At 37.1% G+C, this 231,132-nt stretch overlaps 5 protein-coding genes across 17 annotated transcripts; 4 read left to right on the top strand and 1 right to left on the bottom strand.

Moving 5' to 3' along the window:
- Positions 1 to 3,030: 3,030 nt before the first annotated feature.
- On the top strand, positions 3,031 to 60,972 carry LOC133523471 (uncharacterized). 3 transcript variants are annotated; one of them, XM_061859069.1, is made up of 6 exons: positions 3,031 to 3,308; positions 47,958 to 48,192; positions 50,186 to 50,319; positions 53,101 to 53,166; positions 53,416 to 53,549; positions 55,792 to 60,972. In XM_061859069.1, the coding sequence occupies exons 3-6, from the start codon at positions 50,202 to 50,204 to the stop codon at positions 57,904 to 57,906; spliced, it is 2,433 nt and encodes an 810-aa protein (XP_061715053.1). In that variant the 5' UTR covers positions 3,031 to 3,308; positions 47,958 to 48,192; positions 50,186 to 50,201; the 3' UTR covers positions 57,907 to 60,972. The 3 variants fall into 3 exon arrangements, with proteins under 3 accessions (XP_061715053.1, XP_061715051.1, XP_061715054.1); XM_061859067.1 differs by lacking the exon at positions 3,031 to 3,308 and adding an exon at positions 6,769 to 6,916; XM_061859070.1 differs by lacking the exon at positions 3,031 to 3,308 and adding an exon at positions 44,157 to 44,948.
- A 1,449-nt stretch (positions 60,973 to 62,421) lies between these two features.
- Positions 62,422 to 62,971, top strand: LOC133523470 (protein cornichon homolog 4). The gene has a single exon (XM_061859066.1). The coding sequence runs from the start codon at positions 62,498 to 62,500 to the stop codon at positions 62,969 to 62,971; it is 474 nt and encodes a 157-aa protein (XP_061715050.1). The 5' UTR covers positions 62,422 to 62,497.
- An 8-nt stretch (positions 62,972 to 62,979) lies between these two features.
- On the top strand, positions 62,980 to 68,123 carry LOC133523469 (uncharacterized). The gene is made up of 4 exons (XM_061859065.1): positions 62,980 to 63,484; positions 63,563 to 63,920; positions 64,172 to 64,433; positions 67,189 to 68,123. The coding sequence occupies exons 1-4, from the start codon at positions 62,980 to 62,982 to the stop codon at positions 67,546 to 67,548; spliced, it is 1,485 nt and encodes a 494-aa protein (XP_061715049.1). The 3' UTR covers positions 67,549 to 68,123.
- A 4,917-nt stretch (positions 68,124 to 73,040) lies between these two features.
- Positions 73,041 to 167,113, top strand: LOC133523460 (heparan sulfate 2-O-sulfotransferase pipe). 7 transcript variants are annotated; one of them, XM_061859054.1, is made up of 10 exons: positions 73,690 to 75,785; positions 79,586 to 79,750; positions 121,744 to 122,801; positions 144,670 to 144,752; positions 145,198 to 145,411; positions 147,939 to 148,077; positions 151,258 to 151,414; positions 161,337 to 161,461; positions 163,200 to 163,354; positions 164,069 to 167,113. In XM_061859054.1, exons 2-10 carry the CDS (start codon positions 79,707 to 79,709, stop codon positions 164,293 to 164,295), a joined length of 2,202 nt encoding a protein of 733 aa, XP_061715038.1. In that variant the 5' UTR covers positions 73,690 to 75,785; positions 79,586 to 79,706; the 3' UTR covers positions 164,296 to 167,113. The 7 variants fall into 7 exon arrangements, with proteins under 7 accessions (XP_061715037.1, XP_061715038.1, XP_061715036.1 ...); XM_061859052.1 differs by having other exon boundaries at positions 73,691 to 75,775; positions 79,635 to 79,750; positions 121,591 to 122,801; XM_061859051.1 differs by having other exon boundaries at positions 73,692 to 75,775; positions 121,591 to 122,801.
- Positions 167,114 to 167,176: 63 nt separating this feature from the next.
- LOC133523462 (glycogen-binding subunit 76A) lies at positions 167,177 to 224,452 on the bottom strand. 5 transcript variants are annotated; one of them, XM_061859059.1, is made up of 3 exons: positions 224,300 to 224,450; positions 217,050 to 217,088; positions 167,177 to 169,840 (listed from the first exon to the last, which is right to left on the bottom strand). In XM_061859059.1, exons 2-3 carry the CDS (start codon positions 217,065 to 217,067, stop codon positions 168,218 to 168,220), a joined length of 1,641 nt encoding a protein of 546 aa, XP_061715043.1. In that variant the 5' UTR covers positions 217,068 to 217,088; positions 224,300 to 224,450; the 3' UTR covers positions 167,177 to 168,217. The 5 variants fall into 5 exon arrangements, with proteins under 5 accessions (XP_061715043.1, XP_061715044.1, XP_061715042.1 ...); XM_061859060.1 differs by lacking the exon at positions 217,050 to 217,088 and having other exon boundaries at positions 224,300 to 224,452; XM_061859058.1 differs by lacking the exons at positions 217,050 to 217,088; positions 224,300 to 224,450 and adding an exon at positions 205,572 to 205,727.
- Between the last annotated feature and the right edge of the window lie 6,680 nt (positions 224,453 to 231,132).

Genomic DNA, 231,132 nt, shown 5'->3' with positions numbered 1-231,132 from the left:
GCCAGCGCAACTTGTTTCCGAAATTCGTAATATCTAAGCGTCGGCGGGGATCATCCCTGTACTGGTCAATATACCGCGTAGGTAGACGCCTTAGACGGTAGGTATTACGAATATCGGGACCGGTTCATTAGTTGCCATTGAGCTCATTAAATATGCAAATATCGATCCTATTAGTTACCTAAGTTAGGGTCTTTTTTTGTAATAGACATGTATTATAATATTATAATACAGTGCAGCAAGTACGCTGACTTACAGATACTGGAAGTGGTAATGTTTTTATTATAATGTAAGTATTAAGTTATTGGTTTTATTTACTTTATTTTGTTAATCTGAGCTTTCTTGATAGTGCAATATAGATAAAATAATAATATAAAGGTGTTATGCTTTATTTATTTATAATTATAAGTAAATTTAAAATGTTTTATTTTTGTATTTTTACCCATTACGAAACAATGTTATTTGATATTTTATTTTATATATATATATTTTTTAATTTATTTACGTCCGGATTTATATTTTAAGCGACTGTTATCTAGGTTTGATAAGCAGTTTATAACAGCATTATAACATATTTTTAAAGTGTCCATACATGTACTTTCTGAATATTGAGATTGGTTTTATGACAAATCATTATTTATGTGTTTTTTCAATTGTTTCTTAAAGCTATACATAGACTTATTTTCTTTAATTTTTTTGGGAAGTTTATTATACAGCTGAGCGCCTTCATAAAGTATACATTTTTGACCGAATTTTGTTCTGGTTTGTCGTAGAATTAGATCATTTGCATTCCTCAATTTCATTTTTTGTATAGTATTCTTTTCCGAAAAACCTATTTGAGTGCGTATATTTTTATGGATAATTTTTCGTACTAATAAACATGTATTGTATATATATGTCTGATTTATATTTAGTATCTTTGTGTCTTTATATACTTTAGTTGTTGGTGTTAAAAAGTCGTAATGAAATAATGCTTTTATTAATTTGTTTTGGGCTACTTGTAGTAACTGTAGATTTGTTATTGCCGCCGAGCCCCAAACCTCAATAAGGTAATCAATATGCGGCTTAACGAGGGAGTTATAAATCATATAACGCGTTAGTTTGGGCAGAAAACGTGCAATTCCCCGTGTGGCTCCTGTCAGGGAAACTATTCGAGCTTTTACTTTTTCAATGTGTGGTTTCCAACTTAAACTTTTGTCTAAAATTAGTCCAAGATATTTTTCTTTGTCTACTTGTTCAATTATTTTATTGTTAATTTTAAGTGGTTGAAATTCATTAATTTTCTTGTTTTTTGCTAAGAATATGATATAGTTAGTCTTTGTAGTGTTGATGGTAAGTAAATTACGTTGAAACCACGCATTGAGAAGATCTAGGTCACTTTGTGCTTTTGTTATAACAGTGTCTATAGTGTCTCCAAAGTAAAATAAAGCTGTATCGTCGGCGTAAAGTGTTATATCTCCCGTCAGACCAATATCTTTGATACCGTTGATATACACCAAGAACAGAAGTGGCCCCAAGATTGATCCTTGTGGCACGCCATAATTTATTGGTTTGGGGGTACTCATGTGATCTCCTATTTTAACCACCTGATAACGATTTAATAAGTATGATTTGAAAATATTGTATGCCGGCCCCTTAACACCTATGTAAGTAAGTTTATTTAGTATCATATCATGACTAATCGTATCAAAGGCTTTTTTCAAATCTATAAACACTCCGAGTACTATTTTCCTTTGATCAATATGAACTTTTATATTAGTTATAAGATCTATTGTAGCTGACAAAGTATTAGATTGTTTTCTAAAACCATATTGTTTTTCATATAGAAAATTTATAGAATTTAAGTAGTTTATTAAGCGATTATAAATTATTTTTTCAAAAATTTTGGAAATAGTTGGTAGTACCGAAATGGGTCTATAGTTGCCTGGGTCACTTCTGTTTCCTGATTTATATATAGGAGTTACTTTTGCTAATTTAACCGCGGACCTAACGTATGAAAAATGTGGTGTCAGTTATATATGTAGTTCTTCTACCACAAAAAAGTATTGAGATGTAATGTTAAATAAACCAAGTCGGTTATTTTAGTCAGTACCAGCGGATGTCCACAGAACTTGATTTATCAATATAAGATATCTTTATTTTTTTAATACACTTACCTAATGACGATCTTCCGCACAGTCCTAAATGTCGTCAATAAACAAAAACAGCGTTGGGGATAGCACAGAGCCTTGCGGGACGCTATTGGAGCATGCTACGGCTCGTATGCGCTTACCGAACAAAAAGCTATGTTTGCATAGTCTCTTGGGCACTTGGGCAGTCCATAAGATGGCCAGACCCGATCGAATGTCTCCGCTATTTTCAGGCAGATTTATTTCCGTCAGTACAAAAAGGCGGCAAATTTAAAATAAGTAGGCGCGGTTGTCTGCCCATGGAAAATTTCGCGGCTTTTTGTGTTGATAAAGTGGGTTAGCCAGAGTATAGTTTTATATTAAAAGTACCTGGGCGACCGAGCTTTGCTCGGTTATAACTATTTATTGTAATATGGTGGTGGATAATCTTAACTACATTTTTTTACTAAATTAAACTTGTCTAAAACAATAAAAATTAAATAATTATATATAAACTTGAACATATAAAAAAAAAAGTTAGGCATCGGGCGAGATTCGAACCCATAACACTCGTTTAGCAGTCCGCGTCTTAACCCGCTGGACCAGACGGACAGTGGCCGGCAATACGAAATTAGCGACCATATTCTGCGTCGAATGAAAAACGCATGAAAACTCGAAAACACGCGTTTTCCCAAACATAAGACTAATCTAGATAGATTGTACACCCCCAAAAACCCCGATATACCAAATTTCAGCGAAATTGTTAGAGCCGTTTCCGAGATCACATCATATATATATATACAAGAATAGCTCGTTTAAAGGTATAAGATATGGGGATGGCACTTGTAGCCAACATTACGGCGAAGTATAAATGATCGTGTGCGTTATCTGTGGCAAGTTCTACTTACCACAGATAACTAGATAGAAGGTTCGACAAGACCTATGGTGACTAAATAAACTCTCGGTGGTGAAATTGGCAGCAAGAAAACGGTGTGAGTTCCGTATTATGCAGTCTGTACAGTCTGTATGTATATGTTTATTGAAAATGGCTGAACAATGTACCCAGTGAGAGTAACTATTTTTACATTTGTGCTATGTTGAGTTTAGTGCCGTGGTGAAGCAATATTTAGCGATTTTGGCCGTACTAAGTTAACAAGCAACTACGGAGAATTCTCACAAAGAAAAATAATTCTACATACAAAGGTTAGTGTTTTTACGCCGCCCACAGCTTTTTAAGCTGTATCTCTTTTATTGATAAGATCTATTTTAACCGACGATTTATACCCAAAGGCATTTGATTTAGGTCACATTTTTGGTGATACATACTCTTATGGGATTTAATTTATGTAATTAGTAATAGTCGATACAAAATTCGTTTATGACATCATGTAAATCAGCTGTCATTTCATTGATTGTATCGGTGTCTGTAATCAGACACCTTCTGTATTAATTATTATTAAATTTATGGAATCTGGGCAGCGGACACCAAAAATGATAACTGTACATTGTTTAGTACATTGAAATAATTACCACGCTTGTTGGTTGCCAACAAGTCTTATTCATAATGTTATGTTTAGACGCAATAGACTTTCGTTGAATAAATAGGTGACGGATTCAGTAAACAGCATGTAGAATGAACGTTTGTTTCTTTTACATTGTTTATCAACATCATAACTAAATCTAAATTCCTATAGTCCAAAAAATTATACAATAATATGTGATAAATAAGCTAGTAGGTATAGAAACTAAGTTAGAAAACTTATTTAAATTTTTATCAATCTCACACATTTGATGGACACATCAAATCAAGTGTTTGACGGACATTGTAATATTTAAAATTATTAGTGTCTGTCTGAAATTCTGATATGATGCACTTTTTTATAGTCAATTGCTCTTATCAGATCAAGCATAAATTTAACCACTTATTGAGATGTTTCAAACAAGCTTAGATTCAATAAACACTTGTGGTGAGTGTTGGGAGTCTATCGTCAGACTAGCTCAGTAATGCCAAAACTCCATGAGTAATTGCATTGCAACCTCGGAGGCTGCTGGGAAATGGTCGATTAGGTTAATCAAAATTGAAAGTTGTCCTGAAGGAATATAAATACAATAACAATGCACACATTTCAGAAAATATGCAAAATATCAGCTCAATAGAGCTCTAATAGACGTAAGTAAGTAAATGCACTTTGTTGCAGCACAAAAACAAATTAAATAACAAATACATATGTTACATAAGTTATAGATTAAACCTAAACAAAATGGGTTTCTTGAATGCTTTGTTGATGTAAGAGTTGTGGCTATTTATGTGAAAATTCTATTACTAATTTTGTTACATAAATCTGTAGAATAGATAAACATAATTTTACAAGTGGCATATGTTGTTTTCCAGTTATTGGAATTTTGATTTTATTTCAATTAATCAAATTTGAAATTTAAATAACATAATCGGTAGGAAGTCAACAACCTACTACTCCAAGGGATAAGAAACCAGATAGCTTTAATAATATAACCTGGATTTGGATTTTATTCCAGGAAGGATAAATGGGATAAATAATAAGGGAGGAGATAGTATATTGTAAATTTTCTATGCCAACAAATTTACTATTACCTTCTCATTATTCATTTATTAGTTATCAACATTATCATGTTTCTATCAATCAATCAATTTTTCGTGTTATGGCTCCATCAAGGTGTTGATGATTCTGCCAATGTCCAGGTTGGATAAGACACGGCTAGTATATGAATCTTATTACGGTCATAGACAGTGTTCGGTGGAGTATCTGATCTGCAAAGAAATACAAATTACGACTAACTAATAGACTACATACAACTATTAAACAATATGAACACTACACTATGTACAGAACAAACTACAGTTAAGTATTAAATCTACAAACTTATTGTATAATAATATGATACATACTACAATTTAAGATTATTTTTATCTAGGAATTTACTCAAAATACCACAAAACGGAGTAAAAACTAAAGTTAGTAAAAAGTTAATATTTACTGGACGGCTAATCTCACGAGGAAGAAAATCATATATAGGATAACATATTTTAGGACACTCTATCATGTTTCTACAAACAAAAGACAATACAGTCTGCTGACAGACATACCTCAAAGGCTTGCTAGTTAGGTTACATTTGACACCCTTTTGAATATGTTCATGGTTATACATTACAGGGATCACCATTAGTTTCTTCAGGAGTCCAGTTTTTAAAATAAAATGATCATTGCATCCTTTTCTACCAAGTTTATAAAATAAGCAAACAAATGAAATAGCTTGATGGTCTGGATCAAGACCACGGTCCACCATTTGGTGACCCCTTATATATTATATGCACCACTAGCTGTTATATGACAAAATGGTATTGACCATAGGATAGTAGACCGTAGAATTATTAGAAAAACATATTTTTATATGTAAAAACTAAGCAATAATATTTACTAAGCTAAAAATGTAGAGATTTTATTTAATAACTCCAATTCTAGTTCACTTACATTTGCCCGTTTCTAAAAGTCGTAGATTATTAATGCATTTATTGTTTACATCAGTACTCATGATATTAAAATAGATGGACGAATTATCTGCAGATGCATGCAATAGACCGTTGACTTGTGTAAATTCGTCTTGTCCAAACATATTATGACAACTGTCGCTTGTATCTTACAGTAGAACTGGCATAAGCTATTATTTTTACAAGATTTGATCTTACATAGAATGTCTTGGAAATGACTTTTTATAAATTGGACGATATAATATGTCAACTACTCATGAGTATTAAATAAATGAACAAAAAGTTCAAATGTTTAAATTTTTTTAAACACTTATTCTTACCCAATTTACCCATATGTTTAAGATAAGAATAAACTTCTTGTGATGAAAACACTTCAGGTTTTTTTTGCAGTTAGGACAGAGAAATAACTACCACCACATTTTATGATTTCTTTTTAGTTTTACTTATACACAAATAGATGAAAAGCTCAGAAGTCCCTGTATGATTTCCCAACATTATGATGTGGTATGTGGGATAGAATGTTATTGCCCAAACCAAACCTGGTTGTCCCTGGCCTACTTTTTTAATTTGTTATTTATAATGGAGTGGAAACTTTTTCTTCACAACAATTTAGTTTACTTGCAACATTATTAAAAATGTTCTCTATTATGGAGTCTAGGCCAATCCTTACGTGGTTTTAAGTCTTCAACCCAAATAAGCTATTTTTTAAAATTTGACAACTTTAAAAATTGGCACACAACAATTTTTTTGAGCACTAGTAATGCATGAAAACAATGTATGAAACTACGACTGCAACTCCTAGTCCTAAATGTCCTAACTTGATGAAATATTAAGTCACAAACAATGCTTTATACAAATGCCGTCAAAATACCGTCCCTGCGTGACAAATATCGTAATCAGTACAGCGACATCTACCCACAAATAGGTCAGATTCATAAACGGAAAAGCCTTTCGGACGCAGCCTCCGAAAACAGCGGGTAGGCTTAACCGGGGTAGCTAGAGCCTGTGATGCGCGGGCGCTGCGCGCGGGCAGTTCGAGCCATGAGTCACAGCCGCCCAAAATAGCCCGTGGAATGGGCGCCGCCTATCGGCTCGGGCGGGCGGCGTGGATCAGTTTAGTGGCTGCATCGCCGCCACCGCCACAGGAGCGGTAGAGCGGTACCTTGCGCGCGCGCTTAGCACGGTGGCGGCGCCGGCGCGGGATGCGCTGCCATGCCGGTACGACACCGCGAGCTCGGCGACGAGATCGCACCCCCGGAGCCGAAGCGCTGCAGACACTGCGACGGTACCGTACCAAATGTTTATAACAACTTAAAGAAAAAAAAATACAAATAGACGAGAACTTTTAAGTACAAGTGAATAAAGTAAACTGAAGGCTGCAAACCTGGTTTCAGCTCTAGTTTTGTTTAAGCTTAGCCTCGAGATGATAGACAATGTTTTCTTTCTACGATTAGATTTCGAAATAAAAATTAATGACACCTTTTAGAAAAAAATAAAACAAGCATATGAGAAGTTTTACAGATTAAAAAAAATTTGAAACCTGTTTCATCGCAAGTTTACAGTTTTTAGCTTAACTATGATAGAATCACATCTTTTTCCACGATTTCTTTTTGGCATTTAATTAACATCAATACCTGTACCAATCTGTTGCTTTTCATGTCAAAATACGATATTAACTGCAAGGCCTTAAGATGTATGTTACCTGCGGCTGGCTGAACAACAAGAACTCGGTTACGTTTGCGGTGGATAACCTAACCACAATAACTATAGTTTGAAGATTATCCAGCTTTAATTATTACAGTTGGATTCTAACTGTAACTACTTTACTTTCAACCTCATTTTATAAACTCAAATTGAAATAAGAAGCTCAACTTAAGTTGAGCATCAAAATCATACACCTAGATTAATTAACATTCGGAAAGCTGTAAGTCATTGAAATGTGAGTACTGACCATTTTACGGTATGGGTGGTTATTTTATGTTATAAAGGGTTTGCGGAAAATAATGATATTATCAAGGATTCAGGAAAGTAATTAGTGGGTCGCTTTAGTCGCTTAGGTCGGTTATGGCATCAGCCGCGAAAGCTGAAGACGCTGCTTCGACCCCAGCTCTGAGCATTGGAGACCATAGCAGTTTATCCTTTTATATATGATATCTATTTCAGTAATCAAATTGACTTTTCATTTCAATTGCTATGTAACAATTCCTAGTTACTTCGAAAAAATGTTACGCGACGACACGGTTCGACCATTCTAAACTTTATCACAATGTGATTAGATGTGGTCAATTTTGTGTGATTTAAAGTATTGAATTTAAAGGTAAATTTCTGGTTACCGCATACTCAATCCTTTTGATATCTTACGGGTGCTAGAGATACTAGGTATGTGTGTTTGTACCATTTTTATGCTTTCTAATCATTAGTTTATTGTTTTACAACGATGGAAAATTTACTACCATTGGTATTATTTAAATAAAATAAATAAACTTACACAAAATATCGACGTAGCCCCATTTATTCGAACCCGGGACCATCGGCTTCATAGGCAGGGTCACTACCACCCACTATGCCAGACCGGTCTTCATTGGTATTACTTACCAGAAATTAATCATTTTCTGACTGACTGGCTTCTAAATAACAATACCTAATTCCTTATCTTATATCGACTCAGTTTTCCATCATCATGAATAACATAATATTACTTTCAGGCACCTCGGTATCGAACAGGTGGTAGTTTAACCACATTGAAACGTATTGTAGCGCGAGCTTTTGATTTACTCGTGTAAATCAATTGCCACTACCAAGTTGACCTCTAATCCTAATCTAATACGTCATACGGTATTTAAGTTTGTTGATCCATAGGTATAACTGTATTCGTTATTAAACAGATTATTGTTTATGAAGACATTGTATCTATATTTCGGTGTCGGAAGCTTAATTAAACTTTAACTCTAATTTCTGACCTTTGTGTTGCTTAAATGCCACGAGTCCTATATAGACATTTGATCCTCAGGAAAATCAGGATCGATTGTCATTATTTACAAAAAACTGTCAAGTAGCCAAATTATAAAACGTCCGCTGCTAAGTTGTCCTCTTATTTACTATTGTTGTATATAATCAGTCGATACTTTATTGATTCATATCCGTTTCTAGCGGCTCGATATCAACAGGTGATTGTTTATGAAGACATTGTATAATTGGTAGTTGGAACGTTTGACCCGCGTAATTACGGTGCGCGCTAATCGCCGCCCGCGCACTTCGCCACGTGTGCCGCTGACTGACAGCTGTACCCCCACCTATATAGACCAACACCCACCTTGCGAATATCGCCTTTATACTATCTGTAATAAAGATCGTAAATGTGGGATTTATTTGTCGTGAAATAGTCTTTTTTTTGGGAAAATGGTGTCAGCCCTCCACTGACCGGTAATTAGTTCAGTTTTTGCTATTTTACCCCTTTTACGTTATTTAGAGTTGCTCTTCTTGGCGTGTATAATGTCTTTTGGAAATTAATGCATACCTACGCAAATCGTTAGCTGAATAACGTGGATGTAAATAACCAGACCTCGGATTTTAGAGGGCATAATTTATTGTCAGGTAGGGAGTTCCTATATCGGTAAACTCAATTATCGATGCTTCTCACATATCCAAATGATCGCTCCAAGTTTTGTTTGTAAAATACAATTATCATGTTATTGAAATTTACTTCTTTACTTCGTTATTTTAAAGGGATTTCGAAACTTCACTCGTCATCATTTTTTTCTAACCAAGCCATCATACAAAAAATGCTTTTTGTAAACTTTACTAATTTAATCATCGACCCCAAAATAATACTTACGAATAATATAGTTACAAACAAAGCCGGGATCGATCACTAGTATAAGGTAAAGGTATCGATAATTAAATTTAATAATATTGGAACTCCCTACCTGTCAATAAATTATGCGCCCCTAGAATCCGAGATCTGTAAATCAGGGATCGGAACCGGTTTTTTGCAAAAACATCGAAATAACCATATATTTCGGTTTATTTTATACTCTAAATGTAGGACTCAGTTGTGTTTTCAGATAACGACTTCGTATTATTAGATTGCCTAATTAGAAATGAAGTAATTAACAAAGAACGAAAAAATACCGTTTTCGTTCCCATACAAAAAATACCGGTTTCCGATCCCTGCTGTAAATAACATAGGTCGGAAACTTTTTATATGATCTGATGCCACTTTTCATTGACCGTTTTTTAAGTAGGTATGTATAAGTATTATCACACTAATTATTCAATGACTAACATAATAACGACGTGCCACTAGGTATATAATAGCAAACATTTACCCCCTTATTCATCTACACGTTTATGAATAAGGGGGTTAATTATCCCATACATTTTATTCATGAGAAAATAAGTAAGGTTTGGTGGTTCTGGGATCTTGGACTATCAGTGAATTTAAACTTTCATTGTTATTTTATTTAACTGTGGGAATTTGTAAATTTCTGTATTATTGTCGTATAATATTTATTTATTTATTATTTTGTTACTTGAATTATAAGTTATCATGTAACGCTTCTGGCAAAAAGTTTAATTGTATAATTAATAGTTTCTTGATGTAGTTTATCAAAACGCTGTGGCCCAATCTGATAAATTATATTCGAGTTACAAAAGAAGCCTTTATTTATACGTCGTATTCACTGGATACTATATAGATTGACCTGTACATACAGTACATACACGCATATTGTAAATCCAACTTTCCCCGAGTCTAGTAACAAATATCCAACACCCAGACACTCAGCGATGAACATACTTATACTGATCTGTTATCTGCGAATTATATAACCTTATTAATCTAAGATCTGTTTTATACAGTTGATACTAGCCTGTAGTCAAGTAGTCAAGCATTAAAAACTGCCCTGCAGTGATAGCGGATAGTTTCACAACTCGTAGATAATGGGTGGCTAAAATTGCCTCGCGGCGATCTTCAAAAGTCAGTCGGAGTCAAAACATTATTTATTCAAGTAGGCCTAACCAGAAGCCCTTTCGAATCGCTAGCTAAAACATCTCGTTTTCACGCCTGTAATAAAGTGGTCAAACGGGAACAGCCCTGCAGTGATAGCGGATGATTTCATATCGCGTGCCGACCGCGGCTGTCTGGCGTCTCGACGAGCTATCCTAATTAATCGGCGTCTGCACCGCGCCACGCCGCTTAACGGTAAGCACCTGTCACTACCGCAGCGCAGCAGTAACGAAAGACGACAGAGTAACAGCTTCTTACTACAGCGCTAAAACGAAAGCATTCAGCACATGCATCTAGATAATGTATATGGCATTTCGTATCGACGATAACGTCGGTTGTATGCTACTCTGTTTCGTTTCTTTACTCCTGTATCACACAAGACCTGCTCTCACGTGTCTTTTTCGAAAGTAAACTATATCCAATTATAGTCTTTAATTTTGTCGCCATTATTGGTCAATATAAACGGTAAAGTTAAAATGGAGAACAGGTTTTGCAAGTAGTGCAACTGAACTGTTTGCACACCAAAATAAGATTGCACGGTTTTATTCTCTGGAAATTTAATTTCAGTTGTATTAAGTCAAGCGGGTCAGTAGAAGGGCTCTAATTTTATAAACAAAGTGCATTATCGACGTTTAAAGTGAATATACCTTAGCGGAATAACCTGTTTCGTTGAACAAAATTTATAGTGCATAAGAACCTACTTGTACTTATTGCGCGGACTTTCAGAATTTACCTTAATGATTGCCCCAGTAAACGGTAACAGTAAACATATGGGGTTGAATGTGTATATTGCTTTAGCCGCGTGCGCCGACACGCCCTAATTATGCAAGTGAGATACCAAAAAACTACATTACTACTCCTATTTTAGACTTTCTATAGAAGCATTAGAGCTCAAATTGCATCGGTGTAAATGGTTTACTTAATGCGTTCTCATGTTAAAGATGCAAAGTGTACTCGAAGTATGGTTACCGCATGTTACGATGCGAGTCCCGAGACCAAATTATCTCTTTACACACACAATTACATTTACGCGTGTGAATGGAATTCGCACGGTGCAACATTCTTTGACACAGATATAAATAATGGATTAAGGAAATGTAAGGTACTCAAATTTCGGTAATATTTTATTTTTAACTAATACTTTTATTAACGCTAGTTTATTATTGTAATGTCATGAAATCAACATAATCCGGTCCAGTATTATAATCAATAAGATCATTGAAATAATGCAAAAATTGTTTGTGAGATTGGATTAAAGCCTTGACTTATCGACAATTCGACATACCTACATTGCCTATTTACGAAACATTCAATTTAGAACCATACTATTATATACCTATAGATCTCTTTAGGGTTCCGTACCCAAAGGGTACAACGGGACCCTATTACTAAGACTCCGCTGTCCGTCTGTCACCAGGCTGTATCTCATGAAAATTTTCACCGCTCACGCACTGTTGCTGCTATAACAACAAATACTAAAAAAATACGGAACCCTCGGTGGGCGAGTCCTACTCGCACTTGTCCGGTTTATTGTTTACGAATGATGGCATAATATTTTTTTTATATACTTTGTAATTACTTGTGAGTTCCTGTAATTGGCTCTCTGTATTAATCTTGTTGTCCTACTGTAAGTTTAAAGCTGTTGGTTCTCCTGAACATAAATAAATAAATAATTGTCACTGATAGTATCCCTTATTGAGTTGGCAGCGGTAATAAATTCACACATTCCAGCAATGAAAATGTGGAAAATTTCAGCAAATTGACTCATTCTAATTTATTTAAAGCCCTTAAAAAGTGAAAACTTCTATAAATTCGTAGTTGACCTACATTGTTATTCAGATACAGAGTCACGCCGACGAACATTCTTAAACAAAACAAAGATAAAATCGGCTGCTTTAATTAAATCGTGCCATTAACATAACAAAGGTTTGTAATACCAACCTTAAAACCACAACTAAGGAGGTGCGGGGACAATTTGGACGGAGAGAACATGTTTACGAGATCTTATAGTCACAGATTGCTTACTGACTGAACAAGCGCTACCGTAATAACAAAATATGAGCGCAAGCGCCACAAGTATATTTCTAATTCCTGGTAAATTTGATCAGAAATCATGATCGCATATCAGTAACTTGACATCTGTTGGGGTATAATTAGAATTACCAATATAAACGCACTTTTTAGGCACGGCGACATCGGTCCTGGTACTAATTGAGGATGAAGCCGTATCTCTAGATATAATTTTATTGGTTAGCCCTAGATTAAGTTACGTCCGCGAGTACACGTTTACGAACTGTAAAAAAAAAATACAAATAGTGGCAAAGTATGCAATTTAACGATGCGGCTCGCGGGTATAGGTATTATGATAAATTACAAAAATCTTAATAATTGCACACGCCAATTACACAAAAAGTATAGGAGAAAAAATATTTAAACTAGAGGCAGGCACAACAGGCCAGCTTATCGGTAGAAAGCAATCTCTTCCTGACAACTTATTAAGAGGAATTCGATTAACTTATATCTATGTATGTAAGTCTTGTAGACGGTTATCTCACTATCTCTCTTACTATTGCCATGACCACGTAAGCGTGAATGAGAAGTTTTACAACCCCGGTCGTCAGTTTTGTGTGCGGATAGTAGACAAGGTGGCGCTAAAGTTCCATGGACGCCCCGCTACTGATACAGAGTCTACAGGATGTAATCTACGTCCCGGTTACATAAGACTGCCCACTCGGGAGCGTTCTGGCCACTATTTATATGCACTTTCCATTCCCGGCCGCCGTGACACATATTACTTACTCCAGTGAGTAAGGGTGGCTAAAGATATTCCTAGCGTTCTACACGTTTGCTGGATCTAGATCGTAAAGCGTTTAACGTCGTGTTTTTTTATTGTTTACGAATGTAACAAGAAGCGGACTAGTTTTTGTGTTTACTTTTTTATCCCGTTTTCCCGCTCAAATAAGTTTTTGATTTTACAATTTTAACATTGAACTAAACAGTAATAATGGTGATTTGATGAATGTTGAAAATAAATCATGAAAGTAATTAGTAGTAGTGAAAACCAGAAATACAGCTTTATGCTAATGTTGTCTTTGTTGGTCCAAAAACACGTAAAATTGCCTGCCAAGCCGTGAGTCTAGTCGCAATTTTACGTGACAAGCACCTAAACATATAAGTCATATAACATGGGATGGGATGTAATGAAAATTTGTTGAAACCACTGCAAAGTAGAGGCAAGTACTAAATGTTTTAACTTTATACAAACATGGAAAGTTCTCCTGGTTTTGTTTAGCTATTACATTAAAATTTATTTATCTATTACATTAGGTATACTTTTTCACAAATAATAAAATAATTTTCTTAAATATATCAATGAGATATTTAGTCATTAACAGAACTGACGGATTACTTAGATAAAAAAAAAACCAATCGTCCACAAATAATAAAACCAACTAATGTCATCATACAGCAGTAAATCATGACCTGTTAAAAGATAGCGGTTATTTTTGACACGTTTAGTCCTATTAGTAGTGCGTCGTTTACGAGTCACTGACGACGGCCTTGTTTTCCCTTAATTCTGGTTCCAGTGAAGGATGTCGAAACAGAGGCCTTGTTTTGTTCTAGAATAAATATTGTTTATTTTATTGCACTTATATATAGTAGAATGCTAAGGAAAACAAATACTTCTTGCTACGAAATGTCATTCGGTATTTACAAACTTGGTGCCATCGTAAGGCTGAAAATCTTGGGATTGCATCCTTTAAATTGTAAAGCAATGTGTTGTTGCAACTTTATAAGTGTGTTTGGTAGGTTTAGGTTCAGAAACAAATGCAACCGGGAACGATTAGACGAGAGAAGTACTCGACTCTGTACCCCTAGTGTAACTAAATTCGATTTCCAAACGTGACGTACGCGTTTGCGTTTAGTCTCATTTTGTATTGGATTTCGAAAGAGCGCGCCAAGCGGGACGTTTTGGAAACTCAAAATCCTATACAAAATGAGACTTAACGCAAACGCGTTCGTCACGTTATGATGTCGATCAAAGTTACACTAGGGGTACTGTTTATTAGCACTGATGGTGAGAGACATTTAGCCTTATCAAATAAAAAAACATTAATTTTCAGGCAACAAAGGTCCATAGATACCATACAGATTAACATACTAAAAATATATATCATTTCGGCGACACAACAGTCTTTTGCTGCTGCGCCAGAACAGGTGGCGCGACGCCTGCCTTAGCAGTGTCAACTGATATATTCGGTAACGTCTGTGTAACTTACTTTCTATACATTCGCTCGTATGCTAATATGCGAGTACGAGCGAGATGCATAAAAAGTAAGTTATACGCACACGCTAGCGGATATGTCGGTGTCAAACTGGTAGTATCCGTACTTGTTTTCCTTTACTCTGATTCCAGTGAAGAATGTCGTAACAGAGGCGTTGTTTTCAAGCTGGGCGTTTTAATCATCCGCCCACGCCCGCGCCGGCGCATCACGAGATTTCCTTAGTCAAGTACAGGAAAAGCCATTAAAATTTTAAACGCCATCAATGCTTCAGTAAACAGCCTCCCACACCTTTCCATTGATACCTATCTATCAAAAGTTCGCAAGAAAAGATACCTTAGGAATACGTTTGCCTTTTGTAATACAAATGTACTGTCATGTAATATTTGATATAGAAATTAAGGGTTTAAATAATTAGGTAGGTTGTTAAATAACAGACAATTTATACTAGATAAACAATGTATTGACCTTTTACATACCTCATAATTTGAGTAAAATAAAGCCAAATAAGATATTGGCAATCACGAGTATGGAATTTTGTAATTTTCCGCCCAAGTCGGAGTGAGATCTATTTATGCACCGAGCTGAAAGGTCGGGTTATGCGAATTGTGTCGCGCATAAGAATGGAATGTTTGCGTAGATGAGTTACAAACAATGCATTATTCCGGCTACTGCCTACAATGAAAGCGAGTGTATACACAACAACATTTTACGTTGTGATTTCGAGTTAGTGCCAGATGGACGGGAAAAGTTTGATTAATTGGCCCGGCCGTAGGTGTATCCTAATGTGAAATCGACATGAACTCCGCGTAATGTGAAATCATGGCGTTAGTTATTAAAATCATCATTACCCCCTTTATTAATTTGTTGTGCTGCGGTTAAATAAGACTTATTAATTTCGTCTCGATAAACATAAATGCTATCTGCGCCGTGGCTTGCATCCGTGAGGTTGTTTTTGTGCAGTGCATGCATGAATTTAATGAAGACATTACCTTGTTGCTTGTTGCGTTAGTGATATTGTCTCGTTCGATGTTGTCAGAGACAGTATTCGACAGTTTATGGGTGGCAGTTAAATATACCCGTCTCGGTTTGTCGTCACAAATAGAATTTTGGCACTGACTGTCCGTGGTTGTGTAATTCACATATAAACCACTTGTTGAATTTAAACTGTCTACATATCGTCAATATATCTTTTATTATAGTATTAATCATCATATTTTACTGACAAATTAATTATGTTAGGGATTTTAAAAATAGAAACCATGACGTTGGAATTAGCATTAGATATACCTACATACATAAAGGTCGTATTCAATACTGCTTTTGTGGTTGTTTATAGTGCTGTATACCGTACATGAAAAAATGTTTACATAGAATACACACAATTTGAGCTTTATCGACAACGTGGGCGGGTAATTAGTCTACTCGTCCTCATTTTGTATATGCACCTTGACCTCGTTGGTCTTTTATGATGTATCTATCTCGTATTATCCAGTTTAATACCGTTTTTTAACTGACTAGTAAAAACACCGATTTTACTTCCATGCCGTTAGTTCGGAATAATAGCAGCGAGACTATCAAACCAGACTACGTGATTCCTTGTCACGCGACAAACTATATCTTCTTTAAATCTGTCTAGTGCCCTGAGTTTGACGAATCGGAGAATTGCGTTGAGCCATATGCAATACGGTGCCCGGTTGTAGCCACCCTTAAGATTAAAAAAATAAAAGTTTCTCATTATTTCGTATCAAATTTTCTTAAGGACATAATTAAATACGAGTAGTGATTGAGTCAGTGGTGACCGTGGTTTACTGCCAAATGCATTACCGATAATGCCGTAAAGTTGCGAGCACAACATGAGCATGTTGGCGTCCAAACATGTATTAGGTATTATGATAAACGAGGGGGTGTCGTCGCTTGCGATTAGCGCAAGGTACGTCCGCTGCGTCGGCCATGCGAACCATATTACCGATATCTAACGACAGCATCTTGGACCCGTGTCAACACGCCTCTGACAAACCACTTTCAATTTCTAAACCCGCTGCTTATACTCGTATACCGAATCAACGTATACACCGTAATTCATTAAATTTCTGGCGCGGTCTAAGATTAATCACATGAATTCACTGCCTCCACAACATTTTATACCAAAGATAGTTTTGTATTTAGGGCAGCCTCTGTGACACCTATCAACTAAGTGGCATTTAGATATATTTCGGCCGCCTTTCAAAATAGTTCTGTGAAATCGTTGCTGTTATTTTAACATGAAACAAATTTTTCACTCTATTATGGCGGCGGGAAAGAATTTGTTTTTTCACTTATAAAAAATGCAAACATAATTTTAATAAATGTGTTTTTTCACGCTTTCTAAATATTGTATCAAACATATAAGTAGACTGAGTAGTGTTAGTTTTTGCTGTGATTTGACAGCAGATACTGCTTCTGAACTCGTCAGTTTTTTATGAACATTGCTCGCATACTTGTCGCGGTTGCTAGTGCACCTCTCTCGTCGTGAATTAGTGCTGTCGTTAAGTGGTAGTTGATTCGCTCAGCTGTCAACCGAGTGACAAACAAACGTATATACGAAACGAGATTGGCTATAAATACAGTTTTATTACGGGAAAACTACTTTAGACTAGCCAGATATACCTACCAACTAAATAGCTAATATCTAGTGTAAATATGTGTTCAACTGCTAGCGTGAGACAATCGGATTCTTGAAACGTTTTCGTTTATTGTTAATTTTATTTTAACAACACGTTCGGATACACGAGGGCGTTGCGCATGGGATTTCATAAGTCTGTTAAATTAATGTGATGCCACTAGCGACATCCACACTAAGCATCCCCAAATACATTCTAAAATAAAGAGTGCCTTGGACGTACGACATTAGAAGCTTTACGTAAACTTTTCAGCGTGGCGCTGTTACAAAGTTTGGCCTCAAAGTAATTTCTTTTTTCGTTTAACGACATTGATGTTTGGTGCCTGAAAAAAGTTTGAAACATGCTTGCTAATTTTAATATGCAAATTACAATATTTACATAACTGAAACAGGAGTTAGAGTTCATCCTTGGCGTACGTTTTAAGTTTTTGACGTCAATGTTTTAAATGCAAGAGGAGGTGCGCGCGCGTTTCATGCATGATTCACTGCACTAGTTTCTAGCTAATTTATAAATTTTTTATAGGCTTTAATATACTATTATTTCAAACTTTAAGCTCATCTTTTGAACTTTAATGAGCAATAATCACAAATGTCGGTGCCCTAGATTTCGTACAGTGAATTTTTCATTGCATTCAATTAATTTTTCCTAACCCAATTAAAGCAAAAAAGTAACAACTGTGTAAATATATTATATGAACTTCAGAATTTTTGGAAGTATATTTTGCCGGAAGCTTCGACCGAATCAATCATACCAAGTGTGAATCCTTCATCTTCAACATAAAGAATATCAAGATGCTTCTAAATATTATGCGTATTCATACATATTTGGTAATAAATTAAAAAGTGCCGGTTAGCAACAGCCGCGGAGCAGATAATCATAATAGTAAACATCCGCAGAATACGTGCTTGCGCAAAGCTTGCAGTTTCGAGGCATTTCTGCCATGTATCGGCAGTGTTTACGCACTGCGACCCTGGACGACGGCAAAAATAACCTTTCTTATACAATATTCGCTGGCGAGCCGTTATAGAGCCGATCGTGCAGTTAGGCTGTTCCGATGATTCGAGCCGCCCATCGAGGAAAATATCTTCAGTAACTGCATTGTAAAAAAATTGATACTTATTAGGACCAAAGACACGTTGCATCCAAAGCTACCTGTTGTTAAGGCCGCAATATCGGCAGAAAGGAACCCCGGCCATGTACTGTCAATGTTATTACACTTTTTTTTTTTTGCAAAAATATTCAACTGGCCACCAAGGAGTTAAGGTTCATGAGTGCTATGAATTGTTTTTATTTTATTTTATTATAATGTTTTTATGAATGTCACAAATCAAAATTAAATTTAGAATGTAACTGCTTACCTGAAAAACGAACTTACTGACTATTGTGGCGCAGTGATCAAAAGAGGGTACCTGAAAAAGATAAAATTATTTCGGAATCACACGGAATCCATGTATTTGACGCAAGGCACTATTCTGATCCGCTATTAATGTAAGAATATTCTTGTACGTCTGTTTCATAACGACATCGAAGACAACTCTATGTGCCACTTTTGTGTATTTTTTTGCTTTTTATTACTTTCTACTCGTATTTAGAAATAGTACGAAATTCAATAAAATCCTGATATTCTCATCAGATGTGGTTGTTGTATTGAATTGACATATCTAAGAATAATAACTTACTCTAGGCTAGGCTAAGGAGATTGCAATATGGGTCAACTTAGTCCTTGTCGCATTGATTCCTCGTGTCAATCTTGTATTTAAAAAATCATTGAACTTATATCTAATGATTTTATGCACTATAAGCACCAGTTTCATCATCATCCGAGGATGCAAGTAATTTGATTACCATGTGTCCAACAAGGAATGTTAGATACAGTGTAAAGGGTGTTTTGAATTGATATAACAAACGAAGGTCAAGCAACGTTAGTCTGGGTCTGAGACTACAAAAAATGTAGTATATTGTTAATGTTCGTCGAGCAGATGTCAGGTCAGTCATAATCCTCGTTTTGGCAAACTCCGCGCCGGTCGTCACGCCGAGTCCATAACTCATGCTTGAGGATAATTTGCTTGGAAATAGATAGACGCCGAATTGTTGCCAATCTGCCGTCCATGCTAGTGGAGTTATGTTTGTATTATTTGCTTCGATTAATTTTATCACCTGGAACGGCTTGTTTCATTCAGACGTGTCGGGGTAATAAAAGTTGAAGCCGTTCTTAAGCTTTTGAGCACCAAGCGACATATCACTCATGATCATGTCATGCAAATAAACCAGAACGATTTCTTAAGCATTGAAATACACAGCACAGTATGTACCTTATGTATGTACCTTTTACATAGTTTTGCAAGATTCTTTGACATACGTTGTGGCAACGTGGGCACGATCAGTCAAAAGATTTAAATGAACAGACACTCAACGCCAGGATTGCCGGTAGTTATACTTCCTATCCAAATCCAAGACAACAAATATAATTTACTAGCAGCAGTACACGTTATCGTGCAGTCCAAGTCACACATTTTAGAGATATAGTATTTAAAAAAAGAAGTTCGCGCTGTCCCTCTCACTCGCTACGCTGCGTTCCTGCTTCGACATCGCTCCTCCATTTGGATACTCGCATAATTGTAATCAAACTTCACAGGTAAGCTCGTTTGATTATTAAGTATAGGGGTATATTGCAGTGGCGATGGAATTACTCTCTTCTCCTAGCATTTTGAGTAACAACGGAGCTTATGTAGTGCGCATTCATTTGTGTCGAAATCAAAATGAAAGTTTACCGTAAACACTTATAATTGACATTTTCTAACATTATTTTAACCGAAATACATCATATAGGATACCTCAGAATAGGATACCTCATCCTTCATACTGTCTAATTATTTATTAACCTAATGTGTTTTATCAGTACTGTAGAGACTAAATAAATATTATTTATAAGATTTCCCTTTATGTCCCAGAAATAACTATGCTAACTGTGGAACATCCCAAGATTATTAATAGTCATAATACATGACTAATCTAATATTATCTAATTGTTTATTCAGATTTATTAATAAGCATGAAACCCACATTAGAAAACAAATATGTCACTTCATTAAATCTGTAGGATTTATTTTTGGACACGTGCATAAAAGCTATCTCATAGCAATTACACCTGCTAACAAATGTAATCCTTATTACACCGACTAGGGATATCGTATTATGATCTTGCTAAACTATTTTTAGACTTTTTTCTTTCAAAAATTATGGTACATTTTAAACTATATTTAGGTTCGCCAAACTTACGTTTAACGGCGAAATTAGGCACTCATTTTCAAGGTTAGTACCTTAACACTTTGTTAGTACCTTAACGCTTGACGCGCAGATTAGTCAAATCTAACCTTTAATAACATGACAATACGAGTCAAGCGACGCTTCGTCATGAATGACACGATCTATAGTCGCATTGAGTAAGTACAGTCAGCATCAAAAGTAGCGGATGAAACAACGCGCCAAAAGTATCTGATATTCCGGATAACTTCTCCAAATATAGATAAATTTCTAAAATTCGCGCTCAAAAGTACATCTTTTACAGTCTTAGTTGTTCTATATTAAAGACATCATTTTTTGTTAAGCCGTTACAGAATGGTAGATACTTATGAAACGTTATTTCATCCGCTACTTTTGATGTTGACTGTACATTTAAACAGACCGGTTAACGTTGCTGACGTTGCTGTCGTAGTAAGAAAGTTATCAAACTTTCCACATACAAAAAAATTAACGAGCGTTATTTTATTTTATATTTTATAGGTTTAGGCCGACCAGCCTTTAGCGTGATCTTGAACGACTAACGGAAATAGGAAAAAATGTCTTGAGAACCATTTCATCTCCTAATCTTGTATTACAAGTATGTACACAGTATATTAGGTATAGCACCGACCGACAGTAGATTAGGTATGGTATTGACGACCGGTTTGGCCTAGTGGGTAGTGACCCTGCCTACGAAGCTGATGGTCCCGGGTTCAAATCCTGGTAAGGGCATTTATTCGTGTGATGATCATGGATATTTGTTCCTGAGTCATGGGTGTTTTCTATGTATTTAAGTATTTATAAATATTTATATATTATATATATCGTTGTCTAAGTACCCTCAACACAAGCCTTATTGAGCTTACTGTGGGACTTAGTCAATTTGTGTAATAATGTCCTATAATATTTATCTATTATAATATTTATGGCAAATCACTTGTATGTAGCTCAAGGCTTGTCAAGTTCCCAAAACGAGCTCCAAGAATTTATCATAATGTTAAACGAAGAATGCTCTTTGATCTCTTCGCTTCGCCTACCTTAATCATATGCACCTGCAAATATGTGAGACCGTTCCAAATCATATCAATTGGTCGCCCTTATTGCCAGGTAAATAGTGAGATTTCCATTAATTGAAATTACTATGAAACAGAATGCATAAATAATATTTTATGAAATATGCAATACAGCTGCAGGGTACTCGAGGCACTCTAGACAAGTTAATTCAGTATGAGTGAGTCAGGCGAAAAGGCCAGCTTGCGTAATATTACGCCCATTCATGGCGTAGCGTCGCCAAAACGCGAATATTGGCCGTGCCAAGCACAGCGTCTCCGCGTGCACGCAGGGTGTCCACTTTCTGATGCCGGGTCTTAATTTTAGCCACGCCATCTAATTATGATATTTAATCGCTAATCAGGATTTCCTTATATCTAGTGTTCATATGGTCAATTGCATCTAATTGGTTGGCTCTACTTTCTGAATTGCTCTTTGATAATTTTAAGTACCCGAAATAAAACTCTAAAATGGATCTCAATGCATAGATACGATAACATTTTCATCTTCGCCACTTAGATCAACCTCAATCCTCAACTGTGTGTTTCTCCAGATACTTCTTGCATCGCACAGCCAAACTGTGGAATGAACTGTCGCCTGCGGTATTTCCGGACCGATACGACCTTCAAGAAAAGAGCGTACTCCCAACCTAAAAGCCGACAACGCATTTACAACCCCTCTGGTATTGCAATGGGTGTCCATGGGCGGCGGTAGTCGCTTAATACCATCTGGCGGTCCGTCTGCTCATTTGTCTCCCATATTATAAAAAATAGGTCTGGAGTACAAACCAATCCTATTTTCAAGTAAAAAAAAATTTGACCTTAAATTTAAAGGTATGACCCAAAACATTAACTATTTAGTGTGACGTGGACACCCTGTGAATTATTCGCAGATATATTTACTTTATTGTGTCAGTCCACGTGCCGCCGGAAATGCCGGGTTTGTTTAGCTTGCACATTTATTTCTGTCTGGGCGGTGTCATCTGAGGGCGTCATCCTCTGCCTCCCTGATGTTGGGTGCGCTTGGCGCTTGCAGACCATTTCGCAACGTAACGCTCGCGCTACGCCTGACGCCGATGGAAATACGCAGCGCGGGGGTTTGCGAAACCGATCTGTACTTTGTCGCTACGACGTAGCCCAGTGCAGTGCCCACATTGAACCGGGAATATAAGGTAGATGGAAAATCTGGTTGTACACAACTCGCTGTTAAGTTTATTTATTTAAACTTTATTGCACAAACAAAGAAAAATATAAGTCCAAATAGTGGACTTATGCCAAAGGGCATTCTCTACCAACCAATCAGCCATTGGGCCAAACAGAGGTGTATATGTTGGTGCATGAGAGATTTATAATTTACAAACAGAAATTTAACCGTTCATGTAATTTCACAATTAAATTTCTCCTTATATTATACGTAAACGTAATAAAATAAACCTACAATAATATGCTTAAATTCTACTACTTATATAATATTTATTTTAAATTTAATCAATGGTTTATTTTTCTTGTATATTTTTACTGAGGTGTGCCAATAAAGGGTATTCTATCTATCTATTTTTTATATAATATACAAAACATAAACTAACACATATTAGTACATCCATATACCATATACAAGATGGAGAACCTTATTCAAGTTCGAGATAGAGAATTTCATAGACGAAGTCATAATTTTTAGCCAGATGTGGTGGATCAAGTCATTCCCTCAGTCACAACACGTCAAGTCAACTACCTACTTATATTATTAAATGTCATAAGAGAAGAAGATACAGATTATGGCATCACTAGTTGCCAGTTGCCACACTTTATCACTACACTTTTTGCGTATAAAACAAAGTCCCCCGTCGCGTCTGTCTGTTTGTATGTATGTTCGCGATGAACTCAAAAATTGCTGAACGGATTTTCATGCGGTTTTCACATATGAATAAAGTGATTCTGAGGAAGGTATAGGTATACACTTTGTTAAGGTTTTGTGTAACCCGTGCGAAGCCGGGACGGTCGCTAGTGCAAAATAAGCTGATATCAACATCCCGTGCGTACATAAATCTTTCGGCGATCTATCATCAAATTGTGCCAACAAACATGCTTAATGTGACTTTGTGTTATTTGTAGAAATGTTTAGGGCAAAATGTCATTGCTGATTAGTATCAGCAATTAGTTGTTGTGTTATGTCTTATTTAATGCACCATCCCACATAATGTATTTTAAAGGTTTGGCCATAGTGGCTATGTTCCTCAAGCTGATTATCTAGGTCACATTGAAGGACACTTAATTACTATGGAATTAAACCTGAAATCGCGAAAATAAGTGTTGCATAGAAAACTACGATAATAAATTATCCGAAATAATTAATAAATTATCCGAAATCATTGTTGATAAATTGACGAGCACATCGGTGCTGTATATGCATGTAATCTTTAGCTTCTTATATGTTGATTAGTATATTTGCTCAGGCAACCGTTAAAGAAAACTAGACGATGAATAAACAAAATTCTTGCGTGTTATCCGCTGGTATATTACAGTACATACAAAGTTAAATGGATCGTCTTATTTCGTATTCGTAGCTACCTATATCTAAACGACTCGTTTAAATAACAGTAATGCACACACCTGTCTTGCGAACACGTCCAAAATCAACAAGGTATTACGCTCCGGCAACATAGTAATAAAATAGTTTAATGTGCGACATACGTGTAACTTGTGACGTATTTTGAATAAATAGCTACTTGCTCCTCACATTAATGTGAGTTAGGTTAGCCGTTGCACAAATGTAAGGTAGGAAATATGCAATTAGCAATCATGATATTCATGATATTCATGGAAGTGAAATTGGATTGGTCAATTCGATAACTCCATAGTTACTGAATACATTTCGAACTTATTAAGTATTTAGGAAATATTGAGGTTTAAGGGAGTATAAGTGGCTCTTTCAAAGTTTTGTTATTTAATGCTCTCTCTACAGCCTTCATAACAATAATTACTTAAAAGGCTTGCCAGAAAATATTGTAGGAATAAATGTCTAAATATCATTTGACACACAACAAAGATTAAGTCAGTTTCATTGTTGTTTCGAAAATTTGACCACACCTCTCATATACATCATATATGTTATAGTATTTTTCCTTCATTGTTTTACATTTATCATTTTATTAGCATAAGAGTATTGCTACACATAAACCCACATGTAAAAATAAAGGAATAGACGTAAACACATCGGCGCGTCTTCCATTTTACCATATTCTGTTATTACGATTAGCTTGTAAAGGAATTATGTCACATCTAAAGCCAAGCAGGTCTAGCAGATTAGTCGGATGTCAGAGTCATCGGACAAAATGCCAACTTGGGTCGCGAAATGTACATTAGTTAGGCTGGCTATTGCGTTCCTTGGTACACCGCCAGAATGGCCGATCCTTTTGGCTTGTCGATACGGTGATCGCGGTGCGCGGTCGCTCGAAAATAATTGTCAGTTCAGAGATTAACGAACTTCAGCCGCCTGACCTATAAAGCGATACAGGTAAATCGTAGGTGACAAGCTGATGGCTGTATAGCGAGCATTGTTAAACCAATTTACGCTCATGTTTAGAATACATTATCGTGTGATTACCAGTGATCGGAACTATGGGAGTAAAACTTTAACAAAACTTATCAAGCGGACGTAAAAAGAGTGCTTATAGTCTTAAAAATATTCGAATATCTATGAATGTAAATATTTTTATGGATGTAAGTACTATACTATTCCTATCCCTATGGACATGAATATTTTTAGGGCTGTATGCACTATTTTATGTCCGCTTAACAAGTTTTGTTAAAGTTTTACTCCCATAGTTCCGATCACTGGTGATTACAGATGGTTATTGCATACAGCGTGAAATTTGTTTTGGTCTTGAGTGATATAAGGAAAGTTGTAACGGCCGTATCAATCAAGCATGAGGCACTCTGTTGCATCTACAAATGATGTAATAGTTAAACGAAAAAAGTGCTATTAAGATTGCTTATGATAACAGGGATAAGTTTGTTGACTAATTCATGCCTTTATCGCTTATACCTTAGGCATCATGGCGATGGCATAGGCGAATCATGGGAAGTAATTATAATTTATTTAATGAACCATAAGTCCCGTTTTAGTTGGTAAATGAGTAAAAATCATTATTTCATTAAAATTAAATTTATTTTGATGATAATGATGATTGATAAAAACTTGTAGGACAGCGAGCTGCAGTAAAACACTCAAGACACTTTAACAACTTTTATTAACTTAATATCAACCATTGAAAACTATTAACGATACATGGATATCAATTAACTTGCAGATACTGTCTTAGTAATCGAACGTCGGTTCACGTCAACGCATGCTGCCTCATTGCGAGAACCCCGCCGGCCGACGTTGGTGGACGGTGCATAAAACTATGGCGCCACTGTGACAGTATGCGTTGGCGGGGACCTAAATCTTTATAACAGTTTAACTTCTTAATTCTAAATTATGAACATTATAACGTTACCATATTCATGATAAATCATAATTTAATTAAAATAATACTTACGTACGGAATTCAGTGTTGGACATCGATGAATTATATCATACAATGTCCATAATTCTAACAAACTACCATATGTCCTTTCTCGGGCATAAAATTTTCTCCATACCAAATTCATCTAAATCGGTTCAATGGTTTAAGCAAGGGGTAACAGACAGACCTACTTTCGTATTTATAAGTAGGGAGGTAAGAACCTCTTCACTCACTTAAAAATCCTCATCTAAATATTACAAGCATTTTTAATGTCCTACGACTCCTACGATCAGCAGCATGCTTTTCGGTTTAGTAAGCGCGTTAAAATATCTTTAGGGCTCATTTGCGCAGACAAACGCGATGCGCGTGGGCTGCGGTGCCGGCGCTAGTCCTGCTTGTTTACCGCGTATTGTCTATTTTCGTCTGTCAGTTGACAATTGTATTGGCGTTGTCGGTACTGGACACAGGAAATCGATAATCAATTTTGCTGTCACGATTAATAAATGTAAACTATTATTATATAATATAGTCATAATCACCAGCCTAAGCCAAAAATAGAGCATTTGCAAATAACAGATAAACCAAGTCCACTAGTCCAGATACAATTAATTACTTTTTCGTAATAGTAGTCGTTTTCTAGTTTCGGGGGTGCAGATTTCTAAGTTAATGTCTCTGAATAGTCTCAATCTCTTGTTTTAGCGTTTTTTCCGGTGATATCTACATGAATAAATAAGTAAGTCCCAGATCTTGCGAATATGCCGCGAATTGATGTACAGCGAGCTTTAAAATGAACACATTATTATGAATGGAATTCATTCATATAATGGCCATTCATGTACCTGGGTGTACCTACCTTATTGCTTCATAGCGCAGGGTCCGCAAAACTCAGAAGCAGACTCTGAAATAAATGCTTGTTTGAAATCCAAGGCGAGAATCAACAAATTCACATAGCGAAGTCCTAACAATTAAACACACTGATTAACGAAGGAACAACTGTGATTACGTTGTCAACAACTGAATACAATTGTGCTCGAGTGTGGCGGCGAAATATCAGTTAAATAATGTTGCAGGGTGCATCAACTAATTCTTGTTGTTATTTTGTCCCGTCAGCTAGAGGACAAAAGTAGCATAGTTTTTTAAAAGAAATGTTGAACCACGTTCTACTAACATTCTTAGTAGATGGCCCCTTACGGAAACGGCTCATGCAGCAGCAGCAGAAAATGAAAAATTACCAGAAAATGCGTTTGTTGAATTTTAATCCCATAAAACAAAGGTTTTTTTATAGCGACACGTAACCAATCAAACCAATGTAACCATGGCAACAAGTGACAAGAAAATATGATTCACTCAGCACTTGTTGTAGAATGAAATTTGTACTTGCCTCTTCATAAAAAAAGAGGATGTCCACTGAATTCTTTTTTTAATTAAAAAATTGCGTCTATTGTTAGAGTATGGTTTTATAAAGGTCCCTTCACATTCCGCGTCGACAGTGGTACATAATTAGAAATGCCGATATATCAGTTCAACCAGGTTTCATTTGCATGAAAAGGTCCACTATATCCCTTGCTGGCCGAAATGGACCACATAAATGGGTTAATATCCTTAGCCCCATCCCTACTCTACATAAAATTTTTGACATTATTTTTATAAAAGCAAGCCCTTTTCTTATGTTATGTTAAGCTTTGGGTCTGATTTGTATTTATTTTTTGTTTTACATTTGCAGGTAATTAACCTTCACGTTCCTCTTTTCTGACCGGCTAAATGTTTGGCAAATCCACAATTATTCTGGTAAGTCTGGGACAAACACTAATTAGTTACGCTCGAAATAAGACAACACGCATATAACAATAGACGCTATATAAATATAAACAAAAATTAGTACCAAGTGTACCAACTTCCTTTGCTTCGTCGTTCCAAAACGGCTAAGGGTGGGTTCCAGTACGTATTGGAGGTCCTCGTGGGCTGCCTCTTGCTAGCTTTGTGTCACTAAGATAGACAGACACTAGGGTTTTCCTACACAGAGGATTGACTAGGGAATTCGCCATATTTCATGACAAACTTTGTTGGTGTCCAATCTACACTGTCTGTAGTTATGTTATCAGGACCAGAATTTCAAATGTGAACTTTCATGTTACGACATCTTCATACTAACTATTTGATATCTGTCAAGTGTTCTATAACTATAACTAAAGACCTATGCCGCCGGCGCCAGTGCAGCGCCCCAGTCATGTAAAGAGCGAATAGCCGCAGCGGAAAGCAGGACTGATAGCTTTCCATGTCGTTAATATTGAAACTGTTTCGGGTGTCAACTTTGACAAATCTGGCACACTAAGCATTTTATATCCGATGTAGGTACTTGTAATTAGTAACTAGTTAAACGTGTCTTTTACACAGGAAGCTATCGACTAAGCAGTAATCGCAAGATGGAAACGAAACTAATTCCCGAAAACAGCTGGTAGAGATTTTTTAATTCTTCTCAACTTTGCAACACGTTAAAGTTCGCGAAATGTGGAGCATTTAGATTTATCTAGTTAGTAAGCGCATTGGGCGCACGCCCACGTCTACATTGCAAGCGAACTTACAATTAAATGATCCATGAATTCCTTTCACATATTAAGTACAACCTTTCAGCATTGGATTAGAAGTTGCCGAATCTGATAAATTAATGTCGAATAGCCTTATATTGGTTTAAAAGGCAAGACCTGTGGTCATTTCTCCATACAAACGTACAGTTCCCTCCGTGTTGTGTTGTGACTGTTTTTTCCGTGGTTTTTGAGCAATGATTTTATTATCACAGATTAATATTATCAAAATCGATGTCGAACCGTTTTGCTTTTTAGGGTTCCGTACCCAAAGGGTCAAACGGGACCCTATTACTGAGACTCCGCTGTCCGTCCGTCCGTCCGTCCGTCCGTCCGTCCGTCCGTCCGTCCGTCCGTCCGTCCGTCCGTCCGTCCGTCCGTCACCAGGCTGTATCACGTGAACTGTGATAGTTAGTCAGTTGAAATTTCTACAGATTATGTATTTCTGTTGCCGCTATAACAACAAATACTAAAAACAGAATAAAATAAATATTTCTTTCCAATCTCGAGGTTCTTATCCAATCACCGAAGTAAAGCAACGTCGGGCGGGGTCAGTACGTGGATGGGTGCCCGTTCTTATAGATAATGGTACGGAACCCTTCCTCTGCGAGTCCGACTCGCACTTGGCCGATTTTATTTTTATTTTTTTAAGCGCTAGAGCTGTTTAAACATCGCAAAAACGACGTAATTGACTAGGCCGCAAGGAAAAGCATGGTGTTCTATATATACTGATACCAATTAGCCCAAAAAGCAAAACAGTCCAACACAGATAATTTCATTACCATTTAGATTTCTAAATTTCGTTACGATTGGTTAAGTTTTGGAGGTGGAACAAGTTGAGTACGAAACTGCAGTTGTCTTTATCGCACTAATTTTAGGAGCCGGCCCCGTTAGCGCGACGACGCAGCTTCTCAAATCTGAGAAGGGGCTCAGCTGGCATTTCCTTATAATGAACTTTATTGCACTACTAAACGATAAGGCACATACAACCGATTCTGGGCAATTTTGAAACATACAACAATGAGTATTCATATGAAAGCTACGAGAAATTTTATTGATTCTATGACAACAAAAGATTTAACGTGGCCCAGAATTCAAGTTGGTAAGCCGTTAGAGCGGCGATTTATTCGCCATTGGGTATAGGGCCCTTTATGCATATCTAAAGAGTAGAGTAACACCTTGACATTAAGTTATATTAAAGAAATAGTACCTAATTATGTTTAAATTGCAACACACAGTCTATAAAATTTAGATTCCAAAAAAGACAGAAAGAGTCAATAACATATTTTGATGCAACGACCACTATCGAATTATAAAATGAGAATAAAAAAAATACTTTAATAAAATAGTCAGTTATCTCAAAGCACAATCCAAAAACATGTATGTATGTACAATTATTTCCACAGATAAATGTAGACTACGGTTGGCATAACTGACGTGGTTTCTCTGGTTGTGCTAGCGTGTTAGCAACGTATTATGTCGCTTCTGAAATATATTTATCCGTAAGTCGTTATTTGTAGGTTTTTATCTACTTCCATTAAATTTTACATTAGGTATGTAATGCTATTTAAATGCCAAGTTTCTTCTTCTATATTTGGATAAAATCCACCTCTATTTTCACCGATCATATATTTTCACGTGGTGCGCATAACACCTACGACTAAATTTTGTGTAAAATATTTTGGCGTATTTTGTGGTGGCTTGTTTTTCGCGTCACAGAAATAGACTCGTCCACTACTCCGCTAAATAATAAGAAAAAACTCGGGATTGGCCGTGTACGAAATGACCATCCTCATCAATCAGCTGCTTGGAGCGAGTCCAAGATTTTTTCCACGTTTAGGTTTCGTAGTTTGTTCAATTATTCGGCTAACTTTTGCTTGAAGCTTTCCTCATTTCGTCGCATATTAAGCACGCGTTATTCAACTACAGCTAAAGTTTTAGTTCGTAAATATGATCTTTATTATACCTACTGCAGACTGGGCTAATAACTGTTAACTATCAGAGGATTTAAGCGAATTTTCATGTACTTGGTTTATGACTGTTTTAAGGTTACTAGCGCATCGTCATCCTTGTCAATAAACAAACACACTCCGCCCAGTGGATTAGTAACCTGTGACTATTGCGAGTTATTTCTGACATTGTTGACGGACGCTAATGGTATTTCTGTACTTTCGTTGTCGTGAAAAGTTCTCAGTGAGTCTCGAATGAAGTGTTCACGACACCTTTACGCAATTCCTGTCTCACACCCCAGCGGTTGCCAACAGCTACGTCACGCGCCGCGTCGCTATCTTCCCGTCGAAGTAAAGTAGTCTTCTTCGCATTCTACTTTCAGACTTTTTTTCTGTCAGATGTATTGTACTTAAGACCTTACTGAATGCAGCTCAGGTAAGCAGGTATATGGTGACCTAGTTAATTACTAATGGTCCATAGCACTGGTCATTGTTTCGACAATAATAGACGAACGTGATGATTGATTTATTATGGGTTGTTCTTGCACGAACACATTTAAAGAGTTCAAAATGCAAACGACCTATCTAAAGATAATCCGCTTCATTTAAAAAAGAGTTTTACTCTTTCAGGATGTTGATCTTGTTTTGGGTTTATTTATATTTGATCTGAGACATAAAATAAATGGAAGTGACAGTCAGTGTGTGAGACCATCAACGTATAAAAAGTTTGTTTCCGGAATAGAAAACACTATAAGTTATTATCACAATAAACCGTTAATGTTGAAAGCACCTCGCGCGTGAACCTAGAGCAAAGTCTAGTATCGCGCTCAAAGGAAATCCCTTAATCCTTCCTTTTTGGGGCAATGATCTATTTAAAGTGGACATGTAAATCAGTAGAGACATCTCGAAATTTTCTTCCTAGTCGGCTGAGGCGGCCGTTGAACTTTTGCTCCTTATTTAGATTATAGAGTGGAGACGACGACCGATCGCACTCGACACTACTCCGCAAAATGCTGAGATTGCTTCCGCAATATGCTTTCAATCTAACATTCAATCCGTCATAACGCGGTAGTTTTCTTCAAGTTTACATAAAATTTTACTGCTTATTACTCAAAGATATCCATTATTGATTTTATGATAGTTGTTTTCTCGTTTTTTTGTGGTTTAATGTTTGATTGTTATGATTTCAAAGTGGGTATGTAGAACGAAAATGCAATAAAACGAGAAAGACCGGCAGCGATCGACTCGGCGCACACGTCGCGAAAGTCGCACCGCAGTCCTCGCCAGCCGTCGTTTAATGCAGAACAGAAATAGACCACGGAAGCGTCCGAACGACCCGTTTGGTATTTGTTCAGCGTTGACCTAAAACAGAGCTCGTTTTGCTCGTCTGTTATTCGCGTGGCCGAGTAGTTGCGTTCAGCGCAGCGCCGCCGGCCAAGAGCTAGTTTTTCAGGCAATACCTATTTATATTTGATCGCTTTGATGGTGAATCTTGCATACGGTACTACTGTCTGACTCTTATAAAGTATTTTAGCAATTAATATTATTTAACTTTGGTTAAAAGCAGTTAAAAAGTTGATATTATTTAGAAATGTCCAATGGAAACGATCGTGAAATCGTCACGCGGCGCGTTGCCAGCGCGCGGACCCCGGCACGTGGAACATGACGGATGAATGGGACTCACGTGCAAGCCCCGGCCGACGCGATGGAACTGTTTAGCCATAACACAACCTTATTGCCTCTTAAATTACCTTGTCTATACTGATTGATTGCCCGTAAATTTTGAAAGTTTAATGGCATGTTCTCCTGTAATTGCTTGTTTGATCAGTATATTTTCAGGCAAATATTTGGGGTGTTGTTAATTTCGTTTATATCATTATGTTCTCTCTGTTAGACGAGTATGGAAGTAACATGCAGATGTGTAGCCAATTTGTTAACCTGGAACTGTCTTAGATGGATGGTATTTAATGAAGCATATTACTTTACAATAGTCTGGTCAACGTTGCCAAGGAAATGATAGTGGCCGTATCGCTGGGAAAGTTATTTCATACTGTCTCCGTGAGACACATTACAAGTGTTTTAGTTAATTGTCTAGTGTGAGTTCTGCTCTGTTGCCAATGACTATAAATTTAAATTAATCTTTCGCCAGTATTATCGCGCTCACATAATTGTCTCCTCGGGCCTAGCCTCGCCAAGGTTACTCAAGCTTGCTTTGTTGAACTTTCAAAATTTTATTTTGGATTCCTATACCCACGAGAATTTTAAGCAAAACGGTCGGTATGAGAATAGAACTAAAGACTCACCTAATTGTCACTGATCGTTTGTAATATGGGGGTACGGTAGTGCCCCGCCAAGACGAGCACAGCGAAGCGCAAGGGCACTAGAGTCAGACCAAGATAAGTTGGCAGCGATTTTGATAGCCCAGACGACGCAAGTGTCAAGTAAATGTCTTAATTTTATAGCAGTTTGACTTTTAAAATAACCCGTGCACCGTCTGGGCTATCAAAATCGCTGCCAACTTATCTTGGTTTGACTCTACCTACCTTTTATCGAAGCGCTTCGTCGGTATTTTGAACCCTCACAACTTCGGTTGGGATTATACCAGATAAACAAAATGCTCAGGATATAATGTCAATAGTAGACTTATTAAGCACAAAACAATTCAATTACATAGCTGGCATACTTTAGATTTTATTCATATCTAAAAAACCCCGATTTCGTTATTGACTCACTTACTCACTGATGATCATCAAAACCTTTAGGGTACTTCCTGATGTCCTAGGAAGCTGAAATTTGCTATTAGTACACAAACAACAAAAAAATTCAAAAACTTGAGATTTTTTGCCCCTAAGGGGGTGAAAAGGGGGGTGGCATTTTGTATGGAAAATCAATAACCGCTGAACCATTTTAGTTGAAATTTGGCATGTAGATAGTTATTGTTATGGGGAAGGATATAAAATAGTTTTCAATCCCAAAATCACATCGTAAGAGTGGAAAGGGGGTGAAAAAGGGCGTTAGGGGGGAAAAATTGAAGTTTATATATGAAATATTTCAGGATTTTAAATAGTAAATCACCCCCAACTCCTTAAATTAGAGGATGGAATATTGTCATAAGCGACTTACAAAAAGAAGTGAAATCCCATTAAAAACATTTTCATGTAAAATATAGCCAAGACGAGACCAATAAGGCTTGCACTGTCAAAAAGTTATCAGATCTCTTATAGAGCCAAGCGTCTAACTCTACAAGCCCTAAATTCACACACTCTACTCCTTAGTCAAAATATGTGGCTTGCTTGGCCGAATTACCACCCTCGTATCCAAAATTTCATTTACCCCCCTCGTTGCTATAATGGTGTTATCATAGTATAAAAATCTACATAAAAGTTCTAAGGATTATCGAATAAGCGTTGATGTAAAAATGGTACATTATGATATAAGTGTGCTAAGTTGGTCATTACACACGAGGCGATATTGTGAGAGAAAGCTGATGTGGGTAATGACCAGAGATCAGCGGGGGTGAGTTGTTTTCAGTTTTTGCATAACATGGACATACCTTGTCATTTAATGGTAATTGCCCCGTCAGTAATTGTTAATTATAAACTAATAAAATTATTTTATTTCCGCTGCCTTTCTGCTACGAGCTTCACGTCGTGTCGCAATCAAAGCCTACGGAATGTGATTAATCCATTTTGCACAGCTTTCTGCTTAAGTGAGAAATCGATTGTCGTTGCATATTTAACCTTAGATTAAGTGAGATCTGTTATAAAATGGTCTTCATGCTTCTGTCAGTCAGAAATTAGAAGACGTCATCTCTAAAAACCCAGATTTAATTTTTTTGGGAATATGCCCGAAAAACTTTCGGAAGTAACAGACGTGGACAGCATTTTAAAGAACAATTTCGCTCCACTCACATCAGTGGATGTAGAAAGATCTTTTTCTATATACATATTGATATTAAACTCAAGGCGAACTTACAGTTATTTATTACAATAGCACAGAAAATTAAATACACAATAAATAAAAAAGCTTAGCACTCGTTTTGTAATGAATTTTAGCTTAATCATTTCAGTCTTGTAAGGATACTCCATATTCATATTAACATCTACAAGACACAGCTACATGACATTCATGACGTAAAAACAGCTCACCCCCGCCGATCTCTGGTAATGACCAATGCACACGCCTTTCATATGACGTTTTTCAACACACTGAGGAAAAAACAAAACTTATAAATTTAATGGCTTTTTGTCAAAACAGTAAAAGTACAATTTTCAAAATGGTGGCTTACAGTTTTAACATCGAATAATTGCACCAAAGCGTGCTGGGCTTGTAGGCACTTATTCGCCAGTTCATTGAAGTAAGCTACCAACACGTTTTCCAAGAAAGACTGGGCGTTTTTGCTGATTTTCCATTGAATAAAAGTTTCATATGCCGCCAATTATTTTTCACCCGATTTTGTTGGTATTTTTTTTTTATACTACGTCGGTGGCAAACAAGCATACGGCCCGCCTGATGGTAAGCAGTCTCCGTAGCCTATGTACGCCTGCAACTCCAGAGGAGTTACATGCGCGTTGGTAATAACTCCAATGCGCGCGCAAGGCAAAGGCGCGAACGAAATCGACAAACAGCCAATTAAAAAATGTAAAAAGCTAATATTTTCGTATTTCTATTCGACGGATGGAGATCAAATCGATAAAATGTTATGTTTATTCATTAATGTAATTTACGAGATAATTTAATCTATAAATTATGTTTGGTGTTATAAAACCTCTTTGAACTAACATTTGAAAAAATGTATTACTGGACCAAATTAAAAAGGCTCCGTTTCCATGCATATTATTAGCAATCAGTTACCTTCTTAACTCAGTCGGATAATATACACGAGTGTTAATGAAAAAGCACGAGTGTTATAATATACTGAAAAAGCACGCGTGTAATCTAGGATTTCGAGTCGCTCAAAACGTCGTTTTAAGCAAGTGTGTTGAAATTACTAGTATTTGAATTGTAACGCATTTTGCGTTACAATTTTATTCGTAAAATACATTTTGTCAAATTTAGTCCTTCTGTATATTAAACCATGTCTGTTCTGATGTGACAGAACTAAAAGATCACGAATAGAAATTACTAACTTGTTTAAGATTAAAGGAATTCTTGAAAATGTAACTGGATGTGGAATGCAGTTTTATGTTTCAACATATATTTTCTACTACCTAATGCTCCATTTCCTAACTTCTTCTTCTATTGGCTTTATTTCGCTCCATAGAATATTAACATACACATTGCATGCTCGAACGAAATTAATCTGTTCGCAATTGAACTCTAGGAACTTTCAAGTGGCAGCTAGATGCCATAGTTAAGAATTTATGAGAGAGACTTATTAAAATGACTAGGCTATTTAAATTTTATTCCCAGTTAATAAAAAGTAGTAGCCGTCCAATGTCTAAAATAATGTTCCATGTCCGAGCCCGGCGGCCGATGAAAATACCAAACTGCTTGGGCTTGCCTATGCGTCACACTGACAATATTTATTGCCGTCGGTGTACCTAATCCTCATAAAAATTAGTTTTATTTCACCTTAGTTCCACCGACTTCAAAAAAGGTACTCCTCTTGTTTTCGATTCGTTGTGTTCTTTTATTTATATTTTTTAGTTTTTTTTTTAATTGTAGCTGTTCCCATTATCATCAAACCCAACATTTGATGGAGAAAACGAGGGATCTCTTCAAATATTATAGACATATAAATAGTGATTGTTTTTTTTTTCAAAATTGCCCTCGGAAAGCATCATTGGTGAACTGCTGATGAGGACCATGACATGGTGGCGTTTCAAACGGCTTTTGGGGTCACCCGAATCATAACAAATGGAGACATAGTGTTACCTTTTCAGCACGCTTTAAAAAGGTTTTATATCTCAATAATAATATTGCCTAGTAGCTTCACTGATGTAGATATCAAGATAAAATTGAGAGCCCCAAATAAACTTTCACGAGAGAAAACTTTAATAAACTTTTTAATACAGTTGCTCAAAAAGTGCTACTTTATGTAGCTGTTTAGCGTGCGGAAAGTTGGATTTCGCGAACTAGTAATTTTTACTTTTCTACTTGTTCCAATTCATGACTACTTATTGACGAGTGTTAATGTTAGTTTCCTTTAAAAGTCGTAATCAACATAAAAACCTGTTAATGTAAAAATAATAAATATAAGCATATTTCATATTTTATTACTTAAGTACCTTTTCATCATTATAACACGTTTAATTTTTAATATTGAATATTGAAAAACCGTTCTTAATAAGTTGTCTGAATGGAACGGAATAGCTGCCGAAATTATTAAATATACGATACACAAATAATCATAAATAACGATACTTAGGTAATAAATAACTAATAATAGTATATTATTTTATATTTACAATTGTTTCTGTCTTATAGAACAAGCATAAAAAAGTACTTGTTGTTTTTCTTATTTTTTCGGAACTGTATTAAATAACGTCGTTCGATACACGTGCGGAAATGCCATTCTTGTAATGACATACTTTCCGCACTAGCATCGAAATATACTATTCTTTAATCTTGAATAGACTTGACTAAATTAAATTGTGGCTTCAATAAGTAGGCATGTCGCTAAGACGCAAAGTTTCCAAGATATAAGTGAAAAATCCAAAAACAAGACTTTCAAACCTCCCTCTCCCTTCCAGCTCAAGAGCTACGGCTGGGGACTTTTAACATGTTCATCTATTAACTATAGGCCAAACAATGTTACGGAGGCAAAAAAAAAAATTGTTCCTTGGCCTTGGATTAGGTGGTTCGTATTTTTATTTTGATACATCTTATTATGTGACTTATTGGTAGTCGGCGGCACTGCCGTGGACTTATTTTTAAATGATTTACTAGCATATGAACGAGCTGGCGAGTTGCGGATCAGACATTTTATTTCTAATCATAGTTTGAATATAGTTTTGCCGCTAAATACGTGTCCTACGAGGTTATATTTTTTCGCCAGTTCTTATCTTGAAATGAAAAGAATCGAAGACATAAAAGTCTCCATTATTTTCTAAAAACGAGTCCATTATTCTCTTTATTTCGGCATTGCATTTTTTAATTGTCATCTTTTGGCTCATGCATGTTTTGATGACAGCTGGATTTATTTTGTGCTTTTCTTTGTTTTATTTAATCAGTAACAGTGTTGTAGTTTCGTAGGCGTTGCCTGACAGGTTTTCACATACAATTGTACACTGATTGCGTTGCGAGTGTAGTAGGGTAATTTTGAGTGTTTTTACAGCTGCACCGTATAGGAGCAGTCTGCGTGTAAGCTCTAACTGTTCTCCGACGATAAACAGACGGCCTCCGACTCGCTGAAAACATCCTTTTACGTCATCAGCCGGTTATGGTTCCATTCTATCCTAGACTTACCTATTCTAAAAATGCGCTAGGTATATTTTAATCTATTCCGAACTTTAAAATACTTTCTGTAAACTCATTGTACTATTAAACCTTTGGTTTTGATGAACGAAGAAATGTGACTATAGGCGTGTAGTTAAACATGATAAGAACCTGTTGTGTACTACTAACATCACTTATCATTATTGCGTTCATATGCATTCTGGAGCATTTATATGACATTCCTAGGTCGTTTCCCCCAGTTTGCAATTGCGTATAAAACAGTTTTAGCATTTATTGACAATGTAAATATTATGATCTGTTGTTGTTAATCGTTGATAGCGTCCATAAACCTACTTCGTACAATGTGACTTGTAAGATTATGTTTGTCCCATTTTATTTGTTTGGCTTAATTTTGATTCCTTTACTGGTTTTATATTTCTATATAGCAAAATTTTTCCTCTTCTTTTTAGTTCTTCCATTGAATATTTATTCTAAAGAGTTTTCAGAAAATAGTGTACAGTCAAGTGTAGAAATATGGGTGTACACATCTTACTCAAAAATATGTTCCATAGCATTTTATTCCAGTGTAATAAGAGCGTAGTACCATATTTATGAGACGATTCTCTCGATACATATTTTTGCAGCAGACTGTACCTAATTAGCGTGAGTTGTTAAGAAAAGTTATCCACTGTCAGTTTTGTGACAATAAAGCATTAAATTTAAACAAAAACTTGGTTTTGGTGTTTATTTCATAAACTATAAGCGATATTACAGTGTAAAAGCGGCAAAAAGTTGATTTCCATAAAGATTTCAGGTAGATGAGCAACCTTCTCACACTGTAACAACTGTAATAAGTCAAACGGCTTGACGGATTTTAAAGTGATGTTATCGTTAGATTCTTGCGTAGAAGCCGTGAGAGTGACTTAATATTTACAGGTACTAAATAGGTCCTAAGATTTTTTTTTTAAATTATTTTAGCTACGTGTATTAAATATTATGGTAAGGAATCGGGTAGAACATTACCGTTGCCGGCGTTTCATTCATCGACTTACGAAAGTCAATTGAGATCCCAATTTAGCCTAGTTCGGTATGCCAAACATATACACGTTGTGCAAGCGAACTACTCGGCAATTCTGCGTTGCGCTTCTGATCAAAACCATTTGGATAGTTACGGATCGCTCAATGAAATAGGCAAATCACTAAGGATATTTTACATATAAGTTATATATATATATATTGCACGTGTAATGGCTTTATTTCTAAGTGAACTTGGTGGTAATAATTTTTTTTAATATAATACAGAATTGATTCAGTATTTGGGAATTGTCTATTAGGGGTCGGTATTTTTTTATGAGAAGAAGATAAACCCGAATTAGCAATCAATAGTTGCATTGGTGTCATCAATACACCTGCGGTAGTTGACTTTACCTATATACTCGTATAAATTTTAAAATAGCTAGAATAACCGCATTAGCAAGTCGAAACCCCAGTTAGCCTTATGCTGACCCCTGGTTTATCGAATATTTGTTAGTCTTTGGACTATTTGCTTGCTCACAGCACAGCTCCGGGTAAGATGGTAAGTACGTCAAAGAAGTTCAAGGTGGCTAGAGTCATAAAGAGAGGGTATTGGGTTGGAAGTGCATTAGGCATATCATGTCACTTACTCGGGGGTCGGCGGTTTACGACTCAACTTCTAACTCCTAGGCACACATCGGCAGCCTTCCGAGGCAGTTTTTGTTACGCGGCCACTAGGTGTTGGAACAACATTCCACCTCCTATCAGGAACCTGCAAAGCATTCACAGTTTTAAATCAACTTTAAAAAAGTTTATGCTCGAACATCAATTAAACGAGGAATGCCTTCAACTTGAGACAAGCTACATTTAAGTACTCCAGACGTGTAGTATGTACTTACCGCCTCTTTTATACCTTCCGCAACCACCACTTACTCTCATTTTAATTGTTTCACACAGTTTTAAATATAGTTTTAATATCTGATACCTATTTGATACCCTACATTTGTAGTAAAGACGTGATCAGCGAACCACGACCCATGTTTTCTTGTGTTTTTCTAAATGTGACTCAATTCCTGCAATAGATTATGCGAGTTGTCACTTATGTCAAAGTTGGCCGCGTTCACGATTTTTAGATTTATCGTTACGATTCTTTTAATGTATATTTTATATATTTGTTGTGTAAAGTTACTTCTTTACTTTCCAATTTGTATGTGATGTGTCATTTTTTTTTAAATATTTATTGTAAATATTGTGTTACGCTTCGTGCTGTACACGGTCATGGCCCCGACGGAAGACCAGCGCTAGCCCAGCCAGTTTAGCACCATGCTAAGTCGGGACTATTTCGTGGCTTATATGTTACTAGCTTTAGCCCGCGGCTTCGCTCGCGTAAAGCAAAAAAAAGGTTCTCAGTTTGACCCGTATGTTTGTATGAACGCTACATACGGTGGTATGTATGTTTGTCCGCGATTATTAAATTTAGAATTATGTTCTGAAAAATTCATGAAGTATTCCACAACTTTATACTTGTTAAAGTACTTCCTTATGAACAACACTTTTAGTCATGTTTTAAAGTGGTAGCAATAGAATCAAACTTTGAGGTGAACTTACACGGGAGCACGCCACATAACCGTGGGAGAAACAGTCCTGTCGTAGTATCTATTAGGATAACGCGGGTCTCGTTCCATACCTCAAAAGCTAAAAAAGAACCCTTATAGGATCACGTGTGGCTGTCTGATAATCCATCTGATACAACCTATTTGCTTCGAAATTACTGGACCGATTGAATTGCAATTTGGCAAAAAAATTCATATCCACACTATAAAATGTTTAAATCATTGAATGCCATTTTCTTAAATAACGTCCCAAAAAAAACATAAAAACGACACCCATGTTGATATTTATTAATTTCAACCCCATCGCATCCTAACAGGGAATTTGTATTTCACGTCCACCTCGTTAGATTTTAAAATCGTTGTTATTTTCGTAATCAGCGACCCTATAAACCATAGAAATAATACCCATGTTGATTTTTAGACTTAGTCATCATATTTCCCCCTTTTAGGGGTTGAATTCTCAAAAAACCTGAAACACGTGTTTACTCATTTATAGTTAGGAATACTCTTGTAAAGTTTCGAATAAAATTGTCTAACTAATCTTGTCCATACAAAGTTTGGACCCCCATTTCACCCCCTTAAGGGGTGAATTTAGAAAAATCCTTCCTTAGTGCACCCCTAGATCTTCTAAAGAACCTACGTGCCAAATTTGAAATCTCTAGAACTAGCGGTTTAGGCTGTGCGTTGATATGTCAGTCAGTCAGTCAGTTTCTTCTTTTATATATTTAATATCTATAGATGTTATGTTACTTGTTGTTTTCTTTTTTATTTTGCCACGAATAAACGCTCTCTACTCTAATCTCCACTCTACTCTACCTTCGGTGCATTGTAGCCTATTAGGCATTATTTATTATGTTTGTTTCCTATATTGTGTTTATATGTATACTTAGGGTAGCCATTCATTGTTCTTGTACAAAACAGATACAATCTCGCCAATTATGGCCGGATGTAACAATGTATGTTCGGACCAATGTTTTTACAGGCGTCGGTATTCCTAGTTGCAGGCAATTGCTGGCGCTATTTGCAATCCACTTAAGATTTTTCATGTTTCAGTAAACCTGACCTTGTTTACATCAGATTATAAGAGTAATTATTTATTTAACTGCTCTTAAAATCCATTCGTTTTCGAAAGATGATGCCACAATTTAAAGTTTGCGATTAATCAAACATCGTTTTATGGTCCATATGAATATAAAAATAACAAAGTTTGTTGATTTTTGCTGAAATGTGTTTCGGTTCAATCTCAGTCAAACAATGAGTCAGTGACGGGCGCTCGTCCTAATCCGATAACCTCGCTAGGGCCCAGACAAGGGCGTCTTCTAAACTTAGTTTATATCGGCTTCCGCCATCGGCTCGCGTGTTGTCTTCCAATCTCTCAACAGTTAGCCCGGAATCTGCTAATGCTTTTTTTCACAAATAACATTTACACATAATCATACAAACACTTAATGCTATCGCTTCATGCAATCCTATCATATTTGAATAAGCTTCTACACAGGCATGCCTTTGACAGAGCATCGCCTAATCACAAGGAGGCGAGGCGACCAATAGTCTAGATGTTTTACATTGTGAACGTGCTCCCGTCGCTACAACAGGCGCGGCGACAAATCGGGGTCACTTCTCTGTCGCCGACCGTTTCCGAGATTCGTCCTACAAATCATATTTAGCTTATTACTATAGAGAAATGCTGTTTGTTTGTCTTGGAATAGACGCCTTAACGGAACCGGGCATCTGATACATGGCACAACTGGGCACGACCTAAATTCTAGGAAGCTCACTCTAAATTATCACCTGTGAAGAACTAATTTGTCCTATTTTTGTTTGACGTTTGACTGTACATAACTTATAACGTACCGCTGTCTATGACGTCATCGCGTGTCGTATGCATTCGTCACCGAAGTTTTGTTAGGTTAAAGCTCCATGAATAGCTTTTACGACTAACGCCAATTATATAGCATTTCTGGATACGATATTTGCGAGGTAACAATATGGCATAACTTGTCGTTATCATAGAATCATTGAGTAAGATCATGACTCTCCAGGATCAAACCGTACGTGGGTTGAGCAGGTGCCTGCGCCCACGCATTATTGGTAGGACCGTGTGCACAGCCTGACGTCACCCTCGCAGCCTCCGTCACGCAGACCTTCGGAGCTCTTACATCAGCTGTCATAATATACAGTGTGTATTTTTGATATACCCTCAAACTTAATCTAGACGTAGGTTTTAGTGCTATAAAACAATTTTGAAAGATTTTTTTAGTTGAGTCTTCTCTACCAGAGCATAATTAATTTTTGTTTTTTTTTCGAGCGGCAATGTATTTCTTTTTTTTTTTTACAACTATGCGCAAACGATTCACATCCCTGGTGCGCCGGGTGCGGGCCAGCCCCAACCCAATCCTGCGCTCGATTGCCGAGAGGTTTGACTGTCCATATTTGAGGCATTGTGATGATATACATGTTTCTAGAAGTACCTATTATGTCTAACCACTAAGTAGGTGCTTCTAGAAACATAGCTGTCTTAGTTTATTTAGTGATAAGTTTGTACATATTAACATAGCTCCATAGCTGTAAGTGCATACTAACATATTTATGAGTCTAAAGTTACTTGAAATAAATGATTAAATAAAAAATAAAAAAAATTCGTACATCATGATCACTTGTGACAGTTGTGACGTCGCGTCATTAATGAGACGTTTTGAGGTAAAACAAACATACATTGCTTTCTGAATTATTTGGTATGAGAAAATAAAAGTCGTCCATTTTATATAAAACCTATGAAAGTGTGTTAATTACAGCTTAAACTAACTGCCCTTTGATTAATGGTCGTATCAAAAATACACGCGCTGTATAAGAAAAACAGATCAAGTTAAGTCGATCAGTAAAAGTCACGGGCGGGCAATTAATGCGTAAAAAGGTTACTGCAAATAATTGTCTCGTTCGACAGTTATGCTTATTACTTATATATTCCGTTTATCTATTTCTGTGCAGATAATTATTCTTAGGTAATTATTAGTCATTAATTCGATTATCGTGGTTTTAATTATTTTACTGCAAGATAATGGCATGGATTCTTGTGAAAATGAGAAATGAAAAGTTAAGGCAAATAAATAAACGCTTGTTTGACGTTTATTCATTAATATACCTATAACGAGAGACCGATCCTTTTATAATTGGTTAATAATGGATTGGCGCAGTCTCGATGGTTTTAATATTGACATTTAATATAATAGAATAATAAAAAATAACATAATACCCAAGTGAATAAGAAAGCGCTTTTCTTATTCTGTTTACCTACGTGACGTCAAAATATTGTTTAAACAACTATACTTTATTAATTTAATTGCCTCATCGTGATTGGTTTAGTGCAAGCCGTTACATATAAGTTGGCAGAAATTGTGGTGAAACTAAAGAAATCTTTAAAAAGCAAATAGCGGCGCTTGCGGCGACGCTGACTGACATCTTGATTGACGTGAGGCGCATGCGACCAAGTTACCGACTTTATTTTATCCTCCCAGTGATATTCCGCTACTTATGCGCAACTACGTCCCGACTTCACACAAAATGTAAACCTTGATCTACTTTATAAACTAAATTTAAGGTTAGCTAATGTTAAAGTCATGTTTTGAATTATGATTTTGTGTTGGGACATTTTGTTAGACTTTATTAGTGGCCCCATTCATTCAGAGGCCATTGGTCCGAATACGACGTGTCAAATTAAAAGTGATACTTCTAACTCTTTCGTATTAATTGTTTTTTAGTCACAGACCGGTTTTAATATATCTCAATATGACACATGAACATAATAAAACGCGTAGGAAGCATAGAAATGATTCGAATCATTACCTTGTTGACAGTTCCATGTTGCAGTAGCGGTGGCAAAAATAACAAACCTGCCTACACTAAGTGACATTAAAATATTTTTCTCAAAACAAGAAACAATGAATTATTGTCTTAATAAAGTGTGCGAATATTAAAAATACAAATGTGTGAGTACAAATTCTTTTTTTGAAAAGCGTAGATTGTTTATGATTCTTAGCGTCGTCGTCAAGTTCACGATCACTATTAGTTATTAAAATTAAATTAAATTAACGTTTATTTCAAGCTCGTGTGGCTTATAAAATGTTAGTTATGTACAATAAAACTTAATAACTATGTTAGTAACAATAAATATCTTAACTAAAATCATAATAATTCACCGTTACTGGGCTTATGAAGCCCGCAACAGTGCATAATGTACGGACAGTCGATCCTATCCGCATCATAGTTAGGATGGTGTTGGGGCTGGCGCGCACGCGCCGTACCAGCGATGCGGCTCGCAGGCGCATTGCTGCTTTGAAGCATGTTACGTGCGCGTCAGCGAACATCTGTGACGCACTGCAAAAGCGTGGCAGCCCCATCAACACCCGGAACGCATTATTATATTGAATTTGTAGGGCCTTGTACTATTTTTTTGTTAATTTGCTCCACAGGCTGCACGTGTAAAAAGTGGTACAAAAAGCTCTGAATAGGGTTATTTTACTATCATTAGAGCAACGTGCAAACCTGCGGGCAATCATATTAGCTCTTATCGACAAGGCCCTACGTTCACGTTCAATGTCAGCATTGTCCTTGAGGTCGGTGGTGAGTATATGCCCTAGGTATTTATATTTGAACACTCTTTCGAGATCCACCGAGTTCAAACGAATGGGTGGTACTTCAGATGGTAGAATAGCACCAACCCCAAAGACCATGTACTGACTTGTGCTGACATTATATCTCAGCCCGTGCGCTTGCGCATAGTCCTCACAAACCTGCAGCAGTCTTCTCATACCGCAGACTGACGCGCTCAGCAGCACCATATCGTCGGCATAACTCAGATTGTTAACGTTAACGCCATCTACGTGACATCATATATGCATGCTGCTGAACGCGACAATCAACTCATTTATGTACAGGTTGAACAGCGCTGGCGAGCTCAATCCCCCCTGCCTCACACCGCATTCCATGCCATATTGCCGGTTATGATGTTCGCCATAGGAGCTAAAGAAGCTTTACATGAAATCGGTAACGTTATGTATGTATGTGCGCCGCCATTTAATTCGTTTCAAAGTTTGTAATGAGTCAGCCGTACGCACGTGCGCGAGTTTGTTTACAAAACGATATTATGATATACACAGATATAAAACAGGCATTTACATCATATTAGCTAATTGAAAGTTTAGGCTGTGTTTAAACATCGTTTCTACTATAGGTACATACTTACATAGTCAAAGTAAACTACCAAATTTTGTTGGAATGTTGTATTTAGACAGTAGAGAGAATTTGTAATAGTTTTTATACAGACAATTTGCGAGCAACGCCGCATAACAATATTGAATTTTAGGAATTACTAGAGTCCTAGCAACGCCAACATAAGTGCTCTATTAAACAAACTAATAGGCAAATATTATATTCTACATTTTTGAAGTCTTTACCTGTTTACGTAACTTTTACTTTTATACATCGCGTATGCCGACAGATGTTTTATCTATTCCGCATCGTATTTCCAGCTTTATTGCGAGTTTTAAACATTGCGTAATACTGCCATCTTTTTTCGGCTTTTGAGATATAACATGATGGGGCAAAACGAACGTCATAATATGAATGCGGCATTATTTATATAAATTGCCTCGTATGTTATTGTGCTTTGACGCTAATGTCGTAAAAAAAAGTGGATAACCTATAGCAATGGAAATTAGTAGAAAATCCAAGTGTTGAAAGTACCAATATATATGAATATGGTGGCGGATTACCTTTTTCTTTGATTATGAATAAGAAAGAATATATTTAGAATATTTGGAGCCAACTGTTTTGACTGAATCCCAATTCTAAGAAAGCTGAAACATTTTCAGATTGATCTCATTTTTTTTCAAATTATACGGGCGATATAGCGATTTTAGTACTATAATCAACAAATGAAGCATTTGTTTGAAATTATGGAACGTTTTATTTGTAGAGGAGATGATGAATTGCCAAGTTAGAATATTCATTTTCTTTATTAGGATATATATGATCTTAAAAGCGCTCAGAATAAAAAAGCAAAGGCGATAAATAATACGATACTAAAACGAGACGATGTAATCTAGTGTGATCCGTGTTTTAGCTTTTAAGTTTAGTTAGTTTCAAGTAAGTCTGTCACAAGTAGGTAGATACTTTTGCTATGGATTCAAAGTGTTGAACGATATTATCCACAGTCAAAGAATATTTTGTGTGTCACGAGCTACTAAGCCCTTGTATTTCTTTCATTGTTACATCGTTAGCGAGATACCTACCTATTCAGAAATAGACTGCGACGTCTACGACAAATCACAAACGATTTTTTTGTCAGAATACGCGCATGAATAGTTTTTACGGAACTAATAAATAGATCAGAAGTCATTGGGTCCGAGTGTGGCCATGAGTCTACCCCGCCCAACCGCACCCAGCGTATTGAGCCGTACGCAATTCCGTTGTCACTACCACACACGTTTCAGTTGTGACAGTGTTTAGTATTTTTAAAATTGTTTCATTTCTATTAGAAATCCACAAAATTGCGGTAAACTTTGTGTTGCTTGTTAATTGAAATCAAAACTGTTAATTATTTATTTTCTGTATGAATGTTATTTATGGTGTCTAATTTAAACAGAAGTCCCAGACTTGTATCTGTTTTGTTTTGTATTTCCTATCCATAATCATAATGGGGTTAATTTCTCTAGATTTTAATATTTTTCCTGGCTGTCAAAATTCTATATCCAAATTATGTAAAATCGCAAACTCCATTTTTGAAAATGATAGCAAAACCAGTAGGAGACTGCAAATTGGGGTTTACAAATTGTAGATCGCAGAACATTCATACAGCGATTGCAACTCGCCTGTATTTTGCGCCTCATTTATTTGGAAACTAAAACTTATTACCGGGTGCCTAATAAACATCACTCATCAGTAGGTACTTATAAAGGCGAATTTACGTTAATAATAAAATGCTTGTTGTTATTCAGAGAGCCGATCGTCGTGCGGCGGAGGCGGCGGCTCCGAGGGCCCGGAAGGGCGCGCGTCGTGGCGCGTCACGCTGGACCACGACCTTGTGGAAACTCTGAGCGCCATCTACCCCGAGTGGTTCAAGCCGCAGCATCGACGCGAGCGCAGCCGCGACGCCTCGCCTGCCTCGCCCGCCTCCACCACCCCCACCTCGCCGAGCACGCCGGCCACATCGCCGAACGACGACACGTTCAGGTACACTTACCGTCAACCCCGAGTGGTTCAAGCCGCAGCACCGACGCGAGCGCAGCCGCGCCACCTCGCCTGTCTCGTCCACCTCCACCACCCCCACATCGCCGAATGACGACACGTTCAGGTACGGTCACCGTCAACCCCTAGTGGTGCAATCTGTAGTGGCGCCGCCTCGCCTGCCTCGCTCGCCTCCACCACCCTGACTTTGCCGGGTACGCCGGCTACATCGCCGAACAACGACTCGTTCAGGTACGGTCACCGTCAACCCCGAGTGGTTCAAGTCAAGCTGCAGCACCGCGGCCTCGCCTGAGGATCTACCGCGAAAATAGTTACTATTACGAGCCTAATGTGTCCAGCCCACTGCTGCATGGGCAAAGGCCTCCCCTCTCTTCTTCCACCCGTCCCGGTTTTGAGCTCTCAAAAAGGAGTCTTAAGTTATCCCGCCGTCGCCGACGAGGTCTGCCGGATCCTCGGTTTATCTCGTCGGGGAGTGGGTACTCCGTGGTTATCTTGGCCCACCAATCATTTGGCATGCGGCAGACATGCCCAGCCCAGTCCCTCTTTAACTTGGCCGCTTTTCGAGCTACATCTAGAATCTGATTTTTAGAGCGCAGCGTGGTGTTCCAGATGCGATCCCTTAGTTTAACACCTAATATGCTGCGCTCCATAGGTCCATAGCTCTCTGGCAAACCCCGGGTTTGGACTTCTGAGCTTCTTGGTCTTTGACAGAAGTCAAAGACAAAGTCTTTTTTTTTTTTAATTTATTTAGGCAACAAACAGTCTTATACAAAAAATAATGTAAACATAAGTAATGTGTTAATAGACCTTGAGTGCCCTACCTTAATAATAATAAGTAGCTAGTCTAGGAGCAGTAAGCGGAAAACAAAGTTATCAGTTAGTAACAATAAACCACACCGTAAATGAGGACTGGGAGTATGCACATGTCCATGAGCCTACGTTTGAGTGATGCGTCTCTTCCATGCGTTCTTGGTCCGTCTGTCGACCTCTTTTTCTTGTCGCGCCTGGAAAGAAACTATCTGGCCCGAATAAAGGTATTCATGGACATATGCAATGTGCTCTCCGTTTTCCTCAATCTTACGTTTTGTGCCGTTAGACATGACTTTGGTCATTGACATGTACATCTTCAGTCCGACCTCGAGGCTTCCGTTGCTAAGGTAGGAAAATAGACAATAACAATTTTATTATCTGTCGGTCGAATATGCAAAAGAAATATCAATTCTCGATGTCCAAAAATTCAAACATTCAAAGATTTCTAAACAAGTATCTATGTTACCCTCAAGCCATGTCAACATACAGTACATTCATATCATTCAACACATAGCATACGCGTTTTAGGGATAAAATATCATGTTATTTATCAATATGAATCACTTGAACTGGTTCGGGAAAACCAAACGGGAAAACAAAATTGATTATTGCAATCATTTTCATACGCATCGTTCGCGTGACCAGTATTCTAATCCACATAATTTGTTTTTGCAGACTATCTAGACCAACCATAAGCCGTTGTGCAAACATTTGCATGATTTCTAAGTTTGATTTATCTTAATCGATAACGGAATAAAGCACCACAGTAATGTGTCACCTCCACAATAGAGACGAATATAATGAGTCTATTGACACCTTTTTCGATGAAATCAAATGCTGTAAATTAGACTTACCTAAATATACACACCCACGCTCAAGAAACATAACTTATTACATAACCCTCCGTTCTTACCACTCGAGTTTAATTATGAAACCTCTACAAAGATCGACGTCTCTCTTTTTCTCTTTCGTTATTTTTATTTCGAGGACGAAGTAAAGGTTTTTTAGTAAGAACACATCCTTCCAAACTGTCAGCGACACGGTTCTTTGTCTCCACTTTTGACCTACGATGCGTACCTACATATATAAGGCCCTGAACACTATTTGTGATAACTTCATTAACAATACGTATATGTATAACCAATAAACAATATATTGTTTGTTACAGTTCGGGTGCCGAGGAAATGGCTAGCCGCCAGGCGGGCGGCGGCGAGCCGGCAAGCTCGCCGCCGCGCGTGTCGCCGCCGAAGGTGGTCGTGGACGACAGCCCGCTGCAGCCTGCCATGGGCAAGCATAAGGAATGTAAGTATAAATCGTCCTTCAACTATTTATTAGAACATAGACATAGTTTTTTTTTATTTAACACCACATTGAAAAATGTTTACAGGCAATGCTACAAAACATTACAAGCCTTAGAATTAGACTAAAGTAGGCACAAATGAATGTTTACATGTAGATAGAAAAGCTTTTAAAATTATGATGCTAAAAAGGAGAGAACCTCAGCATGTGTTGCAGAAGGCTTACCTGCTACAACGCTGGTTTTCAGGCCGACCCTTCGTACAATACGAATTTGCTTGCCGCTTGTCGGATCGGTATTACATGTTTTTCGGCATACAATTGTATAGCTTCAGGTCCTGTAAGCTTCCGCGCTGCAACGCGCTTGTTTGAACGGAGTCTAAAAGGTGCGTCCAGAGCTAGCGAATACCTCTCACCGCGCACCTAGCGGAACTAGCGCACCTTTAACGCACTGATATATACATCGTACTGCATATTGTAGGTCTTTGAAAATAGGCGCATAATATGTGATTAGGACACACCTTTAGCGTTGAATCGCTAATCGAAAGGTAGGAGAAAATTTGATAGTAAAATAGTTTGTTTGCCAATGAACAGCATGTTAAAAGATTGATGATTAAGATAAAACTATCAGCTGGTCAGTTGCTGTCAAAATCTTCTTCAAGGTGCCAATTTTCATATAAAATATAAGTGACAGATGATTTATGTGCCCTAGAGCGAAACAAAGTCTGACTGATCAAAGACCAACTAAAACCGATCAAGGACCAAAGTGGCCACGTGGCTAGTCAACGGCCATACCTTGATTTCGTCCAATGATAATATGGGACGTAATGATATCATCAATTAAATAATATTTTTAATTCCGGTCATTGAACTTATTATAAGCAAGGTTTTCCTCGATGCGCAATGAATTCTTTTAAAAATGTCCGCAATAAGACTGTCACATGCAGAATGCATTAGGCATGAAATTATTGCATTAAAGGTTGATAATATTAAGGTTAAAGGTTAATCTAGATGGTTCCGTACGCCTGTAAGTCTAACATCTATAAAGGTGTTATCTTCGATCAATGGCTGGTGTCCACGGCCGCATTAGAATGCCGCCGGTGTCAACACATCCGGTTGTTGTGCCGTCTGCGTCGGGATGCAATTCATGACAACGAACTAAATCACCCTAAAATGAACCAGTCTAAGTCTGATATTTGATCCTTGGGATCTCGGGATCAGGTTATACTAGAAGCGAACGCACAGACGAGATAAAATGACTTGTGAATTTGCCAGCCGTGCGAATCACGCGTCAGCCGCTGTCAACACAAACAGCAAGAACAAAACGTATACCCGTGTCTTCATAAAATAAATGAACGTTTTATGATCGGCAGATAAAATCGTTGTAAGACCCAAGTTTAACATTGATCTGCCAAATGGCAATCAAAGAAAGATTGTTGTTTTCCGGATAACTGTTCAAGGAATTCAAAATTAGATCATGTTAGGAGCGTAGGACTTCTATTGAAATTAGGAAGGAGTTAGTGTTATGATAATAATGATATTTTTACCTCTGAGTGGGCTCATTCTGACGGCATTCAAACACGTAAACGATGACAAATGCCCAAAACGTAGAGTTGAAAAGCAAATAAAAAAAAAAGATAACACACCCCGGGATGTAATTTGTGTTAATTTTTTATGGTAACCATCCTCTTTTAATGTCTTTATGTGCTTTAAGTAAATTCACGTTAAAACCGTTCTGGTTATGGCGACGCCCAGTAACCCACAATATTCGGCCCAGTGGTAGTGAATGTTTCGTCTGTAATACGGTCGCGGCATAACACTAGTTTCCTTGTGCACTGTTTACTTTGGCCGGCGGCCAGCGTTGTCCGCCCGTCTTGCTTGTCTATACACGCAAACAACGCGCCTACACCCGAATGGAATCGATGAATCGTAATACATCGCGACGTATCGATCACGTACACTCTTATATTTACCTCTACGTCAAACTACCTGGCGTCATAAACACGTGTCGATAGGTACATATTAAAATTACTTAGAGGAGTTCCCGAACACATAGCAAAGCGCCAATGACGCATGACGCGTTTCTGCTGACCTATATATTGTAATGAAAAATAACACCTAGAATTTCGTATTTGCCGCGAGAAGTATTAGGTAATTTGCCACCATCGTGGTAGAAAATATTTAGTTCATTTTCCGTTGCTTAAGCGGTTCGTATTTTAAGAAAAATAAAACAAATGCCATTTTTCGCTCTCACTCAAACCGATACACCAAATTCATTAGCGATGAAGATAGATAACGCACTTGGAATGTGTACATAGTCTCCGTTTGCACTATCTCTTGTATTTAGCTACACATGCTTTAACCCCGGGTGTCATAAACTGAATGGTCCGGCATATGAATACACAATAGTTGTATGCAAAAGGTAATCGTACGCTGTCGATGTCGGTTGCATTCTAATCGAAAAACTGACACCAGTAACATGAATCAAAAAAGAATACCGTGTTGATGATAGGATATTAAGGCGGTGTAGATATTTAGATATAACAACGTAAGGCGGAGAACGGATTCGGTTATTTTCAAACGTGTCATATTCAAAGCTCACACTTGTCACATCAACCAAAAAAGATACCACAATGATAGGAAAATAAGGCGGAAAACGGACTTAGTTAATTTCAATCATATCAATAAGGAAATAATAGCTCCGTAGTATGTCATTAGCGATGCCCGTAACATGTTTGTTTTGAGTGTTTTATTGACATTATTTATAACCTATGTCTGTAATTTCAGCTTTAAAGGTGAAGCTGATGATGAGGAGGCCCATCAACCAGCTGGTGGCGCAGGGGATTATGCCTCGTGAGTAGTTTGCTTAACTACTTTATTTAAGATTCTGAACGTAAATGTATTTGATTCAGTATGATGATGACGAAACCTAAATGACGATAGTTACGTTAGGATTTTTAAGGAAACTAGGTTACTCTTAACAAATACATTAACACATATATTAAATCAATTCAATCGATCTGTCTCTGCTGGCTAGAATATATCAAGTGATTATTTCGCGATTTCTGAACAAATCAAACAACTATTACTGTTTTTTTACAGCACTCAAGACGCCACCCGCATACTTTGAACAGTCGAAGCAACTAGAGAGAGCAAAAACTGGAGATCTGCTTAAAGCTAAAATCCAGCGGCGACCAGATCGTCAAGAACTTGAAAGAAGGCATATTTTGGAACAGGTTAGTGTTTTACTAACTATAAAAGTCCCGTGAGACTCGAACATATCAAAATTATTATAAACGCGTCACTCATGTATTACTGAGTTGTAGCTCTTGATTGAATAATACGTAAGTTTCTCGTTTAAAATAATTTTAATAGGTCAGTGTTTTGGTTTTGAGTTCTCTATTTTTATAAGACTGCATTTTAGGGTGTGGAATATATTAATTGCCATTCATTATCGAAATAATAAGTAAATAAATATAGACTTAAATCGACCGGATTATAAACCGTGATTACCTTTTATATTGTTTATATCCCGGTCGATTTAAGTCTAGTGAAACTAACCGTGAATCATTCAAAACTGTTAAATAAATATATTTCCTAACACACACGCCGTGCCATATATTTTTTTTCGTTTTACCCCATAATAAAAGAATATTATATTTTTATTTAGCATACGAGGGCTGCTATTTATATATCCGGAAACCGGGATTACAATCTTCTTAAATAGTATATTTGACCTCCATGGTAAAATTTTAACTTTTTTAAGTACTGGCCGGTATATTTTTTCTTTCTTATTAACGCTAGTATTTTGTTTTTGACGGGTTTTAAATGTCATCTCGCTGCAAGAATGGAACTAGCTCGTGAAAATATTCGTGCTATGATTTATTATAATTTTCGGCGTGGTTTAACGCAACAACAGTGCATAGATCAACTAACTTCAACTTTTGGTGATGAAGCTCCATCTAAAACTACTGTGTATCACTGGTTTAGTGAGTTCAATCGTGGACGTAGTATGCTTACGGACGAAGTTAAGGCAGGTCGCCCGAAATCGGTCGTTGTACCACAAAATATTGAAGCTGTGCGAAAACTTATAATGGACGACCGACATGTTACGTACCGCGAGATAGAGGCGACTCTGGGTATTTCTATGACTAGCATTAATAGTATATTACATGATCATTTAGCTGTAAAAAAAAATTGTTCGCGTTGGATACCGCACAACTTAACTAAGGAGCAAAAAGATGCTCGCGTCGAATGGTGCAATAAAATGTTAAAAAAATATAACCGTGGTGACTCAAAGGCCGTTTATAACATCTATACAGGTGACAAATCCTGGATCTATGCATACGATCCCGAAACGAAGCAACAATCAACGGTATGGGTGTTTCAAAATGAGCCGAACCCTACGAAAGTTACTCGTGCAAAAAGTACATTGAAACAAATGGTGGCCTGCTTCTTCGGTATTAATGGCCATGTAGCTACAGTGCCACTAGAAAACCGTAAAACGGTTAATTCAGATTGGTACACGACCATTTGCTTACCGGAAGTATTTGAACAAATTCGTAAAACTAACCAGCGCCGAAGAATCATTCTTCATCATGACAATGCCAGCTGTCATACGTCACGCGAAACAACTCTATTTTTGGAAGGTCAAAATGTGGAATTAACGGGTCATCCGCCGTACAGCCCTGACTTGACACCCAATGATTTTTATTTATTTCCCAATATAAAAAATAAATTACGCGGTCAACGATTTTCGACCGCTGAAGATGCTGTCGACGCATTCAAACAACACGTTATGGAGGTACCTCAGGCGGAGCGGACCCGGGTACGTCCTTAAACTACGTCCAAAAGAGAGGTATGGGCATTGTGAATGTCATCTGGCTTTGTGTGGTAGGGCACAGCCAGTGGATGTCATTCCAGATCTAGAGCAGAGCCCAACTGGGGAAGTACCTCCACCTTACAGAAAACAGCAGCCAAATAACACTAGACCCTACTCATAGTGTTGTGTTCCTGCCGGTGAGTAAGGTTGTCAGAGCTCATCGAGGGGGGGCGGGTTTAGGGTCGGCAACGCGCATGTAACTCCTCTGGAGTTGCAGGCGTACATAGGCTACGGAGACTGCTTACCATCAGGCGGGCCGTATGCTTGTTTGCCACCGACGTAGTATAAAAAAAAAAAGTGGCAGAAGTGCTTCAAAAATTGGTTCACACGAATGCAAAAGTGCATAGATCATCAAGGGGAATACTTTGAAAAATAATAAAACCATTTTCAGCCGTGTACGTTTGTTTGTTTTTTTGTTTCCGGATATATAAGTAGCAACCCTCGTACCAGTGCAATACTTCTAGATACGCTTGTTTTGATAAGCAAATACTATCATTTGGAATCGGTTGTCATTTGACCAAATCGGTATAAATTTGATCTACAACAAATGCAAGCTGGGTCGTAATTATATTATTAATATTTAAATATATTTACAGGAGAGCCATGTGGATCCGAGCCTCGCGGAGAAGCAGCGCATGCTCAAGAAGGCGCGGCTCGCGGACGCGCTCAACGACCAGCTGTCGCACCGGCCCGGCCCGCTCGAGCTCATCAAGAAGAACATCCTGCACACCGAGCAGGACATCGAGACCGCCGTCAAGTCCGGCACGCTCGCCTTCCGCGCCACCTCCGAGGGCGCGTCCGGCCGCCCCGAGCACCCCTCCTCCTACTGCGGGCCCCCCGAGGAGATCTCCCCCTCGCCCTCCCCGCCCTGCCTGCTCTCCCCCGCGCCCTCCCCGGCCCCCGTCCAACACCCCGCTCCCGGCAAAGCCGACAAAAACCGCAAGAAGACTAAGCATAAGCAGCAGCAGCCAAAAGCGCGCTTTAAATTCCACGAATACAAAGGCCCCCCGAATGCGCATAAAGCGCCTTCACCCCCGGACTCGACCGAGACGCCGTACGAGCTGCTCCTACAACAACAGCAGTTGCTCCTACAGTTGATGCCGGCGTCGCCGGCTCCTTCTTCCGCTTCCGTCGCGTCGGACTCCTCAGATGCGTATTCGGCGCCACCGCCACCGCCGCCGCCGCCGACGCCGCTGCATGTTACGCTGCATCACGTGCCGACGCGGTATGAAGACATGAAGGTGTCCGACCTTCGAGCGGAGTGCAAGCGTCGCAACCTGCGCGTTTCCGGACCGAAGCCGCAGCTGATCAGCCGTTTGCGACCGTTCCTTCTGGAGAAGGGGGAAGAACCCCCGCGTTCGCCGGCGTCCGTCGCTTCGGTCGCCTCCGTCGCTTCGCCCGAGTCGCGCCCTGAGCCGGAACCGGCGGAGGACATCGTGCAGTCGCAGCGTAGGCAGATCGAGGAGCTCGAGCGGAAGCTGGAGGCGTCGCGCCAGCAGTTGGAAGCGGTGAGGCGCGAAGCGGCCGGCGCGGCCGCCAGCGACCAGAGCCGGAGACTTCTACAGGCGCACCTGTGTGTCACGCAACTGCGCGCCCAGCTGGACGCGCTGCAGCAGCCGCCCGCGCCCGCCGCGCCGCCGCCGGCCGCGCCCGCCGCGCCGCCGCCGCGCTACGTGCTGGCCGCGTCGGACGCCACGCCCGACCGCCTCGTGCGCCTCTTCACCGTGGCGCAGCCCGCCGCCGCGGACGTGGCCGACCCCACCGCCGCCAAGACGGCTAACTACATCCTGAACGGCGTCAAGGTGGTCCCTATCGCGATATTACCCTCGCCGCATTACGAGCCCGAGCGCGTCGCCGCACCGCCTCCGCCGCCGCCTCCTCCGCCGATGCCGCTTCCGACGCTGCACGACCGCAACGAGGACATGGATGACGTCATCGAGCTGTTGGTGGAAAATGGCGAGTTACCGCCTTCGGTAGTGAACGCCACGGAGACCCAACCGATGCGAACTGAGTTCTTAACCGATAGTGCCGACGCGTTCTCGCCGGCCGAAGTTCTCGGAGACGGTCGTACGCGGGATTCGCTCGCCGCCGACGAGCTGCAGCGGGAGCTCAATGACATCCAGAACGAGATCATGAACCACGCCGACCTCCACGCCGTCAACGGCAACCGCTGCGACATAGACTCCACCACCGCCGATATCGATCCGGAGCTCACCGTGGATTTGCTAACAAACAACGATTTCCATCCCGACTTCAGCTCCGATCCCACGTCCGGCGACCACGACTTCTTCGGGCTGCTATCGGGCGAGGCGGACCACGCGGACGAAACCTCACAGACCGCGATGGACATCGGCGAGGACCCGCCCGAGCGCATGGTCATGACCCCGCTCACCAACGGCGACATACTCGACCACACGAGAACGGGCTTCGAGGACATGGACGACCTGTCGCTGCCGTCGTTCCAGGAGGACACGATCCAGGAGCGGGCGTGCGAGTTCGACTTGAAGGAGTTCGGGATCGACATCGGGTCGAGCATGACGGTGGACGGGGACGCGTACGACTACATGGACACGGAGCTGATCCCGAACCTGTTCGGGCGCGGGCACGTGCCGCCGCGCGACCCGCTGCTGGGCGCCGTGCTGTCGCGGCCGGCGCCGCGGCCGGCGCGCAAGCTGTACTCGTGGGACCGCATCGAGTACGACGCCACCTGACCCCCGCGCCGCCTCATCGATGCGGGCGCCGTCGAATGCCTTATTGGGTACTTCCAATTTTATCGTTAAACTAAATTTATGCGCGTTCGGTGTCGATTAAAATTTATGATCTCTAGTAGTCGGAGTGACGTCACGAAGTGGAAAATGTGACGCTAATTTTATTCGCCGCGTAGCGACCCGCGCTAGTCTCCGGTGTCCCGCTCTTTCGAAATCGGGATCCTTAGTATTGACTAGATTAGAAGAGGAGTTCGGTGATGTTTGAACACATAGTGTTGGCATCGATAGAATTAGTTAGAGACTTGGTGTTTTGTACTTAACAGCTGAGGCGACTCGTTTGTACCGCTAGTTTATAATATAGTCTAATTATTCATTGTATCGTTATCTGAGCGTCGCCGTCATCGCTCGGCGCTCGTCCGTATTGGATCCATTCTATGTACTATTATTACTAGTGTGTATAGGCATTGTCTACTTATGTATATATTGAAAGTATAATGTAATAATACTCAACATAGTTGTGGATTTCTGCATTCCGCCCGATGACTTAAAACGTAAGGGAAATTTATCATTAGGAAAAATGTTTCTGTCGAGGCACTAACGGTCGATCTTCGAGACACCTGCTACGTACACATTGTGTTAATTATTATTTATTTAAAATACAAATTGATGTGCTGTTAGTTAACAAAAATGCTGTGTATGATGCCTCTGTCGTATGTAAAGCTATTTCCCAAAACATTGTATGACATTCCAGTCTTGTTGAAGTGCAATTTGCAGAGCTCCTACGCACTAGCCTCTGTCGACAATACAGACAGCGGAACCAATACTCGTGCAATAATTTGTCTAAACGTATTTCTGACAGTAAGTTATTTGGAGAGAGTTTGAGAATTGCACGTTGACAATCCATCGTCATGGGTGGGACCAGCTCGGGAACAAAGTTAGATACGAATCATTTAGTTAAAGTACGGAGCCGGCTCCGCGCATACAGACAATTACACGGCAGGCCGAGGCAAGAGTTATTGAATATCACTTTCTTCCTTTAAAACTTCGCGTAATGCATATAATCCTTTTTGAGTAATAAAGCCAGCTTCAGAAACAGCTACGCAAAAATCACTTGCTTAAAACCTCCACGAGGTATTATTGACAAGTGCCGTAACAGATAATCTAAGTACTTTGCTCGTGTGGCTGTTTTTGCAACTGACAGCTGAAAATCAAATTGTTATAACAATTTATTGTATTGGAGAGTGTAATTAGCATTGTCCTTGACATTTTAACTGAAAGGATTCTTACGTAAACATTACATTCTTGAAAATATATCATTCCAATTTATTATTGTCTAAAGTGTAGGATAGGTGAACCATTATGAGTAAGTTGCTGTTTGATTGAACTGCTTAGGCGGTTTTGTACATTGTTTCTTCAAATCCCTCGCCTGTTGGTGTAATTGTGTGGCTGCATTATTTATAATTATTTATTTCATTATTTGATGGTGTACCGTTTGTTTTGATCGGGTGTGTTCATTGCGATGTGCGAGGTCTTCACTAATTTATTTGTGTTAATTAACTATATAGTTACGTTAATGTCATAACCCTAGTGTAACCAGAACAAGAGCGAAAGGAAACATAGTTTTATGAAATTAAATTGCCATTAATTGCATTTATGTATATGTTATCAGAATACCTTTAGAACAACGAATGTGGCGTTACTGCCCGCTTGTGCCAATCTGTAATACTTTTAGATTCACCTTCCGCTTTGTGATATATATATATATTAACATGCATATAATCTATATTTATATACAAATTATATAACCTAATCTGGGCTTTTTTTGCACATTTAAATATATAGATATTGGTCTGAAATTATTAAAGCTGGTGGTAAAATTATGTGACCGTATTTTGAAAACGCTTGTGTTTTGAAGTGCAGTCATATAACGGTTGGTGCTAATATAATGTAAGGGTAACATTGATTTATAAAGTATCATTTTTAGGATAACTAACGGAGCCAAGTACTTGTATGTGTGGCTCTATACATTTCAACGACTAATATCGTATTTATCACCTCCAGAGAATTAAGTTCTTTTTTCTGTCAAACCAATAAGCAAAACAATGCTAACAGCTGCCACAGCTGGTAAAAATATTAAGTTGCTGTTTGCTTATTAAGTAATTTGTAAACTTAAGTAATAAATATTCCATTATCTAAGTAAATTTTAACAATACCCTTTAGATTTAAATATTTATAAAAATCTATTTGCTCATTATCTAAAATGTACCTACACTGTATAGCCAATTATTGGAGTCAACGTGCGTGGTAGACGTATATTTCCATTGGTTGTTGTGTAATCGACTTCAACACTAACAAGCTTGTGTGTTTCATGGCTTTCATACTCACTCTTTTAAGAGTTAGTTTAAATGTATTTAACGAGGATACTAAGTGAGATTAATGTTTTGATAAATAGTATTTATGTATCAGCATATTTGTTATTGTTGTAATTATTTTAGGAGAGTTTTAATATTTGTTTTAACTAGATTATATTCCGAAGTGATAAATAAATCGTGCTGAATTTAACATGCGTACTTTAGCTCTCTGTAATACGAATATTTATAAAATAAGTATTATACATTGGCTTCAATGAAGAATATCAATTACATGTAGCAATATTGGTTTGGTGTATTTTACGCAAAATTCGAAATAAGTAGTTAGGGTCATAAACATGTATACAAATTTACACCTTATCTGATTGCAATAAGGTTGAATAATGTATACGTATTTATGACTGCGCCTACTACTGAACTATTTTTGAATTATCGCAATAAACCTGCTTAGATATCAATTGTAATTTTTATAGGTACCTAATATAGGGTGCACAACATTGGGCTTTAAGCCCGTTTTCTAAAATAAGATAAATCATAAAAAAAAACAATCAATAAATACGTTGTGATAACTAATAGAGTCGATTCTATAGTAATCAAAGTTTTATACCTTGCCCTGTATTTGAAGCCTTGTGTAAATATTCATCAAGCCTTTACTAGCATAAGGAAAGAATGTTACATTAAAAGTTTTGACACAAATAAATATTCTTTTATTCATAGAGTTAGTATTATTAGTCCAAGCTTTTAGCTGATGGTCCCGGGTTCAAATCCTGGTAAGGGCATTTGTTCGTGTGATGAGCATGGATATTTGTTCCTGAGTCATGGGTGTTTTCTATGTATTTAAGTATTTATTAATATATATATATATATATATATATATATATATATATATATATATATATATATATATATATATATATATATATCGTTGTCTAAGTACCCTCAACACAAGCCTTATTGAGCTTACTATGGGACTTAGTCAATTTGTGTAATAATGTCCTATAATATTTATTTATGTACCTCGAGAATCTCGTACTAATTGCTCAATAAAGACCAAGCTAAGTTGGCAATGATTTTGATAGCTCAGACAGTACAAAAATTAAGTAAACGTGTCCGGATCAAGGACGCGGTAATGTACGCCCGTTTGTTACGAGGATTATCTTTTAAGCTTGATTTACATGCCGGACTAGGCTTGGCAAGCGTCAGGGACGCAGCTATGCGGTGGAATAAGATAGCAATATCGCTTGCTCCCTCTAACGTATAACTGCGTCCTTGACGCTCGGCACGCATGTGAAGAGGCTTTTCGTTTCGAACTCTTGACACAGAATAAATAATAGTACCACCGTACAGACATGACACTTCCTACAAAACCGAAGATTGACAGCGATTTAGGGACGAATCATGCTATCCCTTTCGGCTATTTAGGTTTGTTAAAATTCAAGTCTTTAGAAATCATTATCTTATCTGTGGTCGTGCGCGCAAAGGTCGCAAAGGGACGTCAAGTTGTGCCAACCCTAATAATTGCTCGGAGCTATGGAAGGTAGAGGCAAGGAACAGAATCTCCATATACCAAAAAGTGTCCGACAAAAAAATATGTGGCGCTACAATACCTAGAATACTTGAGAAAAAAATCTAATCATAGACAGCGCACTTCACTCCGTCAATAACGCCGAGGTTCTTAGCTACTCTGGAGAGATTTTAAACTATTATTTATAGCTGACAGCTGGACACTTGCAACAGTTCTGCCTATAGAGATTCTGTTCCTGCCTCTATCGTCCATAGCTCGGAGCAATGCTGGGGGCCTACCGGGAAAATCGAAATTCGCAAATTGCGGGGATCTTTCTCTTTTATTCTCACTAAGACGTAATTAGAGTGACTGAGAAAAATGCCCGCAATTGACGAACTTTGATTTTCGCGGTAGGCCTCCTGAGCCGAGTGGAGCCGAAAACAACCGAAAGGAGGAGTGTTGCCCCACTGCTTTTGATCATTTCTTATCTGTGCATGTTTTTGACATATGAATAAAATGGCAGTTTGCGATCTTGGTGAAAATATAGCTGTCGGCGTATTTACAACGAATTTGTGAAGATAAGAGTGCTACAGTGTGCAAGATAGATGGAACAGTTATATATCTTTAGTTTGTGGCTATCTACTCTAAAGTAATTTGAGTACTTTTTATTTTTACATACTGTAGATAGTCTTCTCTGAGAGCGTATTTTTCCAAACAAGTTATGATATTAGGCGAAACTCTGTTGTTTTCTTTGTCTCTAATCGATAGTGGAGCAATATTATTTTTGTTAGTTTATTTTATCATTACCCTATCCGACTTAGAATGTGATTACTTGAACGCTCAAGAATGTTGTGACAAACTAAACTATTGGCTGCTACCAAAATATATAGGACATTCGTTTATGACTTTTCTTTTATTACTGCACGGGCAGCTGCTACTATTCCTGCTAAATCTGCCTATGCTCATATGGTTAACTTACGAATATTTTACTATACCACAAGGTAATCTTGGAGCCTACGATCCAGCCGAAATACACAACCGCGGACAACTAAAGAAGCACTTGCGCGATGTGATGATCTATGTCGGGTATTACTTGATATTTTTCTTCATTTATCTGTACTGCTTTATACTAGCCATTCTAAAAGGCGATCCACTAAATCGACACGCCGATGACGAGATCGTAACAGAGCTATAGCATCAGCCATGGCAGACACTCTCGAGTCTGGGAGCGAGGGCGCCGGAGAGGCTGGCGAGGCAGCAACACCTCATGGGATTGTAAAATGTCTGAAACTACCACTGCCTGAAAACATTTTAGCTTATCTAGAAAAAAGGGAATTAGTAAGGGATGATCAGATTAAACCTTGTAATAGTTTGGCCGAAAAAGTTACTTCTAATTATATTATAGCCAAAGAAATTATTAGCAACTTGTGCTGGCAGGAGAAGATGCTAGCAAAGCTTGTGTGCAGCACATGGCTTTCTGCTGTACATACATTGGAACGGGAGCAACTCGGTCCTGCAGACTTTGTAATGGATTTGCATTCATGCTGCTCATCTAGAGTGGGGATAGAGTACAAGAAGTCTGCCAACTTTGCTACGGAGCCCTTGGCTGTACTAACCTTTGCAAACACGGCTGGTTTCAATATAACATGCAAATGTAAAGTCATTTGCCCCATTCCTTGTATGCCTCCCTGTGAAAAGGAACACTGCTGTAAGTTGAAATCAATATTTTTTTAAGAAATATTGTACTGGTTTGTAATATCTACTAAGTTTGACTTTGAATTTACAGTGCTGGACCTGGTGCAGAGATATGTGAGTGCTCCAAAAGATTGTATGCTGACAGTGCGAGCTCAGTACCTCTCATACATGCCACTACCACAGTCTATAACTTATGAACATGCAATCACTCGCCACATGTTTGTCCGCTCTAATCCATTCATCGGAGGAGTCTACATCCCAAAGCTACCTGATGTACAATTCCATGTAATAAACATAAAGTCTAAAGGAGATATAAAATCTGATTTCTATAGAGAAATAGACAGGATCTCAGAAACTAGAATCTTCAAGGGAGTCATTGTTTATGTAACAGAGAAATATCTTTTGCACTCAGTGCAGGATATTGTATTCTTAAATTACTTAAAGGAGGTGTAAGTACCATTTTATAAATCTAACTAGAAATAATAGGTTTCTTAATATTTTGTTATTGTAAAACTTATTTCCTACTTCTGGAAAAATTCTTATTAGAAAATGGCAATTAAATAAAAAAGAAGAGATTAAATAAATTATAATTCAAATTTTAAGGTGTATGCATCATTTTATTATACCTAGTGTGTTGTTTATTATTTTAGTATTAATTTGCTGTGGTAAACTCTCAAAAATATATGATCATTAATTTCAGGCAACCTGATGTTCCATATGCTTTGGGAGGATGCATAATTGAGGATACAATGTTTGAACAGAGTGATCTAAATCACATTGTAAACCAAGTAAATGAGGGCAAAGACTTCATCACAGAGAATCTTATCTCAATCGGGCTGTTTTCAGTACCAAAGGGCGAAGATAGCAAGGAGAAAGTTGATAGGTACAACTTTGAAGTGTACTCACTTATCATTGATACCTCGGACTGGGCCAAATCAAGAATAAGCAGTGCAATCACTCAGGTGAGCTTTGTTAAAATTTACAATCTAACTACACACAGTCATTCTACTAACACATCTTAAGGCTAAGGCTACAGAAGGCCACACTCAAGTCATTCTACAGACATCTAAAGGCTCAGTTACACTACAGCGCGGCGGTAACTGGGCGCTCCAATCGCGAAAAGCGATCGCCCCGCTTTATTCGCGCTTAAGACCGCGGCACCGCACTGTTAGATACAGTGGTGGATCATAACATATTTTTAATGTCAAAGAAACAATGATATTAACAATCAATAGGTTTTACAAACACTTGCACCATCTAGTGAATGAGCTATTTTCACAGCATGAATTCTTATTGAACTTTGCATGTGTGTTATTCAGCTGTCTATTCGTGAGAGTCAGAATGGGGTCGGGTGTACCTAAATAAAAATAAATGAAAAGCATACCATATTTTTGTACCTAATTTGGACTATTTAGTACCTTCGTTATTATTATTATTATTTCTTTTATTAAGAAACAAACGGTCGTTTACAATATGCGGTATTTTTAACTATTTCATTTTAAAGCTAGACCTACGGTTTCCTTAATTAAATATAAGAGTGCTAGATTTTAAACAGTTTAAATAATTATAAATTTTTTTACCTCACGGTACATAAAGTTATCATCAAAAAACAGTACACCCGCCATCCTGACAGTCAGAATGGCGGATGTACTTTATTACGCAATGTTCCCGTGGTTATTGATAAATTCTATAAAAGCCAAATTTTTTTACCTTCATATTCAATTATAATATGAGGCATTTTATTTGTGGTTTCCAAGTTTTACTTATTTTATATTTTGCTTGCTATTACAATTTTGCAGGCGTTATAATTTTTCAAGTTATCGATCTTTATTTAAAAAAACTCTAAGGTACAATTATTTTTATTACGCCAGGAATTAGTACCTCTAATGTTTAATCTGTTAAGTTCAAATAACTCAGAAAATCATGTCTTAAAAATGATTTTTCTTAGGAAGAATTATTTGAATTGGCGCCTAGCCTTTTTTAAGACAAGATTTTCTGAGTTATTTGAACTTAACAGATTAAACATTATAGGTACTAATTCCTGGAGTAATATAAATAATTGTACCTTATCTTTTTTCTTAAAAATGAGATCGATAACTTGAAAAATTATAACGCCTGCAAAAGTGTAATAGCAAGAAAAATATAAATGAGTAAAACTTGGAAACCACAAATAAAATGGCTCATATTATAATTGAATATGAAGGTACAAATAAACGGACAGACAAACGGACATGACGAATCTATAAGAGTTATGTTTTTTTGCCATTTGGCTACGGAACCCTAAAAAGGTACTAAAATTTGGCTTTTATAGAATTTATCAATAACCATTGAATGAAATAGCCTTTATTTCAGACAAGTATTTTGTAAGTACATTTTGTTGTTAACATATATATATATATATATATCTAATATCCATCTGTATGCCTTTTGTAGGCAAAGGCCTCCCCTAACTCTTTCCATTTATCCCTATCCCTTGCTATTGTAGTCCAGCAACCTCCTGCTGCACTCTTAATCTCATCTTCCCATCTTCTTGTTGGCCTGCCACGCTTCCTCTTTAGTAAACCAGTACATTATTGCTTTAGACCACTTTTCTCTCCCTCTAATTGTGTGACCTGCCCATTTCCATTTTAACTTCTTAATTGTTGTAGTAATATCTTTTGTTTTAGTACATTTCTTTATATCTATATTTCTAACTTTATCAGATAGTCGCTTACCCATCATACTTCTCTCCATAGCGTTTTGACAAATTTCTAACTTTTTGTAGTGGGATTTGTTAAGTGCCCATGTTTGGCAACCATAAGTTAGAACAGGAAGTATACAGGTATCAAACAATTTCCTTTTTATGGTCATACTCATTTCCTTATTTTTCATAACTTCTTTCAGGTTCCAATATTGCTTCCACCCGTTTCCAATACATCTGTCAAGTTCTTTCGTAGTCAAGTCATGTGGGGATATAATTTGACCTAGGTATAAGTATTCGTTTACATATTCGATCCTGTGGTTTTTGACGTAAATGGGTTCTTGTTTTCCATTGGTAATGGCTTTGGTCTTCAGAGTGTTCATACACAACCCTACTTTTTGGCTTTCTGTGTCTAGGTCACATATCATTTTGTTCAGTTTGTCTTTGGATGGTGAGATTATTATCAGATCATCTGCAAATCTTAAATGAGAGAGGTTTTCGCCATTGATTGATAATCCGCATTCATCCCAATTTAATTTACGGAATACCTCTTCTAGGACAGCCGTGAAGAGTTTTGGTGACACTGGATCGCCTTGACGAACTCTTCTTCCTATTTTAATTTCTTCGCCCTCTCTGTCCAACTTAATTTTGGCCTTGCTGTTTTCATAGACGTTTTTTAGGATTCTGGTGTACTTGATTTCAACTCCTTGGTTTATTAGGGCTTGCCAGATTTTGTCATGTTTAAGTCAATAACCATTAACCACGGTAATATAGCGTAATAAAGTACACCCGCCATTCTGACTGTCAGGATGGCGGGTGTACTGTTTTTTGGTGATAACTTTAAGTACCGTGAGGTACAATTTTTTTATAAGGATATATTAAATAGTAGGTACAAATTAGGTATAAAAATATGGTATAGTTTTCATTTAATTTTATTTAGGTACACCCGCCATTCTGACTCTCACGTCTATTCACATATTACGGCTGTTGTCTATATATCTTATTTAAAGATTTTGACCACAGTATTTGGATGACAGTTTGCAGGACAAGTGCCGAGGTTCGAACACAGCGTGGCAATCAAACTCTCCTGCCTCGGACGTGACCAAAAGCACGAAGTTGAGCAGGACTACTTTCGAGCATCGTTTCCACAAACCCGCATCGCCGGCTGCTACGGGAACGGCGAGCTCGGCATCAACCACCCGCCGAGGCAGCCCGAGAAATCTCCGAACCCTGCCAAACGTGTCTGCCAAGACACGGGCCCTCACTTTGGAATTATGTACTCATATTCCACGGTTTTCATGTATATTGGCTGGGGAAAGAGCTCAGCTCCTGTGGAACCGTCGGCAAGCCTTGAAAAGACACGCAGCAAGACTCAAGCACGATTTCGAACGAATTAGCACGGTTTTGAACTACTTAGTAGTATTCTCAAACGCTTTCAATGTAATTACAGGACTTTTCCGGTTTCATATTTTCTTTAAGGTGGGCAGTTAAAGTATTGTCTTTAAGTGGGTTAGTCCAAAGCTCAAAGGTGAAAAGTTGAAATGAGGAAATATGCTTCATGAAGTAAATGAACAAATAAATACCCTTAAGGCGTTTGCAACTTTGCAAGCACCAACTCTTGCTAGCAAGCCTCTTAAGGCTAATTTGCACCATATGAAATAGTTAATATTCCCATATTCTAGTTATCTAGTACATCGTTCGGCAACCTTTTAGCAGCCAAGGGTCACATAGCAGTACGACTTTATCAGTATCAGATATTGTCGTTTGTCAATATTATATAAAAAAAAATAGCCAGGGAGGCTTGCGGGCCGCCTGTTGCCGACCCGCTGATTTGGTATAATAAAGCTATCCCATCCCATGTCTAGTACCTATAAAGTTTAATCACAGTAATTGACTGTAATACCTTATCCATTTAGGTTTTAATTAAAATAACACATTGACAATGCATTTACGCATCAATCATTTAGGTGTATCTTATACTTTACTGTAACTGTTTTATTTCAGGAGAATGTCTGAGATGACTAAGATTTTGAGGGCGCATTCCGCGAACATACAATATCAAAATTCCGGTAGCTTCTCTAGCGCTCGAATATTGCTATGAAAGTGTGACTTTCGATGTCGTAATCCGTTTTCACACATGCTTCTGGAATAAAATTTACAAATGAAATGAGTGTCTCATAGCATAGAGTTACCCTACACGACTTGCTACAAATGAGACCGAATGGTGTCTACGTCTACAGGTACAGATGTAAATTTATTATGATTAAGTTATAGATCTAGTTACGCTGAGTTCTTAGATAGATATTGTCGGTGATAGTGAAACTTCTTCATTTATTAAAATCAACCAAAGTAACTATGACCACATTGTCGGGCTAATTTTATTTAGAACACAGGTTACACTCTTGATCACGATGAATAGAAATGACATTTAACTTCTTAGTGTAAGGTGTATGCATTACGTAAAGAAATAAATCAAATTAAGGAAGTAAATCATTTCAGTTTTTACTTTTTAGTACGCCTAAGTGGGCTTAATTCGTAGCATAGACAAGGTAAAAGGTGGCTTTCCATGTGCATAAGGACCCTTCTTTGTGGAAAGTCACATTAAGTGTAAAGTATTGCAGTCCTAAATATTTTACATGAAACGCCATATTACAATATTATTAGAATGCATGACACTAACCATGGCGGTCACAGGGTTATAAATAAAGTAGTTAGATGACGCTTTCGAATGTCCCTCGTACATTATACGCTAAGAGACCAATTAAAAATTACATTGTGATATCAAAATGATGTCAGTCGCCCAATACATGTACAGACACCATCAAATATATCGGAACACCGTAGGTGCTCAAAAATATCTGAATAGTATAGAGGCCTTGTCCAGTAATTGGCCGCTTCGATATATCTGATGGCGATTGTACGGACAAGTACGAGCGAAATGCATGCGTGATTGATATCATTTTAATATCACCATTTTTTTTTATTGGGAAACATTTGACCACAATCTCACCTGATGGTAAGATTGGTAAGTGCCGAAGTAGTCTAGGATGGAACATGCTTATCTAAAAGATGTCTATTCACTCTCGATTTAAAAAGATCCAGGTTATAAGTGGAAAATTTGGCTCAGGACTGTCTCATTTCAAACATAGACAGAGAGAATCATACAGTCTTTATCTTACGCTAGCACCAAAACGAAAGGGATGAGTATAATTATCCTGGTACTTACTGACTGACATGTTTGCCAAACTATATCTGCGTTAAAATATATACTTACTTTAAGCTTCTTCGATCGCAGATTCAGTAAGGCAAAATTCATTGCTATTATGATATGATTCTTCAGACAGCCAAATTATTGCCTATATTTTCCTATTTCAAAGAGGGATGGGATTAAAATTTCTTTTACAGTACATATGGGGCTACTTTATAGCACTAGTGCGAGAAGTAGCATATTACGTTACTGTGTCGAACATTTAAAGGGCCATATGTACTGTAAAACGTACGATACATGTGCGAATAGGTAATTCGCAACTCGTGTCGATTTAAAACACTCCCTTCGGTCGTGTTTTAATTTATCGCCACTCGTTTCGAATTTCCTATTTTTCGCACTTGTATCGTAATGTACTATAACATTATTAACGAATGGCCTAGTCACTAACAAGCTCAGTCGAGGAAGCGAGTTTACTGACCGAAGCGTCGCAATTCTTAACCGATTCTCGTGAAATTTTGTGACCAGATTCTATGATTTAAAAGATTTTTTATATTGATCCAATTTTTGGTATTTTTTCTTAATGCGGAATTTGTAAACGCCAAGTTGGCGCTTAAGACCCTTGCGAGTTCACTGTGATAACGACTCGACGAACTAAAACTGTCTTACAGGGATCTAAAGGAGTTGGCCGAGGACCGAGAAAACTGGCGTCTACTCCACCGACAAGAGCCATGCTCTTAAATGATGATGATGATAGCGCTCTGTGCCACTAGTTTATTATATTAAAGAAATGCACAGTGCCACACCCTTTCATGTGTAAATATACAGTTGTGCCGTTCTTGAGTACGTTCTCCGTTTTGTATGTTCGTTCTCGGTCGAGAATATAGGTAGTAAACGGAGAACGTTCTCGGGAAAGCACAACTTTATGTGTAATCCTTCCTCAAATGTGAAGGTTCGTTTTCGTTTTAAAATTTTCATTAGAATCTAATTTAATATAGCGGGTTTTCCATTGACATCCAAAGATTGATTGCAAACTACACGGCTGTGGTTCAATGGGCCAATGCCCCGATTCCCTCACGCACTTCTCACGGATTATATTACAGTTAGTTATTGATACCTCTGCACCACTGATGATCATGTTGGCTAAGGTCGGAATAAAAAGACGTGTAGGTTAATTTTTTATTTGTTGTACATTTTCCTTTCTCGTCAGATTTTGGTCAAGTTTGGCGGATAGGTAGAATTCTCTATTCTGTACAATATAAAGCGCAATTTCACCATATGTTCTACAAAAACGTATGGTATTATCGTTACTCATCAGAAATATACATAAGGTTAGGTGGGGTAAGGTAAACATTGGGGCAAGAGAAATACGTGCCAAGAGATAATAATTTTGAAGTTGGAAAACGGAAAATTCGACCTCCATACAAAAATATAAGAAGTTTCCGAAATTCTACAATATAGAAGTTTCGCAATTTCGGAAACTTTCTGTGGAAACCTGTAATAGGCATCCCTGATTCATATTTTGTTTAACATAGTCTTAGTTACTTAAGCTGTTGGTTTTCCACATAAAATAAAAGTACCTGGGCGACCGAGCTTTGCTCGGTTCTAACTATTTATTGTAATATGGTGGTGTATAGGTGATAATCTTAAATACATTTTTTTACTAAATTAAACTTGTCTAAAACAATAAAAATTAAAAAAAAATATAAACTTGAACATATAAAAAAAAACAAAAGTTAGTCACCGGGCGAGATTCGAACCCGTAACACTCGTTTCTAGCCGTCCGTAACGTCTTAATCCGCTGGACCAGACGGACAGTGGCCGGCAGCACGAAATTAGCGACGAATATTCTGCGTCGAAAGAAATCGCATGAAAACTCGAAAACACGCGATTTCCCAAACATAAGACTAATCTAGATAGATTGTATACCCCCAAAAACCCCCATATACCAAATTTCATCGAAATCGTTAGAGCCGTTTCCGAGATCACAGAAATATATATACAAGAATTGCTCGTTTAAAGGTATAAGATACCTTTCCGACAGCACAACAGTATTTCGAACTATGTATTAGTTGGGTGAGCGAATACAAATACGCTGATTTTAATGGGTGTATTTATTATCTCTGATTGCTTACTCGCTTAGTTACCCTGCTGCTTTCTCACTTTGTAATTAGTAATTAGGTATCATGAGCGTGGAGAGGAAAGAGAAATCATGCAGTGTTGACAGTCATGGTCATGTAACGTATCTTACATATCGTCACGGACACTTTCAATATCAATGACATGCTCATCATGATGAGTCTTTCACCGGTCTTTTAGTCTATAAACTAGTATAGTAGTATAAACCTATCGATATTCAGTGAGTTGCACTTTCAAGCGGCGGATTGTTGCCCAGAAATCTTGTTGCATAATATCAAATGTCTCCTTTTCATAGTATGTACTTACATAGTTGTAGAAAAAAACAAACGCAAAATCATATTTGTACAAATAGGTACCTACAGCTACAGCGTACAAGCCAAAGAGTGAAGTAAGTATATAAGTATTTATTATCTAAACTATGTACTGTGCTTTATAATTGTATGACACCTATGTACGCGTACCTATGTTAACAATTTATTGTACATAAGACTGATGGAAATTAGGTTTTAATTAGGTTTATAATCAAAATATATGTGTAGATGTGTAGAAAGGTGAACTTTTCCCTATAATAAGGGTTGTCTTATATTTAATTGTTTGGGGGAATTGTTTTTTTGATATTCAAAAAAACAATTCCTAATTCAGTATCCTACTAACTAGGTAGGTAATCACATCATTTTCAACTGATAATAAATTAATATCGGATACAATTCTTGTATCTTAATTATCCTGGAAGCGAATAGTTACTTAACCAGTTCAGTAGAGTAGGTAGTCCATCCATTAGATGGCTGATATACCTACCTGTTACATTTTAATGACGGCCACGAAACTGACATAAAATAAAATCGTATTCCGCTATGTTCCGAAAATACAAATCGAGTTCACTGTATCGCGATACAAGTAGCCCCGATAACGTGTGACATATCAATTTGTATGAACGACCTCGTGAAATGTGAAGAATCAGTGTCAACGGTTGTAAATATATCGGTAAAAATGCTGGAGATAGCGTGAAATAGCGGCAGCAATATGTCAAGAGCGTTGGTTATGTTTAGCTTAGTTACATCATATACCTACTCGTATTGGCCGTAGGTATAAACTCGAAGATGTGGTCAGTTAAGTAGGTACTTAGATACGCAGCAGAGCAGAAAGGCGTGTGTTATATAATGTGATGATATCCAATAAACAGGATAATTTTCATAATTTGCTTATCTTTGAACTGCTGGTATTTTAAGAATCAGGCATTTTTTTATGACATAGAAAGCAAACGAGCTCACATCGAGCTCATGAATCGCCTGTAACACCAGAAGGGTAAATAAGTCTGCCTTTAAAATGGGAGTCGGCTCTTTTCTTCAAGTTTGAAGGAGGGAAGACCTTCAGGTCGTATTGGTCCGGACATTGGGCGACATGCAGTTCATTCCACACACAGTTTAGCTGTGAGAGGCAGGAAATTTCTGGTTTCAAATAATAGTATCTACGTTGTGCCGTTCTCGAGAACGTTCCCCGTTTTGTATGGAGAATGTTCTCGAGAACGGCACAACTATACATGAGGCCGGCCAAGGTGCTGACAAATATCTGGACAGGTTTTTATTGTCAAAGCGTTAAATGCGTGTTTAAATAATTGTTAAAAATAGCAATGTTAAAAAGCGGGAAACCATAAGTCAACACTGCATAATAGTACATGCCTACCCGGTGCACGATCACAATGTTTTGCACCTAGTTTAACTTGTGGCTATAATATATGTAACCCATTCTCCACATGCAAAAAAAAAATTCTCCATGCAATTTCGCAGCTCACTACAGTGAGCTACAGCTACTACGAAACTCCGCGACCTTCACTATAAGGTCGATTTACCTTATTAGGGGTCTTACTACGTAGAATGTGCTTGCCAAGTTGCCTTTTCTGTTCCAGGGTCTGTCGGTTCAACATGTAACGTGATGCGAGCCGCTTAGCGCCGACAATAACATACTCAGGTGACTTCGTAAATCTATATTTTATAGACATGCCGTAATCGCAAATTAATGAGCAGTGTCTAGAGCCTCTGCCTCACTAACCGTAGCGGTGCCCGACAGGCAGAGCTTACTAAATTCAAAATATATTCTAGATGCTGTAGGCGAATCTTTAACGAGCAAATAATAACTAAATAACCGCCTATACAGCGATTACCTATCAAAATAGTTTAATGAGATATTATTCCTTCGTCTCTGTATTCAGATAGAATATAATGTGATGTGATTATCGTACCGTTATTAAGAATTTACGATTGACCTTTTAATTAGAGCGAAGAGTATTAATTTCACAAGTAGATATCCGTGAATCCAGTAATTGAGCCCAATGAACGGATTTTTAATCCGAAGCAACCTCGTTCGCCTGTGGTCGTGAATCGCAGGCAATAGGGTGTTCTCATTTTACTGAGGTACCTAAGCATACCTAAACGTTCAGGGTGCCTTACTTGGTTAGCCAAGACGCCAATCGTTCGCTCCGTAGCGCTATAATACGCTAATGTCTCTGTCGCACTAATATGGAAAAGTGATATAGAGAGATTACCGTTTCGTTCGCTACGGCGCAAACAATTGGCATCTTGGCTAGGCCCTCTGGACCACCAGGTATAAATATATTGAAATTAACCCAACAAGGTAGACCGATGCGATGATCAGTCCATGACCACAGGAAACCGTGAATATAATGGTATAACCCATCGTTGTGAAAATCCTTGTGGGAGGCATGTGTAGAGCTGCCATCTCGAATTTCGCCAAACCCGGACAAAGATTCAAATAAACCCGGACATTTGGCGTAAATCGCATTTTTTCCCCGGGCGTGTCCGAAAATAATATTTTTTAAATACAAGACCTTTAATTTTACATGTAGTTTTAATGTGCTTCCTTACATGAAAAGTGTCCGGGTTCTTGACGCCCCCCGGACGTCCTCCAAACTAGGACAAATTCGGGAAAACCCGGAAGGATGGCAGCCCTAGGCGAGTGTGGTGATGATGTGGAGGTAGAAGTTTGATTTATACTAGTTTTACGATTGTATTACGGGTTGTCCTACTGGACAGAAGAATAGTCCGGCGAGCAATTGATTTTATTTATAGACCGGCTGCATTAATGACGCCGGAACAGCGTGCGCGTGCGACGCCTCGACACGCGAGCTGTAGGATTCTTCTATATTAATTGGCGCAATGCGCGCCGGTATAAAAATAGGCATATTACGGAGTTAATCGTTTCACGTGGAGTCATCGTCGTTACCTAAGCCGTTTGACCCTTTACGTTATAAACAAAAATGTCACTGATACGCTACGGGTCCCGGGTGCAAGCGAGCTAATGTAAACCTTACTTGAAAGTGTGTAGGTTACTTTGACAGCGTACATCATAATACCTGTAGTCGTCCATGGCTGGGCACGACTATTAGTAACGCCGACTTTTGGTGTTCTTCGCGTTTAAAAAGGTAAACACAAACAAACAACAAGGGCAGCCTTAGGTCGGTTGAATGATTATGAGATTACTTCATTATTGAATAGTGATTAACGACATACCTACCTGTTCATCAAAAATAAATATACTTTTAACTTACTTATAACTATGAATGTTAAATTGCATTTTATTGACTAGGGATATGTGTAAAGTACCTAATATTTAGCAATGCCGGCATTTGTTCCCGTTCAGTCAGTATTGGTAGAATTAGTAACCGCTGCACAAAAGAAACAAAGGCTTTTGTTTTACAGATTATAGGGTCTGAGGCGTAAAAATTATTTGAGAAAATTCATACTATATTCGTAGTTTATTTTCCTTTCCTTTATAAGCTTGTAGGAAGTTTGTAAATTGGGCAAGTAAGTGGGGATTGGGATACATAGATAACTCGAGCCAAACGCAATGTCGATCTTGGGTCAAAACTAGGCCCAGAGTAAATAAATTAGGTAAAATCGCGAAACTAATGTCAAAGTGCGGGATGCAGCTACGTGTTCTTAAAGGAATATTGTGTGCTGAACTCAATCATGAATCTAAGCTAAGCACATTGTTAGAAAGTAGTCAAAAAAGGCGCTTATCGGCGCGTTATGAAACATGCTCTCGTCTGTTTCAGCCGAACTTTTAGTCGTTTTTCCGCGCCCTCCACTTGCCAGTAGCGGCTGCGAGGGCGCGCTCGGCTGAAACTCAGTGTTGCTCTGTATGGCCCCGCGGACGGACCCGCCCGCGCGTCTCCCGGCTGACGTAAACACGCGGTAGAAAGTCGATCGCTACGAGCTCTGTTTTTCGTGATTAAAAGTGGTGATATTTGCGGTTGGATTGTTGTTAGTTTTGGTAAATTTTATTTATTATGTGCACTTAACAGGACTTATTTTTTTGTCAACATTATTAATTTTGATATAAGCTGAAATAGGAAATTGATAATATCTATAATGATAGGTTATATAAAAAAGAATACTTGGTACTTGGTTAAAAAAAAGTTTTTTGTAAATGACAATATCTAAATCCCGTATACACTTAATAATTGAATCAATAGAGATTAAATTAACGTTTTCTAATCAGTACTAATGGCTCTTTAAGTTGTAGATCTCGCTTTAAAAAAAAAACTTACTTCATGGAGTCTATCACAGCGAACTCATAATATAGTCTTAAGCGCCATAGACCCTACTGGCGCTTAAGTCCTTTATACCGATTTCCACCATTTTGAACGTTTTCCAAAAAACGAAATGACCGATAAAAAACTATCTAACTACCGAACCTGCTCACAAAATTTTACGAGAATCGGTTGAAAAATGCGATGCAGAGGAGACCATCCGGAATTCCGGACAAACGAAAGCAAGTTTGCCCAAGCTGAAACGGAGACCTTCGCTAACGCTCGCGGTCCATAATAATTTATTCAAATAAATGCAAAATCATGAATGCATGACATGTTGTAATATTACTAGGGTTGCCGTCTCTAAAATTTGGAAACCAGGACAAGACACAAAAATTCCCGGATTTTAGAGTCCAGAATCCGGACATGTTAACAGGTTTTTTTTAAACAGGTTGGCGTGTGTCGCGGGCGGCCTAAGGCTTCAAATTTTTAAACCCGGACTACAAATGAAGTCCTCCCCTGACGCTCCCCGGACTCCCTCTAAACTAGGACAAATCCGGGGAAACCCGAACGGATGGCAACCCTAAATATTACCATAAATTAATCGATGGAATTACGATAATATTGTTTAATAAACTTAACAAAAATAAAAAAAAGTTAGCAAAGAAGGTATGTAATTAATTGCGCGACACAGATAATTAATAGAATCATTAAGTTAAAAACTACGTACATATCTGTACATGATGCTATCTGTGAGTTATGATCAATTAAAGGAATACCTACACTCACGCAAGCAATATCTTACTACTTGGAGTACTTGGATACCTATTTATATGAAAAAGATTCTAGCTTATAGGTTAGTCACCTTGTTGATTTCAAAGAAAATACTTGTAATAGCAAAAATACGCATACTTACCCCTTTAATATGTGGTCTTGGCGTAGGTAAATATTGCTCATTATTGGTAATGTTTGAACGATCATAATGAGAAGAGAAACATGATTTAGATATTGATGCAAATTTATAGTGTAATAATTTATATAATTAAATAAAAAATCTAATCAAATGTAATCACTAATCAATTCATTTTATAATGTTTTTGTTAGGGTTTTATAATAATTTCTGATCTCATTAAAAAAGTGCCGTATGCATTGTAACTTCTATATAAGTCGAAATACTTGAAACCTTGGTTGTTTAAAATATACTGTAAAATGTATTCCAAAAAAATAACGTTGTGTTTTTCTTAAGAGGTCCGTATGGCTGTGGTTATTAATTTTATACATTGAACAGGTGCACTTTTACCGGTACCTAGTCTTCATCTTCCTAGCGTTAGTCCCCGCGTTGTGACAATAAATGTAAATCTGTAGTTTAATATTATACAGGGTCAAATTTTTGTTTGACCGTACGCTGAGAGGTGGATGTATGTAGGTGAGGATATATGTAGGTAGGTCATACTGAACGACTCTTACTATGGAGCCACCCCGAAATTGCGAAAAAAAATATGCCGGCTCATACATTTTGGTAAATTACTTGTCAATGTTTTCTATGGAACAGCTGATTTTTTGCGCGATTTCAGTGTTGGCCTCATAGTAAAAGTTGTTCAGTATGAATGACTGTATGACCCACATATTCACCCCTCAGCGTATGGTAATACTCGTACAATAAATTCACCCTGTTGTGAAAAGCTCCGGTATGTTTTTTCAAATAGGCACTAAAATGAATATTGAGACCTCTACTTATTTAAACACCTGTACCTTCCTTCTGATATGTAGTTAAGCTACAAAACGACACACCTATCTTAAAACTCGGTAGGATGTGTAGGTACGATACAAAATGAGATGTCACGTCCATGATTACTTATCGGTAATCCGCTTACCAACCCACATACGCAATTTGCCAGCAGCCGTGAATAAATATGTACTTTTACACGGTGTGTACTTGTCTTAAAAGCTAAATAAGTGACCATGAATCGACAGCTCGAATTTCATATAGAAAGCTTGGATTATGTAGGTAGGTCTAAGCAAGGTGTATTGCATTGTCATATTGTAGGTTTTGAGATCGGAATATGTAGGTACAAGAGTCAATCTTTATATATTGTTTAATTTTACACGTTTCTTTACGTGAATTTTGAGTAATAGGAGATTATTTCATAGTCTACCGATTTTTTTGTAACGTGAAAGTGTAAGTGTTAGCGCGGTGGGTTAAATCTCAGTAAAGTATGAAGCCTACTTAATGTAACTTACATCTTGCTAATGAGTAATCACAACTTACGTCGCGTGTTTTACTTCAACTGGGTAGTCATATAAGAATCCGTATTACTGAAAAAAACCTTCACTAAATTCTGAAAGCTGTTCTTGATATCTTGAGCTGTTAAGTATCATGCTTCCATTGAATTTGAAAAGGTGCCCTGTCTCAAAAAAGTTATAACTACTATACTTAACTTATTAGAATAAAATTGGGCGGGCAATTAGAATACATCTTCATTATAGTAAATCTGCATCTTAAGACCAAAGTGACGATCAAAATAAAACGCCGATCTTATTAAAATTTTTATTGGTTCACAATTATACAAAAAAACCTACAGTTTCTTTTATGGGCTTTTGTAACAAATTGGCAATGATCACGCATTTGATCTTGGAAAGAGCAAATCATTACAAATCGCATCCGGTAAACCCAAGGGTCCAATGTGCCATATCACACTACTCCATTGTCCTCATTATTCTACCGAATATACTTATTGTACGATCGGCATGAATGTGCGAATTCACTTTGCATTTGCGGGACTCATTAACATGATTCTACATAATGACACCTAAATGATACACGATGCTACAACCTATCGCGTAAGGTAGTAAGCGTGTATTCAACTCTTATCTTTTACTACCTTTTAAACATTTATCTCCGCATGGACAAGAACAGAGAGCACCGACGCGCCTTTACTTTCTCCGTCTGATAATCTCTCTAAAACATTCTTAGATATTATTATATCACACACCCACATTTGTAGATATATGGCATTTGTTGTATTAATGGAGATTCGCACGTATTTTTTTTTGTAAGCGGTTATTAAACGTTGCATTGCGCTAATCCCCACGGGCAACTTATGTAACTAATATTAATAGAGTTTCCCTTCAGTAATTAAATATTGAAAATTTGATGTGTATATACTCTTTAGATTGAGCTCACCATGTTTTAACTGACGGAGTTCTTGGAAAATGTGACGATATTTCAACGGTATTTCCTAGAAATACTTGAATGATGTATTTTAGACATTCATTTTAGAATCCCTAAGCTGTGCTATATATTTACTCAGCGAACAACCCAATAAAGACAAAAGAGAGTCGCCCAGCTTTGACTCTAGGTACAAATATAAAACAAATTGTTTAATCTAGGTATCTCCTCTAGCATCCTACAAACCAGTTGAAGGTCGTTTATAGGCTTCTGCTGCTAGTAAGCCCAAATTTAGTACTTAAGTCCTTTTAAGTGCGTTAATTTATCCTAGTTTTTTTTTATGAATGAATGCTCAGTGAATATTTTCTTCAGTTTTCCATAACTAAGACAATACCTAGTGTTACGTGTATCCTAAATTCAGTGACAGTCGGATGGACGTGCAGTTGAGATCAAGTGAAAGTCGGTAATTTCCCGGTGTGGGAAGGAAGCAACAATGGATCACCTGTTCCGCCAGCGGCGGATAAGCGTGCCCAAGCGGTGAGTTACGATTAACCTTTACACGAGTATTTATTATTTTACTACACTACTGAGTTGGTGAAAATTTCTCCACTTGGCTTAAGCTATAGCATTGCCAATGCTACGAGCATCGGCAACCAAAAAGTAGGCGGTGTAATGCTGCATAAGCGATTAAAAAAATGGAAAGCCGCATATGATTATCCTTTACGAAATATTTTATTTACAATAACAATATACATAATGGATATATAAAGAGGATTACTATAACTAGCTTAAATCTAAAATAGACCCTTGAGGCATTGTACCAAGGACGCTGGCGGCATTTCCTCGTTGTATCGCAATACTGATATCTGATTATCCTTTATAATTCTACTATACTTTAAGTAGATTTATGTGTAATTTTTTTTTCCCGGGCAAGTAGGGTTAAGTACCCTATTTAAGAATAGCTCCATTTATTTAATCTCTTATACATTTAAATACGACATATTTCGAAGTTTTTCATGCCGCGTCTCGTTTAAAGCATTCGTAATTCGTATAATATAAATATACTTAGCAATCGCCGTGCTAAAAGCAATTAGAACATTAAGAAAGCGTATAATTGAAAAAGGAGAAATATATATCCGGTGGAATCCTAGTGTTATACTTAATTGAATGTAAATTATTTTCAACAGCCGGCGTTTAATAATATAATAAATAAACTGCCGACGTTCCAAAGTCTCAGGTATTACGAAATGTTAATATACATTTGTAGAAGTCCTGCAATGCTAACTAAAAAAGGAGGAGGTTATCAGTTCGACCGTATTTTTTGTATGTATGTTACCTTAAAAGTCCGTCATAAGTGAACTGATTTTGATAAAAAAAATCTTTTTCAGTTCCAAGTAGGAATCATTTTTGGCCTAACCTAGTCTGATGAATGGATCCATTAGGAATTGAGGGATCTTCTCAAATTGTATAGGCATACAATAGCGACTTTTGTATTTTCATCAAAAAACTAAATATTTACATGAGAAAAATGCCATTTAATAAAGTGTACTTATTTCACGTTTGGTTATTTGTCTTCTTCAGTAAGGTTTTTAAGGGACATTTGGGTCAAGGTCTAGTGATGATGGGTTCTATGAGGAATTAATAGAAGTCCTCAAATCTTGATGGATTCAGATACAGACCTTGAAACTTGAAACGTACCTACCCAAAGCGCAAAACTGTTGAGTGTTTATCATTTTTGAAGTTACTTTTCTGTTTTTTATTAAATAGGTATACGAATATAAGTACCAAATAATTGAAATTGGAAAAGTAAATCAGCACAGCATCCTCCATACCCAATTCAATTTACTCGAATACTTAGTGTAAAGAAATTAAATAAACAGAATCCGTGTCGCAAACAATTTGAAGCCTTACTTTTAGTGTGCATAAGGTTTAAAATAGGTTAAGATTAAATTGGATTTGTCTGTATTCTATTTAATCCTCGCCGAACGCATTTCTCTTGCCGAAGACGCGCAATCCGCTTTCCACCCGGACGCGGCGAGTCGATTGTAACAAAACCTTTCGGATAAAACATCGATTAAGCGATTTGGAATCGATTCTCTTGTCGTTTATACTCACAGATCGGTAAACAGTGGCTTCCTGCGGGTGAATGACACTAGAGGTAATGTTTTTGTCACTATGTCGCACGTTGTTGCCGGTAACTACAGTACCAAGTACAGTCGTCGAAAAAATATCTATTCATAATTCCGTAACCATAGGAAGTCAGTTATAAAAGTTACTGTAATTAGAAGTTGTTAGGAATTTCAACCATTTTTTCAGGCTGAATTTCAAAACAACATTTTCTTAGTAGAGTTTTACAACATTTGAAGTGGATGTTCAGTAAGGTACGGGTAAATGTAGTTGCCGGGTAAGTGATACAGGCCTTCATACCGGGGTGTGTTTACAAATTAATTAATTAGCGCTTAGTCACAAATTAGAATTCATTTTTTTTAATTTTTTCAATATTGTATTGTCATGTATATAATAGGTGTTACATAATATAAAGTCAGATCATGACAACCAAGTGACAACCTGTAAGGGCACACAATAGTATTATTCTATTCTGTTCTAGGTTAGTCTATAAGGAACATACTAAAATTTTACTTATTAGTAATAAAATAAAATATGAATAAATGACGGAAAATCTTATAAGTAAATGTATGATTATAACGTCAACAATATATTATATTGATAAATGGTTAATTGAATTCATTTGTCAATTTATTAATTTATTGATTGTCGTTTCTTATTGTGTCTGGTTATAATAATAGGCTAATGGTAAAAAGTTGTCATCATCACAATGCTGTGAATAGAGGCAGACCGACGATATTTATGTATATCTATTTTGTTATTTTTCTTCGGTATCATCAATAAATTCTTGAAGGCTCTTATTTACTACAAATTGTTTGAGTTTATGAATGCATTTATTTTTAGATGTTTCGTTTGAGCTTGAGAGAGCTTGTTGTATATCTTAATGGCCATCATATTTGAGCTGCTTGGTACAGTTTTAAATCAATATTTGTTGTGATTGCCAGATTATTTTTGTGCCTCGCGGCGTATCGTCGTGGTTTTTCATCGAGTTTTGTGAAGATATAAGGGTATTTTCGAACAAATTACCATATTTCCGAACAAATTACATAAATAAATCTTCAATCTTTCAATGTTTCTAGTAATAAGCATAGTGACCTATTCCTAGGTCGATGCATTTATTTAATTATCTTAAGGCGTACGTATATGAATTTTGACAGTTTGTTTTTAATTGTTATTACATGTGCCTTCAAATTCAGGTGTGAGTCGATGTCTAGTCCGTGGAGCGTGAAAGAATCGACACACTCGATTTTAGTTCCTGTAAATTAACATTCAATTTGCAAGGGAACTTTTTGTCGGGCCTAAAGTGCATTATCTTGGTTTTTGTGTAATTTATTTCTAGGTATAGATACCTATGTAAACAATTTTTTACCTACAATAACTATGACATCATTCTAGTTTCGGATAACTTTGTCAAGTTTTGTTAGTAACTGTACCTCAGAACTCATCGATGTCATTTTGCTAATAGAACACAGTCTTATGTGAGAATCGTCTATCTCTCCGCTGTAAGATTGTGCCATATATGGGCAACAATTAATCTGATTAGCATAAACAGTAACTTTCTAGGAATGTTTTCTTGTATTCGAACCATTATGTTCTCCGAAGAACATTCCCTGTTTACTGTAATTGCTAGTAATTGAGAAAAACGTTCCCGTCTCCGAGCGGGCGGAAATTCATTGTATGGCGGTTAATCGCGGCTTACAAATAATACTTCCGTATCATAATTATAGTTTTCATTTCGTTATAATACCATTGTAGTGAAGAGTAGTAGGCAAATCATACAAAGAATACCTACTTCACTGAACTGAAGAACCTAAACTAAATAGAGGAAAGTACCAATCTTTTAAAATTGTATAACATTTGCGCATACCTAATGTATATGTGAACGCATTTTTATCCTGTTTTGGAGTAGAAATAGTAGCAATAGTGGAAAGTTCGTAAGTCGTATTAGGTACCACTTAAATTAGAAGTAGCCACGTTACTTCAACAAGTTCAACATAGTCATAGGAATTAGTAAATGGGCCACTTAGTTCAAATACAACCGCGTTCCACCGCAGCAATGTTTATAAAGTAGTTTGGTTGTTCCAGACAAGCTGTAAATCTAGCATAGAGAATAAATACCGTGGGATTGGCAACATCATTGCAAAATCGAGATTGTCCGTACGACTCAGCCTGTTTAAGTTTACTAATGAAATGGACACTCGTTAATAAATTGCTGTCTATATTAAATGCACGAGAAAACTTCTTCGTCGTGCTCCACTTGCGCCGGCTTAAGTTTCTTCTGCAATAAAATTGCATTATGGACACTTGAATACTTAACGTACAAATTTGTAAGACAGGTGCAATAAAAAAAGCACGACTGCTCTTTATGTTGCAATAACATATAAAAAAATTAAAACCGGACAAGTGCGAGCCGGACTTGCCCACCGAGAGTTCCGTACTTTTTAGTATTTGTTGTTACAGCGGCAACAGAAATACATAATCCGTGAAAATTTAAATTGTCTAGCTATCACGGTTCATTAGATACAGCCTGGTGACAGACGGACAAACGGACGGACAGCGGAGTCTTAGTTACAGGGTCCCGTTTTACCCTTTGACAAAGAAATAAAATTGAAATCGAAACTCACACCGTCCGGTGTGAATCCAGTTTCATTTAACAGTGTTAGTGTGTGTGCCTAGCAAGTTGTATGCAATTTACAGTTGATATGTTAACATATTAATTTATGGATGGGTGTATTTTTTGATGAAACAAATTCAAACTAGGTGTAAAATTATATTATGCTTGAATAGGAAAGGTTTTTAATCAGACAGCTACCCATAAGTAACCGAATGAATTAGGTGAGACTAACATAAATTAATAGGTGTGCATTTATGCCACAAAATTATAATCTAATCTAACCTCATAGCTCCAAGGAAAATAATACTTAATACGCGCCAATTTGTGTCTGCCGAAAATATTACGCATGTAGATAAGTGTCCACGATGTTAAATTTCAGTATTTTTGGAGAGAGTTGGTTCTACACGGCGAACTCAACGCTCTTATGTCGTTGTCTCTAAATTATATATGTACCTGCCCCCGGTTTTGTTCCCACGTGGCCGTACACGAAAACCTGTCTGAGTGAACACTTTCCCCGACTTTATATATATTTGAAGGTGGAATACTAATGCATTATTACCAAATTTTATAAGACCACGTATACGAATATGTGAATATTTTGTCACCATACCTTATTACATGGCATAGTTTGATATTGTCGCCTTTAGGTATTGTATTAATTGACATTATTACGTTCATGATCATTGATCATATTTGTCACGTCTGTCGCTATGAATGTAGGTACCTACCAACTAATGGAGCAGGGAGTTTCGAACACTAAGATCTAAAATATGTTTAATCTTGTGCACTTTGCCATAAGTAATAATCATACGTGTCAGTACTGTCAGTGTATTTATTCCTCTAAAAATAGGAGGCACGTAAATGACAAAAATTACGTAATTGTTTGATTCATAGTGGTATATGGTTATGCGTCTGTTTTCACTTTTTGGTGATCATTCTTGTTCCAGCATAATAGGTATTTTTAGTCATTATTAATTATTTGCACATCATTAACTACATATATAATAAACCCAACAATACAAATTTCTACAATCTGTTCTCCATGATAAATAAAGTAGCTGTAATAAAGGTATGTTTTGACTGATTTAGAGTACCTAATAGAGTTTTTAATAATTACATATATTATTATAAAATAACAATATTAAACGCTTGATTCATATTAATCCAGTAACTTTATACATTTGGAGTTTGCGTCAAATTCGGTAGTTCAGATTTTTTGCAGACTCGTTTATGATGTTGTTGTTAAGTTTGTGACCTCGAGTGCCGAACGCAAAAATTCTTGAAAATTTAGTTTTTTTTTTTTTAAGTTTGGGCGACTATAACCCTAAAGGACTGGTTTTTGATAGTACCTTCTCAAGACGGTTTTAAAGTAGACTAAATTTAGTATGAGCCTCAAATAGCCCCTGTAGATCTAATGTTTATTGGACTATATGGATATATAATATATGTAGGTATAGTTATAACGCTGCCTTTAAGCAAATTTAACTAGCTGCTATGATTTACTGCCTATACCACCAACATGTTTTCAAAATCATTAACTAGCTACGGTATTATAATAAAATCCATTATTACCTGTTGGTCGTAAATTTAGGTGGCATTTTCTCCTTGTGGGAGAAACTAACAACAATGGGATCACTAGAAACTAATTGGAACTATGTAGTCCAAAGATTCATTTGTTTGACTTTTTATTCCTGTTCCAGGCGCCACCCAGTATATGTATTCTTTAACCTCCTTTTAGGTCAGTTCCTATTAATGAATAAAAAGCAATATAGGTATAATATGTATGCCGGTAATAATGTTAACCACATGCGGTCTTGTTAATGACATCGTAGGTATATAGGTACTCCGATAATTAATATTGATTCTTTCTCACAATTAACCTATATACCTACCTATGAAGTTTCTTCGACCTCCTGCGGCAGATCGTTTTCATACTTCAAACGAACCATGTAGTAATGCATTGACTTTAATTGAATCCCAATGAACGTTTTTGACACACTTCCGTCTCCCATAGTATAATTAATTAATTGCTCTATTGTTTTAGATTAATTGTGCGAACATAAGAGATTTCTCCGAGTCGTTGACATGTATCACTCACTTAATGTGCGAACAACACATAGTGAACTGAAGGCTCCGTATATATCTTAGTTTTGAAGGTATTTGAAGTATTAAATAAGTACTATTTAACTTCGTTCCTGAGTTCATCAATTTATTAACTATAACTACTAAATCTAAATTGATTGTGTTTAATTATTCTTTATATGTATTATGGCGTTTGTAACCTCATAGACTTTGTATATAGCGACTCCTTACGGCGCCATCGGTCCTAGACAACAGGTCTAGGTCGATGATTCGCGTAATATCCGCCGGACAGTTAGCTCCACGCTTCACTTCCTACCCTCACTGACGTCGGCAATTTTAACATAATTGCTCTATAATGCGGATGTTAGGAACTGTTATAAGTTACCAATTCATGCATATCAGTAGATGTGGAGCTATCGGATCGATGATCGATCGATAATGAGTAAAAGCACGCCTTTAGAATATATGCAGAGCTTAATTGGCGAAGCGCGAAAACTCAAGCATATTAACACGATACTCGTAACATGTTAGCTAATTTTTCAATACAACCTTATTAGCGGTAATTGAAGTCTTCGTTTTTTAATTCCTTTCCTGTTATAATTATAATCCATGGCGAAGCCACCTACAGCGCGGATATTATTGAAGGAAAAAACTTCGAATTGCAATTCCGTTAGGTGCAAGTCGAGCCCAGCCTCAACAAAGGGCTACCTCCAGCGATGGAACTGATTCAATTCGTATTATCCAATCTACTGATATTAGGTATTATTGCACTAAAATGGATATTGGATACGGATGCCTTTGGAATTGGTTCAATGTGGTTTGATTCTAAATTCTTCTATATTATGTACTTTTGATGGAAAATAGTCACTGTTATCCATCAGAGTTTCTTCCACAGACCTACAAAAAACGTTGCTTCTGCTTTTTTCGCTTGATGTGAAGATGATATATGTCGTTACCTACTTAGTACTTTTATTATGTGAAAGCTATCCCCTACGGCGGCTCGTAAGCAGTAGCCCTAACGACGTGATGCGAAGAGTCGTTTGACCAACTTTTTTGCAATCACATTCAGGCTAACTCGCTTTTCTCACAATTGCAGAGCCACTCACAATACGCATTTCCCAGTCAAACAACTTATGTGAGAACAAAAAACTTGCGTATGTTCTTTGTCGTTTAATATGCATTTAGTTTACTCGTAACAAGCTTTCCGCACCATTTGAGCAACTTCTTTTGACGAGTCAGAAAATAGTAAACAAAATAGCCAACAGAAACCTGTTTATCTTGCTGCTTCTAGGTTTGTTTGCAAAATTGACAGCTTTGTTTCAATGTGAAAATCGCACTTATATAACATGCTAAGTACTTTAATGTCAGTAGACTAGAAAGAGATAATCTTCATGGGTAATTCATCTTGTCGTCATAAGTGTCGCGTCGCGCTGGATTATCACCAAACAAATGAGCAGAGTTTAACCTGTCACTTATGGTTGCCAGCAACAACCTGGTTTTATATAAGGTATTCAATCTAAACAATGCTTCTTTGTCCGTGAAATGTGTCCGTTTAGAGCATCCGACTTAGAAAGTCCGAGTATTTCCGATCTCGTTTCGGTTTTTATAGAAACACGAACGCCGTGGCCCGTGCCTTTGTTGCGGGACACTACGTGTGTAGAGTTCCTAAATTGAGTAACGAACAGTTAGATAATTTCTTTCTCGAACCGATGCATGAATTGAGTTTTTGTAATCCTGAGTTACCGTTCGGTGTTCGGATAGTTAGCCGGGTAATTGTCTTCTGTGTAAGTCGGCTATTGGGTCGATGCCCCATTATTATGAAGGACTTCCGACGTGTGCACCTCTAAGCAAATTACTCGGTGCTATCTAGAGCTCCAATTATAATTTTAATTTCTGATCTTGACTTCTTGTTGTTTATCTCGCAGTGGATTTACATAAAATTTTGTTCAATCCTTATCAATACTCTGCTAGGTGTTATTGCAAGATACTGTACAACTTTCCCTATGGAACCAATCCTACAATTGTAACATTGCTGAACAACCGAAATATAAGAAATAGCCGATTTTTATCATGATATATTTTTTTGCCCTATCGTAAAAGGTAAAAGTTCTCCAATATGATCTACCTACATATCCACCTAAGGGTTACATAACACCGTTATACTGAGCGAGTAGGACTGAGAGTAGGGTTAAACGAATATCAAATTAAATTCGTTTTGAAAGGTCGGATGCTATTCTTAATCTAATTCGGGTTCCGTGCCGTAGTCGCTACAATTGGTTCAAATTTAACGCTAATGCAGGTCAACCGAATAATATAAACAAGATTTACCCCGGCATTGTGTTAACTTGGCGAAATCGTAATTTGATTTGAGATGAAAGTTCACGTCAAATTACGAATATGTTCTTAGAAATCTTGTTTTCTTAACACAAGATGAAAACATGCAGAGCTATTATATTGTACTTAATAATAAATTGCTGTGTGTAAGTAATGTGTATACATTATGTAGACAAGTTACTATGATTATTGGTAAACACCTTAGGAATATTTATTTTATATGTTGCGGTTAAGTTCTCTTTAAAAGTAGGCAGTACTTTCTTTACTTTTAGTGACGTATTGTATTCAATTGTGACTCGTGGTCGGCCTAAAAGAAAATTTACATATGGTAATTGAAATAAATGACCCTTCTTTGTACGAGTATGTAGATTGCAGCGGTTAGTTGGATGCTCGGCGCGTGCGCGCGCCGGCGTCGGTGCAAGTGTGGCAGCGGGGCGCTTTCGTTCGACCAACGACACATCATTATATTAAAGTTTCGCGCATGTCATTTAAATTGTGGGTTGAAGTGGGAAGAAGAATAACCGATTTCGGAAGACTATTTAGATGATAATTATTTCCTTTTTCAGATAAATTTAAAATGGAAACTCAAAATTAATACAACATCAACTCTGAGTATGGATACTTTATATTTTACATTGTTTGACCAATTGGTCATTTTATAAATAGGTAATTAACATATTAATATTAATGAACCTTGTCGTTTAGCTTAAAAACCCTATTATCAGATTCTCAAAATGTAGGTTTTTTCATACAAAATAGGAGAAGGGCAGTCTACAGACAGAGGACAGTCTAGGCCTTTGAGACATTATTTTTGTACAAATAACGTTCGGTCACTTTTTCGTTCTACAACTATTTCAGTTTAGAAACATCTGTTTCAACTCTAAAATCTAAATAATTTTGCTTATAACTACATACTTAAATAAAAACGAATACCTTATAGAAGTTAGACGTACGTACCCCGATCGTCCTAAAGCAGACCGATTTAAAACCATATCGTGATACGAGTAATCAAGTAGGTACTTAGTTGCTAATGCGAATCGATTTAAACGTCTGTTCCTACTTTCTTCACCGTCGCGCTTGATTAGCGCTGATCAAAATAATGAAATCCCATGAAAGGTTCGTAGAAAGCATTGGACGAAACTGGGCTAGAAAATAGTCGATTTTCCGTGAAAGTGCGCTTCAATCGTTTTATAACTCGATGATGGCAATCGATAGATTCGATCCGATGTATCGATTAATGATACCTCAATGGGGCATTATTCTTGTAAAGGTCCCGCTACTTGCTTTGATGCTATGAAAAATAGAACCATTTTATAAATGAGTTTAATGATGGATGAAATAGGTAATAGAACAATTTGCGGAGTAGAAGGGTCTTTTAAACACAGTGTTTTTTCCATGAGTGTGTTGTATTGTAATGAGCATAGTTATCATAAATTAATGTGCTTGCATTATCAACTCATACCTATGTACGTCGTACGACCTGATGCCGTCTCTCAGTCTAGACTTGACGCACGTTTGCCTGGCAGGGTTCATTTCTATAATAAATATTATAGATAAATAAATATTATAGGATATTATTACACAAATTGACTAAGTCCCACAGTAAGCTCAATAAGGCTTGTGTTGTGGGTACTTAGACAACGATAGATATATAATACTTAAATACATACAAAAACACCCATGACTGAGGAACAAATATCCGGGCACTTCACACAAATAAATGCGCTTACCAGGATTTGAACCCGGGACAATCGGCTTCATAGGCAGGGTCACTACCTATTAGACCAGACGGGTCGTCTAAACAATATATAATAACATGTAAATGCTAATAATGACATGCAATATTATGTCCATGAATAAGGTAGCTATTGCACATTGAGTTGTCGATATCATTATAGGACATCATCGTCACGGTGTTACTGTACTAATAGATAATGTTATATTTTTTTGTAAATAGATTCGTTCATAATCTGAAGCCGGCATCAAACCGGATTACGGTAAAGGCGTCGAGTTATCTGACGACACCCGCACCGTGACGGCGTCGATCTTATAACACTGACACATATCCGAGATAACAGTGCAACACAATGGCACGCCGCGGAAACCGCGGTGCATTCGAGCCCGTCGCGTCGGTTGCACTACCGATACCGCCTACACTCCAAATACAACCCTAATCTTTGAGGATTAAGGAAGGTTTAACAACGAGCTTCGTTATCGCGCAGTTTCTAAGACTATGTCTCACCGATTACACTAAAAACAACTCTGTGTCTACTTAATTTAGGGTTTATTTTGTTGGTTCATTGTTATAACAATTTCACAGAAGCGCTTGTGGTTTGATCCGGTTGTGGTTTCAATTCTTATCATTGCGTTATTAAAGTCTTATTTCCTGTAGCATTGCCTTAAGCCCTAGTTTTAGATGCACTCTAAACAATGTTAAACGTCTAATTAGTGCGTTGTTTCACATGACTGTAATTGGATTAATGCGCCGTATTTGTATAGTGTTAGGGCATGTATTTGTGTGCGTGATCGTGTGAAACAGAGCGGAGTGTGCATGCGCAGTGCATCGGAAGGTTGCATTGAATATTCTTTAATACGCTAAGCATCTTATTAAGCAACCATGTGACAAAAACTAAGGTACCGTTGGGTTCGTATTAACTAACTGTTGTGTTGAGTTATGTTGGCGTTCATGTTCATCGTTACTTTGACATTTTTTTTATAAGTGTATGATTGTATATTATTACTACAGATAATAAGAAACCAATATAATAATAATTAATAATAACTGGTAATTATGTCGTATAGTTTATCGTATAGGGTACCTTCTTTTAAATAACAAGTGTATGTTTTGAGCCGACTATTAACACACGCAAGCGTAGAGTATAATTTGCAAATTAAAGGTAAAAGTTTAGGTAAAAAGTTTCACCAAATTTGAGCGGAATCTATTGAATTGATATAGCACCAATAAACTGGGAAAGTTTTAAAGCCTTGTTTATTCGGATGTAAAGTCGTTCCAATTGCTTAAAAATTAATCCAGGAAATGACGTTTAATTGGCCCAGCCCAGCTATTAGGAGTTGATTTCATAGATCATACCCATTCAATTAAATTGTTTTTAAGTCATCGAATACAGTCCTAATTATACTATCAATATTTGTTGTTGTCGCTCGTACTTACTTAAACTGCATTGTTAGTAGTTACGATAAGTAATAAAATTAATAAAACTGTAAACTAAGCAACATTTATTATTTTACCGTTATTATAAGAAAACAAATAAACATGTTGCATTAACGTTTATTTCTTGCGAAACAATTATGTATAGTCGGTTTAAAAAATCCGCGTGCAATTTTCATATTTTGTTGTATAAATTGCCATAGCTAGTACCTCCACTTAAGCTGTGCTTAATTGCTTATGCGTATTAAATTTACATTTACAAAAATGAATTATTTAAAACTAAAAATATACTGATACTCGTACTTTTCAACCAAACGCGTTGATGTCTTTTATACGGATTAGTACAACTGGCAACTACTTATTTCACCAAAATGACTTTTCTGTAAGTACATTTCGAAGTACGTTTCGTGAATACATATTTACTTGTTGAGCCAGTAACTTACGATGAATTGACACTGTAAGGTGACCACTGTCGCAGTAGGGAAACAGGGGCGGTGGTAATATATTTGGTTACAAAATGTACCTGTATTTGGTTATACATACCTTTTTCATGGCATTCAAATGATGACGACGGATAAATACTAAATAGCTGAGGGCCTCCTAGCCTAGTCGGTAAAGGTGAGAGTCAGAATGGCGGGTTGTACCTAAATAAAATAAAATTAAAACCATGCCATATTTTTGTACCTAATTTGTACAATTTAGTACTAACTTAAAAAAAAAATCCTCACGGTAATTATCATAAGTTATCATAAAAAAACAGTACACCCGCCGTCCTAACAGTCAGAATGGCGGGTGTACTTTATTACGCTATATTCCCGTGGTTATAGATAAATTCTATAAAAGCCAAATTTTTGTACCTTCATATTCAATTATAATATGAGCCATTTTATTTGTGGTTACCAAGTTTTACTCATTATATTTTGCTTGCTATTACACTATTGCAGGCGTTATCGATCTCATTTTAAGAAAAAACGCTAAGGTACAATTATTTTTATTAAGCCAGGGTTTAGTACCTTTAATGTTTAACCTGTTGTGTTCAAATAACTCAGAAAATCATGCCTTAAAAAAGGTTAGGATGCAATTCAAAGAATTCTTCCTAAGAAAAATCATGTACCGTGAGATACAATTTTTTTAACGGCGGTACTAAATAGTACAAATTAGGTACAAAAATATGGTATGCTTTTCATTTATTTTTATTTAGGTACACCCGCCATTCTGACTCTCACCGGTAAAGGACCCTGCTACGAAGCAGGAGGTCCCGGGTTCGGATCCCGGTAAGGACATTTATTTGTATATTTATCACAAATACCTGTTTCTGAGTTATGGATGTTTTATATAAATATATAGTTATCTTTAAATACTAAGTATATATATATATATATACTTAGTATTTAAAGATAACTATATGTTAATCATAGCGTCGTCTATTACCCACAACACAATCCTTTGTTGAGTGTGGACTAGGTCGATCTGTGTAAAATTACCACCAGAAGCCATCCGATACCCTCGTTAGGAGTCGTTAGCTGTTCCCTTATCTGATAACTGTAAATTGCATTGAATTCAAATAGCTTCGTTATTGAGTTGCGGCGCATTGTGTGGTAACGACGTGGATAGTGTCCAGATAGGGCCCGGTAACATATCTGCCCATATTCCACCTGTTTTCATGACGGCTTGTAATATAAACTGAAATAAATGTCATATACTAAGAAAAAGTGACCAAGGCCTCCAGTGCCCCAGGCTGGAATCGAACCAGCGTCCACTGCTATCGCGGCAGGTGCCTGAGCAACTCGGCCACCGTGGTCACGGCAACATTGGTCGAATTTTTCCAAGTATATGCATTTCTTACTGAAGGCTTACGGCGCCCCCTAGCCATCTCTAAGGTAGAACAGTATGGTTCATACCTTCTAACTGGATCAACTCAGGTGATACCGAGCTAGCGAGACTTAGGTTTAGGTCTTGTAATATGGCGGCTAGTTGGCCAATTTTATAGACGTGGAGAATTTCGTAGTGTCGATGTTGATGTGGATGTGTAGGTAAGCAGGGTTTGAAACTGGTACTGGTAATACATGGTAAAAAAAAAAATCTTTCTCTCTCCTTACCGGTAAGAATAAATTTTTATGGTTTGTGGAGAACGATATAAAACCGGTTAACCTCGGCTTTCAGAGACGCTCGGTTAAACTGAAATACGTGAAAGAAATAGCAATACTTTTTCGTTCTACTTATTTTGTTTTGCTGCGAAATTTTCAATTCAACCGGTTAATTTCGTTCCACAAAAACGAAAGATGAACGAATTGGCATACACTGGTATCTCAATAGAACAGTTCTTTAAACGGTAACCGCAAACAGAAACGAAATCCTTTTCGTTTCCGGGTGAACAAAAGAAACCCGTTTGAAAAATAAAACGGTTTCTGAGCCGTGGAGTTGCAGAGGAGTAAGTTGTAAATTCGCACGGAGAAACAGATGTTATTTTTAATCCTTAATCTTTTCTTCTTTGTCGTCGTACTCTTTGCAGAGCGTCGTGGTCAACTGGTGACATCAGGCGCAGATGTTGCTTGCCGTACGATTTCTCGCCATTTTTCGCCGTTGGGGGTATTCTGGCAAATGCGTTCAGGGGTCCTTAATCTCAACTAATAAATAATCATTGACATATATATCTAAGGACGGGCCTTACGGGCACTAAACGGGCACTCAAAAAAAGGGGAGAAAAGAAACAAAAAAAAAATTTTTTTTGTGGAATTTCACAAAAAGTCATATTACATGTTTTGCTTCTGTTGCCATCAGGAATACACCGTTAAAATCTCTCGCAATGCTCACGGGCACCTTGTCTATTTACACCGTTTTTTTTTTTCAAATTAAGTAATAGTACTTATCAGTATTTTTATAGGTATCTGAAAACGCCCTATTTTTAACAGTACTAGAATTGAAATCCTGGAACGACAGCTAATATTTGTGTAAGTGTCCAATATTTATTTATTTATTCATATTAATCCGTAGGAAATACTATTTATGGTTGGAGAGATTCCGGGAGCAAAAAAACGTTTCGAGCGCAGCGAGGGTTTTTGTCGTACTTGCACGAGCCTTTATGAGCGTTGATCACGTTTTAACGCGATCAATTAACGTCAAGTTATGAGACCACTTCCATGTCAAAAGGTTAACGAGTTTATGAGATGGCTACTTTTCCCATTAGCTTCGTTTATATGACTCACGTGCTGTATGAGTCATCCAGAAATTGGTAACGGGATAATAATTACAACTATTGAAACATATTTACATCTATTCAGATTAGTCAAGCAATTTCCTATGTTAAAAACTACGGTTTCGCGTTCAATATTAGTCCAAAATTAGAGGTTTTTTCATATTCATTCACACTGCAAAAACTACCTGTAGGATGAGGTAAGAAGTTATACTCGATCTTATACCAAAATAGTCAAAAGCAAGATTAGGGTTCTTTTTTATAGTATTTTATGCAACCGTTGCATAAGAAGGGCCAAAAAAGGCGAGAGGCGTGGGTTACGCCACGAGCATTTTTTTTTCCTACTTATACAACGTTGCATACAATACTTTTTCTACGACTACTGACTTAAAAAAATGAAAAATTAAGCGCGGGAAACGACAAAATGAAAGACATTCTCTATGGTGAACTTTGTTTTTAATTGACGTTCACTGACGGTGAAAAAAAATAGTTTTTATAAGTTGACAACAATGCATTTAGTTTGAAAACTGTATTAATTTTGATTTTGTTAGGTTGGTTGCCATTAATCGCATTATCGTTTTAGCGATTTTAAAGCACAAGGGCTATTATGAGGAATAGACAATACAGACTTTTCTTTAACCCTATTGTGTAGGTACCTTATGTTTTAGGAATGTATAAATGACAGATAACAGTAGACGAGTAGAAAATAATAATAATAATACAATATTAACGTGTTTATTTCTCTAGAGTTCACTCACGTTAGCAAAATGTAATGTTTAGATATGCTATCCATTATAATAGTATTTTTGCTCCATATTCGTATTGAATGCACTTTTATTTCGCCTCCAGGCGTATGGAAATAGTCGCTATCATGCAATGATCACTGGCATTCTGGAATCGCCCAGAGCTCTTACCTTATCTAGAATAAATTAATCTCACTCGATACCCTAATCGCTGCAGGGTATAATAACATTAATAACTGGCCACAATAAAAGCGTATAGTTTTGAAACTGTTTGCTTTGTTTCAAGTTGTTACGCAATGCTAACAGCATTTTAGTTTCCCTCACAAACACTAATGGAATTGTCCTGAATTGACCTGTCTCACTGTCACAGGCATTTTTAAAAGATGTTACTGCAAGTTTTTTTTGTTAGGCAGAATTCTCACACTTGGAACTTATTTTATTTCAGTTTCATAATAGTTACATCATTATAGTCTTTAAGTTTTATAATTTGCTTGAATAAACCGAAATAAGTGTCATATACGAAGGAAAAATGACCAAGGCCTCCAGTGTCCAGAGTTGTAATCGAACCAGCGTCCTATGTTTACGCGACATATGCCTGGACCGCTCGGCTAGCCGGTCACGGCTGCATGGGTCGAAATTTCCAAGTATATGACAATTACCTAGAGGCTTTAATCGGTAATTTTTTCCCTTAGTATATGACATTTATTTCGGTTCTTAGTTTCAATAGTAGTGTGTTACTTTAAATAACGGAAATTAAACTAATTGAGTAGTGCTTTAATAGAACTACCCGTATAAAATAAATCATCTTTAGAAATCATATCAAATCATTTTTAATGCAAACCGCGTTAGGCTAAAGACCATTTGTTGATCGAAGTATACTTATAATTAATATTTACCACAGCAATATTTATTTATATGGTAAGGTTTCTAAATATTTAATGGATGTAACTGTCAAAACATCGATCTAAACATAACGGCATTTCGCAAGTTAGCAAGCTAATCAGTGATTCTATTTGCACCTGTTCGCATAACATTTCGGACTATCGGTAAGTTACTTACTAGTGTAACTTGACCCTAAGATCCGTAACAATGACTCACAATCGCAATTCGGACTTAACCTGTAGGATCTGAGAGGATTTCACTAGGTAAATTTTAATAATTATCTTCGTTTTGTTCATCATTTGACAAGAACAAACAAGTATAAGTGTGACCTACGATTGTTCCGGATACCTATTAAAGCTTTCTTGGTACCCTGCAGCAGAGTTCTCGATAAGCGTTGCGAATGGTCCTGCAAGCACGCGAGCGTTTTCACACATTAGCGAGGGCTGTCGCTGTCAGACCACCGGCGAGCAAAAAGCGTAATGGACATTTTAAAAAACTCGCCGAACTATCCAACGTAGAACCGTGGAGTCGCAATAATTTGGGAAATTAAGAAACACATTCGTATACTTCACGAAGAAAACATAACCCGGAAAATAAACTAAGTACTTTGTTTTAAATTTATTAGAAAAGATTCTATATTTGTGGTCTATGAAATTAAGATTAAAACTTAATGTGTTTTAATACATTTTATACATATTCATAGGGATTTGCCCTAATGATTAAGATCACTTAGTTACTACTGTATTAAGTTGTCGAGGTAAGTGGCAGGCGACCACGGCTATTCTCAGAGTTTCACTATGAATATGCAATCAATTGGATCTAATCGTTTTGTTTGTTCTGCATATTTTAATGTGAGTACCATTTTTCCAGTAGTTTTCTAAAAATCGAATTATATACATACTCGTATGTATATTCCTCTTCTTTATGTGTTGTATTATTTGTACTGTTTCTGTATTGAGGTGTGCAATAAAGTATATTTGTATTGTATTGTATTGTATTGTATACTCGTATTATTTCGATAGTAAAACTAATCCGATGTTCGATAAAAAATGTTTACACTACGTCAGTGGCAAACAAGCATACGGCCTTCCAACGCAACTTCCGAGGAGTTACATGCGCGTTGCCGACCCTAACACTCCGCACCCTCGTTGTGCTCTGGCAACCGTACTCACCGGCATGAACACAAAGACGAAATGGTGGAAAATTTGGAAAAAAACCAAATTACGATGATATTTAGTATATGATTTAGGCGGTTTTTCGGGATTTCATTACAAATATTTTATATTCTAGAGTTAGACCAAGTTAAGTTAGCAGTGATTTTGGTAGCCCAGACTTTGCAAGGGTTATTTTAAACGTCAAACTTCTTTCACATTATGACACTTAAATAATACTTAGCTTGGTCTAACCGTAAAACTTTATTATAGGTCACAGGTCTTATATCACATATTTTTTTCATATAGGTATGTATTTTTTACTAATAATTATATATTGACCTGTAGTAAACAGAATTTGAAATAGTCAAAGAAAATTTTGTCGCCACAGTACATTACTGCCATCTTTCGACTTCGAACACTGTATTGGCAGTAAAATCGATGTTTTTTTTTATATTTTTCCCAAAATCAGTAAACAATGTGTAAAATGTGATACATAATATATTCAATTTGGACAAAAAGAAAAAAAAAACATGCTATTAGGGTTAAAACGGAATAAAGATTTGTGTCGGAATATGACAATAATAATATTTTTCGTTGATAATATGAACTTAGCTCGTCAGTCAAGCAATTTTTAATTGTTAGAGAAATGAAATTTTGAAATGTAATTCCTATCTCGAATAAATAAATAAATAAATAATATAGGACATTATTACACAAATTGACTAAGTCCCACAGTAAGCTCAATAAGGCTTGTGTTGAGGGTACTTAGACAACGATATATATAATATATAAATAATTATAAATACTTAAATACATATAAAACACCCATGACTCAGGAACAAATATCCATGCTCATCACACGAATAAATGCCCTTACCAGGATTTGAACCCGGGACCATCGGCTTCATAGGCAGGGTCACTACCCACGAGGCCAGACCGGTCGTCAGTATGTTTGAAGAAATTGTTTATTTTTTTTATATAAAGATAGGCAGGCGTGTGACCACGATCTCCCCTGATGGTAAGTGATGATGCGGTCAACGGTTTACATTAATTAGGTATTTTGCATACTTAAGTTTAACTGAATAAAATATACATCGTTTCATTTGTTCGAGAAATATTTCATCAGTTAGATAACTAATGTATAAATTATTTAATTGCTAACTTCCGATATGCATAAATTAAAACAGTTCAATGCTCTATTTGGAAATATCCAGTCACTAATCAGGAGGCACTTCGGCTTGTTTTAATGGCAAATTAGCAAACCTTTATGGTAGGTACAGTCGAGTTCATAAATATATATACATTTCATTACATTATATAAACCGATTAAGGTGAAGAATCTTATATTATTATATGTATAATATTTGTGAACTCGACTGTACCTAGTCCTTATTTTAATCTTGTTGCAATTCACCGGCGATCTGTCGAGTAATGAAGAAAAGAACGGAATGCATTTGGTTTAAGGCCGATATAACTCATGGTTCTGAAACTTTATTGATTTTCTACATGAAAGAAACAAATGCGAAACTGATATTTCTGAAATCTGTGATAACACTGCCAACTATACACTTATACTGAGGTACAAATATTATAGGCATATGTCCAATTATATATTTATGTAGCATCTATGCTTCTATAATACTAATAAAAATTATAACGTTAATAGAAGGACAAGTCCAGTAAGTACCTAGACTTGGCTGACTGACTTGACTGGGATGTTGATTCGACGATCATTGTCCCGATAGTCGTTTCAACGAATGGTCTCATAGCGAAGAGTCTCGACCAACACCTTGAGACACTCTCGCTAGGTGGTTGGATCAAGGGTCGGATGTAGAAGGCGGTGATCTTGGACACGGCGCGGATAGTCCGCCGGTTCCTCTCTCTGCGGCCCTGACCACCGGCAGCTTGGGCCCTGCCCCGCTGCTGGCGGCACCCTAGGTTAGGTTTTTTATAATGTGTTTATATATATTTTGTATTGTTTTGTAAGTGTTTTTATATTTTACTTTTATATTCATATTATAAATGACCTAGCCTAAGACCAAAAATAAAGAAAGGGAATTATAATAATAATAATTAAACAGATCCTAGGCTCCCATGAGCCGTGGCAAAATGCCGGTACCACGCTCCTGTCCTGTTCTTTAAATTCCTCTCTGTCTCAATGTTCATTGCTATTGCCAACGTAATTAAATTGAAATAATTTTAATTGCAGAATTAACCTAAAGCTAGCCTGTTGTAAGTGTAATGTTAATCAGCCTATAATTTGCTGTTGTATTCTTTAATTCAAACTAATTAACATAACATTGTAATAGCCACTACGTTGGATAGTACACGCCTTAACAACGGTTTATTAGCAGAGTTTTAGATAATACATTCAAGAGTAAAAGAAAACGGGCCATTTTCTAGATAAAGTCTTACTAAGTGTTCCTTTTCCATTCCTCTTGTGTTTAGTTTTACGTTAATAGTACATTTAGCAAAAGCACGAATGGAATAGCTACAAAATGGTTTAACGGTTTTCATAATAAATTAGTTCTCTACCGTTTTCTCAGCAGTTGATTATTTTCAGTAATTTCGTTAAAGAACGTATTAAAAGTAGCTATCATTACTATCATTAGTCCAAGTATTTTGCTCATTATGTTCTGCTTTGTTTACATTCATACCTTTAATGTGCGAGAGGTCCTTGACACTAACTAATAGTTCATTTAGAAGTAATCTCTACGTTACGAATATATATCATTAAAAGATCGATTAAACTTGACAGTAGGTACTTGATTGCGGTATGGCGGTAAAAAACAAAGTGCAAACAAAAATAATCTATTAATTTAGCACTTGCTAATGTAATGGAGTGCGAAATACCGGTCTATGCTATGAGAACAATGTTTGATGTGGCTATGGAGGCTATAGCTACATACGTCTTTAGTCTCCTGATGGTTTGATATGAAGATATCAGTGGCGATCTATTTGTGATTGGATCCCGATTCGCAATAAGCGCGCCTCGCAGCCACGTTCGCGAAGAATTGAAGCTGTGAAAGGAAAATTGTGGCAATAAAACGAACACGGACAAAACCGGGTTATGCGAAAAGTAATGAGAGTAGCATCATTGTCCACTTTGTCCAGCTATTCATCTCATGATTGCGCATAGGTATATAATGTTTTTATAAGCATACTAAACTTGTAGTTCGGCAAAAAGTACATTTTAAACCATTTAGGCGACGGGCCTGTGTGCTTTTCTTCTATTCGTATCTACTAATACATATATTGATTTACAATCTGGTGCAGATGTCTATGAATATATTGACAATGATACAAATCCCGCACCAGCTATTATGAACGACGATCAAATGATTTAATAAAGTGTATTAATGTAATGGAAATGAATCAGATCGAAATTTGTAAAACTTACTTGGTTTTATATTCGCCCGAGAAATGAAAGTCATCCTTGCTTTTATTATGCAAAAATCAAATGTAATATTGCTATTGTCGAAGCTGAAAGGCTTTTATGGCCTCATAATAACAGCGATATGTGAAAGTTTGGTCGTATTATCTTTTATTTTCTATTTCATATTTTTACATTCAGCTTTTTAATATGCACTCAACGTTAAGCTTTATAAAAAGACAATTTGCCCACAATTGAAATTTTCATCCGTCGTAAACTAGTTATAAAAGTTCGTTTTATTTTGATCTAGATCTGATAATGAAAATTGCACGTAAAAAACGTTAATATATGTATGGTTGCCCACTTATCTGACAAAACAAATCTGATGAAATCTGAGAAATAGCAGACGTCTGAATTACAACTGTTATCTTTAAGGCGGGATTCCACCAGTGTGCGGCACTGTACGGCCAAAGCATTTTGGTACTGAATATGCTTGTGCCGCACAGTGCCGCACACTGGTGGAATCCCGCCTTTAAAGGACAACAATTCAGGGTTATCAATTGTTTATTATCTTAATTATCTACTTTAGTTGAACTTAATATAGGGTTTCTTTGTTTATTGTTACGCTGATGCAATGCCGTTGCGGCTCCAGTTGCAATGTGATAATCGCCTTAATTTTACCTTATGAGAAGCTCGACAAAAACATTTTTTATTCCAGTTATTCGTTGTTATACTTGTATTTTATGTTAATGTACGTAATTGGTGCGTAAACAGCTACTACGAATAGTAATTAGTATTCAAGTCTGATAAGTTTTTGTACTATCTATTATTGTTCCTACACAAAAGTTAATGTTATTCCTATTAAATTCATGCATTAAATCTTTATAACGATTGCTTGCACAGATGTTTAGGTACGAAATCTGTAAGAATTTGAATGAGATTTGATGATAGTAAATGCCTTTTTTTTTTCTTTACCTTTGGTAGTTCTTGTCTGAACGTTCGACAAAATACATCGAGGATTATACTAACTACATACAAACTTCCTAAATGAACTGTGGTAGACTTTTTGTTATTGCAATATTCGTTTACATGAAGTTCTGCTCCGTTCTTTCTAGTTTCAGTATAGAATCGGCCATCGCATGTACAACAATAAACTATAAAATTCCAGTTGAAAAGTTAAAAAGCGTGCGCATAATTGGTCGGAAATCGCAATTTAACGAGCCATTTTCCTTCCACTCTGACTTCATTATTAAAACTTTTTCTATACACCGTGTTGATTGATGTGAGTTTATGAGACGCTAATCAAATTTATAAGAAATCCTAGGAGATTAGAAATAGTAATTTGATTTATAAATGGTGATAAATTAGCGTGAATATGTTATGAATTATGAATGATGTAGGTATTCGTTAGAGCGTGATAAAGTAAGTGATTTCGAAGACTTTCAGTGACTAATCTTATTTTTAAATTAACTAGAAACTAAATTAGAGCCAAAATACATTTAATGCCTAAAAACTTGTCCTTTTTCAAAATGAAATCAATTTCTAACGCAAAAATTTCAGGTAACTAATGAGAAAATTACACTTATTTTCAAATTCTATACAAAATGAACTTTCAAGGTAATACATTACGACGTTTAATAAAATTCTTTATTTTTCCTTAATTCAACTGTCTTAATGTGGGCAGCTCTGTTATTATTATCACTGTGTTACCCTTTTGTTCCAAAGATTTATTAGCGTAATTTATAAAATGAAATAAAATACAATAATATATATTTAAAATACTTGTACTCCCTAGTGCGGCCGACCGAGCGCTTTGTATCTTGGGAAAACTTTCGATTAAAGTGTGTCACCCAAAACAAAAAATAAGAACATAATTAAGAATAAACAATAAACGTGTATTAAAGCACACGGCTCGATTCCCTCCGCTATACAATTGGGGAAACACTTTCGATAAAAGTATGTTACCCAAAATCGGGGCTCTCTTCTAAGCGCGTTTCAATTGTTTCTTAGCACAAAGAAACCATTTCAAATAAGATCACAGCTAGGTTTATTCCACATGAGCGCGCGCGATTTCAACGCGAATTCTTTTCATACACTCACAATACAAGCAGACAGGCAGAACGGAGGCGGATGTGCGACAAGTGCAATATTACCGCCATTGTTGAGAAGCAATCATTACGTCAGTGCTGCACGGTGCACGGGTCGCGGGATCATGGCAGAGAAAATTCAATTTATACCTATACAGTAGTCTATCTTTAAACTAAAGCAGATAGATGCTTGTGACATGAACGAGTCGCATTCTTAAAACAAATGATGATCCACGCTACCAGAGCATTGCTACCTAGCCTGGATTCGGAATTAATCGCACCTAAATTAAAAATCGAGCATTAAAAAATTTTAGAAGAAGAGAACATTGGCTGTTGTAAATAGTATGGTTATGTGGGCTAAGAGAAATAGTTCATATTACTCTCTTACCCCGTTTAACCATATAGAAAAATGTAGGTTACAACTCAGTAGTGCACTTGCAGCGTAGCATTTTGTAAGTGATATTGCTCCTATGTGTAATGTAGGTATGATTAGTACATTAAAAGGGACAAGCAGTCCTTGCGTTCGAGATTTGAACAGATAGGCTACTATCATTGTATTTATGCTGTGCTTATCATGAGTAACGTGGCAGCCGTTTACGGAGTGACATTTATGGCCGATTGAGATGTTGAGCGTGAAGTGAGTGACGTGGAGCGAGTAGACAACACCTTTGAATGGGACAGTAGCCCTTTCCATAAACGATTTGTGTTCCCGAATTTGTGTAGCGATATTAGAATGAATAATGTTGTGCATGTATCAAAGTTGGGATTAATAGTTATTTTTGTAACGTGCTTCCTCGAAAAATAAATAACGTATGTACAGATGTTCAGTTTATAAAATGAAAGCTAAAAAATCTCCAAAAGCTTATTTAGTTTAGCGAAGGGCATAAATACTTCGCGGGTCAAGTCAAGTCACCTTTAAAACAAACAAAAAAATACAAAAATAGCATGTCTTAATACGCATATTTATCTCGTTATAAAAACTGCGGTGTAAGCATGATGGTTGAATTTTTATCACTTGTCACTATGCCTGTCACTTTCGCACTTACATACTTGTTAGAACGTGACAGGCATGGTGACAGGTGATAAAAATTGCATTCATTGCATGTCTGAAAATTGCATAAAATAACCAATAACACCCAAATTTACCTTTGTGGTTCAATAAAGAAACTTTGTGAGCACCATAATACTACCTACTTGAGAACAAAACATCCTCCCGCGACTTAATCACAAGTCTGAAAAATTGAAGTAAAAGTATCCGGTGCACCGTCGTACGCGCTCATGATGTCATACGAGCGTTTACGAGAGGTGAAAAGTAAAAGTGGTTGGATTGGGCACCGGCCCCACAATAGCTCCATAAAAGCGGTAATCCCACGGCTCAAGAAAGTGAGAGGATGACCCGATACATACAATCTCGTATTTTATTGAACATATTTTAAGCAGTTCTTATGTCAGTAGACTAAACATAGAAAGTTTGCATCCGTTGCGTAATGGAGGATCCGAGTGCACAACATTTACATGGTGATGGTCAGGTTAATTTAGACAGTGTGATTGCATTACGTAAATTACAGACGCTTATTAACATAAGCTGAAATTTATGAGGAAAAAGTTACAGTTGCATAGTCATTTATTGTTGTTATTAATATATTTGTTTGCAAAATGTTGCATGAAATAGGTGCATTATACTAGATCTGGTTGAATATGTAATAGGTAAGGTAAAATATTTAATTTTATTGAATTACGAAGATTTTAGTACCTTTAACTATGACTTTAAGTAGGTACTACATATTAACTAATTTTGTTTTGTACGTACGTAATCAAGTCTTTGTGTTACCTGAGTACAGAAACAGGTAATAGGTTGGTCTTACCTTAGTCCATAAATAAGTAAGTATTGTAGTAGGTTAAGCCTTAGATTCTTACTTCAATTCTAGCTGTGCTTTCCAAGTACCAAGTACGCTTATGATGCAACGGATGCGGAATGATATGCTTTTTATCTTGAGCCCCGAGTCTTAAAACAACATAAAGCGGGCCGCAAACTATTTATTAGTCGGCTTACTTGACGACACTATTAAATAAATGACTACTCTACAATTATACGGAAGCATAAGCCACGAAAGCTGTCATCGCCCACATACTTATAAAACAGTCTTATTTTAACAAGACGTAAGTCCCGTGGAACTCTGTTGAAGTCCAACCTTTTATGGGTAATGTGTTTGAGTTAATACCATGTATGTCGTGTATTCCACCTACTTCGCGGTTCCCAAGTAAAGCGAGCATGCGGATGAGTGCTTTATGCTGAGGCTTAATTACCAGACGGCATGTAGCTCCGAATAGCTGTCATTACTATAGTGGCGAACTAACACAGCAGTTTAGATATGAGCCTTAGTATCTGAACTCGTAGGGAAAATATAATCAAACGGAATAATACTTATTAGAACGGACGTAGGGACCTGTATCTAACATTTTAGTAAACGTTTTTTGGTGTCCGCATAATCCTTAATGTAGTTACTTATATAGGCGAAACTTCAAGGTTTTTTTTTTGTCAATCGACACTCAATATATGAATTACAGAAATCATGTTTAATTCAGTAATTTCACAATATTTAAGTCGGAATATTTTTATCAGGATATGGAAAAAACTCTTTTTACATCGTTATAACGGAGCTTCTCATCTGTTGCAGTTTTATCGATACCTTTACTTGTAACATTATCACGAATCTGAAGATGATAATATTTTATAAAAACTAAAATTCTATGAATATAATAATATTAACAGGCTCTTCTAGTTGTATGTCATTGACCTCGACTCCTTCCATTTTAAACTCATAGGTTAGAAGGCACCCTGCATACTGTTTATATTGAGTTCTCTGCGCTACGGTTTTCCTGCTCAATGTTTGCCGACAGCTAAACACATGATGTAAAACGTGATTAGGTTTTTATTATAAAAGCGTTAACAGACTAAACTCAGTTTATATAGCTCGTAGTGTCGATGCACGACGCGGGTGGTGTATGTCAAAAACGATAAAACATTACCCAGATGCAAGGCTCGGAACCATTTTTTTCGTCATACAAAAAATAACTGTATTATTACGTTATTTTTCGTTCTTTTGTTTATTATTTAATTTTTAATTGAACAATTTAATAATACAAAGACGTAAATACATGACTCAGTCCTACGTAAAGAGCTGAAATTAATGAAAAATATTGTGCTGTTTTGGGGTTTAAAAAAAAATGGTTCCGAGCCCTGCTCAGATGACGTCAACCGGTGAAATTTTATCTTTCTGCAATTAGTGACTCATTACCATGACAGCATGATGGCTGTAGCGCGCGGTTCCCTTTTTAGGGTTCCGTAGCCAAATGGCATAAAACGGAACCCTTATAGTTTCGCCATGTCCGTCTGTCTGTCTGTCTGTCTGTCTGTCTGTCTGTCTGTCTGTCTGTCTGTCTGTCCGAGGCTTTGCTCCGTGGTCGTTAGTGCTAGAAAGCTGAAATTTGGCATGGATATATAAATCAATAAAGCCGACAAAGTCGTACAATAAAATCTAAAAATTTTTTTTTTTTAGGGTACCTCCCCTACACGTAAAGTGGGGGTGAATTTTTTTTTTCGCTTCAACCCTAGAGTGTGGGGTATCGTTGGAAAGGTCTTTCAAAACTAATAGGGGTTTTCAAGAAACATTTTTTGATAAAGTGAATATATTCGGAGATAATCGCTCCGGAAGAAAAAAAAAATGTGTCCCCCCCCCTCTAACTTTTGAACCATAGGTCCAAAAAATATGAAAAAAATCGTGGAAGTAGAGCTTAAGAAAGACATTAAATGAAAACTATAGCGGACATGATCAGTTTAGCTGTTTTTGAGTTATCGCAAAAAGTTTTCCCTTCATAGTAAAAAGACTTACTTTAATTAGGTACTGATTATGCAAATTTGCCTATTTGTTTAACTCGGGTGAAAGGTACCGTTTCATCCCTTGGTTAACAATTTACTATACTTTAAGCTCCAGTTTAGCTTATTGTGACGGAAGAGTAACTACGGAACCCTACACTGAGCGTGGCCCGACATGCTCTTGGCCGGTTATTTTATTTATCTTTGTTACCATGCCTGTCACGTTCTATCAAGAAAATATTTTGTGTTTTTTACAAGTAGACACTAAACTATAAACGAAATTAATTTTAATGTTTTTCGTATAATTCATTAAGTATACTATACAATACATAGAGCGAAAGTAAAAACTACAAACAAATGAATCTTAACTAAACAATTAGTTAGACCATATCTAAACTGTAGTAATATTCCTGCTTTGCATTTACTGCCTAGGCTTTTTACAACATGCCTCAATCAACTTACGAATAGGCAACAAGCAGGATAATATTCAATTTGTAACAATTTATCTGTTCCGAAGAAGAGTTTTCTTTAGTATAATACGAAGAAGCTCGCACGTGACGCGGCGCCACGATTTCTCGTGAGCCTTCTAACTCTCCCATTGAACTCTATATATTCCATTTTTAGAATCTACTACTGGGGGCCATTAGGTTTATCGCCGACCTTACACCCATTTTACTTCGCCGTTTATGGCTAAATGCGACCGCTTGCAATGTTTGTTTTGGTTACGTGCAATTAAAATACTTGTCAAGTTATTGCGAATGATGAATAGCTACGACTACGGCTTGACAATTTACTGAGTGGATTGTTATACTCGTATTACGTAAAAGAAAAATATTTAAGGGAAACGTAGTTTAGTGCAGATTGTACTGTAAAAAGCTACAGTTAAGCTGCACCTGCATGGAAAACAAAAACAGGTTAAAATTAAAACGAAGATCTTCCTAGATATTCATGGGAAAGTTGGTCATCCTAAACCTAGTATTGCAAGTAACAAATACAATTTGTAATTTACGAGTAGAATAAACGAAGTAGTCTGAAATTGTTTAACCTCGTACCGATTTTATGATATCCTACGGACCTTTCTATCTATTAATAATTTTATCTAATCTAATTAAATGCAGGTATATGCGTTTATTTGGTAACTCAAATGACGGCAGTAAAGTTTTACGGCGTAAAATATATTTGTAAGTAATACTTAGGTATAAAACTTCGATCATCATAATGTCTGAAACTAGGTTAGGATTTTAGAGCTATATACCGTCGAAAGTACTAATAAATCTCGGCAGAGTAGATTTATGCGCGCCACTCGACAAGCCTTGTTCTACAGACGTCCCAGTTAGACTAACGAAGTCATCGAAACACCTATAGCTGGGTTGTATCTATGTAGTACTTATTAGGTACTTAAGTTAAATGTAAAAGATTTCTTTCTCTCGATACATTATTACTTCACGATACAGCGAAACTAAGCAACTGTAAAGTGAACGAATATCAGGATTTCAGTCGAAATATCTTGACACCGACTTTATTGTTAATTTTAGTGCTTTTGAAAGTTCATTCCCTAGTATGGTTAAAAAGGGGTTGAAATTGTGTTTCGGGAAATAAATTCACGCAGACGAAGTCGTGGGCAACAGCTAAGTACGTACATATGTGCCATAGCGGCTGCTGTCATCCTTTAGAGAACTTTAAAATTCTCATAAAAGCTAAGCTTAACAACTGACGAATTTCGGATTTAAAAACAGACCTCGGGTAGAAAGTATTTTTTGGAATACAGATTGTACTTATTGGTTTTGATTTCTTAGGTGGTGGGCGCATTAAACCAGGAAGTCTGTAGTATGTGAGGCGATTGCGGAGCGCCGGCGCGTGGGTGTGTTTTATTAGCTGATCTCTGATCTTATTCCGCTCGGACGATGACATAATGTCTGCTATTGTAAACGTTATTTGCTCTTTGGTTAACCCTAACGACCTGTGAGGGGGCTGTCATTTATTAGCTGCGAAATCGCATAAAGTGTAAATATTACAGCTTGATCGGCGATTGTAAGATTAGAATTCGAACACTGTTCATTGCAGCGACGTAATACATAACATTAAAACATTTAATTTACGTGTGTTAGCTTTTTCTGATGAGTAATCGTAATTTTAACTATGTAAATAAAATCATTGAATAAAATCACATATGATAGGTACCTAAAGGTATATTGCAAGAAATTTATCAATATTTTCTAAAAAAAAAAATCTAATTATTCATACACAATTTTTGATCAAAACTTATAGACGAAAAATAGAATAATTTCACTGTCCCTTAATTCATAACATTTAAATTCCGTAGTTAACCGCTAAAGAGTAGCATGAGCATGATTTCTGTTTTATCTATCAACTACTTTTGATCCTTGACCATCGCCCATCAATTAAAATCATAACAACGGAAGATTCCTTCAACATACAGTCGACTTTTTTTGGTTTCAATAGTCACTTCACTGCTTGGTCAGTAGCCATTTAGATTTGCATTCCCGATTATCGTTTTTTATACTTCTGTACCGGACAAACATTGACATGATATGTCACAACAACTGCAACAAAAAACCGCTTACGAATTAGCCACAGCAAATGGTGGGCCTTTGTGTTTTTTGTCTGTTAATAGTTTCATGGACACGACGGACTGACAATTATTGATTGCTAAGTTGACCGATTATCTTGAGTGACTAACGATGACCAAAAGCTTTTGAAAATTCTGAAATAATTGTTTTAATATTCCTAATATTAAGAGAGAGGACACTTTTAAGAACACGAGATATAAAGTTACTTAAACAAAGAGTTCCTTTCTAAAATTGGTTAAATTCGCCATAAATACACCTAAATAAGATGTGTAAACTTTTATTATTAAGTAACTATTTTATATATATACCTGTACCTGTAGTCACATCATCAAATCATATTTTTAGTCTAATCTGATGTCAAATTGTCATTTGAACTTTATCCTCTTGTTTGAGAATGATAAGGATCCTGACCGAATTTTTAGTCATCTGTTTTTTTTACTCAGATGTTTGACTACCACACACATATGAAAGGTTAATGTAACTACGCTTATATGTATTAGGTATTAGTACCTGGGCGACTCGGTTATAACTATTTATTGTAATATAGTGGTGTATTGGTGATAATCTTAACTACATTTTTTTACTAAATTAAACTTGTCTAAAACAATAAAAATTAAAAAATTATATATAAACTTGAACATATAAAAAAAAAACAAAAGTTAGCCACCGGGTGAGATTCGAACCCGTAACACTCGTTTAGCAGTCCGCGTCTTAACCCGCTGAACCAGACGGACAGTGGCCGGCAACACGAAATTAGCGACCATATTCTGCGTCGAAAGAAAAACGCATGAAAACTCGAAAACACGCGTTTTCCCAAACATAAGACTAATCTAGATCGATTGTTTACCCCCAAAAACCCCCATATACCAAATTTCAGCAAAATCGTTAGAGCCGTTTCCGAGATCCCGGAAATATATATATATATATATATATATATATACAAGAATTGCTCGTTTAAAGGTATAAGATTTGATGCTTGTGTATGGAGAGGACGACAACTGTTACTTTCAGTATTCTTGTCTAGAGGCAGCCAGTTTAAGCAATGTGCGACCATCGCGTCTCGATCGGGTTTCGTTGGGTCACAGATCACATTCTCACTCACACTAGATAAGCCATATAAAGTGCTTCACACACCTTACTTAATTCAGTAACGTCTCGACGACTGGTCTGGCCTAATGGGTAGTGATCCTGCCTATGAAGCCGATGGTCCCGGGTTCAAATCCTGGTAAGGGCATTTATTCGTGTGATAAGTACGGATACTTGTGCCTGAGTCATGGGCTTATGGGTGTTTTCTATATATTTAAGCGTTTAGTTAGTTAGTTAGTGCTTCTGGGCATTTTCCGCAACTCGACAACCATTGTGCCTATTTTGCGTGAAACGAGGTAGCGCTACTCTAACCACCCCAGCTCCTCCACGAAGCCTAGCAAAGTTTTCAGGCTGCTAATTGCCTCTCCTAGTGTGCACGGATTCCCTAGGTATTTGTTCCTGTATACTTCTACCTGTTTGCAGTCTAGGAGAATATGTTTTGTTGTTTCTTCTTCTTCCATGCACGCTCTGCACATGGGGCTGTCTGTTTTACCCATATTGTGTAGGTGTTTGTTAAGTGTGTTATGTCCTGTAATTAATCCTACTATTTTACGTAGTTGGTGTCGAGGTGTTTTCAGTAGTATTTTGGTGAGTTTGTGGTTCAGTTCCGGTAGAAAATCCTTGGTCTGCCTGCATGTGTCCATTTCATTCCAGTATTTATTGTGCAGTTGTCTGTGATGTAGGTCTAGCTGGTTGTGTATATAGGATATTGGTAGGGGTATGATGGGCTCGGGTCCATATGCCGTCGTTTCTGAGCCTTTCCTGGCCAGTTCGTCCGCTGCATCGTTTCCTCTTGATCCACTATGCCCCTTTATCCATTGAATTGTTACTTTGTTGCCTTCTTTGCTCACTTCCGTGAGGCTTCGATGACATTCGAGTATGAGCTCTGAGTTAATTTTGTCGCTGCATAGCGCTTGTAGTACTGATTTACTGTCTGACAGTATTAGTATATTTTCGTGTTTCACCTGTCGTCTTGTTATAGCATTGCAAGCTTCTATTATTCCCACACATTCAGCTTGGAATACCGTGTTATGTTCTCCCAGGGGTTTTGAGATGTGTATGTTCAGGTCTTCCGAGAAGACACCACATCCTGTCCCTTCAAATGTTTTTGAGCCGTCTGTGAATATTCTTAGGTTTGTTTGGTCTAGTCCTTCTTTAGGATCCTCTGTTAATGATATGGCGTATTCTTTCCAGAAGATCATAGTTTTTGGTGTTTTGTCGATGGGCGCCGCCAGCATGGGTAGTTTTGAGATCATATTTTCATAGATCTTCTTGTGCGATGAGCTGAAGGATGTCCATAGGTTTAGCTTTTTCAACCGAAGAGCCGTGGCAGCCGCTTCTTTTTGTATATATATGTGTAATGGTAGGAGTCCTAGCATTATTTCTAGCGCCGCAGTCGGAGTAGTTCTCATACAGCCCGTCGCAGCCACACATGCTAGTCTTTGTGTTTTATTTAGTTTGTCTATTACCGTGGTTAGCTGGGTGCGGGGCCACCATACGACCGAGCCATAGCTGATCATTGGCATTATTACCATTTTGTATAGCCACAGTATGATGTGAGGAGCAAGTCCCCATCTCTTGCCCACCATCCTCCGGCATTGCCAAAAGGCTACTGTTGCTTTGTTTAGTTTATTGTCCAGGTGTTTGTTCCAGTTCAGTCTATCATCCAGGATTATGCCTAGGTATTTTACATCCTTTGAAAGTGTCAATCTTGTGCCAAAAAGGGTTGGCAGTTCGTATGTACCCAGTTTTCGTTTGTGTGTGAAGAGAATTGTGTCGGTCTTTTTTGGGTTTACCGATAGGTCATTCTCCTTGCACCATTTCTCTACTATTTTCAGTGCTGTCTGTGTGAGATCACACAGTGTGTTTATTACTAGGCCGCTGATTAGTATTACTAAGTCATCTGCGTACCCTATAGTCATAAAATGTTCGTTGTTTAATTTTGTTATCAATTCGTTCACCACCAGGTTCCATAGCAGTGGTGAGAGTACTCCTCCCTGGGGGCATCCTCTCATGACTAGTGCTTGATGAGTTTGGTTTTCGGATAGTCTTATTATTCTCTGTCTTAACATATTCATTATCCATTCGGTTACGAGTGGATTGGTTCTATGTCTTTGTAATGCTTGCTGAATGCTGCTAAAGTTTGTCTTGTCAAAGGCTCCTTCTATGTCGATGAAGGTGCCTAGGCATGAATTCTTCCTTGCTAGCGCATTCTCTATGTTGCTTACTACAGCATGGAGAGCTGAGTCAGTTGATTAAGCGTTTATAAATATTTATATATTATATATATCGTTGTCTAAGTACCCTCAACACAAGTCTTATTGCGCTTACTGTGCGACTTTAGTCTATTTGTGTAATAATGTCACACAATATTTATTTACAGTACATATGGTGCTACTTTACCGCACTAGTGCGAAAATTAGCATATTACGTTACTGTGTTTACAGAACATTTAAAGGGCCATATGTACTGTAAAACGTTGTACGATACATGTGCGAATAGGTAATTCGCAACTCGTGTCGATTTAAAACACTCCCTTCGGTCGTGTTTTAATTTATCACCACTCGTTTGGAATTTCCAATTTTCGCACTTGTATCGTAATGTACTATTATTTATTATTATATTTATAGTAACCCTCGATAGGGACGCAGCAATACGTAGAAGTGAGATGCAGAATTACCTTATCTAACGTAGGTATACTGGCACGCAGCATCAGCTATCGTCAGTTACTTGTACATGTGAGTCGCTTATGATGACTCAGGTTCATCCCTATTGGAAATTCACATTCACGTTTATTTACGACATACCTATATAATTAGTTAATATACCTAATAAATAATGTGGTGGTCGGTATGACGGTAATGCTTGCTATAGAATTGCTTAATGAGTGGTGGACTCTAGAATATAATGGAGTTACTTTGATAACTTTATAAGTCACAAAAATAACATTATTCTTTACTAAATCGTATTGTTTGTGTAACTAGTTAGATTACTGTGAATACTTATTTACCTACTTATCAAATATCTTGCTTAAAAAATATTTTGGATTGAAAACTGAAATTACAAAGTCACCCCTACATTTAAAAACACCCCGTTTTACGGTGCTTGTGTAAGTGCAGGAATACGACCGCCATATTCATAATGGCCTCCTCTATTCATAATAATACCGAAAAATGTTTTAACCTTTTAACGGCCTGGATTAAAAAATACACTATTCAAGCCTCATCGCCACTTTAATGCCCTAAAAATTGTACATAAGAAAAAAATACAAGATGATGTTATAGGGTGGTAATTTTGTTCATATAGTTATAATAAGTGTGCTCTACAAAGGGTTAAAAAATGCGAAGTCTATGGGATAAAATCTCCTTGAATAGAGAAACCACTCGGAGCTATTAAGGACGTGTGCTACGTTTATACCAGTCGCCTGATATCGGAAAGCCCATCGCGTGGAAAGTGCACTGCGCAACCTGTTAGTGCAGCTGCACCCAACTTTCCAATCAAGCCGGCTTCAGGCTTAGCTGGATGCATTTGTCAGAGCTTTCTATGCATAAAATGACAGGACGACCTATTTTACTGTCTGGAAAATATTGCCGACATATTTTACTGGGACTAATTTACAATTCAAAGGAACATAACGTACGATAAATGGCAACGTTTAGGCAAGATGATGCATAATGGCATTTGATAATTTGTCACGCATTTTAGTATGGTCTAGTTTTAAAAGCTTCTATTAAGGCAAAGTTGTTACTTATGAGAGTATATGTGACTGCGGGCGGCAAAACGTCCCACTTTGTCGCTTGCCATAAGGACGCCTTGTCAGGTTATTCGTATAAAGATACAAGCAAAATCTCGTCCTTATGGCAAGCAAAAAAGTGTGGCGCTTTTTCGGCCGCGGTCAGGCCGGTAAAATTTCCAAACCGTTATCATGTACTTGGTGCAAAACCTTTTAATTTCGGTTTCGTTCGTAAAACCGTTATTTATACCGGTTTTTTGGAGATTTCCATAGAGTTTTTGTCGGATTAACCGGTTTAAAACAATAAAAACCAGCTTCTTCCTATGTTGATGTCTTTATTTACGCGGCATATATACCACCAGGTCGGCCGGCCAGCGGTTCGCGATCTTATGAAAGTTCGGAGTAAAACCGAAATAAACCGGTATTTGCAGTTATTTTTAATACCGGTCCGACCCAAAGAAGTCTCCAAAGTTTTTCAACATATCAAGGACTAATGACCTTCCAAGGCAATGGCCCTATTAGCTAGATCTATCATACGTCTTTTGTTTTTCATTAATATCCTTTAGTTCGTTTTTGTATATCAATCCTATATCTACGATGTATTTTATTGCACCTTCCCCTTTTTCATTGCTTTTATTGAGTCTTAATAATGTTGAGATTTGGTTTTGCAAATTACTCACTCTAAAGTAATGCACAATGGGTAATTTTATTTTGAACGTGTGGAATATTCACATCATACCCGGAAACTCCGTACTCGTAAAAATTCACGGCCGATTACAACAAGAAAAGGTACGAGGAAGCTAAAGAAAGTTCCTGAGAAGCATGTTGAACCAATTCCTGAGGGATAGCCTGTAATAAGATGAGACAAGCTCCGCTATCATCACGGATCAAGCAACCGATCATAAGCCATAATGCTCATAAAATCACTGTACCTAGATTGTAGTGCAAGCACGCACTTGAATTCCATTAGGTACCTTTACATAAAATGTTACTCATAAATAGGTACGGCTAGGGTATAGCAGGTACCGCACACCTGTAGGTACTTAATCACATCTATACATTCTATACTGCAATGAGGATACGACTAGCATTTATTTTAAGTATGTAATATATCTATAATAGTTTATGTCCTATTTTGGTGTTTATAAGATTTAAGATGCCATTTGGTTCATCAGTCATCACTTACATGTTTATACTTATAAAACCTTAATGAAAGACCATTCGGTATGTAGAAAGTGATTCACGTCTTCCCTTACTCACTCCTATAATATTAGACGGCCAGTTTGTGAAATTTTCTCAACATCATGGAAGCTTTGTGAAAAGTGTGGCCCTGAATATAATTATTAGTTACTTACCTCACTTGCACACAATCTTTTCAAATATTAATCCGTTAATGTCATTAAACTCGTTTTGCACGTATTAAGCCGTTACTCTGATTTCTTGACCGCGACAATAACTTGCGTGTGCGGTCACATATCATTATTTCTGACTTTCAATTTAATTCAAGTTCAGACACATGTCCTAATTTCACGTTTTAATACGGTTTTTTTAATGTGAACACTTGTGATTATTAACGAACACCATGGCAATTTGGAAGAGGTCCCTATAAGGTCATTATTCACATGGTACAATAGATGGCAAATGCGTTAACACAATAACCGCTTAAGCCCATGAGCATGACTATTATTCTATTGTATTCTAGTAGGTATCGTAAATAAAGCCTTCCTATAGTATTAGATGGTTTAATATCAGATTTTTCCACGCTTGATTCGGTCTATAATTTGAGTCTACGTGTATGAGTCCATATTCAGTGCTAATACTTTCTCAAGCTCGTATTTCACGGGCTATTGGAATAGGAAAAAATGGCTTAGACGCATGCAAAATAAAAGTCAGATTAGTAGTAATTGTATTTGTTTGATATTAAGTTTGATAAGAAAGGATACGTACATCGCGGATTTGTGGTCACGCGAGATCCGACTCTCACTCAATAAGTTTACACCTCGTGACCTGGAAGTGGGGCAAACGCGAATTAATTTTACTGTCATTAACACGAATAGCGATCTCGCGGACACAATTAGCGTGTAAAGATATTTTGCGGCTAAAGTGACTAGAATATCACGTTTTATAGCCTCTCTCTCTTTTAGAAATTACTGGTAATAGAGGCTTTGCCGGCAATTTTCGCATTAAAGCCAGGGATCGATTTAAAATGTAAATAATGCAAGCCTCGAGCTCTAGATTGCTGTTCTTGGATTTTATGTTTATTTTTCTTAAAGCCTCTAGTGTGTGGTATGTTGATAGGATTATAAATAGCGTATAGATTGCTTCGCACTCATGATAACGTCAGTCTGGATTGATTATTTTCTGCATGAGCAAATAGAAAACCGTTACATGACCGCATGTAATTATAGTGTCCTTTCAGTCGACGATATTTAATTCTCATCTAATAGTTCGTGACAGTTTACAGTTTACTATATTTGTTTGATGGAAGGTTTTTTTTCCAGTACGGAACATTATTCCAATATCTAAAATATAATACTTATGGTTATGTAAATAAAATTCCATGATCATCTACTTAAGTTACGCAAGAAATAAAACCTATGGCATACTATTATAAAAATATGAAGGCATATTTAATGCATTCAAATTCAAAATATTGGTGATGATTTGAATTCCAAATGAAAATAAAATCTAAAAATATTACATATACCCTAAAACCTTTCATTAAGTGCTGCATGCGAATGGCTGACGTATTATTACATTAAATGGCAGATGAATAATTGTGGAAGCACTTTTATTCAGATGAAATCTTTATTTATGGTAAAACTACTTTGTTTTATTTGGTACATCCTATTTGTGTGCCACAATTTAACGCTTTTTTGATAGCAGGGCCACTGTTCCCATTGCATATGGAAAGCGTTTCTGTCTCAAGTGATTCATTTCAGTATTCTTGTAGATTTTGATAAGACTTATTTGAAATGTGACGCTGAAGTAATGGAGGTCTCGGTCCTTAGTAACAAGGACCAATTAAAAAACGTCTCGAAACTCGTGGTAACATTTACTGGTAAGTCCGAGATCAAAACTCGCCTGTGCTCAGTATGCTATGGGAATTGCCTGATCAACGAGCGGCCGGCGGCGTCGCACGCGCACCTCGCACGCGACTCGCGCATTCTCTATTCAAGCAAAACTAGATGGAATCAACGCGTTATCTGTCAATCAATTTTGCTTATAATGTATGCCATATAGATTAAGAGTAGATTTAATAAAAATAATAATAAAAGAAAAGACATTATATTGAATTAAATTGGCTCGCTGTCTGTTATTTATAGAGGTAGATATGTATTGCCCTTTTATTTTTGAGACCCCAGCTATAACAGCATTATCATTATCAACAAAAATAAAAACATGATCGACATATTTGACTTTTTAACCAATTTGTTAGGAAGATAACATCAATTCAGCTCTATTATTTAGCTAGGCAATAGTGTGAGATGATCACAAGTTTACTACTTAAGCCCTCCCTTTTTTTAATTTATTAGTGTCTGGAATTAAACCTCGAAGGTTCGACGATGACACCGCTGCTAACCACAACATGGTCACCATTTCACAACCTTACCTACCTCTACTGTGCATGTCTCGCGGAAACCGCACTGAAAATTTTATTGTCTACAAGCATGAACCTAGGCTTGAGATTGTTATTTAAAATTCATAGCATTCCATGAAATACAATAGCTCGTAAAATGAGTTGTCTGACTTCCATCTAAAATACTGCGCAATGCAATATTTTTTTTTATAATGATGCCTATTCCCTTAACCAAGAATATTAATACGAATATTTATTATCTTAAGAAGCTCATTTCTTATTGGTTTGTATAGTTCAAGTTCACACACAATTACATGCATGCACGCTTGTGATTTTGACCGTTTAGAAAGTGAATAAAGGTTAATTTCAATATTATAATAATTCACACAAATATTGAATTAGTGTTCGTGACGAATAAAACGGTTTCAGAATATTCGTATAATGAGAACACGCTATGAGAAAGAAAAACAGTTAATGCAACGCAAACATATAATTTGATTCCTATTATTTCGCTACCTTGTTTTGTAAACTTATTTAGTTAACAAGAAATCAGTTTCGTGATAAATAATTGATAGTTTTTAGGTGAGAAGTTTTCTTTAATTGACAACAAAACATTCTTTAGAGATATCTTGTATGTTTTCAAATTAAAATAGTAAAATTACCGGCAATTACCTATTGATATAAGTACGAGTACATATATAGTACCTATAAATCATTTGAAGGAATGTTAATGAAACGAAAACGACTTCTACTTTGAGAGTGCCACGATTTTAGAATAGCATTATACACATTACACACATAAGATCTATAAATGTATGCTTCTGCAAACTTTCTTATACATAATGCATGTCATAAAACTCATAAACAATGGACAATCATTGAATTTAGAATTTGAAGAGCGTTTCGCAACGTAAGGAAATGTGCTTTTATTTGTAACATCACGTCCGAAGATATGCTTGACATGGTCGACTCGCTTTCTACTAGAGGACATCATGTCCAGTTAAGGTCTCACAAAAAGACGATCGACATTCGTGAAACCCTCGAAGGTTTGTCGTTTTATCTGATCGAAATCATGCGCAACTAGAAGGTTTATTACTTTGACGCATCATTGTTTCTGACAAAACCCTTTTTTGTTTCTTTGTTCTTACTCATCTGTGTTACATTTACATAAAACTATGAGACAATTGACTGAGGCAATGAATATTCGTTTCAATCTCTCCTGTGGAAGTAAAAACAAGCGTTAACATAGTTTAAACCGGGCTGGTTATTTGCATTGTGTAGATCTCTTGTTTATTATTACGCGTGGGAAGACGGCCTTACAATGTCAAGAATTATTTCCTCTATATGCAACAGAGTTACATAAGTACCCTATTAATAGCCACTAACAGGTAATCCAACTATGTGCATTTTTCTTTTAGAAAATGTTTCGTGCCGATGCAAATATGTATAAAAAGGCAAAAAATTGTTAGTCTACTTACCCCTATGTGACTTGAAAAATGTAGTCTTAAGTGTTGAGATTAAGTACATAGATTACTCGTGAACCTACGAGTAGGTCACATCGCAACACGTACCGTCGAGAGAATGTATGTTGCCTTGTTATTTTAATTTCTGCATGCTCGCTAAATATTTAATTAAAGCGGAACTTTTGTTGTACCTTTTCTTTTAATGTATAAATTTGAACACTCCATATACAGTTAGCCTGTACTGCGCATAGTTAGATATTCAAATGTAATGTAGGTATGTGGTTATCTTGTAATTTAGTCCGTTTTTGTCTGGCTTGGCAAATCAAATGTCTATAGCAAGCGCGTTTTAGACCGATAATGATGATTATGATAAAGTGTGGGAGAAAATCGGAAGTACCGGTTTCGGCTTAAGCCTCCAAGGCAAATAAAAACTTGATTTATCACGGGATGACTTAATACATGTGACCAGTAACCATTAGTTTGGTGTTCTACGTACACATTACAGTGGTGTGGGCAAGCCGAAATTACATAGTAACGCCATTTTGGTTTTTGTAGCGGCTCAGCCTAAGTTCATGAGTGCGTCCCGTCCTAAATAATTTGTGTGAATATTTTTGCTTTTTTTTTAGATTTTTTGTGATGCAATATTTCATAATATAGTGGCTATTTAGTATTTTAAGAGCGAGTATTTAAATCAATATAATAGATATTTTAGTTTATATGGGTTACTTTATTTTCTTTATGTCCTTATTAATTATTACATATATTTCTTAGAACTTACATTAACTACACGCGACGGATTTGCTACGCGCGTTGTAGCAAACGGACGAAGCAAAAAGCCCGTAATCCGATTCTGTTTTATCAATATGATATGGTTATTATCTTATTTTGATACGACCTTGACCGTGAGTACCAGCGTTAGTGGCTCACGGTGATTGGTGCTGACGAAATGCAATCAGAGTCGTCTTATGAGGCATTTCGCTTGCACTTCAATAAGTGACAATGTGCGCGTGAGATGGCTCATGATGATACCTTGAGTCGTATCATCATCCTATGAAAAGGAGATAACAACCATATAAAACATATTTAATTGTTAGAGCAGAATCGGTCTCCTGGACTGTTATCTATCCTTAATTCATTATACTTTGCTTACATTATACGACATATTAATATTAGGTGTTGAGCACATTAGGGTCAATCAACTTCTTGTTGATTTTCTGTACTGCTGTCCGAGGAGCAACTGTGACATAGTTTCTTACAAAAATAGTTTATGTACTTTCTTTAAAAATAGCCTATCATCATGATTTCATGTAGAAGGTAATTCATCAAATCAAATCGTCAAATTGATAAGAGCTCCATGAACAAAGTTTTGTACGGAGTTCTAAAAATGACAATATATAAACGAAACTCTAGTTAAAATCTTTTGATACAACAAAACCATTCAATATATTTACAACGTACCATTAATAACGAAAATATTAATAACATGGCTTCTAATATATCTTTATCAGCACAGTTTTCGCTCCCGTACGCTATTTATCACCATTAGATCAGCCATTACTCGCCGGCTCGGCTTGCCGCGCGTGGTGAAGAAATTATTGTTGGCTGACTGTTATTTTGATATAGTATCTAAGTTAGTTACTACAAGGGCTTATTGATATTAATATCAAAATTGGTCAAGTAGCCAAAAGTTAGTAACGTGTAATTGTTAACATATTTTTTATGGAAGGTAGAGGCAATTTTCTCTAATACTCTCTCTAATACTCACAAGTATTACATACTTGTCTTTTTAAACTGGCTGATTCTTAACAGATTAAAACAAAGTTTTAGTGGTTGTTTTCACATTCGAATACTTATTGTAAAAAGATCGAGGTCGAGTTAGATTTTATCAAGATTTGCCACTTTTTTTAATCGGTTTTCATGACGACGATAATAACATTTTAACTCGAGTAAAGCGGTTAAAATGCTCGTAAATTCAACCATTTACCGAGTCCATACCGAGTCATCAGGTGCAAGTTTGGTTCGTGCGCGATATATCGTTCTCTTTTATATTATTTATGACTTTATTGAGCGCCAATAAAGACATTGTCGTTAAGGAGAGATTTTATACAAACCTGCTACGGCGTAACATTATAAAGACCACAGTGTGCATATATACCCAGCTGCAAAAGACCATGGCCACTTTATTAATGAATTTCATTCATAATAGCTGAAATTGTATTGACATATAAAACTCCACCAAAAAGCTCTATATGAAGCAAATCGAGTGACAATTATTATCTTTTGTTACAGCACAAGCGAGCTAGTGGCGCTGATCGCGGTGTCGTGCACGTTATTCCTGTTCCTACACACGCGGGACCTGAGCACCAAGTTGCGCCGCATGGAGGGCAGGCTCAACGATGACGTGACTGCCTTCAACCACCTCACTGACAGTAAGTGTTACAGCACCAGCGAGCTAGTGGCGCTGATCGCGGTGTCGTGCACGTTGTTCCTGTTCCTACACACGCGGGACCTGAGCACCAAGTTGCGCCGCATGGAGGGCAGGCTCAACGATGACGTGACTGCCTTCAACCACCTCACTGACAGTAAGTGTTACAGCACCAGCGAGCTAGTGGCGCTGATCGCGGTGTCGTGCACGTTGTTCCTGTTCCTACACACGCGGGACCTGAGCACCAAGTTGCGCCGCATGGAGGGCAGGCTCAACGATGACGTGACTGCCTTCAACCACCTCACTGACAGTAAGTGTTACAGCACCAGCGAGCTAGTGGCGCTGATCGCGGTGTCGTGCACGTTGTTCCTGTTCCTACACACGCGGGACCTGAGCACCAAGTTGCGCCGCATGGAGGGCAGGCTCAACGATGACGTGACTGCCTTCAACCACCTCACTGACAGTAAGTGTTACAGCACCAGCGAGCTAGTGGCGCTGATCGCGGTGTCGTGCACGTTGTTCCTGTTCCTACACACGCGGGACCTGAGCACCAAGTTGCGCCGCATGGAGGGCAGGCTCAACGATGACGTGACTGCCTTCAACCACCTCACTGACAGTAAGTGTTACAGCACCAGCGAGCTAGTGGCGCTGATCGCGGTGTCGTGCACGTTGTTCCTGTTCCTACACACGCGGGACCTGAGCACCAAGTTGCGCCGCATGGAGGGCAGGCTCAACGATGACGTGACTGCCTTCAACCACCTCACTGACAGTAAGTGTTACAGCACCAGCGAGCTAGTGGCGCTGATCGCGGTGTCGTGCACGTTGTTCCTGTTCCTACACACGCGGGACCTGAGCACCAAGTTGCGCCGCATGGAGGGCAGGCTCAACGATGACGTGACTGCCTTCAACCACCTCACTGACAGTAAGTGTTACAGCACCAGCGAGCTAGTGGCGCTGATCGCGGTGTCGTGCACGTTGTTCCTGTTCCTACACACGCGGGACCTGAGCACCAAGTTGCGCCGCATGGAGGGCAGGCTCAACGATGACGTGACTGCCTTCAACCACCTCACTGACAGTAAGTGTTACAGCACCAGCGAGCTAGTGACGCTGATCGCGGTGTCGTGCACGTTGTTTCTGTTCCTACACACGCGTTCACTATTCAAATTTTTAACAAACTCGTAATTTCCTTAAGTATACGTAGAACTTCTTAATTAGTCTTATTAATATATAATATAAAACAAACATTCATACGTTTGATATGATTGTCCTACGATGTTTTCCATACAGATCATATTCTTCCTATCGCGTTGCTTTATTGCCTAGCCAGTTAATTTACCTAATAAAAAAATAAAAAACAATCATACATATTTTTATTTATACAGTATTAACATACGGCTATTGTTACAAAAACATAGCAAAAAGTTGAATATAATTAAGCAGCAATAAACCCATCCTGGATGTGCTCTATCTTGATCTTTTATTTTATGGCCCGAATTAAATGGGCAGTTAAATATCTTAAGTCGATTAATACGACTAAACTATTTTAGTGAGTCGCCGAGCGATGTTTCATTGACCGTGTCGGCAATTAAAGACGAGGATAATTGAAAACTAAAGAAACGTTTAAAAAAAGAAACGCAAACATTCAAATACTTATCAGTCTCAGTTAGGAACACATATACAGGTTGGTAGGTAGGTACTTATTTAAATGAACAATCATTAAATTCATATAAAGCGTCAATATCATCAATATAATAATCAGCATCATAAATAACTAAGCGGACGGGGAGTTTAAATTTATCGAAATTAAAATATTTTTACACGCTTTTATTTAACTTGCAAGTTCAATTTGACTCACGGCCCGGTTTCCGATGTAGCTGAAAATTTGCATACCTGTATGTAAATTGGATGACAAAAAAATGTTTTTTTTTTGATTAAGAGAGTATAAATGTGTGTGCAGATTATTTTGAACGCCTCACCCGCTCAGCTACTTCTGCTCATTACAGTAAATATTGCCTAAAGCCTCATATCATGATACATGCCATTTAAATCCATGACCCTAAAAACCATATTGGTTCGTTCGTATTTCAATTCTTTATTTCCTTATGTATTTTGCCACCCTGTATATGGAACTTCATAGTATCTCGCTGACAGCGCGTGTAATCAGAAGCAACGGCCAATCAAAGCACATTAATTAGGTACTCCGGCGCTTCAGTCTCGCATTCCACAGTGCCATGCCATGATACTGGCACTTAAATTAAGTTCAGTTGGAAATCGTGTGTACTTGCAATATATCTCATTCACGCTCTACTGAATAATATTCGTAGCTTTCTACCTGATTACATATACGTACTTCCGTAATATAATAAGTACAGAGCAGGTATAATCTAACAAATTTTATTTTATATTAGTCTATTCATTGATCAAATATTTATTTCTATGAAGATCACAAATCGTTAAACAAATGAATCCATTAGTATATTTTCTGCTTTGACTTACTGTAGACTGCCGGGTGAATTAGTGTCGTGCGGACACTTTTTGAGAAGCTAGTGCCTACGCCAATTTTTGACAATACACAGCAGGGGGCCTAGCCAAGATGACAATCACTCTTCCTTATTAGTGCGAGAGAGAGGCGTTTCGTTCGCTACGGCGCAAACGATTGTCATTTTGGCGAGGCCTCTTGAGAAGACTACGGGCTCAAGGATAAAACCGTGCAATGTAACATACTCATATCACAACGAAATCTACTTTATATATGTCGCGTTACCTATCGGAAGCACATTGATATGCAGCAATCTGACAGTTCCAGATGCATATAATGTTCATGTTGCCACTGATAAAACTTTCCCGCTATGATAAGATACCGTCAAGCTCTGGAGCTCGTCCAAACTTTCACTGGAGCCCGCCAAGAGTTCACTGAATCACTTGGATACCGTTCACTGACTTGTATTGTCGTTAACTTTTTGCCCCGGGCCCTGGGAACTGCGGTTATGCCGCCAGACGGTTTTTATTACAAAACAATTGATTTGCTACACCATCTTATACAATACCATTGACACCTAAACAGTAATTTTTAGTGATATTTATTACCCACTGTAGTGTCGTAACGTGTTGGAATTGTTTTTAGCCGCTACCGATCTGACACGAATACTTACCGCATTTGCTAATGAACCCATAATACTATGGAAAGTGTACTGTACTAGGCTTGCGTCTGACACTTGTCTTGCCTTTTCCTGTGATGAAAAGCGTCAGTCTAAGCACTTTATTTACATATTAATATGTAGTATGTCAATTCAGTATGCATTGTATTGGCTGCGAAGCGAAGCTTTGCTGTCAACACAGATAATTCGTTCGTATACGCTGACTATAAACGATCACCAAAGTGCATGTGTTTTAGAGTTGCCCATATTCTTTTGTTTACCACTTCGGTGGCAAACAAGTATACGGCCAGCATGAAAATAAACAGTTACCATAGCCTATGGACTCCTGCAACTCCAGGGATTACACGTTAATAACAACCCAGCTACCTACGTGATGTTATAGTTATAGGGGTGTCGGTGCTCATAAGCTCATAACTTATTGTATCTACTCAGTTACCCTGGTGGAATATGTACGCATTTTGCAATTCCTTAAATAGTTCTCGGAGTGTCCCGATGCTATACAGGAGAATATATGAATTCTAACCATTAACTATGCCGGCATAAACAGTTACCAGTTTAACAAACTGCTCCACAAAATGCTTGTATATCATTATTGTCGGTGCCTGTTTAATTAACGCTGGGTACAGCTACGCTACGAATACGGGCGTACTAATAGGGTGAGGTACCGAAAGGCGCCCGCAGCGACTGACGGTGCACCGCCAGTCCGCCAAGTTCCAATCCCACTTCCTTATTGAGCGCTCTCGGTTGCCATTGATTGGAAAATGCTCTATTTCTGCCGCAAGTGTGCAAATAAAACGCAACATAAGGAAATAGATCTCTGCATTGCGGTGGAGTATATCAATCGAGCGAGATACAGTTACGTACAAGTTGAACTTTGATTTGAACAAAATTATGATCTCTGCCTGGCTGTAACAAATATTAGTTATTATAAGTATAGTAACATAGTTTAAGCATTTTATAGCCGGGGCTTGCAGTAGAACGGCAATTATTGACGAGATTGTAGGTTCGTAGAGATACGTGCAATATAGTCCGGTAAATTACCCCTTTTTGTGATGATTATCTATCATTGGATTGCATAACACGGGTCATTTGGATAATACATGCGTATAAATTTCACATAGTCATGTGAAATAGAAAATATTGCTTGTTTGAAAATCGTCGACCGATACAAATGACCATTGAACCACGTCATCAATATCTTTTAATTGACAAACACAACTTACTACTAGCAAAACTGAAAGTACAGTAATTTAATTGTAAAAAAAAAATTTGATATATTTTGTTTGGTTGTTTATTTAGTCACCTGCAATAATTTACGGGGTGAATATATAGGTCATACTGAGCAACTTTTATTATGGGACTAACCCCGAAATTCCGAAAAAAAATTTACTCTCCCATAGAAAATTCCGTTAATTTCAAGGGTGCATTCCTGAGCTTAAATTAAGTAACTTTCTCAAAGACACCGGTATTCTAATTCACTCCATTTCGGAGATAATCAATATTTTACGAGTGTGTACACTTACCTTAGGGCCTGTTCACATATTGATTAGTGTTTAGTACGGGTTAATACATTTGCTACTAAACGTAAGTACTATCTCGGACGAATGATGTTCGAAATGACATTGACATGTCACAGTTTTCAATTGTTTGGTTGAGATAAATGTAATGCCCGTGCAACAACGACGCTATTTGCAACATTTAATTACATTTTATAACAAAAAAAATAAAAAAATAATTTTCTTTTTTTTTTTAATTTTTCCTTAAACGTACTTACCAATACCCCAAAGTTAACGGAATTCAATAAAAACACGGTGTATATTAACTCCGTAAATTACTGCAGGTGACTGAATAAATACTTATACTACTATGCAAATTCCTGGAGGCATTCAGCTCCTTTTCTTAATTAATGACAGCTTCAGCATCAAAAAGACAATGATATCGGTGTAACTCTACTTACCTAATTCTATTAAAACTAGTAGCTCTGTGAGCTGTAGACCTTGCTCCCGATAAGATTGATAAGCTTAAAACATGTAAAAAAAAAACTTTTTAAAGTAATTATTTTATCACAGCGCACTCACAGTGGTCTTAAGTGCCATAGATGCTAATGGTACTTAAGTCATTTATGCCAATTTCCACCATTTGAACATTTACAAAAAAAAAACGAAACGACACAAAAAATATGTAGTCCAGTAAATACGACAGCACATTGTCCGAGTCAAAACGGGGACCTTCGCTACTCTTCGGTCAATTACTCAATTTTGAAGTGGACAACGTAGACCTCTTTACAACGTTGCGATAAGGCGGTCGTGTCACAAGATTTTCGATTTGTCACAAGATCTAAATATTAAAATACAATGTGGAATTCCTTCCCTTTTGCGTGTTTACTAAAGAAAACTATCCCATGTTTTAATCATAAATAAAACTAGACTCGCAAAGTCATGTCAGCCCTCAAAAATAATGCAGGCCGCGCGGGAATGTATTTATGGACGAACGTGTAATAAATGCGCTCGCGGACAGATCTTGACGTTGGAGCAAAAAGATGACTCCTCTTGGATCTAGATTATTATTCGATAATTCGTATTTACTAAAAAGTAATCAAAAAGCTGCTTCTATTTTTGCTACGTCTGTACTTATATTTTTTGACTAACTTACTTTAAAAAATCGGACAAATGCGAGTCGGACTCGCCCGCCGAGGGTTCCGTTCTTTTTAGTATTTGTTGTTATAGCGGCAACAGAAATACATCATCTGTGAAAATTTCAGCTATCATGGTTCATAAGCTACATCCTGGTGACAGACGGACGGACAGCGGAGTCATAGTAATAGGTCCCGTTTTACCCTTTGAGTATGGAACCCTAAAAATACACCCTGTTACATGGCAGTCTCGAGTTAAAAAAAATATCGTAATATTTTTTAGGGTCGTAATCACCATCATCGTAAAATAAATAGCTTGTAAATTATATGGGTACGAGGTTAACTGAAAGAAAACAATACACTTAGTCGGTAGTAAAAAGTGCAAGTGCATAACCAATTAAGAACTAACCACTACTTGGAAATTGTGTTTTAGTTATTATAATAATGAATTCTACTGGCTAGAAAGCAAATTAAAAACTGTTTTAATTAAATGCATCATCTTGATGTTATCTTTGTATCAAATTGAAAAATCAAGTTTAATTAATTGACACTAACTCGTTTGTAAGTAAATAAAACCGCTGGTGACATGTAAAAGTACTTTTTCACCACACCTGCTGGTAAAGGCTCTATTACTCTCTTGATACTTCAAAAACTGATGAGAAAGTTGCAGTTTGTCCACAAGAGTGGCAATAGTTATTTGTTTTACACGGGGGCAAAGTTGATGTTTAACAGCTCGTGCTAATATTGATACCCGAACAAGTGAAACATTCCAAAATTGAATTGATCGTAGAAGTGTTATCTTGAGTGTTGCGAGGGTTTCAAGGCACGAGGGTTAAACAAACCTTGCCTCCGAGTGGACCACACAATTTTTCACCACACCAATGCGAGGAAAATACTAACTATGAAATACCAAAAAATCAAACCAAAGCAAATCCAAATGACCGTAATATAAAAAAAAAACATTCAAAATCATAATTTAAAAGTCAATTTTACTCGTACCAGCTAACTTAAGGAAACAACTCAAAATTTGCATTTGATTACTTTGCTCCACATGTGGATAAAATGTAACTTTCTCATAAATTTTTGAACAATCAAGAGGACCTTTACCAGTTGATGTGGTGAAAAATAATTTAATGCACATTTTGAGTGTTTTCCTCTTTTGGCTTGGCTGATGGAATTGATTTTAAAGTGATGATTTTGGGATTATGAATAGCGTAAATTTAAATTTAATTTGCAACATATATTTTCCTACAGTATTTTCCTCGTGTTGATATGATGCAAAATGTTGTTTCACTCGGTGGCAAAGATTGTGAAATCCTCGGAACGCTCAAGAAATTTTCGAACCACGAGCGTAGCGTGTCTTTTATTGCTCGGGTATCAATATTAGTACCACCCCCTTGTAAAACAAATAACTATTTCACCGCACCAGCTCGTAAAGGATCTCTTTATTCTACAAGTAGGTAGAAACGTAAGACGAGAAAGTAACATTTAATCTACAAGAGTGACAAAGTAATTTCATACAAATTTTGAGTTGTTTCCTCGTGTTAGCAGGTGGAATTGACTTTGTGATGATTTTGATTGATAAATGTTTAATCGCGTTTCTTTGAATGATAAATATTTGTAATGTTTTACAGTTAGTATTCCTCGCGTTGGTTTTTGTTTTAATTGGTTGAAAATTTTGTTTAACCCTCGTGAAAACCTTCCCAACGCTCAATTTTGGAATCTTTCGCTCGCTTCGCTACCAATATTACCTATATCGGTATGAATATCAGAGATTAATATCAAGTTAAAGAATAACTTTGCCCCTTTGTAAAACTAATAACTATTTTTGGGAACAACCTTCTTTGCGTAGTCCGACCATTTTGCCGTGGCTCGGTGAACGAGCATGGGGTCCTCTCGATATCGACCTTATCACAAGAATCGCAGGGTGCCGTAGCTTATTAGTACGTACTGCAAGTTTTTTTTAGGTAGATCTTGCAACTGTAGTTTAAGTGACATTTAAACCTTTACATTTTGGCGGAAGTGATAAGATTAATAGTACCTAGGTATCTAAAGGGAGCGAGCCCGTGCGTGCCCACGCCACGCCAGTCCCGTTACCGCGCACGGTGTCCATGCGCAAGAGATTAGGATTTATTGTCCGGTGCATTATGGAGCGGACCACATTGTCGAGCCGCGAATAATCGCAGTCTCGCATCCGTCCTAATCAAAATACTTTAGAAGCGAGCATTTGATGTCCACTCTATGATTGTTAGATGGTTTTTTTTTCTATTATATTTTGTTCTTACAAAACAGTAAGCTTACCTTCAGCGTTTATGTATATAAAAAGTACAACATATTTGTATGTTGTTATATGGCAGCTGTAAATTCCTATCTCCAAAAGGCAGCATACTGCGATACGTTGACCTCGCACTCGACTAAGCTATAAACTATGTCTTCCCTGTATCCGCATTATTCTAAGCATTATTACAAAAGGAGAAACAAACAAAAGGGCCGGAAAATAGCCATATTGTATTGGTGCAGTGCTTGCGCCCGCGGCGGCCGGCATTGAACCACGCTCAAGAATATCATTCCCATCGCTAAGGTACAGAGCACGGTAAGGTAAAGGGCATCTTCCGAACCGATATAATAAGTGAGAACCCCATACTATATCATAGTACGATTACGCAAAGTTCTTAAACCCAAAATACACGTTGGTTTTATCTTGGTGATTCTACAGGACACAATTATGAATACATAATAAGATAGAGGAAGCAAGTTTCTGAGGAGAAATTTTTTTGTATGCGGTAAGATTGTTTGTGAGTCTTGACCTCTTCCTGAAGTTGTCACAATCTTTAGCAAACTTCCTCCAATAGAGAATATTACGCAAAACTCTGCGTAGAGAATGCCACTACAATATACTGAGGGCCTACCGCGAAATACAAAAAATTAAATTTCGTTATCTGCCTCTTACTTGCATATTCGAGCGATATAGAAGCAAATAACGAAATTTCGATTTTCGCGTTTTGTCGATAGGCTCTCTGTAAACAAACTGCGTTGATGACATTTCATAGTGAAAACTGTTCAAAAGGCATATTTAGTATGTATAATAAGTTACTCTATGGTTTACAATATGTTCTCGTACTCTGATGGCATAACATTGCAGTAATACCCCTATTGGTGTACTTCCTCATCTTTCTAAGGCCTACCTCTTGATCTTTTCTGTGATGGCTTGTGGCGTCTTTTTCATAATTTTTGCATCTGTCATATCATATGGGAAGCGAATCTGTAGATGCGTCACAGTTACAGCCCTACATGTATTTCGAGTTTTATAGATAACGGTCACTTTAGGCTGTTTTTCTAAGAGCTCGACGGGCCTACGCTCACGCCACTGTTCTGAATACATCTCAAGATCACCATGGAGTTCCGAGTCTACACGATCTAACGACGTAACATTGTCACGATGTTAAGGTCATTACTAATTCACATAATGAGGAAGGCTGTGAATCTTCAGATGTATTATTCGACTTCTTTGATGATAGACCTGGCGACTTGGCTGTTTTATTTTAGTAGTGGACGGTAATTGACGGTTTCGCTGGCGGACTGTACAATTTTGCTATTTAAAAAACATTAGGAGAAATGTAATTAATATGATAATAAGATTATCTGCTGTATTGTATTTTTCCAAGACAGTAATGCGAATTAAGTCTTACAAATATAATATGTATAGTATTATGTGATGTCACCAGTTGCCAATACACAAAGTCGCACACGGCTTAAGGCCATAACCAACTCATTGACATAAAGCGGAAGAGAAGCGAATCTTCAGTGTCGAAATGATCCCTAATTAGTTATTTTATCATTTTTGTTCGTGTACTTCGTCATTATGTTAAATAGAGATCTTTAATTAAGGCCATGTTGTTTTTGTTACTGTCAGTGTTATTGTTGTTAAGATCACACGATTTTCTTTATCCGACCTAACGAGGATACCGTGTTATTTTTCACATGCCATATCCGGTATAGGCGGCACACAATACTTAGTGTTCCAAGGACCATTAGGGCTACGGGGAACGAGCCGCGACTTTCGCGGTTACTGTAATTGAGTGTCTAATCTCACCTGGAAAATAAATAAAACCCCTTGCGATAGAAAGCTCAGAAATAGAGCAATTACTTTCAAAGTGAACGGTCCTGTTCATTGTTGGAGAGTTATTACATTTTCTTTCTGAAAATACTGCGCACATTCCTTATAAATAAGATCAGAAAGCGTCCGCATAATATTCCATATTATGATGAAGCACGTGCAATGAATGTGAGTGCTACACGGGCGATGCAACACTTGATGAATTACTTCATTTAGTGAGGTGGAGAAAGTCTTATCTGACATGTTAATCTGATATGACATCAGATGTTGTAAATCAAACTGAATAGCTCTGAATGATGAAATGAAATTATGAAAGTGCATACTATTTTTTACATAATCAGTTTAATAAGCATTAGAATGGATATATAACTGTTTTATGCCAATACTGGTTATAAAAAATGATTTATTACATTGGAGGGAAATTTACTTCATCAAATCACCTAAATATCAAGAGCTTTTATTTTTTTTAACTATTATTGGGGATTTGATTCAATTAGTTAACATTAACTGTCAGTTTTGTGTATTTTTTTTGCATTTGACATAGTTCGTAAGTGTTAAGAAAGTTGTCAACCGTTCGTTTTAAATATCATCTACATTTTAACATGAAAATGCCCAGTAAAATGGCAAAAAAAACTTTAGATCGCTTAAATATTGTGAAATCGATAAATTTTATTTTGCATCGGTCTATGATTTTATTGACGGGCATTTTATTCGCGGTAGTTTCTTTCTAAAACTATTTCTATGAATACATATGCTTTGAGCTTCAGTACGATCTCGATGAATTGTTTGCAATTTTGCATAAGCTCCGTCTCGCCCGCAAGCTAATGTCAACTAGGGAGCACAGCGAACTATCTCAACATGTAAACTGATGTAGTCCTTCCCATTGTACATAGAGAGCGGTCGTTGCCCGTGGCCGGCACGGCCCGGGCCCCGGAGCCCCAGGGCCGGGCCTGGACCCGGAAAGCTCGTGACTCTGTTATCTGCTGCCATGGCGATGACATCTAGACAAGACGGCTCCGTATTAGGCGCATTTGAATACAACTGAGATTGATTTCCAATCTATGTAGTGATGCCTGGGAATGTGAAATAACAGTGTTATTTAAGGTTATTCCTAGAAATATATTAAGGCTTGTGGTAATCCCACGATGGCTGACCCTAGAGCTTTTTAGTAAAAAAGTGAGAACATTTCGGTTACTAAATATGTGTACGAGTAAAATATTAATATTTCCTAAACTGTTTTACTATTGGGAGCGTGCACGACTGTCACGCAACCTAGTGTCCGCAAGTCTAGGGGAAAACGTCAATTCTCTACATCTTATAAAACTACTCCAAAACTAGAAACTACTGAACAGATTTTCATACGACTTTCATACGACTGATTCTTGAGGAAGGCTTAAGTATACAACTTGTTAAGGTTTTGTGTAAATTGTTTGAAATATAACGATGTTGTCGGAACAAAATCACGCTGGCTAGGAGCTTTAATCGAAAACACTGCCTAATCCGTTTGAGCTATAACAACACAATGTATGGTGGGGTTGTTTCTCATTCATAGGTCTACAAAAAAGTCCGCGATGTTAAATGTCTATCTTTTAAGGATAACTTACTATATCCATTCTTAACTTCTAGAAAAAGATCACGTAATAGGTATGTGGCATTTGCAAAGCTATTTACATGGATACATTATTAACAATTATCAAAATAAATATGTTTAGTTATACTTAACAATAAACCCGTCACCCAAAATCGTAGAAGAAACACTAATATAGCGCCCTCACCTGCCTGCAAGTCCGTTTTTGCAAAAAGACAGTTCTCATACCAATCCGCTTATCTGTACAATAAAGTTAACACGGAAACAAATATATACCCGATGACATTTTTTGATTGTAGAAAAAACCTTATGCAGTGGCTTAAAAATCTAAACTATGATGAAACAGAGGCTTTACTACAAGGACACGTTATACGCTTTTCAAAATAAACAATTATCCAACAATCTCTCACGCACACACACACACACACATCCGCACACGCACACGCACGCACGCACGCACGCACGCGCGCGCACACACACACACACACACACACACACACACACACACATGTAATGTGAAATTGTCATTATGCACTATGAATTTCAGTTTGCAAATATGTACCTAGTTTATTTAGGAAACAGTTATTGTAAACCTCAAACGGAAGAGCGGGGTTTCCTGACACAGATGTATATATTCATCTACTAGGAAACTCCAGCCATTATATTATAATTGTAATTTATTTGTTACCCAAATAAACATTTTTCATTTTCATTTTTTTTTTTCAGTTATATTAAGCATTTCATACAGATTACAATGATCCCTTACACCATACAATTTAAATGAATATTTCAGGAGTAATCGTAAATCAAAGTTTCATTTCGAGCCATATAATTGTACGAAATGTTAAAGACGCTATCCGCAGTTAGTTCAAATTTTTACCACCTTATGCGCTGGGATCGCTTTACTTACCCCCACCATGCACTTCGCACGGTCCCAATAGGTACTTACAAACATATGTATACACGACCTTATTATACATATTTTGGCACTTTATCGTCCGTATCTATATTTATTTATTAATGTTTTTTAAACTTTATTGCAAAAATAAATAAAAAATTACAAAATGGGAACTAAACGCCTAAAGCCATTCTCTATCTTCAGTGACGTTTTTTTGAAATTTGTTGCTATTCGTTTCTGAATAAACAATGGCTTGTATTTTGTCATGCAGAGTAAAAACACAAGATTACCCTTAATATTGGTTCATACCATAAAATTATTTCGCGCATGCGCCGAAGGCAAAATGCACGAACCAACCTATGACTCCCATTGAAACTGAATATTAATTCATATGTCAAATTCTCATTACAGAATACCCCCCGGTTATTACTGGATGTTGGGTCTCAAGTTGTCACAGTATGAAATGAACCACGTATATCCGATGTTAGAATTACCTGTGAACATTACCGACGTGCAGCCAGTGGTCGCAGTACGGTACTCGGCTGCGACCAGTCACGCCTCTAAATGTCATTACCGTGGCATAGAGCACTCCCGTGAAATCTCTCACCGCAACGCTGTTTCTCTGTAGTACGTGCGGCGGCGGCGCAGATCATTCTTGGAAATTCACGTTTTTGCTGGTCAAAGTGACGCTTAGTTGGTTTTATTGTAGAAATGTTCGTGTCAACCAGTACGACACATCAGATGTCGCAGGTTTCACAAGCACGTACATAAAAATGAGAGAATAACTAACTGTTTAAATATTGAGCTTAACGCGGAAAGTATTAAGCTTCAAATGTTTGTTTCTTATTAACATGTTTATCGTTTTCCTAGAAAGTCCAATAAGATGTAATAATTGACTCGTCGCAGTAATTATATAATGACATCTCTGTACGACTTCTACCGATCCTACGGTAAAGTTTATTGGCTATAAAGTTGAGTTGAAATGAGCTAGGCGATGTTTGCCGTAAGTAGGTAGTTTATAATCCTAATGGGTTTCTATCGCTTAGGTAGTGGTAGGGGATAGGCTGGCGTACCACTTGTAGCTCGTTAGCTGTCCCTTGTTATCAGTTAACCTGGCGAACTTGCAGTGTTTCCGTGTACACTCGTTATTGGAAATCTCGAAACTAAAATGGAATCCAATTGGGTATATTCTGCTACTACCTACTAGAAAATGAAATAAATAAATATAAATATTTTGGGACAATCTTACACAGCCCCTATATTAACCTAGCCTCAAACTAAGCAAAGCTTGTACTATGGGTACTAGGCGACGATATGCATACTTAAATAGATAAATACATACTTATATTTATACATAGAAAACACCCATCACTTATTAGAAATACCCGTGCTCATTACACAAATCAATGCCCTTACCGGGATTCGAACCCGGGACCATCAGCTTCATAGGTAGGATCACTACCCACTAGGTCAGATAGGTCGACTATAGTTATAAAGATGGGAGAATGGGTACACATACTGGATACTAGGCCTATGTGTATGTTCATGGGCTGAAATTAAAAAGAACCTGGTGTTAAAATCTATGAAGAATACCGAATTTACGTGTGTAGGTGGTGGTATGGCCAGTATTAATATGACGGTCATATCCCGAATTTTCCATTTTACTTTTCACTACAACTTCGTTCCCCTAGAAAGATGTTATCTATAACTTTTTTTTTTTCGAATAGATAAAACAAACCGCTGAAACTTTCGATACTTTTTACAATCGAGTCTAACTTCTATCTTATTTTAAAATAAAAACACTTTTATCGTAAATATATCAAATTACCTTGCCTTTCCGGCGAACATTATGTAAATGTGAGAAAAATTGTATAAAGACAACGTTGACAATGAACCGAGTCATTCTAAGGTGCAAATTGTTCAGAATAATGCGAACTACTCCCGGATAACCTTGCCATCCTCATATAAAATATTGGACCATTAAAACCCCATTAGGTCATTACTGACAGCGCCTGTTGAGCGCAGTTTTTACATAGCTGTCAGAAAAACATTTCCGCACGTATTACACTATGAAACACAATTAAACGTTTTTGCACAATTATTTCTACAGATATGCGACATTTAAACAGTAGTGTAATATGTCTAATTCAAAAGATGTGACATTCCTGAGTATAGAATTTTATTTATAATAAAACGTTATTAATTTACTATCTATTTCAGCAGCATCCTTGTACATAGTCTGCACTGATAACTGACAATTTGTAATCCTTACTATTTTAATTGTAAAATAGCCTATAAGCGTCCATAGGCTACGGTGACTGTTTACCATCAGGCGGGCCGTATGCTTGTTTGCCACCGTCATGGTATTAAAAAGAGCCTCTGCCCTGATAACTATTAAATTCCATTTTCACTTCCTTAGGGATTGAATTTACAAATTTAATTGTAGAACGCTGAATTACCTATGGAATATATGTTTCACATTTCGGCTCGAGCACGAATTGTCTCACAGTTTCTGTATAGCGAGGAGCAAAAGTACATACCCACTTGTTTGAATAAATTCCATTCCTTCGTATAGTGCACCTGTGTGTAGTAGATATACCAATATCTATTTAGATGCATACATATAGGCATGTACAGTCGCCATCAGATATATTATATCGGTGCGGTTATGTGATGTAAGTACTCAAAAATATCTGAACACGCACTCTAGCTATATGTACTATAATCATAAAAAATAACGTTCACTATTTTATTGAACATGTTGAGAATAACCTATTTTAATTAAGCGTGCCTTACAACTATGGTTGACTTTCTGTAAGAACTTCTGCAATCCATAATAGTTAAAATGAGCATATCGACATTAATTCGTTTTCTGCTCAATTCTGTTTGGATATGCAACCGAAACCCATCAATTACGTCATAGTAGACATGTTTCTAAACGAATACATAACAAACATGTTCTAAACGACAAGAAAATATTTTTTCTCCAATTTTAATCGCCAATTATACACTTTCTTCACGGAAGCTGGAAAAATTGTATGTGAAGATATTACATAGCGTTTTACGTTACTTAGGAATTCGCCGGTACTTATGTAGAATGTAGCAAAAAGTAACAGGTGCGAATACTTACGTCTTCCGTCATCAGAGGAACGTTACGTTTACTTCGCTGTATAGAAAACTTAAGAGGGAAGTAAATATATATTTTTAATTTTTTTTATAAATCGAAGTCTATAAACCTAGAATATATTATGCTGAAGCGATCGACATCAAAATCAAATTGTGTGATTTGTTAAGATTTAATTAATGGAAAACGTTTTCTCCCGAAATGGAATTTCCTACAAAAAATACCGTTATTTCGGATCGGTATTTAAGCTCCCAACACAACAATTGCAAAGCTATTTCTTCCCAACATTTTTTTTTTTTTTTGTACTGCAAATTTTGAAAAACAAAGGAAATCCTTTAAACCTAAAAACCTACTTTTTAACATACTAGAAAATCATGGAGAATGGAAAATATTTAGAAGTGGAAAAACGTTTTCTCTTTATGTATGGACGATCACGTGGTGTAATTCCCTCTTAATGTATCTTACTTGTACTTAAGTTTAGAGTGTAAATGTTTCGTTTTCTCTCTTAAGGGGCCCTCTGATTAACAATTCGCCGAACGATATCGGTCTGTCAGTTATTCGCAAAAGCTGAGAAGCGCGACATTCAGTATTTTCTTATAACAGCGCTGTCAGTTACCATACTAGACATGTATACTTGCTGTGTCTGTGTTATCCCTGGCTCCGATTTTCTATACCTACGTCAAATTTCATTATAAACTCGGTTCCGTAGTGTAGCCACTAAAAAATAACGTACAGATAGTGACGTTAGTTTATGCCACAAAGCATGGCTATTCTATAGTGTACACCTTGACTATAATATATATATACGTCCATATTAAACATCCACCATAAACCCTGGAGCATTTACACCAATGACGTGTTACCGTTTTCATTAGATAGGTACGCTATGATTAGCTTAGTCGTTCATTTGATAATTATAACATTTGCAATATCCATAAATTATAAATACATATAAACTACGCTTCTGAGTAATACCTATCCGTATGAATTATTATAATAAAGCACTAACGGTTTAATAAGAAATGTGCATAAAATAACAGTGTAGTTAGCTTCTTGGTCTATTTTTGCGAATGGTTAAGCTTCTGATGGATGCTTGCGCGATGATTATCTGTTATAATGGGCAAATGGGTTCCCACGAGGAATTTATAGGGCACTGAAGCATCAGCCACTAGCACAGAATGAAGGATAAGTGCCGGTTTTATACGTCTTGTGCAAACCCTTTTTTACTATCGTAAAGTAAAAACTGTTTGCAATTTAAATGACAGCCCTATAAAGCATGCATTGTGATCTTAAGCATAGCGAAAGTACTACATATATAAATAATATATAAAAGGGGTGTTTTATCTTGCTCAAATTCAGCACGATTAAACCCCTATTTAGTCAAATAGACAATTATACATTATGTGGGTATGTACTTTACAATTTGACTTAGACGCTCTGTAGCGGCCTAAGGTTGAATTTAGTTAACTGTACCCAAAAATTGAGCTATTATTATAATAATATATAGGTAGAATATTCGGTCTCTTTAATTCAGCATTTGATCAAGCAGATAAAAGATTTGATTGACCGCCCGAGCGTGTCTACATACAGTAGTTTTAACTTATTGATTATTTTCTAATTATACTGACAATTAATTTAAATAGACTTGTGCATCGGAAGAATGTTATTATGAGTAGAATTCGCCGGGAGCTACCGGACGCTGACGTTGCACTATCTTCAACGTGAAAGCATAAATAATGTACATCTTTGCCTTCTCCGATACAATCTCGATTATGCACAGCTTTGAGCCTTTAGCTTTGTGGCGTTTATCGCTTCAGGACAACACGACTTATTGAGTAAAGCAAACTTAGCCTTAAAATTGCAACGATTAATAATTATTACTGCTCTTACAAGTAATTTTAATGTAAACATTGTAAACAACCAATTATAATTGCCCGTTTGCTTTAAAGACCTAGAGATGGCAGTCGTTAGCTCGTTTTTTCACTGTTTTTGCAGTTTATTGAAACCCCTAATTACGCTATTTACCGAGTCAAATTAAATTTATTTATCATCAAGGAACAGGAATATTTCCATCCGCAGTACGAAACGTTTGTTAGGTACATCTAGGAGTTAGCGGATAGCTTCTCCGAAGACAGAATGTGGGCCCAATTAAGGGAACAGACGAGGTTCAATTAAAAATGTAAAAAGTTGTCCCTGGACATCCTGCAGTTCTTGTACACTTTGTACGGGCGGAGGCATATTTAAATATCGAAAATATTACAGCAATATGATTTTAAACTCAGCGTGTCTAGTTCACTAAAGTTATGTCAGTGCAAGAGGGAACCAAGGAGATTAATATCATGTTGGTATGACATCTTTAAGATGTGATCAAACTTCTTGGATGTCTGACGGCTGCTGACGGGTAGTGTGAGAGTTTTCATTTGCTGCACTTTGCTCATTACGTACGTGCAAAAACATTAGTTGCTCTTACTCGTATGATGGCGGAATGAAATGTGATATTATAAAATAGTCGGTGTCGTCGTAAACCGTTTGTAATTATAAGGTACTGTATGGTTAGATAAATACCCCTTACCGTAGTTAGTTACCTAGACCAATTTCTCTTCCTTACCATAAGTGTTTAGAATATAATTATTATTTTTTTATTCAAATAACACAAACGAGACAAATTACATATTATAACAGAAACAAAAAAAAAACTTAAGTATACATATATATATTGGTGAGATATTCCATTGTAGATTTCTGTTCTTATTTTAATAAGTTTCGGAGATTATGGTATAATATGTTAATGTTTACCTTAAAACGTATTCAAATTACATGATAGAGTTCGTGTACGAGTATGACATGTATTTCTATATTATCGGAAATAAAGACACCCACCAAATATAGTATGCTTGTATGTTTGTTAGCATGATTTAGTAAAAACAAAAATTTATTAAAGATTGGTAATAAAACCGCTACGCTACTATACACAGTTAAAATCATCCGACACTCTCTTCCAATATACTGTTTCTTTGAAGTCAAACTATCGCTAAGCATATTCGTCGCACTTTTATTGTTCCATTCTATTAGAGTCCCGTAACCGAAGGATGCCCTGCAGATAAACCAAACCAAAGTAACCGCTGTCCGTCAGATAAAATTAAACGAGCCTATCGGCCTTACACGGCCATCAGTGGGCATTAATTCCCCTGTAAACTGATCAGCTGTATAGATTTTTTCAAGGTACAGCGTAATTATACGTGGTTACGAAGATAATGTCTTCAGAGATCTGAATCATGCGAAGTTACTTCACACGTCCGTTCGAGCCTCAACATTTAGATAGGTATCAAGTCGTGTAACTTCGACCTCACAATCAGTATAAACAATTCTGTTTTTAGGTAGGTATTGAAATTCAATCATATCATTGGCGGAATAGATGAGTTACATGATTTTATTTGCACCTACATTCTCTTACGAGTAAACTACTTACTTTTACTTCAGGGTAGGTTTTCCTTTTTCCGAAGATTGGTAATCTGAGAGGTCGCGTACTTATTCATACGATAACGTTCTTGTGACTGGAATATTTTGGAATAACACGCCAACTCACCTGAGGCTACGGCTTAATAAGATTTGCGGCGCGCGCCTCCTAATTGTAATCATTAGGCAGCAAATGAATTTCATTAACATCAACACGCAACGTCCATCATAATTTTCTACGAATTTACATTATTTCGTTTGCAAATGTCTCTATAGCTCTACATTTGCAGTTATTAACCCACGGGGTTAAATATGCTATTTAGACATTACTCTCTATTCACAATCAAGATTAAGAACATTTCAAAAATTGAATGAACCATTAAGACATCATAGCAGGGGTTACCCGGGGCATAGTCATTCGCCATAATAGTCATTTATCATGAATGTTAATCAGCGAATAGACCCATATTCAACAGTCGTCATCGATTAAGATCAACGCAACGGCTTTGAGGTATCGGCTAAATCAATGATGGAGCAGTTAAACTATCAATTATTTCTTCGAAGATACCTACATAGATCGCGCTTAGCTCTGTCTTGTATCTTGCTTTTTATTATTTTAAAACTATTTCACAACATGACGAAATTAGAATAACGAAATTCGACAAAATTAAGGACGTTAACGATAACTAAGTTTTGTGAAAATTGGAGTCATCCACGAAATGTCAAATATTGTTTTCGAAATACAAAACCCAAACCCAAAAGTTAGAAGAGCTATGGCATAAGTATATGCCAGCTACGTTACGAGGTTTGCGATGACACAAGTGATCTAAATACAATTTTGAGTCGCGCTCCTGCTTCACAATAAGATGCTTGACCGGATACGACCCGCTACGTAGGCTACATTAGATTCGTCATACTTTTTCTCGTCGATATTATTATTACACCTATGATATCAAAGAAGCCGTCTTATTTATTTTATTCGACGGACGTTATCATGCAAAGTCACTATGAAGTTTTTGTGCTCGCTAGGAAGATCTTACTAGTTTGGACTCTAATGGGAAGCAGATGGTTATTGTTCAATTTCTTGCTACTATTACGCGGCCTTTCGCCCCTTAATGGAGTAGTTTTAATAGTATAATGCTTTAAAGTACACGAAATGCTATTTATAATTACAATTCATATATAGTTGAACCTGCCTAATACGAATACGTTTAATATAATTTGCCGCATATTTCGCCATTTTTTACCGGTTACTTAAATCAGGTTTTTATACATTGTTCTTCCGCTTGTCCGTTTACTCCTCATTGTTTACTGTTTGATCTTTTGGACTCGTATTAAATAGGCGCTTCACAGCATTTTTACTGCACTAAAGAAAAACACTTCAGAATACGTAAATAATATTTAATTCTGTCTCATACTTGTTAATTAATTCATCTAATCTAAACCTTTGACATTAACACTGCACTATTTACCAGTATTTAACTATTCACTTAAACCAATTAGTGTCATCGATCTTGTTGCGCTGCAATAAAGCTGTCAGACTAATTAATTTAAATTCATTTACTCTTATCTTGAATTACACCACGTGTCTTCGCGTAGGTTGAAGTACTTAAACTAGTTTTATTAGCGAAAACTGGATTTCTGAGGCCATTGAAGTGCGTATCGAAAGGGACCATCGGAAGCTTTGTTCTGGCGAAAGCCCGGATCTCACAGCGATGGCTGCTTTCAAAGCCGTGAGGTGACCGTGGTAACGATGCTGGTGAAAACTATAGGTCCCTACACCTGCCATAAACCGAGCCGGGTCCTCACCTCACATAGAATAAATGGTGATCATATTGACTTAAAAAAAAAACTCTGAGAGACCGCATTATTTTTGGCGTGGGTCTCATAAAACCCCCTTAGGTCGCGTGGTCCGATCGACTAGTCCGATCAATCGGAATACGAAGTTTTTTTTTTCCTGTTGGCTCGATTGATCGGACTATAAAGACTTAGAAAATCCTGTCAGTCCTACTATCGGTGTAATGGGATTTTAAAAGTTCGTCTAGTTCGATCGATCGAACCACGAGGACGTTTTTTTTCCTGTTGCATCGACTGATCGGACGTAACCGTAGACTTACTATTTCGTGGTAGTAAAATTCCGCGTCGAAAAGCTAGCCATACACGGACGGTTTTGCCCGTCGGATCAGCCCGCCAGATGTACCGCCAGCGGGCACATCCGTGCGTGTGTGTCGAGAAATATAGATACGGATCTGCCCGCCGGGCACCCGTCCGCAGGCAAATCCGTCGGTGTGTGGTGAGATATAGCCACGGATGTGCCCGATCCGACGGGCAAAACCGTTCGTGTATGGCTAATTAAAGTGAGAAAACACTTTTGAGATGTTGGTAGATTACAAAAGTAACCATGAAAGTACCGGTCGGACAAACAGGAAAAATAAAAATTGTGTGATCGGATTAAGAGGATTTTTCAAGGTCTCGTGGTTCGATCGATCGAACTAGACGAACTTTTAAAATCCCATTACACCGATAGTAGGACTGACAGGATTTTCTAAGTCTTTATAGTCCGATCAATCGAGCCAACAGGAAAAAAAAAACTTCGTATTCCGATTGATCGGACTAGTCGATCGGACCACGCGACCTAAGGGTTCTAGGCTGACTGGTCTAGACTGACTAGTCTAGACTGTTACGTTGTGTTCTACAAATATGGTATATATTTAGACTGAAGTCGATTTCTAAACCTACTAATATTATGATGTAACCGACTGTAACAAAATGTGAAACTCAATACATAAATTCTTCAATTTTATAGATAGCGTCTTTTACGAGTAGGAATCGGCTGGTCACCTCCCTTACACAGATACCTATCTTACCTAATAGGTTAGTGTGTTACATAATCAGTGTTGTGCCGACACATACCTATACAGTAATCTTTGTGTTTTTTTTTTGTATGAACATGTATCTTTTTGTAGCACACAATATATTATAGGTTAGTTTGTAGATTGCATATTTTACTTATCATTTTAAACTAATATGTAAATGATGAATACTGCAATGAAACACTGTGAATTACAATAGTTATTACAACAATTATTTCTAAAAAAGCTATAATGAAAATCATTACAAGAGACCAATTTTTTTCATCGCTGGCACAAAGGACTAATTAAATATAAAAAAAGTTCTACCGTAAAAACTTGCAGGTGATATATTATTGGACGGTACTGGCTCTGTGGTTCAATACGATCTTTCAAGTTTTCTAACAATTTTCCCATGCCATACTCGTACTTAAATTCTGGTACTATTTTGCATAGATTTAGGTGATCTTTTAGGTGTTAGTGGTGAGCGGAAACATATGCTTTTAAGGCGGAGGTTATGATATCGAACCCCGCGCCGTATCAATGAGTTGGAACACTTGAAACTTACGGATACGAACGATCAAAAGACGATAAAATCTCCGCAGTACCCACTATCTACATGTCGTTACAATGGACAGTTATGCCAAGTGAACGACAAACCGGCCATTACAGATTCGCGAGAGACAATTTTGCATCAAGTCGTAGGTCACCTCGTGCACCGGCGCCGGCGCCGGTCGTGCCGCTGAGAAATTTATCGCCCTAAAACCTCGTTACAGCATCGCTATGTCGATCGGAGTAACTGTATAGGAATCGTTTTACGAGTAATCATTTTGTATGGATTGTCATAACTTATGCTCGTACAATTTGCCTGTGCAATTCGCACGCCGTTAAATTGCATTGAATATTATCATCGTTGTGCTGCGTTCCTGTAATTTTAGTACATATTTAAAATCGCGTTAATGTGTCAGTTAGGTACTCGTTCAGGATCACGGTGTAATTATTATATGCACAGGATTTTCAGTTTTTTTTTTATATAGCCCGAGAGATCTTTCTGACATGGAGAGCCGTCAAATGTCAGCTTATTCTTATTGCATTACTCTCACGATGTGTTTTTGTTCCAGGGATAGAGACGGGCCTAGCGGGGTATGCGTCGGCGCAAGAGCACAAAGAGGCGCTCGAGGCTATTCGCAGGCACACTGGCGCGGTTAGTCTATTTCCTACCTCTTAATAACACATCTGCCACAAATGAGAATAATTAAGATAGACTCAGGTTATATTAATTGGTTTGCATGGTGCTTTGTATGTTACCTTCACATGAAGTCGTTTATTATTGACATGATGAATCTTTGTTATAATTATTATATTTAGTGATATACTTCCGTACGAAATAAGCAAAATATAATTTCTGTTTTACACCACCAATGGACCTTATTATTAGATTCGTCAGAGTCTTAATTCGTAACGTGCCTATCAATATGGTCACTTTTTTCATTTATTTACACTAACTTGGACAAATTGTAGCTAGGTCTGCCGAGCTCAAATAAGCCCCCGGTGATTTCAAACTTACATAAAATGTTATGTTTCTGTTAGAGGTTAATCACCACTTCTTAGCCTAATATTTACTACACTTATAAATATGTACTTAACAGGAGCGCAAAAAACCTCAGCGCACACTAGAAGCAGAGCCTGAAGATGCTCAAGAAGAAATGGAGCAGTATTTAGAAGAGATAGTTCCCGAGCCATGGGAGTTGAACAATACTGCGCGCGCCGGCATGGAACTGCTGTTCTTCAACCGCGTGCCGAAGGTCGGCAGTCAGACCTTCATGGAGCTGCTGCGCCGGCTGGCGGCAAGGAATCAGTTCGGTGAGTAGTGACAGACACATGGTTGTTGAACAATACTGCGCGCGCCGGCATGGAACTGCTGTTCCTCAACCACGTGCCGAAGGTTGGCAGCCAGACTTCCATGGAGCTACTACACCGGCTGGCGGCAAGGAATCAGTTTGTTGAATAGTGAAAGAGACATGGTTATTGAACAATACTGCGCGAGCCGGCACGTATCTGCTGTTCCTCAACCGCGTGCCGAAGGTAAGCAACCTTCATGGAGCTGCTGCCGCTTTAATGTAAAATGACTCTATTATAGTACTTTTACAAACAAGTACTTTAATCCCTTTATTAGAAAAGCAAAGTTTATAGATGGCAGTATAAAGACCCATTTTTCTTCGAGTAAGCTTTGGTGGCATCTTTTTATGCCTTTGATGTTAAATCGACCGTTTTCCGTTGGATATATGCACAGCAATAATATATCTATGGTTACATGTTTTAAGCATTCGTGCAAATGAAGTCAGTTGTATACAGGGTCAGGTATACACCTTAGTCATTGGACAAACCCTGAAATCCCACGTAGGGTTACTTCTCAGGAATGATCTGACGTTAATATTTTTTCCATTAGAACAAAAGATAAAAAAAAAATTTTTCGAACAGAAGTTATTTGCAATAATCGACAACAATAAGAAACACACTGTGTTAATATTTGGCAGTATTTTTGACAATTTGTTCGAAATATTTGATAATCATGACATTTTTCAAAAGTCAGAAGTATTTGTATCAATAAGGTTGAAGTAGGTAGGAAGTAGGCTGCTCCAAAGTAAAAATTGGTAATTTGTTAATTTCTTAGAAACCGCTACACCGGCTGTTATGATACTTTGTACACTAGTTCTAAATACCCTAATGCATATGTACATTTCGGCTTTGTGCAATGGCTAGGGACGCACTGTATACTAGCCCAAGAATATTCTAAGAATAAATTCCGATCTCAAGCTAATACTCTCGCGTAGTAGTATGTAGATAAAATTGATTTAATAGCTTTCGCTCTGATGGAGTTACAGGAACTTCATATAAAAAGCAATAGGCCTCACACGAAGCTGGCTACTTTAGTATGCCCTATCTGAAACTAATTATGGGGTCTGCCAAACAACATTCACTTTAAACACTTAGATGGTATTTACTGTCATTATAATTTGCATTTGTTGAATATTATCGCCTCCAGTCACATTCGAACTCAAAGAGAATTCAAACTCAAGAGTTTTGATGATAAGATTTATTATTGGATTTCCAATAATGTATTCGACTTCGTGCTTTTTCTTAGACAAGCAATTGTAGCCAATGGAGCGCATTTTTGTACATCCTACTTTTTTTTTAACTTTTTTTAATTTTATTAGTATTCAGGACAACAACAGCCGTAAATATGTAACTTATATAAGTACACATTTTTGCATTAAGTCAATAGATAGGAATGAGTTAACATTAATACTTAATTAATTTTATATTGCACTTGTAACAGTTGCAACTGATTTAAGTAATCACCCCTTGACCCAAATATAACTTTTTTGCGCTCCTGTAAAGTAACTGTTATAATTTATATATTTTAAACCAAAATATTTTTTAAGCCAAGAATAAGCCAACGATGAATACTTTTACAGTATATATAGGTTTAACTTTTACAACAGTATTTGTTAAATCTATAGAACCTATTAAGACGCTATAGTAAATAACTATTACATTCATCTGTTTTTGTTAATTATTACAAACAAAATAAAATAAATCTTTTCCGGCCAAACATTGTCTATGGAAATATAGTTTTATAAAATATATGCGATAGGCCACCTCATTATTTCATATTTGTCTATTGCAAAACTTATCTAAATAATGACCTACGTATATCTAATACTCGTACGTCATTTTTAAACTTATAGTTCATATTTTAGCAAGTATATCAACGGAATTGGTATCGTTTGTGACCTGCGGGCTCATTATCATTATAGGTACCTACCTACTCTATGATACAGAATATTGGCTCTCATGGAATATACGCTATTAATGTTTTAATGTTCCTGAGTTCAATCACAATGCAAATTACTGGTAATTTGTTACAAGTCATTTCATTTGTATGTGTATGCCGTGTGACTAGATTTACATTACTCACAGATAAAAAGTTGTTAAAGCCAATAAAATGGCTAGATAGTATCATAATGGACATTGCGACTTGCGACTATGCTGCACTAAATAACTGAAGTCGAATGCAAATTGATGTGGCTTAGAAAAGATAGATATCTGAGCCTTGGGGAGCTTTTTAACCACTATTACCTGCACTTTTGATCGAAGAGGCCACATTGAACAAATATCCATATTTTTGATGCAAAAACAGGATTGTTTACACAATAAACAGTCTATTAGTTTGAGACAGACTTAGTCAGATCGACCGATTCAGACGTGTTTTTTTTAATCGTAAACTGACATGATTCTTAGTTATGATGCAGATCGAAGATTAGCTTATCGTCGGGAGCAAGTATGAAGTATCATGAGTTTATTTTTATAATGTTTATCATTGTAGGGTTCCACCGGGACGCGGTTCAGCGCGTGGAGACGATCCGCCTGGCGCCGGCCGACCAGCAGGTGCTCGCGAGCATCGTCACGGCGCACGCGCCGCCCGCCTCCTACATCAAACACGTCTGCTATACTAACTTCACCAGGTGAGTGTGGACACAAGAGCCACCACGTGACGATCCGCCTGGTGCCGACCGACCATCACCAGGTGCTCGCCAGCATCGTCACGGCGAACGCGCTTCCCGCCTCTTACATCAAACACGTCTGCTATACTAACTTCACCAGGTGAGTGTGGACACAAGAGCCACCACGTGACGATCCGCCTGGCGCCGGCCGACCATCAGCAGGTGCTCTCCACCATCGTCACGGCGCACGCGCCTCCCGCCTCCTACATCAAACATCTGCTGTACTAACTTCACCAGGTGGGTGTTGTAAAGTGTAGTAAATACCTAATTTCTAAACTAATGATTTTTCCACTTGGATGCAGTACGTGGATAGTTGGAGACAAACCGTTTAGCACCGACCACCTTGCAGCAATGTACTGGACCTAGGTAACTATAATAACCATTCGAGAAATGGGTTCCCAGTAGGTATCTTCTACTTCGGACACGTCTGCTATATTTAGGAACCTACTTCACCACGCCATTCAAGGTTAGCAAGGACTAAGATCAAAATTGCCGGAGTATAGGTACATTTACACTAAATATTTTGAACATTATTCGTATTCTATTTTAGCACAAATAAATTCTAAAGACTAAACATCCCTGCCGGATCACACTTTAGAAAAATGCACCATTACTCTGGAAGTGTTGTTTTATAGCAACATTTTCAGTTAGTAGAAAAAATGATCTTGGAATCCGAAATAAAATAAGATATCGATGCGTCCGTCCGACTCGAACTTGTCGATTTTTTCACTCTTAACTACTAAACATGACAGACGGCCCGATTCGAAGAATGAGATACGATAGCGATAAGTTCTCATTTAGACATCGTTTGCATGTCGTATAATTGACAGAAGCAGCTCGATTCGGGCAACCAATGTCACTTTGACGTTAGAAATATCGTAGATAGATCTTATTGGGATCACAGCGGAATCGAAATAAACGTCAATTTTGACATATCGTTCAGTTATTGATCTTGTGTCTTAATCATTTTTCGAATGGGGCCGAGAGTAGAATAGCGACCACAATAATAACATACACCTCGAATATTATATTTGTTTTTGAAAATCCGCCCGTCAAAGTTCAAGCCGAAGCGTTCGGTTTACAGTTCGATTTAGCGCAATTAATCGGTGAATACAAAAGAAAGGCAACTCTCGCATCAATCATCGCCGAATGCTGTCAACGACTTTAAACGTATGGACTAAAACCACTGTTAGAAGGTCAGAAACCAAACCAGGACGTTGCAATATTTTTAAATTGGAGAGCAGGACAAAGAAAAAAACTGCTTTTATACCTAAAGCAGTTTTTGTCTTGTTCCTGCTCGCCTTTTAGATTTAGTTTAATCGTAAAGCGTTTTATGTCTACAAAATAAAGCTAGTAAGCACTGTTGTAAGCAGTCAGCAATATAAATGAGTGACATACAAAAAATACAGCTATAGCAAAGGCAATGTGTGCCACCGGTATTGTTTCTTTTAAAATGGCTCTTTTTAATATAAGATATGTTTTGTCTTGACATTGAATTATCTATCAGATATCCCAGTATGCGATATAAATAATGATTTTAACAGAGTAAACTATGCAGTAGTTACATGCGTAAACTAATGTACAGTCAGAAGAATTATTAGCTGGGCACCCCTGCATACATATTATTACTTATTCACAATATACAATTGAGATTTCAATTCGATAAAATGATGGAAAATAAAATAATATCTACCCCAATAATGATCCTTTTACTTACACGTTCATCCATTTCGTTCGTCTACGTATTAGCTATCGAGTTTAATACGTATTGTGATTAATGTATCAGCCAGACATTAATTGTTGCCGACGATTAGAGCTGTAATTATACGTACGTATCGACACGTGAAGCTTGCATCCAGCTATTGTTTACGTTGACTCACTCTACTACGTTTTCAGAATGGTTATATTTTTCTGTTTGTTTTTTAAAAAGAGTAAAAAAGTGCTTACAAATTTAATATCATGCTTAAAAACTGCAACTAAAACCTGAATTTGCGCATCTCATGTGTGCAAAGCCCAATTAATGACAGCTACCACTTATGCGACTTTTATAGGTCGACGACATCCTTTCTTAACTGTTTGCATGTGTTACTTACCAACAAAATCTGCCCTACAATCGAAGAACAAAAGCAGTGATATAGTAGTGAAGTCCCTTCAATCAGTTTCTCTAGTCAAATTGGTCCCCATTCCTCAGATTTCCCCTTTTAGGAAGAACCAAAAATATCTGAGACCCGAATTGTGGAACCTACACTTTATCATAATATTTCAAACTTCACAGTATAACTTGAAATACTTCAAACGGGGTAGCATTAACTTCATTATAATATGATGTGAAATGAAATTACTGAGACCGTGAAAATGTTGCTTCCGATAGTGTAATTTTGCGCTACATTAGAATTGGCAGAGGATCACGCCAACTCCATTGTTGTTTTGTGCTCGACCGAGTCGAATAGGCTGAAAGTTTCTACAAAACTAACTGCAATTTTATTTTATATTTAGTAGATGATCATCGCTACCAGAAATAGATTATCGCGACGCAACCGACTCGCAAATGAATTTTAGATGGCTGCTAAAATGATTAAGCTCAGCTCGCGGTATTAATTTAGTTGCTATTTTTTACGATTAAAAGTTTTGCTATAATTCATAATAACTTTATTTGCAAAAAAAGGAGTTACAAAAGTTGGTACGTTATCATTAAATTTGGATTGCTTTATTGTCTTGGCCGTTACTGATTATGTTATATTTATAGTATTTACATATATCTTTACCAGAATCTAATAGATACACATTTTTTTTTCATTACACTTTGTATAAATACAGAATTTTATTTGTTCAACATAGGTGTATATAGGTGGTACGATTAAATACATTTTGATCACTATGTTTTATCCACAAATGCGGATATACAAATTCAATATCATACCTAAAAATAATATGCTGCATGCATACTATGATATTAATAATATTCTTACTAATATCACAACCAAACTTGCAAAAAAAATCAGAAAACTAATTAATAAATTCAATCAATTGTGAGATGTCATTCGATTTGTCATATTGTGGTGTTTTCCTTTATCCTATGGATCAAAGCTTGATAAGTATAGTTATTTCACCAGTTTTCAACGAATCCCTAAAACGTTTCAGGTACGGTTACCCATCTCCGATCTACGTGAACGTGGTGCGGGACCCAGTGGAGCGCGTCATCTCGTGGTACTACTACGTGCGGGCGCCATGGTACTACGTAGAGAGGAAACGAGCGTTTCCCGACCTGCCGCTACCAGATCCTGCCTGGCTGAAGAAGGTAACTGTTACTTAAAGTATGGGCACTAATACCTATTAACGCGTCATCTCTTGGTACTACTACGTGAGGGCGTCCTGGTAGGTACTACGTCGAGAGGATGCGGACATTCCCCGACCTGTCGCTGCCTGGTCTGACTCAAGAAGATAATTTGTAAAGCGTTTAATTCCGGAAAGGTTAAGTTCGGATGGCGACTGAAACAGTACCTACCTATTGCTATACCGTTGACGCGCGCTATGTACCTAACTCTAAATTTCTTTGATAACATATGGAATCCAGAGCTCTAATAAAATATTACAATAATTGGGGACATTTTTACGCAAATCGACTATGCAAAGCTTATACTGTGGGTACCAGGCGACTATATAAATACTTAAACATATAAATACACACTTTTATACATAGAAAACACCCCCGACTTAGGAACAAATATACATGGTCATCACACAAATAAATGCGCTTACCGCGATTCGAACCCGGGACAATTCGTAGCGTAGCCAGGGCTTCGTAGGCAGGGTCACTACCCAGCAGTGTTGTCACATCTACCTACTTTTTGGTAGATCTACCTATTTTACCTGCGTTCTACCTATCTACCTCCTCGGCCTGAAATCTACCTATTTTACAAAATGGTACAATTGTAAGCAATTCTCAATACATGTGACGAAACATTACCTAATTTCTACCGAATTTCGATTCGATTTAATGAAAACTTGCCAAAGAAACAGATTATACAAGCAGGTTTATTACCTACAAACAATGGAAATCATAATTAATGTTTCCATTTCTTTAATGAACACGTGTACTAATGTCACAATATTAAAAACTTATAAATAATTCAAAACATTTTTAATCATAAAAATGTACTACTATTGAGTGGTAGATCTACCTATTTTTCATTTTAAAATCCACTCATTTCTACCTATTTTTGCACCCTGTTCTACCATTTCGGCAAAATTGTATGTGACAACACTGCTACCTAGCACCCACTACGCCAGACAATATAATTTATTATAGTTTAGTATAGGTTTAACTAACATAGGATTAAGGGAATGTACACTAACACTATGGACATTGTTCGAAATATATCCATTGAATTGAATAAACTGCGTTGCTGACGTTGCCTCATTGCTGAACCCTAGATGTTTTTTTTATAAACTCAATATTACCAGTTATATATTCTTGTTTTTATAAGAAACTAGGTTACTTTTAAAAGCGCTAAAACGGCCAAATAAATGCACCGTAAACAGAAGCCTAGCATACAAAATTGGCAACAATAAACGCAAAAATCAAAACGGTCCGACACAGATAATTTGTTTCTCATTCTGTACCCAGAATTTCGTTACGATTGGATAAGTCTTGTAGGAGAAAAATGTCGAGGACGAAACGTCAATTTCTGAGATTTTTCGCCTGAACTGCAGATCTATCGTGCAAACCCTACACAGGAAGGTTCCTCAACCGTCCGGTGGTTTTCGATCCAGTCTGGGTACCTTACAATCACATACATGTCGTAAATGTATGTTAATTAGACCACAATTTTTTGTTTATCGTTTTAGTGCTAGCGTAGTAAAAGCGTACAAATGGGCATAAGAGACCAATTTCGATGAAAATTGTTGAGTAGGTAACGCCATTAACTCTAACTAATAGTAGTAATTTAACGTCCCTAATCCATCTCCATCCGTCCACCGTCCGTTCCATCTCTTCGCAACCATATGAGAATAGGTTAAAGGAATTGGGCTTGACAACCCTAGAGCAGCGAAGGCAACGCGGTGACTTAATAGAAACATACAAAATACATACAGGACACTACAACGTACCCGCATTGAGTGATATTTTCACTCGGAATATGTGTGACAGACTGAGAGGACATTCTCTGAAGCTGACACGGACGCAGAGTAGTAGCAACCCAAGACGACACTTCCTGTCTAACCGCGTAGTGAAAGTGTGGAACAGTTTGCCCGAATCCGTAATCAGTGCACCCTCAGTGAATTCTTTTAAAAATAGACTCGACAAACATTTTATTAATGGACAAAACACAAGTGCAGGACATTGATGTGCACATATCAGCTATAAGCTGCCTGTGCATTTATAAATAATAATAAATAATTATACTAATCCCATGAATTCCACAACACATAGGCATTAAAGTTAATTATTAAAAATCACTGATACTTTACGGTGATTGCTAATGCCATAAATTAAATACTATAAAATAGGTAGTTTAAAAAATATTGCTTAGTAACTTTAAAAACTATGGTAATTTTAAATATTCGTTCATCGATTGAAAACCACTAAGGCCAACTCGATCTTCTTAAAAAAATATTTATTTTGTTCCCATTATAATTATAACTTAATTGAGAGGCGAACTTCAAAACATATCTAACCCATCTCTATTAATTCCTATGGAATAACTATTCTATGGAATAAGCAAAAACCTACGCAAAAAACTATTTTGCACGAAATCCTAGAGAGCAATCAAGCATGCCGGAAAGAATCGCATACCCGGCGAAATTATACCAGCATTGAATATGAACCGTTGCACTTTGTGAATCGTGAGGGCTCAGTTAAAGTGTCCGCCTACCATCATTAGGAGAAGCTGTTCACTAAAACTTTGCACTCGTCTGTAAGCTCTACTATTAGTAGTATGCAAGTGTGCATCCTGACTCATCACAACTATGTGTAATGTTGGATCACATGTAGAAACAGAAAAGGTCGTTATAATCAGGACTATCAGTTGGGGCTTCAAGCTTTATCTGTCTCCCATCAAATGCCAAGAACCTTACGATATATATTGCTTTACTCTTTAATATTGAACTCTAATATCTCCATATTACACGCCTAATGCCTAAGCTATGTATACAGTTAATACTAGTTCAGTAATACTCGAATCATTCCCAGCATCAAAACAGTACTACTGTAGCCGAATAAGAAATGACCCTAACATCGGGGAAGTTCATAAAATACTGGTCGTCCAAATACATCTTCCAGTGGTGTGTTGTGTATGAATAAAATCCCAGCATCCAATAGGTTCGACCCCTCGTTTCACCTGCTCAATTAAATAGCCGTGTATCCATCGGTGTGTTCGCGATGAATCGCCACAATCGGTCACGTGCGCGCCCGTTAACTGCCTGCGCTAACGCATGCGCAAAAAACCGTGTAATTCGCAGGCGTCAAGGAAATGATCCGATACTTGATCATAGTTTATTTTTACCTAAGCCAATTTTATTTGTACATAATTTGCTTACACTCGCGCCTTTAGTCTTAGGGACTTTATTGCAGATCGTCAGGTAGCCTGCATCTTTGCCACCCAACACATAACACAAATTAAAAATAGATAAAAAATTTACCATTCAATTATAGCATTGATTTCTATTAAAGGACATATAGCCACTTACTTAAATGGTACTTGAAAATGAATAAATAAAATAAAAAATGCACAACGGCAACTTGCTACTTCTCTTTATAAGGACCAAAATAAAGACTTTCGCCGGTTTTTGAAATCCACCCTTTATTATTTGTCTAGGTATACATACATACATACATACGGGTTTTATACGTGAAAGGGTAGATATTCTTTTGACATTATAGCGCCATGTCGACCAAGCAGTGATCTATTGTGACGGCCCTTTAAAGTTCATTACTAATGCCCGTTGAATCCAGGAAGTTCCATATTATTTGGGTCGTAATGTTCTGTACCACATAGGGTTGCAACACATGCCGCCCTAAGTCGGTACTTCTTTTTGACATTAGTGGTCCACAGGAACAGAGAATGTGCACCTCATCCTCATCACCCTCTAACTCCTGGAGGAACCTGCATGTCGCATCTTATTCCTTTCCAATTTGAAACATTGTGTTTGTTCAACTCACAGTCGCCTTTGATACTGTCGCTGTCGTCGTGTACCTCTACATAGTTGTGTCAACACGAAAATAGTTACATCAATCTAATTCTGCAAATAATATTCTATCTAGAATAATTATTGATTAGGTACTTACGAGTACATGAGACTCCATTACCCCATCATCGGCAAAAAAGGTTTAAAAATGTTAAACGGAAAAGACCGTAAAATAGTCTAATGAAATGAACCGGTATTCGACAGCTCGTATTATGTTTTCCGATGTGGAGTGTCAGCTCCCTTAGTAGCTTTTACAGTTCCACGATTTCATTGAAGGCATATTAAATTTCGATTGTGATATTGTAAATCAATATTCAGACAATTTGGTATTCCATTTATTGAACGCCGTAGGACGTCCCGTTATACTTCCAAAAGTGATCTGTCACGACCCACGATTGTAATGGGCTACTTACTGGCTGCATGAAAAATCGATAATCACGATTTGATCGATGCGCTTTGATCTAAATGCCATCAAATTGTTTTTAAATGAGAACAACGTTTACTTAAGGTGTCTAATTGATTTGACTGATAAGATAAGTCACCTAGTGGGTTTAGGGTAGTGGGTCAAGCTTTTGTACAGAAACGAAACAAAACGAACAACGAATAAGAGAATATCTTGCAGGCTTAAATAACCAATTCAATTTTATATCTATCATCATATGAGGGCTGGGTAGGGATTGCAAACCGGATTGATTTTCAATCCGGCCGGACCGGATCCGGTTTGGTGTAGGGATATTAAAGTTAATTAAATGGCATATAGTTTTTTGCATAATACGTATTCCTAAATCTATAATTTAAGTTAATAAATAACTGCTTAACAATAAAATAGAACTGAGTAGTAAAAAGTATGACACTGTCAATATCACTTTAAAAACAAAATATGAAATCGGTCATTTATTATATTTAACCATTCACAAGTGCTCACATTTTCGTTTACAATTGTAAATTTGATTAGTTTCCAAAGCCCGGTAATGGGATGAGGGGTGGGAATTGGAACTCCTTGAAAGGACAAGTTTTCGTAACTGTTGTTTGATTGAATTCTTTGTTACGTTGACATCCATTCCAGTAAGAAAATAAGATATTATACTATTAACCAAAATGATATTAGATTTGCCCTCTTTTTTTTCCGAGAAAGTAGGCGACTGCATGATTTAAAAAATTTAACTTTTCTTAATTTACAGATAAAGATAGTTTATTATTCAAGTAGGCATATTACAATGCGCTTATGAAACAGAAAACTATATTGTTCAAATTATAGGGAATGGAGCACGACACGACGATCTCATGCGAAAAATAATAGACTGTAGGATTGAAATCCATCGCGGAAAGAGACTCTCTAAGAATAGTTACATGGATCAAATAAAGAATTGGCTAGACGTAGAGTAGCATGTAGCAGGAGATGAAGGAAATTGCATAAGATTGGATGAAATTATAAATACAAAAGATTCTCTCGTAAATTTGAATAGAACATAACCAATATTTTATATATATATATATATATATATATATCTGAGCAATATATCTGAAAAAAAAATCTGAGCAAACTAATGAGTATCAATGTTATTATATATTCATTCTCACATTTAACACATATTAATTAGCCCAACTCTAGTCGGTTGAGTACCGCTGACTTAATCCTGCTCATTTGTTTACTTTTAATCTCCTATCACAACATTAACCTTCTCTTTAGAATAAATTACAAATGCCTTCCATAGCATCTCCATTCTTTTATTTTTCCTTCTATAACAGTATTTATGTAATCGTCATATCGTGCCACCAACATGAAAGGCAACTTCTTTTCCCAGTCATCGTCATATATATTTTTATTTAACTAAATTTAAACTTTTTCATTCGTTTTACGCTCTGTTCAACTTCATACCTCTCATCCGTCGCCTTTTCCTTATCTAAAACGCACAGTGCGTGCTGTATTTAGGCGTTTTTTTTATTTTACCGGATCCGCCGGACCGGATTGCAATCCCTAGCTGGGAGTTAAAACCCGATAAATCAATAGTTATTTGTTTTACAAGGGGGCAAATTTGTTGTTTAACCGCTCGTGCTACTTGTGCTACACGAGCAAGCGAAAGATTCCAAAAGATTTCCATAGCGAGTGGTTCGAGAAGTGGAATCTTGGGCGTTGTGAGGGTTTCAAGGCACGAGGGTTAAACAATCTTTGCTTCCGAATGAAACACAACATTTTTCACCACACCAACGCGAGGAAACTTCTAACTATTAAATACCAATAAAATTTAACAAATTCAAATGAAGGTTATAAAAAACTGTATCATTCAAAATCATCGTTTAAAAGTCAATTCTACCAGCTAAAATCTTTATACAACAAACACCTAACAACTCAAAATTTGCATTTGATTACTTTGCCCCACATGTGGATAAAATGCGACTCTCTCATTAGTTTTTGAACAATCAAAAGGTCCTTTACCAGTTGGTGTGGTGAAAAATATTGTTTCATTCACATTAGAACTCCACGTAGTCCATGTATGTCACATATAGTTCCAATTTCAAAAACCCTTTTGCTCGAGTTATCGGGTTTGACCACCCACACCTTGACATATATTTTTTTTTTATCAAGACGTATTTGCAACAACTTTTTTAATCCAATTTAAATACACCAGTAGCTCATTCTATAGGAGGTTCATATTATCAAGTTTATATAATGAAAACGGTACTTAACACTTTTGAATCAATTTAAACGTACGTTACGTAACAATATGTAGGAGGACAAATAGACAGCAAAGAATCATTAAAATGTTTTCGATCAGATGTTGAACGGAGATTTGAAGAGGAAAAAATTAATTAATTTAGTTTGGGACTGGGAATGTTAACTGCGTTCATTATTCGAGCAAGTCGCGTTGGCTGCACCGAGTAGCGCCGTAGTAGTGTTGTGCCAATCCTGGGAATAATCATAATCCCCTAAATTCAGGGCAACATTACCAAATTCAGAATAGAGAATTCTAAAGTCTCTATAATTTGAAAAAAATTGACTATAACTATTAAGGAAAAAAGTAACTTATTTTTACACTTAGGAAACAGATAAAATTATTCTATGAATAATTTTATTTTTTGTTATTTTGAGTAGAAACACTACTACTTACATATATTAAGGGGTCATCAATTAATTACGTCACACGTTTAGGGGGAGGGAGGGGTCGAGAAAATGTGACATTTTGTGACATGGGGGAGCGGGGAGTCACAAACTTTCTGACGTCACTTTAACTTCATCTGTAACCGAAAATTGTTTTGATATTTTGTATTTGCTTTACACTCAAATTTCATAATTTATACCTAATCGGTATCGTGCTGTAAATTATTTAATATTATTTTTATCAAAAATAGTTTGTAAACATAATGATAACTAATTCGAATTTCCGGAATTTCCGAATAATGGGGGGAGGGGTTTGCCAAATGTGACCAGATGTGACAAGGAGGGGTCAAACAAAAATGAAATTCGAGTAATGTAACTAATGACCCCTAAGTAGTTATTAAGTAGTAGAAACACTCATATAACTTTAATATTCTACCTGTTCGTTAATTTTTTCCCCATGGCTACGATCTAGAAATATTACTTAATTGATACTTAAAGCATCAGTTGACAGCCAAACTTACTTTTTGAATAAATAAAAAAATAAAATATACCTTCTATGAATGCTTGTCGAACACGATTTGTAACTGTTTCCAAAAGTTTGGGTTTTGCAGTAAGTTTTAGTTTCAGTTTAGTTTGTTTATTCATGTTGAATAATTTAATACAATAAAAAATGAAACGTACAAAGAACAGAACCTAAATTTGAGATTTTGATACCACGTTGGCACGTTGCTATTGTATTGCCCGCAACTCCCGTAAGTGCTTCTATGTCTAGGAATTAATCGGAGTAACAACGGATCGGGAATGATCATAGTGGAAGGTGCATCGGACATCACTAGGCACGCGTTCAAATGATATAACATTTAGAATTGTTTGCGTCCGTCCAGTCAAATTATCTTATGCCGTAACGTGTGGTCGTGCCCCTAATTGTAAAACGGTACCAGAACGGGCACCAACAGCCCGGCCAGCGCCCACAGCGACCGCTGACAGCTCACACTATCGTGTTATGGAAATTAATGGTATCGATAATTGCGCGTCACTGCAGATTTTTCCGTGTTAATTATTCCATTGTTAAACGGCTAGCACAATAGAGTTTGTGTGCTCAGACGCTTGAGTTACAGGCCTTAGGGAGTCACCACACTTATCGGCTCAAAATCAGATTATGCTGATTTTTTTACATTCAGGAGCATTTTTGTCGCATTATGGTTTGATGTCCGGCTGAGTGCATTGATATCTAAATTACGTATACAATGCAATTTGATCGTTTTGCTTATCATTTGAGTGTATTCCGCCAGCGCCTCGAATCGTAAAGCTCCTATTTGTTTCATAGAACTGTGAGAAGGAAACAAATTGAAGTAGGTTTTTTTACTGTATAATTGTGTGTACCTATTCAAGTTAGAAAGAGATCGCTCTTTAGAAATAAGACCGCCTCTGCCTTTATTTTTTAATCAATTGATTTCCTGAAGCTGTAACTTTTTCTGAGGTGTGCAATAAAGGGTATTCTATCTATCTATCTAAATCCTAAAGGCACAAAGTTGGTGTCAGCATAGAATTCATATGTAGGTATGTACTGTATGATACACGTACATGCCAACAACCAACGTGTTTAATACACGTACTAGCCATACTTTACGTATTTATTGCTCACTGGGGTTCCTATGCATTACGCACGATATCGCATGAACCGAAACAAAACAATTGACAATTTGTTCTTTATGCATTGATATAAAAGTGTATCATCTTGTCTTAATTCGATAACGTCGATATTCGATACGTCTAGTGACTCTCTTAAACATTTTAACGATGTTATTTCGTTGCGAACCTGCAAAAAATAAATTAGTTTACCACTAGCAAAAAGCCTAACGTTTTAATTGGAAATTTAAATGATGCTGTTTTTTGGTATTTGCCAATATGCAAACTCTATATAGCCGACATATTTGCATAATTGTGTTGCTACAACAATGGTTTACGTACGTTTAACTGTGGGAGATAAGTATCTTTACCTACTAACTGCTAACCGCGTCGCAGAGCGGTTCTAAGTTGATACAAGGCGTGCTGAGTACTTCGACACCGGATTTAAACTTGACTCAAGTTACACTATAACAAGGATATTAATAGTCATAAAAGTACGAAGTTCCTTGGATCTTTAGAGATATTTTCGAAATCTGGAAATCAAACTATGAAATTTACGTTGTAGTACCTATGTATTAGATTAGATGTCTACCTACTGATATTAAGTAAATTGTTAATTTATTAGCGTCATTTTATTAGGTACAAACATTATGAATTACTTGATGGCCGCAGTACTCGTATTCGTAACAAAAACACGCGGTGTACCTCTTTTGCAACGAGTAGGGTTGCAATCACGTACGTTGCTGATACCGGATTAAAACATCGAAAATCTTAAAAACCTCGTCTAGACACTCCCAGGACGCGCTCGATTCCATACTAGGATAAATCCGGAGAAACCCGCACAGATGGGGGCCTTAAGTAGGTACGAGTAACACAACTTACGCTGATATTGGTCTCTCTATCACACATCACACCATAGATAGAGACCAACATTAGTCAATAATTTCATCCAAGCAGAATTCGGAGACACATCTATAAACTTTCAATTAAGTCACAAGAAGATAGCAACCGCCTGACAATCAAAGAATCCATATCTATTTGCGAGTTCCTGTAATTGGCTCTGTATTACTATCTAAAAAGTTTAATGTATTTTTTTTTAACTATTGGAATTCCTTGTATACATAAATAAATAAATAAATATTTCATTTTAAAACGACACACTGGATATTAATTTCAAGCAATTTTAGTGCCTATGTTTATTTAAAATGAGTGCGTAACTTCGATGGGAGCGACTTTTTGACGGCAGGTTCTCTCAACCCCGACTACTGTCTAATTATCTGTATCAACGGTTGCTTTGTGTTTTCAGGATTTCGAGACGTGCGTGTTGAGTGGCGATCGCGAGTGCCGGTACGTGCAGGGCGAGACGCACGAGGGCATCGGAGATCACCGCCGGCAGACGCTCTTCTTTTGTGGACACGAACCTCAGTGCACGTCAGTACCTTCTGTCCTTTGTTTACTATTTGCTTGACAAATTGATTTCTATCGTTTGTACAGTTTATTGTTACCGTAACTTCCACCATTGCCATCAAAACGTTGCCTGGGTTGAAAAAAACAGTGTTTTCTACTAAACGTGTGTGACTACTATATATTTTTTAAAACATCTTTTGTACCACATTTTAAAGCGAAATAAAGATATTTGTATTTGAACGCCTTCAACGTTCTGAAATGCATCAATAGTACATTGTGCAACGAAGGGGGAAAGTGAAATTATGGATACGAGGGAATTAAAGACACGAGTTTGCAATATTCTTACCCCCGGAGTTAAACACAATGTTTTTCATCACACTTGGGAAAAAAAATTAAATTTTAAGCGAAATAATTCTTAAATACGGTGACATATCAAACATTCGTCCGCCATTTTGTTATTTCCTGGCAGGTGAGGCATCGAAGGCACAGACCTATTCGGCATTCAGCTACGATTGAAAATTACGTAAAAAAAAATTTAACGGCTGTTAAATTAATCAAATTAATTAATTTTAAACATAAACCAAAATATTAAATTATAAACCTCAGTATTTTCAAAGTCAAACTCATTTATGCTACTTGGTTTGTATCAATATGTACACAATCCATAACTCCCGCGGGAACAAAATAGGCCTTTGTCCTTCAGCACACCTGCATGAAATAAGATATATTTCGAGCAAGTGTGATGAAAATATTATAAACGACCAGAAATAACAAAGGTGTGATAAAAACCCTGTTGTTACCAGTTATCTACTGCAGTTAAAGCGATAGTAATACATTTCTGGACGTCTATATTTGCCAAGCGCTAACGTGAAATTAAAGAATATGTCAGAGACTTATTACTTTTTTTTACCTAAAATAAAGTTTTCTTTACACATATTTTATGAAGAAGCGCCGGACCACGTCGCTTAACGAGTTAACGACCGGCGAATAAAAAGCTCCATGACATTCTATTAGCGCCACAAAAAGCGCCGAATGAGACACTCCTTGGGTTTTTACTTGCACGCGTTTTTATAAAGTACCACTAGATTTGCAATTGGCAAAATTTGTCACGTTGAGGCTATTTAAATTTTCGATGTTATCGACTATTCTTGAGAGATTATTTTATTTTATTTTACAATGAATATGCATTTTACTCAGTTCTACATTTTTAATAGGGCTCGGCATGCATTAAAGTTCTACGAAAAATATCATTTCTAGGGGTTCTATGAGGGACCGGTGCGTTAAGATACTTACTTTTAGCGGCATTCAATTGAGAAAAGAAATCTAGCATCTTATCGATTTGGAAAAAACTATAGCGACATATAATGTAACTTTTGGTCGCATTTCAACAGCGACCTCTGATTTAAGATAATCCCAGTCCCTACAAGCAAAGGCTAGAGTAGGAATCACATCATCAGGGTGTGAGTTAAAATTTGTAAATTCTCGTAATATAAACGCACAAAGTTTAACGCAAATGGTGCTGTAATCGTTTCATCATCATAATCATCATCCTAGCCGAAAGACATCCACTGCTGGACAAATGCCTCCCCCAAGGATCTCCACAATGAACGGTTTAAAGTGTAATCGTTTAAAAGCATGTTTTTTAGCTTAAGTTATACCAAATTCAATCTCAAATCTTCATAAAATGCCCGTTTTTTGGGACTCCATGTAAAACATCTATATTCTATGTAATGCCTCCAAAAATAAACTTTAATTGTTTCAGGCCGTTTAACAGCGTAGAAGCGCTGCAGCGCGCGAAGCGTGTCGTGGAGGAGCAGTATGCTGTGGTCGGTGTGCTCGAAGATATGAACTCTACTCTGTTGGCTTTCGAGCGATACATCCCGCGTTTCTTCAGTGGCGCATCCAAGCTGTATTGGGGTAAGTTATCAGGTTACCACCTTCCTCATCAGCTCATCACCAGCCAAAAACCACACTGTTAAAGGGCAATGCCAAATTTCGGCAGAATAGAAAGAAAGAAAAAATAAATTAGTGAATAAGAAAGTAAATTATTTTAACGCTAAAATCCAATAAAAATTCAATTGATTTATAAATTACTTATAATTGTTGCATATCGACGCCTGTCTGAAGTGGATCGGCAAAGTGCGTTCAATGCGGGTGGGTGCATTAACGCCTGACTTTTCAAACTTGGCAATCTCAATCTCCTTTGAAATCCCACAACTGTTTCAATTGAGTTCAATCATGTCTCAATTCATATTCTGAATCTTTGTATGCACTTTGATATCTATGTATATTTATTCAGTAGGTATTTATTTACGGAACGCGAACTCGCATGCGATTTTATACTGCGGACTATTGAGGTTTTATCCAATTCAGCCGACCGATCAAATACCGCATATAAATATAAAAACCGATAAATTAGCCTTTACTTGACAATACGTACCAGTATTGCGTACGAAAATTAGTATTAACGACCCGTTATTACACACTTACGTATGCGCGTTGGTCTTTGTCATTTCTGAAGGGTTCTATGGGGGATGGCTTTTTTTGTTTGTCTCATCATGATGCCATCTCACACGACATAACACTTCATTTACTACCATATTTAAAAGCAACTATTAATTTCCATTGCAGAAGAGCTGAACACGTTTAACCGTATCAACCGCAACGCCTTTAAGCCACCTGTTTCCGAGGCCGTCAAGAACATGGTCCGCGCCAACTTCACTCGCGAAATTGAGTTCTACGAGTTCTGCAAACAGCGCCTCCACCTTCAACTCAAGGCGCTGAGAGAACCCGGAGTAACGCTGCCGGTGTCGCAGCGAGTCAAGCGGCGCGCGGTGAAGCGGTTCAGACGAGTGTAGCGACTCCTGTAAACTGGCTGCTACAAAATACCCGGATTTGAGTGTTGAGCATTTTTTGGGTACAACGTGACGCCAATAGACATTTGTGTTAGTTGTGAAACTGGTGAAAGCAGTGCAAACGCTTATAAGTGTATCGAAGAGTATGAAGGAATCTTTGTAGGTAGTCTTGTTAGGTAGGCAAATCGGAAAGTTAAAAATGGTTGAGTGTAGGTATTGAACCATAAACTTCCTTAGTTTTCTGACAGTTGTACCTTAATACCTATATTTTCAAGATTTGCTGGTGTATTCCCAATTCCCATTTGTCCCGACCCCACGTGACCGCCGCCATACATACCTACGGCGGGAAATAATGCGAATGATTTATATGAATGCACCTATTCCCATCTGTGCCTGACAGGGACAAATGGGAATCCACGGATATGCTGACATGTCTATATGCGTGTAGTCGTGAATTAAAGAGCTCTCTTTATGCAATTTTAAGTCAAAATTATAATACATGCCAACATTGAGGCAATCAGGTCTATATGGAGGACGTGTTGGACACAAAAGTGCGTATTATTAGTATTGTTCAATTGTATTTGGTAACTTTCAAGGTACGATGAAATTTCACCCAGAGCTCCTATGCTACGCTTACTACTTGACAACGAGCGGATTTTATGCTTGTTTGTCACCGTTGTATTATACTTACATCTGCCGTGTTGTCATAGTATGTCGACGCATTTCGCAGTGATAAGGTTTCACTCAAATGCGGACTGCACCACAATACTGCTGCAGCGTTAACGCAGGCGATGTCACTGTCTATCTCCTTGATACAATATGTAAAGCTCAGAAGTCTGGTTTTCTAGGATAGCGGTGCCGTCATATAGCAGCCGTCTCCATCATATTTAGCCGTATTATTTTCTATGAAGACGGCCGCTATATGACAGCTAGGAAAACAGAGCTTACGGACTGAATTATGGAAGGTAGAGGCAAGGAACAGAATCTCCATTTACTAATTGTCCGACAAAAACCATAAATAGGTGGCGCTACAATACCTAGAATACTTGGGAAAAAATCTAATCATAGACAGCGCACTTCACTCCGTCAATAACGTTAACGCCTAGGTTCTTAGCTATTCTAGCGCTACTCTGGAGAGATTTGGTACTATTATTTATAGCTGACAGCTGGACACTTGCAACAGTTCTGCCTAAGGAGATTCTGTTCCTTGCCTCTACCTTACATATACTGAATGTTCGACATGACAGCTATGCAACAACAGCAACGCGATTCATCAAGGAAGTTGACGGCTGAATCGCCTGGATCCGGATTAAATTTCCTGAAGGAGGTTTTCATTATATTTGGTAAAAATCTACGAGTGCGATGCTACATGCGTAGTTTCATTGACGTTGAAGGTGTTGTAAACAATTTGGAAATACACAAGAAGAACAAAGTTAGACGTAATTTTCTACCTGAAAGTAGGGTTGTTTCTAATTTTTTGAAACGCTTGTATTACGTTCTATATGAATTAAAAAATGCCCTAAAATTCAACTTTTATACTAATAACGGCTTTAAATACGTTAAATTAACAAAATATATTTTGACAGATGCTTTCGCGCCTAAAACGCTCTTTGAAAATTGTGTGACGTCACAGTTTACGGTTTGACACATAATAACTACATCCACACGTAGAAGATACGAACTGTCAACTGACATTTGTCATTTGTTGTTTATCGCTTAACTGTCAACAGTGTCAATCCGAGAGTTGTGACGTCATCAGAATCTTCAAAGACGTTTCAAGTTTGGTCACGTGACGTGTGCCAAAAGATATTCTAAATTCAATATTTACAAAAATATGGTCATTACAGGTCCCCTAAAAGTAGTTTAACATGTTCTTATAATCCAAAAGAATTTATTGGGATACAAGTCTGCCCTAAGATTTGTACTTAGATGGAAACAACCCTATTCTTGAGTATTTTCACTAGACATAATATTTATTAATTATCGAAGTAGGTATTATGTTTTTGCAAACGTAATGTAGGTACTTTATAGGGTTTCATTTGATAAATGAGGCCCAGTGATTTGCCTGGCAAGCTCGGCCATTGCAATATACGTGTTTCCTATATACGTTGGATGGTAATATTAAAAATAATATTTAGCAATTAAGATTACTCACGTTATCACTTTCACTTAAAAATAATAAGAAGACTAACATCGTAATCATACGAGCAAATACCCACATTAAGCATCTAAACAAACAATATCTCATGCGAGTATAATTATGACTTTTTTGTATAAAAATAAGAGCCTGTTTCTTAGAGGTGTTGATACCGATAAGCAGTATAATTAATTATATTAGTCACTATATGTCACCTTTTCCAGCAATATGTTGTACCGCATTGTCTACCGTTAATAAGGTCGATTTCTAAATGATATTTTATGTAAGTAGCGCCTTATTGACTATGAGTGCCTACTCTTTTTGCTTTAAATCTTCACCCATTCTTTTGTTAGATACTTATGAATATAATTGTATGTTCTTATTTATTTTAGACTCGTTATAATAAGTTAATAGTAATGTTTTGTATTTCACTATCATCCAAGCATTGTGATATATTGTTTGCCTTCGTGTAAATATAATAAGTTGGCTTAGGATTTGTATTAATGCGTACAAACTTGTACGTAGATAAGTAGGAATTAAGTAACGTTTTACCTTTAAGCTAAACAATTAAGTTAAAGAAAGTTAATTGTACAGTTCTAATACTAGCGTCATGATGACAGTTAAGAAATAATGTTTTATTTATTTCTGAGCAAATGATACGTACTTATTAAATTTATAATCAAATTCTGGCGTTTGATTTATTGTTTATCGTTATTAAAATAATCGGGATTAAAATAAACATCAAAATAGAGATATTATGCACATTAATTTATTGTGTTGATAGTTATTAATAAAACAAGTGTCAAATAATAATAATTCAATAGATGGCATTTTATTCTTGTAGATTTAGTTAAATTCATATGGCCACATATAAAAGAATTCAGGTACATATACACATAAAGAAAGGTCTAATAAATAGTATGATATTGCTTACAATTAATAATAATTTAATTTCGTATTCCTATACCGTTCGTTGGCTAAAATCTCAAAACCGAATCAACGACTAATATCAGTTCTTTATAGGAAAATATGTCATGTCTGTGTGGCTATACAAAAATATAAAATATCCAGTTCATAACATCAATGTAAATAAGTATAAAACAGTTCACATAATCCTCATAGTTACCTATAAATTGCTTGATGATCGTAGTAATACGTAACTTACCTAGTACTCAGACATAAACTCGTTAACGCTAATAATATTACTTTAATAGAAATTTTACAACGATCTAACAAGGGTGAGATTATTATGTCACCACAGATATAATCTTAATTAACAGTTTTACCGAATATCTACAGTTCAATAAGACGACAGAGTGAATATTAAAATCTTTCTGACGTTTCCGCTCATAATTCGACATAGGTAGATCATTACATAAGGCTTATTGTTTGTATAAACGTATTAAAATATGATAGCATTCTCAATGATCTCTCGAACAGGACACTCCTGCCCTGAACCGCTCTCCAGTTCCACTATTCCTACAATTTATTGTCCCCGAGGACACTAGTATACTGTTACAAGTACAAAACAAAAGGATTCGATAAAATACATATTAACTCGAAAAGTCGTTACTGCAAATGGCACTCGGTACGAATCGCGCACTCGTCGCATTAATATCTACACCTATGCTAAAATGTATCACAATAACGCTTTACAGCTCGAAGCCTCAATAATTTAGGACGTCGCCGAGTACCTCCTAGGAACTGACCGCAGTTGGAACAGGCACAGGAATGTGACTAGTGAGGAGCGCTCCTCGGAGTCGGGCGCGGGCGCCGACGTCAGCCGCGTCAGTAGAAGGACGGGTGCCACTCCACCTGCGGGTGCAGCGGCGTGCTCTGCGGCGACGACGACGGCGCCGCCGGCGCCAGCGCGCCCAGCGCCAGGCAGTCGAAGCAGTAGTTCGCTCCGCAGTTGTTGTCCCAGAACTGCTGCCCCTTGCATTGGAAGCGGACGGCCAGCTCGAGGCGCTGCCCGGACGATATGCACGGCGCGTATAGAACGAACTGAAAGCGGTCCGAGAACCCGTCGCACGAGCCTTGAACGTAATTCGCCTGCAGGTCCGTATACGTTTTCCATTTATTCATCGTATAGCGAACGTGCACTGTCTTGTTGAAGTCCAGATTGCGTACGCGAACCGAGCCGCAGATCGTCACGTGGACACCATCACACACCCGAGCACTCTCCAAACACACGTTCTGCATTTCTATCTTGTCGGTGACGTCGCGCGGCAGCACGAAGAGCGGCACGAGTGTGAGCGCGCCCAGCCGCGGCGGCGGCCGCACGGGCGGCGAGCTCGCCACGTCGCATCCCGTCAGGTCATCGTACGCTGACTTTGGAATGACAGGAATCTCGTCCATGAATGTTTTGACGTCCGCTAAATCGAGACCCAAAACGTCCGCGAAGCGCACGATTTTTTTACGTCCCGGTGTGCCCGGTGGTGTTTTACCGGTTTTAAGAGACGAGCATCGTCGAACCCTCTGAGGTCTGTCATCTGTTTCTTCGTGCTCCTCTTCATCATTTGTTTCTACGTTAAGAAGTGATGGCTCAATTTCTGGTGCGGGCGATAATTCTTTATCATCGGGAACTTCACTGGTCACTATTTCTAATGTTTCATTTTTTTCTACATTGATGTGATTTTCTTTAATTTCTTCATTTTGTTCTACTACTTCCTCTTCAATAGGCTCGACTTCCGTAAGAGATAGAGTTTCCAAGACTGCCGAGACATCGTTTGTTGGTCGTTTTTCATTCGAGAAAACTTCATCGACACATTCGGACTGTTCGCTTTTTGCTGATTCAAATTCCGAATCACTGTCTATGGTCGTACTGTTAAGTGTTGGAAGACTTAGCCTGTCTGTTTCCAATGTGGAGGGCCTGGCGATACAGTCGATTTCATCATAACTGTTATGTCGCGCGCAGCCTTCAAATGTGATCGGAGAAAACAGTTTTTTATCGGCAGAGCCATTTTCACGCGCGACTGGCTGTACTTTCACGGGAGACCCTTCTGTGTAAAAAGCTGTGGAGAACTTGAATCCGTTCCGTTTCTTTTCGGGCATCATCAGTTTGGTCTGCTCCGCGGGTTCACCGTCGACATCGTAGAAAGGGGGCTCGTCGTCGGTGGGCGAGCGGTCGTTGAACGGCGGGCCGAACTCGTCGACGGGGCTGGAGGGGCTCTCGCATTCTAGCTCGAAGTCGTAGAAGGTGTCGAGGTCACGCTGGCCGGGGTTGGGGTGTCGGTGGGGCGCGCCGTTCTCCTTGGCGAGCCAGCTGTTCTCGTCGGTATCGTGCGCGCCGAGGTTGCGCAGACGCGAGTGCAGGTCGCGCGCGAACGCCGCGGCGCGCCCGCGGCACGACATCGGCAGCAGCGACGTCAGACCGCACTGCGAGCCGGCGTGCTCACCGTTCATCTGACTCTGAAATAAATAAACAACACAACGTTAGTTCACTGAAGACAAACAATTGAAACTCCTTTTTAGAGTAGAGAGCTTACTTTGCATTTCGGAAACAGTAACACGTAAAAGATAAATGTTACAATTAAAATGAAATCTTCTAATTTTTCTTTTATCTGGGTCATGTTCACAACTTGAGTTTCGTATTCAAGAGAATTATTTAGTAAATACTTAAATGTTATACTTTCTAATGTGTAACACCAAAATTAATCCATGAGTCTTATTTATTCAGTTGTGCGGTCGTGTCGTTGCAAACTCAAGCAACTTATACAATTACGAGTGTCCGTGCCAAAACATAAATAAACGCCGACAGATAAGCCAGGAAATACGCGACAGTTACCATACTGCTGCAGGTCTGTCAGCTATTTATTCTGTAGAGGGCGTAGGCTGCCTATGCTAAACCTACGCAACCGTAGCGGATTAGTGCTACGACACGCTTACTAACCTCAATGAAGATGTGGCTAAAACATACGGCCCAATACTTATAAGATTTCTTCAACCAAAAACGTCACTTTTGACACTGACAGATCGGTATCGTAACATTGTGATATCTTAAAAGCATTGTTCGAATTGGGCCGTTATTCAGTATTGTAAAGTATGATGCCAATTTGATTTAAATCTTTATGCGCCACATCATTCATGCAGCATGCAAGAGAGATTCATAAACATAAATAGTGACACTAATTTCACATCAATGCGTGTCGGTACTCCTGTCGGTATTGATATCAAATTGTTTTTCACGTCTGAATGAATACTTGCGCCTCTAAATAGACGACAAGTCGCGAAATTGATAGTATCAGCATAGTCGGAACAGCCGTAAATACCATGGCACAAAAGTTGAATGTCAAGAGTGAACGACCCCGATAAGATAACGAAATTACACGGTTCTGCTATATTCAGCCTGAAATGTTCTGTACAACGGGCGAGCACAGCAAATATACACTATCATAAAGATAGTCACGTCATGAAGACATGCACTCATAAAACAAAAATAACATTCTACAGTATAATTAAATACGCCATTACTAACTTTTAAGCATGACTCGGATAACGTATCTTAAAACAAGAGGACACTGGACACTATCTTATGTAAATACCTATAGGTATTCAATTTCTTTCTTACTAACAATTAAGAGCACTTTATCGAATTATTTATTGGCTTGACGCATAGGGAGAGAAATTGATTTTATTATCTACTGCTAATCATATTGGACTTGATGGTTGATGTCATGTCCTTTTATGTTTTATTCTACTCTGTTGCTATTTGCTATCAACGATGACTGCATTTTGTGACTTATTATAATGTATATCTGTTCGTAGAACGAATTAACTTACACCTTTATCTTGCACCTTCGCAATGACACCTACACAAGTCAAAAGATTTCCTAACGTACGATTCCCACCGGGCGGCGTCGGGGCGCATTTCACATTTGTACGGCCGAAAGCCGGTCGGCTCCTCGCGGACGCGGACTACTCCGGATGGACTCCGTCGCGTCTGTCATACATAAACATAATGTATAGGATATTGTGAAATGCACTCCGGCGCAACCCCACATGAAGGGTTTAATATTTGAAACTTTATAATCGATTTTCGACCATAAATTAAAAAAGGTTTATTGAAGCAAAAAGAAAACAATACCTACTTACATCAAAACAAATGAATCTCCAAACAACATAAAAATAATCTCCAAACTAGGCTGTGCCTGTAGTTTGGGAACCATATTAGGTAATTAAGGTCACCACTTCACGGTTTGCGTACTCGCATTGCAGATTTGGGCTGAAGGCCGTACGTTTACAAGTCGACGGACTTTCCACATCTAGGTCATCCAGCCTAGCCATGACCTAACTTCACACGAGCACTACTCCAATATAGGTACAGCTATACCTAGGTAGCGGACTAGGTATAGGTATATTAGTTCCACATATCCAGTGGTATTGTGGAATATTAGTTCCACTTATCCAGTGGTATTGTGGAATATTAGTTCCACATATCCAGTGGTATTGTGGAGCTTATGTAATAATAAAGGTATAGATAACGAGAATAACAGAACACGAAAACAAAGTCATCGCTAGGTCAGACATTTTTAGGCTCGATATACCTACGTGTTTGTTATTCGACTTGAGGAAGTTTATTTCTATCAAGTATCAGCATGGTAAGAATCTCCATTTTTACAAGCTTTTATTTAACCTGCCCTGTTCTGTTAATATGTATGTTTGTTAGTTCGTGTGGGTCAAATCTTGGAAACTAAATTTGACCCACTTCCCGATGTTCGATTGAGCTGAAATGTTGGGTGCGTGTGTAAAATAAATGACAATGCAATATTACGATGACATGGACCTGATCTGATGATGGAGACAAGAGGTAGCCATGGGAACACTGTGATAAAACAACGCAAACTAATTGTGTTAGGGGTTGTTAGATTTGTCTCGATGAGTATTATTAGTTACCGGTGAAAAGAAAAATACAGTCAGAGATAAAAGCTTGGAAACTTTTGCAAAAACCTTTGTTTGCCGAAATGGAGCCTCGCCCTATATACCGAATTGAACCACTTGTTTTTTAATTATTGAGCTTAAGTACCGTGCAAAGTAAAGAGTCAGGTTTTCACATAGATGACAGGATCCAATAGATGTGCTATACGCGTGCGCCCATGAGAGACAGAACATACGCAATGCGACAAAATTAAAAACTAGTTTTAACATTCCTGACAACATACCAAAAATAACCTACGTAATTTGGTCGAGTTATTTTTTTTTATGGTAGAGGAGGCAAATGAGCATAGGGATCACCTGATGGTAAACGATTACCATCAGGTGACCCATGGACACCTGCAACACCAGAGGGGTTGTAAGTGCGTTGCCGGCCTTTAAGATGGGACGTGGTACGTGGGATGGGGTACGCTCTTTTCTTGAAGGTCGTATCGGTCCGGAAATACCGCAGGCGACAGTTCATTCCACAGTTTAGCAGTGCGAGGTAGAAAGTTCCTGGAAAAACGCACAGTTGAGGACTGCCAGTGGGGCGATGGCGAAAAGAAGCGGCAGGGATTAATCCGAACAATTCCTCGGAGCACTCCCCGTTGTACATGCGATAGAAAATGCAGAGCGAGGCCACATCTCTACGCAGCGCCAAGGAGTCAAGTCGATGCGAAATACACTGGCAGACGACAATCCGAGTCGCTCTTCGTTGGATGTGGTCCAGAGGGAGAAGCTGGTACTGGGGTGCCCCTGCCCATAGATGAGAACAGTATTCCACGTGCGGGCTGCGGGCGCACATGGAATACTGTTCTCGAATATTTGATGCCCACCATAAACAATACAATAAATTACGGTGAGGAATAAAAAAATGAGAATATGACAAAGACAAAAAAACATATTTTAACATTCCTGACAATATACCAAAAACAATGTACGTAATTTGGTCGGGTTATTTGTTGCCCACCATAAACCATACGAAAATTTATGGTGGGGAATAGAAAAATTAGACTGTGACGAAGACAAACAATCATAGCGCTTTCTCTGCTACTCCTACTGAAAGTTCTATAAGAGCACCTCTTTCGGTTGTACCTCATTTGGCATCGCGTTTGGTGGATGCCACGGGTGACAAAAGGGCTGGTCAGTACTTTTGCCCAATGAATTAGCATCGCCATTCAACGGGGAAATGCCGAGTTAGAGGGTGTATTTTATTTATTTATAGGGTTTTCTAATTAAGTTTAGGAGTAAGTAAGTTGACGAAGCCTGTTGCAGATTTTGTCGGCTGTGTGTTTGACGACCGGTCTGCAACGGTATCATGGTCGTGTTTTTGTCACTTGTCATATCATGCGTCACTTTCACACTTACATATTTGTTAGAGCGTGACAGGTATGGTGACAAATGATAGACAGCCGTCCATCTTAGCCCTGCTGGCCTAGTGGGTATTGACCCTGCCTATGAAGCCGATGGTCCCGGGTTCAAATCCTGGTAAGGGCATTTATTCGTGTGATGAGCATGGATATTTGTTCCTGGGTCATGGGTGATTTCTATGTGTATTTAAGTATTTATACATATTTATATATTATATATACCGTTGTCTATGTACCCTCAACACAAGCCTTATTGAGCTTACTGTGGGACTTAGTCAATTTGTGTAATAATGTCATATAATATTTATTATGTTTATATTTATTATATTGTTTTGTGACGAAGCCTGTAGCTGAGTGAGTTTGTTCACCTGACGAAGCCTGCGTTGCGGATATAAAATTATGATCTCTGAATAAATACTTTAAATATTAAGGGCCTAAGAACTCACACACTTTTGTATTTATAAAATTGTGTTGCCAGCTCGTGAAGTAATGAAGTCTATCGTTTTAAAACATCGAATAAATTTATCGCTGCCTTCTTCAAAATTGAACTAAATTAAACGAGCGAAATTAAATTGGCGTCAATATCACATGTTGGGTGCACGCAAACACGGTCTTGTGATTGTTATGAAAACTTCGCGGTAACTCACGTTGTTTATTGGGACTCATTGATGTAAGTTACAAGTGCATGAGCGTCAATTAATTGAAAACCTACCACATTAGTCACACCTAGTACGAATTCGTGCCAAAAACAAGCGAACCGACGCCGACGTCACTAAAAGTGGAGACGATCACAAAACGATATAGATGCTATAAATAGGGCAGGGTCCCGTGATGATGCCTCGAGTCATACGCGGGCTATTATCCAATCAGAGCGCGGTCACCGCTCCGAGCCTTCAGTGAACAACGCCACTCGTTATCGAACATAAATAATAAAGGAACATCTTCAATATATTATTACCGAGGGGCAAGAGGATGGTCTTGGATGCAGACAGAAGCCGTTTATCAACGCTGGGCGAGACATTTAATCGAAAGTGTTACGTTTAAAAAGGTATCTATCTACCACAACTATCTAAATTGTACTTAACAACAGCTTTGCGGGGCTTTCTTTATAATATTCGTAGTCAAATTATGACGAAGTACTGCGACGGAGACCTTACGAACGTCTCTGGAATGTCCAAAAATACCCGGTGAATCTTGACGTCATTGTCTGTGCAATGACGTACGATTAGTTCAGTTTTATTACATTTCAAAACAGATAGCTTGCACGCATCGCTTTTAGTGTTCATGAATAATTTAGGTTCAAACGATGACCAACTCCAGTGCAATTCAAAAACCCAAATTATAGCTACATCAAGCTGAATTGAGATAGATATATATATATATATCGTTGAATGTATGTAGAAGATAGAGTAAAGAAAGTTAAGTAAAGATGCTCAAGATGTGACATTATAACCACGTAGGTATAAAGTGACTTGCAAGAAGCTGGTAAACAATGTCCCACTGCTAGAGGAACACGCCTCTCGAGGTACCTTGGTTGTTTCAGCTAGAGGTATAGTCACGGCCGACACTATAAACAAACTTCACGTTGTTTTGTTGTCCAATTGCGACACATGATGCTACCGACAACAACTACGTCTTTCATGGACTTCTGCCATTCAAGGTGACAGATTATAAAAGTGAAAGTAGTCATACAAAGCTACGATAACCCCTAACACCCTACCTGATAATACTAGTTAATATGATGTAAACATGAACGAAATGTACTGTTTTATTTTTTAATCAAAAATTAAGTGAATGTATTATTGGATAATTGCACTGACGAAAGGACAAGCGTCGCCAAGGTTTTTAACGTCTATAAAAAAAATGTTTTAAGCTCAGGAGCCAAATGAGTAGGAATCAAGTTACAAAGCAAAAAATTTCCTATTGAAGAGCAAATATTGGTCAATTAGCCTTTATTCAAGTTCTTAACTGTGTTTGCGGATTAATATAATCAGTAAATATTTGCAATTAACTGCATTCTGTCTCTAAATTGATTATCATGATGATAGCAGACCTAATTGATAACATACTATGAAAACAATATACGACGAATAGCGAACAGGAAAAAATGCTAATTAAACATTTTTTATGTTGCATATGAACTTTCCTTAAAAGATAGACATACACTATCGCAGACTTTTTTGCAGACCAATGAATGAGGGATGACCCTATCATACATTGTGTTGTTATAGCAATTACTTCCGAAAATATTCACTTTATCAAAGCAGATTCCTATTCGTTATAAAAGATCTATCGACACCCCACGCCATGAAATTAAAGATTAAAGTGAAAAAAATAAAATGTAGGAGAGGTACCCAAAAAAAAAATGTTTTGTAGTTTTATTTTACCATTTTGTCGCCATGCATGATTAATTTATGTACTCGTATCCATGCCAAATTACAGCTTTCTAGCATTAATGCTCACGGAACAAAGCCGCGGAAGGATAGACAGACTGACATGGCGAAACTATAAGGGTTCTTAGAATCCTAGTTGACCGGAACCCTAAAAATGCTTGACGTTTTGCATGGCAACTAGGTAGCCGGGGTTCTAAGTGAAAGTATTACGTGGTATTCTTACCGAGAATACATTCGTTACACCTTGGAGAAAATAAATGTCTGCAGTTTGTAATACGTGCGTGCCTAATTGTCAACATAACCAGACGCTGAGACATCAGTCAAAAGAATTCATCGTTGAAAAAAATACATATTAAACAATTGTTTAACACAAAAGAAAACACAAGCACAAAAAAATAATACTTTCGGGTTTCCTCAACGGAACACAAACAGTTGCTGCACTTTGAGATTTCTAAAACTTGTAATGTATACTGCACTTAGCTCTTCTCAAAAGTGTTCCGAACCCTCTGGGGCTTTTCCTAAGTATGTATCCCCATATGAATAACGATGATATTTGCACAGGCATTAGTATTGTTTAGTCATATCGTAACTTAAGGAGCTCAATGAATAGCTCGATAAGAACGGTCATCGAACTGGCAGATAAAATATCGAACCGATATACAATAATTAGCATATTGTGGAGCTAAAACTAGTTAATGGAAAAAGGACTAGAGATAGACCATAAATAGTCTTAACAAAACAACAGAGTTCAAATCTAAAATAAAGACGTTAAGAGTCCTCAGCAAGCTCGTTTCTCCATACAAACGTAGTTACGCTATGGTTTTAAAACGACTAGCTATTAGATTGCTCTGAAACTTTTGTACTGACTACTGGATAAGGTATATAATTGTATACCTGTAATTAGTTTATGTAGCTTCAGATACCATACAAACCCGTGTTTTATAAGCTGGAACTATATAAACTAATTACATGCATAGATATACCTCATGTCATTGTACGTGCAAATATTCATTACAATCCAACCTGTATAATAATAATTCAAATTCGTAAAGATTGCGTTCACAATATACTTCATTCGTTTATTGTCTACTTTGCTTGTATGGAGAGAAAGTATTATGGGATGTTATAAATTCGGGTTTTTCACACTGTTAATCCCGATTTTAAGCCTGCAGAACCCGTATATCCTGAGTCACAATGTGGCTTCCGGTCAGAGCGATCCGCAGTAGATATGGTTTTTACACTTCGCCAAATTCAGCAGAAGTGTAGAGAACACAAAACTCCCCTGACCTTAATAAGGCCTTCGACATGGTCAGCAGGGGTGGCATGTACACAGCGCTAGAGTGCATTGGGTGTCCGCCTAAACTCCTGAGCCTCGTCAAATCGTTCCACGAGGATATGAAAGGCGTGGTTGTTTTTAATAATAACTCATCGGACCCGTTTCTTGTCTCCCAAGGTGTGCGACAGGGTTGGGTTTTGGCCCCTACCCTGTTTGGTATTAACGATAGTCTGGTGTGGGACACAGCAAATACCTAGGTATATCACGTTTACGACGATCTTGATCTCGATTCTAGTATAGAATAGATTCGTCTGACTCAACGTCAACAACCTTGCAGACTATACTGTATTCAAATTCGCTTATATTTAAATAAATGTTAATGTTGGTAATTTTTATAAAACGCTTACATTCTCCACGAAGAATAAACAATGATTCACATCGCGATCACGCCACTTAAGTATTTAAGATTATTAATAGACATATTATATCACACAAACACACACAATAAAATTGCTACTTTTTCATAGTTTCACTATAAATTCATAAAACAAAATCAGACACTAACATTATAAAAAATGTATCATATCAATCTATATACTTAACTATTGTATGAATCTACATTGACAGATTAGCTCAGATAAAAATTTGTTTTTTCTCTCTGATATGTAGCTACCTAATAACAGAACCCGGCCGACTGTAGGTGCGATGTTATAAAACAAGTCGATTAAAGGCGATAAAATACAAAATTAAACAATTGAATGAATGGTTCGAATGAAAAGGAATATCACATGTATACGTCGCTGTAGAGGGCAAGCAGCGGTCGTACGGTATGGATGAAGCTATAGGTACGTAAGAGGTGTGGATGTGGATATTGGCCTTAATACAATGACGGCACACGCACACTACAGTCTTGAATTTTATACACACGCAATCAATAGTTATTTACGATACAAGTACGGAAAGTAGGAAATTCGCAACGAGTGGTGATAAATTAAAACACGACCGAAGTGTTTTAAATCGACACGAGTTGCGAATTACCTATTTGCACGTGTATCGTACCTACAACGTTTTACAGTACATAAGGCCCTTTAAATTTTCGACTCAAGCACGGAAAGTGCTTATTCCCTAACGCGTGCGGGAAAGTAGCACCATATATGTACTGTAAAATATATTTTCATTCTATGTAGAGAGAATGAAGGAATATACATATTATTTGATATGGCCAAAGACAACGCCATTTTTATCGTACGGAGCACTGAAAGTAAAAACTTACCCCCTTATATACAAAACTTAGCAAACCCTTGTTAAGTGTTGTCACTTTATAATAACACAAATGCCAAATGACAGATAACGATAAACGATTATCAAAGGCTTGTTATATAGGCCAGTCCAGACGGCAATCGGCAACAATGTTTCGCCAATCTGATTAAATTGTCTGATCAAATCAGGCCGTACGGACGCAAACGCCAATTTTGCTCGCATATTTCGACCGCACCGCCGATTATGACCGTTATTACCAGAACAGTGGAGGTAAAAACGCAAGAATACTAATTTGTGACGCTAGTATTCACGTTTGGAAGCATTTTTTTTTATTTAGAGCGCTCTAATATCACCATAGGTAAATCTAAAATTGGTGATTATATTGGAGAGACGCCAATTTCTTTTCTGATCAAATCGGTTGATCCCGCCTGGACTGGCCTTATAGTCTTGACAAGCGTTTATGAATAACGGCTATTAATTGGTGCGGAACTAAGTAAATAACATATGTAGATTAAGTTATTGCACAACTGTGTGACTTGCATTGCATCCGTAATTGCTATCATGGCATGATAACATGTCACATATCACAAGTTCATCATACTTTAACAAGTGACCTAGCTCAGATAGGAAATACTTAATCCTATCTGTGAGTATACTTTTCCTGTGAATTTCATTATTAGCACTTGTTAGTTTTTGCTTAGAATCTTTGGACTAATTCCGAAATCCCGAAAAAAATGCTGTTTCATACATGTTGGCTGATTCGATGTGACGTGACGTGATTCCAATATTAAAAACCGGCCAAGTGCGAGTCCGCGCACCGAGGGTTCCGTAAAAACCTGTAGGAATATAATTAAAAGTTCACCCATCACGACAATCGAGTCATATCAATTATTAAAACCGGCCAAGTGCAGGTCGAACTCGCGCACGGAGGGTTCCGTACAAACCTGTAGGTATATAAGTACCTAAAAGTTCACCCATCACGACAATCGACTCATATCAATTATTAAAATTATTTTTATTATATGATGTAACTAAAAATTTACCGTTTTCGCAACTTTTCCTTAATCTGTGCTACCATAAGACGTTGCTTCGTACCAATTTTCAAGATTCTGAGTTCACGGGAAGTATTCTGTAGGTTTTGATTCCCTTGCGAGTGTCGAAAATTTGCGGAAATTTGCGGCATAAACGGCTGTATCTTTTGATTGCGTTGGTTTAGAAGTTTGATTTTTTTCACAGCTCCAAGGGACAGTAGACCTGAGTTTTTGATATAAATTCCAGCTTGATACCTCCACGCGTTCCTGAGAAAAAGAGTCTTGACAGACAGACAGACAGACGGACGGACGGACAACAAAGTGATCTTATAAGGATTCCGCTTTTTTCTTTTCGAGGTACGGAACCCTAAAAATTACTCAGTATCACCGCTATACTCGTATTCCCGCTGCAAACTTTGGCTAATAACGGGGCCCACTGATTATCAGTCCGCCGCGCCGGACGATATCGGCCTGTCAATTGTTCGGAACTGTCATGTTTATGTTCTAACTGACAGACCGATAACCGTCCGTCGTTACATTTTCTAAAACTTTCATCACACAAAATTAAGGAGTAGTATTACTATGTATATGATGATACGAATAAAATTAGGCTTTAAAGTCTGTTTGTTTTTTTATGTCCACAGGAAAGTGGCATCACCTTAAGAGGGAAGAATAGCTTTGCTATCCTAACAAAATAACTACTACACTTACTACTTTTTCCTTTTTTGGTACTTTTTCCTGAAATTCCATGTCGGGAAAAAACGGTTTCCACGAACTAACTCTTCACACACAAACCACTTTGATTCTGATGTCGATCGCTTCAGCATAATAATATATTGTAAGTAAAAAGGAAAACCTATAAACCTAGTTTTTCATTATGTCAGTAACATACTAAAAGTCTTGGAGAATGGAAAATATTTAGAAGTTGAAAAATATTCTCTCTTTTTGTACAGACGAGTATGTGTTATACCCTATTTGCAATTTTGCAAACTAAAAAAAGTGTTTTACCCGTATAAAATTTCATATTACACATGGCTTAGGAATCTTAGGATATCAAAACAGAAACTCTATTACAGTTAAATCTTCTTAAGAGTAGTCCAGTCTTATCCAGAAGGAAGGGCTATGTATGTATTCTATAAGCATATAGTATTGTGGTTAGGTAAGTAGGTAATAACAAACATAAATAATAGTAAACATAATCTTACACAAATCGATCTTCTAGTTCCACAGTAAGCTCAATAAGGCTTGTTTTATGTATACACTAAACGATATAATAAACATAAATATAAAAAAAAAATTAGAAAAAATCATTAGATACATAGAAAATCTTCACAACTCAAGAACAAATATCTGCGTTCACATATATAATTTAATAGACAACCCATCTATCTGGCGGCTAGGCCACGTGAGATTATAATTGTATCGGACAATCATGAACCAAATACTTACCTCATTTGACCTCCTGGTTAAGTATATCGTTGTTTATTTGTTCCTATTGAACTAAGAATAAATCGTAAATATGAAGGAAACAATAATGTTTTATAAGATCTGTGCTCACATATATAACTTAATAGACATCCCATCTATCTGACGGCATATGGCAGGCCACGTGAGATGCCATATCGGGCAATTTAAATCAAATAACTTGATCGAACTAAAAATAAAGCGAAAATATTTTTATTTCATTGCTATTGAGATAATATTTTTATTTCATTCCACTTCAAAATTTTACCGAGCATATGTAAACCTAGACAGACGTTACATGAACACGAGAAGTTAAGTTAAATACGTCAAAAGTCCTCAATTCGAGAGTCATCCAATGAAAATAAATATTGACCAACACACAAGGGCGAGCGCGTGATCGACGAGGAAGCTATTTGAAGAGCTTCACTTTCACTTTGTGGTTCGAAATAGCATCGAAACTCATCCTGAACATCCAGACGCATTTACATAACAAAGACTATATGTATAATTTATGTAAGACTGTAGGTTAGGCTATACTTAATGAATGAATTGCACGAGTGTTTTACTAATTCAACTCTAGGCGGTAAAATGTGTAGCAAATCAGTTTTATTAATTAGAAACTGATAATAAGTTATGTTAAGATAAATAGTAATTAGTCACCGATGTTTAATTAATTAAACGTGAGGATAATATAATGCTTTTCTAATAATCGTTACAATGTATTTGAGATCAAGTATATACTTAATAAATTAATATCATAAATAGACAGACTACATATTACCTAGGTCTGATATTGAAGTGATATCCCCGACACGTGGGACAGCCGGCAAATGAACCGGTTCGATGAAAACCTCATGCGCTTTCTAAAGCTACACTTGCTGAGAGACATTCCGTATGGCTGCTATTTTTACTTTAGGCATTATTAACACTTGTCTACAAGTATTTAGGCAACTACAATTTTTTATTTTGAAACGATTTTAAATCAGATTGTGTTGTATATATAATAGATATATACAGAGGTATTACAGTAACTACAAATACTAAATTAAATTAATAACTAGCTTAAATCTTAATACGCCTCAAGCATTGTACCAAGGATGCTGGCGGCATTTCTGATACTTTGTGCGAGGAAGCCGCTAGCTTCGGTAACCAGTTACGTTCAACCACACGCTTCGCGATTTCTGAAAAAAACTTGTATTCGCTGGGACCTCATCCCATGCCATGGACCTAGACCTAGAGTTTCAATGCCAAATGGTACAAAATGGTACTCTCGAACGAGGCTCTTATATTTATTATTTCTGTTGTTTAAATTAATGTTTTTGTTGGATTTTATTTTTGCCCGAGTGTAAATAAATCTACTTCGCCAGATACCCTGTGTGTGAATACAACAATATTTGACTAAGTTTTAAAGTGTCCATTCACGGCTGACAGTTATTTTGTTTGTAAACAACAAACATCAATGGTTAAGTATTTCCAAACAGTTTGCCTGAGAAAACACAAACACTTTTTATCGATTTTCCTCCCGGCAAACTAGTGATTAATTTTATTAATATTCAATAAACATTTGATCAGATCATAACATAAATATCGTGGAATCATAAGGTGCGTTCAGATTCGGCAAAGGCAACGCGAATGCTTTTGCTACAAAGGATCGCAAACAGCTTGCGCTCGCATGTAGTGCGATGTGCAGCGCGTGTGCAGTGGGCGAGTGATTTGCGGCTGACGCGGCTATACCCCGGTTTTTCAGATTAGAAATATTTATAACCTCAAAAGTAGTAGGCAATATTTTTTTTTCTCCAAAATGAAATCTAACTATGCACTAATTATTAGTGTCTTTTACATATTGTTGTACATCAATATTATTAGGTATCATAGGAACCCTAGCATTTCAAAAGAAAAAGTTAATTACCATTACTTTTGAGGTTACAAATATTCTAATCTTAAAAAAACGGGGTGTAGTGGTGAATTGCTACAGATCTGGACGCATCTATAGGAACTAAAAATATTTTATTAAATTGCAAAAACTTATGAAAGGTGTCGTAAACAAAGTTTACGCTGTATTTTTTTTATTTATAGCCGGTTTCCTAGTAATATCTCGTCAAGTGGGAGTCTGCTATATTTATTTGCGCTGATGTAATGGACGCAACTCGTCTTACAGCTACGTAGGGCTGGCGCCCTTGGCGATGGCGGCCGCTTCCTTGGATGAGATATAGTTCGTATGGTGTAAGCTATTATAATGACGCTCCACGCTGCATACCCGTGCTTTTTTTATACTACGTCGGTGGCAAACAAGCATACGGCCTGCCTGATGGTAAGCAGTATCCGTAGCCTATGTACGCCTGCAACTCCAGAGGAGTTACATGCGCGTTGCCGACCCTAACCCCCTCCCACCCTCGTTGAGCTCTGGTAATCTTACTCACCGGCAGGAACACAACACTATGAGTGCTTCTCCATGTTTGAAAATAAACTATACTCTCTAGTTTAGAAAATATGTACAAAATACATAAATAACGCCCAGGTATGATCATTAAATAGTTTTGCTAACTTTATCGTGGTTTAGCCCAATACATATCTTAATTATAATTTCATACATCCAAAAATCCAAATTTACTTAATGAGAACCAGTAATCAAAATTCGCATTTAAATTTGAGTGTCCTCAAACAGGCCCACTTGTTTGCTAATCTTTAGTCAAATAACTATTAAAATCCGGTATTAACGGGACCGTTGAACTACCGCAGAGATTGTTTGCGAGAAATGTAAATCATGCCCTTGCCGAAGGCAATGAACCTTCAGTTATAGCGTCATCATCATCATTGTTTCAGGCAAAAAACATCAACTGAAATGCTGTTTAACGAAAATATCGCCATGGATAAGGGTTTGTGCACAAATCACGCAAGCTTCGATGGGGGGCGGAGGGGGTCACGAAAAAATCACGATAGATCACGTTGGGTTTCGTTAAACATAAATCTTCACTTGGCACTTCATAATAGCGACTATAAACAAGATTTGCTCTATGAAATGAAATGAATGAAAAAATAAAATATAAATACTTACACGTTGAACGAAGCCGTTGGTCCCGGGTTCAAATCCTGGTAAGGGCAATTATTCGTGTGATGAGCATGGATATTTGTTCCTGAGTCATGGGTGTTTTCTATGTATTTAAGTATTTATAAATATTTATATATTATATATATCATTGTCTAAGTACCCTCAACACAAGCCTTATTGAGCTTACTGTGGGACTTAGTCAATTTGTGTAATAATGTCCTATAATATTTATTTTATTTTATTATTTATTTATTACACGTGAGGTCATTTGGGGGTTGGGGGGGGTTAGCAAAGAACCTCACCAAATATCACCAAGGGGGAGGGGGGGTCAAAAATGTAGCCGAAAAAACCTCGCGTGATTTGTGCACAAGCCCTAAGCTAGAAACCAGAACAATTGAAAACACTGGTCGCTATTAAAGAGCAAGTCTATGACATTCGCTGTCATGATACAAGAAAAATAAATTACTCTTGACACCGCCCAATAGTTGGGGACGGACGATTTTATTATTTTTCCTATTTGCAGTATATTAAGATCGACTCCATTATTGCATTGTTACGGAAATTACGAAAGTAAATACTTACACCAAAGTTGGTGTTGCATTGATAAATATCAAGCTCTACTACGCACGTTAAACAGATACAACATTTATAGAGGAAAGCTAAGCTAACTACAGTAATTGTTAAGAAAATGTGTGCCCAAGTAGGTCCAAATTACTTACCTATTAAAATTATGGGTCATGCGTCCACTGAGAGCAAGGCTGCATTTATCCACAGCCCTTTGACTGCCCTTGGCTTCCCAAAGATAAGGTTAATTTAGTTAATCGCCACATTCATTATCAACAAAGTTGAAACGAGGTGCGAGATACGACAGTACCCAATAATAGAACGTCCTTAGGATTCTGTGTTACTCAACATTGTTAAACTGAAAGAGGCATTAATCTAAACTGATATATCCTTGACCTCGAAAGGGCAAGGTCTAGGACTGTCATGTTATTTAGGTGAAACTTCCAAGATCCCTGGGTCCTGTATAAAGGACAATTTCCAAAATTTTATCTTAACTTTATAAAATTAGTATAAGTAGGAAATTCTAAAATCATACAATGTCTGGCTTTAGGAGAATAGTGTCCGAGTGGGTATATTGCATTCTTCTGTTGTATATAGTGCAATTGTCTTGATAAACAATACGTTGAATATTAGATAAAATGTAGTCTGTACCCCAATATATGTAGTAGAACCCAATTTATGTCAAAGACTATAATTTTCGAACATATTGTGATATGCGGGTCAGATATTACTACTTTGTTACAACCGTTCACGTGTAACTCTCGTGTTGCACTGCATGGACATGTTATTTCAGATTGAATAATAAACATGTACGATAAATTACTCAATTAGCTCCTGTCCACGCGGTGCTGTTCTGATTTGGCCGTCTTAGATTGGACCTACATATAAATATATTATATCCCTATTTATCGATATTATAGCCTTATTTAATTAATATAGAATTACTCCAGGGGGCCTAGTCAAGATTACAATCGTACATCGACAAATGCCAAACAATTAGATAAAATGTATCGGGATGACAGATGTTACGAAAAGTCGAAAGATGTTTCGCCATGTCCGTCTGTCTGTCCGTCCGTCGGTCCGCTGGTTTGCTCCGTGATCGTTAGTGCTAGGAAGCTGCAATTTGGCATGGATACGTAAATCATGCATGGCGATAGAGCGGTAAAAAAACTACGATATTTTTTTTTTTACGGTACCTCCTATACAAAATGATATTTTTTAGTTTTTTTTTTATCTTTGATTTTTTGGTAAAGATACTATTTTCGGTAATAGTCGCTCCCAAAGAAAAAAATGTGTCCCCTCCTCTCTAACTTTTGAATCATGCTGGGTCCAAAAAATACGAAAAATGTACCTACATGATACTAACTAATTAACCCGATTTGGCCTGTTCTGACAGAATGGTAACTACGAAACCCTACACTAAGCATGGCCCGACATGCTCTTGGCAGATTTATCATGCTTCGATTAGCGGCTTTTATCTAACAAAAAGATGATAAATGTAAAAATAACGTTAATTAATTATTTTCACTATTTTTGTGCATCGTGTCAAATAAACCTGGATAATGCTGAGTCATGTCACGCTCCCCGTATCTTCAGAGTTGGCTAAAATGCAACTCAGGTAGACGAATAACAACTGATAAATAGATTAGCGTACCAACACTCAAGGCTAGTTTTACCAAACCGCCTGCCATATTACTTATTTACTTAAGAATACGAATACGGGAAGAATAGCTTTGCGATCCTAATAAAATAACGGTACTTTTTCTACGAAATTTCCTATTCGGGTGAAAACGATTTCCACTATTACATATTGACGAATCACTTTGATTTTGATGTTGATCGCTTCAGCATAATATATTCTAGGTCTATAGGTTTCGCTTTTTAATTATTATTTTTGATATTGCAAACGGGTTCCTTTTTTGCCATTTTAGCTACGGAACCCTAAAAAGTCGCATGAAGCAAGTTGGCATAAAAGAAAAAAATATTAGTATATATAGTTACCTACTTACCTACCAAATACACATATGCTACTCTACTCTCTAGTAATAAGTACATCCACAATTATTACCAGTACGGAGACACCCATTCATAACTAATATAGGTAACTTCCAATAGCTTTAACCACCTGCCACTAGGTTATAATCACCCGGCATAAGTTAGCCGCAGAATAATTACTTCGCCAGGGATAAGGGGTTCAGAAACCGGCAGATCGCCTCCCGCGCAGCGAGTTAGCATGCAAGATTGTAAGCTAGGTAAAATATGGGCTATTCCCGGTACATTAACTATTTAAATTGCATGCGACAACGGCGCGCCCTGATTGGATTAGCGGGCGATCAGTCGGATTACTGTAACGAAACGAGCCCTAGGGCTTGAATACAGCAAGAACCAATTCAATCCCATTTTAATTCAGGTTCTCATTTTGAGCGCGACGCTCTCGTTAAGTAGCGCCATTATCGCAATAGTATCCCTTAATTTTTACTTTGTATGATAAAGTAAAGAACCATCCAGGTCTGCCGTCTTGTGGCCTAAAAAGGACTTTACATTGACATTTGACGCCAAAGCAGGTGGTACCCTCTACAGCTCATGTACTTTTCCATGTGCATTATAGGTTCTGCCATCTTGTGGCCTGCATTGCTTAACTAGATATTTTATACTTCGCACCAATTAACTGCCCCCTACAGTTTATGCACGCTCCCTATATGTCAACTCCCGACATACCCAAACCCAACATATCATAGAGGTAATAAAAGAATCAATGGTATCCAGATTCATTACCTATTTCATTTGTAACTTTTCATATAGTATGTAACATCTTCAATTTAAGATCAAACTTAACAGTTTATATTATATAACAACTGTTTACCTAAAAGTACATTTTTTGGTTTGGGCTATAATAGCTATTGGTAAACATTCGGTTAAACAGCGACGCAATAAACATAACAATGTCAATGTTAAGTTATGCTTTGTAAATAAGAAGCAATCAAGATGAAGAATTCCTATTGTTTCCCATTCGCCGCAAATTAGTTTGTGAATATTAGACATTACTGCAGATAACGTCTGCAGAAACTCACACGAGTTTCTAAAGCCTTCGTACTTAATTAGAATTATAAAATTGTAACTTATTGGTTATTAAGCAACTAAAATTAGCTAATTGCTGGCAATGGTAAACAAAAAAGTTTATTTAGTTATGTTTTGTGTTGGCTAAATTTACTACTTATTAAGTAGAAGATAGTCCACTTTTGATTTGTTTTTCTTGTATGTTTTATCTTTATTAAGCCTGATCTATTTGTTATTAATTTAGCCAAATCCAAATTAGAAAGATCTGAAATTAGGACTAATAGGAGGAAAAATACCTAAACCTATTTTCATGAGCTTCCGATAGACATTGTAATCTCACACAGTATTTATTTACGATAAATTTTGAGTCAATTATTTTGTAGCAAATCTACTCGTAAATTGGGATGTTGATGTTGACTAAACAAAAAAAACCGGCCAAGAGCATGTCGGGCTATGTTCAGAGTAGGGTTCCGTAGTTACTCTTCCGTCACAATAAGCTAAACTGGAGCTTAAAGTATGGTAGATTGTTAACCAAGGGATGAACTGTGGGTATACGTCTTTTTACTATGAAGGGGAAACTTTTTGCGATAATTCAAAAACAGCTAAACTGATCATATCTGCTATAGTTTTCATTTAATGTCTTTCTTAAGCTCTACTTCCAAGATTTTTTTCATATTTTTTGGACCTATGGTTCAAAAGTTAGAGGGGGGGACACATTTTTTTTTTCTTTCGGAGCAATTATCTCAAAATATATTCACTTTATCAAGAAATGTCTGTTGAAGACCCCTATTAGTTTTGAAAGACCTTTCCAACGATATCCCACACTGTAGGGTTGAAGCAAAAAAAATGTTCACCCCCACTTTACGTGTAGGGGAGGTACCCTAAAAAAAATTAAATTTTTAGGTTTTATTGTACGACTTGGTCGGCTTTATTGATTTATATATCCATGCCAAATTTCAGCTTTCTAGCACTAACGACCACGGAGCAAAGCCTCGGACAGACAGACGGACAGACAGACGGACATGGCGAAACTATAAGGGTTACTAGTTGACTACGGAACCCTAAAAAGGAGGTATTTAATTAACATCGATATAAAGGTTAAACAATCACCATTATTGATTTAAACGTACTGTTATTCCCATTGCTATTATTGCATTGCATTTGGAGTCTTATTTTAGGACAACTGGTATTTATACCAATTTCGAAGTTAAGCTTATAAGCATTACATTGTAAGTAACAAGATGGTAACAAGTATTCGTAATCGAAGATCATTTATACTTTGCATAAGGTGATACGCTCGATAATCATGTTATTAGTAAGCCCGTAGATATTGGTTACTTATATTGCCTGAGAACATCTCGGTAGAACGTATCTGGTGTCGCAATATTATTGATGTTATAACTACCCTATCTGATGACCTGGGTAAAAGTCGCGACGTAATAACACACAATATGACATGTTCCTTACATATCTCATACATATATTATGATAAGGTTATGGTCGCTAGGCGCCAGTCTCATAAAAGACAACTGTGAACAAATGCAACATTTGAATGCAGTGTGTTTACATAATTGAATATTTAATTTACAGAAGACACCTATGCAGAAACCGACCGACCCAACACGGTCTAATAACATCTTTTTAACATAGGTACTTATAATTATGTGTTATTTGTTATATGTTGGTTTCTATCTGTTAAGATCATGTCAGCGAGAAGGAAAAGATTTATTTTGGAGGAAAAGCAACTAAATTTGCAGTACAGTAAGTTGTCATATTGTTAAAAAAATATCCAAGTTTCACCTTTTTTACATGGTGCATCTTGGTACCTACTAAATTTTAAACACAGGTAGCGGCTGCTCGAATACCATAGGCGGGTAATGATCATTTTCCCCATTATTAATGACAGTTATCTTACTCATAAAAAGACAATATGTTAATATGAATAAAGTATGTAAATTTAAGAACTGGCTTTCATATAAGTATGGCGAAGGAAATAATAACAAGTAAAAAATGTAACACACAATCAGTAAAGATAATATCAATATCGAACTAAGCATTCAATAAAAAAGAAAGCAAGCGATAACGATTGTTATGTTACCTTTTCAATCAAGACGGGAATCGGTCTCTCCAATGGCATAATCTTAAAAGAACTCATGAATCTTCCACTGTCTCAGTTCCGTTATCACAGACACTAGCTTAGTTCCAATTCACTTCGAAGTTAAATTAATTAATAGCATATATGTATTTACTAACACATTAGATAAACTGTCACTCGGCGCGGGCGTGTTTCTCACGAGGATTAATAATTAATTTGGTTTGTTATTATTGATTTAAATTGTTTATTATTGTTTTATAGATGAGGGTAGATTTGTTATGTTTGTATGAGGTAACGCAGCGCGGCCGTCCGGCGCTTGCGTTCCTTGCGAATGACAGCGCGCCGGCGGCGCGGCACTCGCACCCTCGCGCACGCGCGCGGCCCGCCTCCTCCTACCCCAGTCATTTAATCAAGTTATTAAACCCCTGCAACTGCATTAACAACACATTGTTTACAACGCATTAACAGTTAATCCGGGGATCGCGAATCAGATAATCGATAATCGGAATTCTATAGGAATACAAATACTCTGCACGCGGGCCGGGCGTGATGCGCACGAGGCGGGCGAGTGGCCGCGCTTGGCTCCACTCGCGAGATGTGAACCGGCAGGTTGACAAAACATGTAGTCGTTTCGAAAAGATATCGTCATTGAAGCATCTCATAAACAGAGGCCTTTAAAATATTGGCCCCGCAGACGGTTTTCATAGCAATGAAGTCTGATGCCAGTGAACTCCGTAACCCGGTAAAATTTATATATTAGTCGGCTGTTTTAGTTAACTGAAATGCATTTGTATTTTCGATGAAAAATACTGAATTGTGTCTGGGAACAAAATCCTACAAAGAGATGATTTTCATAGACTAAAATGAACTGTATAGGTATTCTGGGCCTGAAATGTAGGAATGGGACAGGGGTAACTAATTAAATTTATAATTATATACTTAGAAATATCGCAGATAGATCTTATTGGGATCACAGCGGAATCGAAACAAACGTCAATTTCGAGATGTCGTTTAGTTATCGATCTATTAAAGATCTTTAACTTGTCTTAATCATTCTTCGAATCGAGCCGCCTGATTCAAGAAAAGGGATCCTGCAATTCCTGGATAGGTATAATTTACCGGGATTACTTAACTATTCCTCAAATACTCAAGTATGTTCTACTAAATGTCAAAATTCCGTTCAATCGTGAAGAGTCGATATTACCTTACCTAAGCCCAGGAATTTTCCCGAGAGTTCCTGCCGTCCGTATTTTTGTCAGAGTTTCGAAGTCGTATTTATAAAGCAGAGTGCAACGCACTGCACCTTCGCCTCGGTTTATTTGTGCGTTACTGTTAAGGAATATCATTAAACTAATTGGTCTAAAGTCCGGAACTGAATCAGACTGAGCTAACATTCGATTCTAGACTGCACGGCGTGATTGTGTGATTTATGTCGCTATTTTTATACTTATGACACCAATAATTCCTAATTATTATAACTACTGACACCAAAATGTTGATTAATTTGTTAATTACAATCTAAATTTAATATTTTATTTATGAATATCTAGAGCAGTTATCATTCCACGGTGCAATTATCAATTATCATAATAACCCGTGGTAGGCTGGCCCGGAATACATTGAATATGCCCAACGGCATCGGCTCCTTGGTGATATCGACGGCACTTCACCAGCAGTTCACTTTCTCAGGAATTTCTCCGGTCTCTTTAACTTGAACTTTGTGAAGCCAGGTTTTCTAGTTACTTTAAGTCACCCATGAGCTTTAAAGGAGCTTATTTATAACACCGCCCCCAAACCACTATGTTTCGTATAAGGTAAATTCCATTCTAACTTATTGTGGAAGATCCTCTTATAGTTTTCAAATAAAAATCATGGTACATGGTACCAATCCTCGCACTTAGACGCGAATGGTACCTAAGCTTAAAACACTTCCATAATAAAAATAGACTAGAATAGAATAGACCTTACTATACTTAAATCGAACCTACTACTAGTACTTAAGTCAGTGAAAACGAACGAAACGTAAAAGTACCCATAAAAGTAAAATGCATATTTTATAGTTACAAGTGTTAGAACCATTTCGATTTCACATTGATACAATCAGGCGAACAACTTTAAAATATAAGTTTTCGGTTTTTAAAGTACATAATAATTCAGGTCATACCATTTCATAATAAACCTTAATTGATTTTCTTATAATATAATCACCAGATTTAATGCGTATTTCATAGTTTGAAGCAAATTCTCTTGGGTGGCATTCGACATATTTTAATGACTCGTAATAAAGCATTGGCGAGCACAGGGCTACTTTTGTGAAAAACGGCGATATCGTAGGCGACTAGTCACTTTATAGTTCCAAATCTTGTAAGACAAAGAAAGTCGAAATGGGTCATAAATATTTTAGGTAATAGGTGTCTTAGGTTATTGAAGTGGATGTCCCTACAAATATTTCCTGCGATACAAAAAAACGATGTCAAATTCACCCCATGTCAAATTTAAATACACGGTTAGCTTATTCAGTCTCGTCTAATGAAAGCTTTTAGAGACAGCCGAGTATTAAAGTCTTCTAAATATAAACTGTTGGTTCTGCTTACGTTATTTTTATTCTATGATTGTACGTTCAAAACTTTCTATAGTGATTTATTACATGCATTAAACCAGCTATTATAGGGTTTTATTATTTATGCAGTAATCAGACAACTAACTGTTACCTTGCAGAATGTAGGTATATTTTGATCGATTGATTTTAAACTAATTAGTTTTATTATCTATCTACTTTAACGGGATTTTATTATCAAACTCATTAAATAAAATGATGATTAGGTAAGGCTAAGACTATTTAAAGAGTTAGAACACATTAGGCTGAGAAGTTGAATTAGCATTAATTTAGTGAAAACGAATTATTGTATCACTCTCTGTGTCTATCTGATCGTCTGCGCAGGCGTATTTGTTACGGTTGCTAGAATTTAAGCGGATTTCACAAACACAAATGTAATCATACGGCAATCAAACAGAAACCTGAAGCTTTTATCGAGATATATTTAAACTTATTCAAATTAGCGCCGATATTGGTCCAGTTGTCGGACTAGAATTCAAGCCTATGAATTATGAATGCAACAACTTCGCTGCCTTTCGCTGCGCTTTACTGAAAGATAGCAAGTTGCAAACACGATGGAGGTAATGTATTTAGTTGTTAGCCGACAAAGCCTCGGCCTACGCGGTGAGCTTATGGTCCAGACTGAGTTATATCGTACTCTGCAAGATAAACGCCAGACGCAGATATTTCCGCGCAGGAATTCTCTAATACCGACGTGCTGTTCAACTCGAAATGAAGCTGATTTATATTCATTGCGTTTACAATACTTGCATCTGATGACTTTGTAGCATGACATGACATCTCGGCATCTAGGTACCTCTCTACATATACATAAATGAAGGTACAAGGAAATGTTACTTCAAAGTGACACTATGCCTTTCTAAAGTTACCTATACATTCCATGACCAATTATAAGATATTCGTTGACACAAATTGGCATTATTACTATCTATGCAATACCTATATCTATAATGTGCAACTACCTACCTGCTTAAATGGTGTGATAACGGTGTGAAAAGCGCATAAAATTTTAAGACACTATTATGTGCCGACAATGGAGCGCAATTAACATTAATGGCGTATTCGAATACAAATGCACTTTCTTGCCGCCTACTGCTCATTCATTGTAACCTGTATCTAGTTATCTACTATCGGACTAGACCTTATACTTACACAAATATTGTATACACAAACTACTCAAGGTGAAAACGTGATTTAGCTAATCTATGTCGAAAAAAACATACTTCCCATCTTGGATATGGGCCTTTCGAAACACTCTCTTTAATCAAATATCCTCAAAATTCTATACCTGCCAAAGATTTTTTACTTTAGTCCCACGGTTTAAGATTGGATCATACAAAAATTCATGGATGCCTATAAACACATTTTAGATTCAATACCACGTGATCGTCCATACAAAATGAAAAAACGTTAAACGTTCTAAATATTTTCTATTCTCCATGATTTTTAGTATGTTGTTGGCACAACAAGAAACTATCCTTTTTTTACAGAAATTGCAAAATAAATTTATTTTTTTCAACATTTGCCCCAAAATAAATATTTTTCTAAAAAGAGAAACCTTTAAACCTAGAATATATTATGCTGAAGCGATCGACATCAAAGTGATTTGTTAAGATTTAGTTAGTGGAAACCGTTTTCTCCCGTAATGGAATTTCTTAAAAAAATTACCGTTATTTCGTTAGATTCAAAAAGCTATTCTTCGCTCTTAAGTCTTAAGTAATTCTTATAATCCTGGCTAACTCCCTTCCGAATATGATATAATGATAATGAGTCAAACTTATTGTTTTATTGTTTCTCGTGCTGAATAAATATTTGCTACATATTCTTTTCCAAAACATGTATAAAAGAGCGCACTTCATTGTAGGTAGGTGTGCTCCGAGCTACGTTAATAGTTGTTTAGTAACACAAATTCTTCTTAAGTGTCAACCAATAGTTGTATTGTAAATAAGTCGGTTTGGCCGTTAAGGAGCAGGAGGAATGTGCGGGAACCGGTCGCGCTAGCCGGCACCTCGCAGGACTTATTCAGGGCTGTTATTATAATTATTGACCGCAAGCGGCTTATTTGACGCTCACCAGTGTAAATGTGATCTCCTGTCATTTATTCCTTTAAATTCGGCTTGTTGGCGCTATCCGGTTGCAACCCGAAGTAGATTTTGGCGCTCGCGAACTTAATTTTAAGACTGTCTTAGAATTTCACGAAAGCGACATCGCCAACTAGCTAATATAGCTTAGTCTAATCTCAAATTAGGCCTTGTTACCCTACAACATGTAGACTTGTTATGACGAATCTCACCTTATTATGATTTGTTTTACCGGGAAGCTTTTGGTAAATATAAAATGACGTTTCAGACAGTAGGGCTGATTGTATACATCAGTGTCATTGTCATTCTACCAATGAGTTACAGCCTAAGAGTGATTTCAGCATAAGCTGAAAGGACATCAAATCGAGTTGGTTCGCCATGGTAGTTTTGGATTAGAACCAGTTGATCGTATAAGTGATTTATTAGGCTCCTAATTCAGTCACTCACCACCTAGGTTTTTTCTATTGATTAGGAAATCAGATGTCAGCATATGAGTTGCTCTTACGCTCATTGGTAGAATGAGACTGATGCCGTATATTGCACGACCTGCTTGGCCTCTCATGTAAACACACCTAGTAGTAGTTTGCGTATTCATACTACGGGTTGTCTACTTTTAGTCCATTGAATAAAAAGTTCTAGAGTGCGTGAGTTAGTAACGTAAGATGTTTCTTCGGAAACATGTCAAGAGTCCCTAGGTAATAAACATACTAAAACCCCGGGACACTAGGAGGAGCCCCGGAGTGGGGGGAGGGGGGGAAAGGGTCCGTTTTTTCATTTTTCACTTAAATCTCAAAAACGGTACATGTTAGAGAAAAACTTTCAAGGAAAAGTTGAAAGGCCATAAAATTATCTACAAGTTGTACCTAAATCATTTTTTTCTATTCCCAGCCGTTTCTGAGTTACACGCAGTAAAAAATGATTTTGGCTCAAACAATTTCCCCATACTACATACCCATGTTTATCACATCAATCGATCAAAAAATATTTCTTTCTTCCAAAAAACTCAAATGTGCAACTTGTGACCGGTACTGATAGATTGCTCTTAATTAGGTCTATAATTGGTAAAATAAACACATTCCTCCATGGAAGCCTTTAGGAGGAATCGATTGTCAAAATATTATATTAGGGTAGTTTGAGTTACTGAACTTGATATTTTTATTTTTTTCTTCCAAAAAACTCAAAAGTGCAACTTGTGACCGGTACAGATAGATTGCTCATAATTAGATCTATCATTGATAAAAATACCAGATTCCACCACGGAGGCGTTTACGGGGAATTGAATTTTATTAGGGTAGTTACGATACTTGAACTTTTTATTTTTTTTCTTCCAAAAAGCTCAAAAGTGCAACTTGTGACCGGTACTGATAGATTGCTCTTAATTAGGTCTATCATTGGTAAAAAAAACACATTCCTCCATGGAAGCCTTTAGGAGGAATCGATTGTCAAAATATTATATTAGGGTAGTTACGCAACTTGAACTTTTTATTTTTTTTCTTCCAAAAAGCTCAAAAGTGCAACTTGTGACCGGTACCGATAGATTGCTCATAATTAGGTCTATCATTGATAAAAAAACCAGATTCCACCATGGAGGCGTTTATGAGGAATTGAATTTTATTAGGGTAGTTACGATACTAAGTTGGCAAAATAAAAAGTTTTCGAATTTTTCACCTTTCATGGGATGTAGCTTGAAAACGGCTGGGAATAGAAAAAAATGATTTAGGTACAACTTGTAGATAATTTTATGGCCTTTCAACTTTTCCTTGAAAGTTTTTCTCTAACATGTACCGTTTTTGAGATTTAAGCGAAAAATGAAAAAATGGACCCTTTCCCCCCCTCCCCCCACTCCGGGGCTCCTCCTAGTGTCCCGGGGTTTTAGTATGTTTATTACCTAGGGACTCTTGACATGTTTCCGAAGAAACATCTTACGTTACTAACTCACGCACTCTAGACCCCCCTTGGAGGGACTCATTCAATGGACTATTTTTATTTTATTTTATTATTATTGATAGCTCTCGTGCTACTTTTATGTGTATCCCAAATTTTCATATTGCTACTGTTAATATTGATTTGTCTTTCACCTGTTTGTGTTTGATCCTTTCGCATTTTCTCGAAGGTTAGCTGGAAGAGATCCCTTTTAGGGATAAGTTCGCCTTTGTACATAATATTTTTTGTTTTGTTTTGTCTGTTTTATGTTCACCTGTTTATGTGCAAAGTGACATACATATATACATACCTTTACGAGTCTCGAGAACACTCACTGGTTCACTTTAAGCGAATACTCTCCTGTACCAAGTAACTACGGAGGCCAGAACGCACGCACCCGCAACTGCCACTGCGCAGAGTTTTATGACTATTGCAATATAAACCAACCATTGTGTGTATTAATTGAAAGACGAACCTGTATTCATGATTGGAGACTGGATATGTTTAACATAAATGCTATTTTGAAATAAATTCTTTCCTAGCTGTATTGGAAGTTGGCAAGTCTCATCTACTTTATCATTGCAAAAGACTATTTGTTTACGTATATAATCTATTTCGGGTAGGTAATTGGTTACTTTTCATTCAAATAATATTTTACGTAACATATATTATTATTAGTCTAATGATTTTTCGAAATTGGTTCGCGGCTTATGGTTTCCTGCAAGCCTGCTAAAAAAAACAGATCTGAAATAACCGTTAGCTATGAGTAGGTACGTAGAAATCATTAGAAATGTATTCATAATCCAACCCACCAATGTTTAGTTTTTGTGTGCAAATAAATGTTATTGCGAAATCCAATCAAAGCTCAAACTGTTTATTATAGTGAAGCAACTAAAATAAACACATTACGGTTATTCTAAAGCGAATTAAACATTTTCTGTTTAGCTACACATTAATGACATGACGGTGACGGGAGCAGGAGTAATTACCTAATCTTGTAACATGATTTTCTATTTTAAATCTTCAATGTTTTTCACATACATCATTACGTGCCCGATACTCATTTTAACTTACAGTGACTGATTAAAATATAGTAAAAAAAAACAGAAATGACAGTAGCAGGGAGCTCAAGTAGCTAATGGCATAACTACACTCATTACTTTCATAGTAGGTATATTTGGTTGCATGGAACTAAATTTACAGATTTCGGGAGACTATAAAATTACATTAAATTAGATTCCTTCATATTTAATTACATTCCTACGATTGTTGGTATAGTAATGAGATAAGAAACATGTTCACAAGCCAATGCACTAGCCAGAGTCCTAGAAATATCCAGTCACTAGGCACATGTCGGATGTCGGCCGGCTCCTCGCCACGAGAATAACTTATAGAGCACGACCTAGTAATGTATGCGAGCTAGAGTGCTTGATAACCGAGTCGTTTACGTTTCTGGTATTTCTAATTTTCGACCATAGAGCTAAGCCAATAAAGCACAGAAATTTCCCATAAGCAAAATATTTTAAGTAAATTTACTTAAAATAGTCCAACACATTAGGCATTAAAATGGAATGTTAGCTCGAGGACTATCCACTAAAAAAAGACTAGGAATCATATCTTAATGATTTCTTGTTTTTTGCTCACACATTCCTTTAATTTTGTTAAGTTTCAAGTTTCGTTTTCTAGAAACGATTGCTAACTGCCCTGATAATTTTATGGCACGTCTATCTATACTATATTCCTCGAATAATCACGGAACACAACTGCAGAATGGACATATTTATTATTATTCAATTTTATTGCAATAAATAAATCTTAGTAGAACTAGCGCCCCATTTTGTACAATAGCACACAACACACAACTATCGGAGCCCAGGTGATACCTCGATGATAAGCGACAGTCCACGGCACGAACACCACTCATAGTGATAATCAGTACGTAGGGATAAGACCTACGAGTATTGTCAGATTTTATCGAAAGCTTTACGAGCTCCGCGAACTTTCGCAACGGAAGATCAGCCAACGGATATACGTTCTGTGTTGAACATGTTTATCATAATATTTCTAGGAAAACTGTTGATGCAAATAGGTTTTCTGGAGGGTTGACCTTATGTGCCGTCAAAAATTACAAAAAAAAATATGTCGTACATAAAACTTATATAAAAAAACTCAGAGTGGGTAACATAACGTAACCTACCCCGCATCAAATAATGAAGCAATATAAACTTTATATAAATAAATATTATACCTACCAATTTACGTATAAGAAATAATTGAATACGTAATGTAATGATAAAGCTTTGAAATATCAATTTTAATAATCTACATTTATGTTTTATTCGCTGTTAATTATTGTAACTAATTGCCAAAAAAATACCTATACAAAAAACACAACATACTTGTCACTTATACACCAAGCGATAAAACTTGCTAAAGATCATTATAATTAATTAAGTAAACAGTACCAATTGACCTATCGATATTTCATTATTTTACCTACATTGTGAATCCGGCACGCGAGGCGTGGCGAGTGATCGCAACGGCGGGCGGATCCGCAGCCGTGGGATAATGAATAACCGCGTAAATAAGCCTAATATCACCGAAAAACACAAACCATAGGTTAAATATACTCTAAATAGTAACCTAGAACGCAAAGTGTTTTTTTTACCAACTATGACATTAGGACGAATTTAGTGATAGACTACTTTTTCAACTTGGTGAATTTGTACCTGCAATTTAGTCATCGCGCATTTTCTAAAAATTTATTGGTACAACATGCAGTTTAATAACTGATAACTTTAAAGTTTAAAATAGTCTCAAAAAGCCTATTGTTCGCCAATAAGGGAAGTTTAGGACTGAAAATGATCCGAGCGAGGTCAAAGACCCGTTAACGGTCTTGTTTGTCAGTAGGCGGGCGGCGCGCGCGCCGCGACCTTCACAAGGGAAATAGAAATAGATCCGATTAAAAAGTTATCACAATGACATTCATGCCGATTGTTTGAGTATAAGGAAAAGTTAATGATAATGAAGATCAAGCTTATTACTTTTTGTTATGAAATAATTTAATAGGTATAGGTAAATATATGTTTAAGCATTTAACGATATTGTTTTTACATAACACGTAAGGAGATACGTACGTATGAGGTACCCGTAATGCTGTACATAATCAGAATTCTTTGGTAATAATATTTAAAGATAAGAGATGTGCTTAAGTACTAATAAGCAGTAATTAGGGAGTTTATAACTACACATTTTGTTAGCATGGTGGTGTATTTATAGGAAGGTATTTCAGTGTAGGTAGATAAACCTAAATTTATCTCTGTTTTTAAAACCTATCGTGTCACCTGTTTTGTTTCTGGGACGTGTGGGAAAACTCTTCATTGTGTGTGTAATATAATATCATTAATATGTTTGTTGAAAGTGAGTTAATCATTTTATTTATGTACGTAATATGCTTAGTTTCGAGTGATCGCTAACGTTTTTTTTTCGCATTTCATATATATAAACAGTTTAAAGATGAGTATAGAGTACAAGAGGCGAGAGAGCGACATTCGAACTCGGTTTATTTGATAGTGAACTCATATTGCTCTCGGTGCATCTCACCCACACTTAGTGGGAGTAAGATGTACTACGAGTAATGTCATTTGAATATTAAATCAAGATGAGTTGTTAGAGTTGTAATGCGTCTCTGGATATGCGTAACATCGCCGGCGCAGCGTGACGGCGCGCCCGCCGTGACAGCGGCCTCACTCGACACAATTCAACCCGACCACTCAATATTGTCCTACTCTGTCACACGTCTCAAATCACAGCCACATGCAAGTTATCTTTTATCTGGCTAACAACCTATCTTCTACATATATGTAATTTTCACATTTACTAACTTTGGATTTTTGATTCTTTGGATTGTGTTTTTATTTAACCCTCTGTCTACACTCGCATTTGTTTGTAGAATAGGTAAATATAGATTTGTGTTTCCACCACGCTCTATTTATTTAAATTTACCTGACAGTACTAGCCATACGTCGATACCTACACACAACTACTGATGTTTGTTCGCCATGAGACATTCTTCCGCGATCGGCGAAAGAAAAATCGTTCTGGCAAGCCGTATAGTGTAATGTAACAAGGCTTACCAATTTATTTCAATGATTTTAGCAGCGTATAAAGATCAAGACATAATTAATCTTAGACACGTCTCACAGTGGTATTTAGAAAGTTTAGGATTATTTCGGTTGCAAATAAATCACGTAAAAAAATAGGAAAGGCGGTTTATTCGATCACTGTAAGTATTTTTTCAAACGCTAAAATAATTTCTTCGTTTTATTTTCGAACGGAATCAGAAACTACCAACTAAAGTTATTCCAGGTTTCCCTTTGTAATTGGATCCATAATATGAATTAAACGTCACATGAGATACTTGTTTAAGAGGACCCTCTTCCATCCTTGATACAGACTTTGAAGAAAATAACTCCATACATTCTCTATTACTTACTTTACGTCTAATACCTACTCAGTTGAAGCGTTGTACATGGTCCCAAAAAATCTTTCCCAATAAATTTAAAAAGTAGGTAAATCTTTTCAGTTATAATTAAAATAAATACGTTTATTATTAGTGAAATTATTATATTGGAAAATTAGAAAGTTAATTTGATTTAATTTAAAAATTATGAGCTACCGCTGGACCTTTCGTGCTCTATCAGCTTATCTTCTTCGTACCTAGCCACCACCAAACCAAGACCATACCAAATAGGTATTATATGTAATCTTATTAACCATTTTAGTAAAGTCGAAAATAAATATATCGGAAACCGCGTATCCTCTTAAAGCAGAACAACCGTACTCTCTACATAGAGTCAAGATATGCTCCGCCCTTATACGGCTGTACAGGTTTCACGAAGTTATCGTGAACGCTGCAGCTTGTGCAACAGGTGCTTGAATTACAAGTAAATTTACATACACGTAGCCATGTCAGGAATGCGACTATAGTAAAAACTATCTGATATTCTGTTAATAGACTCGAACGAAAATAAACAGTGCGACGCCAACGCTTTAAACAGAGGACGTTGTTTGCGAAAAATTACATTTCCCAAGCATTCGTTGCCTGAGAGAAAAATTTAGACATTAATAAATGAATCTAATTTATAAGAGATACAATTTAGGAATTGAGGTAAATGACTGTTTAAAGGTCTTCGCACACTATATCAATTCCACACCAACTCAACTCACTTTTGGTTCAGCTTAGTGGACGACGAGTGGACGACGCGTAGACCACCCGACAGTTACCTAAATGTTAAACTTGTACTGTAGGACATACAAGATAAGGCTTTAATTTCAATATTTAATTTTGAGTCGAGTGGCTGTTGAGTTGTAATAGTGTGCTAAGACCTTAACTCTTTGAACTATTCGAGTAATTATTAAGTTCCTTTGCATTGAATTTACACAAGAGTTTATAGTCAACGCTGGTCGTGTACATCCCTTAGTTTATAAGCGATGAATTCACGCAACAACTTTCGTAAAATGCGATAAGAAATGTTAAGAATGCAAATTCTTAATCGCAAGTGTGACGTGTACGCGATAGTACTCTAATCCCAAGAAAGATAACAATAATGATGAGTAAGTCCGTAAAATGCTTAGATTCTACACAATTGAATAATGTTTGAGATGCGTGACAGTAGCATGCGCTCAATAGATTATTAAACACAGTTCCAGTATCGAAGTGCATTACTTAAATTCACGAACTGTATGCTTCGGCTGTGAGCTCGTTTCAGTACATCTTGGCATCCGGGTCCTTAACAAGTTTGCCTAATCAGAGCTCAAACTTATACTGGTACTTCTGACTCAATACGTCTAGAGATAGTTGATAAATAGACCCGTGTTGTTCCGAGATTCCGATATTTCTGCTTTCCCCGATAATAACAAGACATTATCTCATGTAGGTACAAGAGAACATGCTGAAATCTGTTCTAATGCACCGTACAGCGACAGGGTATGGTTCACACTCCACCCGACCTCTGAACTCGGAGGCACTTTGCTAATAACTGGATAACGAATACTAACTTAACTATTACAGTGCTTAATGACGACTCTAAATGAATTCGTCCAGGAATCAAAACATCAACATCCGTGTTTCGTATACTTGCTAGTATTATATGTACAATGTTGAAATGAACGTCGCCGATATAAGGTGTCGCAAGTCACATGTAGGGGCGTTATATAATGAAAAGCAAAACACTAAAGACACTGTATAGAGGGAAAACTACCCTGTTATCAAGACGTTTTAGAATTCTGGTTAGCGTAGGTAAAAGCTTTTATAAGCAAATTTAAAAATCCCTATGCATCAAAAGAATGTGACATGGCATATGTAATTAAGTAACATATGCATAATAACATTAATAACAATATATTAGCCCACAATCGCCACACAAAACGTGAAAAACATGCCTCAGGAAAGGTGTTTAGAAAAATATCGTTTTCATCACAAACTATTTAGAAAAGTATTGAAATATTGAGTGCCTAACTAATAATGTTTCGGGTATTCTGAAAACTTCTAGTAGTTCTAACCTCTTGTTCTGTGCCCCAAAAGAGTAGGTAAATTTTTAAGTACCTACGGGATTACAAAGTAAGCCGGTAGCTAAGGATCAAAGGAAATATTAACGAATCAATTGCAATCATGAATCTACCTGTTTTAAAATATTTTGCATTTTTTAGTCTTTAAAACCGGTAATCTCATGTTACAGGGCTATATTCCTGAAGAAGATTCTGTTTTCTATTCCATATGAAGATATATAGATTTTATATAGTCACCTTTGCATATTATTTTTCTTAAGAGGCTGTCAACACCCAATGTCCTTGAAATTGATGTTACTTAAACAGTTTTTTAAGAAAGACTATTTGTTTTAGTCAAGTAAGAAAAATATATGTTCATATTAATTATATTTCAAAGACCGTGGTTGTACTCGATACATGATTGAACGAAATCGGCTCGATAGAAAATAATTGCAAAGATTGGTCTTAAAATCACAATTAAACGGTTCTATGTCTTTATTGTTTTGACTTATGGGTCTGCAATTAAAATCACAATTTCAAAACATTTATATCTAAACCGCTATTGAGTAAAATATTACATTAATAATCCACTTTTTTTTATTTAAATATTTTTCTTATTATTCCCTTGCCCAGGCCCAGTAACATGCGACAGTGCTATCTCATTTACTCCGATACAAATAGACAGTGTGCGCGCTTTAGGTATTGACAGCCTCTTAAATGCAATAAAATCTGCTTTTGAGAAACTATTAATTGCTCTTGCTCCGTAAATCCGCTGAGCTGAGTCTGACTTTTATTTCTTAGTTAAGATAATTGTGTCATATATGGAGTATCGTTAAATAAATAAGAGTGATAATATTCTGAGTGGTTATATATCAACAATAATATTATGAAGTTAGTACATACTCGTATGCATCTTACATACCTATTTTAAATTGCACTGATATTAAATTCTAAGGTATATTTTTCATTTTTATTAATAATGAAACTACCGCGAGACAGACATCGTATATTAAATAATTCAATTTTTCGTTGTGGTCCCCGAAGCTCAGATTTTAACACATGCATGCAAACAGAGAGACTATGGATATCATATTTCATAAACGCTACATGCATTGCACGTTTCATTCATTCTTCGGGATGAAAACATTTTTTGCAGAAATTAAGCTGTTCACGTTGTCCTGGCGCTCAGTAAAGTTCCCGTAACAAATAATGTACAGCATTATTAAAACACGCGGAATCATTACACGCAAGAATTGCATAAAAACCGCCTTTAAATGGCGCTTACGCTAATTATAGTTGCTTACTTTAAATATAAGCTTCTAATAACACATCTAATATCTTTAATTATATCCATTTTATAAACGACCCCATTACCATTTTTAAGGTAGTATTAATTTGTTTACATCATATCCGTTAAGAAAGCCGATAAAGATTGCTAAAGATGTCTTTAGTTAACTAGATAAGTACCTAATTAGTTCCTATTGAATTTAACTTGACACTTAAGATACCGCTTGTATGTAATTAAATAAATACCTACCTATTTCCGTTTAAACATAATAACGTCTAACAAATAAACTGGGGGCACGATAGTGCCCCCACCAAGATGAGCAAAGCGAAGCGCAAGGGCATGAGGGCATTACCTACCTTTACTCGAAGCGCTTCGTCGCTTTTTTGAACCCTCATAACTTGTGTTTGGATTATACCAGATAAACAAAATTCTTGAGATATAATGTCAGAAATGGCCAAGCCATATATTTTGACTAAGGTGAGTAAGGTGAAGAGTTTGTGACGTTGGGACTTGTAGATTTAGAAGCTTGGCTCTACAAGAGATATTTATTTATTTATTTTTTAATATAGGACATTATTACACAAATTGACCAAGTCCCACAGTAAGCTCAATAAGGCTTGTGTTGAGGGTACTTAGACAACGATATATATAATATATAAATATTTATAAATACTTAAATACATAGAAAACACCCATGACTCAGGAACAAATATCCATGCTCATCACACGAATAAATGCCCTTACCAGGATTTGAACCCGGGACCATCAGCTTCGTAGGCAGGGTCACTACCCACTAGGCCAACCCGGTTGGTCGAACCATCGGAACCATAAGGCTCGCACTGTCAAATAGATATGATAACTATTTGACAGTGCGAGCCTTATGGTTCCGTCTTGGCAATATTTTACATGAAAATGTTTTGATGGGATACCTACTTTGTTTAATATTTACAAACCCGATTTCAGGCGAGCGAGAGGCACATTATTTTGGAAATCTTTTGAACAACTGTGCAAAAGTTTATTTATAACTGAAGTTGTTTTGGTTTTCTACGAGATATCTACAAATCTTTACAAAGTTACCTAGGCATTTGCACAATTTGCTAACACATATTTGCCTCTTTTTAGTATACTAATTTCTCAACTTTTTAACAAAGTGTCCAGTGAAAAGAACTAAACCGTAAACAATGAGTATTGTTAGTAAATATTTGTTCTTACCCGCATATTCATCTCTTGGCCAGACATGGCACACTCACTAGCACATACCTATAGCATCACATTAAAGTACAACACAATAGTGCCGAATAAACAAATGCACGCTATCAACACGTCGCGAGAGTTTGAGGCAACTGTGCAGTCGAGACTGAATGCACCCCGGCCGCCGTGTGTCTGTGCACGTAGGTCCCTGAGCTGCGAGTCGAAACTTCAGACTACTAGTATAAATGTAATCTTTTGTAAGTCTAGTAGTATTAACAGTAATGCGCAGAGCAGCGCTCAATTTTGTCCTGAGTCATTTAGATTGGCAAAAAAAACATACTAACAAAAAATATTGCTAATAGGTAAACCACGTAATTCTGAGCGCATTAATAGTGTCTTTACAATAAGGCTTATTTCCACTATTAACTTACGGTTTCTATTTCGTAATTATTATTTTATTTCGATATTGTATTAACGTTGACATAAATGTTATGGTACTGCACATACATGTTTCTTTATAAATAATTATTTAAATGACTATACAATTTCAGAATTAAGCCTTTTTGATTCGAACTTTAATAACTAAGCCGTTTTGTTGAGGCCTTATGTAAACTTTTTTTATTTGTAAATTTCAGAAATAAACTTTTTAGAAATAAATATGTTTTTATTCAGGAATTAAAATTAACCACTAAAATAATGTTATGATGATGTTTAAGTTCGGGTATAATAAAATTATTATACACGAAGTAGAATGCATTCAGCAGCTGTGCAATTTTTGAATATATAGTTAAAATAAACCTTAATATTAAATAAACATGTTTACGTTTGTTACGTAGGTACTTACTGAGTCAGAAGACAATCAAAGTGCAATAACAATATCGGCCAAGGAAAAATGTGTATGTATAAGGAAGAAAGAGCCCTTTTGATCCGAACTTCAATATGAACCTTTTTTTAGAGAACAAGGAGAGACGTTTTAGAACTTTAATATTATGAAAATACGTAATTTTGTGTTATTATTAATTAGCAGACCTGCATTGATAGATAAAAAAAGAAAAATGGGAATAAGCCCTTTTGTGCCCTCCTCAATTAGTTCCACTCACACGGTTGCCGGATTTACAGTGCGTGATAATCTCGCTGCATAACACTAATCGCCGTTGCAATTCCCTTATACATTATACAGTGTACAGTCAGCATCAATAGTAACGGATGAAACAACGCGCCGAAAGAATCTGATATTCCGGATAACTTTTCCGAATACATATAGATAAATCTCTAAAATTCACATTCAAAAGTATATCTTTTACGGTCTTAATTGTTGTCATATAGAAACATCACTGTTTATTGAGCTGTTACAGAATGGTAGATACTTTTGAAGCGTTGTTTGATCATCTACTTTTGATGCTGACTGTACGAGGTGTACCTATCAAAAGTATTTGATGATGACAACAATTAAGTATGCATAAACGGCAAGAGTAGGGCGGAAAAGCGGCTCTTTCAATATTTAGACGATCTAATCAACATTTGCCGCTTTTTAGGGTTCCGTACCCAAATGGTGAGACTTCGCTGTCCCTCCGTCCGTCCGTCTGTCACCAGGCTGTATCTCATGAACCGTGATAGCTAGACAGTTGACATTTTCACAGATAATGTATGTCTGTTGCCGCTATAACAACAAATACCAAAAACAGCATAAAATAAATATTTAAGGGGGGCTCTTTTATAAATAATGGTACGGAACCCTTCGTGCGCGAGTCCGACTCGCACTTGCCCGGTTTTTTATTGAGATCATAACAATTACCTTACTCGTTTCCACTGCGGTCAATTTTTTTCCCAAAAGTAGGCAAGGTTTTGAGAAGATCCCGGGGCGAGTATATGCTGGTTAGTCTGAGCGTTCGGCTCGCATGTCGACAAACGATCGCAACCCCTTCTTGTCTGATATTCCTCTCGCTTACGATCGTTTATCAGCACCACCAGTATAAGTCTGATCTTACCTACTATTCATACTTGTTACAGATCTCGGCGCGAAAGTCACAATGGTTCCAGTGTTTGGCTCGTCTAATATGTACGATGAAACAATTTACACGACCTGTGGCGTCCGCAGGACCACAGTGTAGACACAGGACACTTTGATAGCGGAGCGATAACTCTGCTTTCTCCGTAGAAACCCGAGGACGGATAAAGAGTTCCTATCTCAAGAACTTCTAGAACATGTATAGCTTGTATACAATGAACAAAGTTATAATTTATTACGAACTATAAATGATTAAAACAATTATAAACCAGCTGCAGCCAATTTTAAGATTATTTAAAGTATTAGACACAACAACAGGTTTTTTTTCTTTTATTTTTCCTTGAGTACGATTATAATACGTAATAGTCATAAAGTTTTCGTTGCCGTACCTCACGATTGATAAAAGACACAAACATTAAATAACCTAAAACGAATGTCAATAGACCAAGTCATAAAAACATTCTAAATTGATAAAGATGTTTAATTGAAAAGGGTATCACGGTTAAATGTCAATTTAAATAAGGCAGTCAGAGCAGGGCACGGGCGGTCTTTTATCGTAGGGGTTAATTAACGTTTTCGCATGGAAAAGTACTGCACGATTACTTGTGGCAAAGAAAACAATGTCACTTTATCTATAAATAGAAGGTCACGCGATGCAGGGCTCATATCCCAATCGCCTCCCAAGCGTTTTACTCAAGCGAACTAGCATAACTGTGACCGTCAAAACTGTATCCGTAACGACTAACCTATCTATTGAGCACTGGTCTCTCTCGGGCAGTTATATACGTTGCGTTGCGTGATAGGAATAGCCCAGGGCGGGCGGCGGTACAAATGTGACAACTGCAGCGCGCATTTTGGCACAAGCTTTTGGGTTTCTGAATGCGCTGAGAATAGACTCCGTGACACCAATTTATGGCCATAAAAATGAGGTATGCTGATGGACTGATATTGTATAAGCAAACTGAAGAGGTGGCATGCTGAAACTTTGCCAAGTATAGCGAATTATGAGTGAGTGCATGTTAACCCCCGTGACGGTTCGTGCTCCACGTTAGTTCGACCCCCACAGTAGGTACAGGTACCCAACGCGTTAAAAATCATATGTTCGACAAAGAGAAGCGCGGTACATATTAGGTACAATCTGCATCAATAGTAGCATATAAAAAAACACGCCATTAGTATCTGCCACCCACGATTACTTTTCCAAATAGATATATATCTCTCGACAGTTTCCGTTCAAAGGTGTCTGCACCAGTTTAATTTTTCAATATTTAAAGACATGTCTCGTTTTGTTAAACTACGAGTATCAGAGCATGGTAGACACTTTTGAGGCATAGTCTGCCACGCTACTTTTGATGCTGACTGTACCTACGTACTGTCATCAATTCTAAGCTTACAGAAACAAGATTTGTTCAATCAAAACTCTTTGCGTAAGCCATGTTTGGCGTACCTATGCTCACAGAGGAGACGTGCAAATTTTGGATAAACAGAATTGTTTCCATGAAATGCAATGCATGTTTCTGTGTGCACATCGGTGTGCAAACAAACTTAATGGACTCGAGTGGCAAATATTGGCGATTGTTTGAATATATGTATGAAGAGAATGTGTCAAACCTAACAATAACAACGACGTGTAAGTTTTAGCCAGCAAGATTCTTTCTAATTTGAACTAAGATGCTAATAGGAATATGTTGAGAAGTCTTTCTCAACTGGAAAGTACCAAGTGGCACAACCCTCCTAGATCTCCCCTATACCTAGTGCTATAACTGCTTTTTTTTTTTTTTTTTTTTTTATGGTAGAGGAGGCAAACGAGCAGACGGATCACCTGATGGTAAGCGATTACCGCCGCCCATGGACACCTGCAACACCAGAGGGGTTGTAAGTGCGTTGCCGGCCTTTGAGATGGGAGTACGCTCTTTTCTTGAAGGTTTGAAGGTCGTATCGGTCCGGAAATACCGCAGGCTTACGAGTATCATAGCAATATCTTACATGGACATTAAAATGCAACTTATGATGTTAGGTATTAGTCCTTGCGTGTGAAAAAATAACATTACGCGTCGCTGCTATAAGTACCTATTATAAACAGAATTAATTAAAATTTGCATACAAATGCACTTAAGCTCAATCTTATGCTATATTGGATTTTTTAATCACACTCTTATTTAAGAAAGACATAATTGAACATTTTTATGTATCTCATTAAAAATAATTAGGTGTTGCAGATTTGTCACAAACTTTTGTTATTTGGTATAGTTAATTGTTACGAGTAACCTGTTAACGGTGCCTTTCGACCAAAGATGTGCTATGCTTGCTATGCTATGTTTTCATACATTTGAAACGCAAATCTAGCTGCAGCTACGTTTCAAATGTATGAAAACAAAGCATAGCACATCTCTGGTGGAAAGGCACCCTAAATGTTACAGGTAATTAAAGACTTTTGTTTAATAAAGCTAAGACGACTAAAGAAAGCGTGTTAGTTTTCGTATAGGTAAATAAATAAATAAATATTATAGGACATTATTACACAAATTGACTAAGCCCCACAGTAAGCCCAATAAGGCTTGTATTGAGGGTACTTAGACAACGATATATATATAATATATAAATATTTATAAATACTTAAATACATAGAAGACACCCATGACTCAGGAACAAATATCCATGCTCATCACACAAATACATGCCCTTAGCAGGATTTGAACCCGGGACCATCAGCTTCGTAGGCAGGGTCACTACCCACTAGGCCAAACCGGTCGTCAAAATATTTATATATATTTTTTTTTGTTATTTTAGTAGAACGCTGTCACGTGTTTTTTCCTCTTTATATCTGTATATTTTAGCCATGAATAAACTATTTTTATTTATATTATTATTTTAACACCCGTATGTAAGCATGATGGTCCGAAACGTAATGAAGTTGCTCCGGACAGGGAATCGAGCCCACTGCGGTCAACCGCACGTTACCTGACACCAGCCTGCGATGATACATCGTATAGACACTACTGACTATTCATACATAAACCTTAATTTCAATGGGATAGGGCCTATAATCTATCAGTTAAGTGTATTGTTGCTAGTAAGAAACTACTGCAGATTCTATTTTTGAATGCACTTCAAATGGGGTTACGGTAACTTTTGTTTTAGTTCCAATTCAGGGGATGTGTTACGTATCCTTGACGTCCGGCAGGTAGCTGTTTTTGCCTCTCCGTCACGATTTTTTTTTTGAATTTTTTATAATCGTAAGTTTTTGCGTGTCGGCTTGGGCCTTTGGACTTTGGTTCTTTGGACGAATTACCTACCAAAAGCGATAAATTTGCCACAGATTATACACATTCTCATGATTTTTGATATTCTGGACTCATATATGGAGGTACATATACATATATCTATTGACCATTAAAGTACGAAATGTTTTCATCAGATTAACCAGAGATACACTTTTTCATCCAGGCAAACACGTCAAAGTCACCTTCTACGTACCTATGTGTGAATTATGAGGTGATGTGAATCTATTGATCGAGATTGTTTGATTTCGCAGTCAACATTCGAATTGCTTGTTAATGAATTAAATTGTCAATTTGGCAAAACCAACAAATGACCACTAGAATGAGAAACAAATTATTTTTAGAACCACTGTCAAGCTATTTCCGTTATGCATCAGTGGAACAAAGGAGCAAATTTAAAAAATGTAGGCGCGAGGGGTTATCATTATCAACGTTATTGTTCCATTCCATAGATAATTTGAATTTCGCATATTTTTCTACTGACAAAGTAGTTTGACAGACTATACCTACAGAAACTTTAGGATGATGAATATCTACGTACGACATGTTACGATACCTACTTGATACAGTCAACATGGGTATGGTATGGGTACACCCATACTATGGGTAATGGTGATAGCCAAATAAGAAAATGGTGGCCCAGAGTTCTTTTTGATTGACCGTAGGTACTAAATTTAATTTATCGACAAATAAATAGGCAATTACAGGACACGTAATCCCGTTATAAAAATAATTAAATGAATTGCGATTCAACTTTTTTTAAATAGCCTTGTCATCTTGTAAAAAGTAAATGTTACTGTACTTTCACGACTGCAACCTAAAGAAGCCCAAAAGGGCAATGGCTCCGTTTTGCAACCCAAACCCAAGATTTGACTTGTATTTAGCAAAGCAAATTCCATCTTGTCTTCGAACTAAGAGAGAATACTGCTGTTCGGATTTGCTCAAGATGTTCATTCATAACCGAAGAGCTACTGGTAAATGTCTATAATAACAATTCGTAAATAAGTCGACCATTTTAGATATTGTTCCCCGCTTATCTAGAGTGGATAACTATTAAACACTTGCTTATTTATTTAAAGCGTACCATGACCCCAGACAACAGTGAACGATTCAAACAATACCTATTTTACTTAGATTCGATTATTTCCTATGACCATATTTCCACTGGAATTGGATCTTAGTCAAAGATTATTCAACAACGCTGATAAAAAAAAATACATTTTATTGATGCAGAAATTTCAAGGTTTATAATATAGACATAATACAAGAACAAATATCTTGTTACATTCTAGCAAATTCATACAGTGGATTCTAAAGACATATTTAATCGAAATGGTAGATACCTTCAGATTTAAAGATATTGAACAATTCAGTAATGGCGTGGCGTAGAGGCTGTGACGTCTCCTGATGGGTAACTTTTTGTAATAATTGTTTTTTAAGTTATTTATTCATTTAATGAATGGTTTTTGGTTACTTTTTTCCATCAAACTTCATCACTGATTTGATTTAAATAAAATCTTCTAAATTATCAATGTTCCAGGAAAGATATAAGTATCAAATATATTAATAAATCAAGTCTAAATTGCCTTTGTTTGAAATATTTTAAAATGATGTTATTTTTAGGGTTCCGTACCCAAAGGGTCAAACGGGACCCTATTACTGAGACTCCGCTGTCCGTCCGTCCGTCTGTCACCAGGCTGTATCTCCTGATACCGTGATAGTTAGCCAGTTGAAATTTCTACAGATTATGTATTTCTGTTGCCGCTATAACAACAAATACTAAAAACAGAATAAAATAAATATTTCTTTCCAATCTCGAGGTTCTCATCCAATCACCGAAGTTAAGGAACGTCGGGCGGGGTCAGTACTTGGATGGGTGACCGTTTTCATAGATAATGGTACGGAACCCTTCCTGTGCGAGTCCGACTCGCACTTGACCAGTTTTTTATATTTGTTGACTACATCAGAATATCCTTAAGAGTCCCCGCTCGACCGAATTTCATCTTCACATACATAGATACATTCATAACATAAAACTACGTGTTGGATTATGATGAAACTTTTCACATACAATGACAGGAGCTATATCTAGTCCTGTAATTAGTTTATATAGCTCCAGTACATAAAACAAACAAAATAGAGCAAAAACAAGTTTTGTATGAAAAACTTAAATTCGCTGTATTTTTTATAAATATGGTATCTGAAGCTACATAAATTAATTACAGGACTAGATATACATACCTTAACCTTTCGTAAGTACAAACTTTCAGAGCAATCGAGCTAGTCGTTTTAAAATGAGAGCGTAACTACGTTTGTATAGGGAACCAAGCTTGCTGGGGACTGTTAAAGCCTAAGCAGGTGTTTCACATTAAAATAACAAAAATGTAACACATTCCATCACCTTGCCTAATTTAGCAATATGCCAAAGTTGCTAATCAATCATTTTGTAATGAAAGTCACGAATGGTACGCTCTACCTATGTGCACTAAACACGTGTCCTTTACTCTTTCAGTACCTTGGAGCACACGATGTGTCATATTTCTACGCAGAGTTTTCGCTAACCTATTAATATTAAGGTCAGTTGGGGTAAGTGCGCCCACAAATAGTTAGTACAAGTAGTAGTTTTGTCTTTCCTTTCTGGGAAAGTAACAGTATTCTGGATTAAGAGCTCAGTAGTTAGAAATAGGCGCATATTTTACCATTATCTCGAAAATCACCTCACAAGACCTGTTAAGATCGCTATTCTCATGCGCAACCGGACACGATAAAGTGTTCGTCTCGTGGTTTGTCTTTTACCAAAAGGTGCCCGCTGATAAAAAGGTATGCAGTACATATAGATGTTCTCATCTCGGCTGACATTCAACGCTCCGACGGCAGTTTTTACGGTGTAAACTTCCGGCGGACAAACGGGTAACGATAAAACTCCAGTCGTGAACTCGTGATCGTCCAAACGTCGATAAACACTGATTTGCGCGGATGCTGCGTTTTTAGCAAATTAAATCAAAACATTTGGATGACTGACAACTTGGAATTTTCAAATTAATAACGGGTTTCTAAACGAGAGATTAAAACCACAGTAACGTAAAAGGTGGAATCATTATCAGAAACAACAGCCTATGTCCTCAGATGGACAGAAAAGATAAGAGACTGACATATTTATAGAGCCACTATCGCATTTACGATATTATTTGGTATTGCCTTGTTTGTCGTTTGGTTAAATTATGTCAAATTAATTAAGTCACAATTAGTGCGTTGTACGTACCGTATAATCAGGATACACAGCATTTAATAAAACGATATGAATAATAATCGCATCGTACCGTTTATACTAAATGTATGTACTTGTCAGTTATAGTACTAATATGTTACGAGTATTATAAAATGTACATATGTACCTACTAATAACGTTAACATTATAATCATATATTTTAAGATATTCATTTTTTACTAACAATAATTGATCTCAGTTGGTCTCTCAATAAATGAAATTGAAATTGAATTGAATTGAAATTATGAATGCGAAAGTAACTATGTGTATTTCGCATTTGAACAGCCAAACTACTACAACCATTTTTATGGTTCCGTAGTCAACTAGGGAACCTTTATAGTTTCGCCATGTCCGTCTATCTGTCTATCCGTCCGCAACTTTGCTCCGTAATCGTTAGTGCTAGTAATCTGCAATCTGGCATGGATATGCCTGTAAATTAGTTACGCCGACAGTCTTAAAATAAAAAGTAGAAAAAATATTTTTTAGAGTGGCTCCTCTACACGAAAAGTGGGGATGATTTTTTTTTGCTTTAACTTCATAGTGTGGGGTCTCGTTGGATAGGTCTTTCAAAACGAATATGAGTCTTCACAAACCATTCTTTGGCAAACATAATATTTTCGGAAAAAGTGTCTCCCCCTCCCACTAACTTTTGAACCATGGGTACAAAAAACATTTCAAAAAATATCGTGAATGTAAAGCTTAGTAAAGATTTTCAAGGAAAACAATAGCGAACCTGATCGATTAAGCCGTTATTGAGTTTTTGAAAGAAGTCTATTTTGACGGACGAGTACAACTACGGAACCCTACACTGAGCATGGCTCGACATGCTTTTGGGCCGGTTTTGAAAGCTTGAATAAAGCTTAAGCTCTTGAGAGGAAAACCACCCCAGCGGAAGGAAAAGGAGATGACTCAGATGACACTTACCAAATCCCACGCGGGCCGAGACAGCTGCGTCTAGCCGCTAGTTACAATAAATGGACCTTATCTGACTCAAGTCATTCTCAAATAAACGGATTATCTATCTATCTATCTAATTGGTAAGAAGAAAGCGGGCCTATGTATGCCCGGAGAAATGACCAATTATGACACAACGATAACGTCACAAACCTTATAGATTCACTCGCATCGTCACCCTCCTTGAGGATATTCCACTCCCTTTTCACTCAAAATAGCTACGTTATCATCATCATTTAGTTAATTTATACAGTCTATAATAAATTTTATCGACGTACATACATCAAATACATTGTATTTATTATCTTTGACATAATTAACGCATAATTCAAATTATTTAATTGGGTATACTTTGTGCGTTAACGGCCTCTTTACATAACCGCCATACTTAACAGTCAACGAACAATAAATAGCACTAAGGTAATTAATTATACTGGTTCATTCACAATAATTGGAGTAATTGTTTTGACGAGGAACAAAAAGCATATATGTTGTGTTGTCACCACCTGTTAACTTCACAGGGATGCTGCGGGCGCGATACAAACAGATGAGCGCATAGTTGGCAGTTGGCACTGACGCGCGGTGTCGCCGGCGATAGACAGTGACGTATGCTACGAGTATAACACGCATGCCATGTGCTATGAGCGCGTCCATAATATCTATGCCTGAAAAAGTATAACATGTTGTCCGCTATTTATCCGTAGACTTTTTAAATTTACCAACAAGTAAAACAAACACGTGAAATCCGGTCTATAAACCGCCGTTATATGCGCATGTCGCTGCGCTTACGCACGCAGTTGCAAAAATGCCGATATTCTCATTGAATATTTAAAATCGCTTCACAAAAACCAATGTATGTGACCTCAAATTCCTTACAGTTCATTCGGATCGCAAGGTCAGAAAAATATAGGAACGCCTGTAGAGATGCTCTCGGCTCACGATGAGAATAACAACCCAGTTTGGAAACTATCCAAATCGCGAAATAAGAAAGCAAAGCTCCTTTGACTCGAAGAAAATGCCTAAAGTTATTTACGGCTGTATTTAAACTTTTCCTTAACGCAAATAACCGAAATGAACTCGGCGACACAAACAAATAAACCTACTTTTTAATGTAATTCAGCTCAGAAAAATACTTCACATGTATAGTTATATATGTACACCTCCATATGTTACAAAGATACGACACTGTTAAAGAAGCAAACCTCGTCGTGGTCGTCGTCAAAATAAGTTAATACAAAAGAAGGTTAATACAGTAAGGAAGGCAAGTAGAAATAGCAGAAAACGAGGCATTGTTCATTATAAACGTACACGCACTCTAAAATATATATGCGAAAGCAGTGGTAAATAGTTGTATATCTTGGAGACAATAAATACTTTGTTTATTTTGACATATGTAAGATACTTTGTTTATATTACCTATTACAATGATGTCCAAATGATTGGAAGCGTATGAACCAAATAATTTAAATTAAGCAGCTTCAGGGGTTTCCTGAGAAATCAGTATTGAACATGAAGCAAATTGGGAAATAAATAAAAGCCACATTCGACGAACTGACAAAAATAGAGGTTTTAAACTGGCTATGAGAATCACGATTGTAGATTACATCAAGCGGGTCAAGATCAAGAGATCTGACAAAATTATCGGCGAATAAGTTTTACAGGAAAGCGATCAAGAAATTGGACAAAGGCAAATGATTAGATACCAAAATCTGCGCATAACTTATGAAAAAAGTGGAAAATGAGCTAAAGCAAACACTAGAACTATAAGTTTATGAGTAACAACTATCGATTTTATGTATATTTAAATGAGTGGATGTCGCATATATACAACAATATCTTGTACATGTAAGAGTTCAAAAATGTATATTGCAGATGACACAAGAAATTGACTCCTATTTTAAAACAGCTAAAACCACGTACATATCAGGCTAAATCATAGGAAGAGAAATATGGCATAGCGATAGCGAGAGCCGTGAAATTGAACCCACCTTGCACCAGAAAGGCATGCGCCGCACCCCGGGCTCGACCTGCCGTGATAAAACAAACTGTGAATTATAATAGGCTGCCTTGAAATGAATAAGCTATAGATATCGATTCAATCAAGATGAGAATCTTAGACCCTAGGCGCCATGCGCCATCAAGGAATCATCCGTCAATATGGCTACATAAGGAGCAAACTTGAACTGTAGGAGGTAACGCAGGAACTGGAGCCCCCTTGCTTATTGCTTGCTTAGTAACCTTGTTTAAGTTTCCAATTTACGCCACTATGTGGCACATCATCCAACGTCCACGCAAGGTCCTTAAACTTAAATAAGTATAGAGTCGGTATCTCACGAATCGGTAAAGGTTTTTAAGTGTTGTGTATTTCTCGGAACCATTCATGTTAGTATAAGTATAAACCGTTCAACAAACCAAAGCCATACACTGAGCAGACACTCACTCAAAACACTTATAGGATAACTGGGAGCATGAATCATCAAATTAAGATAAAGTGATATCAGCAGTTCTATCAAAGACAGGTTAAATATACTGCCGTTCATGCAAATATCTTTTCAGCATACCTAAACTATTCAAGTAGGTAGTATACAATTTGGAAGACGAAGCCTTTTGTAAAACATACATTTCCAAGAGCGATAAGGATGAGAGACGAATACCTAGTCCGATTCTAAAAGGTCTCCACTCGGTAAATAATCTACCGTTCAAGTACGAAGTAATACACAAATGACATAAAAACACGTCTTCTTGTTACATTATTAGGGAGGTAATTAGGTGCTTAAATTAGAAGAAATATTACGATATCAATTAAATTGTTAAACACCTATTTAAAATTAACTACCTCTCTGGCTGTGGTTTTCTCCTGTATTCCGTATCGTACCTACACTACACTCCTTTTAAGGAATTGGTTAAAAAATAATCTGATCCGAGCCCACGTGTTCTACAACACCTCATTCATATCAAAATCGGCTCAAATGATTCTACGTTACGGTAAACATATATAGGTACCTATATACCAGTAGCGGATCGTTCAAAGAACTCGATTCCCACCGGCTTGTCTAATTTCAGCCCGTTGAGTACTTTCAAGATCGGTTCATGGAGAAAAAGAAAGCAAAATTAGCTACGGGTTCCCTACTAATGTTTGTGACGCGCCGCCACTGCTATATACGGTCAACATAAAGATAACTCATAATTCCCTGCATAGACAATAGTTTGCAGGGGGGGGTCAACTATATATGCAGCTACATAATTAACTATTAGGATACAAATATACATAGTTACCTTCACAAGTACTTAGTAGATAGTTAAGATACCCGACTGCTAACATATCATCACCACTCTTTGGCTTTGCAACACCTAGTTAGGTACTCCGGATCTTGTGGACTGAACGCCATACAAATGCATCTATTCTCAATGAACTTAACATTAAAACGAAGCTCTCCACTGTTTGCACCCAACGTGTACTTGATTTCTTCGGCCATATGAGCAGGACAGGTCCAGATAGTCTGGAAAAGCTCATAATCACTGGCCGCATGCCAAGGAAGCGTAGGGATGGACGTATGGCCATGCGTTGGGCGGACAGAATAACTTCAGAGACAAAAACTGGTGAAGAGAGTCCACAGTCGGCACGTCCCTCAGCCATGAGGATATGACAAGGAAGAAGAACTTAGGTACTAGGAAAAAAGGAGAGTACTAAAGTAAACAATAAACATATTTGTTATATAATATAGAATCTATAGTCGAAAACAACATAACTAAAGGCGTTTGAACTGTTTAGAACCAATTAACTAACTAATTAATGTAACCGAAGCCATAAACGTGAAACATATCTAAAGCTAAACTGCTTTAGATAACCACTTTATACGTATGGACACAACTACGCAGTTTAGGTATTCTTGAAAATACCCAGACAGTGAGACAGTTCAATGCACTTTAGATAGACTGAAAAACAACAACCCACTCGGTGCAATGAAAATTAAATGAAAAATTCATAGATATTCCGTGTTTACAGCCGAAATTCTATTTTCAGGGGATTTTTATATCCTCTCAGAACAAATTAAATTACTTTCTATATTTTACATATTTCGTTTAGACTTCAAAGTGACTTTTTTGTTTGAAGAAACTTCACTTTTGACACTGACATATCCGATCCATATCGTATCTAAACCTAATATTTGACGTATCTTAAAAGTCGAATTGGGCCGTATATTTCCAAAAAAAATTTGTACCTACACTTACATACATAATAAGGTTGCAAAACATTGTTTTACTTCAAGAAATTAAGGCTCAGTTTCATTGGTCGATAACTCTGTCGATATACCTTCAGCGTGCAGTGACTCCCCGCATGCGGTAAGGCGGTATAGGGACTAGTTAAACTCATAATGCATTATAGGAATCTCCCGCACCCCGCATGCGGGCCCTATCGACCAATGAAATCAGTTCCTCGAATGTGGGCCCTATAGCATACGTTATGGAAATCTCCCGTACCCCGCATGTGCCCGCATGCAGGCCCTAGCCTATCAACCAATAAAAACAGTTCCCCAAATGCGGGCCCTACGACATGTAAACAAATACTGTAAACGATGTGCTGATATTTGGTGAAACGGAAAAATTTTATTTCTCGGGCCCGAAATCGGGTCTGTTATCAGGCCTGATAAAGTGTGGATGTAATTAGCACTTTATGGAAATTTCCCGTACCCCACATGTGGGCCCTACCGTTGAAACTGAGTATTTGTTTTTTTTACCCCACTATGATGACACACAAGTCTTTGGAGGCAAAGTTGCGGCAGTGCGAGTTCCCAAACCAAGGAAAACAAATTTGCCGCTCTTTTAGGTTCATAAAAGTCGCTAACGGAAATGTCAAATGCCAACACGTACTAGCCGTGCTTTCGACTTTGCTACAAATAACTGCTTTTATCAGACAAACTAAACAATTAAAATTAAGAATCGCTTTGGCCATAATTCCTAACTGCAGACTGGCACTGTATACGTATTGGACGTGCTGGAATATTCGTAATCAAAATATAATAATTTATTGTAATATTTCGCAAGACTTATTGGACTTCCTGTGCCTTATTGTAAAGTGCGTGTCTGCCCGTCAGACAATAATTTCTTTTTATTGGCATTAAATTGTCCATCGAGTGGCAACTGGAAAGTGGACACCCACGCAGGACAAGGATCTGAATTCCCATCACTTGCCAAAGTTCCCAATCGTTTGTCTGAAACAAACCAGGTTACTGTGACCTCAGGATCCCGAATAGAAGTATTCAAAGTTGATTTCGCGATGTAGGCATTTTTTCGTAAAAATATTTTATAATAACAGTTTTGAATGATTCACGGTTTAAGTATATGCCGGTTGATTTAATTCTAATATTTTATAAATGAGAAGGAGTAGAATCATGAAAACAAAAGTAGATAATTATTAATTAATAAGGTTTCTTTTTCACCTAATATCATAGCATTTTATACATTGATTAATTTCCGCTACCTAAAGTTTGTCTGGGAGAGGTCGCTTTTCAGTTATAAGACCGCCTGCGCCTGTAGTTTACCTCTATTGCTGTTTTCTTTTATTGTGGTATGCAATAAAGAGATAGGAAATTGCGGGTCAATGTACGAAATTTTTCGTGCTTAGCGTCCTTACTTTAATAACTCATTCTGATTAAGCTGTCAATTTTGTGAAATACTGGCTTAAGCGCTCGCTTTTCATCTGTAAGCAATTGGAATAACACTCTTAAAGAACTGCTCGATATTCGAGGTAACATCGTGTCGTCCTTTTCACATCATTATTTTATAACCAGTGTGAGAAGGACAGGGCGATCAATTCAACTTTGACTTAAGAACTTCGAGGTGGTGTTGGTCTTTAAGCAATTGCTGCTTGAAATGCAACCCTGTGATTGTAATTTATGAGGTCTATAGCTTTGTCGCACTGGTCGTTTCTTTCCTCTGGAGTTGCACGCGCACAGTGGATTTTGGGACCCGAAAAAGTGACATGGTTCAGTTTATCACAAAATCGAATAGGCCTACTTACATGCACCCCGAAACAAGTTAATTTTTTTTCTGATAACTTGTAGTTTTTTTTTCTAGACGAATTTCACAAACGCTCAATACGACCCCGGAAAATTGGGAAAATTCTTTATATCGACAAAATGATACAGCTTAGCCAAAATCTGATGGTATAGTATCTTAGATATAATAATCTTCTATATGTGAGCTTAAATTGGCACATCAAAATGTAATACTTTAGGAGAAAATTCAATTTCCTTAATTTTTTTTGTAAATTTTTTTTCAAGGATGTCCTATAGTTTGGGGATTCATTACAAGCACAGATGTATAGCTCTTTGCATGTTCTACTTGCTTAATTTTTTTCGTAACCCCAAAGAGCGGTCGTTCCGAGATTCACAACTTTTTAAAAACATGCTAGGGTTGCCACATTTCTTAGTAAAGTTGGCGCCTGAAATTTCTTTAAGAGCAAAGCACACCAAAGCACTTTGCATAAATGTTTATTTGTGTGTGGACTGTAATTATGTTATTTTGCTGGTATTTTTAACCGACGAAAATCAAAAAAAGGAGGAGGTTCTCAAATCGACCATATGTTTGTCGCTTTTTTATTTTTTATGTTTGTCCGAGGATAACTTCGTCGTTTATCAACCGATTTTGATAATTCTTTTTTTATTCGAAAGTTCATACCACGAGGGTGATCTCATATAAATTTCAATAAAAACAAACAACCCTAAGTGACTTCTTGTTGATTTTGTGAAAGAAGAAACATTTAAACATCGTATATATTTTGTCAAAGCTTTTTATTCAAATATTTACATTACATATTATAATGATTCAGGAGAAGAAACTGATTGAGCAGTGTAACTGAACTGATTGTGTGTGTGTGTGTTTCTTTTACTATGAAGATTAATAATAAATTTTATTTTACTATGAAGATTAATAATAAATAGTAAGTACTTTATGGTTTTACTTTTTTTTTATTTTTTACGTCTTACATAATTGAATTGCAACACGGTGAACATTTTGGTAGTTATATGATAGTTTCAAGTGTATTTCTGATGATTAATAGCACTTTACTTTAAATTGGAGTACCATGCATATTCCCTATTATTTTAAATTTTTGTGACAACCCTAGGCGCGAAAAACGAATAAAAAAATGGAAAACCTTTTATTTCAGAACGACCGCTCTTCAGGGATACGAAAAAAATTAGGCAAGCAGAACATGAAAAGAGCTATACATCTGTGCTTGTAATGAATCCCCAAACTATAGGATATCCTTGAAAAAAAATTTACAAAAAAAATTAAGGAAATTGAATTTTCTCCTAAAATATTACATTTTGATGTGCCAATTTAAGCTCACATATAGAAGATTATTATATCTAAGATACTATACCATCAGATTTTGGCTAAGCTGTATCATTTTGTCGATATAAAGAATTTTTCTAATTTTCCGGGGTCGTATTGAGCGTTTGTGAAATTCGTCTAGAAAAAAAAACTACAAGTTTTCAGAAAAAAAATTAACTTGTTTCGGGGTGCATTTAAGTAGGCCTATTCGATTTTGTGATAAACTGAACTATGTCACTTTTTCGGGTCCTAAAATCCACTGTGACGCGTACATAGGCTACGGAGACTGCTTATCATCACGGGGGGCCGTATGCTTGTTTGCCACCGACGTAGTAAAAACAATTGGTACATAAGCCGGCCGCTACACGTAATAAATACCAAGTAGTGTATTTAGCCTAGAGCCAAGGGGGCCATGGCCCGGGGCGGCACGCTGCAATGGGCGGCACAACAGGTTTTTTTTCCTTTACATTATCATCACTTAATGGAGCGGCAAATCTAATTGGCGCCAAATACTTAAATACGCCTCTGTAAATACCTAGATGTAAAGAATTTACTCCTCAGATAATCTACGTAAGATGTTATCTACGTGTGTTTCCGATAACGATAAGATATCTTAGTATATAGCATATATAAATGTTCTAGTGTAGGTAATTCCCTCCGTTGCCAAAAGATGTTATCGCTAGTATAGTGACTAACATATATAGGTATTAGTTGTTATCAAGTTGGAAAAAAGTAGGTACCTACCTACCTACTTGGACAATTAAATACAAAGATAAAGATAAACATATGTTTATTGCACAAAAAAGGACACCGGAGATGTTTTTAGTTGGTGCATAACTAGGTTGACAACAGATTTTCCAGGAGTCCCCGCACTAGGCTAGGCCTGTATCGCGGGAGACCAGAGGTACATTTAATTTAAATGCCATGCAAGTCGACGAAAAACTAAAATATATTTTTCATAGTAAGAGATTCAGGTTTATACCCATGTTGAGACCAGAGACATGACAACCGCTTCGCTTGAAAGCTATCCTATTTCTATGGTTGAGACATGCAATTTTCAGAATTAAAGAATTAATTAACCGCGAACAATTTGAATGAATGACATAAATTGACAACAGGGCGGCTACCGGGAAAATCGAAATTCGTCAATTGCGGGCATTTTTCTCTGTCACTCTAATTACGTCTTAGTGAGAGTAAAAGAGAAAGATCCCCGCAATTTGCGAATTTCGGTTATCACGGTAGGCCCCCAGACTTTTAGCTTTTTTTAAATCATAGACAATTGGTGATACAACATGGAAATATCTGTCAACAATATTTGGCTAGCCAGCCAGACTCTACATGTGATCAGGAAATCCTACATCATCGTCCTTCAAGTTCCTATCCAGAAACTTGCGCAATCCCATGTTAAAACGAAGTACCTAGGTACTCGTAGGTAGAGTTAGACCAAGCTTACTAATGCAGCGATTGTGAATGCCCAGACTGTGCAAGTGTTGTTTTAACTAAACCTTCAACTTTTATGAAATTATGCTTAATCCAACTTAGCTTCGTATAACACCAGTTAGTTACCCGGGTAACCCGGGTGAGATAGTACTGTACAGTGAACTACAGACTACAGTGTCATTCGTTATTAATCAAATCTTACAAATGCATTAACCTTACGTAACGTTACTCAGTTACCGTACGTTGAACTTGAGTCAAAGGTGAAGGTCAGACGTTATGTTATCGTTATCAAAATAAGCCGGTTAAAAACCGGCAATTTCAGTTACAGTTACAGTCGACCCTCTTCCACTGTACTTTACCTACTCACTACTAGCACGTGTCACAAAACATTCGCGAACGTTTTAATTGAGCACACGAAACATAGAAGTTCAAACATGCGTATGTTTACAAGTGTTCGTACCTGTATTTAGTGCCGGTATCTTCGGAAACACGTAGCCCCGGCTACGTCACACTCACATCACAACACTACGCGCCAGGCCCTCAAATCAGCTGCCTGTAAATGCGAAAGAAAGCGAAAGTTAGTCCACTTTCTACGCGTATTTTTATCAACATGTGCGGCGTTACGGCGTACGCCGTCGACTGGCAAGGAAGGACGACGAAAGGTCGCCCGCAGCGTCGCGCATGCGTCGTGGCGCCCATAATACCGCCAACCTAAATTAATTCTGACCTCTGGCAAACTTTCGGCAGTCACAGCGGTTTGTTGTGGTCGAAAAAATTCCAAATATGCGTATGAGCTCATAGAAACCTAAAATAGCTAAACTCCAGTAGTATTACGTTGTACGCTTTCTTTACGTAGTACACAATAAGATAACATTAATATCAGATAGATGCTGGGGGAAAGATCACACGATAATCACTACATAGCATCTCATATTCATTTTAGAAAATACAGTAGGACCTAGTAGGACCTCGCTTATCCAGATGTACAAAAACCGGAAGTTGGCGAATTACAAAGATATCCGGATTCATCTAGCAAAAATCGCGTCGCTGCGCAGTTGCGCTCACGTTGCGTCGAGCAGCAGCCATAGAGTTAGCTAGACACCGTCTCTCGGGAGTCGCTAGTGTGATGTATAAATAAATAGGTAATCACTTTTTTTTTTTTTTTTAATTATGGCAATTGTCTTTAGACATTTCTGCCAGCTTCACGTCAATATCAAGAGGAAAAACAACGAAGGAGTAACGATTTAATAACCGTTGGTTAACTCAGATCTGGGCTGAAAAAACAAAGGTTAATGACATTGATTACATAATTAGTATTATTAATAATTAGACATACAACTACAGATATTAGTCTGTGAGTAGGTACTAGTTAAGACACATAAGTTAAAGTATATGTTTTTTATTAGATTTTAAGTTTATTGACCTCTAGGAAAATTGCTAAAAATCTAAACACTGTTAGGTTGAACGAGAGAAGGGAGTAAACATTTGTAGGCAGCGGAATTTTTTGTTTAATTAATCCACGATATAATTGTGTATGATTCAGTCGAGGACAAGATAAAAGAATGTGGTTTAATGTTCCCTCTTCTAGCCCGCACTCACAGATCGAGTTGTCACGTATTCTCAGCTTTTTTAAAAATACTGGGGAGTTGCAGTGTCCAAGTCTCATGCGAATTATTGAAGATGTCGCTAATTTATTTAAGGTTAATTTGGAAAACCATGTCTTGTGGGGGATATCTGATTGTATTTTATAATAATGGAGTGTCTTTGTTCTATTACTCGACCTCCACCGCGACTTCCAGGAGTTGTATAGATACAATTTTGGGAGAGATAAAAGATCGTAACAGTAATTTTTAAACGGAAACTTATCGCCACATACTACTGCCTCTTTAGCTATTTCATCCACCCTCTCATTACCCGCAATGCCGGAGTGGCCTGGGACCCAAGCCAATACCACCTCCTGCCCTCTTTTGTTACATTGTACTATAGCTTCTTTAATCAGGAAAATCAGGGGGCTGTGCAACTTAGAGGAAAAAGGGTTAGTTAATAGTGCCTCCAAGGCACTACGGGAGTCGGAAAGGATAATAGAGCGATTTAGTCTCCCTAGCAAGACATATTCCAGACACTTAAGAATACCTAGGCATTCCCCAGTAAAGACCGAAGTCTCCGGTGGGCATTTTATCTTCTGGACGATACCATATTGAGTGTGGTAGGTTCCAACCCCAACGCAACCCTGTGGTGATAGTTTAGAGGCATCTGAGTATATTGTGTGCCAATCCGACCACTCTTCCCCCAAAATGGAATAGATGCGAAGATTCGCCAACGGATCATCTTTCACTATCTTAAAATCTAGTATCACTTGAGGACGAAATGTAATCGTTTCATACGGGTGTTCAAATATTGGAAGTTTCAGAGAGTGATGCGCCGGATCACGAATATTATTGAATTTACGGAAGCTATTGACGAGACATGGGCATAGTTTGTTTTCCCAATATTTCGATCTACGAGCATATTCCTCTAATAGCTTAATTTTGTAGTACATAGGATGGGCAGTAAATTGCAAAACTCGGAATAAATATCGATCAGATAGGTATTGTCGGCGAAGATCAAGAGGAGGTTCTAAACACTCCACCTGCATGGCATTAATGGGGCTCGACCCCATAGCACCCAATATTACTCGAAGAGCTTTAGCTTGTACACGATCTAGATAACCCATACCCACACTACTAGCCGGTTCCAATAAGTATGTTCCATAGTCTAACACACTTCTAATAATAGCGTTATACAGGAGTTTTAGAGAAATTGGGTGTGCTCCCCACCACACTCCAGATAAGCATCTAAGAATGTTTATATTACGTTCACATTTAGTTGCCACATACTCATAATGAGGTAGTCCCGTAAGTTTTGAGTCTAGAATCAGTCCCAGAAACTTAATTTTGGATTTTATTGGTATGGGGTTACCCTTTATTGTTACCGAGACATTGGGGATCTTACGTTTTCTAGTAAAAATTACAGCATTACTTTTCTCTGGGGACAAGTCTAAGCCATGTTCCTCTAACCACACATTAAGAGTCTCCAATGATGCTGAAACCGCTTCAGCTGCTCTTTCAATTTTCGAGTCATTGTAGAAAAGAAGAACATCATCGGCATATTGTAAGACGTTCGATTGTCCAATATTCCGTTCCAAATCATAGGTATAAATATTAAATAATAGAGGGCTAAGCACTGACCCTTGAGGAAGGCCATTCCAGACGCGCCTCGATGGCGTAGTTGTTTTACAGTTGCCTCGAAATGTAATGTGTCGTTCAGATAGCATTAACATAATCAAACTGCTCAGCCTCGCCGGGACTCTCAGTTCATGAAGCTTTTTCCTGAGAGAGGGAAGCCGAACGTTATCATATGCAGCTGTTATATCGAGGAATGCCGCAACCACTGATTCGTTACGAGAAAAGGCCAGTCGAATATCAGTAGTAAATATACCGAGGCTGTCGGCGGTACTTTTACCTTTCCTGAAACCGAACTGTGACTTGGCTAGAAAATCATTCCTCTCCACAAACCACTCTACTCGGTTCTTTACGAGGTGCTCCATAATCTTCAGCATGACCGATGATAGAGCTATAGGCCGATATGACCTTGGGTCCGCTGGGTCTTTATTGGTCTTATGGATAGGCATTACTAATTGAGACCTCCACGATTGGGGTAAGTAACCGGAAACAAAAATAACATTTACAAGATCTAAGTAATAATGCAGAAATTGATCATTGGAATTACATATAAAGGAATAGGGAACACCATCCAACCCAGGCGTGGAATCTGTGACAGAGCTTAAAACGTTTTTTAATTCTATAACGGAAAATGGGGAATCTAGTGGATCTGAGGAAACCAAACAATACTCCAAATTTGCTTCTAGCTCACTCGGAGCATACTGAGGTGCGAGCGTATCCATGAAATCGTCAGCCCATTCGGGAGAGGATGGATGAGTAAAGGTTGTCGTTTTTTGGGAGCCTCTGTATTTCCGAATATTCTTCCATACTAAACCCGGCGGGGTGGTAGGGGAGATCGATGAACAAAACGATTTCCACCCTTCTTTTTTTTTTAGAACGGAGTAATAACTTGGTCTCAGCCGATATCTTGTTAAGAAAAATATAATTATCCTGGGTCAGATTACATCGATATTGTTTTTCAGCTTTTTTCCTTTCTTTAACCTTATCGGTGCATTGATAATCCCACCAAGGTGGGGACGGGATTTTACCCGATGCTGCATTTTTAAGCGGAAAAACTGCCTCAGCACATTTTACCAGAGTGTTTGTAAAAGCCATAGCACAGTCCTCAATTTGTTCAGGAGAAATAGGGATTAATAAAGAACAGAAATCAGCTTGTTTGTCTTTAAACTCTTTCCATCTGGCAGGTAATCACTTAAGTATACTCTTGTACTTCACATTTTAGCTTAATATATTATTTGTTATGTGTCGGGGAAGTAAAAATAGTACAAGTGCGAAAAATAGGAAATTCGAAACGAGTGGCGATAAATTAAAACACGACCGAAGGGAGTGTTTTAAATCGACACGAGTTGCGAATGACCTATTCGCACATGTATCGTACAACGTTTTACAGTTTTAAATGTTCGACACAGTAACGCAATATGCTAATTTTCGCACTAGTGCGGTAAATTTGCACCATATGTACTGTAATAGTTATTTGTTTTATAAGGGGGTAAAGTTGTTGTTTATATGGATAACTAACTGTTGCCCGCGACTTCGTCCGCGTGGAATCTTATCTTGAACATTTTACATCTTTAGTAGGTACCTATAATTTTCATATCCAAGCAATGTTGAAATAACTTTTTTTTGCAAATCAAGTGGATTTTGATGTTGGTTGCTGTAATTTAACATGAACATATTTCAAATTTGTAAATAAATTACAGCCCTTCAGGCGCCCCAATACTTATAAACTATTATTTTATTCCTTTGTTAGGAGTATACTTGAATTTGCTGGTTCTGTTGTTTGGACGCCTCAGTACCATAATCCAAATTGATCGTCTGGAAAGGATCCATAATATTTTTAGCTGCGAAGCATCCTTGATAACCGAAGACACTATTTAGATATAATGTTCTTGATTAAAATTCTTAAAGGAGCGATAAAATGTCCGAATCTTTTAGAATTAGTCACTTTCAGTTGTCCGCACCACCCTACGTCCTAGATCTCTATTTTATATCAGCTTTGCCCGCAAGAATTACTCTCGGCACACTTTTTTCAGACGAGTCCCTAATTATTATAATAAGTACCTACCTACTTGATATTGATTGAAACTATCATCTCCTTTTTACCCCCCTTAGGGATTGAAAATTGAATTTCCAAAATTGTTGAAATCTTTTTTTTTTGTAATGGGGTATTATGACTATCTTAGAAGTTTCAAAGCATTTGTAATGGATTCAAATTTTCAATCTCTATTTAACCCAGTTAGGAGATGAATTTTTAAAAACGCTGAAATTACTTTTCTTGTATTCTAGCAATATGCAAATATATAATTTTTCAAGTTCCGCACTTGCAAAACATTTTGATCTCTATACAAACTTTCAACCCCTTTTTCAACACCTATGGGATCAATTTTTAAAAAAACTGAAATTAGTTTTCTTGTATTTTAATAATAAGATGCAAATATAGAAATTTCAAATTCCGTACTTGAAAAACATTTTGATTTCCATACAAACTTTCAACCCCTTTTACACCACCTCAAGAGATGAATTTTCAGAAACGCTAAACTTAGTTTTCTTCTCTTTTAATAAAATACATTTTTACGAAGTTTCAAGTTCCTCGCTTAAAATTAAATTTGAACCTAATACAAACTTTCAACCCCATTTTAACCCTTTTGGAAGTTTAAAAAAGGCCCTGAAATAAGTTTTTTCCCCTTTTATTATAATACCTTTTTACGAAGTTTCAAGTTCCTAACTTACTATAAAATTTGAACCCAAAAAAACTTCCATCCCCTTTTAACCCCCTTAGGGGACTGCATCATATACCTACTGCCTCGTCACGCACCACAAACCTAAGCTATGATGATCAAAGAGAGGCGTATTTTAAGAATACATTTTGTAGTCAACTAAATTTACTGCTATCTTTCGACGCAGGACTAAAACTCTTAGAATGCCATATGGCATGGGTTAAATAGTCATATGTATGACTATTTAACCAATGTTCTTTCACTGATATGTTTTAAATATCAAACGGTGTCGCCATCTATTTCAGTATACGCCAAAGGTAAATCGCCATCTATTCGAGCATATTTTTAGGGTTCCGTAGCCAAATGGCAAAAAACGGAACCCTTATAGATTCGTCATGTCCGTCTGTCTGTCCGATTATGTCACAGCCACTTTTTTCCGAAACTATAAGAGCTATACTGTTCAAACTTAGTAAGTGGATGTATTCTATGAACCGCATTAAGATGTTCACACAAAAATAGAAAAAAAAACAATAAATTTTGGGGGTTCCCCATACTTAGAACTGAAACTCAAAAAATCTTTTTTCATCAAACCCATACGTGCGGGGTATCTATGGATAGGTCTTCAAAAATGATATTTAGGTTTCTAATATCATTTTTTTCTAAAATGAATAGTTTGCGCGAGAGACACTTCCAAAGTGGTAAAATGTGTGTGTCCCCCCCCCCCCCGTAAACTTCTAAAATAACAGAATGAAAAAACTAAAAAAAATATATGATATACATTACCATGCAAACTTCCACCGAAAATTGGTTTGAACGAGATCTAGTGAGTAGTTTTTTTTTTAATACGTCATAAAATTTAAAAAAAAAAATTTTTTTTCATCAAACCCATACGTGTGGGGTATCTATGGATAGGTCTTCAAAAATAATATTTAGGTTCCTAATATCATTTTTTTCTAAACTGAATAGTTTGCGCGAGAGACACTTCCAAAGTGAAAAAATGTGTGTCCCCCCCCCCCCCCCCCCTGTAACTTCTAAAATAACAGAATGAAAAATCAAAAAAAAATATATGATATACATTACCATTCAAACTTCCACCGAAAATTGGTTTGAATGAGATCTAGTAAGTAGGTTTTTTAATAAGTCATAAAATAAAAATAATTTATTTTTTCATCAAACCCATACGTGTGGGATATCTACGGATAGGTCTTCAAAAATGATATTGAGGTTTCTAATATCATTTTTTTCTAAACTGAATAGTTTGCGCGAGAGACACTTCCAAAGTGGTAAAATGTGTGTCCAAAGTGGTAGAATGTTGAACAAGATCTAGTAAGTAGATTTTTTCAATACGGTATAAA

This window comes from Cydia pomonella, chromosome 12 (genome assembly GCF_033807575.1).
Source record: "Cydia pomonella isolate Wapato2018A chromosome 12, ilCydPomo1, whole genome shotgun sequence".
Classification (NCBI taxonomy): Eukaryota; Metazoa; Arthropoda; class Insecta; order Lepidoptera; family Tortricidae; genus Cydia; species Cydia pomonella.
The sequence above is the reverse complement of the archived record's forward strand: the minus strand, read 5'-3'. Positions and strand labels throughout refer to the sequence as shown.

Bases quoted from the DNA above. Each gene is read 5' to 3' on its own strand.
- LOC133523471 (XM_061859067.1), top strand. From the start codon at position 6,844: ATGCCGGTACGACACCGCGAGCTCGGCGACGAGATCGCACCCCCGGAG. The intron at 48,193-50,185 runs GTACACTTACCG...TGTTTGTTACAG, and splicing joins CCGAACGACGACACGTTCAG to TTCGGGTGCCGAGGAAATGG. The intron at 53,550-55,791 runs GTTAGTGTTTTA...ATATATTTACAG, and splicing joins GAAGGCATATTTTGGAACAG to GAGAGCCATGTGGATCCGAG.
- LOC133523470 (XM_061859066.1), top strand. From the start codon at position 62,498: ATGATATTAGGCGAAACTCTGTTGTTTTCTTTGTCTCTAATCGATAGT.
- LOC133523469 (XM_061859065.1), top strand. From the start codon at position 62,980: ATGGCAGACACTCTCGAGTCTGGGAGCGAGGGCGCCGGAGAGGCTGGC. The intron at 63,485-63,562 runs GTAAGTTGAAAT...TTGAATTTACAG, and splicing joins CTGTGAAAAGGAACACTGCT to TGCTGGACCTGGTGCAGAGA. The intron at 63,921-64,171 runs GTAAGTACCATT...CATTAATTTCAG, and splicing joins TTAAATTACTTAAAGGAGGT to GCAACCTGATGTTCCATATG.
- LOC133523460 (XM_061859052.1), top strand. From the start codon at position 79,707: ATGGATCACCTGTTCCGCCAGCGGCGGATAAGCGTGCCCAAGCG. The intron at 151,415-161,336 runs GTAACTGTTACT...TTGTGTTTTCAG, and splicing joins ATCCTGCCTGGCTGAAGAAG to GATTTCGAGACGTGCGTGTT. The intron at 163,355-164,068 runs GTAAGTTATCAG...TTTCCATTGCAG, and splicing joins CGCATCCAAGCTGTATTGGG to AAGAGCTGAACACGTTTAAC.
- LOC133523462 (XM_061859055.1), bottom strand. From the start codon at position 170,001: ATGACCCAGATAAAAGAAAAATTAGAAGATTTCATTTTAATTGTAACA. The intron at 169,841-169,917 runs GTAAGCTCTCTA...TATTTATTTCAG, and splicing joins TACTGTTTCCGAAATGCAAA to AGTCAGATGAACGGTGAGCA.